Raw genomic sequence first — 288,358 nt, 5'->3', positions numbered from 1 at the left:
AACGTACATTGTACGACCGTCGAAATGCGGCCCAACTTTTCACTCTAGTGCTTTTCCACGCGAGGCGCACGGGAGAGCGGGGGAAGCACGTGCACAGCACAGCACACAGCCCACACGGTATCGCTAATTGAAAAGTTATTCGCCAGGAGGAGGAAATGAAGATTTGCAAAAGCACTCCCGGCGGCTCGGCACGGAAACGGTTCGCCGCTCGGTGCTTGATGTTTCGAGAGCGATCTTCTACCACGCGACGCAGGAATGAAAACAAACGGACAGGGGAAACTCAACGAACTCTCACGTCAATCCACTTCTATCTGGGTGGGCGGAGGGGGAGGCACGGGATCGGTCAGCCGTATCCGGACACTCGAGCCCAACACCGAAGAAGCCCTCGCAATTAGGGGCTTCGTGAGTAGGGAAATAATGGCGTTAATAAGTTGACTCACTTGTTTGTTGTTTTCCTTGCCGGCCCGAAACGGAGGAGGTAGCGGTTGGCGGGTGAGTGGAAGTTTATGATTCAATTTCCATTTTTGCAAACACCTCGAAGAGGCCATTCAGGGTGGTGGTCAGGGTGAAACTTGTTGCAGCAAACTGTTGTCTTACTTTAAAGTGTTTTCAAAATGATACCCAAAATAGATAGTTATTAACTTGAAGAAAGTTTAGTGAAATTGGAGCATAAAGTTGCACCGTAAATCGTGCTTTTTCGAGGTACATTTCCACATGGATACACACAAATTAATTTCATTGCTTCTCCTTTTGTTTTACTCAATGCGAAGAGAGGTATCACAGTGCGAACAGGAGTTGAATCATGAAATAAATTATCCTAATTAATGATGTAGCCTGCTCTAGTGTGTTGGTATTTCCATGAAGCGATCCATTATCGCTGTACGGATAAACTGCATTGTTCGATTGTGTGGTTGGCAAGTGCATTTGCATTCAACACAGGCCCGTCTCTGTTGCCCAGCGTTGAGTCGTTTTGCAATAAAACGCTTCTTCACACCGATCACCGATCAGGTTGAACAACGCTCGCGTTCTACCCGCATGTCGTCTGATTGTTCCCATTTATGAAATCAACGCACACAGACACACAAAGTCATGCAATTGCATTTCATCGGGTGCATCGTTCAACCGGTGGAAGAGTTTATTTACTCGTTTGACGCGCTACCATTCGTATCATATCGCTCCATCAGACGTTAGTCCTTCGACTGTCAAGGAGATTAAGAGAAGAAAAGAGAAGTACAGAGCGAGAAGGCAAGAGGAAGGTGAATTTACGAAACCATTTCAATGTATTTCCCGCAATGGTGCGCTTATCACCACCCGTATCCATGAAAAGGAAATAATTTACCCGAGAAAATATGAAACGATGAAAAGCGTACCACTCCCCTCCCGGATGGGCATCAAAGCAACCCGGGTTTGAAAAGCTGTTTTTGCAACTTCTAACGTCGTGTTATTAGAAAGAAACCAACACACGTTTGAAGGTGCATAGATGTACTTCTCTTTACAGAATGTGGGCAAACTAATATCTTTTGAGGGAGTTTCGTTTTGTGCATTGTGGGAACTCTTATAATCAAAAGCTAGTGAAAATGAAAGCAACGAAGGAGTTGTCAAGGAGATCAAGACTAACATTTTTAGCATCAAACATAAAAGTAAAATAAAATATAAATTCAGTTTTTGAATGGTTTTATAAGACTTTTTTATTGATAAACTTTTAACAATAGTTGGAAATAAAAAGGGATTGGAAGATTTTTTCCACCGTGATAGCAACTCGAATTTCTCTATTTTACTTGCTTTGACCCAATCTAACCTTAGTGCAGTCAATGCCCTGAGTAGTAAGATTTAAAAGGAGACCACAGAGGAACAATTCCTGATTCTCCACTACTTATGGAGGAAAATCAATTGATTTATTTCGATTAAATTCCGCCATAATCTACATTTTATTCGAGCAAAATCCAAGTTGCCAGTGGAAAAATGAACCTTGCTGATTGAATGATGAGAAGAGTGGAACGCAAATTGATTTTCAATTTCGTCTGTTAGCACTTTAACCATAGGAAGGGAAATAGATTTAATCGAAAAAAAGCCACTTCTCTGCATAATGCACGAGTGGAGCGTGCGAAATGGGATATTTGTCACATTTGGATTTGGATTCCCGGTTTTCCCCTTGGCGCCGTTAGTTTTCAAGGAAGAGAACCAAACCGAGACAAGTACATGAGCATTTGTAACGATCAACAACAATGTTCGTAACTTGATAGTGTTTCGTAATTGGGAATGCGGGATGGGCGCGTGGCGCAACCAAGCTCAAATGGTAAGTGACATTCAACATCCGACTCGAGCGGGAAAGGAAAAAAAGACACTCGATACCATCACCACTTGAGATTTACCAGTGAATGGTGGCGTGTGATGGGATCCGTGTAACACCATGGAGGGTTTAGAAATCGGAGACGGTGTCGTATAATTTATCGGTCGCAATTAGTGCATCACGAGTCGCCCAGCGACGAAGAGCATGGATAAACTCAATCAGCTGGCATTGCTGGTTCTTAGTCGCTTGGTTGGTGACTGTATGTGTGTGTGACGATAATGGACGCATGATGGTGGTGTTCCGAACCCTATTGGAATCCAATCGCTTGTGTGGCGATTACGAAATCGACCACCAGACGGGACATTAATGATGGTGAGGTGGCTCCAAGAGTGTTGGAACGTTTTGAAGTCAGCCACTTCCAAGGGGGTGCGAGCGGCCAAACGAATGTTAACCTTGACGCTGTAACCGGGCAGCTACGTTGTGAGGAACACCACTAACAAGTTTCCATGGGACACTTGGGCCGTTTTTATTTTTTATTACACACGGACGGAATACATTTTTATTGGCCACATGAGACACGGTACGCGATGTTACAACACCATCGGAAGAACGACACACATGATAACGGTTCGTTCCATCGAACACAAATGTTATTGATTGGAGGTGCGTTCTGCTGATGTTTCGTAACGGGGGTGAATGATAATAAAAACATTAACAATTTGTACTCTTTTGAATGTACAGGAAGGCCAGTGAGGAGCAGTTTTATATTTCAAATATAAGATTATTGTAAAATGGATAAAAGCATAAACAGTTTACTGTTTTACAGTGGGTACTTAATATTTATAAAGATAAAACTGAAGCTATGTTCAGATACGTTCTAACTTCAATTTCGAAAGAGTTTTTACAGTTATGAAAATGCAACAATGTAAAAATATTAAAAATATAAAAACATACTTTTTGGAACTCGTTTAAACCCTTATTATTTTTTCCACGAAATTTATTTAAATAAAGAGCTTTTAGTGCTGTTTCCGATGGGGGCGCCTGGTGGATTTTGTGGAAATTTTGATTGGACTTGCTTGTACTGTGGAAAATCTCTCCCGTACTTCGTCCGTTATTCATGGCTCCGAATGTTTTCTCGCTTTTCGAAACCGAACTAGTGTACCGTGCAGAAATACTGCTGGCAAATCGATAACCTATTTGAAGCGACGCCTCATTCTTCCGATCCTCTCCCTGCGCCGTTCCCCCAGGACCCATGGAAAGGGGTAGTTTTTTGCACTCCTTCCAAAAGGCTTAGCGTAATCGCTTTCCATTCGCTTCGTTGGCAATCTATCGCTATGTTTTGCCATTTCATCGCCAAAACGAAAGGGGGCGAGATGGAGAGGAGTAGAAAGGGGAAGGTTGTGCTAGGAGTGGTCGCTGCATCAAGGCCGAAACAGGCCAGGCCAAGCATGAGGGTGCTCGAGTGTATTCCCTTGTTTCGAGACTCCTGGATCGGCTGCGATACTCTGCATAGAAAAATCGTACTTTGCACGAGACCTGTCCATCATCGGCATCGGTTCGCTGAGATGGGCCGGGGAAGGCAAAAGAGTGGTCCGCTCGCCAGCCTGCTACTGTTGCGCTGACGGCCAAGACGGCCGGAACGCTTGCCAAATTGGATTGAAACGTGTCGGCTCGGATGGCGCATCGGAGTCGCATCCGTGGCATGTGTATGTACTTTTGCCTTCTTTGCCATCCTTCCTCCACTCGAAGTCGAACTCCGTTGGAATCCGGGTAGCGAACATCTGCGGTAACAGGGCATGTTATGAACGGGAGCAAAAGAAAAAAAATCCTGTCCTCCCGGTCCACATCTGAATTGACATGGGCCAAATACGGACAAGATAATCAATTTCGGCTTTGGCAGACCTCAAAAGATACAAATCCTTCCGTGTCCTCCTTTATTGTACAAGGTTTTTTTTCTTTCTTTCCTTATCCTCTTCAGTTTCTGGGAGTTCTTTCGTGCACGGACGATATCTTTCCGGGTATATTGGCACGGTCCATCATCGCTTCCACCTTCATCAACGAGTGCAGCACATAAAGGGCTGTAGGTTCCGTACACGGAAGATAGTTTTGTGCTAGGATCGGCGGAAAAATGGTGCTGCAAAACTTTAATTCACCTAGGACGGGGGGGATATGATAAAGACCTATGAGCTGATCAGCGGGAAATGAAGCAAATCTTTAATATCGGTCTGAAAGGTTGGCGAAAAAGGAATGTAGGGTTCGCAATCGCATCCAGACCACCGATCGGATCAACTGATGGAGGAAGCTAGAGTTCGATGGATTCAAGAGAGGATGCACATGTTGTCTCCAGAACCCAGTCGTAGCCAATGGAAGGGAATACTTGTAGGGAATCGTAAGCAGAAGGCTGCAATAGCAAGTGCCTGGAAGCTGTTCCAGGCGCTTTTCCAACAAGACGGAGCTTCTTCTGCTGGCCGATACGCCACCAACGGATTGCGCGAAGGTGGCACGCTATCGAGAAACATACTTTGCGACAGATGCGACAGCATAACATACACACACACACACGTGTAGACAATGGCAAGAAGAAGCAACGAAGTCGGTTACCCACCCGGTGGTAGTTCGTGCCGTTCGTCGTTCTAAAAGGACTACCCTCGAACTCGAAACCGACGGAACGTGTACGAGAATGCATTGAGTGTGTGTGTGTGTGTGTGTGTGTGTGTGTGTGTGTGTGTGCCAAGAGCGAATTTTCACGCTGACCTCCTTATGTCCTCCTCCTTTTGCTGTGCCCTTTCGTTCGCAAAGGCTCGAGAGGCGATCTTCGGGCGATGGGGTTGGCTGGAGGTTGGTATGCTAATGATGGCAAAAATGTAATCCTGCACGTTTCGAAATTCAATATGCATGGCGTGGAACGTTGTCGTTTGGGGGGAGTGTTTTTTTTTCGCCCCTCCTCGTGGTCTTGTCAGCCGGTCGTGTAAAATCAAGCGGTTTCCTTTCCAAACGGCGTTTTCAATAAATTGCATCAATGTTCGAAAAATTCCGTGAAATTTTCCTACACGGATCGGCGAGTTGGGCGGCATGGTTCCGTTTTCAATATGTGTGGAAAATTATTATTGATTTCGCCGAAAGTTTGCCCACTGTGCTGTACAAAGCCGGTGCACAAGTCTGCAGCGTGTTGATAGTCTTATCGAAGGAAAACTTCCCAAAACATGTAGCACTTGTCCGTTCGTCCTGCGGGGAAAGGGAAAATAATTCACCGCGAACACTCTAGCGCGATTTTCAAGGACACATGTACGACGTAAAGTTGCTGGCAATATTTCCTCAACTTCCACCATTGGGCGTCGATGGAGCATTCGATGACCCTCGTTGCGAGGCTGGCGCTCATTATTATGAAACTCCTGCGTTAAACGTATCCGCAGGTCCAGAACTTTCTCTTCCGAGCCGAGCCGAGGCTGGGAAAGGCAAACATTTGAAAGCTGGAAGAACTTTATCAATTTTTCACTGCACGCGCTGCTCTAAACCGCTTCCGGGATGGAAAGTGGTTGCTGTAAAATGGTTTATTTGAACGTCGGCATATGTGGATATGTGCGGCTCGCACGGTTGCAAAATATGTGCAGAAAGTTTGCCATCGTCAGTGACGTTGGGGCTATTGAAGCGGCATTAAGTTGTTCGTAGGAAAGTAGCTTTCCGGGTTGCAACTGCGTAATAGGTGAAATATAATATAAGCTTTGCTTTCGGTAGGGATGCTCAGATTATGTGTGGTAACTTCCTCACCCGAGATGGTGTTTATCTGTTAAGCTATAATAATCCAATCAACAGATCAACTGTGGCTTATAGAAACATTTCTGCACTTTAAAAACTCAAATCCAAACCCTTCTTTATAAAGCTAGCCTTCAATGCATCCGTAATAATAATAACATCTCATCGCAGCAACCCAATCGACGTCGCTCGTAACGTCAAACAAAACGTTACCGAGCACCAGGCGCCTCCATCGAGACGGACACCATCTCACGTAGCAGACGGTCACGTGCCAAAACGGGGTGTGTTGACGAGGAAATAATTACACCCGAAGATAGCGAGAAGAATCGTAAACCAACAAAACCGATGCTTAGGAGTCAGTGACCCACTTCAAGGCCAACAAGGCGTGCGGACAGTCCATCCAGACGGACCGTGGTGTGAACAAATAAATCCAATCGTCCGCTTTGGCACGCGTGTTTGACATGGGAAACTATTTTATCACGCCTTCTTGGATGGACTGATGGCCTTCTTGGATTCAATAAAATATGATTGAGAAATGTTTACATCACGTTAAAGTAAGTTTAAATGCCATTCACCTTAGTTAAGTATGTTGATTATATGCATCTTGTTCATAATAACCAAAGCGTTCATTAAGTAATGAGTACCGGAACAAAAGGTCTATGCTGTAGTTAGGAGAAGGAAAAGGAAGGAAGCACACACGTACATTATCCTCCTGACATGCGGGCAAGGTGACAAATAATCAACCACTTTATCTACTTCGCTGCCTCGGAAAACCTCACACAAGCCTACTGCGGTATGCATTTGATTGGCATGGAATCAATTTATCCGCATCAAATTACCCCCACAGACGTTAGGCGTCGTGTTTGGTGGCTCCCAAAAAATCACCATGTGTGTGATGGTGTACCATATATTTTCCGACTGTTGCTTGGGTATGGTACGTCCGAAAACACATAAAACGGGAGATAAAAGTGTAAGGCGAATTTTCCTAGTTATTTTTTTTTACGTAATTTGTGGGAAGAAAGTAAACCACAATGCCCGCAATCGTCCCCCACTTTTGCCTTCCCTTGACGCCCCTCTCTTTTTCAGGAACGTGAGTGTGTACCAGAAAGAAAATACTCCCAATTTTCCAAATTTTCCACCTTCACGGTCCCCTGGACGGGTGGGTTTCGGGTACTTTCCTAAAAGCTTTTTTTTCCCGTCGGGTAAAAAGGATGAACACCGGTTCTGGGAGGGAAAAAGGGAAACCGCGGGAAGCGGATTGTGGGCTAACCGCTACGCAATGATCGTTGAAGGAAAACAAACTTGCCCACTCTCTTCGCGTGCGTCTTCCGCTGGAGAAGGATCGGTCGTGAATCGCGCCGTGAACGTTCGCGTCGTAGCGACATCAAAGGAGAAAAGCTGGCAAATATGAGGTTTACAAACAGAAACCCTTGGCGATCCGGGTGGCCTGGCCGACAGCAGGGTCTTGTGGGAAAGTCCTCTACGGTCACTAGCACTGGCACACACACACACACCGGGTGGGTTGTGGTCGTCGACGCGAACGAAAAGTTGTCCAGAGGAAAAACATTGAAAGAGAGATGATTAGAAAAACCTCTTTGGTGTTTTATTTTTCGCTTTGCTTTTCTTTCACGTGTTTTGCAGTCGACTTCACATGAAAGTACTTTTCCCAGCGAACCTTTTGAGATGTGTGATTTACTTCGTCTGGTGTTTGCGGTGCCTTTCGGTGCCCAAGGGAGTTGGCAGAAGGTGAGTGCAAATAGGAACACAAACTTTCGTTAGAGAAAAAACCTAAAATGGAAGCTGGGCATCGAGTTGAGATTCGGTTACAGGAAACCATCACTTGTCTTCTTCTTCTTTAATGGCCCGCTCGCAGTTGAGCACGTCGTGCTGACATGGCCTGGTCACCAATCGTTCTCCAGGTAGCTCGGTCCATGGCTGCAGCCCTCCAACCCCGGTCGCATCCGATGTCTCGCAGGTTCTGCTCCACTTGGTCCATCCACCGAGCTCGCTGAGCTCCTCGTCGTCTCGTGCCGGGCGGGTCGCTGGTGAGCACCTTCTTGGTGGGGCATGAGTCCGGCATCCTCATGACATGCCCCAACCAACGAATCCTGCCGGCCTTCGCCACCGTCAGGATGTCCGGCTCGCCATACAGCTCAGCTAACTCGTGGTTCATTCTTCTCCTCCACACGCCCTGCTCGTACACATCGCCAAAGATAGACCGGAGCACGCGCCTCTCGAAGACTGCGAGGGCGTTGGCGTCCTCCGTGAGCAGAGTCCAGGATTCATGCCCATAGAGAACGACCGGTCTTATCAGCGTGCGGTATATGACACATTTCGTGTGTGGGAGAAGCCATCTGGACCGCAGGAGTTTGTGGAGTCCATAGTAGGCACGATTCCCCTGAACAATGCGCCTCCGGATTTCACAGCTCACGTTGTTGTCCGGAGTTACGACAGTGCCGAGGTAGCAAAACTCCTCTACTACCTCAAGTTCGTCGCCGTCCACTGATACACTGCTCCCCAGCCTGGCTCTGTCACTGTCAGAGCCTCCGACGAGCAGGTACTTTGTTTTCGTCGCATTGATCATTAGTCCAATACTTGCGGCCTCGCGTTTCAGTCGGGTGTACGCCTCGCACACCGTCCTAGTGTTCCGCCCGATGATGTCGATGTCATCCGCGAAGCCGAGGAATTGGAGAGAGCGGGTGAAAATCGTGCCACGGATGTCGAAGCCCGCGCTTCTCATGACACCTTCCAGAGCGATGTTGAATAGAAGGCAGGAGAGTCCATCACCTTGCCTCAGACCCCGGTGAGATTCGAACGCATCCGACAGCATGTTCGAAATCCTCACCTTACACAGCACCCCCTCCATTGTGGCCTCTAGCAGTCGAACCAACTTCTCGGGGAAGCTGTACTGCCGCATGGTCTTCCATAGCTCCTTCCTATCTATGGTATCGTAGGCCGCCTTGAAGTCGATGAAGAGGTGGTGCGTCGGGATCTGGTGCTCCCGGCACTTCTGGAGGATCTGCCGTAGAGTGAAGATCTGGTCGGTGGTGGATTTGCCTCCAACAAACCCAGCTTGGTAGCTTCCGACGAAATCTGTAGCAAGGGGCGCGAGTCTGCAGAAGAGTATCTGGGATAGGATTTTGTAGGCGGCATTGAGGACTGTGATGGCTCGAAAGTTGGCACAGTCCATTCTGTCACCCTTCTTGTACACTGGGTGGATGACACCCAGCTTCCAGTCCTCCGGTATCCTTTCCTGCTCCCAGATTTTCACAATTAGCTGGTGCATACTGACGGCAAGCTCTACCGAACCCATCTTGAATAGTTCTGCCACCAGCCCATCGCTGCCAGCTGCTTTGTTCTGTTTCAGCTGCTTGATGACACTAGTGACTTCGTCCAAGGATGGTGGGAGCACATCGTCATCTACCTCCTGGCTAATGTGCTGCTCAATTCTGTCTGCGCCGCTGCTGGACTCCCCTAGTTCCGCTCCGTTCAGGTGTCCGTTGAAGTAGCACTTCCACCTTTCGATCACCTCTCGCTCGTCCGTAAGAATGTTAACAACCATCACTTGTATCGAGCGGAAAAATGTTCCAGTTTGTATGAAAAGCTTAATATTAATAGCTTAAAAGTAGGAATGTTGGAGAATTTTTCCACCAAGTAGTCTTCCGCGTTTGCCTGTAAGAATAATTTCGCAAAGCCTGCTTTTGTATCAAGTTCGAAGATCAAACTATTAGGAATCTCTCGGAAAGTAAAAACTCTCGACGTAGAAATTTCTACGTAGTGGGAAATTCGAGGAAAATTGAACCGACATGCATAAATGGTGCGTGCCGGGGCCAGGTAGCGAACGAAATCAAATGTTCCAAAATGTGTGTCTATTTTTAGCCGTAGCCTTCCGAGGCTTCTTGCGCTCTCCAGCGCTCTCAACCTCATAGACGGCCGTCGGCTGTGCCGGGAAAGTTTCTCTCGCTTCTCTGCTCGAACCATTGCCGTAGCCCACCTTGAGCCCTTGAGTCCCGAGTGCCCATCCATTTGTGCAAATGGTGAAGGTTAGGGTTATTGAGTAGCGAAGGTCACAGCCGTTCTCTCGTGCGAAGACTTTTCCACCGGCCACCGTCTGCCGTGCACCCTCTTTCGAATTCTTCTTCAGTTCTCTTCTTCTCTTCTCTCGACACAGCTCCCTGTCGTTTCCCTTGCTCTCACGCCCGTCCCAAAGTTTCCATTCGATCGGAACCTCGGGTTTCGAGTGAGAAAGATACCCATTTAATCAGGCTCCTTCTTCCCGCTTCTTCGAGCTTTCGGGTTTTTGCCATCACGCAGTTCCTTTGCCTTAGCCTGTTGCAGAAAAAAAAGGTAGAAAAAACAACCAACAACAGGCTATAATGAGCCGCCGGGTTATATTTTTCGGTGGTGCCTTTTTCGAGCCTTAAAGCGATGGAAACCTTCACTGTACGCGGGTTCAATTCGTGCATCGGTATGGGTTTCGATTAACTGTGGATGCTTATTTTGTGAATGCAATATAACTGGCAAGAATCGGTTGTACCGAACATTTCAAGAAGTGATCGAAAACCGACGCTAATTACATCCCTAGAAAAGACCATTTTCCAATTCATCCCTACATTTCATACTCGTTTTGGAAAATCTCCTGATTCTGCACACGCTAGGCATGGGTTATAGGAAAATCCGGTTCTTCGAAATGCCAGCCAGCGGGACCACAGTGAGCGCCGCAGATGCCATTGGCGAAATATACCAAATACATGCCGTGCCTGGCATCTCCCGAATTCCGTAATTCCATTTGTGTCTGGGAAATTCATTTTCCGCCGCAAGTAGATTCCATCGCAGGCTGCAGCGTGCAATGGAAAATCCCTTGCTTGTAGGACGGGAAACCCTCGCCGAACGGCGAGGGGTATTTGGCAATTTTCTCGTACGTATTTTCCCCGGAGTTCTTTTTGGACAATACATATGCTGGAGTGCCGGAAAGCGAGGCATTTTGTTGCTTTCCGATGAAGCCAAACCGGGCCAATTGACTGCACGTTGGGTATGTTGGATCCGACATACGTACGATTTGAGGGTGTATTTGAATGGAATGTTTGCTCTTAGGTTCCTGCACGTACCTTCGATGGAAAATGTGCCATAGATCGTTCCATACCAATTGAAAGAATTTTTCCTTGGAGCTAGTATGGCTTAAAATTAATCCATCACAAGCTAGTGAATGTATTTTCCCATAGATTCAGAAATACGTGTAACACTATAAAAAACTGATACATTTATTTTGATCGAAATAAAGAATCGATTGTCCGACTAGTAATGATCAGCTAGGAACTACAGTTTTTCTTATTAAAATGTTCTGTTTTCCCACCATTTAGTTGCCCGGTCTTTGAGTTCCAATGCATATCAGGATATATAAAAAACTGATTGGTTTCAACTGTTACATAACATAACGACTGTTGGTCCTAGCGCGGCTTCATGCTCTATAGTTTCGGCGTAGCCTGTCGTTCCTTAGCCCCTTTCGGGCTCCCATTTCCCATCCCGTTTGCATCGCTCGAAGCTCTCGGAGTGTGCTTACCTTTCCGCGCTCTGCAATCCGGTTCCGATTAAAGTGTGGCGACGGAAATCGACGATGACAACGATGGCAACCTTTGCACGAAACAAAACACACGACTCACTTCCCGCCGGATCGGGGGGATGCTCCTCATCGAAGCCGCAGCGGGCGGTTGTTGTCCTTGCGAAGTTTGTGGCGATCGTATGTTGCTGGGGAGAGGCCGGACCTGGCAGTTCACAGCTCCTCGCTCGCCGGAAAACATTCTTACGTCTTGCCTCGGTCTTTTAGAGGCACCGTCCTGGGGTGCCTTTAAATCACCTTCGCTGTACGTAAAAGAAATACACACACACACGCATCGATCGCATCGGATAACAGCCGAACTCGCCGCGAAACAGAGCACCTTTTCGCGCCTTCCGGTGTAAACACACCGGACCCGGAGGAATCAAAAAGGGAAATCGAAAAGATAATTTCCACACTCGCACAAGCACACACACACACGTGTGTACGCGGGGTTACACTTTCACAACCAAATGGTACACCACACCGTCTTTCGGGTAGGGGGAACGGTTGACGCTTGCCTCGGGAAAACTGTCGCGAAAGGACGTGCGGCCAAATGACTGATTTGTTGCTGGCTTAAAATAATCCACACTTCCGGTACAGTTCGATTCGATGATTTCCACTAAAATACAAACACACAGACACTCACAGACACACATACATACGCATACACAATCACACTTTCATATGCACTGCGCTGGCAAACTGCAGTAAAAATTGCCGGTGAAATGTGGGAGCAGTAAATTGCACTAAAACTGTGGAAGGAAAAATAAGATGAAAATGCTTTCAAACATGAAATGCTTGCTGTATGCGGTTGGCATTCTTTTATCTCGTTTAAAGCGGTTTGATAGCCATTCTAAAACCAACCAGTTGATGATAACTCCAAAGATTAAATAATGGTTAGAAGATAACCATTCTTTACCAGAAGATAACCATTGACAATATTACCGTTTGAAAATCTCTCTCAACGTCACTCAGCACAGTTACGGTGTAAAGCATAAAATAATAAAGAAAACACACCCTTCAAAATGGTAAGAAAAAGTAAGAAAACCGGCCAAAAGTCCATTAGAGTTGAATCGTTACAAATTTCCACAATGCGCTTCTAGCGACGAATGTTTCACAAGCAAACCCGAACAGTTCTGTTCAGCGACAAACATACACAGACACCCACACACCTACTCATAAACACTTGGGAGCACTACCTATTTGCAGAACGAACTCCTTTGCACGTGTGAACAAACGTATCGTTTGGTTTCGGCTGTGAGTTTTGCAGGACATCCAGAATAAAACAAGCTCGGGGGCGAACGCTAGAAAAATCGATCAATGCCGTCGACCTACGCTGGTTGCCTACTTTGATGTTTATGTTCGCTGGTATCGATTTTCGATCATCACTAGGACAGCACAGGGTACATGGAGAGAAAAACAACCATTTCGTCGAAAAGCAGGCGATGATGCAATGGTGCTTATAATGGATGGAGGCGCCTTATCCCGCGCTGGTTATCGATGGAGGCGCCTGCACAGTTCACAGGGTGTAGAAAGAACTCCACTGCAACTGCACGATAACAGCAACAACCGAAGAAAACAACAGCACCAGCGACCTGGAAACACAGAACACAGCAAACCGCAGCAACACAAGCCAAAAGGATGCAGCTGGAGCTGGAGTTGGAGTTGGAGCTGGAGAGATTTACCGTGCGTGCAAACAGACCCGTAGCACGTGGTGGTTCCGTCTACGACAACCGCCTACGCACTGCGACCGGTCGGCAGCTGTGTGGCGTAGAAAACTCTCACCCAGCAGCCAGCCAGCGCCAGCTTTCCCGAACGGAGACTCCCGAAGGCAGTGGCGAAGCTTTTTTCCGGCCCGCCACCGAAACACGACGGCTTCGGCACGCGAAAATCGATTACTGCGCGACTCGAGGAGGCTCGTATTAAGCTTCGCCTGCAATTGGCGTGTCTGCGTGTGTATGTGTGTGTGTGTATGATTGTGTTTGTATCTGTTGTACCATCGGTCTATCTTTGTCCTTCGCAATCCCACTAGTCTCACTCTTGCTGGAGTGAGAGGGCTCGGAAAAGCGCCCACTCGAACGCGGCAAGTTTTCACTTTCGGTTCGCGTCCGCCCACACATGCAGGGCGCGTGGGTGACCGGGTGTATCGGTGTGTGCACCCTTACTACTACTACTCGCGGCACGGTCGGCTAGCGTAGTCTGTATAGTAGGCGCCCAGCTGGCTCCACGTCCGGTCGGGAGCTATCCTTTTTTCCGTTTGATGGTGATGATGGTGGTAGTGAAAATAGTCCTTCGGCGGACGCTTTTCTCTTTTTCTCGCACATCTTGTCCAGCGTACAACGCGTACGCCGCCCGGGGAATTCTTGCACCAACACATAGGCCCACTGATGGCACTGCATCGAGAATGCAAACACAACGGCCGCTAGCATTCCCCCCGCCCACGCTCCACCCATCACATGAACCCCAATGGGACGAACGGCATCTGTTTGGATGTTTCGCCATGGCTCTCCCTCATCTTGACCCTTCCTGGTGGTCCTAGTGCTTGCGCTGGAGGCTCGCACCGGGACCCGGTTCTCGCTGTGGCTTTGCCAGGACCGGGCCCACAAGATTTCCGAGTCCTTGATTTCGACGCTCAAGGCTACTTGCAGGCGGGCTAGGCGTAGGTCGGCTAACTCGGGCAACCCGGCCCGAGGTGCACTTGGAGATTGGGGAAGATTAGATGCACGAGCGAATGGCAACTAATTGACTTTTTGTTTTGTGGTACGAATTAAATACCACCCATCCTGGGATGCGAGGGTAGGGTATGTTACATGTGCGGGTCATTTGTGCATTTCAGGGTTTGTTGTTCAGTGCATTTTTCTAATTGGTTTAATGCAAGCACTGGGTTGTTGCTGATGATATTTAAATTCATCTTTCAATTAGCTTTGTTTTAGTAGGAGTTAGAAATCTAGTTGTCATATCTTCAGCACTCAGCACAAGTCTAAAGAAAGTTTTGATCGTTTTGTCTTTAGGATGGGTTGAAATGGAAAAATAACCTATTTCATATTTTGGTTAACATTCCTAAAAAACTGAATGTTAATTATTTTATTTTTAGTAGTCCGTAAATCGCCTAATTGGTCGTAGAAAAATTGTGAAACCACATCGGTATTTTGTACCGAATCGAAAATTCACAAGACGTAGCAAAATGTGTTCAGTACTTTTCCAACCTCCGATTTAAAGTGTTGTCACACTTTATAAAGCATAAAACTTCCTCATTGCCGTCGAGATAACTCTTTCCACTAGGAAGGATCCGAAATGAGTCGAGTGATTAAAATCAAATGTTTCCCGTTTCGAGAACAACCCAAATCTCCCTCGCCATGCCGTGCCGGGGGTACGCACAAATGAGTTGCTTTCTATTTCCCGACGGGATTTCGAGCGGTTTTCGGGTGGAGATGATTAATGCTCCTTGTGGTATTTGGAAGTACCGGCTGTCATACAGTTTCCCGGACCGGCGTCTTTCTTTGCAATTACTAAAGATTACGGAATAGAATCAACAAGCGGAACAATAAGCCAGAGGCCGTAGTTTTGGCTTCCTTTATTTTTCGTTGTAATATTTCTTTTTGTTTTGTTCTGTCGTCTTAGAAATACCGTTCTTATTTGATGTCGCAGAAGATGCAGGTACAACTGGATGTTTTAGAACGGTGGAAAGATCACCGCCAGCTAACTTGCTAGAGGTTTGGTACAGCAAAGGAGCGAAATACACACCTTGGCTAGATGGATGGCTAGCAATGTTTCCGCAATGTGCCCAATGAGAGACGTTCTGCACATCCGGAGTCACGTTTCATCCTTCCCAAAACGGGGTATTCCGTTTCTTTCCTTTGTTGGGGAATGCATTTGTTATGCAAACACAACCGACCTCCCCCAACCCGATGCTGACGGACTGTTTTGTTCGTTATTTTCTTTTTCTTGTAGCACCGTTCAGTAAGTGGTATTTCCCGGAAAACGACATCATTATTACCAGTTCAAAGAGAAAACACGCGGTGTGGTACTATTCGCTAGAAGGTGTTTTGCGAAGTGGCTGCTGTTTACAAATGATCCGAGTAGTAACATGGAGGCAAACGTAGAACATTTAATTCGCCACGAACGTGATACGATGTAGTTGGTGGCCTTCGGTAAAATGTGGTCCCGTTTGCGCCGATGATGCTTTCGCGGAAGATGCGAATCTTTAACAGCTTTTCTAAGAAACGGTTTGATAGAGATTTTGTTTGAGACTTGATGAAACATTCCTCAACGATTTATTGCAATGCTAAATAAAGTACTGTGCAAATGGTTGAATAATTCCTTCACATCGTTAAGCCGCTCATTTTTCTGCAACTTCTTGCAATCAAACTCGTGGGTCTCCTTTGCGTTAATAGCTGGTCAAGTATTAACTTTCCTTCAAATTTCTTTTCAACCTGTTCTAATCGGATCCCGGTATCGAACAGGGGTCAATAATCGTATCGACAAAGTAATAGAGATTAACACAACATCGGGGATGAGTTGAAAACGGAAATGATAAAAAATTAAACCTCGTGAATCACGTGCGCCGGAATTTTTCGCTCACTGTCTGCCTTTTTTTCTTACGATCCCCATGGGAAATATTTTTACTAATTGGCCATTTTTTACACGTCTGGTAGAGCTGCTGGCGTTCTCCAGCTCGAACCATTAGTAAATTATCTTTTTGTTCGTCTACATTGTTAAAATTGCCGGGTTGAAAAAGAAGGAATGAAATTTTGGTTTGTTGAAACGAATCTTGCAAAATGATCTTGGCACTTGTACGGAATAGATAACTTTGGGCTATCTTAGATTAATCTTCAGCTTACTGTTACCAATTGCATGACCCATGCTGCTCGTTGACTCATCGAATTTTTAAATCGGATTACTATCAGCGTTTCAATACACAGTGTATCGAGAAGAAGCTAGAAAAAATACAAAACAAATGTAGCTTCTGATACGTTTCATTAATTTGCTAGATAAGAGTTCCATGGAACAGTAATTGTAATTCTGAGAGAAAATTTGGATCTTCTAATACATAAAAAACACCGTTGTCTGTATACATATATATATCGTTTGAAATTTTTTTTTACCCGCGATGAAATCGGGTTAATCAAATAGTAGAATTAATAAACGCTTTAAATAACTATAACCCCTTTGTTGATTTATTTATATTTATTTATATTAGCCATAATCCGAAAATATATGGGAAGTAGGTAAGTAAAACGGCTTTAAATTATCCGAAAATATATTTTTTAAAATGGTATTTTAGCATTTTTTTATACAAAAATATCACCATCGTTTTCAGGTTTTTATTCCGGAAAAATCCTGAAAAATTAAATTTTTCGGACGAAGATTGAATTTTCAGTTCGAAAATTGTCGGGCCCGCTCGCAGTTTTGGACACAAGTCTTGGACACTTGTATGGAAAGTCTCGAACACAAGTCTTCCATGCAAGTACTTGTATTAATCGTGCATGGAAGTTTTTAAAAATCGGAAAAATTGCGTGTCCTTTCCATGCAAGTTTGTAAAGAAAACCGCAGATTTTTGTTTAAAAATTTGAAAAACCTAGCATGCAAGATTTAAAAAAATCGGAAAAAATGCGTGCCACTTGCCTACAATTTTATCGAAAAAACCGCAAATTTTTGTAAGTGTTTTTTGCGGCGTAAATTTCGTTAAAATGGCATTCAACTTGGATGCAAATTTTGCCCACTTTCTTAAGATTTGCATGCAAGTTTTCCCGGAAGTGCTCCAGAGAAAACATCCGGAAAAACTTGCATACAAGAATGCAGTCACGTTGTCAAAAGCGTTCTCTTTTGAGGTGTACCGCATGTGTAAAGAGAATTGTTTTACACTTCTTTTCAGAAGTCGGTTTACGTTAGATTGCATAGAAAATCTGCTGCAAAAGAAGGGGTAAAAGAATTCTGAAAAGAAGAGCGGGCATTGTGAAGAGAATTCTTTTACATCAAAATAACGGCAAAATTTCTCGTTTGGTTTTTTCGTTTCTTCTAGTATTTTCATAAATGTTGTTCTGCACGGCGCTAACACAAACAATTATGTAGAAATTTATGGTGGTATGTGAAACAATCGTTTTTTTTCAAATCTGTTTTTCTGTTTGATTTGGTAACTAGTTACTATTCAACATATTGTAACTATAAACAGGAACTAGGTTCACGCTGACATCCCTTTTGTCTAGTGGTGGGAAATCAACTTCCTAGACGGATTCGAACCTTGTGATTCAAATTCTGAATGTGCTACGAATCTCGAAATACACAACGATTGCCCTACGCAACGAGAAGGTCTTTAAAATGATAACCATTATATCAATGATAAAGGCGAATTCCTGTGGAGAACAAATCGTGTCCGAAAGAGTCCGTCAAATTGGATCCAATCCGTTACAACTCCGTCAAGGAGTCGAGTTTGCGAACAATCCGAATCCCAATCCTGCCAACACCACTCCCTGCCCTAGCGGCAAGCATTTTTGTTGTGTACCTTTGATACGGTGAAGTAAAATTGGTGCGTACGTGAATTTATCCGTGATTTACTGAAATTTAGCTTTTATTCAGTTGTAAATCGCTGTCGACTGGAAGGACACATCTTAATAGCAATTAGATACGACAGATACCGTGGTTCCCTGTGAGAAACCGAACGAACAAACCGCAGAACAATGGATACCATCATTGGCGAAGAAGGCATCAATGAGACGCTGCTTACATACGGCCACAGCGCTACCGTAGGCTCGACCCGGCTTAGTTACGAAAACAACAATTCGTTCGAGATTAGTGAGTTGTTGTAAATGCATGTGGTTTTCTTATGTTTACAATCTCTGAGCTTCCCCATATTTGTAGATCGTAAAAAGAGACGAATTTCTGGGACTGCCAACGACACTATGGCAAGCGACGGTAATGTCAGCACTCAGTCGTTTTCCTCGGCCACGGGTTCGCAGACGACACAGATCGCCCAAAGTCCATGGGAAACGCGTCGGATGAAGGCGGACCTGATCGAGGCACGCGCGCGAGTAAGTGTGATAAGGGGAACGTCAATTTGTCGTCTAGTAGAATGAACCGTTTATCCCGTTTGATACAGATTGTGGTGCTGAAGAAGGAAATAGAACATCTCAATACAGAGATGGCTACCACGCAGCTGCGTAATCAGCACAAAATATCATCCCTAGAGCTGGAGCTGTCGCATGCCACGGCGAAGGTGTCCGACCTGGAGAAACATCTGGCAACCGTGCGGAAGCGGGAGCACAAGGCCAAGGAGGACCTTGTGAAATCGCGCAATCAGTTCAATCTGTTGAAGCAAACGACCGATGATCAGCAGTTCGAACTGCAGCAAGCGATCCGTAGTATGGAGGACCAAAATGCCAGTGATATGAGCCGGCTGAACAGCGATATACGAGATCTCACGACGCAAGTGAAAGAGCTGGAGGAACAGCTGGAACTCGCGCAGGATGAGTTGGACACGACGCGCGAAATTAACGACACGCTCCAATCGAAAGCCGACGCATACGACGAAACCAAGCGGCAGCTTGATGAAACGACGGAGCGGCTCGCGGCGTCGGAATCGCGCGTGAAAGCGCTCGAGTTTGAGGTCGGCAGCTACGAGGACTGGAAAAACCTTTCGAAGGTGACGACGAGCCGGTTGGCGAACGTGGCAAAGATGGAGCGGGAAAACCAGCGCCTCAAGGAAGACCTGAAGAAGTTCCACGACCTGATCGGCAACAAGTTGCTGCTGGAGGAGCAGGTGAACAACATGAAATCGCGTCTGCAGTACTTCGAGAAGAAGGAAGTGCAAACGGCAACGATCGAGGTACGTCTGCGCGAGCTCGAGCAGGAGCTTGTCGAATGGCAGCGGCTCGGCAAGGACTACTGCCAGCAGGCAGCCACATCCATGGAACCCGTCCATCCGGGGTCGTTGCGCAAGTTCATCGTTGAGATACTGCAAAAGGACGTGGTACTGACCAGCGAGCAGTCTTCGGTGCTCAAGGAGAAGAACCAGGTGCAGGGTAGAATCCATGAGCTTCAGACCCAAAACGAGATCCTCGAGAAGAATCTGAACGAACATAAGCGTTCCCTAAAATATCACCAGAGCGTGATGCACCGGGTGCAGAAAAAGCTGCAGTTGGTCATCGGGGAGCGCGACTTTCTCAAGCAGCTGCTAGAGAGCTACGAGAAGGATCTTACAAGTATGTCCCGGATATGGTGGCAAGTGGACAACATGTCTTATTTTGGGTATTTTATTTTCTTCAGTCAATCAATCCGTCGTTGCCAACCAGGATGGATCGATGCGTTCGAGGATGGAAATGCTTGAGAAGACACTGGCTGGGTACCAGGAACTGTGCCAGAAGTTGGAAGCAGAGATTCAATCCAGTAAAGGACTACCGGATTTAGGTAAGTTTAAACCGATGCCCTGAACCGTTCTTTCGTCAATTCTCGATTATGGAGCTGAAGTTTTTAACAACGCCTGCTTTGTCAATTACCTTTACATTTTCGATGAAACTTGTTGTGGTTTTGGGACCTGGCCTGCTATGTGACATTTTGTTGCCCACTTCTTTTATGATCTCATTGTTATGCCTTTCTAGCGTTAGGATCGGCGTTGACGAGCGAACAGTACGAAAGGTTGCGGAAGGAAATTGACGACATGCGGATGCACAACGAGCGACTACAGCGGCGCAAGGATGAGCTCGAGCTGGAGCTGGAAAACCAGCTACTTCGCGCCGCTACCATGTCCGAGCAGGGCGTCAAGCCTAAGCCTTTGATGCATTTGAAGGACAGTCCGGCAGTGGAAGCGTTCGAGAATCAAAATGCTCTCGTTGGGCAGTTGAACGCGGAAATCAAACAGCTGCGGGATCGCATTCGCAAGCTGCAGGATCAAAACGGAGAGCTGACGGAATGTTTGAGCAACACCTCGAATGTGACCGTCATGCAGGAGCTGAACGCGTGCCGAGAGGAGCTAAACACCTGCCAGGCGAAGCTGCAAATGATGGAGACGAAGTACCAGAACAGCAAGGATATTGCGCAGGAGTTCCGCGAGGTATGCTACATGCTGTTCGGATACCAAGTCGATCGGGACAGTGGGAAAAACTACACCCTGTCGAGCATGTACGCCGAGAGCCGGACGGATAATTTGAAATTCCAGCTGAACGAGAACGGCTCCATGCTGATTATGCTTGAGACCGAGTACGGCGTGACGTTGGACGAGCTGGTCCAGACGCATCTGAAGGTGCACGGTTCGTTTCCCGCCTTCCTTAGCTCACTGACGTTGGAGCTATTCAGTAAGTCAACGGTTGTGTGTAACCCATAGTTTCGCCACAAGAAAACCACAGGTTAAGTTTTTTTTTATTACGATGTAAAAAAAAGTAGAGATAAAAAGGAAAGGGTAAAGAGCCCTTATTCCATCAAAAGGGAAGAGTTTTCTTTTGGTTGACTAGAAGGAGAGGCAAAGAAAACTGTTAAGATAAAGTGCGCTCTTGACACGAAAAGCTGTATAAATGAATAATGAATGGAATGCACGAAGAAAAATTAAACAACTGATATGATAACGATATTGAAAAGTCTTGTTTTAGTGATGTTTCATTTGTTTTATTTAAACTTTGATTTTCTTTTCCATTCTTGCAGCTAAAAAGATCCGTTCGGCCACTTGCAGCAAAACTCCTTCGGACAGGAGTGTTCCATACCTCATATTTTTAGCCGGCGAGCACGCTTTATCGCCCTATTATCAGGGCCATTTCGACAGAAGAAACATATCCCACGGTCCACATTGGCCATGCTGATGCTCCTTCTTTCCTTTATGTCACTATCTTTGAGCAGATTACGTACCTCACTTGTTCTTTCGAATTGCGCAGCGAACTGGAAAGTGGTTAATTCGAAGCACTCTAAACTATACAAGAAAAACAAACACGGAACTCAGTACGAACCCTACCATAAAGTATCACTTAATCTCCTACACTCGCGTATAACCTAGCTAAAATTGTAAACCTAGCGTCCAGTTGATGGGATGACTTAGAATTCTGATCTTCCACTACATAAATCGTGATCGTTTCTAGCAGTCGATCTCTACGGTTTGCTGGTTCGCGTGGAAGAACAGCTTTGTGCTTTTCTAATCCAGTTCCGTTTTCTTTTGATCTGCATTTGTTTTATCTTCGGTGAAATTTTGGATCGTTTCGAATGCAAACAGAATATAGTTTTGTTTTACTCTAAACTCAGACCTACCTGAAGAACATTATTTCCGTCAGACCATTCCTTATGTTTCATCGTTTTATATTTGTTCCCTGTCTTTCTTTTTTGGAGAACATTCGTGCGTCCCTCACAACGAGTTTATGTACTGATTAAATATGTTCATGCGCCATCATCATCTTCTAATGTGTAGTTTTGGTATATCGTTTTTTTTTTGTTTCTTTGTTTGTTTCATCTAAAATGGGCGGCGGTGCATTCGAAGAATGTGCTTTGCGTATCCGTTTTATAGCGGAAGGATACATGGTGAAGATAGAGAGATAGCTTCAAAGAATGTTCGTCAAACTTTTCGGAGTATCGACTACGGACAGAGGCATGCGGTAGCTAGGGAAAGTTTCGCTAGATAAAATATTCATCTTGTGATTTGGAAGGTTTTGCTAGGTCCCGGGCGGTGCCAGTACCAGGATAAGGATCGATTATACATGGAATTGGATGTCGCGGCGCATCGATTATCTGTGTTGGATTCTCGGAAGTAAGTCGCCAAACGACACACACATACACGACACGAAATCTATCGTAAAGATTCGAAGGAAGAACTTGGCAAAGTTCGGCCTGCCCCGATGCCAGGCAAACACCAGGTTAGAGCATGACGTGTAAATATACATATTGCTAAATAGATAGACCTTCGATCGATAAATATCAATATTGTATATGTGTATATCTAGTCTAATAATATATCATTTTACTTGCCTCCGTCCAGTGTGCACCCGATCTTTGATTTTATGCTTTAAGTTTCCTCTCCTCTCTTTCGGTTGTCTTTACTACTTTTGCCTATGTAGAAGCCTTCTTGCGACCGGTTTGGGAATTTGGTCATTATTTTTCTGTTAAACTGTTTTCCTAACTGTCGCACCTGGCCGCATTGGAAAACGTTTTATACGTTACCCCTGTGCGTTCTAATTGTTCTAGCTGAAGTTTTTATCTTTTTCCAAGTGCTCGAATGGTAAAAGTTTGCTCATTGTGTGTGGTAATGTGTTTTTAAAGTTCTTAGCTATGTAATAACGTAACTTCCGTTCCTGGGGAGACTTACTATTAGATGGAAAAATTCGATTTGCAACATACGTCTATAATTAATTACTTTCAATGACAATAGTTTAACAAGCGAAAATCCTCACGTGAATAACAGGCCAACATTAGTGGTATTTTTTTCTTAATTCGTCACAAAATATATATCCCTCCAGCTCCAGCTAAAGCAAGAGAAGATAATCAACAGAGTAGCGGGAAATGTTCAATCAATGCAGTATTTTACCAGTTTTTTCAAATCACTCTTGCGATGGAAACGAAGGCTAACGGGTGGGGACCCATTTGAAACGAGTCCTCTAGGCGCTAGGAAAGGACAAGGTCCATGTCGGTATGATATGCTCTTTGCTAATGCTCTTTTTCTTTTCCATATAAGACACATAAAAGTAATTGCCTCGCCGTAATGCAGAACAAGCGTAGGATTTTGGATTTTTCTTCTTCTATCCTGTCCTGCTTCCAACGCATGAGATTGTTTCATTCATAATACTGATGCCTTTTTTTTTCTTTGCTCCGTTCGTCAATGCATATAAATTGCAAAGCTTACTTTAATGAGCGTAATGAAATCCTTTTACTTTTCTATCAGAGTGTCGCAAACAATGTGCAGCGCTGTTTTATATCTGAAGAGATAGACAAACAGAACAGAAAAATGTAGTAGAGGAGTTCGAGTGAAAGAAGCTAAAAAGGACAAGAGAATGTTTAAAGAGGCAAGAAAAAGCATGAAAAGGCTACTTTATAGCATTGTACAGAAAAGTGAACGAAACTTTGAGGAAAAACAAAGGCAGATGCGTAAAACTATGAAAGCACAACTGGGTTGTGTAAAGAATTAGAAAACGTAAACGTAACACAAAGCCATGCGCAGCATTTTTAACGTTTTCCGGTAGAGTTTACAGCTTTAAAACAAACAAAGTCGCACCCAAAACTTCCTACTACTATTTAATCCTCTCTCTCTAGCGCTTCGAATATCGCAGCGTTTCCATTCCGTCCCTTACTTTCGCGTCACATTCAATTCTTTTAATACTTGTTGTATTGATTGTTTAAATATTTTTTTTAATCCTTTTACTTTCGTGGTGGTATTTATGTTTTGTTGTATTGTTTTACCTCTTGCTTCTAATTTATTACGACTATTTCTGGTCACACCGGCTTGATCTATTGGGATTACGTTCGGAACGGGGATTTCCTGCTGTATATTGTATTGGATTGGTTAGGAGTAGATGTTATCTGGCTATAGGCTGCATATAGGTGTGGTTGAGTAAATTTGATTTAGATTATTGACATTTCCATTTCTTCTGGCCGATGTAGCGACGTCGTGCTCCGCGTTTTGTACACAAAATTTAATTAAAGTTTTACAATAGTCTGTGATGTAATTTCCAAAACTACGAGCAATAACTTTTTTTTCCAGTGCACGTGCTGTTACTGTTTTTAAACTTTTACTTTCCTACCATCGAAAATGGCGCTATCTAATAACCTGTTTTTCTACTTAATAAATTCCATTGCCAGGATTATTCGGTTGTGGTTTGCATGCGTCGGGTTTTATCTGTTGGTTATATCAGTTTTGTTTTTAAATAACTTTTTGCTTTTGTTTTTTTTTTTTTTTGGTGGGTACATGTTTCAGTGTGCTCGGTTTGCGGCACTGAACTAGTTGTGGTTTGCCTAACTTTACATTTTAAACGCTATGTTTTTGTTTCGTTATTTACTACCCTAACAGCTACAACGGGTTTCACGGGGTGTTAGCTTTTTTTTTTTTGCAGAGTTTGGTATACTCGTACCTTCTTTCCCGGGCGTGGTGTGTGGGTTGATAGGTTTAGTTTAGAATGGAGAATCGCACATCCGACAACATCCTACAAGTGGGAGTTTTTAGAACTGATTAAATATTAATATCTAATCCAGCTTTCCGAGATTCCAGCGGGAAACTACCGCCCGTGCGCAAGTAATTGGATTTATAGTTTAAAGCTCTGGCAGCCACCGACTGCTCTCACTTGTTGGTGTTATCACCGAAGCCGTGCGGGATCCGGAAAACCCAAACCGCGGGTTTGGCAGTAATCCCCACTCCCCAGCTGACATGGTGAGGCGACATGGATCGTTTTTCACAAGTTCTAATCAACCGATTCCCGGTTTGCAGACACAACCAGACACAAAATAAAATACACGAATCGGTCGATTGCGGAAAAGCCCGGATGGAAGGAACGGTGATATAAAATCGGTCATTGCCATCCGCTAGCTTGTACTCTTTACGGCACTCGTTTGAAAATGCCATATATGAATTCCAAGAGTGGGCTTAACGTTGGAAAATCCCGTGGAACTCGGAAAATTGCTGCCATCCATCAATCGCGCGGGGAGGTTCGGTGCAGTTGCTACCGACGGGATTATCCGGGTGGATTCTCTTTTTCCACCTCGGGGAATGAAAAAAAATTAGTGAACTGAAAAACTCAACAGTTTTCCATACACAAATGATCGGATGTATTTGACGCGATTTTTTTTTGTAGTGTCTCGGTGGAATAGGAAAATTACAGTACGGATTGTTGTCACAGTGCAAAGTGGTTGCGATACAATAGCAAGAATTATCGGTTGGCAAAGAAGGAAACAAGGTCGCCAAGCCTTGTTCATGCCGGTAACGATAGGCACACGCCGCTAGAAGAAGGATTTTCTCCGGTTAAATCTCCCAACCGGGAAATGTCTATACTTAATCTAACTAAAGCGTGCCCAGGTTCGGGAGGGGGTTTGTGGGGGATGGGTAAAAATCCTTCCCATCGCTCGATGCAACCAACATGTCAACAATTACAACGAATGAAACCTATCATTAAGACGCCATGTGGATACGGCTCCTCGATGCTAGCAACAAACGACCCGCCGAACGAAAAAGGTCCATTCCCGTGCGTCCTCCAATCACACCCCCTTGGGGTGACGGGTGAAGTTCGGTCGAGGAGGTGTCTTTCCTAAAGCTCCGTGATTGCAGGTTCCGATTGATCGCCTTAAACTTAGTGATCCGCGGCAAGTCTGCTGTGGTGGCGTCCGAAGTACTTGTGATGGCCTGATGGCGGTATCGGTTTGGTCCTTTCGGGCTTCACCCAACAAGCCCCCCCGCGCTTGGAGGAAGATGACTCGACGCTGGCAAAACACACACACACACAAACACTCCGTCCACTTCCGCGGTTAGTCTTTAAACTCTCAGATGCCACCCGGACCTCAATGTCTGGGAGGCGATACTGAACGGCACCGTTGTCGCCATCGTCGTCGTCGTCGTGGTCGTCGCCAACCGTGGAACTAACCTGTGACCCTTCGCTTCCTAGGCCTGCTGGATCGAGCTCAGAAAGGTGGGATCAACGGAAGCAACTTTCGCCGTCAGAAAGGCATGCATGCAGAACAGTAAACTTTGCAGCACATGACACTCGAGCTCCTACCATCGGGAGGAAAAGGAGATGGGTGTGTATGTGTGGGGTGCAGTAAGCCGGGGTATTGGGGGCGGGGAGGTTGGCGCATATGGATGAGATCCCCGGGTGACACGGGTGTTGGATGGATGAGCCAGAGAAAAATCAAACCAGAGAAAAAAGAGAAAAAAGAGAAACGAAATTAGCAGTATGAACGTAGCGCTGGAACTACTGTCCAGGCAGGCGCATCTGTCTCTACGGCATTCGCAAAACTACGAACTCAAAAGTCAATCCAGCGCCTCCGGTCCTTTTTTTTTGACAAATCGTCAAACCAAACTAACCATTATAAACGGCGAACGCAAACGCAAGCATCGCGCGCCCCGAACTCCCGAAGTCGAAGGTCGAATAAGAGAATCGAAACAAACGAACTTGCCAATTTTCTTACCTTCGTCTCGATGGTGCGCGTTTCGTGGTCCTGGAAGTGGAGCTTCAGCTTGGACTTGCCGTCGTCGCTGGAGCCCCGGAGTTGCGAGAACTTGTACTGCCAGATGATGGCGGCGTCGGCGCCTTCGGTGAGCGAAAAGCCGACCTGCCAGTCGAGCGTGAGTCCGCCGGTTTTTCCGTGGTGCGACACGGCGAACGTTTTGCGCTGAAGTACGAAAGAAAAGGAGGAATCGTAAGAGAGACAAGCCATCCTATGAAGGTGGAAGGAACCTACGCCTAGCTTGATGACGCTGGTGACTATCGCCGCGTTCCAGCTGTTCTCGATCCGCAGCAGCTCCTGGCGCGTTTCCACGCTCAGGTAGCGCGGCTCGTGGCCGGAACTCTGCAGCAGGAAGCAGTGCTGCCGGGAGTCGACCGTCTCCGACTCCTTCACCACGCGGAACATCGTCTGGTACACCTTGTAGGCGACGTTCGCCTTCGTCAGGCCGGTCACGTTGAGGGGCGGCGAGTCGAACAGCATCACCTCCGTGCCCTTCAGCACCAGAAAGCGGGGCTTGTAGCTCTGCCACGAGATGTGGTTGTTGATGACGCCCTCGTTCACCCAGCCCATGTACTCGATCCGCTCGCCGACCGGGAAGTTCCGGTTGAACAGCTTCATCTGAGGGTCCAAGGACAAAAAAAAAAGAGCTGCATCAGACTCGACGCGGAAAATGGCATGTCCCGGGTGGGATGTCCCGGCTTACCTGCAGGCTGGTCAGCCCGACCACGTTGTCGGTGATGTACTTCAACCACTGGCTGAGGATGGCCAGATCGTCGCAGTGGATGATGCCCGTCGTCGTCCCGTTCAGTCCACGCACCTCGAACGCGTTCGGGCGCAGCTTGTCCGTGCCGTAGATGTACCTCGTCACGTACGCCATCATCAGCGGGACTGGTGGCACGATGATTAATGTGCGTCCGAGGAGTTGCAGCGCAAAAACCACCGGTCGACGTGCGTGGCCAAATGGGCGAGAAGTCGGAGTGAATCAATCATTTTCGGTACGGACATTTTTCTGTCCTTTCCAACTTTCAACGTGGGGAAAACTTACCCGAAACCAAGTCAATCCATCGATTTTCCGGCTCGGAGCTGATGGACACCGGCCGGCTGCTGTTGACTGATTTCCAATTTTCGTCCGCCTTCAACTCCGCGCACGTCGCATCGTTGTCCGACTCCGGCGTTTCCCGGCTCACTGTACGGGGAAAACGGAAATAATTTATGGCAATCAGAATATGCATTTGCTCGGGGTTGGTAACTACATGGAAGCGAGTTGGCAACGGACACTTTGCTTGCCACAGGCCAGCACTATTTTCTTGCACACTGTTCGAAACGAAGATGTTTTGGGTTGAACATTTGTTGACCAGATTGTAACGAAAACAGGTTGATATAGTGACAAAAAGTTCATACTGTAACGTCCCCAAAACACTCATCAGTTCAAAGAATTAAAATTCACACATCCAACATATTGATGAGGATAACGATTCAGTAACGTGATTCAATTCAGAGTGAGTGAGTGAGAATAGAGAGTTAATTCTTTAATTCACTCAGTATGAATTGACACAGTGAGAATGATTCTGCTCAGTTTGAATGTATTGACTCAGTGAGAGTGAATTGGCTCTGGGAGAGTGAATTGATTCAGGAAGAGTTAATTGACTCAGGGAGAGTGGATTGACTATATCACGAGCTGAAATTAGGCAGTTTTTTTTATGGATAATTACTGATGAACTGAACTGACCTGGTAATCACTGCTTATCCATAGAAAAAATGTGCATTTTTGAGCTCTCAAAATAGTCAAATCATTCTGAGTGAGCCAGTTCAGTCTTCCTGAGCCAATTCACTCTCACTGAGTCAATATATTCACACTGAGCCAATACAATTTCATCATCTTGGTGAATGGAATCAATTCATTCATTCACTCACTCTGACTCAGTTTGCACATCACTAATTCAAAAACTCCAAAAGAGTATCGTTTTCTGAAACTTCACTTTAGCAACGTGTTGGACAAGCTTTGGTATGCCTTTTTTGTTGAAAATGGTGGGGAAAATATACTTCGAGGAAACGGAATAATTTACAAACCCAATTTAAAACATAGCCATTGACCGTCCAATCCTCCTCGATCGACCCACCGTGCAGCCCTTTGCATGAAGAATTGATAACTTGACCCCCGGTGGAGTTCGCTTCCTGAACTAATTGCAAACCAGCTTCGGGAAAGTTGGACGACTTGGAAATGGGAAACTTTGCCATCCCGAGCGTACCGTCCGGGTTGTTCCAAAGCTGTAATGCAGTTAGGAGAGAGCTTTTACACTAATGGAACAACTAAATGAAACACAACAACACCCTTGCCCAAGCCGTTGGAGCCGGCGATTGCATAAAAGGTCATATGAGATGGCACATATTCGAAACAAATCTCCAACAGGGTTTCCTGTAAATTTTCCCCTAAAACACTTCGGGTGCAAGAAAGCTTCAAACGCCAGAACAAAGAGAAGATGCTGAGCGAAATAATTGCCCAAGATCTTATGCAACACAATAATTTGCTTGCTGGTTCCTTGCTCCTTCCTCGCTTTTCCACCAAACGCTCGGGGAGAGAAATATGCAAATGCCGAAGCAACAAGGCACTACGCGAGGCTGAAGAACATTTCCAGTGATTCCTTTATTGGATCCCGGAAAGGCGGGAGAAGTCCTGCGTTCGGAATGGGACACTTCACTTGAAGTGTGTCGTTTTCCACTTTGTTGGTGTTGTTGTTCTCCATTTGGAGCTATGAATAAGCTGTTTTTTTTTCTTCGTTCTAACTTGAGATGGGGCCTGTAGGAAAACCGGGTCGCTTTTGCATCCTTCGACCGGGTTTTCCACTCGTGTATATGTTGCTTTACGTTTGAGTTCGGGGTTTTTTATTTCCGAATAACAAAGCGGAACGGACATTTTTGCCTGTTTGGCCGCTGGCGCGGGGGGGAACTTACATTGTTTTTGCAGGAATGGTGTCGCCGCCCGGTAGTGCTTCACCGTCAGGACGACGATGTCGCCCGCGTTCCGAAGGATGTTCACTGCGTCGTCGTGCGGGCAAGCCGTGATGTATTCACCGTTCACCTGGAAAGAAAAACGCGGAAAATTTAGATAAAGTGGTATAGGAAATCCTATCAGAAACAAGGACTGAATGAACGGTATGGTGAAAAGTAGAAGATGTCAATAAGGAATCTATTGGAAATAGTGCGGTTTGAAGACCACAAGAATCAAATGAACCAAATGTCAGGCATACTTTGGATGTCCTGCTAGGTCGGAAATGGAATTATGGAACGTGAACTTCGACGGAATTTATTTGCAGTCAGGCTTGTTTTGTTTTAGAGGATCAAGAGTATGTAAATCTTATGTATCTGGAAGGACAGTTATATACTTTTCACTATAAATTCTTTGAGCGATGGAGTGCCTGCTATCGAATATCTTTTATGTAATTTCTAACAATAAATGAATGAAAGTTTCTTTTCAAACTTTTGAACCCATTCTCATCCCACTTTGGTCTAATGGTTTAGTAGTAAAAAAGTAACGCAGTATAATAAGTTGAGCCTAACTCGTTTTACTCGATTCCCTCAACTTGGACTCAGAAAAATCCCGGAAATTGGTTAAATTCACTTACACCGTATTAAAATTAATTTAACGTTCCTCATTAAATCTGATGCGATTCACCTTCCCCATCAACAAGGGTTTTTTTTTAAACTTTCGGTTTTTTTTCGCGATAAAACTTTGACCAACAGGAAGCGGAAAAATTTGTTCCACACCAGCAGCGATAAAGCAAAAGTTAATTGTGATAAGGAATGAGCTAAAAACAAAAAGCACGAGCAGATTGAAGAGCATGGAGAAAAAAAAACGAATAAAAACATTAGAAAATAGAACCATTTGAAAGCACGGAACGTTAAGCGAGCGCGTACGAGCGCGTGGGCAGGTTTTTCGACCTTTTTATTTTCATCTCTCCTCTCCGCTGAACGGCAGACACTCACGATGGGGGGTGGGGGGGAGAAGGGCCGGAAAATGATAAGCAGGCAGGGATGAAATGGAGAGTGGTGGCAGAAAAATAATAGAAAAAAAACCCCGGCCGAGTTCAGAATCTAATTAACATTGCTTGAACTTTCCGCCACACCCCCGGTTGCGGACGGATTTTCCCAATCATTCCCGTGGTTCCGATGCCGCTGGTTACCGCTTCAAGTGACCTCTTGTGTGCGTGTGTGTGTGTGTGAAATGTGCCGACAGGTATTTTCATACGACGCTTGAGGCCAGAATTTACGTTAATTTTCAAACGGCTCGGGAGGGAAAACTCCACTCCTATATTTTGTGGGTGGAAACTTTCCCTCCGAAGCGAGCTTCCGGCAATGTTTCAAAAACCAGCTTGTGAATGTTTAATTTCATTTCTGTTGGAGTAGCAGTTCGTTATTCAACAACACAATGGAAGCCAACAGGATTGAGCCAATTTTTCCAAAAAAGGGATACAAAGCGCCATTGAAAAGCGAAGCATCCATGTTTCTTCCAATGTTTGACCGATGGACGCGTTGACATGGAAATTCGGAATCATTACCACGATCCACTCGATGGTGACACATTTGTCCGTTAACTTAATTAAACCCGTGGTCACTTTGACGTTCTCGTCCCGGTTTGTCCAGCGGTTGTCAGAGTTTTCCCCGACGAAACGGACCGGCGGTTCATGTACAAAGCAGAAAACCGGCAAGGATAAACCACGCGACCTGGAACAATCAAACACTGTCACGTAAAAGTAGTTTCCATTTGTCACAACTCTCCTCCGTCCTCCGTTGGAAAACATCAAACCAGTGGAAAAGGAAAAAGAATGGAATGATTGACCACCGAGTGAAAATGTTTCCCCACCGGTGAGGGGATTACCGAAGGTCACAAAACATGGTGTCTGGCTGACAGAAGATAAAATTTCTGCTACAAATTGATGGCTGTGAGTATTTACACAAACAGTTTTGCACAAACACTTTAAATTCAAGGTGAAAAAAAGGGAAAACAATGTTTCTGTTGGAGCTACAGTTGAAAACATTTTATGGGCAAGTGGACACTTTTAATTGTGTTCCGCACCATACGATGAAGTTGTTGGAGTCATCTTTTAAACATAAAATTTCCACCACGGGATAAGCCGGAAAAGCCGATTGGGACGCTTTACTAGCCAATGGTTCCGGTAGCGTGCCACATTTTGGAAAAGTTTTGATGACTTTGAATTAAAAGCCATGCCATGCTGACATGGGAATGATTTTCCGCGCCTCTGGCCCCGTCAACGGGCAAAACTAGTGCGGGCGGATGAAAATGGGAAATAAATCCGCCCGAAACACGGGTTGCCCATTACCGTTGGAAAGCCATCGTCGGGAAGCGATCCTACTTCAAATCGTCAGACGGTCACAATGGGTCCGCACCGAGCACAGGTGGTTCTATTTCGACTTCCAATGTCCGCCAGACGGTCGGAAAAGTTCTAAAAGGTTACGGTTGTAATAACTCAGTAATAGTTCAACCGGATTTAATTCCGATTCCCGGCCGTTGACATTCAAAAGTTACCCTCGTTTCGGGGACGTTGTTGTCCGGATGAAAACCGTGAAAGTACCGTTCGTAATGTACACTTCCCTTCCTCGTGTCACCCTCGGTTGTTGCGCTTTTCACCCGACTCTCCCATGGCCTGCTGCAATCCGCATTGTCGGAGATGGTTTAATTTGTCAACCTACTTGAAAGCTCGGGTTGGCCAGATTGAACCGATTTTACGACCCCTTCCCGGTGGGGGAGGGGGGGGGGGGAGAAACTGCACCTGTAAGTCCTGTCTGGAGTGTTTTACCGTAGACCTGTCCCGAATCTGTCCTTTCAATTAATTCGCCAACGTTAAACAACGGGAGAACACTGGGAAACAATTGGAAAAGAAAATGGGAAAAGGATTTAAAGGGATGCAGGTACAACCTGGGGGGAAAACAAGCGCGGAAAAGAAGCTTACAAGCCGGAGAATCTTTTCATCACGGCGAAGTGATGCACTGGGCGAGCGGTGGAACTGGGTGGCAAACGGTAAGTGAGAAACTTTTCCGACTCGCTGAAACAGGAAAAGTAGGGTACTGGGATTAACCACAATTTTCCCTTTCCGGAAACGCTGGCGCTGGCGTTGAATGGTAGGAAAAACGATCTGAAGAAGGTCCTTTAGCTTTAGCAAAAATTTTACAGTGAAAGAAGAAAACCGGTGTTTGCACCACGCATACACAACTACAAATACATATACATCCACACACACTGGACAGTCAAAAAACAACCGCTCCGGAAGAGGAAATGCTCTGATTACTTTCGAAAGCTCCTACCTCCGGGTGCTCAGGGCGCTGGAAAATCCCCCTCCTGGCCGCCGTTAGCCTTCCCCTCTCGGAGTTTTCCGGCCCCAAAATCCGGCCTGCTTGGTGAAAAGTTGATCCTGGTGGCTATTTTTAGGACACTGAAGTGAAATGGAATAAAACAAAAGGTCCCGGAGGCAGCCGGTGAAGTTGGGATTAAAATAATTTACCCAACCGGACCGTGCCTTACGATTCGCCAGTGGCGGCTGTGTTTTCTTTTCTTTTTTTTCGCAAAGGGGTTTCCTCTAAGTACGAGGAAAAAGCACCGAACAGAGCGAAGCAAACTGTCGGCCAAAACGAATTTATTTTGGCTAATATAATTGGCGATATTTGTTGTTGAGTGTTTTCGAGCGGAGATCGCTGAAAGCCGTTCTCCCCAAACTCCATTTTCCCTTTGGTTGAATAATTTTCCTTCGGCGATAAAAAAAAAAAAGGGAAGGAAGTGAAGTGAAAACCCATGTTTACACAAGGGACACGGATGCGAAGGCAACAAATTCATAAAGGTGTCCTTGGGGTGTGGATCCATTTATAGACAGTCTTATCAATGCAGCTCACTGGGGCTCTAGCACACACACGCACACAAAGGACCACACACATTGGGGCTTTTATGCAAACAGGTGATTCTCCGAGGGCGTCTGTTTGTGGTTAGATCACTGTCGAAACCGCGACGGAAGTCACCGGGCGAACTAGAAACAGGACCTAGAAACCTGTTAGATTGTCAATGCGCGATAAAAACCGAGCTGGGTCACCCCATGGGAGGGTTTGTTTCTTTTTTCCGCCGTGGCCACCCTTGGCAGCTTTCCTTTAAAAGTTCTTTTTTTCCTCCATTTTTGTCCCTTCCCAAGGGTTGTGTAAAAACCGTGCGCTCACCTTGATGATGGCGTCCCCGACGAACAGCTGACCTGTTGCGTCGGCCGCCTGATCCTTGTAGATGCGCGATATCAGTATCGGGAGTTTATGCTCGGCGCCACCCTTTATGCTCAGCCCGAGGCCGCCCACCTTCTGGCGTGTGATTTGTACCATGCGTTCCTGGAGGGGAAAAAAACGGAAGTGTGACAGAAAGAGAGTGTTCATTAGAATTTTAGATTTTCTGGTCCTTTGGTTTTACTTAAGGGAATTTTATTCTTCCAGCAAAAATTTCCAATTGGATAGAATGAGAAATGAAATAGTATCAACTAGAGTGTTAGAAACTAAGGTAAAATATGTGTCAATCTTTAATGAAAGAAACTCATCTGTTACAAAATAAAAAACCAAACCAAACATTAGTCTAAACGGTATTCATAATGTCGGTTAAAACGTTAAGATCAAATAGTTTTTTGAATGTACTAAACCTTTCTGTAATTTGCTATTTTTGTAGCTCTCTTTGTATTACATCTATTTCAAGACGTTAAGCTGAGAAAACATTCCTCATTTTATCAAAAATAATGCTAAGAAATAGTAAAATAATTTTGTTACTGTTATACAGTAGGTCCCAGCAGTACGCTATACTCGATATACGTAAATTCGCAATACGCGATTTTTTCACAAATGATTGCTCATAGTGTTGATTAAATTCGGCTTAGTCAATTTTGCTTTGTTTTGGTAGAATGAAGTGTTTAATACGCAGTTTTAAACAGCCGTTTAAAGGCCATGACTGCAACAGCCTGACCCAATACACGTTGGTTCTTGTTTTATTAAGCTGTTAATCTTGAAGTGATTAATATGGTATCAAATAGTAAAATGGCCACTCGGATACGTAATGAAATGATAGAAGAAATGGAACACTTATTAGTGATTTGGATAGAAAATATGTTAAATAAAACACTATTGCGTTCGATCCCAAACATTAGCGTACTGCGGGGACCTACTGTATATAATAAAAGAGAAGTATATTGTAGTCGATAATTTGCGATAGTTTTAAGACTCTCTGTTTCCGAAATGCGTGCGATAAATCATTTTCGAACCAACCATAAACGACTGAAGAAAAATATTTAAAAAAGGTGCAATATCCGTTAGACGGCTGACGCAAAGCGTGACCGTCTCGAGAGTAGATTGCAATTAGCATCTAAAAGCAGTTTCACAAATTACGTTAACCAAAGCTAATGTGCCTAAATTATACGGGGGTACTTTAATCGTCGCCGAACGGGTTCCAGTACGCACCGAACCATTGGCGTGCCATTATCACATTAGGTGAAGAAAAAAAAACCCCACAGTTCATGACTACACACACACGCGAGACGTTTGCTTATTTACTCTGCCAACATCTGGAGCTTATCTCGTTCGATTGCCGAGAGGGAAAAAAACGACAAATGATCGGTAATGCAAGACCTACCCCTGCGGCGGAAGTAGCCAAACGAGTACGTGTAACCGGCATGGCGAGCCGATAATTAGTTTTAACAGCCTCATGTGGTTAGCGACTCTCTCAGGGTGGTCAGGGATAAGGGTTTTTTTTGGGTGCAATTCGTTCGAATGGACTCTCGCTTTTTTATTGTGGGGGTTTATTTTGGTATGCCTGTTGGGATTGTGTCATCGAAAGGGAAAGCCTTATCTCAGCCATTAGCTTCTATGGCAACATCGACTGAGGGGACCCCGCGAGGGCGAATCGAAGTGACCTCCTTATGACCGATTCAATCATGAAACTCGCACGCACGGATGCAACGCTTATCGGCCGTCGAACTTACCCGGGACTCGATGGGTGGGTGCGTGGCGTTTGTGGGCGTCGGTGCGGGGGTGGTCGTGTCCTGCCGCTGGATCGTGATCATCTCCATCGACAGATGCAGCCGGGCCAGCTCCGGTTTGCTCTTGCCATCGCTTATCATCACCATGCCCGTACGGGTCTGCAGGGGGGGGGGGGGGGGGGGGGAAATGCGGGGTGGAAAAAGGACGAAGCACTCGCTTAGAAACGTATTAACTTCACACAGGGGGTGTTTCCCACCCGCCGAACGAAAAAACTCACCCGTACCTTCAAATTCTGATCAACTTTCTCTTCGATCGGGGTTGCCATCTTGGAAGCGTTGATCTTCATATTTTGCTGCGGGAGAGGAAAAGAAAAAAAGAAAACGCAAAACGTAAGAACGAGCGAAGCGGTGAAAAATTAGCCTCCCTGCCCAGCATTAGCCACCCACTAAACGCCGTTCCGACGGCAACATCGTTGCGTATTGATCGATCGGCTGTAATTAAAATTTTATGGATAAACTTTCCGCCACATCCAGCGCGAGCGCCTTAACGCGGTCAAACCCCCACCCCCCCTTCCCTTTTTCTTCCAGCCCACAAGCTCCGGGTTCCCTTCGTTCGAAGTGCGCGATTTTCCTCCCAATTTCTACGCCCTCCATCAGGAGCCAATAAAAGCCCTCGGGGTGGCCGTGACGAGCTCGGATGGGGCTGATTAAACTTAGTCAATTTTTCATTGGCCTGTTTTGCTCCGCTAACCCCTCTCCCCTCCCTCCCTTCCAATGGCTTTACCCACGGACAGAAAAGGCTGTGCGAAAAAGGGCGTCTTCGGATTCGAATGGCCCAGAATTTCCGCTTCTCCGTTGAGGAAGGTTAGTTTTACGAGCTACCGGGTGGCTCAGCTGCGTATCTCTACATGAATTTGCGTGTGTGAGTATTTGAGTCATTCCTTACCTTAACTCCCTACCACACACTCCCTTTCTCACTCTCTCTCTTTTTATCTCAATCAAATCGCAATTTCTGGCGATTGTGCGGAAATGTGGGCATCACGATCCAATTCCATCTTCTCCACACACACACACACACATGCTACGGGAAAAAGGGGGGTGAAGAGCCCGGGTGGGAGGGGTGAAAGGTGCAACACAAAATTAACACATCTGGTTCGGGCACGTTTCGGGCCACCCGGACGAGCGAGGGAATAAGTATGATTAAATATAGATTACCCGGAGCTTTTCCGCCAGGAGAGCACCTTTTCCATCAAAGGCTTCCACCATTCCACGCCTGGCGGATGGATGGATGGGCGAAAAAAAAAAAATGAATGGAATAATTACACCTAAAGTGTGCTGATGGGCAGGGAGCGCAAAATTTATTTTCCCGCACTTCCCCGGGCAGAAGGAAAACAAACTAGCTCACCCGCGGTTTAATGGGAAGAAATTCATCTTGATAATCATTATTAACCTCTTCCCCCGTGGGATGCTGCTACCGCCACCGTCGCCGTCGCTTGATGAGCTGAGCTCGGACCTCGGGTCCGAACCGAACCGTCGGTGCATGCATAACTACAAACGTATTACACTCGACCGGCGATGTCGGCGATGGCAGAAACTACTGTTTGCCGCTTGTTCGCTGAATTAGGGCACGCCGTCGGATGGGAGATGTAATTGCCCGACCCTGCCGGACGGTTAGCGCTTTTTGCATGACTGCGAACACGCGAAACCGGGAACGGAACTGGTCATCGGGAATGGGAGACCAAGGTGGCCGGTTTGTGTGGATTAATACCGCGACACGCTTTTTCGACTCGGGGGGGTTGTTGTTCACTCACCCGCCCGCTGTGGGGGTAATTGAAAATTAATTAAAAATTACATAAACGCTCGGTGCGAACGTTCGATCGGTTTTCGATTGACTTGTTCGTGCATAATGCTGCCGAGCTGGGCCATTTTATTATCACTCTCTCCCTCACAGAGGTTGGTTCGTGTGTGGCGATTTGCATGGCGAGTGAACACATGCAATGCAACCGATTAGGGAAAGCAATCGTGTTGAGGAGATAATTTAAAGTAAATTAAGGGAAGAAAAAATACCACAAAAAAAATCTCCGGGGAAGTGGAGAAGAGAAGGGGGCGCTCGGGGAAGAGTTGAAATCACCTTTCCGGGAGAAGGGATTGGGCGAGAAAACAAACATTAATTGGTCGAAAATGTTGCGCCATCTCCGTGGATATTAATGAGGAAAGGCTGCAGAAAACAAATGAAAAACATAATGGACAAGAGATAAGGGGGGGTTTATATAAAATTTATACCTCCGAACCATCGAGCGGCTTAACGGTTAACAAATTTGCCGGTTTTTGCAAAACGCGATCCGTTATTCACGATGAATTACATTTTCATAATTTATTGTTTTCGTTGGTGCAAAACTAAATTGAGATGACGCCTCCGAAAAGGCAGCTGCAAGAAAATAACCCGGAAGAATCACAACAAAACCGCAGAAGACGATGATCCTTGGTCGTGAATCTGGAGGTTTGGGGTTGCTCCTGTGAGAGGGCGCTTAATCTTCCTCCTTAATCTTCTGGAAGAGCGCGTCTTTCGAGTTTACATTCGTTGCTTAATGAATCGGACAGTTTTGCTAAAATTTGCTCATTAATCAACGTGATCACGTTCCTCCGACGATTGTAGCCTCCCGGCTTAGGATTGGATGCATTGCGGTCCGATGCGACGACCACTCTCGGCCCTGCAACCTTTCGCAATTCGCAATCCAATCTTCCGACGGTCGGCCTTGGATCACGTCCCAAAACCGCTTCCTTCGCGGGAACGGGTAGGTTTGGTCGTCGGTTTTGTTTTCTTCTACCCCCTACTGCCTTGATTTGGGGTTTATCATAACACAATCATGCTCACCACCCCCGGTTGTCTTCGTTCGCCCCGATGCCATTTAGCCAATTCCGATCGAGAACATCGTCACAATAAAGTGGCATCATTGAGGATGGCTCATGGTTTGTAGCATTCTTAAAGGGAGGCGCTTTAGCTGGTCGTTGGAAAAGCACCACCCAACAATCGCTGACGAAGTACCTAAATGGTCTGCACAACGGGTCGACGTTGCTAAAAAGTGGATTGATTGGTTATCTTTCGAGAGATATAAAGATCAATATTTTATGGTGAAACAATTTTAGATTGATCTTTGAGAACTACTGTTTCTCATGAAATACGTTTTGCTCATATTAACGAAAGATGTAATTTGCATTTAAACACTGTTTACTGATGTTTCACGTTTTGGAACAACTTTCAAAGCAGCGTTTGAAAAGGCGTTGAATGTTATAACCCCAAGTTTTCACAATCCAGATCAATTCGCAGAAGAATTAGATATTCGGCTTCAAGGCCAGAGACAGCTGGATATCTTCACCGTTGGGTTTTGTTCCGACGAAGTAGGGCCACCCCGGTGGCTTATGAAATATGGCAACTGCCGCCGATCGACCTTTTCCAACTCGAATCCCATCGTTCTGGGGCGTCTTTCCAACGGTCCGAAGCCTGGGAGCTTCAAGCTGAAGCTTCAACAGATGAGATCCTTTTTCTGCAATTCTGAGAAGACTCGGATTCGGTAGCGGGTGGTAACTTCATATCATCCCCAAAAGGCATTCCATCGAACGCGTCGTAATATATCCTCCCGGTTTGCAATAGTTACCAAGCTTGAAGTTGAATATTTAAAACTTATTTCCAACGGGAGGAACAGAACTTTACTTTGTGCTTAAGGCAGACACCATTTGCCTTTAATAAGATGCCTTTCAAGGAAGCTTGTACCTCACAAGGAAGCATCATTTCAAAAGAATATCTTAAGAATTATTGGAACGACCGTAATAATTTATTAAATTCCGTCGAACAACCCGCAGGCATCTCCGCCATCATATTGTTCATCTTGCCCTGAGCGGGGAAAAGACGTCCAAAGAAACGGCGCATCACAAAGAAATGTTCCTCCGGAGAGTGGATGATTGAAGGAATTATGCGTTTTACGGTGGTTTATTTTTGTTGTTTGAAAAACCGACCAGGCATTGCACTTCCTCCAGCTCCCACCTTTGGTTTGGCCTTTTTTGCTGCATCAGTTCCGAAACCGCTCCGAGGAGTCGTTGATGGAACGACGGACTGCTGTGTAAATGTCTGTCCCACACCTCCGCCACCGTCGAGTGCAAACAGTAAAGGACCAACGGAGGAGGATAACTGTCAGGGAGCGTCTATATTTGTCAACGGCAAGGATCACGACTCGCAGCCGAGCCGGTCCCCGAGGGGCAGTCACTCGAAATTGGCTCGCATTGGCAGGCAGATGCGCGCTCTCGAGTGCTTCGACGGCCCCGGAGCCACCCACGCTTCGGGGGAGCCATTTTTATGCTGGCTTATTACGAGCCATGGCAAACGACTTCGCGGAGGATCCCGCAGGCCACGAAGGTGCGACCAGAGCTCCAGTCCCAGCTGAAAGCTACCGGTGATGACACGAAACGCGCAACAAAAAAGCTGCGGGAATGGTTCATCAACGCCGCGAGTCCATTACGTGAGAGTTGGGTTATGGGGGAGAAGGGGGTGGGAAAGGACCAGCGCAGCGATGCTGCTGTCAATGGAGTTCGATTCGAATGCAGTTTTATGGACGTTGCCATTGTGTGTGCGTAGGAAGTCGCGAAAAACGACGCCATTGCGTTGTAGAGGGAAATGGTGTTCATTATGTTTGCCTTGTTGTATGTTATTTTTATTAAGAAAACAACAACAGGAGTTCATGCACCGTATCATGAATGTATACTTACAGCAGTCTAATTAGCAAATTAAGATTGTTTATAAATATTTAAGCACAACATTTACTCCACAATAAACGTTTATTTAAGGGAAGAAGTGAAGTAGTGATGAGAATAACAACTCTTTTTAGAGATTTGAATCAGAGTGAATAATCATAACGATGATTCGAATCTTTAAGTCACCCAAAAAAAGAAATCTTTAAGAAACCCAAAAGAATGAACGAGTTGGTAAAAGAGTCACTAGTCTCCCATGTAGTGATCCCAAACTGGGATTCAAATCACAACTTAGGATTCGAATCACAACTTGGGATTCGAATCTCTATGGCGACTAGCGACTCTTTTACCCACTCGTTCATTCTTTTGGGATTCGAATCCCAGTTAAGAATTCAAATCAAAGGGAGTCACAAAAACTATCTGTTAGGATTTAAATCGTTCATTCAGTATTAATATTCGAATCACTCACTCATTCTCACTCAGAGCGCACATCACTAAAGTGAAGTGATGGAAAACGAAATTTCAATAATTACTTCCAACATAATTGGATAGACGATGAACATGTAACCTTATCTCACCATTTGCCAATCAAACATGTTTTTAAAGATACTTTAACTACTGTACATATATAATATAATAATTATAACCGGCTTATTATAATTATTATAAATATAACATAATTAATAACCGGCTAATAGAGCGATATATGACATTCAGCTGTGCAAACAACCTGCATTGATTCTAAGTTTACAAAATTAGTTAATTAGGACAAACATATGCAAAACCTTCATATCATCTCTTTGGTTCTTTCTGACACACGCCTAAAGTGATTCTATCGATTTGTTTCCTGCAAATACCGAATGCACCTTTTTGCCCCAGTCTACTCTATCGCCAGCTTCCAGTCGGGAGGCGGGCAAACTTTGACACCGTTTCGCGCCGCCGTGGGATTTTCGTTCATTTGAGTTACTTTCTGTTTTGGGATCAAGATCGAGCTGTTGGCAACATCCCACGCCTCGCGGCCAAACGCATCCTTGCAGACGGTGCGAACAATTTCAGGTCGTTCACACCCCAGGTTTTCCTCGAACGTTGAGTCAACGTGTGTCCCTTTTGTGGGAATTAGAAAGAGGAAAAATGTAGCTGTAAAACGTAGTAGTTTCACGTAGAAAGTATAAGTACGTTAGCCGCTAATAAGTGTCGGGATTGGCAAAGGACACTCGAATAATGGCGGAGCGGCAAATTACATTTGCTGGCTGAAATATAATTTAATTCGATCAGAGACCTTCGCCATCATCCCTGCGCAGCGGAGATCGTAGATCATCTGAAAAGCAGAAGGGCGTCGAAGCGTGCTCCCGCCCGGGGATGCCGGACAGAAGCATAGAGGCCACATTATTGGCGTGTCATAAAACACGGCGACATCATCATCGTGCCCGCATCAGTTCCCCGTTCGGGTGCTCTTCTCGGAGCTCGGGATCGTCTGGAAACAGATGAAGCTGATTAGGGCGAGATACGAGTGCCCGGGGGGGCCGGAAGATGGGACGCTGGGCTTTTTTTCTAGGTCAGTTGGTGCTGCTACTGCATCGCAGCGCGCATCGAAACCTAAGCATGCAACCACCATCGACACTATCATCAACACCATCAACACCGTCGTGACCACGGTGCCATCGTTAGACGGTTCTCTGCCCCGAGGCCCGATCGGTCGTTGTCTATTTGTTCCAAAGAGATAAAACATTTCCTCACACACATACACACAAAGGCTTACCATCGGTTGTTCATTCGTTGCGCTTTTCCGTTTATGATCCATCCCTTTTGATATGTTTTATGCTACTTCTCCCTTTAAGCTGTGTTCAGTTCTTTCTCCTTTCCACATTCAGGATTTTTTTATAGTCTGAGTTAAGGCTGTAGCTTAATCTTATTTACATTTTTTTTACTTGTATACTTTATAATATTATATACAAATTTACCCTCACTTCAAATGTTATCAATTCACTCACTTCTTATGTCATATGTCGAATGAAACGAACCGGAAAAGAAAAACTTAATAGCACGAACGCATAATTGTTTATGCAGACAATGGTTAATTGTTGGCTAGTCCCAAATTGTCAGAACACGTTAGAAGATGTAACCGTTTTCAGCGGTATAGAATAATAATTAATATGATAACTTTTCTCTCGGCCGAATCATAAATATTCCAGCGAGACGTCTATAACTTTCGTCGTCAATGCTATCGCCCGGTTTAATCACCGTAGTTGACTCGCTTTGTTCGCCCCAGCTTTTGGGTGACAATAAATTTATGCTTCCAGCTTTTTGCCTTGCTTTTTCCCTTTGTTTTTCTATACGGAATTCAAATCTGATTTCCAGTTTTGAACAATTTCACACGGACCACCATGGACAACCTTCTGACCTGGGACGCCTAACTAGACGGTGGGATGCATTCAATGACCCGGTGATATTTTCCCGGCCCTGCCCCCACACACACACCTACACACACATACACCAACCCCTTAGGCTTCTCATAGTTTCACGGTTTTGCGGGACGTCGTTTTTTTCCCGACTCGCCGACGGGTATTACGGTGGATTTCGTTGGCGATGCACTTTGGTGCATGTAACTGCACCGGTATCCCCGCGCGGGCAGGCTGCACCCTTTTCCCGCCCGTGGAAGGGCCGCGTTGGCGTTGTTTTCCGCCAACAAAAACAAAAACTTCTAACAAAACCGTTTCCACGGCCGAGCCGAGTGGCGCAGAATGGAGGAAATGGCAACAAAAAACCATTTTAAACCGGCCGTGTTGACTTCTCGTCTCGAAATTTTCGATGGCGTCGCGCTCGGAAAACAAGGACTGCACGATGTCATATTTACTTTACAAGTACGGCCTTTCTCTCTACATTGTCCTGGCCATGCGGAGGGCATCCGGCCACCGCTGGAGACCGCTTTCCCCTGTTCCACACCTCGTCCGGGCGTCCTTTTTCGGTGGCTACAGTTTGAAAGCATAAAGACCTATTACTATTCAGTCAAACCGATGCTTTCAAACCCTCACTCTCTTCGTTTGCTCTCCATCCCTAAGAGAAACAATTGGAAGCGCTTGCTTTGGCCGAAAATGTGCCTTGCATTTCAAGCAGCGAAGGAAAACACACGAGGGAACCAGCGGGCTTCCGAACGTACAGAGATAACTGGAACAGTAAAACAAAAACCGAAGACACCAAACGAATCAACTTTAAACAACCCGAGCAGGGCCCAGGGTGAAGTCGCCGGATACGGGTCTCGATGCATTGTTGTTGATTTCATAAATTTAAAATGCACCCTCCCCCTCCTCTTTCCCAACCCAGGTTTCCACAGTGGGCCAACCGTTCCGTCCGGCAGCATATATGGCATCAAATATCAATCGTCTCGATCGTTGGCTACAAATTGTGCAAACAGATGGACACAGCTGGTGTCCCGCGAGTTGGGGGCTTTCCTTCTTCCAATTCTTTTCCACACAAAAGCGATGCATTTTCCTTTGCGGTCCGAAACCTCGAAGGGGGAAGTTTTTCTTTGTAAGCAATAGGCTCGCTGTGTTAGTAGCATCTTGAACAAATTGATGCAAGAACGGGTCTGGAAAGAGCTGACGCGTCCTCTCTCTCTTTTCATCTTGAAACGCTTATTTTAGATTGAAAGACACACATCTCTCCTCTTGCAACGGGTTTTCATTTGCATTTTAGACAATTCTCTCCATTTGCATTCGATTAAAGGTTCAAGTAGTCAGATTGTTCGCCGCTTGACATATGCTGAACAACAATCTCCCGGTCATCGATCGTACCCGATCATATGCGAGCTGCATTCCGGCTCCGTCCCCCGGGATGTCTTTGTTCCAGGTGGCCGGGGCGAAACCAATAATCATCATCGAGAGCGAACCGTATTGAGCGAATCGAAATAATGCGATGCACTTTTCGACGCGGCTCCGTGTCGGCGTTTCGTGCCGATGCTCACGTCGACGTTAAACATATGCACAACATATGCACGGCTCGGGAGATGGTGGAAGCGGCGGGTGCTGGGCCGCAGCATAGGTCATACCCGTACGCCTGCATCGCATTATGTTGCCTCCGGAACCCAATCGGATGGAAGAAGGCGGTGAACTGTGGCACGATAAAAAAAGAAGAACGGTGGTGAGAAAATTCGTGCAGGCAGCAAGGGATGCACTGGTACGTTTGGTTTTCCATGCCACCGCGGTTATCTCCCTTCGCCACCCGCAACCACCCCAGACCACACCCGCACTCGTTCAAGTTTCTTTAATTCGTCAAGTGGCGAACGACGACGAGGCAACTGTGTCTTTCTCGTATGAATGGGATGAATGAAGCGGGTGAGATAAGCGAGCGGAAGGGAAAACTGGATGCGAAGGCACGGAGGAATGATTGCGAAGATATGAACGCCAAGATAGGCTGCGGTACAGATGGGCGAAACAGTTGAAGAAACGCGTTGAACCGAAGGAGAAATGGTGAAAGAGCGTGAAAGAAGACGAGAGGAGAACCAGAGAAGTGAAAAGAAAACAAAAAAAAAAATACAAGCACAACATAATTCGAAGCATTCAGCCGCATATTTACATAACCTACCGTAAGCATAAAAGCGAACGGAAAGGACGGATGTGAGTTTTTATTTGCGTTCTCTCGTCTCGCTGGTCGCGTCGACCGGAGCACCATTTGATGGATGTTGAAAGTACATGATTAATATGATTAAAAGCGTTAACTGGGGCGTTTGTAAGCATGGGTGATGAGTTTGTAGAAAAAAAGGAAAAAAAACTCCAAAGAAGGTAGAAGAAAAACTGTTCCCGAACTCCGAGGCCACGAAACCTTTTGCGGTTGGGTGGTTTCATTCTAGGGTGAATCCGCATCGATCAATCATACCGTTTAACCGGGAAACGTGTAGACAACATTGGAGAAAAGCACATAGAACTGGGATGCGGGGTTCGCTGCTGAAGGCTCAACCTGAACGGCTTGTTCGACGAGGTGAGTTAATGCGCTCTCTCGTCAAAGCGCCTTGCCAAGGAATTGATTTGCATTTTAATTTGATTTGTGAAATCGAATTCATGAATGAAATAATGGCATGCAAGCATAGAACTTTAATTTAATCCGCATCGATTGGGCAAATTTGACAACGCCCTCAAGCGAACTGAGATTGAATATGAAAGCTCAATGGAAGCATTGCATAAGACCAGTGATTCGCAACCTTAATGTGCCGAATACCCAGAGCTCCTTTTCCATGACATTTTACAGCATATTAGCTTCCTGCCCTGTCTGTTTTTTGTAGTGTTTTCTAAATCTTTTTCCGAAAGAGTTTCTCGCGCACAGCACGGACTACGATCGAAAAAAAATTCGTTCGAATCGAGTTGTCAAAGGTCACTCACGAGAAAAAAGCGAGGCAAAACATTTCACTCACCTCCCCTTAAATGTGTTCATTTTACCATTGGCATTTTGAATATAAACGAAACAAATTCTTTTCGCAAATCCGTTCGTTCCTAAACAAATTCGTACATTTCAGGGTTCTTATAAAAAAAAGAGTGATTTAATTGCTTTTCTGAGGATCCTTTTTGTAGTTTTATATGAACTTATTATCACGTTGTATAATTATTGAAATGATTATCAACCACTTCGTTTGAAAAGAAACAATCATCCCCTTCATGTAAACACTTGAGCGCCTTAGGTGTAAACAATGCTGGAGGCTTCAAAGGTTCCTTTGAACATATAAGGTATAAACGCACAGAGTTCATTTTTAAACTGAGCGTTGAACGAATATTTTTCGATCGTAGTCCGTGCTGTGCGCGATAATCATCGCTATGAGTTATGTCAGAAACATGATCATCGCTGTCAACGTTTCAAGTGCTTTGCAATGGCAATGAGAAACACTAACTCGCAATTGAAGAGATGTAAATAATGATTACAACAAGGGCAATTGAGTTAAAGTGTAGTAATGATCTGCCCCTTTCTGCGAGGCTTCTCAAAAGCTTCTGCACAAATAAACCGCAATCGACATTCGATGCGGCTCAAGGATGGACTCGACTCGGTGGAAGAAACCGACAAGAATCGGCCGGACAACGCCGGAACGGCGTATAAATAACTGCTACCGTATTAAGCTTTACACTTCCAGCAGCTCGAACGCTGGTCGTGACACGTGATACAAAGTATTACGCACTTCCAACCTCGAAGAAGGTTGGAAGAAACGGACAGGATTTATTGCGTTACTCCTAAGGCGCTCGGGGGTCCTTGGTGGACCTTTCGAGAAACGAGTTTGGAGAAGGGAGCGTTTTTTTTTTCTTTTCTGGAGTAAGCTATCAATCTCGTCCCGTGGGATTTATCGGATCGACAGCAGGCGTAGGTCGCTTGCGGTCGCCACGGGAGGGAAAAAGTAACGATAACGATTGCATGTACGCGGGGGGGAGCCATGATTGATTGCCGACATGCGCCGATGCATTTCATCGACAATCTGCGTGGCGTGGCGTAGACGCGTGGGCTCGATTCCCGAAGGCTTCTCCCGCTCGGCCGCTCTTTGTTGTACGCAAATGGGACTAAATTAGCATCAAAATATGACTATCGCCCTCGCTCGTTCCCTTTGGGGAAGTTCGACCGATGGATGGATCGTATCGATAGCCTTCCGCCTCTTCGGCGATCGGCCCGAGACATCTAGCCGATCCGTCGCATGCGCCTCCACCGCAGTTGCATCGCCCGAGGGCTTCGGGTTGATGAATGAATAATGAGCCACGAGTGGATTAAGATGCACCGCACGGCGAGGGGGAACTAAGGCGAAGAGCCCGGGTGAGAGGGCTCATGTTTCAGTAAGAAGGGGTTCCCAGCTTTCAGGTTCCCTTTTTCGGACGAAGGCATGGACAACTCAGACGGATTTCGATAATCGGAATTATGAGCCTGTCCTCAACAGATGATTATCGGCGCTCGGGGGCTCGCGCTTGCAACCGATACCGAACGGTGAGGTGGGTTTATCTCGTTTATCGGATCTCGTCGTCACTTTGGCCCAACCTTCTCCTGGCCTTTCGAGATGATTTTTCCATTTCGGACTATGCAAATAGCGTGACGCCCTGTTCGATTTAATTTGAAATGCCGAAAAGAGCCATTGCGGCGAGGCATAAAAGCTAATCGCGACCCGTAATGGCCGTGTTTTATGTTGCCACATCAAAAAGGGCCAAAGGTGCGCCATCGAGCACTGCATTATCTAATCCGATTAGGGACCGGGAAAGAAAACCGTCGAAAACAAGCGCGTCAGGGTGTCCGAACAATCGCTACCACTGTTCCCCAACGGGAATTGGGGGAGTTCGGCATAATTAAGAAGATAAATATGGTTCACCCCCTGCCCCGGAAGGTCGACGCCCCGCCCCACCCCCCCCTCCAGGGTGTGCAATCAACCAACTTCATAGTTGACATATTTCATTACGGGGGGCCCCAATTTTTGACACACGGAGATGAGCTTTGCGCCTTCCAGCGTTTTTGTCTGTCAGCCCGATTTTCCTTCTACTTCCACTAGCCGACTTCATGGTGTTTTTATTCTTACATCGCATCGTGTCTCGCGTTGGCAACATCACAGGAGTTTTGTAATTTTTTATTTACTTGTTTTCTTGTAGGATAAATTGTATGTGTTCATGCAAAATGAATGACAAACAGAAGCAGAAGTCACTGCCTGGAGTTAGCATTTGCTCTGCGAAAGGAGCGTGAGTAAATAACGAGCTTTTCTTTTCACTTTTCCGACTCCGACTCCTAATGGGACAGATGGCACGCCGAAGGGAATGGCTTCATGTTTTTCTTGTTTGCGCCCGGCCGGAATGCTGGCTTCATCTCCTAAGCCGCCATGTCGTCGTCGCGAGAAGTGAACCGCGTTTGCTTTTTTTTTTTTTTTGGGAGAATTTTGGCTACGATTTACATCGTCCTCAAAACGCCCGAACCGAATCAAGGAGGAAAAATGGAGTGACCCAGACACACACACACCGAAAACCACCCGGGCCAGACGCAGTCTACCAAAGTCAAATTAAACAATTTCCCCAAACCCATTCCGTTCTGGCGAAAACTTTTTCACAACCAAACCAAACACACACACACAAAAAACAACCACAGCTTAGTGTAACACCGGGGAATGGGGGGGAACGAGCTGGCGTTCCATTAATTTCAACACTGCCCCCCCTTGGCATCGGAATTGGATCGAATTGGACTTTTTGCCTTTCTGGCGACGGTAGCAATCGTTATCATGTTTGCTGATACGTTCGGCGAACTTGCTTCTGCTCTACGTCTTTCACACGTTTTTTTTTTGGTTTTCGTCGGCAACACTTGGCCAATGCCATTCGAAAAGGGTGATGGGAAGGGAGCGCCACACCGCTGCCCTAAATAATGATGTTAGAGAAAGGTCAGCTGGGGTGAGCTTCACAACGGATGTTGAATTAAGTAAATTGTCTGCAAAGTTGTTGCCGAGCCGTAAAGTTGCTAACTGCGCTTTGGATTCGATAGACGCAGCGTTGAAGTAGATAAAATGGCAACAACGATTTATAGAGAGATGAAAGGCAATCAAGATAACTTGCATTGTCTTAAATTGTAGTCAATAGAAGCTTCCCACTTTGAACAGCTTCTACCGGTTTTTGTTTGTTTCATTAAAATCAGGGAAGTTTCAAACAACACTTTAAGGAATTTTAGGGCAAACTTCATCACAGAATTTAATAATGTTATGCCAAATCCATAAAGCACTTCATTGGAGGTTTTCAAAGACCTGCAGAAAGTTAAATTTCATCCGTCATAAAAGATTATGTGTTACGTCTAAACTGCTTCGCCAAGTTGAGTTCAGAAGAGTGGAAAGACACAAACATATCCGTTCCGGGATCACGGGTTTCCCTTCGGCTTGACGGTGGTCTCCGGTGAACCCAAGTTTTGACAGCGGCAAAAGGATGATGGAGTCCAAGTTCGGGTTTAACACTTAGACAAACCTGTGCGGCTCACATGGGGAAACTCGTTCCCGGCAGATGAAACCTCTTGCAAAGTTTCCGAGCACCGAAATGTGTCGAAGTCATAATCATCGTACGAGTTGCAGAGATGTGGGCTTTACGGAAGAAAATAAAAGACACTGGGTGGGAAAAACTTTTTAGAGGTTTGTTGCGAATATGAAGATCCCGAGCGAGAACGATGCTGTTTCCCTTCCCGAAATATCTGAAATAGATTTCCAGGTAAATTATTTGTTAAACTTTTCGTTTTCATTCACTTTTCACTTCGTGATGCAAAACTTTTGAAAGGTTGGCAAAATCCGACCCGGACCGGGGAGGCATACACACTTTCTGGTTACGAGAACCCAACACAGAGATTTAGAAAGTTGAGGAGAAAGAATGTTCAGTTTGAATGAAAAGTTTCATCTAAATAAGCTTCATTTCGTCCTAGCATTTTTTTCTATGACGTAACGTCAAGCCTAAGGGAATTCCAAGGAACTCACATTTGAATATTTTGAATATAGTCTCAAGATCTAGGAATCTCTCTATAGAAACCTATTTCTCTAACAGATTTACTTTAGAGATCCTTTAGGAAATAAACTAAACGTTTATAGTACTTTACTTCTATAGAATACCCTTGTGCGTACAAAAAGTACGATTATAAAAGTATTTTAAAGAATAGAGAAGATGCGACTTAAGGCCAAGATAAATTTGAACAGGCCATTATTCCTCCATCAACAAAGTATTTCCGAGTGATGTCCGCTCCTTAAAGACCTAAATTTAGGCAAACAACACCATAATGGACCACAAACGACTTGTAGTCGTTAATTAAGCTTCTCTGAATCGAGAACTACAAGTGCGCCAGAAAAGGTGAAAGTGTGCCGTGTTTTTCTAGCCAATTAACTTTATTCCATTTGACACCTATACCCCCGGGAGACAGCTCAGTTCAGCTGAAGAGCGCCTACAGTTCCTGGACACGGTCACGCGTACCATGGTGCAGATGATTGAATTATTCGCTCGGATGTTCGCCCATTCCGTCCACTATTGAGCCATCAATTTGGGCGGCGTTGGAGGAGTCTCTCGTCACATCAAATCGTCCGTTGTCCTTGGTAGACCTGGTTGACCCACGAGCAAGGAGCCATGACCAGGAGCTTGAGTTTATGGTTCCGTAGGTGGCCTTGCCATTTATGGCATTGCTCGTTTCTCATCGTGTCTTTTTTTGTCTCTTATATTTGACAACCGATGCTTTCGGAGCTTGATCTAGTCAGAGCAATCTTGTTGGTTTTCATTTGGTTTGAAAACAGCATCTCAAAAAAAGACAGAATTTGGAACGAAATATCTAGTGAAAGTACCTTTAATGATATCAAAATTCCCAAGCTTCCATGAACCATGCACGGAAAAACGGATCAGAAGTTTGGTCAGACCCTTTGCAAAAACACTTTCTAATTTCCTCCGTGAGGACAACCAACTTCGCGACCTTTCAACCCTTATTTCATTCGCGATTTTCATGGCCGAACTAACAAACCGGGTTTTCCACTGAAGCATACATTTTCTACGTAATACCCGCTGAAACCTCATTTCGTCCGTAATGAGTCCACTTCCGGCGTGTTTAGCCGCGGGCGGGGAAATATACAGCACCACCACCAACACCTGACCCTGTGCGATTAATCAAGGTGAAAGGATATTGCCAATTCAAGTACCGTCCGTACTCCCCCTCCCCGTTCCGAGCTCGGAAAACGCCATTTGACGGTTCCCAGCAACAGTTGGAAATGGGCGAAAAACCCGGGTGGGGCTGCACACAAAAAAAAAGGATCCAATTGATATTGGCTGCTCCGCCCCGCTCCCGCAGGACGAACATCATAATTTAACGGATCGGACGGTTGCCGTTTTACCTGAATCGATGTGTTTTCTCCTGATCGACTGCGGGGTTTTTGGTCCTTTGCCAATCGATTTCCGGGTGCGACAACAAAAACTAGATGACCTATAAGTGTGTGCGGTTGCTTAGGGCAACCCGGTTGGAGGACGATCTAGAGCGCCACTTGACCTTTTCTCTTTCAAAACAAATGAATTGCAGAATGAGTTTGAATGAGTGTAGGGTTTGTATTCAAGTATTTCTTGGAGGTTGCGGTTTTTCCGGAACAATTTCTCCAAGACCTTGGGTCAAAAAAAAAACAGGTCAACGGTAGCATTTTTTGGTAAACTTTTACCACTTTCGTTCATTACAAAACGAGAAGAAACATGAACAACATATTAAAATATGTTTGTAACGATCCCAGACGTCGGTTACATTCTTGAAGCCGAGTCCGTAACATTTTTAAAAACATATTTAATCATTCTCTAACCAGCTCGCGAAACAACCAACTTCCCAATAACACCGACGCCCGCAAAGAAAAATACTTGACGCAACTTGACTGCCGTACGTGTTTGCGTGTAATAATTGGAAAAAGTTTCTCCTCGCGACACGATGTTGCGGGTATCTTTCCGTACTTTGCGGCAAAACACAACGAAGGCGTTGCAGAAACGGGTTCGTTCGGTGGAAGGATAACACAATTTGAGGTGTCATAAAATATTCACATGCGCCAAGAAGGCTCCCCGTGCCGAGCGAGTTGTGTTCCGGTTGGGCTTTTTGGCCTTTACCATTTGGCTTCCGAAAAGGATGGCGTTTCGATGCGCCCAAATTTTCCGTAGACTTCTCCTTGCTGGCAGTTTCTGACGAAAGCAGTGTGAGAGTAAATCAATCTTGCTTTAATTTTGAACATAACCACGGTGTGTGGATGCTCCTTAAGAATCCTTTTTAGTTAAGCCCTTCGGTGCATGTTCCAGTAGGAACTCACCCGATCGAGGGTGTCCTAGTTGAGCCGGGCATAATTACGGACCACTCTGTAAGAGGTTGGGTAAGGAAAATTAGCACTTAATTACGCGCCTTGTACCGATCCCGAAGCCAGAAGCTGTCCGCTTTTCCAGGGAGGCTCAACTCAGCGAGGATCCACGAAATGCGCGATGGCGGAGAAATTAATGTTCCATGACCTAAATACGGTCTCAAACCGTGACAGGTACGAGTTGGCGAATCGCATCGCATGTACTCTGCTATTGTACTACTTGGAGTACAGTTTTATCGTACTCCAGGTGAGCCCGGCACTCTATTGCTCTCTTGGGATGAAATTTGTGGGCGGAAAGGTTGGCTGGGTGTACGCCAGGTGTGTCAAATGGAGGCAGAGTGGAGGTTGTTTAAGAAACACAAGATGGTCTACACGCGGGACCTTTCGTTAAATATAGAACACCGGAATTCGGACAGCCCTATAACTAGCACTTGGAACTCGCCTTAAATGAACCTTCTTTACACGAGCGAGGAACCATCCTTATCCAACTAATAATCTTGGTGGGAGAAAATTTCATCATTATTTGATCATGCAACAGTGTATGTAGTACCGCTCGGTGCATTCAACATTCAGCAACATCCAGCGTAAATCACACCTCAAGCAAACTCGCGGCCAGGCAGTAGATACTACCATAAATTAGTGGCAAGCTAGTTACACCAGACTCCACATTCTGAGACCCACTAGGCCTTGTACCGCTATCAAGACACGATCTGCATCTTCTGGTCCTCGGTTTTATCAGATGTGAAGCCACTGGTTCGCCGGCTGGAGTCGAAAATCCGCAGACAGTAAGTCGCTGTCGCTAAATTATGTAAGCACATCATTTGCCCTAACAGCCACGAATTTCGTCTGATGCGTTTAGTGGCTTATCTCCGTCGTTTCGCCGGGCTGGCTACTTGCTGTAGTGGCAACGAAGCTTCTGGCGCTAGTTTTTACGCTCCAAAGTAGGACGAAAAAACCACCCTTTAACTAGCAATGGCGGCGATATGAGACCGAGTGGCACCTCCAAGGCGGTAGCTCCGGGGTCCCCAGAATCCTAGCCTAGCCTTACACCACACTGACCGCATTTCGGAGTGGAGTTTGCGTTGGTTTAAATTCATGAGATTGCCCGACGGGGCGGTAGTTTCCCAAGGGGTTGAAGGACGTGAGCCCAGGAAAAAGGGGAAAGATCTAAACGCAACCAAATGACGCCTGGTGCTGCGTTGGTACGCAAAACAAATATGTATCGTCCATACGAAAAACAAGCAGACTCTTTCCCTATCCGCTTGGGAGTTCGAGATCCAACTCACACACCACAGGGATGGAGTAATGGGGGATGTTCTTTTTGTTTCACCTCCTTCGAATATTGTTTCTTGCCGAGGAAACACTCCCGCTTCCCGGTTAGATAAAAGTGTTTGCTTCGAAGGCGACTCTGACTCTTCAGGCTCGATTGGTCACGTACGCAAACGGTAGGTCCCGAAATTGCGAAAGGTTCACGAGGGTTTTGTGCAGAAAGCAGAGCCAGCACGTGTGGGAGCCTTTGGCCGGCGGGCTAAATTTTATTCAAATTCCCGGAAAGAAGGCGGTAAATTTAGATGTTTATATGAAATCGATCGCTGGTTGGTTAACTCCATCGATTGTTTGGAATGTTTGAAAAACAGAGCCTAAACATGGCTACCATTAGATTATAGAACGGACGAACTACCCAAGAACAGTTGTTAGAAGATGTTCAACAATTTAGCTTTAACACTCTCTTTAGTTTTCTTTTTCAATCACAATTCTTCCCCCGCAATGTCCCAATTATAATGTCGTGATTTATTAAATTTTCATCATCATTCTTGAGCCTCGATGAGTAATTATTTTATTTGACATCTTTCTGATTATTGGCCGCTTTTTTTTGTTGATTACCGTAAAATAAGCCAACCCGCGAGCACTTTCATCGCTGTAAGCCAAACAATGGCCATCGTTTTATGGTCAATCAATATCGGCGACAATATGGCCGGGGTAAATCATGCCCGAGCGAAATCATGGCCGTCCATCAACTGCGCTGACAAATGAGACAACATAATTTATCCGCTGGATGCAAACCACCGATAAAATCGCGCCGATCGTGGTGTGTTTTTCGTGGGATGAGCTTCTGGATGAGTTGTCCCGATAAGCTCCGATTTTTTTACAATTTTCATTCACCTCGTCGGATGGCGTCCGCGAATGTCGTGCTCGGCGTTCAAATGAACAGCACGTTTTTATGGGACAAAAAAAAAATAAACAAGTGACACACAGTCACTCCCTATTCGGTGGGCGTGAGGTGGGTGTAGATGATGTTTGCGTCGATGTGTGGCGCGGAAGAGATAATTTTATCAACGAGCCTATGCTCCGTATGCTCGTTGATGAAATTCAAACCGCCAGCTTACCTTCGCTGTATGAAATTCCGCTTGTCTGGGGAACTCCACAATGGCGTGCTTCACCAATTACTTATTACAAAACAAAAACCAAGTGAAGTGAGCATGAAAACAATGCCAGTCAAGATAACGCAACACTAGAGTGAGTCAACGGTTCGGTTAATTCCATCGATTAAACCCATGATCTGACTCATCCATGGCATCACTCGAACTTCTCGCTAAAAGCTTGAGCAAACGAACGCAGGCAGCCTGCTTGCGGACATATTCACATTTTTAATCACATCTAATGGTCCCCTTCACTTCGTGGCTCGAGACGAATTTGTCGAGTCAATAGTGCCGGGGTGTCAATTTCACGCCCATCCTTTTTCGTCCACAAGCGAGGGCCCGATTTCCAAACACCGAATCGCTGCCGGACACCGCAAACATCTGCCCATGGGTGGCTCAGCGGTTTTCACTTTTTTGCCACGCCTGTGACCAGGGGGCTTTTGAGTTCAGCGATGCAAAACATCGGGGTAAATAAAGATGTCACACGAGCAAAGTAAGCGAATCGAAACGTGTTTTGAGCTTGAAGTAAACGGAGGAACACTGTTTGATAAGTTGGGAGGAAAAACATCAGCCTTATCGTGTTGACGGACTTCAGAGGTAAATCCCGCTGATAAAAGAATTTTAAACATTCCAAATCAAATGCAACAAGGTTGGGCAAGCGTTCTCAGATAAATTTCACATCTCAACACAACCACGATAGCAATCGAGCTGGGCGCAACATAAACCCAAAAGGAAATGCGATCCCGCCGTGCGCTGCAAATCTGCTGTTTGCCAACTTCTCCATAACCAACCTGCCACCGTTCGATGGTCGGACGGGTGGTCCCTCTCTCGAGGTGGAAGGGGAAAAGACAAGAAAAAATCAACAACTTATATATGTTGTTCGAACTCGATGGAGTGCCTTCCGGCAAACCGGAACCCATCTCAACAAGCCTTCAAAAGAGTGGTGGGAGAGGAAGGGTGGGAGGGGGGACTTGAGGGTGGAGGGTCGTGGTCCTTTCGGTGCTGTCGTCATCTGTTGCACGAGTGGATCGAAGTTCGTCGGTTTCCGAAATCTGGCTGGTGGTTCCGTTGACCTCGCATTGCTCGCGACCCACACAACCTCCCACACACGCACGTACGCCGTTGCGAAGGCAACCCCTTTCAGTCAGGATATGTATACACACACACATATTATCCAACACCCACCCACACACGCCTTCTTCGAGGCCGACCAAACACGAGCACCTGAGCGAACGAATGTGATTGTATTTCAATATTTGTTATCAGAATTAAACAGAGTGTTTTCCCCGCACCCCTTCAAGCAACCCTTTCGCCTCAGCATACCACCCAAAACATGTCAGTTATTTTTCCTCCCCCACCCCCAAGTGTTGCTCGGCCTATGGGGTGAGTGGGGGAAGGTGAGGGGCGTTGGGAACTAGAAAAACTGCACGCAAGAGGATCAACCGCACCACCTGTACACACCGTGTACATAACTCATCCCCCAACCGGCCCACCCCAAGGGGAGGGTTGCGTGAAAGGAGATTTATTTATATTCCATTCTTGTCTGGCATTTGTCATTGTTGTCTGTCGGCTGCATCTCGTCGTCGTCGTCGTCGTCGTGGACGTGCGGTAATGAATTGAATTATCACCGTGTATGCTTGGGTAGCGGAACGTGGTGCAATATGCATCACTAGGGCAGAATGTACCATATCGTTTTGGAGCAATGTTTTAACGCTCCGTTTTGTTGAAAAAAGGGGTTATACCACACGAAACTAGACCATCATAGTGCTACATACTAGTGATGAGAAAACTCCAACATTTCAGGAGCAGATCAGATCATTTGCTCTCTGCCAAAGAACGGATCAGAACAGAAGAGCTTGATAGTACTCCAATGCTATGCCGCTACGATAAATGGCGTCACTAGGATTATAATGGAGCATTTGCTCTCATATTTTCGGATCAGATCTGATCATATAAACTAGAGAGCAGATCAGATCATAAAAAGCTATTCCTTCTTCTCATCACTAATACATGCATTTATATACGACGTACACTGACCGATTATTTGGATTGTAGAAATTTGTTTTTTTTTTTAACTATTTTGTCTCCTAAAGTTCAGATTATTTAAGTATTTATTTTACTCGAACAAAAATTAAACTAATCATCGACACTCAATGCTTATAACTAGAATTGTGCTTTATGTTCTTTTGGTGATATTCACTCATATGAATCGTTCACCTAGGATTCATTCAGATGGATTCATGAATCTTTTGGGATTCGAATCATCAAACGTTAATGAATCGTTCGTAACCTGAATGAATATTCATGAAGTATTCAAGGATCTTTCACGAATCTCCACCATTCGTTCATTGGCGTCAATTATGCGGCAAAAAAGAGGGGTCCATTCACCCATTTTTGGCCCATCGCTTTTCATCAGTTTATGCATCTGATGGGATTCTCATTGAAAGATTCATGAATCTTTTAAAAGACCAAGATGCATTCAGATTCATCAATCTGAATCTGAATTACACTACTCTACTTATTACCCCATATCACCCTATACCGAAACACACCATGCAACTTCTTTGTACGAGGTGTTGCATCGTGCGAAAAAAGCCGTGTTTCGGGCGAGGGAAGCTGGCATGGGAGAATGTAATTGAAATGCAGTTTGGATGCAGTCCACGATGCCACCCACGGATCGGCTGCATTTCGGGACCACCACCGCTTGTTGCGAAAAAGTAATTTGCAATTTTCCGTCCCGCGGACTTCTTGAGGCAGGTTTGTGCGATCCATTAACTCCGCCCGCCGCCTTCCGCACGGGGAGTGGCATACCACACCCCGGAGCTGTGTGCGGAATGGAGGACGAATGTTTGCAGTTGAATGTGTAATTTTAAATCCCACACGATAGATTTTAATGCAAGCGTTTCGCAACGTGAAAAAGGGGCTTTGTTTGGTGTGCCGATAATTGGCGAGTGTGATGATGCTGTCGCAAGGCATCCGGAAAGATTGGCGGATCGGTTTCGTACCGTCATATACAATCCAATAAGAAGATCATTACACTGAGAACGAAAAGCGAAGGGTTCGCAATGGCTGGTGCCTGTTAAATAAAAATAATGTTGATTCAGTTTATTACAACTTCTAGTACGCCGAGTGCTGTAACCATTTTGTATGATTGATGTAAACGACAGTTGTAGGCAGCAGAAACACTCAACGAACCAAAACTCAAGCACCAACCGGGGGCATACGGTTTTATGAAACCCATAAATTTCCGCCCGTTAACGAATAAAACAACCTGCTCCAATGTCAACCTGCTCCGGACTCGGGCTCGGAGCGGCGAATAATTTATGCAAGATTTATGAGGTCCAAATGCGAGCGCCCCGAAAGCCTGACATTCTTGTTCAAGCCCAAGAACGGCCCATGAAACAAATAAGCCCAGTTCGACGATCGGATCCAGTTCGCCATCGGACCGTCGTCGTGCGTTTGGGTTGGGAACGAAACTCACCAAGTTTCACCATCGAAACACGTGCGGTCAGGTTTGTTGTCAAGTCAAGTCCCCAACACCACCCCGCACCAGTCACTCGTGGCACTTGTGGCACCTGTGGTTCACTGTTGCCGATCCTCGTGGGATGTACTTGAAGCGACGTCAACGGCGTTCGTCCTTACAACGGTGATAACAGCACTTTAATGTGCATTATTTAAGGGCAAGTATGGAAAAAAACGAAGTACCCATTGCCATCGCCAATGGTGGGCATTGTGGGGATTTCGTTAAGAAATTCATTTGGCATGTCCGTGACATTCACCGTGCGATGATTCACACTAGTATCATCGAAGGATAAAATTCCGAAAATCCATAATATGTGCATAAGGTAGAAAATATTGTTAAATCCTTATATGATATTTTTCAAACACAATAATTCATTGACAAGCCAAATAAAAAATTATACACCAAGAAAATTTTCTATTTAGTGCAAAAGACATAATTTATATAAAAAGTTCTTCCTTATGTGAACAAGAGGGAAACAAATGTAAACCTTTCTTTACGATAAGTTTTTGCTCATCCTAAGTAAAAAGTACTTTATCTTGACAGATGATAAAATATTAACACTTTGACGTCCGCACAAGTCGCGGTGTCACAACGCTTTACGACCGGTGCGTTTGCCCCAGTTCCTGCGTATCCGACCGCCCTGTTTAATAATTCTTTTTCAATCTTTATTCGAATTAATGTACGAACAGAAATGTGATTTGTTTTACATTCCATTCGATGTTTGTTTACATTCAGTAAGCTGTGGCGCGTATCAGGTGACAGTTTTGACAGCTCACCAAAATGATGTGGTCGGATGCAAACTGAAGCTGGATTTAAACGTTACATATTAATCTGTGCACATCTTTGACGTCTACAGATTTCCTTTGTTCTCTCGTACCCATCGTCTGTCAAACATCCCTCGAGATATCCCGAATATCTCGGGGATGTTGGAAATAGCTAAGGAAAGGCTGTAGACGTCAAACATCTGTGCAGATTAATATGTAACGTCTACGGCTTGCTTGATACGGTGCCATCACATGAGAGAACATTGAAGATAAACATTGGAACAAACACCTGTTAAATAAATCTCCTTTAACGAACACAAAATCCATGACTCAATGAATGAATGAATCCTTGATTTTAATGAATGAAAGTTTTATCCCGGCATGTGCAGTGAGAAACGCCTACTGTGCATTGTACAGGACGTGTCAGCGCAAAGTGTCATATTGTTTGGCAGTTTCTCCGGTTTACAGCTTGACGCGGATGTGGAAAAAGGACTTCCAGCTTTTCCAGCCCGTCATCGTTTTTGGCTCACGCTCCAATGCTCGGTCTTGCGTCACTCGGAACCTACTTTAGCCTTTGTCATCATCGCTTTTGTGATAGTGGTCCCTTGTAAAACTTTAAACCGGGCAACTTTAGGCTTTCGCACCCCATTTATCCGTCATGGTAGATCCGATCGAGAGATTAACGATACTGCGAATCCCAAGCGGAAGGAGCGGGTTACATACTCTTTCGTTTCGAATTCCCAATCGATTCGTCTCACGTGCAAGTGGAAGGACATGCAGCGACAAAACAAATCCGCAAACTATTGACGAAACACAGAACCATCACAAACACCTTCCGAATGGGTCCCATTCCCGGGCGAGGTGATTAAGTTGTCCGACACCGTTTGTCTCTCCGGCTTCGGCAAAAGGGCGGTAGGAGGTTCGCGAGCCTACGAGCAACGACAAAAACATCACGTAAACAATACCGGAGTGCTTTTTTATGTCGTGACGGCTTCACGGAGGCTCGAGCATTAGGAAAGGGTGGGCAGTAGTGCGGGCTATGTTGTAGTTCAGGGACGACAGGCTTGTCGATTAAACGTGACACGCCGCCGCCGCCAGCAACATTGCGCGGGCCCACAAACGCGCCAATTCGGGAGGGGTGGTTTGACATTGTTCGTTTCCTTTTTTTGTGCTGCTGTTGCTGTTGTTGCAGCTATAAATGTCCCTAGTTCTAAGCGCTCACATGCCGGAGCTACACTCCATCATCATTAAACTTTTCAAGCACATCGAAGCACCGCCATTATTCCCCGCCCCGGGGAAGCGGAACGACCACGGGATTCCCGGCATGTAAATGAAGCATACCTTCGGCCGGCGTGGGCTAGCCATATTTTGCACTCAGCATTAGACGGCCGACAATGTTGCATGAGGCGAAATCATTTCATTCCATCGCGATGGCAAGAATGGCACCAGCTATAATTTGAAACGAAATGATCCGGCCGGAAAAGCGGGTTGGAAAAGGGCCAATGCAACAGGGTGGACTGGCATGGGGCCCTGTCAGAATTCGTAGAAAGCCTGCACAATACACACATGCACCATAGTTTATTGAACTTGCCCATTAAAACGCAACCCGTCGGTCGCCGTAGCATAATATTGTAATTTGCATGAAATTAGATTTTTTCCAATGCTTTCTAAAAGTCGCGCGAAGGGAAACGAAGACGTTCTGATTGGTCTGGGGGGAGGGGAGTGCTGCTTTTAGAAAGTGCAATAGCTTATTTGTTTCCACTTGCAGAAATGTGTATCCTCTTTTTTGCACCGTGAAAGTCGCGATGTAGGAAAAATGGGACGGACGTAACTCGGTTGGAAAACTGTCGCCGAGTGCAAAACGAGAAAAGGCAAATGCGAGTATGCGGAACAAAAGCACCTCCGGTACGGGCTCCGGTCGAATCTAAGCCAACCTTGCATTCATAATCAAAAGAGATGGATTTTTTTATGGCGTCCTCATCCCCCACTCACCCACCTTCTTCTCGCACAACCCTCTCCGGCTATATTTAGCCAAAAGCGAAAGGTCGAGGTCTCTCCGATCTACCTACCAGGCAGGCCACCAGGCTTTTTCTTCGTTGGCTCCATCTGGGCCATCCCCCCTCTCCATGCTTTCGTTAGGCACCCCTCGCCGGGTGGTTTTGTTTTATGGAACATTTGCAATCAATGCGACAGCCATTGTCGATGCAAAAGCCTTGAGATTAACCAACTAGGTGTCCCGGGAGGGTTAGGTTGCGGGGAAGTGGTGGTGCATGGAGGGCAAGGTTTGCATAATTTTCCACAATTCCGTCAACCGGCACCAACCGGGAGGAGATTAAATGGAGGGGGGGGGGGGGGGGGGGAGACATTTAAAAATACAGAACGGTTGTCTCCGCAGCGAGCTGGATGAAACAATTGAACTGAACCGGCGTGTTACAGTGCGATATTGCCGTTACATTGTTGGCAGATGAAGTAACAGCGTGTTGGCAGACAATAATCGTGTGTTAGTGCCACCCGACAACCACCGACATGAAACACGGTTTACCAGTCATTGTTAGAAGAAAATGGAGGTGTTTGAAGGTGCTTTTATTCAAATATATCGTTTCAATATTCACCTCCTTTGAAGAAGGCACTTTCCTGCGTCTTAGACCCGGCTTAACAATACTTATTGCAAGTTGTATTAAAGTAAAAGTTATCGGACGGAGCATAAACATTTCTCCAAAAAAATCCTACTCGCGTTGGAGATTAAACCAATAAAAGATGATTCATATATAATCACCTTAAGGAACGTGTGTGTTATTAGCGTTGCGCTCGGAACGAGATGCAAATAAATCTTCATTAGCGCACGGGCAGCATATAACACGATGGTCACGATAGAACACAGAAACCGTGGATATTTTCTCCCCAGTTTTGCGTTGCCCCGGCAAGGATAATGGTGGTTTTTATGCTCCTCTGCTTAATCATACCGAAGGCTTCTGCTTGAAACGCTGAGCGAGCAGCTCACGAACTGAGAATCTAATCCCAAGTAATTAGCTCTCTCTAGTGGCGATATTATGCTTCCTTCTTCAGGCAGAAGCTCTTCCGGTTCGTAAGCAACCATAACGAGGTTAAATACAAAAAGTAAATTGTACGGCATGTTTTAAGATAAAGATTGTTTAAGGGAATTCAATTTCAGGATTAAACAAAGCATTTTTGTTTGAGTAACGTAACTATCGAAAGTTGAGAGAACCTAAGAAATGTGCAAAAGCTGGAAGATACGCTCAACGATTTTTTAAAACTTTTATTCAATAACACATTAACTCGAAATGATATATTTTCTATTCAATAGAAAAATATATTGAAGGTTATCTTGCGAAAACCATCTCTCCCAACATTCGCATAAAAGCTGTTCATAAACGACTAAAGGTAATATTTTTAGTATTTAAGTAAAACAAAACATAAAACACTATTCTGATTGATTTTTTCAACATCGGCTTGGAAGAAGAGAGTTATTTTGTAATCTCAACACACAGCACAACATTTTCCCGACAGCTTGTGTGAAAAGATTTCGAGTACGAACAACAGAGTATTAAAAAAGGGAAATTAATACCAACTGCACTTTGAACAATCACATTTCCACCAACGTTCCATTAAATTTGCACACATCAACAAACTCCTCTCGCACATGTCGAGGAAAATTCCCGACACCAAGGACCAACTTTTCCGACCAGCAATAACAGTGTGATCGATTCGAGTGCATCCATATCGTTGGTTTGTTGCTGACGTTGCATTGCTAGCTTCGAGGCTCAAATGTCTGCCGACAGCTTTGTCTTCGTTCGTTTGCTTGCTCGGCGTGTTAGTTTTCACCACGTATTTTTCCCAAAACCGATCCCATGGTAGGGCCGTCCCTCGCCAGTGGAAGTAAACCGGTTTTCGTCCTTGGTGCAGGATCACTTGATGGTGTGTGGTGTTCGCCTCCGTCCTTTCCGCACGGTTGCACCCATCCATCCGGAGGCTGTCGGATTTCGAAGAGCCGGAGGTATTACCTTTTTTCCCCGAGACCCCCGGGTTTCGAGGAGATTTTACAGATGCATCATGTGGATGTCCTTCGGTTGTCAGTGAGTGCTAGAGACACCACCCGGATGCAGCACTGCAGCTGCACACTTTATGACGCTGTGAACGGTGCGATATTAAAAACTTCAACAGTTCGCTATCGTCGTGCGTTTTGCCCCTCGTCGGTTCAACTGACATCGGAACGGAATGGAGCGGCCATAAAGGAAAAAAAAAACAACGGAGTATGTTAAAGCTGCCGATGATGATTTGTTGTCCGGGGAGTTGAATGTTGGAAGAAAACTGCCAAGAAAAGCAGCTTAGCTCCAATAGCGTCGAAAATAATGAGCAGCCGAAAACCGAATACGGAACCTCAGCCTCGGGGTGGGAGAACGGGCCAACGAGCGATGGGAGGGCGCGGGGAACTCTGGGCCCGGTAAGAAAAATGTTTCCCCATTTGATGGTTTTCACAGATTGCCGTCAATGATGATACACAAATGATACCGAGTCGCTTCGTCGATCGTATTTCCACTCACTTTGAGGTCGAAAATATATCCGTACCCCTTGGCAGAAGGAGGAGGGGGGGGGGGGGGGGAGGGGCAGGGCACCGACCCATAGGCTACCGGAGGTCCAGAGCATCAGAGCAGTAGAGCATCTAGCTGAACAAAACCAAAATCGAGAGAAACCCAAATATCTCAAACAAGAACAACATGATTAAAATACCGAACGAAAGCCAATTTTTCATGCTCCGTTCGTTTCCAGTTCGACTTCGAAGTGGTCTCCCCCCGTTTTCTTACGGAGTTTGAATGTGTTTGTGTGTGTGTGGGTTGGGAGGGGGGGAGGTTGTTATTTTGGCATTCCGCCGCTCCATCTCGATGCATGATGCTCTTGACGGGGTGGCGTGTGATGCAAGCATCAAGAAGCGGACTGGACGCAATAGAACCCGACGCAGATAAATCGTTATGACCCGCTCCGGGGGATGGGTGAAACCGGTGGGGGAGGGAAATATGGAACTCATCTAATCATATGCATCTCCGAAAGATTTTTGTTTCCACGCTTCCGCAGCACGAGCTGATGAGAAACATCAGACCAGATGAAGTCCCGGGGGGAACTCCAGCTGGTTCGTCTCTAAACTGGAACCTTCAATTTCTAGCTGGTCGTACTATGAATATATGCAAACGTCCAACGGTTTTTCGAGACAACGGTGCGTGACAAAAGCCGTGCGTGAGGTTTCGGGAAACTGGCTTTTGAGATATGTTTATAGTCCACGTATAGACCGGGCTCGGAGGAGTAGCTCGGAAAGAGCTTCATTATCTTGCGGTAACTTTTGGGAACTGGCGTGTCGTAAAAACCAGTTAGTAATCTAAACGACGTTTCATTAGCGGGTCTTTATTGAATGCTGTTTTTTCCTTCCTCTAGGGTTTGTAGTGTGTTCGTCGAGATTTTCCAAACCCTTAGACATCATGCCGCTGGATTAAAAATCTTCCTGACTTTAGAACTAATGCTACATCTTCAAGAGAGAATTCGAAAGAAAAGACCTTTTCTATTCCCCTTTCCAGATGAATACGTTTTCGCAATATTCTTCCACATCTGCCATCTCGAAGCAATTCGACTCAAGTGCTATGGTCCGTTCTGTTCGACTCGAACTTCGGGTAGAGCACAATTGCATCGGATCGATTGGTTGGATGCAAAAATAGCTCCCATCACAAGGTGGTTCTTTTATGACTTTAATTTGAAATGTGATGTTTTGCTTGATCAGCTTGATTGACCGCACACGGTTCGGTTCACGTCGGCATGTGCAAACATCGAGGCGAGATTGGATGGAAAATCTCGGGGTGATCCGTGATGGGTTCGGAACTGTTTTACCCCTAGAAAGCGACCTCGTTTGAGCCAACCCGCTTCGTGAGGTTCTACACTCAGCTTGCAAAGGAATTTCCGCTCGATGACCGCACTCAAGCACAATCCGGAATGTCACGTAGCGGCGCACCCAAGACGAACGGGAAACCATTTCGGGAAAAACCACTTCCTCCGAAAAATCTTTCAAGAAGAATTTCCATTCTTCAGCGCGCCGAAAGTAGCTTTACATATACTTGAGTGACAAAAAAAAAGGGACTCAAGAAGAACATATAACGCATGCATGAAGAACGGCAAAGGTTTAGGCAAACCTGAATCGATGATGATGGGAGGAAAGTGTTTGAATGTGCCGGCGGAAAATTCGCGCCTCGGTGAAAACTTTGAATAGTTTTTAGCTGCGTCACTCATCCGGAGGCGGATTCTTAAGAAAAACACACCATTTGCCTGTCGTGGTATGGCGCTAGTGCACAATTGGAAAACCGTTCGTTTTCAATAGCTTATGGTTTTGACTAAAAGTTGAAAAACACTCTCACAGCTATTCTATACAGGGATCCATATAATTTCAATTTTTAAATAGGTTGATTTTCAATAGGTAGATTTCAAAAGCTCCTCGGTAGATTTGTACGATTCCCCTTGCTGTCTGAATCATTCCCCTATATGATTGCAAAGTTCTCTCAATCGGTTGAAAATATCCCCTATGCTTTTGAAATATTCTCTACCTATTGAAACATTCCATTACATGGATCGAAACTTTGTATTGTTAATTGGTTGAATGAAATGGATTGTACTACACATTTTGCAAATTACAATTATCATCTAAACATTTGTATTTTTATCGAAAGATCCATCGCTTATACCACTGTGCGGTGGTTTGAAATTACATAATAGAATACATCGAATTCCGCTCTCTTTTTTCCTGCACCTATTTTATTTCCTATTATTGAATCGGGTGAGTAATAACAGCATTAATCAGCCAGGATCTTCCCCGTTCGCCCGTTGGTGTGTGAGTGCGAGGACGCAAGCAAAACATTAATAAACGGAAACTTGACACCGAACAGCGACATGCACAACCCAACTCATGCCTCACATACATCGTGTGATATTTGATATCGGTGCGTCGTTATCCGGCAGATGATTTTCGGTCCTTTTCGGAGGTAAAAATCTTCACCGTTTTTTAATTGGACTTTTAGAAATTGCGCGATTCGGGAATTCGGCAGAAGCAGCTGGAGCAGATTTATTTCCCCATCGAACGCAAGTCGATAATGTACGTTTTATTTGATTGTTTCTCTTCCATGGTGTGATTTTGGGTTTGTATGCTTCTCTTGCTGAATAAGAATATTTGATTGGAAGCGGTAAAAAAGCGAGTAGAACAAGGACAGATTTGTTGAGGAATGCTCCCGACTTCTGTTTCGCACAGCAAGCGTTTTGTTTTTCATGATGTTCTCTCTGAATGTTTGTTGTTTTGTCGTTAATGTTGAACGGAGCACGTGCCCCACTCCGCCGTTGCGGAATGAAAGAATGTTGGAATTTATGCCTCTGTGTGTGCGACATCAGCACCATCTGGGGTGTGTTTTTCCATACCCGAGCAGCATTTATCACGGCCACAGTCGTCGAAACAACCGTAAAGGGCTGTAATCAGATGGGTTACCCACTTCCCTCCGTACGCGTTCGATGTTCCGAAGAGGAAAGTGAAAAATCAGCTGGACGGACGGATGATGCTGGCGCCCGGTTCTGTTTATTCAACCATCCCCGATCCCATGCCCGTTCTTCCCTTTTCCCTGCTGCCTTTTTGAAAGTGGCGACGAAGAAGTTTTACTTTCCGTTGAGCGTCCGGTGGGTTGGGATTGGCAAACAGAGCTCGGTCTTCTTATTGGCATCCTTTCTTGCTTGACAAAAAAGGGAAAACCACATCGGCATTGGCCATTCAAGTGTCGGCGTACGGTGGTGCTATCATCAGCATCTCTCCATCCCATCCATGACCATCGCCCATCGCCCAACGTGGACGCCCTCGTGCGTATTACGCCACCAGCATCGACCGATCCTTAAATGGTATGTCTGGATGCAGAAGCAGAGGAGTGCCGGGAAAAACTAGCAGCCCATATTTTTTTTACCCCAATCTCCTCAGCTTTCAGGATGCAGCGCGCAAGAACGTTTGCCTTTGGCTTGACCCAGATTCCCAGAGAAGATCCGCGCGAGATGGTTTTATTTCGGGCACATGGCCATCATGCCACTGAACCGGTGGGGGGGGGGTGGGGGGAGAAAGGGGGTGGAAAGGGTACGAAGGGGTCGTCATTATACTCTATCCACTTTTACTACCAGCGACGCCACTTTTCTAGGACTGCAACGTCCAAATGAGGGCAAGGACCGCTTTACAATTTGCTCCCTCTCAGTTTCTAAGCGAACGTTTTCGTGTTTTTGTTTTTCTTAAACACCTTCTTACACTTTTATGTGATTTCTTTTGAACACTTACCTTCTTGCAGAAAATGGACGTTGAGTTTTGCTGGGTTTTCTTGTTTGCCCTCCTACTGTTCCCACGTTGATTTGCCGCCTAGTCCAAAACGAGCACTGAGCTGGGCGCCCCGAGAAACCGAAGAAAAATAAGCGAGAAAGGCAAACCCGGTCGGTCAATTCGGTTAACGATGGTGTTTTCGGCGCCTTTCGGCGTGTTTTCAAAAGCGACGCGAACGAGAAGGAATCCCTTTTTGGGGAAGGTGTCACTTCGCGTCGAGCCGATTCACAGTGGGTTAATGCGCGTTATGCTGCCGACCGTTTTGGGGTTACGTGGAGGGGTTCGTCGTCTGACTGACTGGTCTTTGGTGGCGCAGATGGAACAAAAAAAAATGAAAATAAAACAAAGATGAAACCGCCAGCCAGCGGCACCAAAGCAAACAATACTGACCGATCCATGTATGGAACCGGCCAAGGTTAGCCACTTCAGAAAAAAAAGTGCAGAGCGCGAACACGTTTGGTTTGGGGTCGTTGTGGATTTTTTCCCCCGTGTGTCTTTGGCGGTTTATGATTTTCCTTGCTTTTTTTTCTTTGGGCCACCCTGGTTTGCAACAACGAGGGCTCGACCGGTCTTGCGTACCAAGACGGCTCAGCCAGAGCGAAGTTTTCAGTTATTTTAGATTCAATTATTTCGATTAAAATCACTCGAAGCAAAAGATACAACTTTAAAAACCTTTGCCTCCCAAAGTTGCAAGTTCATTTGGAAAATTCTTTCTACGAAATGTCAAACCAAAAGACCCACACTCCGGCCCACTGTGCGGGTGGGAAGAAACCCCCAAGAACTAACCAAATCCTTTTTCGGAACCTACGCGTGCCTACTTTTGCATGCACGAGAAAAATATGTCACAGTAGGCCCCGCAAAAATTCCCCCAAACATAACTCGCAGCAAATGGAAAATCGATGCGCCCTCAGGAGCGCCGACGTTGTTTGTGTGAATGTGTGTCTGTGTCTGGTGTTGACCACATTTCCCAACATCAAAAAAACGCTGCTCGCGAAACGAGATCCTTTTTATTTTGGCCAACACACACCAAACAAAACGACATTCACTGCACTGCGAGTTTGTGAACATATTCTCATTGGAGTTTTTGGGAAGCTCACCTTTTACTCACACGCTCTCACTACCAAAGACGGTCAACAACATACGCATCCTTGCCGTAGGGCAAGTGATGTTTTCTCGTGTTTTTTTTTTCGCGAAATATCCAGGAACAATGGTGTGTTTTTCCGTTAATCCGCCGCCGTCTTCTCACTGCTGCTCACGCACTTTGCTCACCGACGCACGAGATGAGCTCGCGGAGGATTTTGATTACACCCTCCTGTGAATCCTGCGAGGACTCGAAAAAGGGCTCGTTGTTACTCTCAATTTCGCTCTTCCTTGCCCTGGCACTGGGGCACACTTACACTCTCACGCACACACACACACACATACAGGCGCAGGAAGGGAAATTTTGCACGAACCAGATCGATTAAATTCGCTCACATTTTGTGACACGGGATTTTTTACCTAGCCGAGGAAATGTATCCTTGTTTGCGAATATGTATCCTTTGTGATACTTGCACGGGAAAGAACTTTTCACGCACACACTAGGAGACCTAACTGCAAGGCAGTGCAGTAGGACACTTTACGGGCTGGTTCAGTTTTACACACACTTTTCTTCAACGACCACAATGATCCGTTTCTCCACGGTGAACATATTTTGTGCACGATTTGCTAAGCAACACTTGTTTTTCTTCTTCCATTGCCTTAGCAGCAGCTTGGACAGATTGTCCAAAGAACAGGGCCTCCTCCGAACGTTCACAAAAACCACTGCAGTTCGTATCGCATCACCAGCGCAGCGCATCCACGGACGTCCGTTCGCTAGGACGTGCAACTGTCGAATGGAAAGGCCCCAACGATCTCGCGATGCTCACAGCTGCTGCTGCTCCCCGAACGCCTCTCACTTGAGTTTGTTGTGCGCGCGACGAATGAAAGGAATCAAAACAGAGAGCAAAAGGGGATTTAGGGGATACCAGCGCGTTCGGTTGCTGGTGGAACACGTGGATGGCAACCGAACCAGCCCTGACGAAGAAATAAGCTAGCTGATTATAGATAAGCACTAAGCTATTTTGAAATGTGATACTTTTGAGGAGTGTTGTTTGCAAAGTTTGACGTTAATGATTAGAATTACATTTGACAGCACATTTTTTAATTTTTTTTCTTTTCTATTGATGATATTTTGATGCCGAACAACTTTGTTGAACCAATTCTATTTTAATCTTTTCCAGATTTTAATGAAACCTAACTTTGGATGAAAGGTTTCATCGAGGAACTTTGATCCGCATTTCGACTTGAAATAGCCAATTTGAGAATAACTTGTTTGTCTTTATGAAAGGACTTTTCTAGCTGAACAACTTTGTAAATAGCTAGATTTTTCCAACTTTTCTAACTGTTTTCACATGCAATCGTCTGTCCGAGAAACAAAATCGGACCGATAATCAAACCGGTATTACCGTTTAAATGACCTCCGTTCATACATCCCAAGGACAAATTACCCGGTTTGCGCCAGCCAATCACGACACTCCGTTCAAGGACATCAACCAAGGTTGCTGTAGTAAAGTTTGCCAGATGACCAAGGTTTAGAAAGATGGTGAGATGGAGATCAAGGTAACTGGAGCAAAGCTGTACCAAAGCTCGGATGAGCTTTTTGACGAAAAAGTTTGAAATCAACATTTTAACGATCTGGGAAAGATATGTCATTTAAAAATGTGGTTTTTCAACTATTTCTCACCTTTCCATTAAAGAAACCATCCGAGTTATTTTCTTAATCAATTTATCAATTGTTTATTTACTAATATTTTCGCAAAAGGTCCTTGCCTTAACGTGTTTCCGCTGGTATTGTGTTTTGTTGCTTACTTTCTGCTTCTCAAAGTCCTTATCAATTTGGGATGTCTGGAGGAGCTACTGGCGGGTAGGTAGGGGGACTTAAAATGTGTGTATAAGTTTGTGTTTACTTTGTATAGATATTATTTATTCGAAGATCACCCGGCTGCCGCCAGTCAGTGTCAGCCCAGTGTCGTTACTGGAAATTAACAAACGAAACACATTCACCCAACCTTTTCCCGGCAGCTCAGAATACGCAGAATGGTTGTGGTCTGTTCAGCAGGATTAAATCGTATGTTTTGTGATAAGTGTTTCGTGTAATTGTTTCCCCTACGTGTAGTTGGATTACAATCGGGTCGGATCCTTAAGCAAACTGTACATTTCGTCATGACGATGATGCAGAACATTTCACATAATTTCGATACGCCGGAGGCAAATGAATCGGTCGATCGGATCGATCTGTTTCACTCATGGGTTTTACTCTGTTTTTTTGTTTTGTTTTGCTGGCCAGAAATATGAAAACAAAAACGTCATTCACTTTGCTTCATTCAGTGCGTTCGTCGAATGGATCGGAAGTCTGACTTTCATGTTTAAGTTAGCAACAAATGTTGAGCTATGTACGAGTATAAACACTAAATATGTTGTTCCGCTTCTAAACATCACTCATTTGCGATCAATTTCTTGCCCATTCTTTAGCTCTTTGCGTGGAAAATTATATTGAAGATTGAAAACAAAACAAAAAACACCTCACACATTCTACCAGTTCCTCGACTTCTTTTACCTCCGAATGCCAATGCGCGCTGATATACTTTAATCACTTAAAACCGAGATGATTCTTTCCGCTATTACCGTGTCCACTACTTCTTGTCCGAGTCCGACATTACTTTATACAATTTTCTACTCTCCACTACGCGCGTTCTACTCTTCTGTTCGTCACGTTTCATCACACACCTAACACTGTCCTACACTGCTCTTCTGATTGTTATCAGCTTTCGTACTTCATGTTGCATATATATATGTGTGTTTTTTATTATTTTGTTTTAAAACTACTTCCGTTTCCTAACCTGTGGTTCGCGCCGTCAATCATCCGACAATCAGTTCTGATTTTCTGTTCATATCCCCCTTGTTATTGCATCGATTTTTCTACAATAAATCGGTCCATCCTGGAGCATGATATCCCCGCTAGTTTCTGTGGATTGAGTGTGTGTTGAATTGTTCCTTTTTTTTACATTTCCCTCCTTTCCTTGCTAAAAAGAACAAGAAAATATGCTCTCATTTTCTCGAGCTGTCTCCTATATGCTTGCATGTACGCTGGTTTCGATTTGTTAACGATTTTGCTTGCTGGCTGGTTTTTGCTTTTGTGAGTTTTGCCTTTGCTTTCAATCACTTACGATATTAGTAGTCGTCTAGTACGTTTAGCCATGAGCTAGCTTTGTTCGCGGGTTTTGCCATGTTAAAATGTTTGCTATATTTGTTACGATCACCGACCTCGACCGCCTTCGGGTTTCGGGACTGGACAGATTCGCATTTGTTTCATGTTGATGATGATTGCTATTTTTACACTTTTTCTCCCGAGTTTTGAGTTTGCAGAAGAGATTTATGTTAATTTATATACTTTGCATATGCCATGCACTAAGCAGTGATTATTATTGCATCGTTTGTTCTGAGGGGAAAAAGGGAGAGCGTTTAGCGCTGGACATGATCGTGCGTGGCGTGGTGATATTTATTTGACCGTTGATTCTCCTTCTTTCTCTAAGCACGGGATTTTTTTTAAAAAAGCTAGCCATGATAAAACACTTGTCAACTGTTTACATAAGGGTGGTCGAAGACTTTAGGTTCATTTTGCTACTCGTTGTACGTGAAAGTTGGTTTGATAGACAAAGGGTCACGAACAAAACAAAATGAGGCTGCGTTTTCTGAGTGGAAGGTAGGGAAATAATCTCCAGTGTATGCGTTTATCACAGTTCTCCAAACTGAGCATTTTTAAACCACTTACGAACGTCTGATTCGAAAGCGTCGAAGCGGGACAGAGCGATGTGTGAAATAAGTACAAGTTCTTCAAGGATGTGTTTTTGCCTTAACGAAATAGAAAATTCATATCTTCACTCTCCTCAATAGTTCCTACATTAACCGTGATGATGATTCTAAGTATGAAATGGAAAAAGGTATTGCAAATTCCACGGCTCAACGGAGACATGCTGCACGTTCGGATCTATTTACAAAAAAATGTGTCCCTTCCATCGATTCAAATACGCGTCCGACGAACCGACTAGGAGAGTCCTACACGATATGCGCTAGGTAAAAAGGTTGCAAACAATGAATGGAAAACTTAAACCCTCCACACCGGACACGGGATCTCTTATTGCAGTTTCAAGTGTGCTAGAAACACTCTTCATGCACGTTGCGCTAGATGCTTGGCTTTATATTTACGTTTTGTTTTTGTTCCATTTAATTTTTATTCCTCCACAAACACCCAGACAGTTTTGTATTGTTTAGATCGTTTGTTCGTTTCGTTTAGAAAAAGCTCGACGTAATTTATTAATGGGAATCGGTTTGCTTTCGTTTGCCGCGTAACCACCACTACAGCACTCGGTAGGTAAATAGCTTCTTAAGCCTAAGGTAGGTGCGTAATGAACTGGAAATTCGGTATCTCCGAAACCAAGGCGCCGTCTCCGTTACGTTGAAATGCGCTCATAATACTTTGCAAATTATCAGGTGGAACGGAATAACCGGGGCGAACACATTTGGTTACAATAGGTTCCCCCACCCTTCCTGCCCCGGGCTCGGCAGTTCTGCTAATAATAATAATAGTTATTGCTTGTATACAATTTGCACAGACTGTGCTGAGTTAGCTGTGTGCATTTTAATTCACAATTATAATATTAAAAAAAAAAAAACAAACAAATCATGGTAAAAAAGAATCCATTTTCGAACTCTTGAAATGTCAATTCTTGTACTTTAGAAAGAAGTTTGATGTGAAAAAACGTCTAATCGAAATGACCGACAAATATTAACCAAAACAGAAACAGATTTCCTGAACGACAATTTGTTCCTTTTCCACCTGGCCGGATATTGTTGGAGAGTATTTCTTTAATATCCTCTAATACGTTCTCACCCTAAACTCTGTGTGAGAACACTCCTGCCGGAATTCTTCTTAATACCCCCGTCTCTCACCGATCTGCCAACTTCTCTACGGCATCCCTCAAGCATCCAAACCCCTTCCGGATCGGGTCGCTAACTTAGAAACTAAACTTACTGCAACAATTATATAAAAATAAGCTTCCGCTATTCGATTAGTTATCCATCTCCGACCAAAATCGGTACGACATCCCTTTGCACGCGAACCCATCTGGGTTCCGCCCTTGTTTTTCTCTAACTGTTGTCCTCTCTCTTGCGTATGTGTGCCGTCGTTGAAGTGCTTGTTTCTAAAAAAAGTCTTACGCCCCCTCGAACGCTCTACACTACTAGATCAGTTCTGCTTGTGTGACGGTTTCCGCTGCGGCCATCTCCCGCGGCCGGCGAAACTGAAGGGAAGGAGTATTCTGTCTCGGTTCTCTCTGTGTGTAGCGCTCACGGTTCAATCTGATGCTGCTCGTGGAGGGCGCCTGCAAGAAAACAGGAACACAACGTCGGTTAGTTTAAAGTAAAGCTCGAGGATGGATGACGTCCGCTACCTACCTTGAGATCAGACGTTGGGAGTCCGTGCGAACACGTCGTTGGGATGTTGATTGCTATAGTTTTGTCGTGAACATTGCTGAAACGGAAAGAAGGAAATAGTTAGAATAATCTAAGTGGAAAAGAAACAATCTTTGTTGCTATTTCCGGGTCCCGGTTGTGACGGTCCAATTTGTTCCATAAACAAATAGACGATAAAACACCGAAGACGATATATTGAGCAATAACTATGTCTGACCCTTGACGTTGACTATCGTTTAACGTTCTGATCCAATCTAACAAAACAAACACACGACGCTTTAGATTATGGAGCTCGAAAGAACAAGCGAATCACTCTCAGTTTTATAGCGATTCCTTCGCAAAGTAATCGTAAAGGACTGATCCATCAATTTTCCTTCCTATCCGTTAATGATGATGGTAATACCATAGAGCGACACCATAAAGCAAATCACTCGACCACCATCGGGGGGATGCTTTAGTAGCGCTAACGAGGGAACACTAAGGGAGCGGCAACGTTATATGTCCCCATAAATAAAGCACACACCACCAGACGACGGGGCGGTCAAAATCATTGCGCCAAGAATGATAGAATTTAAATCGAATGGGAGACGAATTCCCAGCGCAGTCGTAAAACGGGGGGACACTCGACACTTACTGCTTGCTTCTTTTCCCAGGTTTTCATGGCCGATTTGTACTTCTCGAACTCGTGGCACCAGTCGGAGTAGATCTTCTGGTAATCGTTCGTCTTGTTCGGTGGAGTGCATCTAGGGAAAAAAAAAAAAAAAGTGCATAAAGTGTAAGTAAAAAAGTGAACGACAGAGAACTATTTCGCGGACCACTTACCGATGCGCATCGACTGTGATGTTGTAGCTGCACAGCAGCGACCCACCGAGATGGCAATCGTACCGGCCGCCGTCGGCTTCATTGACCGAAATCACCACCAGCCCACGTTCCGTCGTTTCGATGTACTTGGTCGGGTTGTACTTGATTTCGTAGCGGCCCTTCTCCTTCGAGTGATGGTACCACGTGACCGTTTGGTCCTTCAGTATTTCCGGTATCTTCACGAAGCACCCGAGGTGCACGCTCTGGCCGTAGGTGACGATGATTTTCTTCTTCAGCACGCTCGTGTCGCAGATGTCGTACGTTTCATTTCCAACGTCCTGGTGGAGGGGAGGGTAAGAACATGGATTAGGTAAACTATTCTCCCACACTCCTGCACGAAATTATCGAAGCACCTACCTGCAGTAGTCCCGGTTCGTACGGTTTGCAGGTGCTCGTATCCTTGTCCCACCCGCAGTACGGATCCTTTACGCAGCGGAAGCAATTGTCGTACCGTCGGTTGCACATCGCCAGGTCGATCTGCTTGATCCGGTAGTCGGTGGCGACGTACAGCGATTTACGCTTCTGGCTCAGCTCCATCACCTGGATCGCTTCGTTCTGCGCGATCTCGAAGATGTCCAGTAGCTTCGACTTCGATTCACCGTTGCGCAGGTACTGCACGATCTTGTAGATGCGGCCCGCGTTCGTACCGATGTAGAACACGGTGTACTCCTGGCTGAGAATTTCTATTTTAATCCTGCAAAGGAGGGAAAAGAGGTTTTAGTTTCATATTTAGAATCTTTTGAAATGAATAAGCTTTTTACAAGCTGGGAGGACTTTCGTATACAAGCACAGGTCAACGTAAAACACTGCTAGGATAGAAAGTCAGTGGGTCAAAAAGCTAATCAAGTGGAATCGATTGTTAAGGTTAATCGGGGTTAACATGTTATCGATACAATCGACCACAATAGGTTAAGCTGCGACTTCATTAACGAGTGCACTTGATACCAGAAACCTATTGATCCATGTTTATTGCAACATTCTCCCCCCACCCACCGTGCAATTTTGTGATTGGGTGGGATTTACCCCGATACTGGGGATGTTCGGTGGGGAAAAAGCTCCCCGCACCATAAAACCTTCAATCATTTATCGACTGATTAATTTTACCACTGGGCACCATAAGCGCCTTGCTAGGATGAAAGCTTTGATCAGTCAGACGGGTGCATAGAGCCACATTTCCGCAAAACCTCAAAGCTATGGAGGGTTGAACATTAGGTTTCCCGGTGATGAAGTGCATCTGATCCGGGGTTGCGGTTACGGTGTGTGTGGGTTCTTCAAATCGTTCCGACAGAGACTCCACGTGCGGACAGATTTTATTCACAACATGTGGTACACCTATTTTCAATTGATGACCTATAACAACCCCCGGTCGTGCTTCGAGCTTCAAAAGGATGGCATTTGTTAAGAATTAAAAATCGCTGATGTTGACGGCTTTTCGTTCGGGAAATAGTGTCGCTTTAAAGCAAAAAGGATGTCGAAAATAAAAGCGTTCAATATAAAGGAAAAAAAGCTGGTAACATCCTCTGGAACCGGCTACTTTTGTCGAGCTTTTGTTGAAACATTTTAAAATGCCGACATGCACATCACGCTGTTCGATCCGGTGGGATTTTCCGATGGGTATCATTTGCTATTTATTTAAAAAATGTTTTTTTCCCATCATACGCATATCGAACACACGGAAGGGATCCTTTTTTTGTTTTATTGGTTGTTAGGTCTGCGTCCATCGAATCCTTCTTCCCCATCATTGGAATGCGGGTGGAATTTTTCCCGAGAATAATGCAACCTCTCTCTCCGGGGTTGACCGAAAGTTTCGGTCGGAGGGTAAATCCCTATTTAACACCCGACCCGACCCCCCATCCCCGACCCTTCCCCCGTGACACGTGGGAACGTGCCGCGGATGTGCTTTCGCTCGCAATTAATTATTCATAATGAGCGCGGTCATGTGAAGCGACCGCTGGATGGATCGTCTGTTTGGGTTGCAGTGAAGTGGACGTGTGTGTGGTGAATGTGTGTGAGGCACCCCACAGTAGATTAAATATGGCCTGCAAAATGCAGCTTCCACATTTCCGCCCCCACCTCCTCCCCTGGTAGTAATGCCCGTCAACGTCGTTCTACTTCCGGTTCGGTTAAAACAGGTGCGCACGTAGGAAACCGTCGGCCGGGCAGGTTAAATGGATGGAAAAAGTTTTATTTTGCCACGATATTATTTATGGCCAACCTCTGGACGAGCGGCTTATGCATCAGGGCTTTGACGGGTGCGTTTGTCCTCCCAGATGCGCTCGAATACGGGGAAAAAGTGTAAGCATACACCACAAAAGTTCTTGCACTCGAATGCGTTACAATAAAACCAACAGTCCGGGTGGAATTAATAAACGAGTTCTAGAGGAGTAAAGGTACACAGAAAAACTATACAGTTAACAGTGTGGTTACCTTTTTTGTTTGTTTATTTTCATTAACGGTTCACCGTTATATTGGATCAGCGAGCATGCAGAATGTGTACCGAGTAAGTATTTTCCAGAAATTAAAATGTTCACCGAAAGTTTTTTTAATTTCCCCGGTTATTGCATTTGAGAAACAATTTATCGCAGATTAATATCAAATATAATCTGTGTAAAGGGGTGGATTTGAATGAAATTTTTTTATAGACAAAATGACAATTTTTATTGAATGTCAATAATTGCTCTCAATATTGTATCCTGTATTAAATGTGTACTATTTATGAAACAAGCACCACTTCCAATATTTTTTGCTAAGATTCAAATCAAATTATTAGTAGTTGGTTTTCTGTACTGTTTTAAATCATATGGGAGAGTTGTAAAATTTTGTAGACCCACAGAAGTAAGTAAGTAGATGGTGCTTTAGAATTAATTCATTTGAACACATACAATTTACGCTGCCAATTTTCTTTACTTTTGTTATCACTAAACCAGTTGTGACAAGCGAATTAAGTTACATGCCGCTTTCAATTTACCTGCAATATAGCAAAAACGCAAAAGAATGCACAATTAAGCACGTCTCGCGGCCAATGCAACATGGCAGCAACAAACGTGTCAAGTGAGCTTCAGTTTCAATAACCCAACCAAAACCGACCAATTAACGATAGGCCGGACCATCGAGAGCATTCTATCCGGTCGGCCAGGAAAAGGCATTCGGAGGCAAAATTGATATTCCATTTGATGACATGCGCGCACCGAGTAATGATTTAGCAGTGGATAGTTAATTGGCCATGTTTCAATGTTGCTTCGATCAGGGCTAGGGCGGGGGAGGGGGCAGGATTGCACTTGACACAGACCGCGCGCGGGAAGCTGGCAGGAAATCGCACTTGATAGCGCGCACTGGCCCGGTGGTGGTGTGGTTTCAGTTTCCCTTAATTAGTTCCCTCCAATCGAGGCACTCTCCGGTGGTCGAAAGCTGTGACAAGCTTTTGCGGAAGGATTGCGGGGTTGAGGCCGGGCAATTGAGCAGTTGTGGATGATGTTGAAATGAAATCCGTGTTCACATATCCCGGTGCCCGGTCGAGCGTGTCGCACATTTTGTTCTATTATTGAGTGGCAGTGCTCTAAAGTGGCTCTGTTTGCAGTGCGATCGGTACTCGATGAAACAGAGTGTACTCCACCTGCTGTCGGTGTGATTCGGCGATGAGCACGGTTCAATGTAAATCATCATCCGTATCATATATTGGCCGTGGGAAGTGTGTTCCGTGCATTTTTTATTAACGTCGATTAAATCAATCGAACAACCAACGTGCATTAGAGAAGGTCCGGAAGGGTTAACAACGCACAAACATACACTCACATGCGGGCGATGTGACCCCACCCTTCTCCAACCGATTGACCCCGTTCGGAATTGAATGGTATCGGGGAACAATCTTTTCCACCGTTCCGAGGTAGAACTCAACCGAGCCATCGGGAGGAGTGTGTCCTGTGTGTTTCGCATTGTTTCCGCTTCCAGGAACGAAAGGGTTCGCCCGGTTAAAGTGCTTCCCCCGGGATGGAGGATTACGAAAACAAGCCACACTGTGAGCGATATTTGGATTCCAACGACCCGGCGGCCGGCCCGTCACATATCGGTCAGCCCCGACCGACGGAGATGGCGCACACGGAAGCCCCAAGGCTGAACGGGATTGAGGTTTCATCTCTTTCATTATTTCAGCGGTTGGCCACTATTGTTTTCCGCGAACAAACGCACTCAGAACCGTACCATTCGGAAGGTGCAAAGAGTTCTTCCCGCGAGGGCATTGCTCGTATTGGATCCCCGGAACTGCAGAATCGAACGTTCCCGGAGGGTAAAGCTGATGTTCCATTTTTCCGAACTGCCGAACACCGACTGTATGATGTCCTCCCGGTGCCGAAAGCGACTGGGGAAGGGATTTGTCGGTTCAGTTTTCAATTCGATTTGAGGCTCGGGTCGATGACGATGTGGGTTTCGCAAACAATGGCACCACGTTCCACGGGACGTGACATGCACCGAGAGAGATTCTGGTGCGAGATTGGAAAAGCGATCCTCCCCGGCGCCGGAGGCGTATTTTGCTGCGGACTGCAGGACGATGGATCATGCATTGGCGCTTCGATTGGGTTTCGGTTCAACTCGTCGTTTGACCCTGGCCCCACCAAACGCTTCCGGTGCCGGGACGGGCATCCCGCGGAAACCTTGTGGTGACGCCCGGAATTGTGTCGTTAATGAGTTACAACGCCATTGTGGATCGGATTGCGCGCGGGCTTTTGTTGCAGGATAATTTGGCGTGAAATGGAAATCGTTTTGCGTGTGCGGTGGCGGCGCCCATTGTTTCATCCCGTATACGGATGAACACACTTTTGTACCTTGCAATGGGAAACGGGAAAGAGAGATGAGATGTTGGGTGAAGAAGGTTGAAACTTACTTGTCAACGACCAGCTTGGTGAAGACGAGATCGCGCTTGTAGTAGACCGGATTGTTGTGCTCGTGGTTGACCGCCTTGTCCATGAGCGGGTGGGAGCGGATGAAGTTGAGCACGGAGTCGGGCAGGGTGGACGTATCGTTGACGCACGTGCCCGGACGCGGCTCCGGTATCTTCGAGTTCAGCACCGGCAGCCAGGCGGAGTTGGAGGACGCCTGCTCCTTGAATTTTCCTGTGGGAAATCAAAACCGAAACGGAACGAAAGGTGTGAAATATGAAGCACTTCAATCGCCAGCTTTTGATTCGCTGAAAAGGGAAAGTAATGGCAAAAGGAACACGAACTCAGCAAGTGTCAGGCCCTGTTCGGGGTACGCTGCTGCTTGGTTGGATGCGATTATCGGGCCGTAGAGGAGCCGGCCACTTAACGGGGACTCTGGTACTCCCCTCCCCATTCTGTAAATCACATTCGTGACACTCGTCTTATCACGGCGTGTGACAGCTGTCAGACGGCAGAACGGAGGAAACATTGGCGCTCGCGAAGCAGGCGACGCTTGAGTGATGGAAATTTATTTCCAGTCAATCTGAGGTAGTGAAAAGCGGGCGGCAAACTGTATACGGAGTGCGACAAAATTCCACCAATGAAAAGCATCATGCTGGCTTCGCATAAACCCTTCGATGGCCACGAACGATAGACCAGAAGCTCTTATAAGTATTTTTAAACATTATCCGTGATTCACATCCAACTCGGTAGTGTTCTAGTGACCGTGAACTTAATTTGTTTAGGTTTTCCTTTATCTTGTTAGTATGCTCTGTTTCAAGTAACAAGAACCAGATTTAAGAAACTAGTTCTTTATATAACTGCTATTATACTGCCTAATCATTTCTACAAAATCCTTGACTAAAAAATCTTAATTTTCTTTTATAATGTAATTGTAGCTTTATTATACAGTTTAGCAGCACAATTATTGGAGGAAATTTTGGTTTAAATCTTTTACAACTATGACTCTACCAACACTGAATAAAAACAACGTCAAATCAAACTCCCTTCTCGTCGATTACTTACCAGCGAACGCAGCGTGGATTTCGTTGATGTCGAAGCTGCAGACGGCCGACCCGACCAGCCCGTTCGTGCTGGTGGTGAACGTGGCGTAGAACTTGGTCTTATCCGACGGCAGCTGGTACACGTCCTGGATCTCGTTGAAGTAGAACGGAAACTCGCCCGATATGCTGCAGTTGATGCGCGCCTTCAGATAGGTGGCCCAGTTCTGGTTGAGGATGTTCTTGCCACCGGTGTCCTTCTTGCAGACGCGCGCCACCCGCGAGTAGACCGCCTTGCCGCAGTTGATGTACTCGACCGCCGTCTCCCGGAAGAAGAAGTACACGTGCTCGCCGATGTCGAACGCGCCGACAAAGTTGGGTTCTGCGGAGTGGGGAAAGAGAGAGAGAGAGGGGGGGTGGGTTAGAAGCATCGACTTGGATGCAAAGTGTGCGAACGGAATGTTGCATGCTGCATGTTATTTCTTATTCAACGTATAAGTCAGCAAACGATGGGTCACACAAGAAGAGGATAGCAGCACCGGAAATTGGACTCGTTCTTTGGAAAGTTTAAGGGAAAATATTAAAAAAGTGCACAACTTTTATTTCGTTCCATTTTGGCTAATTCAAGGGATGCAGATGGCCGGCGGAAAGTACTCGGAAGTTTGATGTATTATCAAATATGGTTCAGAGAGAGCTTGCTGGACATTTGCCGGAGGTGGTACATTTTTCTTTTATGAACCAACAAACTTGTTTCCATGTTCTGCTGATTGGCCCACAGAGTGTTCTTCGGTTTCTTAGTGACGCCCGTGCTCCATTATTTACTAGTTTATCCTTCAATTTAGGTATGGAAATAGTTTCCCCCATTGCGGCGCATAATCCGGGATAAACTAAATGAGCAGAATGCTATCGTCTCGGGTGGTACACAAACTTACGAGTTTTCCGAAAAAGATTCGCTTACTCATATAATCTGAAAACTTGTGCAACAAAGAGGAAAAGAAACACGACAGCGAAGGAAAAGTTTCCCCCTTTCGATGGTGGCCCGAAATGTCCACCGAAAACGAGGCTAAATAAGATTGAAAGAAAATGAACTTGCGGCCCAGGCTTTGAAGAGATGATAAAAAAAAACAAGAACAGTGTAAACGAACTGTACTGGACAAATTCAAAAGTTGATGGAAGAAGAAAACACCAAACAAAAAAAAAAACCCCCAAAAGACCTGCACTGGACAAAGTTACAAATTTCCCATCTGTTCTATTGCACTAGCCCGGGGTTCACCCTGCCGGAACGGACTACGAAGCGAACAAAATGATTGAAGACAGCACAAAAAATACGACTTGGTCGTTGGTCATTTTTCCGATTTATCAGTACATAAAACTTTGCTGCCGGTTTGCGCCCCGGAAGCGATTCCCGGGGACCGAGGATTTTGATCAAGCGAAGGAAGTTGTTGCATGCTTTTTGTCGCAATCCTTTTCACCAGTGTTGTATTTGTTTGAGTGGATTATTACGCTTGATGTTCTTGGTTTTTTTTTGGTTGGTGCCTGGTAAAGAAGCCAATGGAAAATCCCGGTGGGGATCTCGTTGATCACCGGGACAGATCAGACCGGGGTTTTCCACGACCAGGTCTCGCTCGGGGGACCTAATTTTATGATTGATGTCAGTTTTGTGTTCATTTGTTGCTTTTTTGTTCAGTTGTGAAAACTCGAGGAATCGCTTTGTTAAAAGATGTTAGAAGCAAACATGAAGAAACCGAAAATATATTCTAATACACAATTTACCAGTTAGTGGTTAGTCAGCCTGTGATGGACTAGTATAAATTTACTAAACTGTTTCAAAACCACAAAGACAAGATTTTAGCTTGAAAATGAACCACCTTCACCGTAAGTAATTACAACAAGAAAAAACAAAAACACAATACCCAAACTACATTCCAAACTTGCCAACTTCGAAGCCCTAAAGCAGAGCGCCCTTCATTTAATTTACCAAAACCCCGCTTGGAAAACTTTATTCTTCCCCTCCAATCCCCCCCTTGGACAAAGCTTCCTGCTGAACGCGCAGCTTTTGGTCAACCATTTTCATTCGCCGTTCGGCGGGGAAAACTAATTGAAAAGACGCAAGCTAAGGAACACGGGTGGCACGAGGGGGTGAGTGAGGGTTAGCAGCAAGCACACAAAAGCCCCGCCACACAGCTCGCCCTGGTTGGCCCGCCGCGCTGCCACCGTCTGCCAACTAATTACTTCACGTTCTTCTGGTTCGGAGAGTGAAGCATTAAAATTCATGAAGAAAACTGAATTGAGCAGTTTTCCCCCCGCTTACCGAACCAAGGGACATTGGGGGGAAGGGAAAAGTGGAGGTAAAATAGAGTCATTTGAAGAGTTTACAACGAAAGCAAAAAAAACTGTATATATATTTATATATATATGAAGTTATAAAACACTCCATTCTGGCTAGTTATGGTGGGAAAGTTTTTCCGGGCGCAGTAATTTTATCATGTCCCAGGAAGGCAAGCACCGCCGAACGCACCCCCCGGGGGTACGGGGGGCAGGCAGGATTGAGGTTTGATTTTGTTGCTCCGTGGAGAAATGTTGGCGGGTTGGAAAAATTTGAGCACTTTTTAAAAGGAGACGAGTACTACACCTTCTGGTTGCTTTCGAATTTTCCCGCTGCTTTCGAAATTCCTGCTTGCATCGAAGCAGGCGAATCGTCAAAGCCGCCTGGTTGGCGTACGTGGTGGAAGACATTCTTATGCGTCGCTGCGGGTGAAATATCGCAAACTTTTCCCTCCGGCTGGATCCAATTTCCTGCATGGAAAGCGATTTAGGAGCCCCGACACCGAAAGGCTGTCACAGTTACGTTGCGTTGTCAAACCTCAAACGACGCAACGGAGGCACGTCAAACTGTTTCGGTTTTTCGGTCGGTAGAACTAATGAAAAGGCAGGAATGACAGTACGGTGGGACGATATTGAAAACAATTTGCGCTGCCAGGAAGATTGAAGGGGGTTTTATGCGAAGATAATTTCATAACCGTGCCTTCCAGGGCTTTTAAATGTTCCTGCAGACACAACGTTGCGTACTTCTCGCTGTTGATTATTTGACTTTCACTTTTATTCGTTGGTTTCGTTATGCAAAGGTGTGATGTAAGCCGGTATTGTTTAATTAAAGCTTGCAGATGGGAGTTAAAAACTTTACAAGGTCACCTGTAGGATATTTGTTTTTATTAAATAATTCTAAAAAATAGTTTGACCACAGGACACTCAAAGTAGCTCAAAGAGACAGAGTTTGTTTTTATCCATTTCGCAAAAGAGGGTTTCTCTTTGTGCGAGAAAATGGAGGAAGCATCGTTCAAAGGACACGTTGTATTACACCTTACCGAGCGGAAACACACACACACGCCCACAAACAAGGGGAGAAGAAATTACATTACACACCAAACACGAGCTGGCAAACAGCAAACACGTGGAGCTGGAACGACCGCGACACTCCGACGGAAAGAACGTGCGCATTTTGACGGAAACCGCCGGCACCACCTCCCTCTTCATGGTGTAGCGCGAACTAACAACAGCATAACGCAACATGGAAGCATACTTTAGCGTCAGCTTTTCGCGTCCTTCCGGCACGATGGGGACAAAGGAAAAGAGTACTAAGTATCACTTGGGAAAAACCGTGGCGCCGGTTAGGCAGGCTCGTAGCCTCCGCGGACCGCTGAAGTTCGGGCGGCTTATATATGCTCAAATTTTCCCCACTTTTTTTTTTGTGCGACTCTTGCTACCAATTTCTGTCCCCCACACCCCTCGCTCAGGGAGCTCCAAGCCGGTGTGTGTGTGCGACGATGCGTGCGACAAGTAGGTGTTGGTAAAGAGGAAAATTACTTTCCCGCGACATCGTCGTTCGAGCAGCGAGGGAGGGAGCAAGAAACGTGAGGGATAAATGATATCGGGTGAGGCCACCACGCCGGTGAAGTGTTTCGCAAGCTCAGCGGGTTCCGGTGCTCGACGACGCCGACGACGACAACGTAGCGGCCCCAGATGAGTGCAATAAAGAGCTACAATTAGAGACACTTCGCGCAGGGTGACAGGAAGGAGGAGTAGGAGGAGGGACGGGCGATGCGAACATTTTTACGTCGACTTGGATTGTTGGCGCGTTGTTCTGCTCATTTTCCGACATTATGGTTTACGTTTCCCCCGCCAGGGGGGAGTGCAGAGGCGGGAAAAACGAGCATGGGTGTTGCAATAAATTGAAAAATACCGTTGCAAACACGCCGAGCGATGTTGTTTCTCCCCCCCCCCTCCCCCCCCCCTCCACTGCCCGTGGGTTACACATACGCGGACATTAAAAAATAACTACATTTGCCGGTTGGGAAGGAAAACCTTTTCCCGTATTCATGCTGCTTTTTTTCTAGCTCCTTTCAGATGCTTTGGGGTGACACTGCCAGTCCACCGCGTTTCCGACGGGTTGTTGAATGAAGAAGAGTAGCATAATGGTGAAGTGAGTAACACGGTGGTGTAAGTAAGAAACCGGCGAGAAAGATGAGTTCTTTTGGCGTCGCTAGGCATTCGAGAGTGAAATGATTAAATTTGCTCGACGAAATACAAAAAAGGTTTGAGCAATTCGAACCAAGGGCAAAAATAAAATATGAAATTGTGAGTTTTAAACTAAGTAAGCACGATGGGTTTGGAAACTTTTGTTGGTGAAAAATGAAAAAAAAAATACAACGAGGTAAAAAAATGCAACACAAACTACATTCAGATAAACTAGTAAAGAATTGTTGAAAAATGCCATTATATTTTAATGAAACGTTATTGAAGAGTAAATGATTTATTGAATAGTTTAAAAACTTTACTAAAATAGTATAATTCACTCAAAGATCACTTTCTTGCTTGATTCAATCAATGTTGCCCTCTACAACTCGCTGCAAAACTCCCAATGATTGATCATCGGGCGTGACAAAAAGCATTCTTTTGTTCGTGCGCTTCCTTTGTACTCGATGTCTCTTCTTCTGGTATAATTTTTTCCACTTCAAGGTAGTTTAGTTTTTCCAGTACCAGCTTTTTTCATGGGCAGAGTTGAAAGCTTTACATCGACGGTTGGCTGGTACCCGAACGCCACGAGAATCAGAGCAGAACGGGGAACATCCGAGAGTAGGGAAAAAAATAAACCAACAAATGTAAAGAGATGTTCCATCCTTCATGTTTTAATATTTTGCTAGGGTGTCGCGTATCCTTCGGGGCAGCGATGACAGCGAGGAAAGCTCGTCTTCAATAGGCCATCGTTCTATCGCTCCGCCTGCGCTGGGAAGGATGTCCAACGTACTGCGAAAAGCGCGACCGAAGCCACGCGACACTTTCGGGCGCGCGATTCGCACGGACACGTTTTGGCGAGAGTTCTTCGGAACGGAACAAGGCAAAAAAAAAAAATGTAAGCGCAAAGTTGAAAGGATCCTCAGCACCATGCAGCGTGACGTGCGTTTAAGGCGGATGGGATGGGGAGGAAACTTTGGCACACGCTTCTTTGTCGGCAGCGACAGTCACGCGCGGGATGCTTTTCCCGCCCTTCCTTAGTCCGGAGGGTTCCGGAACATGATGCGATCGTACAAATCGTCCACGTTGCCGTCGTCACCGCCAAGGCCCGGAGACACCACCGGGTGCTTTTATTGCAGTTTGATTGAGTTTTTTTGTGTGTGTGTGCGAGGACACATTTCCCGCCGCCACACGCTCCCCCCTTTCGCATGACGGTCTCTGTATCGGAAGTATCCGGATTCCACGAACCACGAACGACAGCCAGAAAAGAATTCCAGCACCGTCAAATGCTTCGCTATGCTCGCTGCTCAGCTTCCGTTACTCCAGCGAGAAAGAGGGTGGAGAATTGGTGGAAGTAGCGAAACAGTAACGCTTTTATATGAACAAGATCCGAGAGAAGCCACTATAAGTTTGTAGCGACTTTTAATCAAAATAAGTGGGAATCTTTTTAATTTATATTTTACATTCAATTTTCACTGATAAACACAATGAGAATAATCGAAAATGCTTCACCTTGATCGAAATCAGAAAGTTAACAAACATGATTTCAAATTAAAATTTGGTTTTTCGGTTTAGGGTTCTTTTTTGAAGTAGAAAATACACTTAAATGTTCCCATAATAGATTGCTCCTCAACATGATTAAACTTTTCTGCCTTGTCTTTGGGCACTCATCAATGAAAAAATATATGTTGCTTGCACAGGCTAATGCTTCATACATACTACAAATGTTGTTCTCTTTTGTTCAACTTGCTTTTCAATACTCCTAATGCATACGACTGTTCCTTTGAACATTGTTGAGTGGGTTCGTTAAAAACTAGCACTGTGATAAAAAATTAATACTTCCATGAATGGTAAGTGACTTAAATTCAACAGTAAATCTGATCAATATTAAGACTAAATAATCTGACAAAAAATAATAAAACACATTCCATCCATCGTTATGGTCAGTGACAAAAAAAAACATATACACACACACACATACACTGCTGGAAAGCTGAGAATTTACAATAAACAACATTAAAACGGTAGTCAAAGGTTTCCAGCGGCCAGACAACAGGACGATTTTCGGCGTGCGCTCTTTCTGCAGTCATTAATTATTATGATGACTTCCAAACCGGTAAACTGAACCGGTAGCCGCCATGGGGGAGAATGTAGCAAACGGAAAACGCTGCCAGTAGGAGTCTGTTAATTAAAAATTGTATCCTTCAGGATGGTCGGCGCAGCAGGGACACCACATCGTACCACCGGCGGTTTGCGATTACTAGCAACGATGAACCCCATGGAAACGTACCCGAAAAGCAAGTCGTCCACGGTTGTCGCTGGTCGAAAAGGGAATGAAAAATTACCGACCGGGGGTGAAGAGAAAAAAAAACAAGAAACGCCCTGATGGGCTACCATGGAGCGTCGCCCACACAGGAGGAGCGTGGAAATTCCTCTTAGGAAATGGAATATTTTATTTCTTCATTCCCAGGCCACGGGCGTCCGGCGGCGAATTTTTGGTCAACGCTGGACACACCACTGTTTGTTGGTCCACGACGATTTGTGAAAAACGCAAATTTTCCGCACACTGCCGCTGGACCAAAAATGACCGCAATGGAGGACTCATCTCACCCTTGGGAAGGATCTTCACTTCTTTCTTTGCCGACTGCCCGACAACAGGGAGATTCCCGTTGGACGGTGGGCATCATCAGCATCAGCATCATCACGACCATCAGCTCGAGCCAAAAGCAGTGGCCACGTTTCACCGGACGGCGAGGTTTTCCCATCAAATTTATGTACATGCACACCAAACTTTCCCGTTATGAACGTGCCATAAATTATTTTAACTTTCATTTTCTACGCTGGTCTCACCGAAACAGACCGTGAGGTGTACACAGAGAGGCCTATGAATGCATTTTCAATTTCAACCGCCTTTTGGATGTGCCTTGATAAAAAAAACACACACACACACACAATACGTGCACGAGAAAATGACCATACTTTCTCTTTCAGTCGCAAACGACCCCCGCGTTGTGGGATGAGTGAGTCGCGTCCTGTTCTTTTTTTAAACATATTTTCTAATTCCTCCGGAAAGAGGACCCGCAAAAACGGGGAGACAATTTCACCACTGCGACATTGCGGTGCAAAAAGAGTCCCATTGGATCTAGAAATAAAAAAAATGTTTGCCAAAAGAAGTCCTCCAGCCAGTGGTTGTGTGTTGTTGGCTGGTTAGCATGAAGTGGATTTGAAATGAAGATGAACGACGCTCGGTCACTTCCTGTGTGACGCGTGATACGAAGGTATTTCGCTGGCTAGCGAAAAACAAGGTTCAACAAAAAAAAATAAACAAAACACAACATGTGAGGGAGTATTTTCCTAAGCCAAAAATAATTTAACAGCAACAAAAAAAACCCTTTAATTGCGTCGCTCCGTTTTCGCAAGCACAGAAAAGTTCTCCATGGACAACGCTGTCATTAAACCGGACTCGGTTTTACATTACAGGTGTCGGGCTTTACGTAAATGAAATACGGGAAATGAAAATGCAACACGTCCGGCACGTCGTTTGTCCATCGGAGAGTAAAAGCAAAAAACGCAGAATGACTGGACAATACATTGGAATATTCCGATTTGTTCACTTATATGAGTAAAAGTGGCAAATATGGCAAACAAACTTGACCCTTTTTTATTTTACCTTTTTAAATATGGAATTCTTGCTTGTTTAGTTTTATTTATCAATCTGAGATTTGTCACCGAAGCTAACAACTATACAGTTTTCGGTGTGGCAAAAATATTTAGCCGTTTAGTTTTTACGATTTAGGCTACTCAAACGATAATTGTAATATTGAATGGGTGATGTTAGAATTAATCAATAAACAACAATGCAACAACCTGACCGAACCTTAGAAAGTACAAGAAATAGCACTGTTGTTGAGAAGCCATTTGCTACAAGCACGTCGCTTACTTCCGAACACCAACGTATGTAAAACGGTACCGTCTGCCGGGGGACGAAATGATTTTTCTTGCATCCGAAAGTGCATACACTTCCACTGCGATGCAGCTAGCAACGACGTTGGTCGTTGTTGGCACGACGTTAGCGGGTAAATTGTAAAAGTCGTTACAACATGTGTCCATCACAGGACGGCAGAGTGGAACGATGCGAGGGGGGAGCAAGTTGTGGCGAAGAACGGTTGAACCCATCGTCCATGGTCCGCCGCTTGATCGCTACAAGATGGTGTGAGCAGAACGTGGTATATTGAAATTTCCACCCCGTCCACTGGGAAAATCGTTTCCCGATGCAACGCAACAACAACAACAACTGGCGCGAAGCACATCGCACGGAGCAGATTTGTCCCTGATGGCAGTGTTGTCGCTGGATCGAGGAAAATATGTGCGCTTCTTGGCCCACGCTTCTGGAGGGGATAACGAATATTGCAAAACCACACCAACACCCCATGCGGCTGTTAAACGTAAACGAGTTAAATACCGACGGACCGGAGTGCTTCACTCAACCGCTCAACCGTATCACAACTTGTTCGGAAGGCATTTTAATGCATGTAGCGGACGGAAATTATCATAGTAATGATGTGCGAGAGATTCAAAGAGAAAAGCGACGCTATTATGATCAGGAAAAATGCAATCTATGGCACGAGATGTCGGAGTGAAGAACAATAACGATCAATATTGTGGATGACATATTTCCATCTTGTCAAGAAAAAAAGCGATGTGTAACATTGAATATCAACTAATAAAACTGAGCGCTGGTTTATAAAAGCGAACGGAGTGAAATTTGAAAGTGAATAAATATCTGAGTACATTTTCTTTGAAACATGTCGTCTTATATCTCCACTGGAATTCATCACCGTCAAATAGTGTATGTTTCATTTCTTAACACATATAAACTTTTGGAAAAAAACAAACTTTTTCAATTTCTACCAAAGATGAACTTTCTATTAAAACTCGGTGACTGAAGAAAACACGATGCTTCGGGGTATTTCACACCATCATTTGGAGGGACACAAATAGTTTGCAACATGAGTGCAACCAAGAACTATTTCTCTGTCTAGAAACTAAACTCTAAGGTATTTGAAAAAAAAAACGTAAAAAAGGGAAAACGACATCGATGGTGGAGAGTGACGCCGAATCAGGAAGGGCAACTTTCCACAAATTTATCGATGAAGAAGATTATAAACTCCAATCATTCGGCTTTCGGTGAAGCTGTCCCTCTCCCAACGGTGCTACGTCCAGTTTAGAGAAGTTATTTGAAAAAAAAAAAACAAACTTTGAGAGTAGTATCGTCTTTCTACGGGTATTCTTTTTCACGACGAAAGAAAGCACTCAGGAAAAAGGGAAAGGCTATAACTACCCAAACTATGTCGGATGCATACACACACACACACGCACACCCACAAAAGGATCAGAGTTGGAAACTGTGAGACTGATTAAAATAATCGTAGTTTATTGGATTCGAAAGTTTCGTGCGCTTTTCAGGCTGCTCACGAAGATCGTATTTCATTGTACTTTTCGTATAATTTTCCTTTTGTCGGGGTGAACAGGTTAGCTTTCCGAATTCACCGTTGCCCAAAGCAAACCATTCGACCTGAAAATGGTCTGCACGCAAATGGTACATTTTTTTATATTGTTTTCGAAAACAATCAAAAGCTTTTGTAGGGAACCGGAAGTGTGGAGTTGAAAATTGAAACTATGTTGCCCTTACCGATTCATTGGGTAGGAAAGGGATTCATTGGAATTCGACTCACGGTATATGAATTTAAACTAAAAAAAAAAGATTAATAATGCCCAAACTATTAGAGAACTGCATGAGAGAATTTGCGAAAATACCTGAGCCATTTATTTTCATTCACACGAAATTAGAATTAAAACTTTCCCTATTTACTTTTGGCTCATGGTGGGGGCAGTTTTTTAGGCGGTGAGTGAAAGTGCATCCGGAAACTGAAACGCTGCACGGTTTACAGCAGACAAACGGAGCAACTTTAAGCGCAGATCCCGACGGGACGGTTTTATTTTAGATTTATGGAAGCTTGTAGTAAATTTTCTCCCGCAAAAACTATACGCGACTGGTCGATACACTTAATCAAGAATAACAAATATGCAAGCAAAACGGAAAATGACCTGTACTGTTTACAAAATGGAGACGCCTGGTTTCCACCTGGTTTCAAAATGGAGACGCCTGGTGTTTCACGTTGCATGCTATGATATCATTACATTTAACGTGTTTTGTTTTCGACAAAAGAATAAGTTTAACCAAAGGAGGTTCAACGTTTTTTAAACACCTTAAAATTACAGTAATTAACAATAAAAATAGGACCTTGAGCTTATGAATGGATGAGAGTTTGAAAAAAAGCTAAGTTCCATCACGTTTATTGCTTAAGCTCAATCCAACCGGCAAAATGCAGTTCATATGGTGTGAGTGCTCTTCCGGACGATGTAAAGAGAGTATAGAATAAGTTTTACGATTACGAGCGTTATTATTACCGTTTCTATGACAAACTCATTGCAGCACTCAAGCATAATGATGCTTTTTTCATAAATATTTTAATGTTCTTTTTTTCTCAGCCAGATAATTGACTCTTCAAGGAAACACAAAAGGAGGACCCATGGGATTTTTCCGTAAGTGCAGCGTCCGCAGATGGTGTGATAATGATGCACTTATGAATACTTTGCGTTTAACCAGATGGTTAACACTTGCATGTTAAAGTGATCATAGGCAATTGTCGTTGGAAGCAACAGAACGTTTCTTAATGTTTCAATAATAGAACACTGTACAATAGAAACTGACGTCATTTGTTTATGCAAAGCACATAGAAAGTCAGTTTTCTGCTACACAAGAAAGACCAGAGTAAATTACACATTATTTATCACTCGTAGTTTTCAATCTTTGCCTTCGCATTCGAAACCGTATATGAATAAGTGGGAAAATTTAACGGAAACCTTTGATCGAGCAGGAAACAGAAAATAAAAAAAGTCTATCGAGCAACGCTTGTAAGGCGATGCGCATTGTTTTTGTTCTATTTGCAAAACGAAGGCAATAAATGGATGTATTGACATTTTCCGGTCCTGAAGACATAGCACAGTACAGTTTTGTTTATTTATCGTATACTCCTTGCCGGTGCAGGGTGCCATTCACTAGAGCCGTGTTGGACTTCCGTCTAAGCTTGGAAAAACACGGGCAGAAGTTCTTCCTGCCTCAAGGGCCAGAAAGTAACGAAGAGGGAACTAAAAGCATCATCGTTTCGCTTAGGTGTAGAAAACTGCTTTCACTTTACACCTGAGATTGGTGCATAATGGATTCCCCCTTTGCACACTGCAACTCGGTGGGAGTGGGCGGAGAATAGGAAAAAAAACACACACACACAGAAAAGTGCTGTGAAAATAGTTGGGCATGAAGGGAAACTTTCAAAATTATCCACGCTAGAAAAAGGAACGGCATGCGGGGTGTGTCGAGCGGAAGGATGCTCGACGTGTTCAAGAGCGAAAATGATCCGCAAGCAAAGCCACGGGGTAGAAGAGCAAACTAGCGAACTAGAAAAATGAAGGGCCGATTAAGAGGAGTCGAGTGATAGAAGGAAGAAAAAAAGCTAGTTACTGCACCAAACACGCCAGCGCAGTTTGTGTGAAAGCTTGGGCTGTTAAAAAATAAACAGGAAAAAAAAGGAAGCAAGCAATGGGTTTTATGCATTGCATGCAAATAAGGTCAGCAGAGTTGTTCCCCCGAGCACCGGGGAGCGTTTTTGCCTCGTGGCGCATTATGTTGTGCCCTCGTCGAGAAGGCAAATATAGGGGGAGGCTAAAGGAACACCGAGGTGGTATACATCAGCTTGAGCACGCTTTGCTTGCCCGGGTGTTGAGAATAAACACTGTAGCATCACCTCGAACTCGAACACTCGAATGTGTCTCCCTCCCTTCACAGTCTTTGGTCTGCCAGCGCCTCCCGGGAGCTTTTAACGTTCGTCCTCACGGCGACATCAACGCTGACGACGATGATGATGCATCACCACCCTCTTTCCATTAGTAGCTTTGAACCAAGCATACGTGAGGGGTCGTTGGTGTTGCGATTGATGGAAAAACTAGTTTTCCTTCCACACTACACGCTTCTACACTAGCTCTATTCCTAGAGGATCTGCACATTGGCGGGATTTTTCTTTGCAAATGGACGACGCCATAGATCAAGGATCTTGAGGGGAGTAATCTCGGGCTTTGCCGATGGTCCTCAGGTGACGATTAATCCAGGGAGGGGGGAATACAGGACGGGGTACTAAAAGCGCAAATGTGTTTGTCAATTTTGTAGCATAGGAACCAGCAGATACACACACACACACACACACACGTGTGCATAGTACAACGTAAACGGGACTCCTTTCGTTGGGCGGTGAATTCCAGAACCCGATGAAAGAAGGGAACAGTTTACATTTTCTCTTAACACACGTCAATCCGTCACTTCCCTCGTTACACTAGGAAGCACGTAAAGTGCAACCTGGGGGAGGAGGAAAAATCAAAGTGTCACCTGAGCCACCCAAACTGCACCCAGGACGAAAGGGTTTGTGTATTAATTTGCCAGTGGTCAGTGTGATCATTGAACGGATCTGATGAACTCACGGTGATTTTCATAAAGTCGTTTAGATGACCCTTAAGTAAAAAGGAATTTACAACAAATGCTTCGTGAAAAACATCTTACAGTACGGACAGGTTGCGAGGAAACGTTTACTCCCTTATTTTGTTCCACCGAAAAAAACAAATCAAACGTGTACGGGGGGTTGTATTTAACGTGACACAAGCAAAAGCACTTCACTTCTTGATGGAGACTTTCCACATTGCGCCATCCGGGCGAGTGACATGAAGTGCATTGGACAAGAGAAAAAGGCTCTAGGTATCGCTCCGGGAATGGTAAATACGTTTTCTTTGGGGTAGAGCATTTTCCACCCGGCTCATATTCACATGGAGTTCAGTTCACTTTGGTCCGGGACGGCACTCGGCGGGGTACATTTGAATAGTTTCTAATATTTACCCACCTCACACTGGTTAGGAAAGATGGACACATCATAAAGAGTGCTCGCGAGCGGTCCAGCATAACTGCAACCCCATTTGGAAAGGGTGCGAAAATCAACCCCAGAAGTTGAATGAAGAAAATAAATTCTGTGGGATGCAGCGGAACAACTTTCCACTCGGGAAAACCCGTGAGGAAATGAACACTTAGGCTGGCGCATAGGCGCATTCGAACTAAGCGAGATGGAAAAATACGCCTGGCCAACACTCGGTGGGAAAATTCCGATTATACAGGGTAAGCACTTTTCACCTTAAATCACACACACACACACACAGAGCACTGAATGCAAATAGTGAAAAATAACGCGCCTTTGAATGGTTTCCTAATGGCTGACCACCGCTGAGCAAACCGGAGCGGAAGTCAAATGCAAACGGTGGCTTTTCTTGCCTCGAGATAATGTTAGTCTTGCCGACCAGCACACACACACACACACACACACAGGCACATACGGCATCGTAGACAGGGAAGGGCGCGCATACATCAAATAAACGAAAGCTGAATAATGGATGAACGCGACCGGCCACGGGTCAGTGCACTTTCTGCTCCAAAGCGGGGACTCGCATAAATCCATCCTCGCTAAAATATGCTCGCAAAATGTCGACGAAGTTGGATCTCCTTTCCCCAACCCCCCAAAATCCCCTTTGTTCCTACTCAGAAATCTGCCGCTGGAATGCGCTGATATTTTTTACTAATACACATATGACGTTTGGTAGTTGGAAGTGGATTTTCGGAGGGTTTTTTTTATGAATTTTCATTCGTTTCGGCAAATGACAAATAATTTCACTTCGCCCGACCGTATCGTCAATATATTACTCTCAAAGTCTCTGGAAGGTTTTGATGGTGAATTTCTTGAGATGTTTACATGCCAATTTTGAATAATAATCGGTCTACATTCGAAGAAAACCAACTGGAGGTCAGTGTAAACACCGCGAATTTTCCATCGACCGAAAAACATTTGCGACTTTTCCATGAAATTGTACCTCTTTTTGTCGTCTTTCGCAGAACGGGTCCAACGCCCATCATTCAGACCACGTCTGACGGCAGCATATGGGGATTTGGGGGACTTCAATAGCCCTCCACACCATGTCCCGCTGCCCTTCACCTCACCTATAGCCATTTAATACACGAAACACATCGTTCTGGAGTGAACAAATTATTTTACAGCAAGCTGTGGTTTTGCAGCAGCCCCAAACAAACTCGTCTCGTCCGAATTCGAATCGGAAAAGGCAACCGCTTTTATGACTCCAGACACCACATGGTTCGGTGTGTGTTCGTTACGACACAGAAGGTAGGATATAATTTAACCGGATATTGAGGTTACAGTAGAAAAAAAGAGAAGATTCTAAACGGACCAAGGGTGAAGAAGGTTTAAAAGTGCAACCTCTGTCGACAGGTTGAGGTTTAGCTCTAGGAAACGGAGAGAAAGAAGTCGAAAGGAGAATGGGTGACTTGAGACAAGCTTCCAAATCTTTTCCATCCATCGCAAGATTTTATCTGATTGCTACGTATTAAACCTGTGTGTTATAGAAACACCTCAAAAGGCCACTGAAAAAATGCGAAAGGCGCACATCCTGCATAGCAGCGAGCGGTACGGATCCATTGCCTTTTCAGCTAGCTAACTTTCCGAAATTCCAATTTCCCAAGCCCCCGAAAAGAAAATGACCTTTTACAGCACGTTTCCGGCGGGGGTGCAATTTTCGGGCGAAATGTCTTTTGAAAATTATTTTAGTGACCAGTTTCTTTTTACCTTCCCTTTTCCTTTGGTTGGCCTACCATTTCTTTGTTTCCTTCGGTCACTTTGCCCACGCGGCAAAGGCACACACCCCGCACCGTATGGCACGACGGCACCCGGCGAACCGGGAAAGCCAACCGAGGGATGAGAATGGAAAAAGCCAAACATCCATCATACCCAATTGGACACTGTGTGTGTGTGACCCGGGGATCCGGAGACGATGAATCCCGGGGTACAGCGCAAATATAATTGAGTTATTTTTGTTCGAGATGGATTTCGGTTCGTTTCGAGTTCAACTTTTGGCTTGCCTCGTCTCGCGGAAGCAAAACAAAAAGCAAACCGAGCCGAGATTGCAACAGCTGCCCGCAAGATGGAAAAGTTAAAATACAAAAATGTGAAAAAGAATGGAAATATTTGGGCAACGCCTGGCCTGCGGGGCAATATATGGTGATTGTTTTTTTTTGGTTCCGTTTCCTTCGGAACCCTCCCGAAAAAAGGCACCGGAGAGTTGGTGAAAATAGATAGCGCTGTGAGGGAAAATGTCACGGCGAGCCAACCCCTCCAGGCTAGTGTGTGCCGGGATGCGTAAATCTAATAACCGGAACCAAGGAATTGCTAAATAACAGGCGCCCCGAAAATAAAAAAAAACTTCCAGCGCACACGCCTAAGCAATGCGAGGAAAAGATTGCGATAAGAAAAGGAAATAACCACAGCCCGAAGGAACTCACTTTCACAAGACGGGAAAGGGGAGGGAAGGCGGGTGGAAAAGGTGCCAAAATAAAATTTAATAGAAAATAATACATCTCGAGTTAATTTAGTGGCCCGTGGCCCGGCCAATGGTGTCCTCCATTTGCATAGATATTACTCCCCGGGGATACTTGTTAGCAAGCAAGCAAATTCCGCCCGGAACCTCGTCATCCCTTGTTAGGGTGGAAAGCAACAGGATCGGGAAAGGTGGAAAAAGCGCCCATGGTCGAACGCGTTGTTTACGTCTTCTTGCGTGCGCCTGTAGGCAAACAGATATAATTCGTCGTCAATTGAAGGAAATACCAGAGGCTAGAGAGATGGAGGGCAATCTGAACCCAAAATGATTTCTTTCACAACAAAACAAAAACCCCAAGCACATGAGAAAAACAATCATCTTGTGCTTCGTCGGGGCTTTTCTGTAAAAAGTAAACTAAATCTACTTGATGATTGTCTCTTGAATTGGAATCTTTTGTTTTTTTGTTTCGTAACCTTTTACTTCTTAAAAACCTCCGACTGTAGTACAGTTTTCCCCTCCCCCTCTTTCTTATGCTTTCCTTCTGGTTCTACTTTCGTAAAAGGATTCTCCTCTCGCTCGTATCTAATTGCATATAAATTGTGCGAAAAGGCAACTAACTGGTGGCTCCCTGGAGGAAAAGGGTAAATGTTAGAGAAGGTTGCGATGAAAACCAAAAGAAAAAAACGCACAAATCCTTTCACAGCCACAGTCCAACGGAACGGCGTCCGAGAGGGCGAAACAAATTTGAATTGCAAAGATGAATGTCAATGGTCACTTTCCCTCCCAAGGGTAACATTCCTACACCCGGCCGTTGATGGTGGACGGAAGGAATTTGAATATGATTAAAGCAAATTTTCAACGGTTTGCAATCATTTACCCGGACCGGGAGAGGTTTTTTTTTTACTTTCACTTCCACCCTACCAACGTTTTTGGGTAACGTTTGGTGTGGTTGATTGGCACGAAAGCAAAGAGTCCACCAGGCTAGACGAAGCAGGGGCCGTTAAATTGTTCTTGGGGTAACAACGAGGACTGTCATGGTGGAAAGCAGGGAAGTAAACGAAACAGCGGAGCCAGAATCCTTCTTTAATGTGGTTGTCGGCACTTTTCATTATGTGGTTGCCTTCCAATCCTTTCTTTTTCCGGAAAAAAAGAGGGGAAATGGAACCGGAGAGAACACAGCGAAAGATCAAGAACGGTAAAATTTGATGAAGTCGGAAAAGTAATTTGGGCTTGTTTTCGTTTCAACCATCGTCCGCCAAAAGGATCACTTCAAATGATTGCCTCCAATCTGGGTTGATAGCAGCGCCTTTTTCTTACTTAAACCATTGAGCGAAAGAAAAAAAAAGATGAAGGCAAATGCTGTACTCCATGGCGGCGTAGACCAGCTTCGCGTTAATTGAAATTTGACCCTTTATTACAGACTTAAGAGATGCTTGTAGAGCAAACATAAAGAAACGACTGAAAATGTTTGAAAATGAAGGAAAAATACGCAAAAGAAAGATCATAAAGAAATGAAAGCAAATAAAACAGGGAGCACTTAAAATAAGATAAACAAAAAACTGAGAACCACTATGGATGTACAAAAATGAGAAGAGTAAACTTTGTAAATGTTGATACAAAAAAATAAAGAGAATTATTGACGAAAACTGCGTAACGTCGAGCGTTAAAATTATTGAAAAAAGAGTTGAACAGGAGGCTATAATTTTTTAATCTTTTCTTTTCGTTAAACTACTGATCATATTCCATGAATTAAATAAGTAAAGCTATTCAATACATGCAGTAATTTAAGACGAATGCATCGACAAATATCGACTATCCCTTTCATGAGCGTTTGTCATTATTTACTGTTTACAGCTCGAACAGTTTAAACTTAAACGTCTGCTGGAACTTCACATGTGCAAAATTGATTTACGCCATCTTTCGCCCGAGGAGCCTTAAGCAAGGACGATCTCGTCCGCTGCAGGTGGATTCCCAATGCGGTCGGTACGTAAGCAGGCAACCGCAAGGCATCAGCGAAACATGTCATTAGCAGTTAATTACGGCAGTTTGGACACATACGGGAACCAAAGCGTACCCGCAACAACCAAGGAGTGGAAACGGCGAGCATATTGACCACGCCGGAGCAAGACAAGTTTTGCGGTTTGTTGTGCCGTGACCACAGCATCAAGACGTTCCCCGAGACGTGCCTGATCATGCCCATTACTGGCCACCCGCATTTGTATGCTCCGTTTGCGCTTGTACCCGGGGTTTGCCGAACGTGCCTTGGGATCATGCCGGCGCACCTTGCTTCCGGGAGATATTGGAGATATAGCAAGCTTCGTGGCGTTTGCGGAGTAACACCGTCTCGCACTCTCCCCGGCCGAAGAATCCAAACGGCACACACCTACATTTCTCCAAGCCTGTCACAATCCGGTGTACAAATTGATAAATTACCTCACCACAAACGGACGGTCACACACACACACACCCGTGAAAATACACGCCAGCGCTGGGAACGAAATGTGGAACTTCCAACAATGAAGCGAGAGAAAAAAAAGAAGCGTGTGCTACGTTACAACCCGTAGCGAAAGAGTGTGTTGGATATCCCTGGGCGTAAAAGGACTGATTACGGCATCACCTCTGCAGCAATTCGACCCAAAACCCAGCCGCCCAGCCGGAGGTGATGACGAGGGAAACACGGAACACTCAGTGTGACAACAATGGGTGGAGCGCAGTCGGGCGGAAGAACTAGAACAAAACGGTCGTGGGGGAGCAGGTAGGGAGCGGCACGGTACCCTACAAGATGACGCCATAAGGTCTCACACGACTTTGGCCACATTTCGAGGCGGATGGCTGATGAAACACCCAAGGTGCTCGGGGTGTTGGGGATGCGTGGGGTGTTGAATATAGAATTCTAGGTTACGTCGGAAGATGTGAGCCGTGTGGTAGGGAACCTTGGGAACCGTTTCCCAGTCCAGATCCAGCGTGCCATCCATGGTTGCTGCCTACGGGAGGTACAGGGTCCTCGGGCCCGGGAAAGCGTAAGAGATTAAGACCATAAATTATACTCACTATCAAGCCACTTGGAGTCGTATTTCAGGGTACGCTTGAAGTTAAACACCTTCTTGCCAGTTGTCATGTTGTACAGATCGGTGCGGAATATCACCGTGTCGGCTTTCGTGAATTCGGCATTCGTTCCGGAGTACTGCGGAGAAGAGACAGAGAGAGAGAGAGAGAGGTTAGATGGCGTGATACAGGGCGTGAGCAACAGCAGCAAGCGCGAAGTCAGTAATAAAATTAGTTCAGAAACGAATAAATCAATTCGGGCAGCGCTCGAAGGTGCCCGAGACCCAGGACCGACTGGAGTAAGATCCGGAAAATGGCTTGCGCAATGTGACGTGCCGTGTGAAAGCCGGAGGTGGGTAGAGGGGATGGCATCAAAGACAGTTAACGCCTCTCGGTGGGTAGCGATGTTTTCAGCCGCTTCAACCGAGGTACACCAAACAAACCTGGAGTGTCGTTCGAATTTCAGAGAAATCCTGCCAACGACGGCTCACCGATAAGGAATGGTATGCCAACGCAAGCAGTACACAGTATCCCTTCTCTGCTCTCCTTCTAGGGTAGCGGACCTAGTTTCACACCAGTGTTCACTTAAACCGTTCTGGGGGGGAGGCCGCCTCCGGCGAACGGCAATGGACCCATATTTCAGCTTATCTCATGCCAACCAAGCAGAAGAAGTGAAAAAAAGAGGGGACGAGGAAAGCTCGAATTGGAAAAATGGAAACTGTGTCACGCTGCAAGTCCACCCGGTTGAACGGTTTCATCTTCTGCTTCGGTAAGCAACTCCTGGAATTCGAAGGGAGGGACGTGAAAAACAACGTGAAATTTTTGGGAAACGATTCCCAAGGAAAATGCATAAATTTTCTCGACTCCTTTCGTCAGCAGGGCCGGCAGACAAAGGCATTGATAGTGACGGTGCCGCCGACGGTGGGGCACAGAAGCAGATAAAAGCTCCCGTCATGTTGACTAACGCGAACAAACGAGGATATACTACCGGTGAGCTGGCAACATGATAAGTACTTGCGACACTTTTCTTCCTCGATCGAACAGTTTCCAGTCAATTGGAGTTGAGCAAACATTTGGATGCTCAAATCGAGCAGAGTGTAATTGTCTTTAAGAAGCGTTTTAAATTCTAAATTGGACGGAGTTTTATAAAACAAATTCTACGATAGAATATCACACGTTCCGTAATTACTTACCAACGCCGGTAGATCTCCTGGATTGCCCTTCTCCACGTAGATGGCCGTCGAGTTGTCGTACGGATCGTAGGGACACTTGGCAATGCCCAATCCGATTCCGGGCACATACTCCGACCGCAAAAGATGCGTAAGGTTGGACTGGAAAGAGAAAACGAAGGGGTGGGTCAATAAGCACACACATATCCAACGATATTTTTAACCTTAAAAATGAAAACAGTTTTAAAGTGAGTTCCTCTCCCTCAAAAAAAAAAATGGATAACAGAATGCAATTTTACTCCATGAATTAAAATGATCTTTTATTCCTGATAGATGCTGACTAAACAGTGCCTACAAATGTGGTAGTGTCCGGATGATTAAAAAGCGAAACGAAAGCTTGGGGTGGATAAAAAAAACTATGGAAAACAACGGAACAGAAACAAAGAAGCCCAGGCAAACTGGCCAACAAAACCAACATATGAAAGTAGAAGGGATTTGAAGAGACTAAAAAAATGGTGAAAATAGGGTTGTGATCAATTTTCCGCGACTCCCCCAACCCAGCCCCAAGCGATTGTGAGCTAGAACAGAACAAGGGAAAAAACCCCGGGAAAAACACGCTTGTCGGCATTTTCAATAGTGAATGACCATTAGTCATTTTTCTCCCATGTGCTTTATTGAGTTTCCCTTCGGACAAAGACAAAAATGTTGATTTCGAAAAAATTTCAACCACTGTACTCATCACTAAGGCAACCGAATAGAATTCCATTTATCAATCGCACGTATATTGATTACATAGTCACTGCACAAAGAGGTAATGAAGAGGTGCACCGGTGGCCTACCGAAACGTAAATCTGACCATGGAAACCGGTGAGGCTCTATCCGTGGCCCCGCGGCGATGCTCCGTTCGCCACCGGAATTCACCGGCAACCGAAAAGAATAACAAAAAAAGGACACAAACATAGACTAGAGGCTGAACAAGCCACGAAAAGGGACTTGGAAATTGAAGCACGGCAGAAATAGCTTCCGGGTGGATAGTTGGCGGCCGAAACAGTGGGGCTGGGATGGGATTCCATTGAGCGGATGAAAACGACAACGGGCTAAATGAATGGGAAAAACCCGAACCAAAAAGCTCCCGAGCGGCAGGAAGTGGACAATTGGCCCATTGTGTTGGCCGGGTTTTTCCGCAGTGCAGAAGTTTGGAGTTTCGGCACGCCACGCGAGCGAAACGGGGGGGTTTTAGGAGAGAAACTTTCCTTTTTCCCCCCATTTAACAAATGGCTACACCCCACACAGGATCCTGTAGGTGTGCGTGTGTGTGTGAAAAAATGGAGGAGAGTGACAAAGTCGCCGGTATGTTTGGTCGCGACATAAATATTGGATGAAATTTCAAACCAAGCTTGCTTGAAATTTTAGAACGAACGAAAAAAAATCCCGGCTAAGCATTGAAAATGCCAAATAAATACCGGGAAATAAAAGCTCCGCTTTTTACCAGCTCTACCTCGGGGGTTGCTCTTGTTTCCATTTTTTGCCGCTTTCCCCACAATCGTTAGCGTTTGATTATGTAGCGCGAGTGAAAATAGAATGAACAACAACGGACGAAGGATTGAACATTTTAACGCATCAATCCGGTGGACAAGGAAGGCCCCTCCATAGGCCGGTGCACAATGAGGAAAATCGAAAACGTTGGCAAAATTTGCTGTCCGCAACCAAAACATTCTCCTATATCCTAAAAAAAAGTTGGGTGAACGAACGTTCGAAAAAGTGTTTGTAAAATATTTCAAATCAATGAATGAGTTTTGCACAATTGTTCAACGCGTTTAGGTTTGGCCACGATTCGGTTATTTTTGAATGAATTTCCCGACCAAAATCATCGTCCACTAGGGCTAATATTTACGCTCCTTGTGTCCCCCCTCCGTCGTGTCGTGTCGTCCTGAAGGAAGTTTTGAATAAATATTGATAAAAGATAACATACCGTACATATTCATTTGGAACGCCAGAAGCTGCGACGGATTTATTTGTAAACGAAACATTAAAAAATAAATAGCGAAAATGTCGAGGTTTTCACGATGAAAACACTATCGTACTCTGGATGCATGATGTTTTGTTTACACGGAAATCACATTTTGTTTGCTTAATTTAAGGCACCGGTTATTGTATTTCTTTTCATAACACACCAACCCTAGGGGAAAACATTTCCCCCGAATGTTTTAGTTGGATTGTTGCCACCGGAGAGTCGAGTATTGGTTTTGTTTTCTTTTAAAAAAAAGGCGCGGAAAACTACACGCGACAATTCGATCATAGGCATGGGTGGCCACCACATGGAGGAGGAAAATACCGACCTGTTTTCCTCCGGAAAGTATTCGTTTCGGTCGATTTCGGCTGGTGTCTGGCATGCTCGCACGGAATGGAATGGATTCTCCGACGCAAGATTAAACCATAAATTTTCCGGCCCAACTGGATCCATCCGTTGACAGTACCTGCACACCACGTCGTAGGGCTTCGGTTCGTTCCATTCTTTTGCGCGACATCGTTATTGTGTGCCGTGGGCCGATTGAATTTTGGAGCGCGTTTGTCGAGCGAGAAGAAGTGAGTGATAAATTAAAAACTGCATCTCAAATGAATCACGTCCGGTGCAGATTGCGACTGTCACTGTTCCGTCAGGCCATCTGGACAGCTAGTGGCAGCATCCGTACGAGCCAAGGGAAATGGATAAGCAATAACACCGGCTCACTTTGGATCCATTCGGTTGACTTTCTTCACGTTTACTAGAACTAGAACTAGGTTCAAACTAGAAAACCGTCAAGATAAAATATTGTATTGAGTTCATTCGTGAACATTTTCCATCCTCATGTTAAAGTATACACAGTTTTTAAACGCCTTCGAACTTAAAGTATGCTCCAGAGAGAAGTTAACGAATTGTGAGACTCGTGCTCGCAAATGAATTACGTTTATCCTGGCCTGGTAAGAGCATCGTTTAATCTACCCTAAAGCCTTAAAAAAAAGTACGTCATTCATTTCGTAGACGGAACTCAATCAATCTTGGTCCGGTGGACCTTTTTTGTTCATAATTTACTTTAGAGAAAAGAATACCAGACGGTAGTTGCTTTCCACAGTGAAAAGCCACAGCTCCGTTCAGCTTAAAAGATGCCGAACCATCGAAGGGGGGTTCATAAGGGGGTCCTACGCAACGTGTGCATTTAATGGGATCGGATGTCACGGAGCAAAAGACAAAGGGCTCGAGAGAGTTGGTAATTAAAAGCAGTTTGCTAAGGCTCGATCGATTAATTACTCACGCTTCATTACATTTGATGTTTTTCAGTTTTTCCTTGCCCTGCACCAAGCAGACCTCCCCGAGAGATGGTCTTGGGCAGATCCATTTCCTTCTCTCTTTTTTTTCTCCTCTGAAAACCGATAACGACTATTTCTGCGAACTCAGTCATTTCCAACCCCAGCGAGCGCGTCAAACTGGCAAAAGTTATCGCCCCGGGGTAAAAGTGGAAACAATTGTACTTGAGCCAACCGGCGGCAGAAGTTTTCCACTTGATTGAGTTTTCGATGCTCGAAAGTTGCACTTACTACTGTCGCCAGTTGATGATGAAGGCAAATGCGCGTAACTCTTTCGCAAAAGCCCAACCAACCATCCACATGCCTGGCAAGCCTAAGCGAGTTTACCATTTCAGGACCCACATGTTCGATGGAGTATGGGCGGGTGAAAAGGGGGGTGTACGGAAAATGAAAACCATTGGTAGCAATCGTTAACTGAGGGAAACCTAAATGCCGTTCTGAAAATCCATTACCAATGCAATCGACCATAACGGTACGATAATGCTGTCGCTAGCGAGGAAATGTTTGAAGAACGAAAAGAATTGAAAAACAAACACAAAAGGAAAAATTCATAACTTCATCGAAATAAACAGTTTAATTCTTAGTTAGTCGTACTCTATTTTTGAGACCAAGACATGCAACAGATTATTTGTAAACCTTATTCCACAAAAGTTCTCAGTTTTCTAAAAAAAATTCTATCCTCAAATGTTCTAGGAGTTTATATTAAAGTTGACTGCGACGATGTTTCCGTTTCTTAATTAGATTTTCGGTTTAATGGTTCCAGATACTGCAGACTGTTTAATGTAGACAAACCGATTAAAGCACGGACGCGTTAGACGAGCGATGAGTTTTCCCTTCACTTTTTGACACGTTTTCTTGCCAAAGATTTCCTTCCTTTTCCCTTAGGGAGCGATATGCATCAGTCAGTGACGCTTCAAGGAAAAAAAAACGATGACAAGAAACTCGCACCATGGACAGCAATGTAATGCTACACGGAAATACCGTTTGACGCATAATCTGGACTAGCTTTTACGATTTTTAAATAATCCCACTTACATAATAGGTTTCACGCCTCGTTCGCGTTCGCGGCCTAGAGATTGACACGCCATTCGCGCAGTGCGCTCGATTGGAAGGAAAACGCATTTCCCGGATGAAAGCTTCGCCCGCATACGAAACGGAAGACGGCCACAAGCGCCGACGAAAGGGCAGGGGGCGGCTTAATGAGCCTATAATCTTTGATGGATGTTGACACTTCGGGCGTTAACGGTTTATAGTGGTGTCGCGCAAAAGTCGCAGCCGACTTTCAGACGTGAAGAACGGAATGCGGCTTACGACTTGACGCGGAAAGGCAAGACGATTCGCTGATGAGTTAAATTTTGTAATTTAATTTAATGTAAATGACATTAAGAGCAGTGCGCGCTAGCGGACCCTAGAGCCGGAGGGTACCGTTGTTGCTTCTTTGAGGACACTTTCATTAAGGAAATACCGTGTCGTAATCGTAGACTGCAGATAGAGGCGCGCCTTTCAATTTTGGGATTTTTCCTACGAAGGGAGCTTCTTACTATTGATCGCTCGAGGAATCTTTTGTTACAGAACAGCTTCATTATTTCGACGCAATCACTGAACGGTGCACGAGTAGTCTGTCCTTGTGTTGCCAATCGATCCGGGAAATTCAAGCACTGTTCCCGAGTGGAGAAAAACGGAAAAGAATCAAAAAGCGAAAATCTGCAAACCGAGTTGCGGGGATACGCGTTAACCGAGGGGTTGTTTTAAAGTTTTAATGCCTCCCGGAATTATGGGAGTTGTCGACACACCACCTCCTCCACAAGCAGCCGAGGTTAATTGGGGTTTAAGATGGCGTCGCTCGGGGTTTGGCACAGAGGTGTCGTTTTTTGGGGGGTGCTACTGCCAACAAATTTGTGCGACACGAAACCAGGTAGCATGTGTGTGGGAGAGGGGGTGGCGTACATTAGAATTTCCGGCTTTATTCAAAAAACCCTAAACAAACCGTGCTGTGGCTTGGGGAAAGAATGGACACACAATAAAGCAAGCGTCTGGCGGGAGCGCCCCCTCGGGAAAAGGGCGGCCCAGCTTTGAAACAATAACATTATAATCACGAGTACGGCGGTTGACCGGCACCGGTTTAGAGTGCGGGGGTGTGTACGATAATGCTATTAAATTGTTCCATAAAAATCCTCCGGGAGGGGTCGTGCGAAAAGAGGACATTGTTAATTTTTATGCACGCCATTATGGCGCGAGTGGATGCGAGGAAAAGCTTTAAAAGCCATCATCAGCATACGCTAATTCCCAACCGTGGGCTCATCTGTCTTTTCAACGATGTCCCTTACCGAGAGCGAGCCCCTTACTTTTAAGGTGAGCCAACCCCAGCTGGCAGGTCCGTGTTTTAACTGCCTTCTGCTAAAACCATCCACCGGAGATGCATTTTTCCGGGAAACCACGTGAATGTTTAGAAGGTTTTGTTGCGAAACCGCGGATTATAAACGCGGGTGCTGGGAAACGCTCGACGGTTGGAGAAGGTTAAGAGGAGTAGAAGAGCAGCCATCAGGAACTGTTGACAATGGCTTAGTTGAGTGGACTCAAAAAAAAAAAACGACTTTTTTTTGTCAATTTTTAAAACACCGCACCAGGAAAAGCTCCAACTGCTGGAGAATGGAGGTCTGTAAAACAAAGCGACGCAGATTTTCCACGGTTTCCCCGAACAATACAGACGAAGATGGTCCTCCAGTGTGACGGTACAGCGATCGTACGTTTCTCCTCACTCGGGGTCTCACTTCATAACGCCCTCACTCGATAATGGAGAGAAGCCATCCTTTCGCGACCTTTCGAAATGTTAATTGTACTTTCACTTTAGCCGATTATGACTGGCTATTATTATGGTTCTACCTCGGCACAAATGGGTTCTTAAGCAGCTTTTACCGCAGCAGTGTTTCAATTTTAATCAACATTTGAGTACCGAATATCACTTACATATATCACCAGATCCTTTGGGTTGTGAGCATTTGTGCCGCAAATGTACAAACGGTTTCCGCTGTCCATTGGTTGAATCACTCGGATATGGTTTTTGCAGTCAAACATCTGAAAGTAGATAAAGAAAAGAAAATTTCAATTAAAACAGGTAGTTCCTATATAATGAAATACGATTTAGACAGAAAAATCAAGCTGCGGATAAATTACCACTATTTCTTGCCTTTAACATTCTACGAGTTGGATATTGGGTTGAAAAAGTATATTTTCTACCAAACAAAAAAGCATAGTAATAAACTTTGGGATATATAGTTTTTTTCCGTGTATTGTATGCAGCATAAAACAGGTAATAATCTACCTAGAAGCGAATATGAACGATAGGCATCAGTAGTAGTCACTTTTTAATACCTTCAAATTGATTTTTATGCTAACTTCGACAGCTTCGTTAGTTGTAACTTTGTCGTCTGCGTTTGGTGGTTTCACTATCATTTTTAATGTTCACCACCATTGACCGAATTGTGCCGCTCGTTCTGCGCCAACTGCAGTTCGAGGCGTTTTCCTCAGACAAACCGGGACACGGCGAGGAATGCTTACGGGCGCTGAAAATTTCCCATCACGGAGAAAGTTTCCAACAATAAACAACACACTAAGCGCAATGCTTTACACAACGCCACCCACTCGTCCGGACAACCCCCGACGTCGAAGCCAAGAGAACCATTTTGCGCTTCGGCTGAGTTTTCCACGCGATCAGTTCTCCCAGGAGCGAGCCGGCTCGCATTTCATTCAACAGCCGCCGCCACCGCCGCACAATATGCTTCCCCACGGGAAAAGAGTACGATAAATATAAATTATACTTTCTCTAATAACTTCAATAAATCCCCCTTTGTTTTCCCGGAGCGCGGGGATGGATGTGTGAGTGAGATGGAATCGGAGGAAACGCTATCCTCCTCGACTCGCGGGTAGAACGGAGGTTGCCCCGACCCCACAGAAGTTACCTGCCCGGAAGCGCCATGTGCATACGGTCTAGTTGCAGCAGGAAAATCACTTCTGCCAGTGACTGCTCGAACGTCGGTAACGTTTCATACGTACGCAGCCAGCTCGACCCTAGTGCGGCACCATGCGCCTCCATCGGGAGCGTCAGATCGCGACCGAGGCGCGTTGCAGCAGTACGTTTTACATCATTCGGGTGTCTTAGGAGTTCGAGGCCCGAGAAATTGTCACTGGCACAGGGTGTATGCTGGGAGACGCGACGAGTAGACGCGGCAACGCGGTAGAGAATTATGAATATTGACGTTGGAATTTATGGGACCTGGCGAAGGAGAAGTTTCTAGCCATCTTTTCCATCTTTATGGTAGTTCTAGGGAGCAGTAAATTTCTCGCTCTGGCCACCACATTCCACCAACGTACACGACCACCGACTTGGTCACCACACGGGAGAGTCGTCCTCCAGGTCGCAGCATTCAGGACAGCTCTCGAGGGGACGTCCAACTCGAAGTCTTAGGATCCATCAGAAAGGTAAGGTACACGAAAGGCGGTTGCTCATCGGTTCTCTCCTCGACGAACGCGCGTTACATGCCGCTGGCACTCGTAGTTCCGGGTAGACTACGCGAGATGTCATATGCGAACACACACTCACGCCAACACACACACACACACTCATAAATTCAAGCAGCTGCGGCAAGTTTCGGGGCTCATAGAAGATTGTGCGATAATTTATAGTAATAACTTTAACAATTAATAACTTGATATGTGCAATTTACCTAATAGAAAATGGCCACATATGAGCGCACCTCCTTCCGGCGTTGCATTAGTGTTGCCATCCGTAAGGTAGCATAGGTGGGAAACGCTGGTGGAAAACTTTGTCCACAGCATGGGGTGCTCGCCTTTCTATTTGGAGATAACTTTAATTGCACAGGAATGTATTTTCTCCCACAGTTCGCTGATAGGGAGAAGACGTCGCAAGGACTTTTTAGTTGGCAAAACGTGATTAACATTAACGATAAACAAGAGTTGCACACGAAACACAGAAAAGATATAGTGTAGCCATACATCAAAGAATAATTAATTTAATGTAGGCTATTTTATAATGAAATACTTATGAAATCTCTTCGAATGTTAAATACATAATAAACATTCTTTGAATTGTAACCACAAACTTAATTTTAAGGGTAACGTTTCATTCGAATTAGAACACACTGTGAAGTAAAATCCATTTGTACAAACGACAACTGTAAGCTAATGTAGAAAATGAGTTAATTTGATACTCTTAATGAAAACACAATAATTATTATAATTATTATAAGAATTAGTATCAAAGCTGGTAAACTATCTAGACGAGAGATAAACAAATTAAACTCATTAGCCTGCGCTAACCTAATGGTGTCCAACGTGTCGGGTCGGGTATGTACGAATACCCTCACGAAACGTCGCCCTTTTATGTTTGTCCAGTAGACACAAGAACATTAGAAGAATAACATTAGCCATCCTTAGACGGGTGGTAGCTAAGACGAAACGTGACTCATCCCTTTTGTTTGGCTCCCAGAGGATTTCCGACCGAGCGGAGAGTGCCAGAAAGAATCCTTTATCATATCCGCTGGGGCAAAACCAGTCGAAGGCAGGGACATATTCTTCGCTCTGTAACGAGAATCTCATTCTTTCACGGCCCTCTTTAATCACGGAGTCGGGTGCATAAATCCAATAAAAATCACAGTAAATCTATTAGGCAAACAAAACGCGCGTCTAGGCGGGGTCGAAGTGAAATGGATATCACTTTACGTGGGCCTCGGTCCATTCGGTCCGGCCCCCCCCGGAACTTCCGGACGAAAGGCGGCCCGAAAAATGGGACCGAGATGGAGCCACTTTCGAACATGCGTAAGACAAATTTCTCCGCCGCGACCATAATTCTTCCTTGAGGCCAAGGGGCCGAGAAAATCAAATCACTGTACATTTTTCTTTGATTTTCCTCCCGGCCGAGCAAAAATGCAGCCTCCGGACATCGGACAGCCGCCGCTCGGTGGCGGACCCATTAAACCAATAATCATAAAATCAGAATGAAGCTAATAACTGTCACTGGCAGAAGCGACTTTCTTGCCGGGAATTGGGGCGACTGCTCCTTTTCCTAAGACACAAACCGTGTAAAAGCCATTATGTAGGCATAAGGGAGACGCCGACAAAGACACTTCTCCAATTTTCCCTTCGCCAGCGCAATTCTTTCTAACACATGTTTACACAGTAGGGAAAAGGCATATATGCATCTTGTCCTCTCTCGCGTTTTCCGTTCACTCGTGATTGTTGTCATAATCATCAACAACGACAAAACGGGGAATGGATAAAAGATTACCGTAGGGAAGATGCGGAGGGAAATGCGCCATAAAGCCATCAAAGCCTGATCGGGTAGGGGATGTGTGATTGATGTTCGAAGTGCAATAGCGCGCGCACTTTGTTCGTGGAGTTTTCTGTGAGTAGCTACAACCATACACAAACCCCATTCCTTAGCACGATTTATCTTGCTTCCTTTTGTAATAATGGCATCAATCTTTCGGAAACCGATGATTGTGCTTCTCGGCTAAGGCAAGTAAAAATCAATCGCAAAATGAAGCTTTAGATGCTCGTGATCCGAACTTATGTTTAACCATGTTTAACAGAAGAAAGGCACAATTTTTTTAAATATAAACGAATGATATATGAAATTTGAAGTTATTAAACTCAGCCATGATTAAACAACAAATTAAATTTGGTTCAGAAATGGTATTTTAATCGAATTAAATCCTCTTCTCAAATGTTTATCGAACACTAGAAAACCCAATAAAAAGCGGAAACCAGCAGTAGCAAATGTATTTCCCTCATTTATCAGATTGTTTATATTTCCCCACGTCCCACGGTCGGAACAACTGGAAGTCGCTTCCCGGAGTGGCCCCCAAAGCTTTCCCACCCGCGGGGGGTAATAAAAGGCGAGTGAATTGTGGCACCCCTTTGACTGAATCATTCGGGGGGTACGAGCGGTTCGAAAAGCATCGCAAGTATCCTTTCCCGATACCTCGGTACTATTATTACATTCGATAAATCACAGCCGTGTCCTTATGCTTCGTCGAACTATCTGTGGACTGCGTATACCTATGTCGGGTTTGTGGCGTATCACCTTTATTGTGTGGCGAGCGTAAAAATAATGCCAGCAGCGATTTCTCCTCCGTGGTGTTCGTGAACAGGTGGAGACATGATAGCCGATAGGTGTGAGTTTGGCAATAACACGAAAAGCACTTTATTCCAAGATCAAATCAATGCCCCTTTGTTCGCTCAGCAAACTCGTAAACTCCAATCGGATCGAAATCCGATGAAGTTTTAAATAAAAACTCGGCAAGGAAAGGACCGGAATGAATGACCACCTGCAACGGAGAAGCTGAGTAGTATGGAGGGGAAAAAGTGTTTGACAGAATTAAACCCTTTTTCATGGACGTTTGAATTAAGGACAAATTTTAACCAGAAAGAGTGTGGCGAAACGTTGGCATCGGTTTACTTTTTCAATGCCATTGCAAATAACGGAGCGTAACATACGGCTGGGTATGACCCGACGAAAAACATGAAATAGCACTAATGGATAAATTCGTTTCACAATTATTTCCATCAAAAGTCTTGTTTCCATACCCCTTTGCAAGTGGCTTTCAAAATTGACGAACCGTTGGACGTTGTGAGTAGTCTCTTCTCAAGGTAAAAGTTTCACACAAATTAAACATTTTTATTTTAGTATAAAAACAATTTACACATATTTAACTGTTGGTTGTTGCATCTAGAAGCATCTCTATATTTGCAGTATTTCCTAGAGGCCTTAAAGTAAAACCATTATGCTTTGTTTATCGTAGTGTTTATTGGAGCTGAGTGCCGAAGAGCGTGCACATAAAATCCACCGCCGTACGTTCGCAAACGTGATTTGTGTGAGGTCGCAACTGCATCTGCAACACCTTCAACGATTTCGTGCAACGTTGTGTTTGTTGCTTGCACTTCAGCCCACTTACTTCCGCGGAGCCACACAGAAATTGCTCGATCACCGTTAGAGAGTATGGATGCAATTTCCCGTCCGGGGAAATTCGCTTCCCGTTTGGAAAGCATGTTTTTTCCCTCCTGCCCCTTTCGATCAGCAAACGGGTGTTGTGTTGTTATGTTGGCAAGTATGTTGCTTGTATAGCTTTTTTCCGTACTTTAGCGGACGGCTAACTTCGAAGTGTTGGTACGGAGATTGGGTGTAGACGATGTTCGATTCTGAAGCTGAAAATTTGAATCGTCATTCACGCTAGCATGTTGTGCTTAAACGTCGGAAAGTGAACGTTAATCGGGTAGGTGTTAGGATTGAAAATAAAGAAAATCAGCTATCGGATTGTTCGGTTCAGCAAACACAGCACAACTTCTGATGTGCTCAAAAGTGATTTACAATAACAGGGGATCAAAAAAAACAAAAACAAAAAAATATGTACATCAAAAACAAACTGTCACCAGCAATACAAGCAATCTAGGAAACTATTTGTTGTTTACACTCAATGCCGGTGGAATCTGTAACCGTGTGTGAGAGTGGAAAAGTCCACACGAGCAGGAAAAAAAATATACAAAAGAAACCGGGTGTGAGCACATTCCGCAGCGAATCAGCTGAGTTATTGCTTCCGGAAATTGGAAACTCGGCGTCGACGACAACTGCATGCATCAACTGTTTATGATGGTTATTAAACTTTCTCCGGCGAGTGTTCGCTCCACAACCGATGCCGCGAATTCTGCACACAACGAAATACGGCTGTCGAGCGGTGGAAGAATCACATGGTTGTTCCAGAATTCCATTCCGGGGTTCTATTTTATTTTCCTCGGCACACATCTCCCGACACACTGGAGGCGAGATTATTTATCCAACTCTGAGACAGCGGAGTGTTGAAGTATATTTTTGAAATATTTCACAGCTGCGGGGACGACATTTTCTGTTTCCCGGAAATTCGCGCCACCAAAGTACGGGAAAAGATGCGAGCTTCCGGAGAGCGTGACACACGTGGTGTGGAAATTGTTTGCTTGAGTGACTTTTCCGCCTTTAATAAACTATCTGCCTTCAGTCAAAACAGTCTGCTTCTGGGTAGTATAGCGTAACGGCAAAGCAAACAGTCAGAACCAATTTGGAAATCAGGTGAACAATCCCCGACATTCGTAAGTGAAACAATCACAAGTCTCCACCGTCTCGACGTCCGGAAGCACGTGAGGTTTACCGAATGCAATAAGCAGGACAGCAGCTTACCCCAGCCGGTTCATGGCACATATGTGTTTGCGGGGGACTAGAAGTTATGAAGTGCGTCTAAAAAGAAGGAAACTTTTTCCCCAACAGTTGGGATAGCGCCGCCTAGGACTTGCCACAGCAACGAAGCTCGCTTTGTCCATGGCTCCAGTCGTGGCAAGTACGTATTGATTGTAATCGACAGCGGGCGGAAACTGTTCACACATTTTCGTTTCCATTCCACGCTTTGACAGCGCAAAAGAAACAAGAATCGATGTCGAAGGAAAGGAAAGTTTAGTTCCAACCCGTTTTTGACAGCCCTGATGTTGGGCCGCCGGGAAAATGGGCAGCTCTTCTATGCGCACGTCAATTTCTGGAAATATTTCCCGGTTCCGTAAGCTGTTCTCCCAAGTACGAAGGGGGGCAAGTCAGTTTATTTTCTCGTTTACACACGACATTGGAGCAGTAACATAGTGGGGTATATTCTAAGTGCGTTCATTCGACCTTAAAGGAAATAATGCACATTGCTTAGTGCACACGTGGCCTGGCGAAACAAACGGGTAAGCACCGAAAAACAATGTATGATACATGCCAGAGCATGAACATCATAATTTGCCAGCTAATCGGCCCTTGGGTGGGGAATGAAAATTGACGCTATTATTTTTTCCAACAATCTTATAACCCAGCCACTTACTTATATGCAACGAAATCCTTGGAGTGTAACTACGAGCAACTACGTTGAATTCGCCCCAGCCGAGTTTTCCATCATATTTAAACAAATGTTATCGACCCCCAACCGTTTCTATCGATTTTTCAACTCCTATTAGGGAGCCGCGACTTCCATCCATTGCATTTTTTTCCTCTTCCCCCTTATCGGGAAAATTGGCGTAATTTTCCATTTTTTGTACACTTAATTAAACACGCGAAGGGTGCATTAGCACATCATAATGCTAATGTAAAAGAAAATCGAATCGACTTCTCGCCAATACACAACACAGTCCAGATGGGGGGAATTGTTGCAAAGGCGGGAAACATTTTAAGCTTGTTCCCTTTCACTAGGTTCCTTCGTTCGGGAGGTGAATGTCTTTCCGGGACGGAATATCAACAGTGGAAAGCTAATAAAAAATGTAAATTGTGGGATAGAGGAGAAGAATAAAAAAAACTGCATCGCAGGAGGACGCCGCCAAAGGCATGTCAAGCTACGACGCAAGGCCTAAATGTGTTTTTAAAAGACTAACTGAGGGTTATGCCTATACTCGCTCTTCCATTGCTGAGTGGTAATTTATTTTAAAGTACGTGCCGAAAACGGAAAATTCTCATTAGACTTCATCAATTGTTACCCCAAACTACTATTTTCGTAATCTCAACTAGCTTGAGTTTGATGTTGATTGAACATATTTTTGGTTCACTTTAAGGTTCTCGTTTTCGGTCCATGAGCGAATATTCATCAAGTACGTGAACCAATTTCTTCGAAAATTTCATTGAATGTCAACGATAGTTACATTAAACCTCGAGAGGTTCATTCTTCGGATAGATTGACGAACAATTCGTTCTGCGATTCAGCTTGTGCAAAGGATTGATTTCGCTACAATCCCTCGAGAAAGGGGAGCGTTGTCAGATTTGATGATTGCCGTCAGCACTCAGTTTACCATGGAGATCAATTCGATAGTCCATCCGAAGACATGTCAACCCAGACGTACGTTCGACGTATCGTTTCAACGTGCAGATAAGGCTCTATAAGAACAAGAACACACGTTTTAAATGAAATAAAACGATGACAAGCTTGCTAGACCATGTTTAAGACGTTGCAAAGAGGAACGTAATAATGGAATATCTATTTCATGCGAGTCAGAACCTCAAGGCAGAGGCAGCAGAACACTGGGGAAAAATACTCAAAACTCGTTACAAAGATTGGAAAGCTTAAACAGTGTCGCCAGTAGTAAGGCACGATATGCAAACAAATTTCGGCTACGGATTTTCCAAAGGGATTTATTCCCATTTCTCGCTATTCAAGAAACTACAAGAAGAGCTACGAAAAACGCCGCATGGCGTCTGTCTTCTTCTCAACGGGAACAATCCACCACATGTTCGAATGAATGAATGCTTCAAATTTGCTGTCCAAAAGTGGAGGTGGTCCTAAGCTTCAAACTAAAAAAAAAAGACCAATAGACCGATGAGCGTTTCCAACTCATCCCGAAGATGGCGAAGAAAACTAAAATGTGTTTGTATGTGACAGAATCCTTCAGGGGGCCCAGAAAATCCGCCACATGTAGAGTGCACGAGTCATATGTTGTTCCCAAACCGATTCGCAACGAAACGACCTGAGAGAGCACAAAACACTCCACCTTGCAGGAGCTTCTCGGGAATGATGAAACAATGAAAGGATACGCCAAGGACAAATCCATCGAAGTCGTGCTATCGGTGATGGTCGAGAAGATGGATAGAAGACGACAATGGTGAAGCGTCTCCAGACGCACGTCAGTCGTTCGAAGGTCGCATGGTCGAGGGAGAAGTTTGATCGGTCCAAGGTTCAGCTATGAGTTGGTGACCTTTCCATGAAGCCAACAATTTTCTTCGCTATCCTTCTTTGTCTGCCTTTGTTGTTGTGCTTGTAGTTTATAGCCTTTTTATAGGACCTTTTCGTTACGAATTCCCAACCCAGCGCGGGAAATCTGCACGTTCCATCTTAGCTACCAGATTATGCAAAGATTTAGCAAGGACCTTTTCGACAAAGCATATTATTGATGCAACGCGCGACGCGGTTAAATCGATTGGGCACTGCACCTGTCCGTCGTTACATGGCCATTCATCGGTTGTTGATCTTTATTGAACGGTTTCGTAAGTATACTGTTTAAAAAGAATGATAGGTGAAACATTAAAAAAGGTATAAAGAATCTACGGAAAATATACGAAAATTAGGACTCAGAAGCCATAGAATAGCTTTCGGGCAGCTTTGAAGATATAAATGAACATACTTTGCGGTCAGACACAATATGAAGCTTGTCTAAAATTTTCTTAAAATTACCTCGAATGAACTGAAAAACAATCTCTTTCGAATTGGTTTTCTTGTGGCGCAAATTAGTTCCTATCCGCGTTAAGAGAAAAGCCAATTAATATTATAAAACTTTTCCAGTGCGCCATGCGTATGGATTCCTCGCGCAGTGGGTTCTCCCGAGAACACCGAAACCATTTATGAGCCAGAGCGTGTACGCACCGTTAGCCCGCGGAAAACATATAAGGCATATTTGCTTTGACCGTCCTCCCTGCTTAACAGGAGGTTCCCTGTTGATGAAGGATGGTAGGCTGCCTGAAGGTAGATCTCGTGCTCGCCGCGCTAATCTTTCATCTTTTCGGTTTCGGAAAATATTTGTTCCGATGTACACGATGCGGTGGGGCGTGGGAAAACCACTTCTCGGAAAGAAATTGAAAAATTTCATAATTAACTTCCTTCGTCACAGGCAGTTAGCTAATCTGCTTCCATTCCAAGTTTCCGCTTCGAGGGAAAAGTTTGGAAAGAATTCCTCTCAACACAAGACTATACCGCCGTGTGTGAGGTGCTGAGGAACTGGATGGTTGCCACAAAATTGGCAGTGGCTTCGCCTGGGGCAGACTACCTCTCATGGCTCATAGGCCAATTTTCGGGCTTTATTACCAGTTTACGGGGAGTGAAGCATATGAACGACGCTGGGATCATTTCTCATTTCGCATCATTTTTCATCTTAGCCTCAAGTCCTGTTTGAAGCCGTTTGAGGCATCAATATGCTGTCAAAAGTCGTCAAAAATTAAGGCCTCTTGATAAGGCAAGAATTCGACTTCTTAATCCAATACTCTCGAGAAATAATTGTAATTGTCTTTTGGTATCATTTTTGAAGGATTCTTTCCGCTGCCGTGCCTACGCGTGTGCTCTTTATTGATGACTGTATGCTAGGTGAGGTTCACAGTTCAAACAGATTTCCACCATATGGGGGGTGTATTCCCTTTAGAGTGGGAGTAAAAAAGGACAGTCTCTACACAGGAATCTTCTTTGTCTAACACGGTGTAGCCAATGATCTTCTGGGTTGAAAGTATTTACGAGAAAAAAGGGGAAACACACTCTTGAGAACATAAATGCCTACGGCTCTAGCACTCCAACGCACAGACACATGCAAGAAGCTCAGAAACAGGATAAACAACATAACCTCCACGGTTTCCTGAAATCTCCTCCTTTCCGCGATTGTACTTTCTTGTGATGGTGGTTGCTTTTGCTAGCTGCATCAACCCCAAGCAAATCCAAAGGAAAGCATACTTCTCGAACGGGCATGTGTGGGTGCGTGTGGTAGAATCCATTCCAATGGCGCACTTTCCCGCAGCCAATTCTCGCTGCCTACAAAGTCGATGAGAAAATGTAATTTATCACAGCGCAAATTGATGGCTTAGGGGCAAACCGAGTCGATGCACGTTACAACCCTAGGAAAATGAAGAGCTCTGCCTCGACAGATCTTAACCGTTTGCTTGAAATTACTTTATAAGCTCTTCTTCATTGCAACCTTCTAACCTGTGGAATCCTTGTGCGTGTGTCTTCATAAACACTCTCGAAAAAGCGTAATTTAACGGTGTAGCAATTATAGATCACCTTGTATGTTAAAGTTAATCATTTATCTAGTATTACAAGTTTTTACTCTTCTATCTTTGATTTTGACGATGATCTATTCAACTATGGGATATTATAACTAACTCAAGTACCGCATTGCCAAAAAGTATTGTATCAAAATTGCTGTACCATTGTAATTGATCTCTAATGTTCAGCAATCATGGTTTTTCTTTTAACGTTTTTCTTCTTAAGTCATCACTGTAAAGAAATATAGGTTAAACAATACATGATCATCGAGGATCTCAAAGCAACGAATGTGGGAGGGCAAAGTTTTATCCATAATGTCAGGAGTTTTACGTACATACGAACCGTAGATAATATTGTTTTTTCTTCTTCTACGGTTGGTAAACAAACTCATCTATCTCTCTAAACACATTCTCTCGGAAATAATACACGATTGCAGAAAACAATATCCGTTGTGAGCAATTTGTAGATGACTCAGCTTCTTTTCTGCACTTTGACAAAACTTTTCCCATGTAGAGTGTACAACACCGATGAGAAGCTCAACAAAAAGCGGTGGGCAGTTGATCACTTTTTCCCTATTGTTCGGGAAGTGGCAAAAGCTTCTCGGATGGACCGTAAAGTACGGTAGACAAGGTAAAGAAAATGCCCATCCCGAACCCCATTTTGTTCAACTTCGCTTCGCTAATCTCGTTTGACGGAGCATGATAACGAAAAAGCAAAAGAAAAAAAGAACCTCATGCTCAAAATGATTCTTCAATTTTTCTCACACACATTCCATCAAACATGCGACCGCGACGAAGAGCGGTTGAAGTGTTTGTTGTTCAACGGCGATGCCGATGACTGTGGAAACAAGAAGCTTAGGCTTCCAGTTTAGGCTTCCACAGCACACACACACAACCGACTGAAGAGTGCGTGTCCTGAAAACTAAACCAATTTCCGCCTGCGCCAATTTTCGAAGATGTAGACACGCACGCTGTATTTTTCTTTCGGAATTCCCCCCCAGATCGGTGTATTTCCTTCGTTTGGACACGCGTGCCAGTGCGTCCGTGCGTGCATATTTTCACTCGAACGAGGTCCTAGGCCTAGGGGGAACTAGCGTGCACGTAGCCCCGATTCATGGGAAATTTTCTACATGCAGAGCGATGTAGTGGAGCGCTTCTGTAATGATTAGAAAGAAAGAACCTCTAGCCGTAACGGGGGGGCATTGGCGAAGGCTTGAGGGAACACAGCATTTCGGCACACAATACGAGGCCGGTGTTTTTTAAGCGAGAATCGTTTACGGACGCATTCCAGCGACGGGGTTTTCCCCTAGTCATGCAAGTAAATTGATTTTTATACGTGTTATACGGAGGCAAAATTTGAATTTTTCGCACTTGATGAGCATTTTCGATGCGAAGAATAAGCTCTACCGGCTGGGCTACCAACATGTCCTACTACCTCGAAAGCCTACGTGTTTCGGTTCAGCTTTTATCCATAACGAACGTATCCGTTTTGAAGCGGCCCGATGTATAAAGGAAAACCACACAAAATCTGCGTTACAGCCGTGCGCAAGCAAAACTGGAGTTAACAGTACGATTACGAATCAACAGGGAAGCGCACGATCCACCATCGTCAGCATATGGCTCGGAGCCGTCGAAGGCACGCGTGGTGATTGGTATGATTTCTTTACTCAAGAAACCCCGATGCTGTCGGCCTTAAGAACAAAAACTGAGCCTCTAGGTTGAGGGAGGGCGTAAAGATGCCGCAACGGAGAGGTAGAAAAGCCCATAAATGATCACGTTCTGCAAGCAAACGCGCATTTGTCTAGCAATCACACATAAATTTCAATCACCAGCGGCACTCCGGGATGGCCTACGGTATTGTTTCATGCTGTTGCCGCCCCAGGAGTGTTTGCCTCCCAGAGCCTACTGGGACAATCTTGTGGCGGTGTGCGTCTCAATTATGAATGCTGATTTGCAAACTAAACCATTAGACTCGTGTATGAAGCAAGATACCATCGCTGTACGATTGCCATTGGGCTTGCAGCGGGCAGACTTTCAAGTAAATATTGATCGAAATCAATTTGTTTGATTGTATTTAAAGTGTAATTGCATTTGCAACATAAATCAACAGAAATAATATTGTCTTACGAAACCTTGGTGTGTGGTACCATGGAGATTTTATTTGAATGATTTACATCACAATGTGTGAAAGGTGGATACGTGTTTCACAAATATTTTTATTTATAGAAAAATTCAATCAACAATAAAATATATCCATACACACTGGATCAAATTATTCGCTCTTAAAACAAAAACCAATAGAACCAGATGAGAACAAAGCTATGATAATAGGTTCAAAGCATGTCATGCATATTCCTAACCTGATTTTTTTACAATTTTTCTGCTTGGTAACCTCGAGGCGAGTTTCCCGAGAATCGTGAGCGGTCATGAATAAACTAACAATATTTCACTCATGTCGTGTACACATTGTTACTTACAAACCTATTATCCTAGCAGATATGTTACTGTTGTTTACATGACAAGATTGGTCTCGGTTGGAAAAATACACGCACCGCACGATGTAACTGGGGGTTTTTGCGTAATTTTTCCATCATTTACCAATTCCTGCTAGAGCCATTTACATTTCTATCAGGTGTACTACTATTCATGGAGTCGTGAATGTTTTTTGAATATTTCGTTTTTTGTCCACTCCCGGCGTATCTGCATTTCGCGTTGGTCCAAATTTTAAAATATTTTGAGCACCACAACAGCGTCCTTGCCAATTATACTACGTTGTACGTCGTCCTGTGCACCACCCGGTGGGCCCGGGGTTGCGAGCTCCATTGACCTACATCCGGATTTATTTATGCTTCCGTGCACAAATGCGCATCGCTGTGTGTCTATGTGCACCACTGTCCATGCCCGAAAAACATAGCGTCTCTTTTCTTTTCGCTCTGCTCACTCGGTTTACTATCGGAGTGGAATAATTAAAATATTTTGCAAATTTGCATACCACACACACACACGCACACACACACATGCATGGCCCTTCCATGCCGAGCGCAACGGACAAAAAGGCATCGGGCAAACACAAACACCGACCAACCACTTGGACACGCAAACGCACCGTGAAGCACACCGACATTGAGATAGAAGAGGTCATCGGAGAGGGGTAAAAATAATGGCAACTTTATGTATCTTTCGCATTGAGCAACTTTTTCACTTGCACTAAAACAATTGGGCTTCATTAGAATCAAGGAAAACTAGGTACACAAAAGTTTGCACACTAGAAACGAAACGAAAAAAAGATTTAAGCAGCACTGAAAAACGGGAGCTGTTTATTACACTTGGAAAAAGTATCTTGATTTTAGATGAATGAACGATTTTTGGAACGAGTCGTTAACGAGAGTGAACGATCACTGAACGAGTAAAAAGAGTTACCTTACTACGCAAAGGATACACAATAGAAAAGTTTTACACCACTAGAATTAGGAACAATCCAGATTCGAAGTTGGCTTTCACCGAAGTTTTTTTTTTAGCAATATTGAAAACTCGGGTTTTACTGTCCACAGGAGGATTTATAATGAACGCTGTCGATCCTTGAACAAAAGTAGTAAATAACAAAAAAAAAAAGAAATCAACATGACGTAGGCAAAACTGGAGAAAGTTTTCCAGAAAGGTATCCGATCGGGCACGAAACTATGTGCTAAAAGGTTCCAAACTTCTATTCAGCACTTTTTCGTACGTTAAAAGACCACACCGTTTGAGGTTGTTAAGACCCTTATTTCGTACCGTTGTGGCAAACAGTTGTTTAATAGAACGGTTGCAAAACGTCCGGTTTGTGGTAAGGTTCACAAACATTCCGTGGTCGGAAGGGATGGCAAAAAAGATTACTGTAGCTCACTGGCCTTTCACTGGCGATAATTGGTCCCAATCGATCCAATCTGGGTGCGAGGAGGCAGCACAGGGTTGGAATAATTTATGTCCCTGGAACGTACACGGCTTAGCTCGGACAGTTCGAAAACAATGGAGAACGTTAGAGAAGCGGTCGAGTGAGTTTCAAATTAAACTGTTCAATCAAAATAAATTCACTTCATCGCGTTCGGTTTATCGGAGCAGATCGAAGGCGGGGAAAATACGTTCAACGAGCACTTTCCTTAACTTTCCACTTTCAACAAGCACAGCTGACCGCCATTCCATCTAAATGGCACAGAAAGTTAGCATACAGTTGGTCGTTTAAAAATTAAAATCAAGAACATATCGTACCCACTCGGGTTGCAGTGCAATCGTCCAGAGCTAGTGGCGTTAACAGCCCCGAGGCGAGTGTTGCTTCAATGTGTCAAAGTTGTAATCAATTCATGCAACCGAGCGTTTGCGGAAGGATTTTCCATGAGGCAAGACCAGTGGCATCGCGTGGGGAAGGTTTCAACAGTGTGATAAAGCGAAAGGTGACCGAGCAATTGAAAATGAAGCAAATAAGGGTCTGCTAACGGAAAGCTGCAAATACTATCCTATCTACGAACTCCTCGTGGTCCGGAAGAGATAGTTCTTGCTCTTCAGCCTACAAGGAGGACGATCCTAACACACACACACACACCCACACACATCCGGTGGTGGTTATTAACGTCAATGAATTTTAATGAGACACCGACTCGAAAGGGTAGCGCACTCCGTCGTGTTGCTTCAGTTGATGTTTTGCTATAGAGTTTTCTTCTCCACCTTCAAATGTCGCACTCTCCGACGGTTGTGGTTAGTGAAGTAACATCCTTGACCACAACGATGGCTAATACGCGCTCAGCGTGACGCTTAGAATGGCACGAAAGGCGAAGCAGTTCCTCCCTATCCCCCAAAGCTAGATCATAACGGCCATGTAGTACGTGGATTATGTTTTGACGACCATCGGAGGAATCCGGTCCGTAAAGATGTTCGGTGACGTTGTTTGGGGCCATTCACCATGTCCTACACGACGTCCATTGGGACGTTGGAGTCGTCCTGCTGAGTCGTCCTACGTCTACTACACACAGGGACTTTCTTATCTTGTTGCGTGAATTATTTACGACACAGTGGAGGATATACCGGAGATTTTGGTACTTCGGCGAGGTGACGATGGGTACAATAGGCAAGATAGCGGAGCTTTAGTGTCATCATTTGTTCGCTACATGTCATATTAATTGAAATATCTGTAGGTCTTTTCGCCGAATCCAATTTGTTTGCTGTTCGTCTTTAAGACAATAAAACGAGGCGAGGAAATTTATTCATTCATTTATTCTTTAATATTTTCCCCCGTAATATTATATCTTAAATTCGCACAAAACACTTCTTGAGCACGAAGTTGAAAAAGTAGCATTTTGTTTCCTTTGCCAGTGCTTCTTGCCCATAAAAAAGCACTCGAACCTTCGCCAAGAAATTCGAAGTCGTGAGTGCTAGAACGCGTAGATAATTTATGTCCGGCATGATTAACTTTTGCCCGATAGCTTTCCAGTCCCCTCCCTCCCCCCTCCTCCCCACCGATACCGACACGAAGCGTGATGGTGCGTTGAGCTGCTTATCGGGAAATAATTTTCAATTTAGTAGTTCATAAATTTGTTACCATTTTTTTTCCACCCTACAAGCACTCACCAACCATCGACTCTTCGCCCACGCCTTGTCGCTGTTATCCTCGGGGCACTTTGGCCGTGATTCCCCCAACTCTCCTGCGCCGTCGAGCGTCACCGTTCATTTGGTGGGGTACGATTTATGTATTAAGTTTTCATACCGCCATTTGTGAGGGTAGCTTCCCCCGTGTCAAACGTAGCGTCGATATTAGCGGAAAAAAGAAAAAATCACTACGCCCGATAAAAAACCACGCTTAATGCAGCTCCTCCGCAGCGGGGAAAACGCCGTTTGCACCGAAGGAAACGAATTGCGGTTCACAATGAGCATCGGTAGCGTTGACAGGGAGGGACGACGAGAGTGAAGGAAGTTGCGAAACGTTAACGTCGGCTTCGATTTGCTGGTACATACAAGCAAACCCAATGGCTTTTCCGTCCAACGATTGCCACACGCTCACCGCACGCTTGTAAATGATTTTCATGAGCAAACTTTTGGACAGCTATATCTTTATTTCCTTTTGCCGGGTGCCTTTAGGTAGAGTGAGTTTTGGTTATCCATTTTCTGGTCCCTACACTAGAGCTCGGGGGGCGCACAAAAGCACGCTTTGTGTCCGGCTGTAAAATTGCAAGCGTCGGTCAAATCCGACCGTCAACCTCGTCCGGGGGCAAAGACGCTGATGGAAACTAAAAGTTAAAAGCCATTCGAATCCAGTCCATTCTGACCATGTCAACAAACTGGTGCCCTTCCCCTCTATTCTGCATTCATTTACATACGATTTAACGAGCAGCTTAAACACACGACGAAATGATGCGGGGGGAAGGGCAATAGTCCTGCATTGGCCGGTTAGCAGTTCCGTGAACACCCGTACAACAGCATCATTCATCAGCCCACTGTTGTCCAGCTTAAGCCGCCCCGGAAATGGACAACGAAAACCGATAACGTCAACCCGGGATTGACTGACTTCATGGCGACACACTGCTGGCTGGCTTTATCCAGAAGAAGGAGTAGGTTCTCAACTTTTTGACTCGACTCGACGACGACAACGACGAATGTTCGCCAACGGAACCATTTCCGATTCAAATTTGTATGAAAATCAGTCCACTCCCCTGTCTCCCTGCAAAAGGGAAACGACATGGACGAAAAATAATAGCAAACGCTCACAAGGAAGAATGCTGACCAAGTGGAAATGCTGTCCTTTGGTACGTTTGTTTTTTTTTTTTTGTATCTTTCTCCGGACGACCGGAGTCTCCATTCTGCTCTTCCCAGAGTGCGTCAATAAACTTCCGAACGACACAATCGAAGCGAAACCGGAAATGGTGCTCACGAGGGCGCTTCCATCCATTCCCTGGTATTGTTGTCTATCACATAAAGATGACTAACAGGAGATAGAGCTTGGTCCAGAGCTGAGCCAGAAACCCCCGGCATCAAGATATCTAAAGAAATCCATACGTTACGCATGGCTGAGCAATCGGAGGCTGGGGCTGAACTCGGATCGAACGTGTTTGCATGGTTTGTGCAAGGGGTTTTATAGCGTGACTCATACCGGAAATGCAAGTGAAGCTAGGAAAAGCGAAGGTAAACTCATCCATTTTGGATAGCCAACTTCATCTTGATTTAAATACAACGTTTCGGCAAGGGAAGTCTTCTTTCAAACATGATCCAATTAATGTTTGCCCCAGAACTTGAAGACTTTGCAGAAACTGGACAACATTCACTTGATGTGGAAGGTTTCTAAGAAGACTAAAAATCAATTCACACCGTTGTCCGCATCGCCCTCGGGGGTTACTGTGCGTGTCTATCCATTATTTCGAGCGGCATGAAACCGCAGCGAGCTTCGTGAAACGACGTACAAACAACCAAACACAGCGTCAACTATTTGCGAACTGAAAATCGGACGAGGTGAGAGATGAAGGTAGGATTTTCCAACGCAATTTCCCTGCCACACACCGGCACCATTTGACACCGTATCATGCCATCATGGTCGCCGTGATTTCGAGTGTTGCGTACGTCGTTTACTTGCTAATTCGCAACCAAACGGAACGGACCAGACCAACGCCACACGTACGCGCGCGATGTCTTGTGAGAAATGTGGTATTTGCGGATAGGCCCATAAATTAGCACGGATCGTACCATAAATTCCATGAGACAATTGAGTAAATATTTTAACTTTCTATCTCCCCAAACCCAAACATATCTGTCCGTGGACGCGAGGGCGTCTTCTTGTCAGGGTTGGGGTATGGTGTGGCAAAGGATGTGTGTGTGTGCCCGAGATATTACCTCGACAAGCTGCCATTTGACTACCTTTCCGTGCGCTTGAATATTTCACTTCCGGAGATGCGCATCGATACAACGCATCCCGGCAAAGGATTCCTTCCGGCGCGTCCGTCGATGCGTGTGGGCATGAAGGTGGGGGAGGTTCTTTATTCCATAATCCATTCCCTTTCGTATACGTTATCGTCCAAGTACGCCTCACCTCAAGTCCAAGAGTGAGGAGGTTTGATTCTGACGAAGCACCGTGGCATAACATTTACCTTTGGACTTACGCTCTTTTGGCACCAACTTTCCCTTTGGTAAGAGAGAACTCCGCTAGAATATTTCATACGAATCTCCAAGCACTCCGTTATGTATGAAAGAGCAAACAACACCCAACATTCTGGATAACTTTTCTTAAAGTAAATTTCGCTCTCCATCTGCTTGAGGATTTCTTAAAGAAGTTGGCCATGAGCTCGGAGAAGAGAAAGTTTTGCTAAGAATTTATATGATTACTGCATCAATGTACTGTCTCGTTTTTTTCCTCTCGTTTCGATTGTTGAATACAACTGGCTAAAGCATCCATTAAGGAGGACAATTGATGGCATGCCTAAAGGTGGACTGTTTCTGCATTCGTTTATTCCTTTCCTCGACGCGTGTTTCGAAGAATTACTTCACCGGTACCTTTTTTCCGCCTAGACAGGTAGGATCCTGACTTTTCCTAACCATCGTGTCACTCAGATCCCCTCCCGCACCGAAACGCTACCAACCCGATGGACAGGAAGTGTTCAACCCATGGCTTCAGAGGCCAGAGGTCCCAATATACGGAAAAGAAAGAAAAGTTTCCCAGTAAACTCATCCTACCCCGGGTGGCGGGCATTGCTAGCACGAGACACCATGATTGTGTTCCAGTGCGACCACTTTTCAGACAAACTTTACCATCTGCTTCACCCCCTCCCCCGTTACTACCCCGTTTTCCATCGACCGCCACACGGCAATGTTCCAGCCGATTCCAGCGGCAGGAAGATAAATGGTCGACAGATTGCAATTTATTTGCTCTGCTGCACTGATTTAAAGTGCGAAGATGCTGCCATCGGGTACAAAAGTCACCAGCTTGGTGGTGGCAGGGTCCTGTTAAAGGTGGGATGAGATTGTCGGAAACTCCCGGCAGCTCGTAGTTGTTGAGAGACAGACGATACCGACCAAACACAGGACAGACAATGCAACAAAGAGGCTATAGGCAAAGTTTATCTCCTGCGTTTGCCTACTTTGAGGAGGTCGTCAGTTAAAAAAAATCCCTTGCCTAACATTGATATGCAATAAGGAAGAACTTCAACTGCGTTCATTCATTCATTCTTCTAAGCAACTGCCAACATTATGGGGTATGGAGGAGATATTATTTAAAATTATACTCATCAGGTAGAATGACATTGATTAACTCCTTGTAAAACCCGTACGATTTGTATCCAAACGAACACCAACACCATCACTTCACAGTGATTTAAAGCACGTATAAATATTGAAGCACTTACCTCACTCTTGCCCTTTGACACACAGTTGCGGATATCGGAGCTGGTCGGGTCCAGGACGATAGTGTCACGCTGAAAGAAAAGAGTGCAAGAAAAACGATTAAACATTAAAACACTAAACACGGATGATTTGCTGGAATGAAGATGATCAAAGGTGATTAGCGGAGCCCTCATAATCTAAGCTTGCGGCGGGATAATCTCACAGTGATGATGGAAGATTAAACAAGTTTACCATCGCTAATTAACGACATCTTGAAGACGGTGCGTACTTATTTGCCGAAGGCAGACAAACAAGAAGGAACTATATAGAAAGCAGCCACCGATGTTTGTGCGGGCCCGCATTATCCGCTTAATGATTGAATCGGATTGCATACGTCCAGTAAGCCGACGCTTTGAAGCGGGGCAATTAACATGAATCGATGATTTACTATCAAATCAAAGGAAACTATGGAAAGGAATTTATTCGAAATCATTATGAACTTGTCTGTCGATTGATTTGGTTAAATTATTAAATTAATTTGTAATCTTAAATCCATTCTTTAAAAATTTAAAATCCTAGATTACCGAAATCAAATTGGCTAGTAGTTGTGACAGTTTTTTAGTTCTCTACTAACACGTAAGGCACACCCCAATATCTCCACAACGTCGTCCTGTGCATAATTGACAGGTAATTTACAATAAATCAAAGAACCTAATTAAATTTTAAAACTCACTCTAGCGTACACTCAAGTACCATCACCATCACCATCATCATCATCATCATGATCATCACCACCTACGTAAAGGGAAGTTTTTCCCCTTTTTCCTCCGGACGTTGGCTCGTTAATGCCCGAACATGCTCGGGCGAGCACACATTTTTGTCCAACGCGGGGTAAAGGTAAAATTCTTTACCCTACCCCCAAAAAAGGGTTGGTCCGGGACAAATTTTCGGAATGAAAATGGTATTTTAAGGAAAATGCCAATCGCAAAATCGAACCCTCGGCGAAGGACCGCGCGACGTTCCGAGGTGAAACGCGGCATATCAAACACGTCCGAGGATGGATGTACAGAGGGGGCCAGGCCAGGGCTTTTTCATCTCTTAGTGGTGTTCGTACTGCGTGTGTTCGTGCGTCCCTGCCTAACATGAAACCCGACGATGCTTCCCCTGGCGTTATGCTTGGGTTACGAATCTTGAACATTATGGACAAAAGGGTCTCTCACCGTTAATTTGTTCCACGCCGATAACTTTCGGTGGCGACGAACAACACGCAGTCCGGAGTCTGCGATAATGAACAGGTGGGTGGTGTTTGAATGGGAGGAACGTGGCACGAAGGGGGGAGCAGGGGGGAGGTGACAAATCGGGGTTCGTTATCGTTATTAAATAGTTTGGTTTTCCCAACGATTTTCAGCCTTTTGCTGAGGCTGGGTCTCAATATCTGATTATCACCTTTTATCAATCAGAGGAGATTGATTTCACACGAATTAACCTAGACGAGGCATTCCCGGAGTGACAAGAGCATATTAATAAGGCAATGTCATTTGCGTTTACATAGCATTCAAAGGTGCTTTCTTATAAGATTAATCGTATCTCAAAACAATCAATCTGACTTGCACAAGCGAACTCGAAAGTGTGCTATTTAACACATGAATTAACCTCACGAAAGTTCCTTTTCAATGTTGGCTAAGGATATTGGCAAACAAACAAAACCGAAATTAGAATTGAGGAGGGTAAATCGCATTACTTGGTACAAGATGGCCAAAGCCGTTCGGTCATTGATTTATCCACTGTATTTATCCGAACAAAGGCTCTCCCCTCTATTCTAATCGAAGCCCTTGTGGCAGCCTTAATTCTAACCACGTCCAACAAACCATTATCCTGCGAGCGTTCGAAAAGTAGAGATTTAATTAAAATCGTACAACACCCTCCCTCCCACCGTCCCGAGTTTTCTCTCCTCAAACCCAGCGGGCCGAGGCAAATGAAAACAACAATTCGATAATTCCAAAATAAAAATACTTTCACTGGGATTCACGCCATTTGTTCTTTGCCAAGGGGCGTCCTGTAAAATCCTGATTTGGCTAAGCTGTTCGCACGAGAGGATGGGATGAGGAGGTCGGTCGGGCGTGTTCACCCAAACACTTTCCCTCCGGTGAAAAATGTGCTATCAAGCGCCTCGTTAGGGTAGGAACTCACGACGCAACGCACCCCTCCCTCTCTGCTAAACAGGCCAAAACCACACTGTTTTTCCGTGCGCAAGCAGCCTCCTTCGCGAAAAGCAACCGAACGAATACTTTATTAAAACTTTTTACAAATGCTGACACTAATTAAAATCGTGTTCTTTCGTGCCAACTTCCCACCGAGTTTTCCGGCCTCTGAACTGAACTTCAATCGCGATCGGGAGAACCGGGAAAGACGCGTACCCTAGAGGGTGGCCGGGCATGAATGAGGGGGACAGCTTTTCCCCGAGGGCATTTCGGGTACGGTTCCGTACCCTCGGTGCGGATTTGAAGCGCCACCAATCGAGTCCACCCGCGCGCGACTGACATTTGTTGTACCGTTTGTTGAATATTTATTTGCGATTAGAAATTAGACATTTTTCCACCCTCGGGGGGTTGTTGTACATTACTCGAGGAAGCGTGTGCTGGGAGACTGGGTAAAACCTGCAGGACAGATGTTTTCGCACCGCCCTTCCCATTCGCACCCCTCGCCGGGAAAATCAAGGATTTGCAAACCTCCCAAAATTGCGCTTTTCCTGACAATCAGTCTCTCTTTTAGAGCACGATTAGGAGTGCCACTTTCCTCCCGCAACATCCCGGATGAAGGCAGTTCATCCATTTTTGGCCTTAGGTGTCGCAATCGTCAACACTTTTAGTACCACCTCCCCCCATCCCTGTTCCTTCGCGAAATGGGAAACTTCCTCGGTTGACAAATGTCACACTGTCGTTGCCGTTGGCGCAAACACTGAGAGAAATTAAATTAGAAACAAATTTTACGCCAAATTTTCCACTCACGCCCTTCCGCCGACCATTTGAGGCACACCTTAGGCGGGAAGGAAAGAACCTTCTAATGATGATCTCCCCGATACGAACTACCTTGCTTTAACGTAAGCTTCAAATATCGACAGGCCAAAGGGCTGGGGGTGTGAAAAGCGGGTTTAAGGAATTCCCTTTTCTTCGAATTTGCTCTTTCCACCTACCACTACCACAAGCGTCGGTGCGATGCCTTGTGGGATTATAAATTGAAAACCATTAATTAGATGTGATTGTGATTAAGAATCGTTGCAAATTGCAAACTTGTTTACCTTCCCCCCTTTGACCTCACGACTCCGTCGTCGTCCCGAGAATGGTCCCCGAAGAAATATGCTTTCTAATTACATACGCATTAATTTCCACCCATCCCACTTTTACCTAAGTTCCGCATGCCTTTCGTCGATTCGGCTTCGGGGAAATCCATTTGGTGGTGGAAAATTTGGCAACACACACACGCGTCGGTGGTGGCGGCCTTTGTTACACCCGGAGTTTCCTTCAGCGACACACGGCCGTTTTAGGCTGATTTGGCAGACCGTCTCAAGGGCTCTCGTACGCACGTGTTACGGGGGTGAGGCTGAATAAAAACCAGATGGTTCCACCAGATTCGACTAATTTTCACCGTAGGCAGCAAAGGGCACCTCCGTTTAGCGGAAATTTGTCGCCGGGCGTGTTTTCCCGGGCCGTGGCATCGTGGTGGTATCGGTAAACTTGAAGTCCCAAAAAACGAGAACCGAAAACCCCACCACTTCCTTTAACAGCGAAACACTTCCGGGCGTTCGGAAATCGGTTTGGCAGCGCCTTTGTTTTCCTCGACGGTCGACGATGGCGACCGCCTTCGAAACCATCATTAAATCAACCACATACACAGGAGGCAAAGTCGTGCTCAAGATGCTGAAAGGGAATGAATTCCTTTCCCTTTAGGTGTGTTGTAAATTTTGGGTAGCAAAGAAAATGCCACTCCCTGCCTCTTTTCTAAGCATCCCCACGAGTAAACAATAGAACGTTCCGGAGGTAGACATTTCGCTCGCTGTGTGCGTGTGTTGACAGTTTAATGAGGAAAATAAAATTTCACCTTTCATCAGCTTCTCCGACCGAAGGTTGCCCAACGCGGAAGGCGCGGGCAAGATGCAATAATTAGATAGCAATCAGCGGAAGCAAAAGGTGCGAAATGGTTCCGAGCAAAAACAGCTCGGCTTTGTGCTGGGCCGGGTCAGGTGCCAGGTGTGCGGGTGTTTTGGCCGGTGGCACTTTGCAAAGTTTGCTCAAGACACCACCACCACCACACCACACGAATCCAAAAAGCATGTCTTTTCCATTAGGCTACGGACAGGACGCCCGCAGGAGAGGCAAGGCGAAAGGCAGGGGAGGAAGAATATTGGTTACGAGGCACAGGCGAGGCTTTTATCGGCTCAAAAATGGTAATTTGTGGAAGAATCAAGAACCTAATGTTGAACAAACGTCGATGTGTATTGTACCATATCTCTGAATCATCGTTTAAGAACCGCCCGAGGTGAAATAATCAATTTCTTTCATAATGGAGTTTTGGAATGGCGAGAAGAGAATAATGTAAGTGAAAACATAGAACCAGCAGATGAAACCTAAATCAGTGTACCGGTTGAGGAGAAACCATATACATAGAATTTTAGAAATTAATAACACATAGAAACAGAAAGCTGGTAACATCCTAATTTCATTGTAATCTCCGTGTCGTTGAGGGACTCAAGACCGAAAGATCTTAAAAACTGTGTGTTTTTACCTTTCGGGACGTGAATTTTAGGGTTTTCTCATTCGCTAGCTGGTAAGCGAAAAGCTGAGGGCCCGGCTTTTTATGAATCCCCAAAAGATTGCTCACGGTGGACATATTTTAGACAATGGCGCTCGCCGAAGCACCGCGTTTCGCTTCACTCACATTTAGCTCACGTTGAGTTTTGATGATCGGATTAGAACCACTTCGAAATTTTCGGACGCACGCCGGTGGGATTAGACAAGCAGCGGTGGGGGGCTTTTCGCATAAAATCTACGAGGCGAATAAAAGGAGTTTCGTTTCGCCGTGGAAAATGAATGAAACCCGATGAAACAACTAAAGGCTTAAGGGTAAGAGGAAAAAAAAAGGAAGAAGGCTTTTCAACATAACCGGATCAAAAAACGCTGTAAAATGAAGCATAAGGCTTGTCTATAGACAATAAAAAGGATAATTTTCTATTGTCACCCAAAAAGGGCTCCGAATTTAATATATTAACCCTAGCGCGTTTCTTTGTTTCGAATGATGTCAAACTCTTTGCGAAGAACTGTTAAAAATCCGATTCAAATTGAAATTGGCTAGCAAAACTCAAAAACCTAGGTTTGGTCTGTCGAATTCTATCAAATATTCCCCTCCGGGAATTTTAATTTCACTCACGTACCAATTCATCAGCGGGAAAATGTCGTATAGGTATGACAAAAGCGAGGAACCAGCTTCACATCCCGGACCTGATCCCTTTCCACTATGCTTGATTTTTTCCTGCTGATTACAGGATTCAAAAAAATAAAAACGCATCTAAATGATTCTCAAACCAGTATATTTTCCACCGGCATTGTCGAAACCTATGCCTATATTCTTTAACTGCTGACATTTATCCCTTGTCAGCTTTTCCGACATCAAGCTACGATTTGTTCTGCATGGCCAGGGCGTCGTTCGTTGACGTCTTCGCGGCATAAAACACACGACCTGTACGGGTGCTACGAAATCCCGTCAACATTTATTATCATTATCAGAACAATTGTTTGGTACTTGTACATGCGGGTCGTAAAAACATTACAGCCGGTTGGGTTGGGAAAACCTTCACCGTTTTCGATTTGGCTTGGCGTTCATGAAAATGCGATGAAAAATGTGCTGCCATCCATATTCCGGCGTAAACTGTGACCGAGCCCTACGGAGAGCAATCAGTTATTATGAACTGTCAGGGAGAAATCAGCATAAATTATGATTTACATGCTCCCACTTGCTCCGTGCCGCGTACGCCCCCCCACCGCCGGGGCATCATCATAATCATCCGCATCAGCGGCACAAAACCCGGCCAAAAAGATAAGGCACCAGAGCCCGCGCGCACGCGGTGAGTTATTGAATTAAATTCTCTCCCGAAACGAGGCTCCATTCGCATGAGTTAGCATCATCATTAACATTCAATGGATGGAACAAGGATATGTGCACCGGGCGGGCGGGCGGGCGGGGGGGTAATGGACGGGAAAGGGGGAAAAGGGATTTATGTGTGCAAATATTTGCTAAACTGTGTACTTGATGAGTGGCGCTGGGAAATCAACTGTCCAGCGGAATGGCAACATATTTCGATTTCGGTGCCGCTCGAAAGGATCCCGAATTCCTGACGGACCGGACAGCACACAGGCAAGAGTGGAAGGAAGGAAGGTGGGGGGATTGAGGCAGCAATTACGCATAGATAATTAACATATCTGAGAACTGAGTTAGAATGGTCCATCCCCGGGGGGAAAAGGCTGTACTCGAAGGGAGGTTGGGAGGGATCGAAGGATGGAAAATGACTTCATCGTGTATTATGCATCAGCAATCAAGCGTTTCATTTGTATGTGCGGGGGGTGGTCCAACCAACTGTGGTGAGGGGAGGAAATTGAACCAGACCAGGGGAAAGGGGGGGGACAGGGGATTGACATTTAGATTTAACAGTGTGTCAGCTGGTTCTCACAGGAAAAGAGGATAACGAATACTGCCTTCCTTCCGACAGCTTGACGGAAGTCTTCCTGTGGCCTTTTCTCGGGCGTGTTCATCCGATGCATCCAAGTTGCTGCATCGATTCGCTGTGCATCCCAAATGCACCAGTCAAATGCTAGTTCTTTGAGTGGCACCTATTCAAATGCAAATTCATTCATCAATCATGCATTGTTTGGTTCTAAAGGTGATGAAACGGCTTTTACGGGCTTTTGTTAATGATTTATAGGCTAATGCTTGGCACACATTTGAATTGTTAACGAGCAAACTTTAAGCCAGGAGCAGGAGATGATTACTATTAAACTTTTTCATTCAGATATAAGTTTAAAAAATTCACAAATCAACAAAACAAATTTTAACTCAACAACACTTCCTTAGCGAAAAAACGATATTACAAACCTCAGCAGAATCAATCAAAAGTTGTTTAACCATATACCAAACATCGATCGGTTCGAGCAATGAAATTTATGCTGTCAAGATAAACCACAACTCTTCTCCTATTGCAGCTGATGCCACTCGATGGTGAAAAAGGGAAAGACAAAAGGAAACTTCGGGAACGAAAAATCTACATAGATAAGCATTTTACTCTTCCTACGTCAACCAGGTAAAGTTTCGTGCATGTTTTAGCATGTGATGAGTAAGGATCAAAAACCTACAAAAAAAAAACTGTGTCCTTCGTTCTCCTTTGGTTCGTGAAGGGTAAAATAAAAATGAACTTTTAAGGTGGCACTTGTAATTTAGGAAGAAAAACTCAGACAGGGGAACGTACGGGAAGGAAACCCTTTTGACAATGAGGCACGATTGTATGTGTGTGCGGGAAACGTGCGAAAACAGCGACGGCTTGTGGTAAAGGCGTCCTAATTTAGTCGAGACTCACTCGACCTACTCAGACGTCCTTCAACACTAGACTGGAGCTACACCACCTCCACCACCACCACCACCACCATCTAGGACGCCAAGGCCAGCGATAGAAACACCCGCTTTTCTACGAAAACTTTCACTACTTGTGTCACCGTTTGCTTTTGCACACACACTTAGCCTAAAGAACCCGAACCCTTTGGAGGCGAAAAATGCAAAAGTAAGCAAGCAAGCCTGTTTTTTTGTTTGCAGCTGATGTTCCCATTACATGCTTGCACTGCCTACTTCTCTGACGTCGGTGGGTCAATGTCTGCCAAAAGACTTTTAATGGCGCCCGTCAAAGGCGGCTCATTGAACCTTTAAGAAACGAAAACGTCACGTTCGTGGAGGCTCTTGACTGCACGATACTTGCATTTGTTGTGTTGGACTAGGTTTTTTTATTTGTGAAATATTGATTGAACATTTATTTCATCTGTTTTGCAAATTTGTGAGAGCAAGTTATTATCACACAAGTGATGTTACATTGAACATAAAAATATGAACTGAATTTGTTATTGTGGTTTGTTGTGTGTGATTGAGTACGATATTTTAATTAAATTATAGAAAAAAATGTATAAAACTAGAACGGATTTGAGGACAATTCCGGTATATCGCAATCAAATGTTACGCAGCATAATGTAGGGGGAACAAAACATATTTCTATACTCATATGTCATATTCCCCTTTTTCATGTCTTTAGTCCTAATAAAAAATGTAACTAAAGGCTACAATGAACATGTGTTTATTAAAAAGGCCTCATTTAGTAAAATAAGTTTTCTTAAAATTGAAATAAATAGCTTTGGCATGATAATAAGGAAGATGAAACCACAAACTGCGAGGAGTAGCTGATGAAAGCCGAAAGCTTCATAAAAACAAAAGCTCATCAGCTTCTGCTCCGATGGTTCGAGCCCTCCCCGCGGCGGCATCACGGGCCACAAGCATTTGCATTTGATTAACGTTGCCGTTAGGAAAACTTTACCCAACCCCCATCTCCCCCTTGGCAGCTAACAAGCCACCGAGAGCAGATACAGGAAGCCGTCAAGAAGCGAAACGATCCGCCTGGGCAGAGTCCATTGAATTCGTAAGAGCTCACTCAGTCAAAATTAATAGCTAAGCGACCGGAGCTTTCCTTCTGCTGCTGTAGCTTCTCACGCCTTTCCCACCCTCCCCCACAGGGTGTTTTCTTTGTCGACGGGGTAGAACAGACTTCGGATGAGAAATGCTTTTCATGTTGACGCAAACATAAGCGGCGCAAAAAGCAACACACTAGTTGCTTGCGAGTAAACAAATCACCTTCATCAAAAAAGCAAAAGGATAACGATGCAGTATCTCTAGCGTTAAAGGAGAGATCTTGCTTTACGGGGCGAGAAACAAAGCGGAAGGCAGTCAATGGGGGGAGGATGAGGGTAAAGTTTTATCCAGTTTTGGGCTGCGGATGAAACAAGTGTCCGACTCGGGTTGGTTGAAGAAAAAAAAAAACATGAGATCCTCTTTTCAAGCAGTCTTGTCTTTTCCCTCTTCTTTATTTGACGTGTAGCTAATACGCCACCGCTGAATATCTCACTCTCTTTTTTTCAATTTATTCTGAAACTTTCTTAACTGACCTTTTTCTGATAGAAAGAAGATTCAAGAGATCTCTCCACAGCCCCCCACAACAATGGATGAAAATCTTACCCTTCAAAAGGTTTGCACGGATGCGAACCATTTGGAAGGAGGGGATGTTTTCCGGTGAGCTTTCTCAAAGCCGTCCCACCAGACGCTAAGATGATCTGAAGAGATCTCGTGCAGCTTACCCGAGGCGAAGGATGGCGAAGGCGAAGCCGATCCGTGAACGAAGAGAAAATCTCCGATGTCAGATTCAGGGTAGCAAACAAGGGAACATCGGGGTACACGCAGACGGCTTCCTCAAAAGACTCCATTCATCTTGACCACCTTTTGCATACAGCCGGAAAGGTGCAAAAGAAAAGCTCCCCAAGCAGCACCTTATATTGTTGAGGTTCGCGCTTGTCGGTGGTAGCTGACCGAAGCAGCCAAACAAAACCCTCACTTGAGAAAGGCGTCGAAAAGGGAAGGTGTTTCACTTTCGGGGACTCATTCGGAGCAGGATGTGTAGCAATGTCCGCGGGATGGCGGGAAGCAGTGTGCCGAGAGCCGGTTGGCGATCCTTTCCGGGGTTGATTTTCTTTTTCTGACATCCGCACGAGTCCTTTCCGAGAGCCGAGCCCACGGAGTTGCATCTGAAGAAGATGTTTCTTTTGAATCCCACATCCTTCCGGTAACAATTGAGGAACAGCAAAAATAAAATAAAACAGAATATCTGCTGCGGTGTTTGCGAGGAAATGGAAAAAGGAAAGGGGAAGCGGAATGCTAACCCGACTTTTCTACAGTGAGCCGGATCGCGAAGGAATCCTTTCCGAGCCGGGCATTTCAAGAAAGATGGAAAGATTATCCTCTCGAGCGGTTTTCAAAGCGCACATCCGTTCGGTCAGCAGAAGAGATGAATTTATACCACGGGAAGACCACGCGCGTTCAGTGGATAGCCATTGAAAGAAACTCGGCACTACAGGTCCCAGTCCAAAACAAGCCGAACACACTAGAGAGACTGGACCAAGCATGAAGAGGGAACAAAAAGCGAGAAGGCAGTTTGAGACAAAAACGCAACGCAAGCGAAGAATGATGCAAACGTACAAGTGCGCAAAGCAACACACGAGTGAAATGCATCGTGCTTCTAGCAGAGAATCAGTGTCCGCCGGTCCGGAGGCATTGGCACCGGGGGTTAAAAGCTGTGTTGGCAAAGATGTTCACGATATCCAACTGCCATTCAAGTTGAGTGTCATGATCCGACCCCGTTGCGTACCGTTTGCACTTTACTGTTTACCGCCCGGGAGTTTCTTCGATGGCTTTGTTATTTATCCCGTGTGATGCGATGATTGGACCGGCAAACTGGGAATAAACACGTTGCAAGTGCACTTGTAGTTTGGCATTGATGTTTATAGCTACGACCAGCTTGGTCGTGAGTAACCACGTTTGAAGTACAAGAGTTCACCAGAATTTGATGTTTGGTTCTTCAAATAAATAACAAATAGACGTGAGAATGAATTTAAAACATTTGAAGGACAAAATCAGATAGAATACTAAATTAACTAAAGAGTCCTATATGTTGTAGAGATTATAAGCTACGACACGTAGAAATGGTGTGAAAACTAGTGTTGTGCTTAATGAATCTTTTGGCGAGATTTATACACATGATTCTTTCACCTACGATTCATGCAGATGGATTTATGAATCTTTGCGGATTCGAATCTTCAAAGCTTAATGATTCTTTCGAAACTTTAATGAATCTTCATGAATGTTTCATGGATCTGTCATGAATCTCCCCGATTCTTTCATAGGGGTGGATTATGCGACAAAAAAAAACAAAAAGGGTCTCTCAACCCGTTTTTGGCTGATGACTTTTCATCGGTTGGTGTGTCTTTGGAATTCATGACTCTCTCGATGAAAGATTCATGAATCCCTTATAACTCAGAGATTCATTCAGATTCATGAATCTGAATCAGATTTACACAACTCTAGTGAAAATGTTAACCCAAGTATCACAACAATGTCATTATTTTTTTTAACAAGGTACTCCCGCTAAGTGAAGCGAATAATTCTGGTGAAATGTTCGCCGTCCGGCCACCATGTTTAACAAATTAGGAGGAATTCCCTTGCCAACCCTTTAAGAGCTTTGCCAACAAGACTGAAACAAGAAACTCATACACACATATCCTTCACTTACGGAAGGGTAGACGAAAGGGAGTTTGACGAGAGGATTACAAACTGCTTATTACGTCGTTACCATGAAAAGCAAAGCTGCCAAACGCACGCCAGGCAGTCATCGCCGCTTTAGGACACGTGCAATCAGGATATAATCTCTCCCAAAAGGATCCCGCCAAGAACGGGTCTCGACGTAGGCCACACGTTGAAGGCCCGATCGATACTGCCATGTGCACGTTGTTGTATACCGCTAAAAACTGAGACGACGGACGAGTGTGAGTGAAAAAAGGTAAACCATCCACAGCATCAAAATGGGAAGACAAGAATTTCACTCGCGAAGCGTCGCAAGACCCGGATGTGGCCCCGAGTTGATGGGAATGATTTCAACCGGATCGGATGTTGCTGCGGAAGTTGACGGGCCCGAGAGTCAAATGAAGTCGTTGACTTCGCCGGGCTTGGAACCTCCGCTTGAAGAATGCATCTTATTTGGGGGCGCACGACGGAAGAAAGTCAAAATGAAGTTTATTACACCCGACGTCATCATCAGGTGAAGCTAATTTCCACCGTATGGGTTGGCGAGTTTGGCTTTGCACTGATGGGAATCGCTGGCAAGAGCTCTGAAGACAGTACCTTTTAGGTTTCCAAAGAATGTGACGGTACATGAGCCGTCTACGTATGGAAAGTAAATTTATTTCCTAAATAAAGCAGTTAGAGAGCCTCAATGGAGAGAAGACTAACATACACATAACAACATGTTTTTCCTACAATGAAGCATATTGAAGAGCATCGCGTTTGTTCGCTTTAAAATGCAATTAAGCACAAACGCTTAACGATACGAATTACATTTATCTCATAATTTAAGTTGTGATTTAAAATGGTATTACTTCCGCAATTTCTTCGCAAAACTGTCACGACAAGTCAACATATTGGTTGACGTTCTAAACCAGGTGTGACAGGCCACGGAGTTGAAACAATTTACGAAAATTTAATTAACCTCATGAAAAAGGGGTCAGGTGAGCCCCCGGAGATCGGGAAAACTTCCTGCGTCCATTCGGGAAAAATGGCTGAAGCACTACGGCTAGCGATGTTAATTTTTCGTACCGGGGTAAGTTTAGCGCTGTTTGAGAAGCACTTAACATAATTCCTTCGGACACTGGAGCTAACAGCATGGAAATGCTTTAAGCTGAAAACGATGAACGTTCCAGCGAAACCAATTAAGCGGAACCATTAAGTCCGGTTGGACGTGTGACTTCATTAAAATGTTTTTAGTGACCGAGAAAAAGATTTATTTGTAAGAAAAATCTTTTAAACATTAAGTTTTAATAGGTTCAGTTATAATAAAAATTTGGTTTTAATAGTTTTCCTTATCTTAAGGAACTCAGAAAACCCCATTTTTGCTTTAAGTAATTTTTTTCCATTTTTTCAACCCTTACATTTTCGTACTGCAACGTTTGAAATTGTATCGAAAGTACGTCGGAGTTTGCCGTTCCTAATCTCTTGAAACAAAACTCTATGCTACCACAACCACGAGGCATGGAAACGTCAAATTTCATTAAATTCAATTCGTTTGTACCGTTCTAGGAAGGGGGAAACGAAGTTGTAACATTCTTACTCAACCTTCTCCTCATTTTGCTTCCTTTGCTCTCCATTAAATACAAACATTCCTGTCTTCATTTTGATACTTCCCCGGTTTGATTTCGATTTCATTTCCACCCAATGTCACCCAATGGTGCGCGAGCATACATGCCGTTGCGTTGCCGGGTGTTTTCAATGTTTTTCCCCTTGGAAACGGACCGCGGGCCCTAGCAGTTGTAAGTATCGTTTGTAATTCCTCATCGACGACGAACCATTTACCAGGTACCACGCGAGGGGTAAAAAACGCATTTATCTTTTCCCGCATTTTCCCCCATTTGGAAAGTTAACGAAAGTTGGAAGGAAACGCACCCCACAGCGCTCTGGTGGTGGCCAGGGACCTAATCAACCCTTAAACGGAGCATGTTGGTCGACATGCAATGTGGCTCGATGGCGTGGTGTAGAGTTTGGATAACATTAATTTGAATCCTACTTGTTTAAAGGATGGCGCATTTATTTTCGTTCCCTTCGAACTCTTTTCTTCACTTAGATGCTTTATTTTCTCGCGTGTCTTTCCTTGCCCTAGCGGTAGCTATTTGTGAGACAAAACAAATAAACATGCACAAAAGAAAAGGGTGTCTCTCGCCGCATTTGACCGAAGGTGGAAAGTTAAGGGATGATTTTTAATAAAAAAAAAGAACCATCGAATGTGATCACATTTTCCTTCGGTGGAAGCGCGTAACTGAATTCCGCTATGTGGAAAAACCAATGAGGGCAGGGCGAAAAAGGGAACCGTGCTCACGACATCAAACCCACTCCGTCATTATTAACGCGAAGCCCTTGAGGGACGCGTCTCATCAGCACAACCAATTCGGTTCGCGAAAGGCTTTTTCCTCCTCTGTCTGGCCCAGCCAAACCCCAGCGAGGGTCTGTACGAGGGTTACATTTTCCCCTCGGCCGGGCGCCAAGGGAAATCTAGCTCGAAATCCTTGATGATGTATTTTCGTACACGGCCTGGGGATGAAGGTCGGCTACTGTACGCTAATCTCATTACGTCCGTTCGAACATCGGGTTTGATCTGGTAGAGCCAAGAATGTGTGCCATCTCGAGTGGTTGAACGTGTAGTCTCTTGATCTCGGTGAACATACCGAAGGGTTGCAGGGTTGCACACATGCATATTATTCCGCTTTTTCATTTTAGACCATTTAAAAAAAGAATGTTCTCGCTGATTGCCAGAAAAGTTGCATTTAAAAAGGGTCTTTCTTTTAATTTATTAGTGACTTCAAAGTAGATCAAAACGAGGCGTTAGAGACACAATCCACAATCAAACATTTGTGTGCTTTTCTTCTAAATTTTTTCTTTAAACAACGATGATTGATTATTTTTATCGGTTATTCAACACAAGAGAAAAAACATGACTTTTGCATTCACCAAAAATCAGGCATAGCCTTGTAATTTTCCTTCAGCATCTGTGTTTCCCTCACGGCGAGTGTAAATATTTTGAATCATCTTTTATTTATGGAATGCGTAAGCGCAAACACGCAAACAGCATAATGCCACTTAGGTCGACTACTTCAAACAACCGCGGCTAAACGATCCCGCCATCGGATTGGGTGGATTTAGGTGAGGCGGAGAGATTTGTGTCCGACTTGCTGATGTTTCCAGGTTGATTTCATCCCACGAGCGCCCAGAAAGATCGGCCCGAATCGGTCGGAAAATTCAATTGGCAAAGGTACAGATACAACGAGGGCCAATGGTACTGGAAATGAGGGAAGGAAAAGCGTATTTAAAGGCGCCGACGAAGAAGATGATGGGGAACAGTTTAGTCCCGTCAGCATTCATCCGGACGCTGGTGGTGTATTCTATATCACAAGAGGGCAAACACAGCAAGCTGAACAACCAAAGATGATTCCATTGTGTGTGTTTGCGTCTCACTTTCCATCGAAAAGTTATCATCTTTCGTGCTGCTCGAAACATTTAATCTACGTCGAGGTACCGAATGCCTCTTGGCCAGCTCAACGCAAGGGAGCGTTGCCTTGCTAATTCCGATCTCTTTCGTGGTGGTCTGCTAAGCGTTTCAGTTTATATTTTATCTCCTCGAATTTCGTACCCCAAACCGCGTGACCTTCCCCGAACAGATAAGCCGTCTTTTGGCAAAAAAAAAAGGAAAAAGAAAAGTGGCTACTTTTAGCGTCGGCAATGCTTCCGTTGTTCGGCCTTAAAACACTACAAGGTTTGCATTAGCCACCCCCGGGGGGGGAGGGAGAGGTACTTTTCGGCGGTTGAGAAGAGGCATTTCAGTTTCGAATGGCTAGTTAGCATCGTTTCACGCACAATGAACACATCATTTTTCTCCATCAAGATGCGGGCAGGAAACAAAACAAAGGAAAAAATCGAAACACAAAACGACCCCCGGAATACATTTCCATCCCCGCGAGGGAAAAAGTCGACTAGGGGTGGTCAATCGAGTGGGCGGATGAGATCCCTTATTACATGGCCTGTCAGCTGTCTTGTTTTGACTTCCCCGCCGCCGCCGCCGCCGCCGCCGCCGTCGTCTGGATGGGATTTTGTGGATCGTTTTGTGGTCGGTGTTCGCCTTAGCCTTGAGGCCGTGAGCCACATGTTCCAAAGCCGCCAGCCCTTACCTATACGAACACCCAGGGTTTGCCGGATTTGCGTAAGATTTTCTCCCAAAACGGGGATGAAATGAAAATCCACGTACACACACACACATTGCCACGGATGCCTTAGGACGTTTCTTTCCCGAACATCCCTAGTAGCCCCGGTTCGTGGGGGTTGGGTCACTTTCCACCCCTTGTAGGGAAAGCGCTGATTCTTGCTGGCTCCTTCCGTTTCCTTCGTTCGCTTCACAGAAAACACCCAGCTTATCGCTACGCTTGCACCCCCCTCCTCTCGTTGCCTTTTATTCTAATTTAAATTCTATCTAAATATTATTCTATTATTCCGACCGAGACCTCAGCCCACGGCACGCCTCTATCGTTGCTCCCTCAGTATGCTTCTCAGGACCGGCCTCACGCTGAACGAGCACGACTGCACGCCACATCCGATCGGGGCCAATCTCGACACCGTGGAGCGAACTGCTGCTCATGAAAATCTCAACCAAAAAACGATCTGGGTTGTCCCTTCTTTTTCGTCCGGCGCTTTGATTTCCTCATCCTTGGGAAGGCGCGAATGTGCGTCAATCGGAAAGGAAGAAAATGAAATTCACATTTGCTAGACATGCTAAGGGGTGTTACACGCAGGTGGGCGGGAGGTTTTTCCTGGCTCAGCATTTTCTGTGACAGATGATAAATAGGCAGAGCCGTGGCACCAACACCCATGTTTGGCGGAAGTCAAAGATTGCGGCAATGGTTTATCCATTCCAATTTCGGGGGGGCCCTAAAGAACTTCGGGTTCGGCTTTGCCCCGTAGACCGTGGTGACAGGGAACTGGCATATCTGACTTCCGGGCGCCGGTCTAGCGCCCAAATCAAGCCATGGTACTAGGAGTTCGCAACTCCTAGAGGGCGAACAAAAACATTCGCCTCGTGTGCGTCGTCGTGTTGCGCTTCTCGGAGCTTCCTATATTATCTGCTAAATTGTTAATAAATTCACACTTCAAAAAGTGATGACGACACACGATAGGAGATTTTGTTACCGCAACGGGCGACGCAAAGCCCAGGTAGAGGGGCCTTTACGACTAAACACTGACACCGACACCATAATACCGGAAGGTAGATAACCTCATTTCCGAACCGTTGCATACGACGGGGAAACATTGCGGACCTGTGATCTTGGATGGAACGTTTGGGATGTGGAATTATTTCGCACCGAGCACGAACAGGTCTTAATGGGAGTAAAGATAAGCACTTTGGACGTTCATTTAATGAAGTTAATATTCCTATGCTTGTCTCATACTAGCTCAAAATTCACAGTGAAACAGTTTAAAATAGACCAAAACAGCAATCGAATGATACAAGTACATATAACCAGGAATTCGAAAGCAAACACAAAAAGTTACATGTCATGCTATATTTATTACAAAGATCACCCCCCGGGGGGCATGAAGGAAAACTCACAAGAAACAAAAAAAAATCACTATGACAAACGTAATTTGATTTGAAACAAAATCACAGCAAATAGAATATTTACAGGCTTCCCTCTCCTTAGTATGGGAAAGGAAGGGAAAATATACAGCTGTCATATTTTCCAACAACATTTTAATAGCTATAACAATACTTTTAACGTAAGAGTCACAGCAAACCCCTGCCCGGGCACTACACATGGTTTCGGGGGAGGCGAAACGGAACATAAAAAATCACTCACTTTTCCCTGGAGGGTAGTTTTCACGAGGGTTGGTGGCATGCGTGTGCCGATTGGTTGCATTGGTCGTGCAGGCAAGCAAGCCTGATGGAAAACCGAAATGTCTATCCGTGGTGAAGTAAACGCAGGACGCCCACCAACACACACACACCCATACACATTCGGAACCTGACAGCACGTGAACGAAGGCGGCCCAGGAAGGCACAACACAGTAGCGAAACCTCATTTCCGACTGCCATTCTTCATTATTCGGATATCTATATTTTCCATTTCATGATTTCGATCTGGCGAATGGTTTTTTTTGGTGAATTTCTTTATTTTCCTCCCGATTTTCGCCATTCAAATGAAAACGTGGGCTAGAATTGACGGCGAACCGGGTACGCGAAAATGTCATAACCTTGTCTGGAAAACTAGGGGAAGAAAAACGAACCGACTTATAAATTATAGCAACTTTATGGAAGTTGTGCGATCTATCTAAATCAAATTTTAAATGTCAACCAAATACATTTTTGGTAGTTTTAATGCATTTAAATGTATGGATGGCTTTCTATATATATTTTTAAAATTTTAATCCAGCGATAAGAAATCTGCAAATTGTATTTAATTTTGTCACTAGTTTAACTGTTCATGGTGTACTCTGTGTAATAATGAAAATAAGACTTTTCCTCCTCAATCTCCGCAAAAACTAATCATTTTCTTTGAAATCAATTACAGGTTTCTAAATGAAACGGATTAAAAACCCTCGCTCAAACTGGCTAGCTTCAAAATAAATATAGTAAAAATGAATATCAAACAACATTTAAAATACTCAAACATCAAAGACGATGGATGGAAAATGAAGCATCATGTTCGAAATTAGCAAAACATACCCAAGAGTCTGCAGCGCTTCATCATCATCATCATCATCAAACCACAATCACACCGTGCCAATTACTTAAACCCATTCCAAGGTACCCGGTGCCGGAAGAAATTCATAACGAATCGGGGGACGAACCGTAAAGCATAATCTTATGGAAAATGGTACAAGCAAAAAAATCCCTGCAGCTGTTCCGAAGTCTCCGGACGAACAGATGAATGAATAATTATCACCCACCCGGGTGACTGACAGCGCTCCGTGCAGTGGCGCCGAGCGGCAATCTGCTCGCTTCTTCTTCTTCGCCAGGAAAAACTTACTTTTTAAAAATTATGTTGATTTCCAATTTCTCCTTCACGCTTCACCACTTTCGTTTGATACTGTTTTTTCTTACCGACTTTGCAAATTCGAATGCTTTTCCCCACGACTTTGCTCTTCTTCGCTTGCTTTTCGTCTTGTCATGTCAGATCAATCAAACATGAGCTATTTTTTCCTTCCACTAGAAACTCAGTTTTTCTTTGAGAACTTTCCTGTCCCCTTCGTAGACCGCCCCCCCGTGGTGTGTATCACTTGTTTGGTGTTTTCCCTGCCTGAGTAGAAGGGAGGGGGAGGGAAGGGTCTGTTTCTTTGAAGCGGAAGTGCGGCTCACGGAAGTGCGGAACGATTTTCAAAAGAACACCAAGCAAACCCCCGACGGGGGTTGGTTTTTCCAAACCCGGCCGGTCAACGGCGGGTGGGGGTATGCGTTTCGTATTGCAGCGGGGCGAGCGAGGGGGGTGTTTTCCGGTGGAAAGTTTTCACCGCACTGCCGCAGAGAAAATTCGCAATCGGTTGCGGTTGCTTTGCGGGGTGTGCGCGCATTAACCCCACGCTCCGCTTTCCCTCACAGGACAGATGGAAGAGTTTTCGGCGACCATGGCTGCGGGGCACAAGTAGTTCTGTTCCTTTTCCAGTTTTTCCTGTTCATCGTAATCGGTACAGCGGTACCCTTTTGCCCACCGGGCATATTGCGCCATTGAGGGAAAAAAAAGTCCAGCAATGGGAACAGACAGTTTGAGGGGTAGATTCTGCTTCTTGCTTCTTATCATTCTCGACAGCTACCGGTTTTGTTATTTGTACACATTAGAAAACGGGGGAAACCAGAGTCATCGATGAACAAACAAAGCGACAGAAAAAAAAATCCCAACGAAAAAAACACCAGATTTGTTCAAGCAACGTCCATTATGGAAAAAGGGAGATTCACCGAAGATGAACGACAAAACGCTAGTTTATTTAAACATCAATCGGTTGGCAAATATCCGCTCCAAAACGCGTTTGAAAAAAAATCTTCTCAAAGGTAAGCGAAACACGGCAAAAACCGATGGGGTGATAAAGATTTTCCCTTCCCTTTTGGGGACCAACTCTCCGGGGCAAAAATCGTGGGTTGCGACCACGAATGGTTTTTCCATTTTTTCGTTCGGGTTTGGTTCAATGTGAGAAAAGAAGGGAATAATGCCCCGCAGCGATTGAGTTCCGGCATTTGAGTCCGGTTTCCTGTGGATGACACTCTGCTCTGACCAGTTTGCCGGCATTTTTAAGTGCGAACAGACCCATCAACAGAGTGCACCCATTTTTTCCCCCCACCCATTCGTTGCTCCAGGCAGTTTGTGTGGGGTGCTTGTGTGCGCTTTGCAGAGATCGAGATATTCCTGCTGCATCATCCAGTCGTTGGGTTCACCTTAAAGAGAGAAATTGTGATGGATGGAGGGAGCAATTGCCAGTCTGTGTTCGATTACTGGAGATTCGTCGAGGAAAATTTGGTGACCAGTGACAAATATTCATAACCAGCGGAACCGAAGAGGGGACGAAAGGACGAATTGAAATAAGAGATAAAAACTCAACGTACATTTCCATCACACTCAGGGGAGGTAGAGGTTTCGCAGCTCACGAATCACACGAACGACGAGCAGGTTGATGATTTTCAAACGGTTCGATCATGTCATCGCCGAACGCCCCCGGCAGCGAAAGTGATTTAATGGGGAGCCCCAAAAAAAAAAGAAAAAAGGACGACAGCACTTGGAGATTAAAAATAAAAATAAACTGTCGATGGAACAGCTTTACCGCCCGGGATGGAAATTTGCCAAACTCCAGCCACCCGCAGTTTGGCGGAGTTTTGCGCCATCACGACCACCACAGCGACAAATTTTCACTCCCCCGACATCCGGGTGGAGGTTGGGAAAATTGATCAATTCCAGTGGTTATTTTCCCGAACGCTGCATTCAGGGGGATTTATTTTTGATACACAAAAAACGCGATTTTGATTTTATCTGCTCAGAAACGCGATGTAAAAGCGAAAGTATGTAAGGAAGGTATGGGTTATTTGTACGAAAACTGAGTGGCTTTTTTTGTTGCATAGTGGCAACACTCTAACTACCTTTTCATGTCTGTTACCCACAGTCAAACAGCGTACGATCATTGATTAAAGCTGTCTCCAACTCAAACGAACTAACCGACCACTATATCGGTTCGAGGCAGACTACAAATATAGTTGCCGTTGAAATTCCCGTATCTTTTCACAAATTTTCATTAAACAATCGACTTTGAGAGCAAAGGTAATCAAACGTGGTGGCACAATCGGTTCCTGAATAATCGGAAAACCATCACTGGCTGGCTAGTCAGATATTTCCGCTTTAGGACTTTGGCAGACCCGAGTTTCATGCCACCCACAAAAATCACACACGCAAACACTTTTCGAACCAAAATTCCTATAATCCTTTTATCGGAGAAACGATAAATTAGACGCTTTTTATCATAGGGACGGTAACGGATCGGCCTACGATGAATCGTCCCGTTGATCTCCATGGCAAAATAGAAAACCAAAGTGGTAATGGCAAGCGCGCTGGGTGAAGGCTATAAAATTGGGCAATCGCCCTCCCCCTTTTTTGTCGAGTCGAGTTTTGCAGAGTCGACTCAAGTAAACTTTTACCACCCAGATTCCGGGAAAATCACAACACTGGAACAATTGATACATTTACGCTTCGACGGAAGTTTAGTCCAGTCGGCCCAGGTTGGAAATGGCTACCTTTTGGCCTGTTACCGTTGACGATGGCAACACACAACACAGGAAGCTGCCTAATGCTTCGTGAAAACTTTGCCAAACAGCTGCCTCGCCCCATCCTGGATATCCTGTCATCGTAATGGAAACGCCAGTAAACGAGCGGACAACAATGTCGTTGTTTGCACTCATTAGCCATCCTGATCGACCATTTTATACTTTCTGCAACGTGGCTGGGGGAGAGGGGACTGGTTATCCGTGACTCAACCCGATGGTTGTATTCCGAGACCGTACCAGTTTTCACTTTTACTTGCTCCGGGAATGAGGGTTTTCTAAACAGGAGCAAACTTTCTTTGCTGTGTGGTAAAATTACGCCGTATTTTCGAACTCTTTTTCGGCACGTCTTTGCAGCCTACAACTAGGCTTGGAAAACAACGTCTTGCAATATCGCAAAACCCCGGAAAAGTTCAGCGTGGAGAAAGACCGTTTTCAAAACGCATTCATTTTCTCGATCTAATAAAAGGTACACAGTTTTCCAGCACAACATTTATCATTCTGCAGGAAATGATAAAGCCGACTGGAGCAGTATGAAGCGACATCGATTAAAATTGCTCCTTTGGGGGTACCCAGTTGGCTTCGCTCAGTGGTTCATTTCTATCGTAAATCATAAATGGTAATTAAATTTTCCCAATCATCAATAACGATACGGTTAGGCAAGCGTGGGGAGTACGTTCGGTGGATTCGAACACCGAGAAACGTTCCCAATTTCAATTTATCCGTACAATGTAGCCACACAATTCACTACAGTTTAGTGCAAGCAGAAAGCCAAGCTCTGGTTGATCCACTTGTGGAATAAAAAATTCAACTCACGACCAGGCGGTCGGTAAACAATTTGCAAAAGGATACGTCGGGCAAACAGAGCGAGCTCGAGAGCACATATCATTCGCCAGAACTGCTCTGGGATCGTACGCTCGTCGATTGAATGTTGATGGTTTACTATCGCAATGATGATCATCTTCATCCGAATCACAAATAAATGTGTCTGTCTTCCACTGGTGAAAGTGGAAGTACCTCTCCTTCTCTTCGTGAACAAAGTGAATGAGCCCCAGACCATCGTACTCGTGGAAAAGATAAGTATGTCCAGACAACCAGCAGTTACTGACTCTTTACACAACTCATCAGCATGCATGAGACGGCGACAGCAAAGGAGGGCTTCTTGTGGCCGTCATTCTCTCGAAGGTTAGCATTCCAACCAAACAAACCGTATCGATTTTCCACCATGAAATTACTTGCAAACAGTCGGATCAACAAACCATCGCTCGGGGCGTGGAAGTTGAAATCAGGGCATACGAAGAAACAATAATCGAATCATGTGAACCAATTGATGTGATGATTTAAAAAAAATATATATTGATCGAAACAAATATATCAGCTTCGGCTTGATGTAATATAGTTGTTAAAATACTGGTATTTTGCCATATTTCCAAAGGATGATAGTAGTAGAAGGGCAACAGTAACATTAATATTTCGTTCATTTCCTCAAAATTTGCAAAAAACATTGGATGGAACTGGAAACTGAAAGTAACGCAAATAAACTAACGTTAGCACAAGATCTTGGTTGAACATTCCCGAACGGTTTCTTCAACACTATGATTTTTTTAAATATACTTATACATACAAAATTGAATAAAAACACATTAAAGCCCTACTACAAATTCTTCCATACCGCAGGAAATAATTGAAAAAAGTGTGAAACGTGTGAAAATTGAAATAAACAATCTCCGTTCATAGCGAAAAGAACGCTAAGAGAAATCACTACGAAACTTCTATAAAGAATCATTGAATCGGAAAAAGCAGCACAGCTTTGTACCTTCCGGTGCTCGCGCCTTTCATCTGTATTGCCATTTTTTTTTCTCCCTGAATGCCGTGTTTCCCAAACGCGAGCTATCAAACGGAGGAAGTCTCGTTCGAGTGAGTGTGAAATCTTTTTCACTGTATCGAATTATTCCGGTGTTTGGATAGATAGATGGTCTTTACGTAACAGCTCGACCGTGAAAACCTTTCATACCCCCACAACCGAAAAAGAAGCAAAACAAAAACACTCGCAGCACGAAATGACGCAAATTTCCCACACACCGATGGCGAGTAACGCTGACCACCGATTGGAAGAGTCAATGAGTGAATGAAGCACGGATTTACTTTGAAAGGAAGAGAGGAGAAAAAATAAACAGCAAACCCAGCATGATGTGGTGGAAAAAAATGTTCCACAAAAAAAGGACATCTTTGCTTGGGATCACCCAATAGGTAGAAGAGACACAGCCTGTGCACACTCTTTGTAAGATCGGTGTCGTTAGGGTTTTGGAAGAGCAGAGTGCGGTGGGAAAAAAAAGAACTGCCAAAAATAAACCATCGGGCGCCTCCACCAGTTCTTTTATTCGCCAATCACCAGTGCACCGTGGGCGTTTTTCTAAGAAACACTCGACTGTCTCGGCGTTCGAGAAACGTCAATTGACTCCTGCGTCTATGCTTCGAGAAGGCGGGAAACTGAATGTTGGTGTCTTTATCGGGAAGGCCTACCGATAAAATGCCCCCGAATGGTCGATTTGATAAAGTTATTGACGTCGAGTCGATTTATACGTTCTCGTAATCAACAGAGATTCACAAAGCCTGACAACCGCTTTGGGAATGGCAGATAAATGGTATTTTTCGGTTCTTTCATAATACCTTGTTATAAGAGGATAACGTAATAGATTCTCGGTTTGATTGAATTTACGCAAGAATGACAACTGTTTGCAAAATTTCTAACTTCACGATATTCTTTTAAATATGCTATAATCATTTATATCATCGAACTCTTAGGCAAAAGCATTTCGTTTAGATCACTCTAATCGCTGATTATCATTAACATTGATTGGCTTGCCCAGTGCAAACCATTGAATTAATCTGTTTGGTTGATAAACTAGTGCAACAGTTAAACTTTCTAGCACTACTGTCAAGCATCCAACGATACCATTATGCATTCAAAAGTTAATCGCTTGCAAAGCCTCTTTTTCTAGGATTTCAACCAATGCGGCTCAAAATAAGTGGCTCCTCAAAGGGTGAACCACCCCCAGCTGGAACCAACAAGTTGACATCGCATGAGATGATGCGTTTTTCATCCGTTGGCACGGATCGGGCACGGATTTTCTGTATTTTTGCTCCCTTCAGGATTTACGCCTGTTCAACGAATCATTTTTCCTCATCTGGTTGATAGATGTCAACGTCAAGCCTTCATCATCATCATCATCATCATCATACTTCTACTCATTGCCATCAAAGGCTGACGTGGAACTTCATCGAGAAAGGGTGCAATATTCGGCCCACCCTCTCTCCGAACGCTCGAGGCGCTTTCTCGGCAGAGAAGCTAATCGAGTACACACAAAAAAAGTGGCATTACTCCGTCACAGATCCATTCTCGTGCGGCTCACGTACAAAAACGAACCAGCGCCACCCCCCCGCCCAAAACATTGTACCAACAAGGCAAACATATTTCACTGTTGATCGTTTTTCGTCTTCGTCGAAAACTCACAGCACGGAGAACGCGGAACTTATGCGTATTTTTTCCACTCGGGCACAATACACTCTATCCATCGATAGGAAAGGAAACACGCACGGTGGAAGGGGACGAAGCCTAAAGCTGGCTCTGAAAAATAGTGTTCCTTTTTAAATCATCGTTTAAGGGAGAGAATATGTGTTTTTCGCCCCCTTTGCCCGAAACATTCGCGGCGGGCGCAATAGGAATCTCTCCTCGCGGCAAATTTTCCACCAAAAACGAGGAGACAAAAACAGAAAACACTAGTGACAATGGCTTCTCGTCAGACAGACCGCGGGGGGTGTTGGGCGTGCTGGTTTGCTTTTTGGATTAATGTTTCCCTCCACTTTGCCCAGGCACAAAGGCAAGTCGCGCAGGCTTTGGCAGATTTGAGGTTCAATTTCTCTTTATCCCAGCAGCTCATGGACTGACTGGCGTTGCATCCCGAAAACCCGGGCCGCCGAAACTTTGACTAACTGTCTACGCATACCACACTCGGTCGATGTCGATGTACGATTTTGGGACGATGAAGTTTAGCATGCGGAAAAACAGATTTCCCAGTTCCCGAGGGTTTGGGAGGGGGGATGGTACTCGAAAGGCTTTCGCGTAAATCAGTCCTTCCCTTAGGATCGGGAGGGATGAGCTCGGTTTCGGTGCCAAGGCATTTTTCCGCCCTTCACCGTTATCGCCGTGCTGATCTAATCTCCTATGGCTTTTATTGATGAAAAATGAACAAATATCCTGCTTTTTGCTAGTGTTTCTTTCCACTGTGCATTCTATCCCTAGCCGCTAAGGCTGCAGCAAAGAGGTGCAGGAAGAAAACGAAAACACAAAATGCCCGCGAGCCATTGAAAAAGGATTTCCCGGGCGGAAGTGCGTAGTGACAAGGCGGATGTTTGGGTATTCACACTTTTCTCTTTTGTGAAGTGAAAATGTGCGCGATGGAGATGACGATACGGCGTGCAAAACTTTGCAGACACTCTGGTAAATCTGTGACGTTTTTTTTTCGAGTTTTCCTTTCAAGTCTACTTTTTCACTTACCAGATTCGACAGAATACTGGATAAAGGGCTTGGATAATAGATAAATTTTCCCTTTTTTTCCAAATGTCGAAATCTACATGAAGAGTCAACGAATTCTATGTGAAGTGCAGATCTAGCAAACTGCAAGTAAACAACAACCTTTCAAAGGACCTTTCCTCAGGGTTCATTTATCGTGGAATCAAGGATAAGGTTCCCAACATCACTGAAAGAAAAACCAACCCGCCGGCAATGTCGATTAGCAGAGAACGATGGCATGGGTGGATGCAAGAGCGATTAAATGCCATCGACTGTAAATTCTATTAACGATTTCCAATTTAAAAAATAGCAAAGTATCAAAACTTTTCTCAACTATGTTGCTTCTTTGAGAAAGTTCTCACACAAAACAAAACAAAACAAATTATCGAAAGACAAGGCAAATAGCGCTCACTTCAATCGTATTTAAATACATAAATAAAATGGCTAAGCAACTGACCGATAAAAATCCGTGCAAAATATAACACGAAGTCAAGTAGAAGAACAAAATGGTTATCTAACATTTCTTTATCGTAAGTTAAGCTATTTTAAAATAAATTTTGGGTGAAGTAATGCTAGCGTTTAAAACAACCAACACACATTTTCCATCCCGTCAGTAAAAGGTGTATTTTTTACCGAACACACCATTTCGTAACGCTTAGAAATACCTCGAGACCGAAACAAAGAAAGTGTCGCACGCGAAAGTGTCCAAAAACGTTCCGGCACGTCCGGTAATTTAAATTTTTCCGTCCTTCTACTGTCTACAATGTCTCATCCTTCGGTTCGTGAGCCCCTTTTGGCTGGTACGAACCCTTCTTCCACACAGACGGGCGTGTCTTAGCGCACAAGAAACAAAATAAAAAATAAAACCTGGGATGAGGAAAAACAGTAACAATAATCATAAATCTAATTTATCGTCGCTATTTTTACGCCCCAATGCAATCGTTTTCTTTTTCTGAAAGGGGATATTCTTTCTCCTTCACTGGAGTGCTAAAAAACTGGACATACTTTCTTCATGGATTGGACGTGGATATTGTTTTTATCATATCATTTCACACTTTTTGATATTTTTATTCATATCAAGAAAACACAAAAAGACAAGTCCCGAAAAAATAATATAATAAAATGTACTGTTTCAAAGAAAAAGTAGCTTGAAGCAGGATCACATCTTGCTTGTATGTTACTCTCTTTCCAATTTTACTTTATAACTTCTGTTTTTCTTTGCGTGCCTTTTTTACTTTTTTAGGCAACATTTGGCTTCAGAGCAACCCTTTTGTCTTTTTGTTACAATTAGGGTAGAAGGACACGTGGGCATCCTTTCGTGCTTAAACAATTTGTAGGTAATTAATCAAACTTTATTTGCAGTACTTTTTTTTTCAAGTTAAAAAGCGTCCCCATGAACAAGAAAGAAAATAAAACGTAAACCATTAATTTGTATAGTCGTAAAAGACTCTCGGTTGACAAACAAGAGTTTTTGTTTACAGTTAGAATATTTTTTAGAATATAAAACTGTTTTTTTTTTTCTCGAATCATCTACAAGAAAGGACGATATGCAGCAAAAAAAAAAATGTTTGCTGCAACTTTTTGAGCATTTAGATTTTTCAAATATTGTTCTGAAATCTTGTTTTCGTTATAAATATGTTGTTCTATGCAAACCAGTTCTCTTGTCGATTCGTTAACATTTCCTGGCACTGTACATTGGCCCAATTACCTACCTCACATGATGTCATGCTAACGTTTTTCAGGTTCAGCTTGAACACTCGGTCCCTGCAAGGAAAAGAAGAGAGAAAAAATTTTAAAAATTGATGAGCCTAAATAGAAAATTATTCATGCGATGCATTTTGCATGGAGCTCGAGAGAGCAAAAACGCAAAACGGTACGTACAAAACAAGCAGTCGAAACATGTCTGTTAATTAATTTTCGCGAGTCTTTAGTCAAACCCGATAAAACTGGTAAAGCTGGAAAAGAGAAAAAGGCTAACACTACTATACGTTCACCATGGCATAAACGAAGTGATCATGGTTCGGAAATAAAGTTTTTGCATGCATGCTATGAAGCAGAATTCTCGCTTTTTACCATCCCATCATTGCACTTTTTTTTCGAATACAACGCCACCATTTTCCAACCTACTCGCTTCCGCCGGGAGTAGGATGTGCATAGTGGAAAATGCAGCTCATATTTGAAACTCTTGTTCATTGCTTTCAACGATTCTTGCACGAAAAAAAAATCTTGCAAGTTTTCCCTTCCAATTATCGTGCAAAAAAATGTTTTCCCTACCATTTTGCGAACTAACGATAATACGATGCATGTAGTACGTGGCTAGTCAAATGACAGTTTTCCCTCTTCTGTTTTGGCATCTTTTGCTCTTTTTTCGCACGGTTGTTTTCACAATCCACTGGGAACTTTTCGCATACTCTCTCTATAATGGACCGACTGGCAGCAAAAGGTTAAATGAAGAGTAAACTACATGCGAAAATCTGCTTTGAACCGGAAAAGGGATAGATGGTGAAAATTTTAATCAAATCAAAATGAAAGTTTTTCCCGAGCGACCTATATTAGTGTTTATGTGCGTTCCTAGTGTCGTGTTTGTGATTCATTCTATGTTGGTCAAATTTGGACAGATAGTCAGGGTTTCTTGCGTTCGGTAAAACTCAACCTGATTCTTGACAGAAGAAGCAGCAAGAGGGACGATGGATATTTTTCTCATAAAGATGATGCCCGGTTTTTAATTGCTTTCCGATCATTTTTATTTAATGTGGTTCAGAACCTAAGATAGGAAAAATTGTTCATTTAACGTTCTACTGTGATCAATCCTAATTTTTTATCATCAATATTACTGGAAATGTAGGCTAATGATGTTATCGAAATACTACCTTTCTACTGTTGATTTCTATTAAACTACCCTTATAAATAATTAATCTTACAATGCACACCAGTTTCAGCAACGTCTGTTTTAAGTTGTATTAAATATAGCTGGTATTTCCCTCTTTCCCCCACCCTTAACTATTCGCTTTAACTCTGTATTGGTTTGAGTTTAGCTCTCACAAATTTCCCAATCCGTTACCGAGCGGAAACTATTTCTCCTTTGACACATGCCCGAGGAAGAGAAACTAAAATAAAACTGGGAAGCAATTAATGTGAAAGCTATTTTCAGACTGCGTTTTGGTGGAAGGATATGTGCTGATCTCGGTTTAATCGATCTTTCGGTCAGTAGGAATTCAATTAAAAACAAGCTACTAAAAAGGACACCAAAGCGCGTGCGGTGTCTGGTTTCGATCACGGTAAACTCATCTCGACGAACGGGTCACTTTCTTTTTTGTCATTGAAAGGCAAACGTCTGCTGGAGTAACATTATTACCCTCGGGATGTCTGTTTCAAACAATTCTGGCTCTATTCTTTCCCAATCAAGAGAAAGAAAATTTATAACCATACCAATACCAACAACCACGTGGCTGGACGATCAAGTTTATGTGGTTATAAAATGAACCTAATGGATCTGACTTTGCAGTTTTGAGGATGTATAAATAACTTTTAGCTTAGCTATGTGTAGAAATATGTAAACTATTTAAATCCAAATATTGGTAGGTATATAATGCTATGATTATATACAAGTAAATATTACATTAATGCTGAAAAAACTGAGTGGAAACAGAGAAAATTGAGGATCTTTGTTTCCGCAGACAATATGTACGGAGCCGCCACAATTTGAGTGACCATTTTTCCGGGTTTCCAGTTGATGCTCGAAACCGACAAACCGATCCTTCTCCGGTAGCGTTAATACCTTCCGTAATCCTACCGCAATATAAGTGCCCCCTGCGGACCAAACTCCGCAAAGCGAACGAATTAAACCACCACACACACACACACACAACCATCACCAAACGCAGCATACGGATCCTTTAAACGTCAACCTCGGACCACTCGGCTTCCATCTGGGGAAAACACAAACACGACCGAGCATATACGAGCACAGGCGTACATTAAATAATCACTTCATATAAATCTGTGGGCCGACAACGAAATGGCACCGGGCACATATATTTACAGACGCAAATGCATAAATATAAATTGAATTATGCGCTCCAGTGTCTCGCCTGTGCCAACCCATCACAACCCACTCTGCTGCTCTGGTTGGGAGTTGTGGTTGGGTGGATGGTTGATCCGGGAGCTGACTCTAGGAGGAAGGCGGACAGGAAACGGTTGACCGTCACTCGTCCGTGGAAATGAGCGTAGATGCATCCAGAACGAGTGCATTGTTTCGTCGGGTGGTAGGGGAGCCTACAAAACGGCATACACACACACACACAGAGCTGGACCAACTGAATTGGATGGTGCTCGAGCTAGGGGTTGGAAATCGCTTTCCACATCCACCCCAAAGGGGGAGGGCGAAAATAGGGGATCCAACTCAGACCGGTACCCAATGGCTTTTGTTTTCATTTACATTTGGCAGGAAATTGTAGAAATTACCGTCCTTGAGTACCTGACTTAACCAAATATCCTATTCGTTATCCGGCGCTCTCCACCGATTTCCATTGCCCTCTCTATTGCCTTCATAAATTAGCTATTTATTCAACAACATTCATGCATTTCCAAACAGACACACGGCACACGATGGCTGGCCATTTGACTTGCTGGCAGCAGCTTTCAACTATTTGGAATATTTCCTCCGCATCCCGATCGACTGCAGTCTGACTAAGTACAAATGGTAAAATTGTTAGCAAGTGTTGAACTAAATGAAAAGGAGCTATTCGGTTTTCACCCATTGATGCAGACTTTGAAGTAAATCCCATTTGATTGGAGTCCTCTCTAGCAAATGGTCTAATCTCGTTCGTTAAGAAAGAACTGCTTGTTAACGAAAACGATGTGATGATAAAAGGTACACGAGTATGAAGAATGGGTTTGAGTATCGTGTAGAAGGTTGGAGATTTGTTAGATTTCAACAAAGATGTTACGGTAGAATTTGTAATTATCATAATTAATATGTTATTCATCTAACATCATGTGCCTTCTTGTGTTAACGCAAACCAGGGGTTTAATGAAATGTGTTTCATCATTGTGAACATTATCAATCAATTACCAAATATACTAAAATATGTCAGCATCGTTACACAATGATCTTCATCGTCTGGTCCAAACCAAATAAATGAAACTGATTGACAAGCCTGTTCCGGGTTACAACGGAAGCGGTCCTCAATTCACTGCAAAATCTTTCATCTCATCGTCGAGCAGCGACCATTCGTACCAGCGTAACAACCATTAACTTGGTTGTCGGCTTTTTCCCGCGGTAAGTTCCGGTACCCGGTTGGGATTAATTGCTGGCAAATAGAACAACTTCAAATCATCCCCCAATTGTTGTTTCAATTAATTCCAGGGCTTGCAGGAAGCGACAAAGGCAAAAAGGATCAAACTTCCGGCCCTTGTATCGAACAATAATTTCCCCGGGTGCACAGCAGTGCCGACCTTCCGCTGACAAGAAAACCCCCCCGAGTGGTGGTTCCATTCGATCAATGCCCTTCGATGACGTAAGCTTATTCCCGGCACGCTGCTCAATTCGTCGGCGGAAGTGAGTCGAGCCGAAAGCATCCACCCTGTCGAAGATATTCGGAACACGCTTGCTGCTGCCACGGTCACGGTCGACCGACCGGATGGCCGACAGGAAGCGAGTGCGAGTGGGCAAAAAAAAGAAAGGAAACAAATCTTTACAATCCACCAAGCGCCAAACGCCACCAGCCAGCCAATGTGTCCTGGGCTTCGTCGGGGTAGCGCACGTCCGCGGCCCTCGAGAAATTGGTGAAATTTATTTTCCTTCCGAAAGTAGCGGAAAATTCAATTACGCCTCGCCAAAAACCGAGTGGCGCACGCACCACTGCGCTCCGCCCGATGGTGTAAGAAAGGTTACGTTCGAATTTTTCTCTTTCTTCTGTGTGGGGGGAATCGGGTGCAGGAAAATTCCCGATGATGGAACACATGGAGCAGCTTGAACGCGTGCAAACGGATGCAAGTAAAAGTCAAGGCATAAAATTTATTGAATTTTACTACCCTCTGGCCATCATCGAAAGGTACCACACCACGACCCGGAGGGACTGCCGATGGTCTTGTTAGAAAAGAAAGAGAGTGAGAGGGTCGGCGAGAAAAGCTGGGCGAAAAAAAAGAAAGCAAAAACAACTTTGATTTACCAAATCGGTCGTCGTTCAGCTTGGATTCGGTTTGGGTAGAATTGGCGAAATGATTTCTGATGCTAATCGAGTGGAAAACATATTTTAATTCACTCGTCTCGGTAGCCCCTGGATTGGGTACGAGAACGAAATCGAAAGTCGGGATGAACGCCAGCCAACGCGAACGAAGGGCGTCGAGGAAAAACTAGCAAAACGACGTCCTCTGCTTTCACCATATTGTGCAAGACGACGACGACGGCGAGGACGGCGTACGACTTTCGACAGAAGCTGCTGGTTGTCGATTGGGAAAAGTGCCTCCCTTTCCCTCGCCTTCGGTTTCCCACATGCCCCCCTTGCGTTGACAGTTTCATTTTGTACAACAACACAATTCACGCGAAACCTCTTACCACGAAACTTGTGCGAACACGCACGGAGCAAAGGAAAATCAGTGCAAAAATTGATCGTTTTCTTCAGCTTGTTGTTGATGTTGCGATACAAAAGTTCACTACTCCTTTATGGAAGGGGAGAAAGGGGACGGCTAGAAGGATAGAAGCGAAATTGAAAGATTCGTAATCCTTGGCACAGTTTATTCTTGGCCCAACATAGTACATCTATAGCCATTTCAGATTGAACTGAAATAATTCCAGTCGTTGAATTTCCCTGGCAAAACCAAAAGCAACCTAAAATACTCTAAATGATTGGAAAATGTTGTGACAATAAGCGATTGATCATAGAATGGATTAATCTGAAAATACCGTGAAGTGAATGTTACATGAACCAGCAAGTATTGATATTGAATTTTATTTAATCACGCGAAGGTTAAATGGAAAAATAACTTCGTTTCCACTAAAAGGCAACAAGTAGGGTAACAAACCTGGAGGAATCGTGGAAAATATATTCTTTAAATAACTTTCACGACCAGTCCCGGGTACCGTGGGCGTTAGACAAGAGATTTTCCCAGAGACCAAGAGGTCAACGGCATCGGATAACGAGTGCTTGATCCGAGAAGTGAGCGACATATCTCCGTTCAAGAAATGCCAGACGATAATTATAACTGCAGGAACTCTAGGAAACGGATTGTTCGATATCTTACGGCAGAGTTGGCCATAAACGTTTCGTTGGTCTTGATTACAACACACAGGTGGATGCCGGTGTACCATCGATGCCGCAGATTGGTGTGGAACATAATTTACCGGTGTACCGGGCGAACGCAAGACCAGTATCGTCTGGTGATGTTATATGAATAATGTATGGCGTTGGAATCTCTTGTAATTTCGAGCCAATGCATTCTTCCCACACGGGAGGTATATCCCATTTTATCTCCACCTGTAAGTCGCCCATTAGGATGGGATTTTCCTGACGTAATGTTTAGCCTACGGGGAATCGATGGATGCAGACTTCGTTCGAATTGTTGGTTCATCGACACTTCCATGAAGATTTTTTTTACAGGAGATTGTTATGTAGCATTCCTTAAAGCTGAATTTCAGTATCATATACTGAAGTTTTTCATAATATAGGGTTTCTTAACCCAACAAAATAAATCCGAAAATTTATTAACATATTTTAAACAAAATACAGATTTATCATGCAGCTAAACGAAGCTTGGCGGTTCCTTAATAAGTCACTCAGTTGACTCAAAAAGCGTTAGGCAAGCTAGCTGTAATAAACTTACAACTATTTCCAACGATTGTATAAACTGACGAACCCAAACCTACTCCTGTGGTCCAGACCCGGTAGCCCTCTGCTGTTCATTAATTACCACCGGAAACGGAAGGCGTCGGGAACAGAAATGCTGGGAAATTACTTAATTAAAAATTAAATCCAATTACAAAACTCGACCTCGCAGCAACGCACATTGCGAAAGGATGACCGAAAGCAGCGTGTAATGGGGTGAATCTATGCATGCAATTTCCTCCCAGGACCTTTTAAGGAAATCTTTAGACAATTGGACAGTTGGACCGAAATAACTCATACTACTAATTCTTTTCGCATAGTTCAGCAGCTTTAGAGAAAAGAACTTCCGATACAAGAAATTTAACGGAGAAAAGGAATGGGTTTTAACTTTTTTTCTATCCTCATGTTCAATTTGATCAATTTGCTCGTTTGTTTTCTATCTTACATAACAAACTAATTGCATCCAGGAAGGATTGCCCGTGCGTCATTTATATATCGGCCCTGGCAGCAAATTTCCCAATTGACTTAGCAAACTGGCGCACACACACAACCTTAACAGGCAACACACAATCAATCGAAACTCGTTAAATAATTAATTCCTCTCTACAATTAAATGCCCTCCGTTTACTGTCGCCACATAATTGGAAATGATAAGCGTTCCGGCAGCGCTTTGGTTTACGCTTGCGGTTGAAAAGCTTGCCAAGGATGGCTAAGTGCATTTTCCATTTTACAATCGCTTCCCACTCGCCGAGAAATATTAATGGAATCACAATCCAAGCTTTCCGCACAAACACACACACACGCATTCAACGGCACAATAATGGGTGCTCTTTTCCAGTGCGCCAATTAGAGCTGCCGACGACAAGTATGGCAGGCGAGATAGGCGACGGAAATTCAATAGCATAATTATAATGTTATGGTTTGATTACCCGGGCGAGCTTCGATGATTATTGAATGCCGTCGATGATTGAGCCAAGGGTGAGGGATTTGGCGAACTGCCTCCACTTGGGACTTGGAATATTTCTTATGCATATGGAAAAGGTGCCGAAGCGAGAACCAGATTGGCCTCCTTAGTGCATTATTCGCACGCGTTTCATAGTCGTTTCACAATTCATTTAGCAGTGTTTAATGACTGCGTTTTGTTCAGCGAATGAACAAACGAGTGTGAAAATAAATCAAAACATCTCACGCTCTTACGATTACGAAGGCTAAAAGTTCGGACCATTTTTATCCTTTTGTTATCCGAGATTGCACCACCACCGATGGTATGCAACGTCGTAAAATAAAATAATTTTTCAAGAAGAAAAACAATTAAACTCCCTCCACGGCCACCACGCCATTAAATTACTCTTCATTTGTGTTTATTAATGAATTCATATTCATCTTAAACTTTTCTTTTCCGAATTCGGCGGCCGAAGGGATAGGAATACCAGAGGCTAGCAGCAGCCGTATTGCAAACAAAACTCATGCTAAAGGATAATAAATTATTTGTTTGCTTTCCCTCCATCCACGGAACGAGAAAAAGAAGGCCCACTAAAACAACAAACGCTAAACGAAGCAATACGGTGCTTTCTCTCGCGGCTGAAATAAATAAAAATCGGAGGGAGATTTTCCTTCCAGGAAAAGAAAAAACGAAAGGGAAAAAACACTGAAGATACATTTCCTCTTCCGGGGTTCGCCTTGGAGATGCCGAAAGGGACGGTAAAACTTCTTGACAGTTCTTGACATTTCGACGCCTGGATGGGGCCGTGGGACACAAAGAGTCTCCCAAGGCAGAGGATTATTTATTGCATCCCGTAATGCGCAGGAGCTGCTATCATGGTTTGAGCTTGGGTGGGGGGGAGCATCACACATCTAGCGGTACACTAATGAAAGAGTAAACTTGATTACCCAACCGACACGAGTGGCATGTCTGGGGCCATTGAACCCCCCGCTCCCGTACACTTCTCCTTTGAAGCGCGGATGGGAAAGATGGAACACGCTGGAGAACTAATTGATTAACGATTATTTGAGGTAAGGGAAGAGAAAAAGGATTCGTCGTAGAGGTGAAGTGCACGGCAGACCGCAATTAAATGACGTTGGTTCAGGAAGACACAAGTAAGCCCTAATCCATCGTCGAGCCGGTGTCTAGAAAGACGAGAGACGTTGTTCACGGAACGTACTCGTAGTCAAGCGATGCTTCTCAAAGCCAGCATCCTGCCTGTCAAACGGAGCAACGGTGGTTGTCATGGATATATTCCCGCACCTTCGCATCGACCACAGCAGGTGACGCATGATTCGCCGGAAAGTGGGATTAATCTAAGGGCTAAGATTGGTCCTTGCTTGTTTCCTATTTGCACTCGAAATATCTCTTCCTTGGTTGACGCTAGACGAAGCCTGCTTGATTGTTGTTGTGGTACAATTCTTCTGCGAACTTGAGATTCAGTTCACTACCAGAGAAACACCTCCCGGGACCTACGCTACATCCCAGTAAACCCAGCAGGACCTGACGTGTGTGAGCAGGCGGAAGCGCAAATAATTGCGTTTATGAATCTCTACGGGGTGATACATAAATATATTTCCTCGGTATCCTTTTAGGCAGCAGGCACCGAGTTCCTCTTCCGCTGGCCTTCTTTGGGGGGAAGGATGGACTACACCTATGCCCAAACGGACCTAAAGGATTCGCTTGGTTTTTTTTTCCGCTCACCATCCCCCGATCCAAGCTCCCCGTCATGGAACCCCTTTTTTCTGATGGCAAAGTTTGGGCAGGGGGAAATAAAGGATGCGCGAACGTTTTCCATCCAGGTAGCAAACGAGTGTGGGTTCACTCTCCCGGGATTGCATTCTTCTCCGCCCATCTCGGGCGAGTTGTGTGTAGGGGATGAAGGTTAATTTTTCATGGTTCGCCTCAGCGAGCAAATAACCACCTTCGGCAAAGGTCCAAGTGCGGCCACTGGATGGTATGTGTGCGATTAAGCTCATCCTGTTGGAGGTTTTTCCGGGTAGCGGGCGCACCCGACCTTCGTGCGGAAAGAGGCCTTTGGGTCGAGTCGCAACCCTCTCGAGCATGCTAAAGGTAAATCGATGCTTAACCTGACAAAATATCGCACGGCAGGAGCAGGTGCAAGGTAAAATAAATAAAAAAAACACACGGAGAGTAGCAGGTCCGTTACGTTCGGACTTACCCGTCAATTTCCTTGGCCCCCCACTCCCAGGGATGCATCCGGGGGGTGAAGCATAAAGGATCTTGTTGCTTGCCCGGCACCCAGCAGCCCAACGAGGTGCTCGTTAGTTGATATTTTATTCAACCCGACTATTTGTTTCCCATATTTTATTCAAACTTCACTGTCTTTACACCCCACTCCACGCCGCCAGACTACTGACCAAGACGGCGAACCGCCTAGACGAGGTCGGGTTGTGAAGAAAATTGAAACGATTCCCTTGTGTAACACCGGAGAACGGCTGGTTTTATTCTCTCTTTTCCCAGCCACGCCACGATCCTTGATGTTTAACAGTTTGCTGTTAAACATCCTTTCTGCGTTGACGTTAGTTTACAGCCGTGGAATAATAGAATGAGCCGTCAGTTTACTGGAAGTAACGAGCAGCAAGCGGATAGGTAAGCATTAAAAGTAAAAAAAATTACAATCATGGACACATTTTTCTACTTCGATGGTCGGTTTGTTGAGAACGAACTAAAAAATTGTTCTCGTTCGTTTTAAATAGTTTAAATGCTTCATGGATTCAAGGTACTACAGGCGGATACTGACCATCGTTTGCGAGAAGGTGAGAATTGACAAATTAAAATAAACTTCCCACTTAGCTGTTATCCATTCGTTTGGAAAAATGTAATGAAGAAATATTTTCTGGAAAAGTACACAAAATTCAAATCTTTCCAAATAAATTCAAAAGAAAAAAAATGGGGAAATTGTCCTCAAAACCATGGTCACTTGGGATTGGGCAAATTTCATCCACCGTAAGCGACACACTTTTTCTCCACGATTTCCTTTTTACTCGCGGCTTTCACTTGTAAACGACAATACATGAATATCCTCTTCACTTTGACTGCTTTTATCCAATTTATCAAGCCAGTGGCAGCAAATGGTTTTTTTTCCCTCTTACGTCACCTAACCATGGAGCAAAAAACCAAAATCTTCTCTCCCCATCTGCGCCACACACCCGAATCGGAGTGTTGGGAAGGAATTTGTCATAAATTTCAATTAAAAATTTTCGCCTCTTCTCTGCCCAGTGACAATCTTTTTTAGGGGGTTTCTTTTGTACGAGGATGGTTGCTACTTTGTTTAACAAACCCTCACTTTATCATCCTTAGCGGATTACTTAACTTTGAAACAGGTCATTCAATAAGGACACAATGAAGCGTGAAACAACGCAAAGTGTGGTCGCATATTTTGGAAGAAATCATAAGATTCAAAATGTTTTTTATCTATTCAAGGAGACAAATTGCTGAGTTTAAGAGAAAAGCACTTTTAAGAGGAAGAGCAAGGTTAGTGTCCTTGAATATTTGAGTTTTCAACGAAGTCCTTAATAAAGAGAATAGCCTATTTTTACACCAAGTACTCATTCAGTAAGGTTTTTGTATCGCCAAACTCGTCTTGAAATGTGAATTGTTACATACACTTTACCTCTCATAAAAAGAAATCGTATTTGTACCAGCAATAACGTGTTTTTGCAACGTGATAACTCTGAGGCATTGAACGAATATTCCTTGGGGAAACGTCGGTCAAATGTCGGTGAAAATAGAAATGTTAAAAAGGACGTAGGTTTGTTCAGTTTGTGTACGGTCATTTGACACAAAAAAAGAACCTGCTCACTAGGGAAACATATTGAAAAAAGGGGGAAAAGTCACCTACCTATAGAGAGTACTGGAGATTAATGTTACCCTAAAGATTTGGTAAAACATAAATAAATAAAACATCCCTTGTGGGTTCAATACGATTACGTAATGGTCGAAAGGCAACACAAACATGATTCATTTAAGCCGGATGTTTGCTATTTGGAAAAATGAATAACGACAAGTAAAACAAACAATTTTATCAGTTTTTTGTAAAAATCATTTTGAAAATATTGTATGCATACGTGTTATATTTAAAAACTTATTTATTTCTTACTTTTCCAACAATTTCGTTAAGGTTCCTAAGGCCTGTATTACCCAAATGATTCCTGCACCAGCTGTGCTGGTAGTTCTAATACGATTCCTTTGACTTGCCAAGTACTCTGCGAATGACGAACACTACACACAACGATCCTCTTAAAGAACCATCACCAAAAGACGGCGTAGGCGTTACCACGGGTAAAATTTATTTATTATTTTGACGTGTGTCATCCAATTTGAGACAAATTTTAATTGAATCCCCTGCAGCAGCTCACCCTTTGGAGCCAACCGACACCTAAACCGTGAAGTTGAGTTTCGAACCTTAACCTTTTACTCGATCAAAAGCGGACGAAACTCCGGAAGGAAATATAGTCTCTCCAAAAAAGGTCAGTTTGAGTGTTTTGCCAAGTCCAAGGCACTAACGACGGGCAGTTACGAGCCTCTGGAAACCTTCGGTACGCAGAAATCGGTCGTTCGGACTTCATGCAGACGGAGCGTTTCAGCACTCTGGTGTGTGTTCTACCATTCGCAGGAGACGGCAACGCTTTGTGGTACGTGAACAGGATTTATGGTTCAACTTAAGCTATTTAGCAAATTCCAGCTTCCAAACGTGGCAGAACCTTCTACCATCCCGAGGAATCGAAATGAGTCGGAAAGGACCGTACAACGTCATACGGGGCTAGTCATCAGAAACTTTTAATTACTTCGGAACCCAGACACACTTGAAATATTCCATAAACTCTTCCAGTCGGATTAAAGATTGGTATCTGATTTCTATATTGTAGAAAAAGGCATCAGCCCCATTATTGTCCCGACGAAACTGAAAATCACGTAGAATTGGCATTGTTTAATTGGAAACTCTAGCCTATATCATGCAAAAATTCAAAAGATTATTTTTAAAGTCAAAAAATATTTGGTTTAGATTATTTAAAGGATCTGGAGCAAAGGAAGGGCACTTTCCATCTCTACTTGATGCTTCCCATTACGCATACTATCTTGCTAAACTTTGCCACGAACAATTGGCAAGTGGATATTTTTCACAATCTGTGCGTTGACATTTTTCCTCCCGTTCACGCTCGGTTTAACACGACAAGAACCAAAATGTCATTCTTGCGGAAATGCTCAATCACTTTCCAAGCATCGCATTTTACCATCGCGCGTCCTTTCGAGAGGGCTTCCTTTTTTATCCCGGCAGTGCATTTATCGGAACCGATGATGGTCGAACGCCATGTTATCTACGGATATCCATACAAATGGACCAAAAACTTTTCGGACACATTGTACGTACGCCATTTCGCCGTTCTCGCTGCATCCGTCACCGACGTCGAACATACGGGAAAGTTTCCTCGTAGAGCGTACGAGATTATGGCCAACACTCCAAAAGTTTGGTGAACGAATACTGTACCGCGTTCTAGGCTGAACGTGTGAAGTTGAAATTGATAAAATCGACTCTCAATTATGAACAGCAACAGCTGGCGCCCCGTCGTTCGGGACGGGCTCGGGAAAGTTCCTTGTGTGTAATATGGCATGCGGAAGGTTATTGAAAATCGTAAAATTAGCATAAACTGAATTAGGCTCCTCAAGCGGCGTCGCCATTTTTTTCGTCAGACGAATTCGATGAGTTGGCCGCTTTTGATCCTTCGCAAGGCAGAGTGACGGAAGTTTGTGACTAGTGTTCACTAGTGGAAAAACTAGTTCACCTTATTGTTGTGTTGGCGCCTGAGCGGATAACACCCGTGAATAATAGACCAAGTGAAGAGATTATGGAAATGAGTGTCATATTTACACAATCTTTATTATTTCGAGAACTGTAGCGAACGTTTCTAAAGCATCAATAAAATGCTTAAGATAAACAAGAGATTCGCAGCAGCCGAAAAATGGAAGATTCCGCTTCAGATTACGACAGCTAGCAAAACAAAGCCACTCGCTAAGCGAGGGAGCGAGCCACCGCCTAAATGATTAAACCAATTTTCACAACAGCAACGCAAAACGAATAACCCTCAGCCCCTGCGGTGCGCAATTTGGGCAGCACAGCCTCTGAAACACTCTCGGCATTGGGCGAAAACCGTTAAAAGCCAAATAAAACCATCAGCGACGAACCGATGTCGCAGCCGATCTGGGGTAAGATAGCTTCCCTCCTCTGCGCCATTCGGTGTGCAAGTTGAAAGGAGAGATTGAGTGCTATTGATAAGAGAGTTCTGTAGTCCTGTAAATCCTACTTCATCTTCGCCACCCTTGCCTCACACACACACTCCGCGGGCAGGAGAGGATTCCTGCCGAGGGGATGCGCGCTTTGTGATCGTCTAATCCGTTTAAGGACTTTTACATGCCCTCCCCTTCCCCTCCTCAGGGTGCGGATCGTTCCCGCGCGTAAACATTCACCCATCGATTTCGTTTTTTTTTTGGCGCCATTCATTGCAACATGATTTGTTATCCGAAAATCAACAGCAGGACATCAACGCGCCCTTTGCCAACGAGATTCGGGATTCCAAAAACACCCCTCGGAACATGAACTGGTAGATGATCGTTATCCAAACCAACGTCCAATCGATGTGCTGTGCTGCCACTTTTCTGTGTATCAAGTGCGGGTTTGTGCTGTCAAATTCAATCTACCAGTTATAAAATCAGTCTTACAAAGAATGGTTTTGACAGCAAAGACAACCTTAGGATTGTTGATGTGAAGTAGATATTGTACACTTCGAATTTACAAGGATGTTGGTACGCGTATGTAGATAATTTTCTGCTTGAACATAACATAACATAATTTCGCTTATATGTATACGAAACTCACAAAAACTTCTTGTATTTTGTAGAAATCATATTTCATTCCAGCTTTTAAATTTCTAATGAGCTATGTTTTTACATAAAACACAACATATCGTGTTCTGGTGGTTCCTGGAGCGGAAAGAATTAACACTCCGTTGACCAATACAAATAAATCAATAAGAGCTAAATGTCTCCAATCAACACATAAACTGATTCGTAACTTAGTTTCATAAGTAAATAAACTAGTTTAAGATTAATATAAGTAGCAATAAATTAATAGAGTGTAAAGTGTTTCAAGGTATAAAGCAACAACCAGTCCATCACAAAATCTTTAAACATCTTTTCAAGATATGCAAGTAAATTCTTAGTAGCTGTCATCCTATCAAGGAAAATCTCTACACATGTAAATATTTTTAACATAATAAAGCTTCAATTTCCTTTAAAAAAAATAACATAAAACACAACACATTTCTTCCAGAAATGGTGTAATCCCGTATATGACTACTTTAATGTTTTCGATTCCACGAATATCGGCGCAAATAAGTTGAACACTTCAATTTTCATTAAAGTCCGTTTTCTCTACTTCCCTGCCAAACGATACGGTAAGAACGAATTCTCTCTTAAGATGCACGACAAGCGGAATCCAACCAGCATTAAAACAAATACTTTTACTGCTCTTTCTTACAGCAGAAAATCAACGTCGTCGGCAGTAAAGCAAACGTCCATTTCCGCAGCCCCACGGCATCAACCGAACCAGGTGAAACGATTTGTCTCACCCCTTTATTTCGGCCAGACACAACGTCGTTCCTTTGTGTACGTCAACGTCGAAGACATTTTCCTTCAAACAGAAGAAAAGAGCCCTAACTGCAGAATCCTCCAACGACTCCGAGGACTAGAAAGCGCAATTCGAACGCAAACGGAAAAACCAACGGAAAAGCGATTTGTATTCATTAGATCCGGGAGCGTGGGGAGGACGGGACAACTTTCGACACGGAAAGGGAACGATACTTAGCGTTAGGGAAGATTAGGAAAATTTGCTCCGGAATATTTACACTCTGCCCTGGAAATGAAGGATACATGCTGCCGGACCGGACGGGTCGGGTTTTTGCTTAGTGTTTCGAAAGGTTTAGGCGCATGTGTGCTTTTCACACGCTTGTCCACGTCCTTTCCTACATTCGCGTACTAACAACATATCCCGCTCTTTTACGTTTCAGGACCTTCACGTGTCAAGTCGTTCAGCTGGATGTTCGGCTCCCACGAAAGGGGATAACGGTGGCATTAGGTTCGATTTCCATTTTGCACCGTAAAAAGGGTACGAATGAATGTCGGCTAATGCAAACCGGCGGAAAATTGATTTGCCTTTGTTGGGGTAATGTTCGCAGCATTCGATGGGTTGGTTTTCATTTAGGTTCATTCGTTTATATTCCGTTTTCACGAACACTTCTTGAACACTTTGTACTAAGACAGTGGAAAATTTACAGTCCTCAAGCTAACAGCAGATGTTTTTGATCCTTCATTATCACCCAAAAAATAAGGGCAAACATTTTTGAAATGCAAACCAGGGAAAGCCCTTTGGTTGGACTTATAAAAACACTGTAATTTACCTCCATGAATTCAATTCATCCTCCATGAAGTAAAGTAGAACCAGTATACTATCTTTTTCCCATGCTGTTCACTCTATCCCTCTTCGATGCAATGTTTTTCTCCTACAGTTCTGTGTCATTTTCCATTTCACTACCTCCGATAAAATCGAAATAACCCTTTTCACGGTATTTATGTTTCACCACACCCAGCCCAGGGTCCTTCGCGCTCGGGGGCATATTTTTCTTTTGAAAGCAAACCTGATCCCAAGCTTTGTACTCCTCCATCCTCCCTTCTCATTTCATCACCATTGAATGGCCTTTACAGAATGGCAAAGTTTTTCATTCGCACTTTCTTAAGCGTGCGCGTTAGTCCATTTTCATCCACAACAAATCGGTGCCTCATCCACTGAGATCCTTCCTTTTTTCTGCCAGTGTTGGAGACCTTCCCAAACACACACACACACACAAACCATTGCATGCACCAATACATGTCCCACGAGGACTAAGGGTTGTCGGTTCTTATTTCATCCGGGTTTTCCTCTCCACCGGAATGGTTTATGGGTTTGTAACGGTGTGTTATCAAAACGATGCGTCCGGTTTTTCCATGAGGTCGATTTTTCTTTCCCGAGGCGCCCCAAGACCAGATGCTTAAACCGGTTAAACCGATTCCAAACCACCCAGGGTGAAAGGATTGGAAAAGAATAGAAAAATTCGTTGGATTTGGGGAGGGAGATCTGGAGGGGGGGGGGGGGGGGGGGGGGATATGTGATGGAAACGATTTTCAATCGCCGATCCGGCGAATCGCTCGGGAGAGGGAAAGCCCCAGCGAACGCAAAACATACCGACACCGAAACTGGGAGGGATTGGAGAAAGGACAAATTTTCCACCCGATTCCCAGCATGATTTCCCGCTGCCGACAACAAACACCACCACAAAAGGATGAAGGGTTGACCTCGGAAGCTCTTTATGGTTATTGCTTCAACCGAATGAACAATATGTTGATTAAAAGGGCTTTTTACACGCCGTCGACTATCGTTCGGTCGGCTGAATACCGTTTCTTCCTCCGCTTGTGCTGCTCATCCGTTGTAGGAGTTACTATGTAGCAGAATTTGCTCGCTCTGGGAAAAAGAGTGCAACAATTTCTATTGATCGTGTGGTGCGTGTGGATTTGATATGGGAAATAATGGCGTGTTATATTGCATTCTAATTTGTTTGGGAGAATTTGTTTTTAATATTATGAAAATCAATATGCAAGGAAGGAAATGTTACAAGAACAGTACAGACTAAAACATGTCTTTCTTTGCCGTAACCGATGATAGACATTTTGAACCTGATTTTTCTGAACATGATACGTGCATTACCCCCGCAAAAGTCGAAGAAAACGGAAAATAATGAACAACGAATCTTTTTTTCTATTTTCTATCCAATTAAAGTCCGCATATACATTTTATCTGACGAGCGTTGACGGGAAATTCGACTCCCATCAGATGCCTTAATCAGTAAGGGTTGAAAGCTAAGGTTTTTTTTTTGCGTTAGAAAGGAACGAACCCGGATATATTCACCATCATCATCATGAACACTAACGAAGGTAATTTTCATTGCCACAATAGCGCAATCATAGCTCGAAGCTAGAGAAGCTTGCTATCTTTTATTTGAAGTAAAGGAACAGCATAGTGACAGAAATGACTAATGGGATGTAACTAATACCAAATTCTACATACAAGATTTTCGTATGTACGTACAAGTTAACCACATTTTGACGGGAATTCAGTTCTCTCCAGTATGTTTCGAACTTGAGCTCAAAAGAGAATGGCAAAATTTGACTTTAAAACGATGCATGAAAAACCACCATCTGCGGAGAAATGCGCGAAATTGCAATAAAATTAAATTACCGTTGTTTTAACAATGTGCGGAAAGCCAAATGACTCTTCTCGCAGGGTCATACGCATTTTGGGTGGGTAAGAAGAGGTGAATTACGAGTGAAAATAAATTTGTTTGTGATGAAAGCAACATAAAACTTGGATGCTTTTGCGTACATACAACTGCACCCAGCCGGGACATGATGATCGCTCGTAAACCAGGGCAGATAAAACCGAAGCGTGGTCACAGAGCGAAAAAGAGCTCAACAATGGCGAATACTTCTCCTTCGACATAAAACATGCGAGAAGAAGTCAAACGTTAAATAAACACTAACATTACCCGCCCGACGTGCGTCTCAAAGTTCATTTGACAATCGCTAAACCAGGAAAAACGTCAAATAAAGTGAAGCAGTATAAAGCGGAGCAAACATCATCAAAACTCCATTCGACAAAACCGACCGATCGCTGAAGTTCGAAAGAAGGGAATCATAAACACGGTGGCTGTTGGACTTGAGAAACATGCCAGAGAATAAACTCACATAAAAGTGAGAGAAAAAAAACATACCCAAGACAAGCGACGCCCAGAGACGATGAAGGTCGTGTACTCCGGAAGTATATCCTACAGCAGTGGATTATTATTCCATCCCGTTTGAATCCTTCATCCTTTACTTCTTCCAAAGAGACCTCGCGAAGAGTATCTCCTAAGTATCTTGGAGGCTTACTACTCTCCCTCTTAGTTAAAACTGAACGATTGTAAAGGTAAATAGTAACATGAACGACTGACAAGGAAATGAAAACTATACAACTACTTTTAGTTGTGTTTTTTTCTCTACTTGATACGTTCAAGATCTAAGGTTTTCAGAGGGTAAAAGTAATAAACAACTAATTTTCCTTCGTTGAAGAACAAGCTTCTCATAGAGTTGATAAAGTCAGTAACACTTAAAAGGTAAGGTAAAGACTCAGTTGATTAAACAAGTGATTTGTTGAAGCTCTTCTTTTATCCTTGAACATAATGTTCTCATTTTTTCCAGATTTCTTAGCTTTAGTCACCACTCCAAATATAATAAAATTAGCGTAACTATCGAACACGTGATATACTTTAGGAAAATTGCTTTCTCAACACCACGTAGGTCAAGGTAAAACCGGTCGAAGAAAAATAAGAGAAGAGTCTATAAAGTCAGTAACACTTCACTGCATCAGGATGATGGTAAAGATTCGGTTGATTAAACAAGTGTTTTGTTGAAGCTCTTCTTTTATCCTTCATCATATTCCCATGTTTTCATTATTTGTTCTCATTTATTCCAGATTTTCCAGCTTTAGTCACCACGCAATTCAAATTAAATAAAATTAACGAAACTATCGAGCAAGTGATATACTCTACAGTAAGGAAAATTGCTTTCTCAACACCACCTTAGGTCAAGGAAAAACCGGTCGAAGAAAAACTACTTTCGACCTATCTGCTACAACTGCCTCAATAAAAGCGGTCATTTATCAAAAACCTTCACTAGCGACACAGCGCCGCATGCAATCCGCGTGCGTACCGGTCGTATGTTTGTGATCGCCGCTCATTAGCGCCACGTTGGCTCCAATTAATCCACCGTAACAACCATCTTGATACCGCACAATCAGCAAACAGCGGCAATAGAACCACTAATTGTTGTGTATGTTTTTCCTCCAGTTTTTCCGACCGCCGGCCGCTAGATCGGGAAGAAAAGTGAACAATTTTGTCGCACGAACCAGAGCCAAGGGAGAACAACACACTGGTTGCGTACTTTGGGGAACAACTAGGCTCGTGGTGGCCATCGCCAGACCAGCACACGCTGTAACCATTTAATTCGTTCCACTCGCTTACCTGCGGTCGGTGCGGTACCGGAAAGGGGGGCATTATGAAATTGAAAAAAGGGAAAACTTCATGCAATGTTGGCGGGGACTAAGGGAAAACTGCAATTCGCAAACGTGGGGGTTGAGGTGGGACGGAAGTTTCGCAATTATTTCCGGAACCATCCTGTGGCCCGATAGCAATCGGAAGCATGCACACAGGAGTGCATTTGTGGCGACCGGTCAGCGACCGAGCTGTGTGTGTGTCCTTTTTTGTTTTGCCATCGTCATCGTGCAGCATTTTCCCGGCCACAAGCCCTTTTTTTGACGATTAAAAATGTTTTCGCAACATTCACCCAACCATTGCAATTGCCTCGGCCAGCCAAAGGTCCAACTTTTCACGCAAGCTTTGCCGGCTTTGCAACATTAGGGGTTCACAAACATGAATGCTTCGATGATTCCACAAACCAGAGCCACCCTTTCATCGCCCCATATCCTTCCTTTTCCTCCAGAGCTGCACGTGCCGAGCCGATATACGTGCGATGGTGTAATTAAAAATAAATTCAATTATGGCCGGGAAAATGGGAGAGGCACATTGGGATGTCGTTGCGGACACAGTGCCGTGGCGTGACGTGTCAGGAGCAGGGACTAACCCCACTAGAAACCGTGACTGACTAGCGCGACAACTTCAAAGGGAGGAAAAACGGGACGCACGCAACCGGAATTTCAACAATCCATAACCGACACAACCAAGCACGTCCAGGGAAGCATGCAGGGCTGCTGATAAGATGAGGAAGGTCCGTGTTACCGTTGGCCCCATCTCTGCACTCTCCGTGTCGATCCTTCAAAGGATATGGCCGATGGGCGCACACGGGAAAAAAGTGGGAACAATTTTCCTTTATTTCTCACTCAAATCCTAACGATTGCAAGGTGCTGTTAATCCCTTCCACAAATGGGAAAACCCGGAAGACCGGTCATGGACACAACGGATATGGTTGGTCGTTTGTGGGAAGAAGGACAAATGGAAGAATTTTTCCCGAGAGTACCGGTCCAGTTGGCATCAAGGAAAGCGTGCGATAAATGAGCACGTGTCAGTCCATCAAGTAACACCATTTTGGTCCTTTCGGATAAGTGTCAGTCTTTGAGAATGTATTTTACAAAACACTCGATTGATTGAAAAACCTATCCAGATTTCTTAAGAAGTTATTTTTGAGTGGCACAATATGACCACTATAAAATGTGACGGTTGTTTGAGAAAACGGTCAACGCCACTTCCACACGGATGACATAAAACAGTTGGTAAAGCATGTCACTCCCACCCCAGATTTCCCTAAACCAATCCAACGTGCGCAAAAGTTTGTGCAAGCTTCACGTTACATACATAATCAACGTCACTATTGAAATATTCACGAACTGGGGCAAAAATTGTTTTCTGGAAAATTGCATTTTGTCCCACGGCGGCGGGCTTTGACTGAAACTTTTTCTTAAAACCCGAAACGATGCAAATGCAAACGGTAGAAACTAAGGAAAACTTCTTCCATCGGTCCTCCCCTTCACACACCGAAGGATGGAAAACGAAGCAGCTTTTTTTCCGTTCAACTTTTCCTACTCAAACGAATTTTACGGACCGGGTGGCTCTCTCTCTCTCTCTCGCTCTGTGGGGAGCAATCTGTTCTTGGCGATTGTCGCTCCACGTCCGACAACTTCATTCCGTTACGGGCCATATATTACATTAACTTAACTAACAACAATTTTTCTTTCGCCAGCATCCCGACACCACTGGGCACCCCGTGTCCGTGGTTGCTGCTTGTGAGCATATTTTGAAGTTCTTCTACTTCAAACAGATTGACACTGCACGAAAGTGGAAACGGAGAAAAACCATGCAGCCAACAGCCATCTCCGCCTTTCCTCTTCTCGCCCTTCTGGCGGCAGCAGCCGCTCATTCTTTAATATAATTATGGTTGAATAAAATTATTAATGAGACTTTTCGTTCTTTGTTTTTATCTTTGCCCGCTGTACAGCGCCAACCAACTTCTCTATCATTTCACTGCGCTCATTGGCGACGTTTAATAGTGAAAGAAGGTTTTCCCGCGGCAAAGACGCACCCACCCGCGACTAAGAAACGAACGAACGGGGGGCACTTGAATGTCGTGCAAAAGTTGTCACCTACGCGGTTTCCACGACCGGCGTCGGCGTGATTTACCAAGAGCCCGGGGTTCGAGGGGGATAGCAAAGTGCTAGACAGAAGATTGTCCCCCCGCCCTACCAGAGCGTCATCGATGCGCCTGCCAGCAGCGTTGGATGCACGAGCATCACGCAAGAAACGCTTCCACAAGCCCGTTTCTGTAGAAAATGTTTCCAACGAGAAAGAAAGTTAGCTTGGCGTAAACGAAGGACGAAGAAGATGTGCTAGACTCTGCTTTCAGAGAAAACGTGTCGAAGAAGTGGAACAGTGAGACTTAAAGTGATAAAAATCTTACCCTCTCCCATCTCGTCTGAGGACGAAGGAATTCGAGCGCACGTATCGCGACGGCTCCCCCAAGTGTCTTTCGCAAAGAATACCAAACTGATGAATAATGAGTTGTCCCAGCAAAATAGTTCAAATTAACGGATTTGATTATAGTGGCGAACGTAATTCGATTGCGAGACGTAACGCCACCAGATTGTAGGGGGTGTAATTTTATTTGCTAGCAAACAAATGTGCGCAATGAAGCTTCGACTTGCACAAACCTGAGAGGGTACACAATTTACTTTGCAACATTTTGTACCTCAATTAAGCGAAGTTATTTTATATTCGAATCATACCGTTTAGAAAATGTCTCCAAAAGGTGGGTAACTTTTTCACGTCGATAGGGATATTTTGTTCAATTCATGCAAGAAACACTTAAAAGGCATCGCGATTTCATATTTTCCTATCGTTTATAGTCATGAAAACGGTGGTACTTTAATTTCCGATACACGGTAAACTGATAAGACACGGAGCGTTTAGAAAGGACAAGGAACTAAATCGCAAAAAGTTCTTCTTAGATATCGTTTCCTTTTTTACTTTTCCTTCAGTGCTTAATGCTGTCTATCGGAATGGTAGCAGTCGTAAGATAGCGTTCTTGCCTTTCACGTTTCCCTGGCACTTTTTTCGGGGCAAAAAAGTAAGTACCCTACAACGAAAATTTAATTTACATTAAGAAGTACTTAAACTTTTTTTGTATCCGTGTTTTACAGAGCTGGCAAATGGATTTTTGTTAAACGGTTCATTGAATTGCGTTTGATATTTTCTCGACTGTTTTAAAATTGTGGAAAAGGTAACTGTAAAGGAAGTAATTCTATCGATGATTCTTGCAAATCATTTGGAGAATTGTTTTCAAGAACAAGACCTTGGCAGTGCAAATAATACAAACAAAAATAAACTCGAAACTAAACTTATATTTTATAACAGCTTCTTATCCTGCGAAATGAATAAAAATACTTACATTGCACCGACGTAAAGGGCATCCCGTTCCTCATCTAGGTAGAACGTTCTATAATAAAACTTCCCACACTGAAACTCTCGGACATGATCTGCAAGTAAAGAAAGAAAAAAAAACATCACAATTAGTTCGTGCAGAATCGGTTTTGGTTCAATCTAAATGAAACTTTAAATACGAACAGTTCCGTCGTGTTCGACCACTGCAACGTGGAGCAATCGAAACGAAAATGTCAAGTTCGTTGAACTCCATGTAATGCATCAAACTGTGCTAATGGATTTATTTTTATCAAACAGCCAACCTCGAACCGGCGATCATTAATTATTTATGCAATCGGGCCTTTGTGAAACGAGCTGATCGGTGCGTTCGAACGTCTTATTGACGTCTGTTTTTGGGGGGAGGTCGACAACGGATAGGCTAAAACAACACCACGACGGTGGACGGTGTGGAAAACGACACCATTTATCCATTACTTCTACCGTGCCGCTCGAAAAATATACCAATCAGGAACGCATCGGATCGTAAAGGTTGTTCGGTTTTCGCCCCGACATCACTTACTTTTCCCTTTGCTTTGGTGGGCCGTTCTTGGTCCTTTTGCTCATCCTTCTTTTAGCAGGAGGGAAATGGGGCAGCTCATTTAGTATGCATTAAATTCAATAAAGAAATCCATTACGGAAAGCGATTCCACCACATACGCACAACCAAAGGTGGAGTGAGTGGTCGATCGGAAGACGGTTTTTCGTTGGTTGGAAGATGATTTTTGCGCAACTGAAAAGGAACACTCCAAAGGACTGGAGACAACGGGATGCTGTTGTCCTGTTGCATGATTTCATGCGGAAACGGACCGCGGTGTAGCTTGTTGCATTGAACAAAACGGCAAGGGGAGAGAGAACGGGTGGTGAATGAAGAAATCACATTACGATATTGATGCAACATAGGGAGAGAACATGCTGAAAAAATAAAAGAACTATCAAAGCATTGAGGGCGATAGGTTAGGCGTCATATAATGACCCCAAACAGGGTACTTTCGGTGACCGAAATTGATGGTAATAATGGTCCTGCAAAGGCGGAGTGTATATCCACTTGGGAGCAGTAGCACCCGATTGCCGTCATTTTCGACCAAAATATAAACCCATCGGATAGCAACCGACCAGCAGCAGCAATTCGGTCGGTGAGCTGGTCAAACCCATTCTGCTCGCCCGGCAAAACAATCCCCGGAAGCTCCCAGTGGAACTAATAACGCACCCGTCCCCGGGTACCATCTTCCCACCCAATTTTCGGACCGACCCCCGGTGGTCGGAAGGGCTTTGCGCTTGGCTCTGGCCAGTGTCGGACGTTTTCCCCCAGTGAAGAACCAGGGGGACTTTTGTTTAAGGACGCAATCGTGTGCAACTTGTTACCACCACACCACGGAGGGACACTTTATTGCAAACATGGAATCGATACCGTTTTCCGGAATCGACTGTTGCAGAGCGACCTACAGGCAGGACACCGCACTATGATTGGGTAGTCGTCTTCTGGGAATTGTCTTATATTGGATTTCGATTGCGACGGCCAGAGAGAATGAGAGAGAGAGGGTTGCCCGGGTTCAGGCTATAGACGTTTTCCCTAGCACCGACCGACCTCCACACGTTTGTGAGTGTCTGGAAAACATACCCGACGACCTCGGGCCCACTCACTGGTTGCACTGGAATCGTTCTCCTTAGCCGCAGGATAGCCGTCTTCGATGTGAGTGAACGGGGCGGCCGTCCACTTCCGGTACGTGGGAAAGGACAACTCCAGTGGACTACGGTGGAAATGAAATAAAGAATGACATACATAGCACCCGGGAGGAAGCAAACCAGCAACCTCCTCGTCTAGACTGTGATTAAATTGAGGTTATGGTCTGCAGTACCCCAATACTGAACCCACGACGACGAAGCGAAACCCTTTCTTACACATCTGTTCCACGAGCAAGAGCAGAGAACAGACTCTTATGAAGAGCATACGTTTCGCAACGGTCCTTTTGACCGAAGTCCGAACGGGTGCGTAGTGAAAAAATGGATCGTGATCCACACAGCTGAACGAACAGGGACCAATGCGACCTATACAACTTTATTACAAGAGTTTCTGCGGGAGAGTGTGGGGAGCAATGAAAAATAAAGTGCTTGAAAGTACGTGCAGCTGAAGTTATCAAGAAAGGGAATCAACTGTAAACCGTGGAAGGCACAAAATTGAAAAATTTCCTCAGCATAAGACTTCACTAGGAGTGGTAAAATCTAGAGTTGTCTAAATCTGATTCAGATTCTGAATGAATCTCTCTCCCTTATGAGACATTCATGAATCTTTCGTCGAGAGATTCATGAATCCCAAAGACACACCAAATGACGAAACGTCACCAGCCAAAAATGGGCTGAGGGATCCCCTTTTTTTGGTCGCATTGTCCACGCCTATGAAAGAATCGGGGAGATTCATGACAGATCCATGAAAGATTCATGAAGATTCATTAAAGTTTCGAAAGATTCATTAATCTTCGAAGATTCGAATCCGCAAAGATTCATTAAGCACAACACTAGTAAAATCCTTACTAGGCGTGATAAAATCTTTCAACAACTATATAGCATATATTTTAAAGTATGGTACAGTAATGGTACAAACTAAGATTTATTTAAATGAATTGGTTGATAATTTGGCTTTCTTTCAAAACAGCCACCCTGTAATTGCTTACTGAACAAAGTAACGAAGCGCCAGATCTTCCAAGTCTGTCAACGTAGACTTCCCGGGTACTCAGTGTTAAATTTACCATGAACTTAATTTGGACATTATAAATCGTTTTAGCGGTATTTCGCACTATTTAAAGTGCTGAACAACAGTTGTTTCCTTTTCCCTTTCTGTTGTCATTCCAAAGCTTTCCGAGGCGGTTCCTAATTGATTACACAATATTCGTTTATCCTCGTCTTACAATCCCGTAAAGCAATGATCGAGTACTTTCCTTTGGTTTTCAGCCTCAAGGACTTCTACTGAGTTGGTACGAATAAAACCAGCCGGTTTGATGCAAAGAAGCAGCGGAAGAAAAAGTGTAATTTGAGTTAGAGGTCTTTTATCTTGGGTGACGCTCGTCGTGCCCATTCTCCTTTTCACCATTATGGTTAGCTTCATTCCATCCCGGGCGAAAGAAGTTCAACGCTTCCACCAACTGACACCAACGCCAGTTCATTCGACGACATCAGACCGCTGATAAATGAAGACAATTTATTAAAGGGAGCGCACCGCCAACGCATCCTTTCACCCGCGGGCGACAATGACCAAACTACAGCGAACTCAACAGTCATCAGGAGGATTGTGCGCTCCTTAACCGCCGCTTTTCTATCATTGTTTCATCGTTACCCAGGAAAGTGTAGCTTTATTGCCTGACAACTTTGTGGGTTAGTGGAGATGTTTTCTAAACTGTATACTTAAGTATAGGACATTAAACTGAGTAAAAAACACGAGTGGTAAGCAACCAACGATAAGTGGTTCTTTTGGAGAGCGGTCACAGGGAAGTTTTACGGATATCATACTGGAATGTAGCTCGTAGCTGTAGAAATATAAATTTGCAGTGAAGAGGATGACATTGGTTATGTGTCAAGCGTTGTTCACACATTAGCAACGTATCCATCTCTGAAGAGAGATCCCAAGTAAGTTGAGAGCAAAGTTCATCAAAAACTATTTGGTTTAGTCCAATATTACCGTAAGGATTTACAGCTCCCGAGTGAAGGAGGAACGTTAGAATTTCTTCCAACAACGGTATGCTTGCCAGCATACTTGATCAGTCAACAGATCATGTGAACACATAACGTTTACAAACATCGGATGCCACGCAAACGCCTCTTTTCCATTATCGAAAAACAATTTTCTTTGCCATGTTCGGCACGTCTGTTTGTTGGCATTTGATCTCCCCACAATCGATACACCGTAGCATCCAAACCAATTTGCGAAACCGCCATACACCGGGGCTTTCCCGGGGATGAGCCTGGCTCGCGAGCACACATTCAGGGTGGAACTTAAAAAAAACCCACAACACATAAGTTTCTTTCCCTCTATACCGACCGGTTGTCGGAAGGGAGGCTCTATCGACTACTTCCTTCCGGCTGTTGGCACAACATCCTATGCTCCGCGGAATCGTAATATCGCGAGGCTAAGAAATTTGTTGGGGGATAGTTTTTCCAGAGTGTTTTCTATTTTTTCCCCGGACACGGGTTCGCAAGCACAAAGCACACCAAATAGTCATCCTTCATCCCCGCAGGGGAGGGATGGAGAGCGAGGTAAGGGGAGTTGCTGAAAGTTGGCTCCAATTTTCCGAAGCGAACGGAAACGATAAAGTATCGGAGGGGCATCAGTGGTGCGTCCTTTTAAAAAAAAAATCTGCAGGCAAACGAAAGGCACACCGCACACACACCTTCGCCGTGAGATGAAATAGTCAATATACGGTGAACGTGCCTCGAATGCATAAACAACTGGTTGGGGAAAAGGGGAAAAAAACCCCTTAGCCAAGAAAGCCCTTGCTCGGGAAGATTGAAATCCAAAATTTGTTGGTTTTAGCAGAAGTTCAGGAAGCTCAACCGGAAACCTGGCAAGTGGGGAAGAAAGGCGCACAAGGTGAGTGAGAGTTCGCTTCCTAATTTTCCTTCGGCCATGTAAGTGAGACGCCGAACCAGCTGCAGGGCACACGAAGTCCAGCTTAATGTGGAAGAAGCCGGTGGAGCAGGGAGACACAGTACCTTCCATATCTCGAATGTGTGCTCCGGGAAACCATTTCCCTCATCTCAAGCGGAAGCCCAGACGTGAGTGTAAGGAAATGGAGAGTGTTTTAACTTTCCCGTCCGTACACATGGGCATCCCCCTCTGGCTCCGGTTTGCGGACCGGAAAATCCGAAAGAAAAACCCACCGTAGGCAAGAAAATTATCAAAGGATTTTGCTTTCAACTTTCCACCAGGCACGGGGCTTTTACCTTCGGGTGGCGTCGTCGTGCGTGTCTTGCGTTTGTGAAAAGTTCCACCCTGTCCAACATCTCGGGTCGGCGTGTAGCGCGGTTCCGGTTTCTCGGGTTTTCCTCACGCACAGCTGAGCAGGTGATGAAATCCTGAGCAGAATATTGGAGTGGAAATTTACAGTTCGTCCAAGCGACGGAACCTAGGCACCTTGGTGAGATGGAAGAAAACGAGAACACTCAACAAAAAGTGTAACCTAACCTTCCCTTCCCAGGTCCCTCTGCAGAGGTGTACGGGAAGGCTTCGAAGCGCTTTATGTTTTGCGTGGAATGACTAAAACTTTGAATTTCACTTTCGGCGAGCACACCACATGCTTCCACAGCAGTCTTATGGCACGATCCGAGGCCATGTTTTAGTTCAAGCTTAGCCCATCATCCATCCATCAAGAATCCGATGGCTGAATGCGTTCACTCAGTATTCTGGGCAGGTAAACAACCAAACGTAGGCCTCTCCTTTGGAGGGTTGGGACACAGTCTCTTGATCTTTTCAAGAGACCCAAATGGCGACGGGGTGGATTTTTTGCTATTCGTGGTTTTAAGCGAAGTTACGAAAACTGCAGACCGATATTACCACAACCGTTTATTTAATCCATCAGCACAAAGTGCGCTTTGCGGAATGGGGTGAGATTTTGTGGCCCATTCAAAAGTGGTTTAATTTTACGTGTGAATTATCGATTGGTAAAAACAAAATGATAAAATTGTAAATCTGTTAAACTTGGGTCTATAATCCTTAAAAACTTTTGCACTACAAAAGGTCCAATACGTACCCAGAAGAGACGGCAATGATTGATGATGAAACGGAAGAATGTTAAACAGTATCGGTTTTTACCTCAACCGACCGAAAATTCGCACAAAGAAGAGAATGTTAGCTGCACCACAGCTGCGCCCGGCGCAGCACTTGGGTTTTTGCATGCAAATTACTTGCATCCGTCTGCGGCAGGCATCGGCAATGTTAATCAATTATGTCAATAATTTTCATTTGATTAATTACTACCGGGCTGGATAATGAGGAAAGGTTGAACAATTGTTTCATGTCCCAAGGAAAACCGCGAGGCCGCGACAGAGCGAGAAAGGAAAGGCTTCATCTGGTTTCCATTTAAAATCACGTTCAGAACGCCCACAAAAGCGATGGCGCGATTGATACAAAGAGGGAGAGAGTGATGGAACGGACGAGGAAAACCAATGACACAGTGCAAATATGGATCTCGTTCGTACACTGTAAATAACACGGAAAAGAAAAACTGAGCCCAACACGGCACAATCGGACGGTACTTGGTTTAAACACTCAATTTCAATTGTTACCTCGTTAATCATATTTCACACTAATGAAAATAAAATGTTACACTCGGCGCCTGCAGCTGCAAGTAGAAAACCGACTCGCAAACACATGCAGCTGCTTTTCCAACATTTATTCCATTGCCAGCAGCATCCTCATGTGCAAGGGCAGGACGAGTAACAAATGCACCGATAATGGCTTTTTTTAAATAACTTTACGAATGACACATGAACCAATCGCAAACACAATCGATTCGTATCAGCTGCGGAATGGAAAAGAGAATGCAACAAAAAAAAAAAAATTGGGAAAGGAAAAGCTTCGTTCCATTTGGCGAGGTGTCACATATCACCACAACGTGGGATGCCTTACCCATGCGAAACACACACACACGGTGTGGTCGTGATGCCAATCATTATCCGCCGTAGTAATAGCGTTATCCCCCAAACGTCCACGGTATGCCAGTGGAAATTACCACGCAATTAGTGACGGGTTGTTTTTTGGCCATCATTATTGGCATTTTTTGGAAAGGTGTTGCCTTGGAGCAATCGAAACATCGGTATGCTCGATAATGGGAATCAATTGTAGGCCAACCAATTTGATTAATTCGTGTGATTGGGACTTACACAGGAGGTGAAGTAAAAGTATGCAAGCGGTTAAAGGTTGAATACAGTTCTGACGTTGGGTTAAATATTCAATTCAGTTCCATAAAAATATTGGCATTGTAAAAGAGGAAGAACTTTTCTGTAATGTGTCCGTAAATATTATGAGCACAGTAAAAAAATCGTATGAACATTACGAACAGACACATTTTGAAAATTAAGCAAAAATATGATTGTCAAAAATCAAATAAAATACAAATAAAATGAAAACAAATAAAACACACAACAATTACACGAGCTCGCAGCGTTCCGGGTAGCAAGAAAAGAACAAATTTGTATATACCCATTTTCAAACGATCAATCGAGCTTTTTACCAATTGCGAACACGGTCGAACACCTTGTAACTGATGGAAGATGCTGGAAGGTAGAAAATCGTTTTCTCGAAAGAATGGATAACTTTCTTTTCACCGACCCATTATCCACGACCCTACCAGAGTGAGAGCGAACGAAGGAGAGTGAATTCCAGACAGTGGAAAATCTGGAGACGGATAAAGCCAGCGGACCAAAGCCGACCCGTCTCGGGCCAAAGTTCGAAATAAAAGGATGACGTAAAGTGAACGAGCTCCACTCCACTCGCCAGCTGGGATCGGATCAACGAGGATTTTTTCTCTTTCGTCTTTCTTCTTTTGCTTTCTTTTTCTTTCGTCTTTCTTCTTTTGCATCACAACTTCTAGGTGAAGATTAGAGGAGTTATCGTCGATTATTCTGAGTTTATTAGTCCCACCTATTTCCAACGCGCATAACGTTGTTGGACGATTTTTCAATTTGTATCAGTCTTCAACGCAAATTGTAGAAAAAGGATTAAGAACGGGGTTGTTGGATGTAAAAAAAGGGTTATCGGACGGAAATAATCTGTATTCAATAGGGCAAAGTGTGTCGGGAATATCTAAGAGCTTGAAAAAAATCTGGCTCAACGATGCAAGAAGGAGAACTTGCTCAACAATTTAATAGTTATTGCCTCTGATTAGTCAAAAATGGGAAGAAAATCAATTTTATTCTTTTAAAATATACTAAATGTCAAATATATGATACTTTCACATGGATAAACCTGTTTAAATTCCAAGGATCAACAGCTTTTCGACAAACTCTTTCTCACCCAATCTGTTTCACAAACACATAACATATTCTAAGCTAAACGAACAATCGAAGAAATAAAAACAAAAGAAGGTAACCAACAAACGAAGAAACCAGAAACGAGAAAATGTCGATGGAGCTTATTTTATCGGTCAAAAAGCATGAAACCCTGCCAGCAATATGAAAAACAAAAACAAAATCTCAGTCTCAGCATGTGTTTGGCTGTAGTATACCATCCTTCTGGCTTGAGATGGTATGTTACGATAAATCACCGCACAAGTTGTGAGGAAAATATTGTGACATTTTTTCCGACAAGGGACCAAAGATTGGGTGCTAGTTTTGTTTTCGCTCACTATGGGGAGTGTGGTACAGCGTGGAACTGTTGCTGCCAGTATTGTTTTCAGATGTAGTTTATGTGTCACGTTGCCAACATTGGTATTTGACCCATTCGAAACCCTTACTGAATTGATGTGTAGGGCCCACAAACTTGTCCTTTTTTAAATACTGACAAATCAAAGCTGGAAGGCACAGGAGAAGATCGCTTTGGTTATTCTCTCGTGCGGCGTGTAGATTTTCTTTTTTATTTGATTCATCAAATGAAGTTACAAAAGCGACAAACTTTTCTTGGCAATGTAAACATGCCGGTTTCACCCACATCAACACGTGCTAGAGGGTTTTAAAGGGAACGACTTGCTTTTGGTGATCGTCCTACCCTCAAGCGCTGGTTCCTTTTTCTCGATTTGGTGTGAATACATGGCGTTTCGCTATGATCCATTTTCCGTCACCGGAACCCGTTCACTATTTTCCTGATGGGCGGACTGAGAGTGTTTGAGTGGACTCTTTGAATAAACTTTCAGCTCGCCTGCTGACTTTCCGACAGTCTTTGTTCTGGACCGGCTTCGACAAACCAACTCAAAGGCGCCTCTACCTTAGTCCCAAACCGGACCGGCCAACATTACAACCGCACACCAAGGTCCTATTGACACACGGACGGTTTCATCCGCTCAGTTTTCCTTTAGCTCCACCCCGTCCCTTCACACCTCTGTCCCGCATCAACACGCCTTGGTATGAAAGAAAACACAACTTTCTTAATTCTCAAATAAATTGAGTGACATTTTTACTGCTCTTGCGGCCAAACATACAGACACACAAACATGCACACCATCGTATCCGTCCTTGGTGGTACCTTTTTCTGCTTTTCCTCGCATTCCTATTAGCCCTAGCTGCTGACCAACAACCACCACCACCACCACCATACCAACACCCTAACGCCGGACGGAAAGGACTAGAGATGGATGTGGTATAATAGAGAACCAGCAGAAATACTCCGAAGCCGGCCACCACTTGATGATGAAGTCAAACATGATCCTCATAAGTTAATGCGCTCCCTTCCCCATTTCCCGCCCCTCACAACTCCTCTGCGAAGGCGAGCAAGCGATTACCGCCCCATCGTAGTCGCCCTTCGGCCATCTAAAGGAGAAAAGTAAAGGCACCGACCATCCGAGGTGAAAACTTTGTCAGGATGAAGCGGGCTTTTCATTTTTCATCAAATAAATAATGGGAGTGAATTTATTTAGTGGGATTTTCCTGACACCTTGATAGCGCGCGCTTTGCACAAACGATGCCTACAAGTTCGAACCATTAGGACAAATGGTGGCAGTGGGGTGGGGGGAGGTAAGTTTTACAAGGCCGTCGCCGGCGGGATTCAGGATGCGTAGGGAGCCTATCTGGACCCTTACTGAACACTACCACCACCATCGTGCACTCTGATCCTGACCTGATCCTCCCGAAAGGGAGCTCCAGTCAAGCGTTTTCAGATTCCTAGAAAGGAGCCTTAAGCTTGCACTGGACCAGACTAATTCATCAATGTCAGTTCGATGTGCCATGGGTGAGGAAAGATCGTTAGAGCTTTGACCGTGGCCACAGCCATAGATTTTAGATCTTTACCTATTAAACGGTTCCACGATATTTTAAAGCAATAATTTGGAAAACTTGTAAATAAGGTTTTGAAATTTGTTGTTATAAATACAAATACTACTAGAAAGTTCATCCAGAGCCTTTTTACACACAAAAGGCCCATCCTTCTTTTATCAAGGATTAATTTTCGAAAATGCGAGTCAACGCTGAAACTCCCCCAATTGTTTCACAATTAAGGATAAGTCGTCTAGAAGCCGTACTATTTTGGTGGAGCGAGAAGTTGGCTTTGGAGCAGGCACAAATTATAACAAAAAAACCTGTGCACGTGCCTATATGAGCAGCGCATAATATATCACTTCTCCCACACCACCATCTAGCCGTCGGCCATTAAGCGTACCACGGACTTCGGTACCCCAACAACCCGCGGTACACACGGAAAGACGCACAGGACTCTGGTGGGTAATTCTCATAAATTTTTGATTACGCCAACATTTGAGCGCTAATATCGACACGCATATATTATGATTTACATGCACCGCACAGTGGTTTGGTTGAACCCTCGGCGGAGTTTCGAAATGTTTTCCCCGTCCCAACAAATTATCCATCGCAAGTGTTTTGTTTCAGATTTGCTCCATGGTGGATTTGGATGGACTTTCTCTACACAAACAAAATGAGAATGAAGGAAAACCAAACAATGGAGAGCATGAACAGGTATGCAAAGTGTGCTCAACTATTTAACTGAAAGCCGATCGAATCACTGTTTGCAAAGGATGAAATGCTTCACTCCGCAATCTTCACCAGTTTCTAATTGAATTAACGAGGGAGAATTTATCCGTCTGTACGATCATCACCTACGAACAACAATAACGAAAATTCTTGTCATTTTGTGCTTCAAATCAAAACTCAACAAACACAAGGAGAAGCGGTTGTAAAATGCCGATTGAAAACATAAATTTAAACGGCATTGAATAGAAATCATTTGTTTAGTAATATATAACAAGAGGATAACACTATTTGAAGATTAATTAAATACAAATCACATAATTGATTTTAACATAAGACAAACATCAGTTTAATATTACGCGAACCTTTGATGAACTTCAAAAAACCCACTTAAATCAACTCAAATGTTAATAGCTAACATTTTTGAAGCATTTTGCAGTAATTTGTCAAATTGTTTTCCTCCGTTCTACGGCCCTAAGGATTTCATTTTACACGATCAATAGAGTAAAAAATATAGAAAAAGAGACTCGACATCATGCTCTGATTTCTCAGGAGAATTTTTGGAATAGACGAATTCAAACTACAAAGTGTAGTTGCCATCTTAGTGTCATCAAAGAGAAAATGTTTACGATGGCAAAATTATTTTTAATTCGTTTCTTATAACTTGCAATAACATTGTTTCTTGTACACGTATACCACAAACAATGATTTCTACACTTTCTTAAATTTGGCAGCTAGTTGCACTAAGCAGAACTGATGAGTCTGAGCTTTAGAACGATGGTTTTGTTTTTCAATCAGAAGAAATTATTCAACTATACCTTTTTCTACCACTTCGTCTGTTCCCCCCAGCAGCGAATCTCAAGTTTATTTGATATAAAACGTTACATTTCAACGCTAAAAAACGAAATCGAAACTCTTCGTTGAACATTAACTAACCGCTAACCTAGCAAGCGCCAAAATCGATGATTTCCGTCACCTTTCCACGACCTCTTACCGCGGCACAAGCAATAAAGGTAAATATATTAGCTTCACTAGAGGGGTGAAGATGGGGAAAGTGCTCTAACTTTACCCTATGACTTCCAGTCGATACGAGTTTCTTTTCCAATCATTTACCAAAGCCCACCCCGACGTCCCACCAAACTCCGTTCGCCGCCCCAAAAGAGGAGCGTGTGTTCTGAGTCGTTGGATAAAACCGAAGGCGCGCCCAAACCGCGGGTATAATATCGATCAACCCCCTCTATTCCCCCACAGCAAATCAACTGTGGCATCGGGCGGCAACGTTTAATTGTGGTTGTGGATGGGACAAAAAGGGGACCCGGAAACCCTCGGAAAACATACCGGAATTGATGGATTGAGGAAAACGATTGCGCGCTCAGTTTTTCCTGGATGGCAGGGGCTGCGTTAGGGCAAAATAAACGACACCCCAAAACCGGGCCCCGGTGTCGAATCAAAACTCAGCTGGCGCGAAACGAACACCAGCGAGCTTGCCCAAGATCTCTTAGGCGACACAACAGCGACGGAAACGACCACCGTATGCGATGCCGACCGAGCGAGCAGCGATGCGGAACCCGGAAGTGAAGTTAAACTTGCCCAAATTGACTTTCAACTTGGTGACTCTTTCGCCGGATTTTCCTGAAGGGTATCGGAGGGATTTTCGGTAAGTATTTTTTGGTCCTTTTTCGTTTTCCATTCTCTGAAGAGAAACAATAATGCGATGCCGTCGTGAATAAACAAAAAAGGGACTTTTTATATATTTGAATATCGATTTCCACCGCAGTTAAGATACTTCAAACATTGGAATGATATCGATTTAGATGGTAGAATTAAATAATTTAAAAATACTCTACACATTGATGCATTGTCGAATAGCGTGTACGTAGGAGCAGTACAATGTAATATACTTTAAAATAAATTCTAGAAGCTATATGATAATTCTAGAAAATATTTTACCAAGCATACGTTGCTCGTCTCTTCACGTGTTTGACAAAGGTTGAAAAAAGAGGTAGATAAAAAAAACAACAGTTCGGAAGAAACCCCCCTTAAGTTGTCCCGGTATTTATATGAATGATATATTTCCGATTCTCATTATCATTCATTACGGCAGTCGTTTCTTAGAGGTTTTTTTTCCATCTTACCTTTATTTCAGAACGGTTTTATTTTCCTCCCCTTCTTTCGGTAAAGATACTTCTCTGCGTGCCTCTACGACTTCATACTGCTGCTTTCCGGCCCCCGGGTGACGTACGGTACAGGAAAATTTGCATAAATGTTTAATTTTATGAAAAATTACACAACATGGGAAAATTTAGCGCTCCGCCGAACGGATCGTACCCTAATCTTTTTTCTGCCCACCGTTTTCCACGAGCTATACAAGACTACACATGGTATTCTTTTCAATTCTTTTTTTCTTCTCGCTGCTTTTCCTTGACGTCAGTGTCCTTCCCAAGAGACTTTACAGGCACATACACAGCGACGAAGGCTTTTTCAGTTGCTAACCACCAGAAAACCATTTAGAATGCTGGTATATGAGCTGGCAACCCATTGGGGAAAACCCGTGGTGGACAAAAGGACGACTTAAATGAAAAAAAAAACGTAAAAGCAGAACGATCATTAATTCAAACAATTTTCTTCTTCATTCAGCGAATCGCGAGCAAAAAAATAATAATAAGAAAGCACAATAGCAGACCCACGCCACAAATTATTCGCTCATTTGACGACCATTTGTCGTAGAAATAGGCGTACTGCGTTTCTATTCTAACTATTGTTGACGTTTCCCCGGATGTAGAGGTAGAGACCAATCCCCAGCGGATAGATCACGGGATGGCGGGGTGGAGAGGTCGGTTGATGCGATGAATGTGGTCGTTTTAAAAACGGAGCACCTTCCTCAAATCACAACACAAACCGCATTCATCAGGTGAAAATTACACTTTATGATGCCTGCAAGCTGTTCTACGCAACATTCTGTCTTGCGAAAGTTGAATATATGTTCGTCAAAATAAAATACCTTGGGAAACGATATTAGTTTCTGATCATTTTATGAACAAATCTAGGAAAAATAATTAACTTTTGTGCTAGTAAAGAATTTTAGAAAATGTAGAGCCACTGATCCAGGTTAGACAACTCATTCTCCAAACCCGAATCCATCAACGCCTTCGTTCCGGAGGAAAGCGAGTTCTTAAGAGTGTCATAAATGCTTTTCAACACTTCCTCATTTAATCTAAAATCTTTTCCAAACTATCATCGACCGAGCGCCGGTGCCCGACCTTCGCTAGTTTGGTCGTTAATCTCTTGCTCTTGATCCTTTTCAACAAGCGGATGTTTTCACCCTGGTAGCCACCTGCCGCATCCTCATCTCAGCCAATCATGCCTACGCTTTGGATTTCTGGTTAGCGAAAACGGTGCTCTTGAACAGCGAGGCGAGCGTCTTCAAAGGAAACCGACCTATTAAAAGCACGACGGAAGCATACACCCCGAGATGGATGAATGACGCGCACTATCTATTCACTACGCCTAACGAACACACGTTACGGGGTGTTAGGCTGCGGGGTGAGAAATGTAAGCAAAAGACGATCGCAAGTGTTTGGATAGGAACAGTTTAAAATACACCACCGCGCCACTCACTGCGTCCGTTAAAACAAAGGTTCATTCTGCCAACGCGAGACCGTAGCATCAAGGTAAGGTCCTGAAAGGATAGCGACGTTTGGAGCAATTTCTCTTTCTTCCGAACCATACGCAGGCGTGGGCTGCGGTGACTCGCTCAACTCCAGCCTGGCTGATGCCGGTGGGAAGTAGATTAGTAAACTTTATCCAACCCGGCTTACGATTGTTATGAATATAAATTAAAAGGTGATTTACATAATATTTAAATCATAATTCATCATAGTTGCTGTTGTTCTTTCCACCATCACCGACGCCATCATCATCATCTTCATCATCAGCTTCGGCAACGGGTTTCTTCATGTGATCATCTCAATAATCACGGTTGTCATCGTGCCATCGTTTTCGTATCACTCATCGCTTTGCTGGGAAAGTGAACGGACAGAGCGTGGACCGTCGCCGGAGCGTCGCCATGTTTTCGTCGGAAAAACAGAGTTTTACAGAATGAACATAAGCACAACCTAAGAAGTGGTGATTTATGGTCGACAATCGTCGTCCGTACACTATTTTGCTCTCGGTTCCCGGAGTTTGCTTGATCCATTTTCTAAAAGGGCACATCACAGGGAGATGTATTTTAGAACGCAAAAGATTTTGGTCGGAGGGTGTTAAGATGGATTAAGCTTTGATTCCCAAACCAGAAGTGGAATTAGCAGCTTTCACTCTCCTGTTCACTAGTTCTCTCTCCCCAGCCTCCCATCTCGTAACACGGAAGATGGATGATGGCGCACGGTTAATGGGAACGGGAATTAGTTGCGCAATTGTGCGCTTCGTTTGTTTCGTGGAAGCGAACGCTGCTTTCGGCGCGATTCATCTTCAGTCCGGGAATCGAAAGTGAGCCACCTCCTCAAGTCCGCCGTCCGGACATGAATGGGGAAATTATACGATAAGCATTAGTGCAAACCCAAACCCACCCGCCGTTTGCCACCCATTTCCGAAGAAAGATAACGACTGTCCACTTGAAGCGCGAGTGAAGGAAACAATGAATGAGCCTCGGTGAGTCCGCATGAGCTACAAGTGAGCACGAAGGCGCACTGGGTGAAGGACACTAATTTCTTATCACAACAGTCGCAACAGATGAGTTTCTTTCTGGTGTTAGTAGAGGATTACAGCTGAATGGGAAAATAATCCCGGCAAATTAAATAATTGGCTTCCCGTTTATGCTTGAGACAAGTGATTCTGTGCGCAGTAGGGCGAGAGTTTTAAGTAATGTTATTCTATTCAATTTAAGCTACAAAAAGTATATGGTTAAAACCTTTTTTAAGGGATCAATAAAACATATAAAAATATAGCCGCTCTAAAATTTCAACTTTCAAAATTCGCTATTGGAGTATTCAGCATACTGGATAAATCTAGATATTACCCACAAATTATTAAGTGTGATGATTACTCAAAAATTTCATCTCAACAAAGTACAACGTTCCTTCAAAAATATTCAACAACAATTCAAGAATAGCATTCATGGAAGGAGTAGAATTTTAAGAACTTGGCTTGTGATGTAAGACCACGCTGTTAGTTTAAAAGTAACTTTTAGAATACGTGGCTTTAAAGATGAAAACTTGTGACTTCTCTTTAAATGTACTAGTTTTAAAAATTAAAATGATTGAAACCAAGAATGTAACACAATTGAAGGCTTCTGTTCATCCATACCACCAAACGTAAGGTTATGAATGAGTAACAGCATGACTGTGGGAAGTCGATTGGAAAAATTGTAAAGGAATAGAACATAAAAAAAAACCGATAGATCTTAGTTGAGCCATCGCCCGCCGTTGGAAAGGTAGGACGGAAAACCAAAGAACACGTTGCTAACAACGAAGCCTCCTCCTTTTTGCAGGTGAATTTCCCGCAGCCCATGGTGGATCCCGCATTCCCTTTCTCACAGTACCGAGAAACGGGGAGTAAATTGAATAAAATTGAAAAATTACTCATCCTTGAAGGAGAAGTGACACTATCAAAGCAATTTCCTTTCGCCGGCACGTAAGCCGGGAGAGGAGTCTTGCAGTTTCCCAGGTTTCTCCCGGACCGAAGTATCTTTCGAGCACGCATGTGTCGGCCGTTAGTTGAAACCCACCCCTCTTCCGGCACGCTACTCCGGCAACAGCATGTACAAGGGTGTAAAGTTTTTCATCCATTTCCTCCGTGATGCGTACCACCTCTGTGGGGGGTGGGACAGCAGGAGCGCACTCTCTGAAAAATGGAAAATTGTCCCCATGGTGGAGGATGATTTACCGACGCGTACGATAGACCTGCCCCGTCACAGATAGGCGAACAGGTGGGCATAGAATGGAAATGAAAAAAGAAAAAAAAACCTATCACAATCACCACCACCACCATCAAGGAAATTCCTTCGGGCTGGGTTTTCCCTGCTAGATGAGCACGGTTGAGTGAAGTTTAGGTGAAGGGTCTCTATGCAAGGGAAGCATTAGAGTGTCGGGCCCGGCACAATCGGCCATTTGCCTTTTTTCTCATTTCCACGCCCGATGAAGCGAAACCGAGGCTGAACGGCCGGGAAAACCTCTCACCTTGTGTGGTTTTATAGACATCGTTTTCGCGTCGCACTCAAAGAAGCCAGACCGATGTATACGGCAACATGTAGTATTCATGTGGCTGGTTTTTTGACTCAAAACTAGTCGAAACGTAAATTGAAATAAAAACAGCACAAGATAAGATAGAGCTGTTTTCCACCGACGTATCATGGAAAAGGGAACGAAACTACTACTGGAACCATCGTGCACCACTTGCTCGGAAGGATGGTTGCGATCCGTTTCGTTTCGTTACTTGCTGATCAGCAGCTTCCATCCCGACCGGGCTGCATTTACACAGGCGAATGACACATTTTACTCTAGCTGACAATTTGACAGCCTTCGTCTGCCGTTACACTCAGCAAGCAATCCCATCGTTGGAACCGGAAATGTACCTGTGAAGTAGACAGAGAAAAGGAGAAAAGGCATTAAAACGTGGTCTCGGAAGGCGAAACGGTTTCCACGTCAGATGTGAAAGTAGTAAAAGACGAGAATTTAAAATTAATTATTTCGTGCGGGAAAATCGTTGCCACAAAGTAAGCGCAAGAAGGATTCTGTTCCATCAGCAAAGCACTGAGTGTTCGGATGAGATTAAAAAAAAATAAAGAAAAAGGATAAGTGAAGTGAGAAAAAAACCCAAAGTTGGCGAGAGAAAGGATTACTTGTGAAGCAGTCTTTCGAAGCAGGAACCATTTTCCAAGAAAGCGAACAGAACTCTTGAGAGAGTAGTTTCGGTGCTGGTGAACATGTGCAAATCTTTACGGCAGAATATCATCGCGATAGAAACTACTTGCACTAGTAAAGGTGAGCTGACGGATTTTTCTTCGCCATTTTCTTTTTAAGTTACGTTAAATGCTGTAAAACAAATCACGAAACGTTTCTCTTTATTTTTATTACTCTACGTCTGCTGTTCTGCTGTGATGAGTAAGCTTTTCTCCAAGACGTCTATCGCGGTGTGGGTCGTTGCTCATAATTAAATAAACTTTGCTGGATGAGAATCCGTAGGTTCTCTTCCTGACCGCAGCAGCCGTTCCAAGTCAGTAGATATTTTTTCTTTTTGAGAAACGAAGAATAAGTTCCACGAGGGCGAACATCAAATATTTATTCACTTTAGCTCTACCACATTAGAATCATTGCTCACTCCCCACGTACGTTTCACTTGTTTGTATGCAGCTACAACCGAAAGCCGGAGCACTCCTAATGCGATTGTAGATCGGTTGTGGATAGGGATAGATGGTAAGCAAACTAGGAAACATGTTTACAAATTAATTTGAAAGGAAAATCACGCCCCGCGGTCAAACGTAGCGTACGGGCACCACCGACAGTATGGCTCCACAATGGTTTGCATTTTAGCCAGCTGCAGTCGACGGAAGCATCATCAATGATTGTTTGCGACTAAGCGGGTGGGCCACAAATTGAATAAACGCAAAAATGTTGCGAAACGATACGTTGGGTGAAGAGGATGTAGGGAAGGCGAGAGGATTTAAGTTCACCCCACATTCTCGTCGTTTATTACTAGGAATGGTTGCAGCTGTGATTTTCATAAATGAAAACGATCTCGATTTGTTTGGTTACTCTATTTTCGGTTGATGGGCAAAATGGTTCTTCTTGCTAGAATCAATGACCCCTTCGAAGGAATGAGAAAAAAAACAAAACACCATTTTGATTTAACTAGTTACTCGTTAGTTAACTTGTTACAAGACCTTTTTTTTTGCTACTAAAAATTATCTTCATTTTTATACATGAACCTCCTCTGAAGTCATGAACTACCAGGCTGCTCCATTGCGTTCAGAATAAGTGTTAAAGCAGTTGTACTCACGAAAAAAAAATTAATAAATACCAAAATATGCAATCATAATTTTTTTTTTCGGCAGAAACTAAAAAAAAAACGGCAACTGCTGAATACATACATGCACAGCCTTTCCAGTTTCCCCCCTTTTATTAGTTACACTCATTAGTGAACCGGAGTTTCCTTTCGAGTTTTCGAGAAGTAGAATAGCCTCGTCCTAACAAAAGGAAAAAAAAAGTTTTCCTCGGCAGCCCGGAGGCAACATCACGTCGGCGTTTCGTCGTGGCGGAAGACATGCAGACATCAACCACACTCCTCAGGACTGCTCCTCAGAAGATACCGGCGGTGATAATGTCCCGGAACTCACGGACACGGAAATGAGAGCTCGGCACGCTTCCCTTGCCATCACCAGCACCTGCCAGAGCATACGTTCTTCGTGTGTGTGTGTGTGTTGGTAAGGCACTTTTCTTACGGCGTCATAACAAAGGAAGAGTCGAAGCGAAGCAGCGCAAACGACTACCGCCCACGGAAGAAAATTCCAAAAGCTTGGAAAAAGGTCATCCAGAAGTAGAAAAACAAACGATGGTTTTTTATTCCTTCTTGTCTTGTCCAGAGACTATCTGATGTGTTCACCGTTCGCTTTTGCGCACGCGGGGTTGGATACTTAGCTGCACCATTTCCGTTCGTGTGCAATGGTACCGCCGTCAAACAATTTCAAAATCCTAGCCGGCGAAAGTGGCAGTGACAGAAGCGTAATTATACGACCAACGAGTTACTGACGAGTTTCCCTAAAATTGGACAAATTGACTGACTGCCCCCGAAATGGCTTCTTTTCGAATAATTTTAGCGCCGAAGGTTCCGAACAAAATCACTTTTTGGCACGCAAGACCAGCGGAACATAAAACAGTCAACCGAAATGAAAGCTAATTTTCCAAGAAACAAATATAATTTATAAAAAGACAAACGATAAGTTAAATAATTTGCCATTCTTAACAGCTTGGAAAAAATCGAACTAGGGAGCATATCGCTATAAATGTTAATATCGACAAAATACGCACATGTTTATAATATGAACCGCAAAACCTCTGAACACCAACACCGCAAACTGATAAGCAAAGTACACCCATTAACAGCCATACGAACACAAGACACCCTCAGTCCTTCGTGGCACATTTTCGCAACAAATCACGCACGAAGAAAAGCGTTACAACGGCGTGATCGAAAGGCGTCTAGCAAAACAAGCAAACGAAGCACACGCTTCCACCAAGACGCTATCCTCCAACGCGCGACAGCAGCATGGCAACGGAAAAACACTCCTCCCGGTTGTTTGCTTCCATCGGCAGGGCCGCAGGATTAGGTCGGTAAATCCCTCGACAAAACCGACGGAAGAAGTGATGTGCGAGCGAAAACTGTTCCGAAAACTACCACACCATTAGCGGGGTACGCTAATTAAGTCGAAACATGTCTGCACGTTGCGTTTAATGCATTCGCTCCGAAGCAACTAATGCTCGCTTTCGCTTGGCGAGACAACGACAACCGTGCACCCATGTTGATGGGATGCTTTTAGCTACATACCATCATAAGCTACGGGCTGCACGAGGCACGCAAAATGCACCATGTGCCGGATTATGGGAAAGACAAACAGCATTAGTTCACGCGCTTGAAGGAGCCCGCTGCTGCATCGGCACTCCGAGAAGACTTTTTTTTTTGTTTCGAAGGGAGTGTAACATGCAGCTGATCACATGCTTGAACGTGCACACTTGAGCTCTGAAACTTTCGCGAGCTTTTAAGGGAGAATTATGCTACGAGTCATCAATCAAATCGAGTAACATAAGTGACACGCGAAAGCACTTTCTCGTTTACGTAATCGATCATCCGTTACTAGAAAAATTAGTGAGTCCTGGGAGTTTTGATTCATCAAGATAAAATTAAAAAAAATATTGCATACCTTTTGTGACCATGTTTTGTTTGAATGTTATGTATGAGGTATCTTCCTCACTATTTTTGAAAAACGTAAAAAATCTACGATGTTTTACAAAATTGAGGATTTTAACACCATCAACTAGATATAAAAACATGTGATTTAAAATAACAAGAAAATACTATTTTCTTCAACCTCATCTTAATTTATTCAATGATTACTTTAAATTAAAAATCTTAAACAATCTCCCAATTTGAAACTGAAGGTCTCGGATGTTTCGTAGAACTGTCAAATGTTTGCATAAATTATCGGAGAGCATATATAGAAATATGCAGAAAAACTAAACCTGTCATAGATTTTAATATGCTTAAGTTTGTATCGGAATCGCAGGCAAAATACGCGGTGCTTGTAATCCTCGGAACCTGAAAACTTCACCTCTTTCGACAGTGTCACACCGTTGCGAGCGTGTAAATTCTGAAAACATTGAACAAATAAAACTCTAGCTTTCCTCTAGCTCAAAGAAACGCGCCCGCCAGCGTTGGATGGAGGGGTATCCATTACTTTTCCTCTAAAAGGTCGATCGAACGCGGGGACCATCACCGTCGCCGTGGCTAGCCCAAAACTTAATGACAGTACATTATTATGCTAACGGCAACAACGTCAACACGCCCCGCGAGTGCGCTAATTCCGTTCATTTCGTCGTCATCGTCGATCGTCCATCCCAAGGCAGCGTCGGTGTCTCACCCGAAAGAGGATTAACATGCTAATTAACATACTTCACAACATCGATTTTACCCGATTTTAATGTCGCTCGCTCTAAGTGGTGCTCCCTCCGACGCGTCGTTGCATCGCGCTGGAGCGGCGTGTCCCTTTTCGAAACACATTTACATGATCGCCATTTACATGATCGAATAAATTTTCTACGAAAACGGTCGAAAGGAATCCTTGGAAGTGCTCCAAATGGAATGGATTAAAAAGGATTTTCCCCCATCCTTCACTCGAAACATGGTCGATGGTTGTTCATTATATTGTTCACCGTCACTCCTGCTGCGACCAATACTCTACACAGTTGCCTTCAATCTGGCTTGTCGGGTTTTGGTTTTTTGTTCTTCGCTACTTTCGGGAAATGTTATTAAATGCTACAACTCCATACTTCCCAGTTTGTGCCAGCGACGTTGTACTGCAACGTTGTACACAAGATTTACAAACGATGATCTTCGAACCATGGCTGGACCACAGACACCGGAATTTATGCTGCCTCTTCGACGAAATACTGCCTCCCTTTCCCTCATGGAGGTGGATAGAAGTAGGAAAATTTATTGGAAAGCGTTGCCTATTTCCGCGCGTCGATCCAGGCCCCCTCAAGGCTGGGAGGACACATAAAGCCACCGAAAAACTGAAAAACAAAACATATGCCCAACACATCGTCGTGAAAATAACCCGTTTCTTGTAGCTGCTCTTTCAATTCAGCCATAAACTCTGGCGCGGAGGAGGAGGAGATCTCGCAAATAGCAGCTCGAATTTCCTTCCCCAAAAACCCATGATAAAATGAAGCGCCGGTGGTTAGGTGTGCCCCACACGTTCAGAACCGAGGCGAAAACAGCGTTCAACTTAGTTTGTGCTAGCGCCAGGGTTTTCACCTACCAGTCGAAAGCATCCCCTTTACGAGATGGAGGAAAATCCTTGGCAAACCACAGCAATGAAATGGTGCGAATATTATCCGCCACGCTACCGTTAATACCATCGCCATCATGGTTAAGCGGGAGAAGCACCATGGATTCTGGAGGAAACGAAGTAAACAACAAAAAGCAACCGTAGGTTCGAATACATAACAACCGGAGAGGCACCATATGGACGTGGGTTTGGTTTGGAGCGCAATGAATTTTCGTGCAGAAGCCATATGCTTTAAAGGAAAAATCAACGAACAAACGGATGGATGTCTGGGTCTGCAAGTACAAGATTTGGATCTTCAAAAGTAGAAAAACAAAAACACGGTCGAGGAAAAGCAACGAATAATGGTTAGTAGTAAAATTTTCCCACCACGACGGAAAAGCGGTAGCTAGCTATTTTGAGGTGCATAAATGGGAGCCGTTTCCTTCCAATCCAAGTCGGTTCCGATCCGGTGGAGTGTAACGTCTACCCTCGGCTAAGGGAAACGTCCGCCAGCCGGAAAAGGAAAAGCAAGACATGCCACCATGTGCATGGCAGCGAGCTCAGACGGAGACCCTTTTTCCCGCCGGCGTACTCATGCATAGGACATCAAGCAACAAAGAACAGCCCACGGGAAGGGAGAAGCTGGCAGAAGGAGAACGAAAAATTGCACTACACAAAATTCCTCGTCCAGGATGGCGCATTTGCGTTCTGCTACGCCATCGTGACTTTTACCCTCCACCATATCCATATCCTCCCCTCCCACCCATCCACGCCCATTGCATTTGGCGAAAATGCATTGCAATCTCCTTCCCGAGTCTGTTTTTGGTAGGTGGTGGGCGGCATCCCACAGGCGTTGGTGAGGTATGTAGAAAGTGAAAACAATCCCAACAGTGAATCCGGGGGATTGCTCCAGCCCGAGCATGTTTTGTTGAGCGAGCAAACATTTTCCATACGTTTTCTCCTTTTTCACAGCACAAGAACAACAGTCCATACTCATTCATTGCTCGATTTCGGTCGGTTGGTGTTCTGCAAAGTGAAACATACTTTCACTTTTCAGCTTTGCTGTCGCAAAATCTCCACGAATTGATACCAAGGATTAAAGTTGGTTCATGCACAATGCGACGAATGAATCATTTAACGTAAAACCGAATATATTCTAAACAATGCGACGTTGTTTTTACCTTAATGTAAAACATTTTTGAATGAATTTAATGTTTTACTATCCATTATCATTTATCTATCAACTTGTTTGACTAGTTTTTGACAAAATTCCTTTACTTATAATGCAGCATTCTCTGCAAGGAATAAAAAAAAAAGAAAAGCTTTTATGCAATTGCGAAAACACCTTTTATTAAAACAGTCCCCCGAAGACACCACACGGAGTTCAAACACCAACACCTTGCCATCTTGAAGGATTCGCCGTGACGATCCGATCGGACAACGGGGAAGCTGCAATAATTTCAAATTGTCACGTACCACAAACATTCGAGTGGCGTCAAGCGAAAGAACACTTTGCTCGCTGCCTATCGACAGTGACGGCAAGAACAGGCCAATGGTGATGTCAGTGACGAGCAAAACACTTTAACATTCGACAGCGTCTTTTCCGGCGTGCGGGCTTCGATTATGGGACTCTGTTGGGACCCTCGTTCGTGGCGATATGTTATTAGGCTAGAGACTAGGAAGAGTAACGGAGTGACGTTGATATCATGTGGCACATGGCGGAAACATTGTCGGAACGTTTCCACCCATATGTGTGTTTGTGATTCGCAACGCTGTTTGCATATCCATACATTTATAAGTACATCAGGCGTACGAAGCTGCGTAAGATATATACGCGCCTTTCCGACATAGTGGGTGCTTTTTGAATATTTTCTTCCAGAAAAAAGGATCTTTTATAAAGTTTTGTTTTAAGAATGATATTTGCACATACAAATGTTGTGTGTTGTGCGATCATTCCAGTACGAGTACGCATATAAGAGGATGGAACATTACGATTGCTCCCAAATCTATCAAGGGCATCAAAAAGCCAGAAGACTTTCTTTATTTGCGCTGCCTATGCAAACATTCCTAGGTTCGCTATCAGCTCCCGAATCCACATACATGTCATAATCCTCGTACAAGTTCTAAGCAGACACGTCACTCAAGAATCATATGTCAATCTAGCTTCACATTTCCTTTCCACTGGAACTGTCGGTATTTGTCAACTCCAGAACATTACGATTGGAAACGAATCCATTTTGTCCTTAACATATTTGATTAGGTTTTGTTTTACGATCATCAAATTTTGGTTTATTTGATTTTAATTGTTTGTAAGCCCGTTTGTAGTCTTGTATGCTTTTAGAAACTGCAATTTGGGAAGTAATTTAAGCTCGTCGGCTTTAAGTGAAGATTGACTTCAACAATTTACTCATATCTCCGAAAACACCCGTTCATTTAAATCCAATGTCGTTTGGCGACGCCGTATAAGCTAAGGTGCATGTAGCCGAAGGCTGTTCGGGGAAAACTGTCATCCAGGGCAACAAGGATGGATCACCCGGTGGGCTATCGATATCGTACCTTCTTACCGTCGCGTGTTTTGGGGCTCGGTAATTCATCTACATAAATTACGTTTGGCAACGATCCGTTTTTCGTCCCAAAGGGCGAACGCTCGGTGACGGGACACTCGCTGCATAACGGTTGCATTGGTGGTGATGCACACACCCCCCCCCCCCCCCCCCCCCCCCCCAATCGCCCAGCCAGCGCAATGATGGATGCGCATAGCTGGCCGAAATTCCCTCGAGATTTCGCCCGATGGAGAAGCCGGGTAGTTTTTCCTTCTTCAGGCCAACACCACATCTGCCGGAGCTGCCGTAGCGTTGCTCCACCACCCGTTGTGGAAGGCAATTCCGCGAATCGAACCCTGGTGGGGACGCAGAAACGCACGGATCAATGCACAGGGTGGTGTGCATTAAACAACATTCGTTGGCCATGATGCGAACTATGGCACCGTGTTTGTTCGCCCCCGCGTTCGGTAGGAGTGGAATCGATCGGTCAGTAACGGAACCGTGTACAATTCCCATCGAGGGAGTTTCAATCCATCTTTTGCCTCCCGATCGGTGGGAAACTGGACCCGGGTTCCTGTCGCAGGTAGATAGTGCAATGTTTATTATCATTATTGTCGTCTGCGTGGGGAACAACCCGCAGGACACGTCCGTTTCGACACGGTGACATTTTTACCCCCGAGTATGACCTACGCAGTAGAAGGAGTTGCTTCTGTTAGTGATTCATAACGATGGTGCGAGGAGTGACCCGACGCATTTGAGTCTACGACCAACCGAGTTATCGTCATATCTAATATCCAGTAACTTAAGAAAAAATCTTGATACAACGATTTCTGAAGCACTTGTGTTAAATTTAACTTGCAAAACTTCAACTTTAACTCTAGGAAGAAACCCAAAAAAGATATCTCGTACTGAAACATCTGATAATATTTTTTTTTCAAAATTGTATCAATAAAGAATGTGGTAGTCATTGATAATCATTTTTAACTTGCTTTGTTTTGTTGAGCTTTGAGATTGGTAAAGATTTTATGGAAGTTACTGAAAACATATGAACCTAGCAAAAGGAATTTACCATACTCAAACAGTAAAGCTCTAGGCTAATTTTAATAATGTACCAACATAAAATAAATATGAATATAAAGGTTATAACAAGCTACCTCATCGTCACTTGATATTGTAACTGAAAGATCCAAAACAAAAAGATGTTTGGTTTTTATGTTAACACTTGATTTATTTTTTGAATGTAAGAGCTCCAAGATCCAGAGGAAACCATTCTTTCCGTGTTATTTGATAGATTGATTTGATCGGCAAAAGAGCTATCGAACGAATTCCAAACCGGAACTGAAAGATAAATCATCCATTAAAGTCACAGCCTTCTATGGAAAGCGATGAATGCCCGTAAGCAAAGTACACTAGTACGAGGTGTAAACGACAGTGTAAACTACAAGAGGAAAAACAAAGCAGTACACACTTTTAGGAAACGTCATCACTGAAATGTTTTCATTCGAGGTTTTAAATAAAGTAAGGCCGTTTACCATTCAGAAGCTGTTTTTCCAGTAATAGAGACATGCGTTATCAATTAGCAGACATAAATAACGAAACAACAACAACATCAACATGGGGTTTTTTTTTAAGGAATCACGATGCAAGTCCTAGGCGTGAAAACCTTTTACCTGTAATCTGTTAGGCGGTGAAAGCTGACGCCATCGTCTGCAAATTACGAGGTTGAATAAAGTAAAAAATAAACAAGCCGTGCCAAAACCCTTTGACTCGTACACACCTACCCCAGCTGGCACGCAACAATTCACGTCTTCCATCACCACGTCCCTCTATTTCGCGATGTAAATGAAGGGCCCGACAAACAAATGGCAAGTACAAAAAAAAAAATGGAAGCCTTGTCCGAACGTCGATGCGTGTGTGAACGGGGTCGTGTTGGCGACGGTTTAAATTACTTAAATTTCTCGCCGGATCAAATTCCACCCGTTCGCATTATCAGACGGGGCAGGCAGTGCGAAACTTGTACATAAACACAACGCCCGAGGACACGATATCCGATCCCGACGAGCCCAGGAACAGGTAGGAAAGGAACAAACCAAACCAAACAAGGGAGGGAGCTTAGTTGAGGGGCAAAAAAAACACAAACAGGTATGGCAAACACATCTCGCAGGATCAAGAACCCGGAGCGGGGAACGTAACGAACAGCTTTCGAGCGGAACAACTAGGTGTAAACTTTCACAATTCGTGGAATTTGGGAGCACAAATTTGATACTTCCCTGGACGACGTGTTCGTGTGCTGCCAAAAAAAAAGCAATGAAGAAGAACCGGAACGGTCAAGGAGGACCACAAAATGTCCAACACCACCAAATTTGACCGGCTAATGCACTGTTCGGTGGAGGGATTGACGATGCATAACAGCATGGAATCCGGCGCATAACAACGAAAACACCCGTTTCGGGGGTTCACGTGCCCTCTCTCAACCCATCTTTGATCGTCGTTGCCTTTATTCTGCCACGCTCGTATCCTGCCGAACCATGTACGGGGGCTTGGTTGACAGGGACTCATTTTTGAAGATATTTACGGTTCCTCTTCGTTCCGCATTCATCTAGCGGCAAGATTCGCTTCACGGTGGATGGCTTATAAAGGTATCCTGCGGTGCAAATGTGTTGTCCCTCTCCCTTTAGGCACACGGTAGAATATCGAATTACGTGCCAGATTCTCATAATATGGCCCGAGACTGATATGCCGAAACAATGTGCCAGTTGCCTGCATCACGTTGCTAAATATGGAGCAGAAGAAAATGGCATCAAACGAGCAAAGCTTAAGCTTGTACATTCAAATGCAGCCGCGAATTTACTCCAAGATGCAGTGACATGTCTTTTCTGCAACGATATGCGCAAAAACAAACATTCAGGTTTACGTTTGCCCTCCGCCGGTCAAACAACATTCCATATTCACGCTTTTGGTTTGATATTCAATTCGGTATCGAATTCGAATGACCAAAAGGGGTAGACACAAATGAAAAGTTTCAACACAACACAACTCCAGCTTCGATAACTGCATGAGAACGAGCACAGATAGCACACAAATAGATTCGTTAGCCATTCGTATATCCACTGGGACTTAAAGTGCATTTATGTGTTTACTAATCGACTAACCTTGCTCTTGCCTGTCACTTGGTCTTGCCAACAGATTCAAACGCAACTGTATCGTGATATTCTTTCGAAATTTCCACGTCAACTGACCAAAGTTTTCACTTTCAGAAATAGAAAACAAACCAATACATTTTCTCCTAAATTTCAATGCGAATCAAACCGTAGTTGTTGATTTGCACTCCTGTACTTTGCTGATAAAGCGCTCAGAATGTTACACAAACTTTATCCATGCGTGGCCCAATACAAATTCAAGAACTTTTCCATGTTAAGACGATAGTAGCCAGTACTTTACAAATCGGACTAGTTTGAAATGCAGACGGCAGAAAAAGCTCAGACAATTTATTATTTATTTCCATCAAAGGAAATAAATCATTCAACTACTCTTTACAGCACGTCACGACAACGATAGTTTCCAGAAACCAAAAAAAAAAACTTACACCTTGAAGCGTGCAATGAGCTTTTTCCCGTTCTACTAACCCCTGAGGTACTTTAAGGCAACATCTTGAATTTGGATGTAAGAGTTGAGGGCCTTACGTTGTGCGTCCTTGACTGCTTTCGTAAAGGATTATATATGTCCTTTTTCTTTGGAGGCGACAACACACAGTCTCGTTTCGGTGGGAAAAGCATGTATATGAAATGAATGATTTGGCATTGCTTAGTAAAACAGTGGAAATTTTAGACTGGACTTAAAACGACTAAAAATTGACGAAACCTAAGAAGATTTTATGAAAGACTTCCAACATATTTCAAATCGTTTCGAATTTGTGTCTAGAACTAGTACATCCACTGTAGTAGTGTATTACCCCCAGAGCAAGCGCGCTTTATTGCAAAAGAATGACATGCACGCACAGGACCCTCAGCGTTTTCCCCCCTGGTCTAAGGTTTCTCTTTCTTGGGACACACAACTGAGGTTACGCCGGGTATGACCCTCACGCCACCAACGGGGAATGCCATCAACTCCCTGCGTCCACAACAAACACGGCAGCCATCAAACCCCAAACAAAACCGCATAAACCAACAGCAGAAAAATCTATTATTCAAATTCAAATCTGCTTAAAAGCTTTAAGCCCACTTCGCTCCCTCAAACGCGGGGGAGGGGTGGCGTCGGTTTGAAGTGGCGCGAATGATAAAACCGACGAGCATTGAGATGGGAGCGGCGGGTTTATGAACGTCGGTCCACGTGCTTATTTCCTCCGGAAGTTGCTGGGTTCTCCCCCCAACGGTAGCATAAATCCACCCCTCGTGTTATTCCGCACAACGGTTTGCCCATGGAACGAGAGGGTGGTGGTAATAGGTTTGGTTATTGCTTTTGACTTTATGTTCCGAAGGATATGGAAATAAAGAAAGGAATTCTGAGCCTCTCCTGCTTTCGAAAGTGTACAGCCCAATGTTGGAGGAACACGAATAGCATCCAAACTGCAAGTCCACAGGAAGCCACTGGCGGTTTCTTAGTCCCCAAGCTGATCCCTACAAATACATGGCACACAAAAACATGGACACGACATTTTTTTTTGTCTCTTCCCCGCCACCGTACCTTCCTTCAATTTATCGTCGCTTTTGCAGCGGCTTTTGGAGATTGAAAAATGACAAAAGTTTCTCGTGCCTCCCAGTATAGGTACTTTATGCCTTGGCCTGGTAAAGAACTGGCTGGATGAAGCATAAGGGCACGATAAACAACACGTTCAACGGCAAATCGTAAGTCGAACTATCCCAAGAGCGAACTTCTTGAAATCGATTTTCGGGGGGCTTCTGTTTATTTAGGATAATTTTACTGGACAAATCTGGCCCTAAGCGGAAGATTTCTAGCTTTTGTAGGTTGTTTATTTTTGTTTTCGCTCCTCCTCTTTCAGATTTTATTCTGTTAAGTGGTTCAAAAAAGGACCAGATTGAAGAAAAAATGATTCCAATGACTTTAAAATTAATTCTGAAAAGAAGAATATAGTTCAAAAACATTGAGTTTCAAAATGTATTTTATTTTACTATAACATGCACATATTATAATGCTTTGTATTGCCTACTTCGTTTAAAGTTAGAAGGTTCTAAATGAAATACAATTACTGATCTAACATTCCTACCTCAGAGATATGTTGCTGGAACAATACAATCATCTAAGAACAAGGCGAAAGGTGTTCACCATGGCTTATTTTAAAACCAAACCGGCGACATCTGTGGCATTGGAGCAAGACAACTGAACGTCACAACCCAAAAATCCATGCCAAAAGGCACAACTGTCACGCAATGGACGATCATAGAACGACACCATCTTCAGGGCGGTGGGCAAAAAGAACCTGTCTTATAGAATATTCTATGCTGCGGCCAGGACTTTCGCAGCAGTCACTCCTGTCAGGAAGAACATACCGTACATCGTGTGCAAGGAGCGTGAAAACGAAAACCACAGAATACTGATGTGACGTACAGCGACCAAACACCCCGATGGGCTACGACGACGGTACGTGGGTTGGTGGGCAACGAGCACACCATGCACTATTTAAGCGTTGAAAATGACTTAATTTCCATCGAGACACTGCCATGCCAGTGGAAGACGCTCGAAGAAGTGCCGAACCCCGGACAAGGCTGTGTGTGTGTACCAATTGACGGTAGGACGCCGTCAAAGTTAGTCCATTGGTGGAGGAGTGCCTCCGCTTCCTACCGAGTTTGAAGAACTAGGAACTATGAAGTTCGCTTTAAGCCGTCGAAGATGAAGTCGACGACAAGCTAGGCAGAAGGACGCCGTGCGGAACCTTTCCGATGCATAAAGTGAGGCTAAAAAGCGGAACCAGCACCAGTAATTAATTTTTCATCGACTCTAATCGGATTGGCAAAAGGCAAAGGACGAGGGCGTTCTCCTGACCGTCTTTGTCACACGAGCATACCGAGCACATTACACAGCTGCAGCGGGTTCCATCATCCATGCCCCAAGGCAAACGACAGCGACACCAACTCCTGGACTTTCGCCATTGGCCAGCGGCAAAGAGTCGGGACCGCTCGGGTGGAAAACGGGGAAAATTTAATAATTGATATCCTTCGATGGACCGTAGTGTCCTGGCCGCTGGGTCTGATGGATGGCGCTTAACAGTAAGCAAAAGTAGTCCTTGTCACAGGTCAAAACCCCAATCATAAGGAGCAGCAGCTTTGGCTGACCTATCACACCACCACCATCCATTCTTTGGCTTGTAGTCAGAGACTCGAGAAGTTCTTTGCTCAACCCTTGGGAACATCGGATGCACTAATTACTAAGCGGGTGTCTCCTCGGCTTTGAAATGTACAGTGCGATGACGGCCATGATTCATCCGCCGCTAGCGTAGAAACACGCTGAAAATGACACCAGAATCGGGCGAGGCTATGAACAATTTCTCACTCACATCAAATGATATACCCATTGCATACCATTGTCCCTCGTTCGTAACCGAGCTTTCCTTACCTCTGGTAAGTCTCCAACACTCCCGGCCGCAGGTTTCCGACACGTTCCTCTGGCAAGGGAGTGAAAATTTAATCAAACTAGAAATTATGCAAGCGTCATTGAACCCGGAAGCTAGCAGTTGCCCTTTTTCTCACCCGTGCTGAAATCGCAGTTCAAGTGCCAACAATTAACGGTTGTCATATAGGTACTGATGTCTTGCACTTAGTGCACGAAAAATCTATGATTTGAAGTCAATTTATGCAACCCAGGATGTCATCTACATTTGACAGCTAAAGCAACTAAAATTGCATTGAGTACGGAGTACTTTAGATAGTGCTTATCTTCTTTAACACGTTGACTGCCATGGCTATAATATAAGTTTTGCTTAGCCTTCAAAAATCGTTGGTTTAATAAATGTTAAAAAAGAATTTTATTTAAAAAGATTGTACTAAAAAAGTGTGCTAAAAACGCTTGGCAGTCAGCGTGTTAATGAGTTGTTTATAACTTTTGTTAAACCGACGGTTTTCGAAGGTCAAGCAATTAGTTAGCTTCCCAAAGAATTTGTTTTAAATAGTACTATAGCTTTATGTTGCATTTTTATTTGTTTTTCGGTTAAACACTTTTTAGAACTAATTGTTGCTGCCACCCACTTTTGGGTGGCATGGCAGTCAACGTGTTAATATTGAGATATTAGTTTTATGCCTTCTGATCCAACGCATTTGAACATTTAGTTTTAAAACTCCAGATAATAAAAATGATCACTTCTTTGTAAAATTCAGTTTTAAAAATTAGATCTACCTGAAAACAAAACTGTTCTCGAATGAAACAGAATAGAAAAAAATATCATAAACAAATGGTACCTAATTGGAATGTATCTCTCGTGGAACATTTTTAAACCCTTTTTTCAGCCATGCTTTTTCGTTTGCCAACGCCAACCTTTCCGTGCAGGTTAAACCTGTAATATAATAATTCAATACCGCACGGATTCACTCGCCCTGGGAAGGCGCCAAATCGGAGCATCCTCGTCAATGGAGCGTGATGAACACAAATTCACACCTCACTTCCTGCGCACGGGTCGATTCGTCGAGTTCGTCGGTCGAATGAATCGCAACACGAGCGACGACGCCATTTTCGTTCAAAATCGAGCACTCGTGCCACCTGCAGAGGTGGGGGGGCGGAAGCCAATTCGTGTAATAAAAAGAAATCCTACTTGCCATTACTTGCACAAACACATTCCCACATACAAACATACTTCTGTTCAGAACAACGTGAAAGCGCACCGGGAGCTGCAGCGGAACCGGAAGCACCGACTTCTGTTTCGAATTTCCAATTTAGTGCACATCTTTTACCTCACGCCCTAGACCGAACCACCATTCGCACCTTGGGAGTTTATTTTTGATGGCGTTCAGTAAATCGCGACGCATGGGATTGTTTGTGTAGCCTTTGGAAAAGCTTGAGAATGGGAGTTTTTTTTTCTTTTCCAAACGGTTCGCGCGAGACGTTCAAGTTTTCGACGCGCCTACTTTAACCCTCCCCTCTCCAATGGTGGAAACTGGCAAGGAATGTGGCGAAAAACTAAACACACACACACACGTAGTCTGAAGGTGTTAAATTCTACAATTCTCGCAGATGCAGAAGCGCATAGTTGAAAAGTCACATCATCGCTGGAGCGAAAATCGTATTATTTGCCCGAGTGCATTCATGCTGCATTCTTCTCGAGCTCGACCGGGGGGAGAAGGGAGGGATGCAATATGCGATGCAATTGGAGGAGCAACCACCTATGCAATCGCTTCCCCCTCTCCGATACAGCACACACACGCTTCGGCAAAACGGCAGGACGTCAATTCGTTCGGCCCGGAGAGCCCGTGTGAGATTGCAGACGATCCTCATGCGCACGGAACGCGTCTTGCCGGTTTATTTCAATGCACTTTCGTCGTCTGTGTTGCTTTCCGGCAGCGCATTCCCATTCTTCTTCGGTTCCTCGAACGCTGCTTTTCACATGGAAGGGGGTGATCTTATGGTTCGATGTTTTTACAGCAATCCTCGCAACAGCATAAGTCACGAATTCTCACTTGCCAAACCTTTACCCCCCGTGTTCGTCGTGAGAACTTGTGTAAACTTTTGCCCCCGAAGAAAATCCGCTCCAAACTCCTTCTGCTTCCTTTTCCCTTTCCTCATAATCCTGCAAATAGCCAACTGTTCGAAGACGAAAAGCGAATTCAATCGAGCGCGGTATCAAATGATGGAAAGTAAACTATTTCTTTTAGTTCCACTCATACCGACGTTCCAAAGATTCGGGTGCGAAAAAGGAAGTTTCGACGAAAAATTTAGCAGACGCTATGACAGGAGAATCATGAGCGTCCGTCTATCGAATCCACGCCACGCTACGCGAGTAGCGATGTTTTTCATTTGAAGTTTATAATTTTGTTGGTTTACTTTTCCTTACTCAAGATATTTGCTTTTTGATTGCTGGAATGCAAAGCAAATATTTAAATTTGTTATTTGGAAAAACCCGAAACTTCGACTATGGCAGGACGAATGATGCACCAAAACTTACCAATACCTCATTCGCATAGAACTGTATGATTTATTATTTTATTTTACCTGCAAATAGAAAGAAAATAAAAAAGACTCTTTTAGTATATTTCATAATCGCGTCAGAATTTTTTTTTGAATTTTCACGGAAATCTACGAGAAGAAGAAATCCAAACCAGTATTTGATTCACGATCGGCCTTAATCAGCATTCGCTTGCGTGTTTCCGCCAGCAAAAAAAAAGTTCTGTATCAACCTTCAAACTTCTCGGGACCGAAGGCTGTCAAATTAAACGGACCACGAACGAACGAATGAACGGACGAACCTTCGCGTATTGATTTTCCTCCGTAAACTTCACCAACAAATTGTTATTCGATTTCCTCGATCGAACGGGTCGGACCGGAAAAAAAAACAACGGAACAAGATGCTCGCCTAATCAAGAACCATCACCTGTGCTGGGCCATCATTTCCCGGGCCAGCACAGGTTTTCCCTCCTTTCCCAAACATCTTTAACAAACGAAGGAGAGAGGCACTGTAAAAGCAACGGTCGAAAAGGCAAATACACTCGGAAGTGTACACCCCAAAACGGCTGGGGGAAAAACTTTGACCGCAAAGTGAGCGGGAAGAAAAACAACAATACAAAACGAAACAAAAACAAAAGAGAAGAAACGCGCCGATTCGTGGTGCTGCTGCTGCTGCTAATTCCGGGGAAAATAAACTCGAACGGCGCTGACGGCGATGGAGTTTTCGTGGCGATTTTTGCAAAAGTTTTCCACCGGCACCGAAGTTTTTCTTTAATTTGACCGACTAGCGGCCAATCAAGCGCTGTTCAACGAAAGATGTGCGGATTGTAATGCCTTGGGAAACGGACAATATATTTGGAAGCGTTTACAATACGTTCCTGGGTGAATGTTTTATACCATTTACACTGAAGGATATTGTACTATTTCTAAGTGATCAATTTAAATTTAGAAACAATATTTGTTACTGACAAAATATATTTTGATTCATTTTGGATCATAATTTTCATTCTAGACGAGACTCTGGGAAATTGTTGATTGCATTAAATGAATAACATCTTAGTTCACCAATACGATGCATTTTATGCTGCATGCGTCACGATGCTCTCTGATTTTATAACATACCGATGAATTCATTCCCAATTTTCGGTCCTTTTGTCCAACCAATCCATTGATCTCCAGTATTTCTCATTCAGCTCAAAAGCATGCAAAGTTTAAACCGCAACCGTTGGCGGGAAGTCATGAATGGAGAGTTTTCCCAGGCGACGGCGCTGCAGTGCCAAAAGTTCTTTGGTTCGAACTCTGATTTATTTGAAACATTGGATGCCCTTTTTGCAGATCCAGAATCCTTTCAATGAAAATCTCACGGGGAGAGGGAGGCATTTTGTGATGTTCATAGAAATTATTTTCTAAGCAGCAAAAGAACCACAATTTTCGCCAGGGTGAAAACCTATTGATTACTTTCAAACGTGGCTCACCGATGGGTAGTTGCGTTGAGCTGTATGCCTGATGGATTTTTCCGATGAAGTGGATTGGATAGTTTTAGTCAGCGATTTAGCTTTTTGGCATAACCGATTCACTTGGCTTTTCCGTGGAGGATCCGTTTAATTAATTATTTGGAATTTTCTAATTTACTTTCACTTTAGAACTATTTAAACAGTAGTAACAACAGTGTTAGTAAATTTAAAAAATACAACAGTAGCTCCTTAGAGTAGTTCACTCAAACAAAACAGACAAAGAAACCTGCAAAACAATCACAAAAAGAAAACAAACCACATTGCGATCCTCGAAAAAAAAAAAGCACAGCTTCATAAATCGGTCTATTAGAAAACTACTTCATTTCCATGAAGCTGTCCGGGCTCCACATTGCATTTGCCTGCACTGCAAGTGACGGCCACCGTGTGCAGAGTATATTGAGATAAATGACAACTATTCATTAAAGACAGAAACTGCCACACAACGGCGCGACGACGCTTGCAACTCGTTCCGGTCTGCCTATCTGAGGCAGCGTTACTTTCTCTCATATCGTGACCACCTATCCACGGGGAGAGCTAATGTGGTTTCGGATATCCCGTTGGTTGTTGTTTCGTTGTTTTGCTTTCTTTACCATCCAAATCGTCCCTGTGAAGTTGGGGCATACCTTCACCGACAGGCCAGCTTCGAACGTGAGTTGATGAAGATATAGTGATTGTTTTAATGCACAACTTCAAGTGGAGTGATGGGGAGAGTTGAGCAAAATAAAAAAAAAAGTAAACCAGCACCCAAACCTGATACTTCGGTGCACAGATAGGGATAAAAAAAAACCAAGTCCAGTCAGCAGCAACGCCACATTGCCGCCGATGTGAAGTAATTTATTGTTATGTTTCACAACGTGCCAACATTCGCTAGGTTGGCCGGCAAATCGCTGCCAGTAATGGATGCAATTTTATCCAGCGCAGTCCATATGGTGAACACATACAAAACACTGACCACTAACGCCACCGACCGACCGATTGGAACCTCGATAAACACCCGACTTAGTGCATACCGCGCAAGTACTGGAACAGATGCTCACACTAGATGCATACAGCGCGATCCTGGTAAAGGATGGAGAGGTCGAGCGTAGCCGAAAATGCACTCTCAATGTTTGGCAACACGGTGATGAAAAACGATCGTAATGGAGCAAAAAAGTCCCCGAACGCGGATAGTGCTTGGAAACTATGGCAACCAACACAACAAAGCCACCAGCGTGGAAGCTTGAAGCAAAAAAAAAAAAGATCCAGCCTAGCGTTCGGTTGATTTAAAACAACACTAAACGACCAACTGACTCCGGCAGACTGTGAGTGATGCTGGAGATGCAAACGAACGAACGACCAAACCCAACCGGACGGACGAACGGTCAGCGAAATCATACTCCTTGTCGACGGGCAGTGGAACGAGCAAGAGCGAAAACAGTTTGCCCCAAACCAAAGGCTAGAGGGTAGCAACGCGCCATTTATTGATATGCTGAGTGAGCCCAATTTTTTTCAGATTTTTCACATCCATTCCAAAAGCGTCCATGAGAGCAACGAGTACATCATCGAGTTTTCCAACGTAGGAAAGATTTATCACACGAGCTCATCACGAACCGGATGCGTCTGGGTTTTAAAGCATGACCCGAAACGAACGAGACAGGTCCAGCTGGGAGTACCGTTTAAGGCTGGAGTTAATTGCTAGGTGCTGGGTGTTGCTGACGATGATGAATTTAGGATGGCTGTAGCAGCCATGCACCAAGGTACCAGTTACTATCCATATAGTGAGGAACATGTTAAATAAACTCCTTTTTCCCAGTTTTAAGGTTCAACCAAACATGGAAAAATGCTTAGCAACGCAAGGACTTTCTTGTTTTACAAAAATTAGAATTTATAAGAGAATATTCACTGAACAACTATACATTTGGAGATTTTTGGTAGCTAAGATAAGCTGTTTTGAATATGGTATACCTAACAAACGTCCTAGCTTTATGTGATTTACTGTGATTAATAGTGTTTAGTTCATTAAATGCGATGCACCTTGGTAACAAGGAGACATTTAATGCCTTACTGCGCTATCGATTCCCATTCAGGAGATATGCAACTTTGCAACCCCTTTCAGTTGAACGATTGGATGCTTGACTCTCCCTTTAATCGAGTCGATGGGGATTACCTGACGAGGGTTCGAAACAAAACCATCGATGCTGTTACTCCGAGGATTACGGCGCGCACGATAATTAATGCTCCACGCTTCGAACGTATTCGATACGCGTTTGTGCAAGTAGCTGTTTGAAAAATGGGCAAGAGTTACACAGAAAGGGGATCGAAAGATTCGTTTTTATTTCAAGCGGTGAAGCACTTCAGAGGATGGGAGAACCCATCCAGGGCTAATAATCAATCTGCCCGTTAATTTTCCAATTTTCCTACCAGCTCAGTTATTTCAGTTTTCAGCACAATCTTTAGCCCTAAATTCGATTGCACTCTTTGCGCACGCTAGTGAAGTACCAGGCGTCTCCATCCGGCTACCCGGCGACTCCATTCGTTTTCCTCCATCAGGCACAGCGAAACCTAGCCGTATTTTCTCCCACTTTGCAGCAAAAAGTCCTCACCGCAAACCGATTCCCATTCGCGTCCACTTCGAGTGGCTTATTATTTATGGACCCACCACCGATCCCTCGCGTGCGCCTCGCTGAAGCCCGGGGTTGGCTGATGATTTTTGCATGTACACGGTTTTCACCACACTCCCGAACGTGCCCCCGTGCGAGCCGCGTGTCTGTCGCTGTTGTGATTGCCGTTGGATGTTTGCCGTTAAATTATGCAAAATAAATCAATATTTTGAGTGTACGTTTTCCAATGATTTATTCGGCGGAGTAGAATTCTGCGATCCACTGCGCGGCGAAAATAAAACGCACCGTTTGTGGGGGGGCGCTCGCAAAAGAAATAACTTATGATATAGTTGTTGCACACTTTGGATTTTCATTTCAAGCACATTGCAAATTTTATTTCGAAGAAGTTATTCCTACAATAAGCATACAATCGTGATCGATCAGATAAAACACCTCTAAATGTTGACATGAGGCAGGCATATTTTGTTCTGTAAGATTCGAATTTTGTCTTTATCCAAAAATGTCCATAGCATAAGAAGATTTATTTACATTGTTAAAGGTCAACAAGAAAACACATGATATGAAACCAACACATAACAACCTAGGCATATTCCGTAATTGAAGTATATACACTTGCGGTATCATATAAATCATTTGGCAGCCATATCTCTATACTCAACACTACAACGCTCACCTCTGAGGTATGACACTGAGACAAATAAAAAATCACAAATAAAAAAAAATACAAATACAAAAGAAAAATACAAATCTACGTGCAAAATCGAAAAGAATGGACGAAATGCAGAATTGAATTCCAAAACTACTAACAATTATTACTTTTACATTCATTACCAAATAGGTTGTCGGTTCTCGTTAATTGAAACAAATAGACAATATTTTATCAATTTACAATATTGGAAAAAGACTAAAACTAAAAAGTGAAACCCCGAGCTCTCAACATACTAACATTAAGAATGCATCGAACCAGGACAGTTTATCGTACATTCAAACACTCCACAGGATGGTCGTCGCCGAACGCGGAGAAGGCGTACATATTTTGCATTTCAGTCTGGTGCAGCTGTCTGGGATTAAATCCCGGTTTCAGCCGAAAGCCCTTCAAAATTAAAACCAATCCGACAGTGTTGTGCGCGTGCCGTGGCGAAGTCCGGCGAATGCGAGGACGCGACCATGATATCACTACATTACCACCAACCTCGCAAGCGCTTCGTTATCCTCCCGTTCCATTTGCATATTCGAGAAGTGTTGGCCAACGAGAAAAAAAACAGCACACACTCACGCACACATATATACACGTAGAGGAAACCCCAGAGCAGCATCGTAACCAAATTGTCACCCTATATAGCAGAAACGCCACAACCTTGAGCTGCCTCGCGTTTGTGTGAACCGAAGGAAGCATAATACACATATTTTCGCCTCCGCCACACGCTATCTCACAAAAGCATGAGGTGGGAAAAGGCCCCGCAACACTAGGAGGGGCCAGTGGCCAAAAGTTTAGCTGATGATTTACAGCTGTAATCCAGTCGGCATCATATTCACTACGCCACATGCATTCCGGTTCTTCTCGCACAGTATGCATGGCTTGAGCCCCATCTCAACCGTCCGGTTTTATTTACAATCCAGCTGGTTTCGCTGATAAAAAGGTAGGAAAAAGGACGCTCACGTCAGCCACGCACTCGGACGCCGGTGGTTTCACATGGCAATCGAGATGAACCCCGCCCGGCAACATCAACCTCCCGAACCTCAAAAAGTGGATACTCGCTTGCGGGAAACTGTGGAGATCCTTTAATCCGTAAAAATAATATTCAACCGTACAGCTGCTCCATCCCACCATACATCCGGCCCCCCTCGTCGTTCACCAGGTAAAATGTGGAAAACCATGCGTCCAGAAGCATTACCGCGTAAGCTTATGCAAAATTGTCGTCTGCGACGTTCGAGGTTCACACACGTTCGAAGGCGGGAAAAACAGACCAAATCCGCGCTTTCGCTCGGAACGAAAACTTTAAGTACCAACCGTGAGTGAGTGTGTGTATGTGTGTGCATGGGAGTCATTTTAGTACGCCCAATCGGAGAAAAGAGCGTTCGGTAATGTGTTATCGAACGCTCCCAGACCGAACCAGATTGTAAGCATCACCATTCGTTGTCAAAGTTCTGGAAAAGCACGCTTGAGTCGAGGTGAAAAAATTGAGACACACGAGCTAAGTCGTACTTGCAGGGAGAACATTCCAACCGAAATGTTGCAAACGTTTAATGCCCAGTGTTCGCTGACCAGGCACCAACACATACACACTCACCCATCCGACTGAAATTTATCCGCAAATGAATCCCATAATCCCTTCAAATTGGTTTTCCGGCAGCCATCGTTGGCGGAGGTTAATTTTCAGCGAGATTTTCCGTCGCCGGTGAGATGAAATGCGGATCGACTCGGTTAGTTTTCGTGAAGAGGAAAAAGGGTCAAACCTTGCACAACTAACAAAGGAAATAAAATATTGCATCGTTGTCATGATGAAAGAGTTACAACAATTCTTATCATTTTCGAAAGATGAAAAATCTTTCTAAAAATGCTGTTGCTCAATTACTATCAAATAATTGATAATTACTAAGTTCCAATGGGCGATGAAAATAATCGGTTGACTTTGGATTTCAAACGATAACTTAAAAGCATTTAAGTTAGAATACAAAACAAATGTTGAGTATTAACAGTCCAAAAATAACTGTGCTAACACAATTTACTGACATAAAATCACGCGCACGCCGCCTGAATTGATTGCTAAACCACGACACGTTTCAGCCTTCTCTCTCGCGCGCGCCGAGACGTGACCAGATGAAAAAGACTCGTCCTTTCCTTCTGGGCCAAAATGTGTAAGCGAAGAGAAATTAAACATAATGCCTCACACAACACGCCGTTCGCCGGCACGGACGCTGACCGTCTTACTGACCACACTTTCTTACATCGTTTATTACGACGCCGTTCGTTTTCGTTCGCGTCCGTCAAGTGTAAATATTTATTCAGAACGAAACACAATCTGTGCAAGCGAAAGAAGAAAACAAAAAACACTGAACCCTGCACGCTTGACGCCGTGTCGAGGGTTAAAGGAAAATGGCGCCACTTCCGACCATTCGAGGGAGCGGGAAGTGAGCTTAGAAGATGGCGGGGGAGGGAAAAAAGGGAAACCGGGAGAAAAAAAATAATACAGCAAACAGTACTAAAAATCTGGAACAACATTTCCGTGCCCATTTTTCGGGCCCGTCTCGGGCAAAGCCCAAAGCTGAAGGACGAATAAGATTTTCGGTAGAGTCCCTTCCTTCAAATAATGTCCGGCATTGGGAGGTCGATGGTCGAACGAACGGGAAGGAAGGAAAACGGTTGGAGTGCAAACATTCTCACCAAAATTACCCACACGCAGACGCCCTCCACTCCGTCCGTCTAAGGGCTTTGATTGAAGGGAAAACCGGAAGGAAAGCTCCCGGCCGCTGCGAAGACGTGACTGATTTATTAAAGCAAAAATGGCGAGCGGAAGAAGAAAAGTTGGTTCCTGATTTGCGCGCACATTCATTAGCGGTTTCCATCCCCGAAATGTGCGAAATTGCCCGTAATTGACCGAGATAAACTCTTAAATTTGTGACGCCACAGACCATAATCTACTAGAAACGAATTTAATTCATTATAAAAACTTCGTGCTTGATAAACTTTACTCGATACTAGCTCATTTTTAATGTTCAATTATTAACGTGATCCTATCATAAAATGTTTTTATTTATTTATTGCAAAAACGGTCACAGAAAAAACAAATGAAAACCGATACACAAACTATAATTCAACAAAGTACCTCCTATTTTCTGGAAGCAGCATAAAATAGGTGATTTATTAAGCAAGACCCACTACTTTAACTTATAAAACCCATAACGACAGGTGAGCCATTTTCGAAAAGTATCAATAAATCACGGCCACCGTCACCATCGACTCGCGAATGATATAATACCGATGGTTGTGGTGTCGTGACATTCAGGAGTATGCGATACCCCATGCTTCAAAGCGACTATTTCCGATTGATTACACGCTGGTCGCGGGCAGCGGTACCGAGACAGGTTCCGGGGAACAACACTCGATGACTCATCGTAAAAATTATCATAAAACATTATATAGGAGGCAAAAAAAAGTTGCACGTGAGTACCTGGGGAGGGGAGAAGCAGTGACAAAACCACAAGTCTGTAAAAATACGCGAAGGACTCCTTGCCGCGGTAACAAACAAACACATTACCGATCGTTTTATGGTAAACATGTTGCCAGTCATTCCAGAATGGTGGAGTGGTGGAAAGGAAAAGCAAATTCTCCGCATATGGTCGGTATGAAAGTAAGATATTAAATCCATCTTTTTGGCGACGGCGCTAAGAAACGAAACAAAGTAGTTCCAAAAGAAAATTTGTTGCCACTCGGAGGCGTCATAAAAACCAGTGTTCGACGATAATACGATGGTGGTTTGCGAAAAACAAGTGCGGTCCCTTCCGTTGCGATTTGCTCGAACGGTTAATGATGGGATAAATGGCGCTAAGAATACCCCACCACAACCAGAATCAGTTTTACTCCCTTTGCCAATCACTTTTAGATGTTTTTCTATTTCTTCAAACGGACCTTCCGGCACACCCGCGCTTATGGAAGTACTCCCCCGGAAGAAAATATGTTTCTAATCCAAATACACCCCCTCTAAGCTCAACCCTCACCATCAAAAATGGAACTTGCCGCGACTGACCAACACTATCGACAGAAGAAGGGGGAGAGCAAAGCAGGAAAAAAAGAACTAGTTTCATAATGGGAATTTTTCCTCCCTTAAAGATCGCCCCTCGTTGGATTAGATTCTTTTCCCCCTTTGGGTTGATGGGTGTGCTCGGGAAATTTTATGATATAATCGAAATTTATGCGCTATTTTTACTTTATTAAGTTTCACTGCGCTCTAGCCTAATTCGTGCGGACGGCCTCTTTCTCTTTCTTTCTTCTTCGAGCATTTGTTTAGTGATTTCCCTCTTCCTTACGCCACTTCTACACCAGCAAGAAAGTTTTTTCTTACCACCAGGAGTAGTTTATGTCGCGAGCAAGTAGTGTCCGTCGCTCATACACTCTTAAACCCCTCTCTAGGCAAAGGAATGAGATTGGGGTGTTTATCCACGTTTTTATCCAGAACGAATATTTCCTCAACGTTAGGGGATGAAATTGAACCATAGGGTAAGCATAATATCGACGAATGCGTTCCTTTTTCTTGTGCCGTATGATTTTTATTTTGCAGGAAAAAGACCAATAAAAACTGACCGTCACTGTGTTGTTCGATATGGAACGTATTGCTAGTTTTCTAAATTTATTGCACCGTTACTGGTATGTCTATGATGGTCTAGGGCTAAAGCAAAACGGCTTGGAATGGTAAAAACGGACTAATAAAAAACAAAACAAAACCTTTTCCTGCTCTCCACCTTCTCCACATCACACACACACTCAGCAACCCCATATTATTTTCCCTTTATTTTTCAATTTCAAACCAAGTAAGCACAGGAATGGTAAAAACAATCCCTTGTTTATATCTTTGCCTTCAACCCTCTCAAGTAGAGAAAGAAAATCTGTCACCCTTCGTCGGGTCAAACCGAGTAAAAAAAACGAAGGATCACCCATTTCCTTACCACTTTGGCCAGACGAAGAAATTGGGGTTAGACAAATTGTACGAAAACTACAGCGACAGAAAAAAAAAACCCAAAGAAATCAACTATCCCTCAACCAACAACCCGAAAAGCAGTCCGACGAGCTGGTCACTCAATCATTCGCCCACTTTAATCATGCCGAAAGGGCGTAGTTGCAAATGTCAACAGGAAAAGCAATTGTGATTTTCGACGGGCGGTTTCCGTTGTTCGGAAGGTAAAGGGGGAGTGACCACCACCTTGCAACTCGGGGTGTTGCGTGTGCAGTTTCTAATAAAAAAAAAAAGGGAAAACAAATGCCCCTACATTCTCATTTGGGTTGAATGATTTTCCTTTTTCCAACCCCTCCTACACTACAGGAAGAGAAACGAGAAGTTTACCCACGTATTGTTTTTCCAACAAACTAAAACTTCCGCAACCCTAAGAACGAAAGGCACCGACAAAATTAAAATAAATAACTAGATCATTAAAGATAAGATAACGATACGAGAAGCCAAACCGTTGAAATATCTTACGTCTCGAATTCTGTCATCCTCCCATAAAACATTTCATCCAAAGATACAACCTCTCAAATAACAAACATATTGATTCGAGTATTCAATCTCTAGCATTATTAATTCCGATTTCAGCCGTGAGTCGGGACGACAACTCCAATGTACGTACAAATGCTGGCGCCGTATTGCTTATGAACCACTCTTTCGTGTTCCGCCGTTTTCAATGATTCTATAAGCAGCGCTTAAGCCGATATCATGTTTGCGGTTATGTTTTTCCTTAATGATGCTTCCCATCGTGTCCCTCACATCCCAACATTTTATTGTACGACGACGGCATCAATCCGCGATGCTAAGAACAACGGGATGTAAAACATTCCATGCGCCTGGAAACTGTAGCAACGATGGCGGGACTCGGTGCGCGCCTAACAACAATGGCAGAAAACTGGTCCTCTTCCGAAGCTTCAACAGGTAAGGAGACACACAAAGACGACGTTCGTTTGGAAGGAATCATTTCACCGGGTTGCGACAACTCTAGTGGCGTTGTTACCGTCGTGTTTTTCATTTCTGTTACTCAACCAATCAAGCCGTCGTAGCTGTTACCGCGATGTCAGCTAGTACTCGCAAATACCACTCTCGCAGATACATTTTCCATCCGCTTTTTTCCCCGAAAAGGTAATGACAATTACGGCGACCAAGCGACGAAAAACAAACAGGAAGTTAAGGAATGAGAACCTCCATCTTCTAGTAGCTTCTACAGTCAGCTCTGACTCCGTTTCAATCAAAAGTTGAAGGTGCATCGCACAGAAGACGTGGAGATGATTGATGTTTCATTGTCATTGTTTGTCTATTCGTCTCAACGAAAACACGGGCTTGAGGGCACTTTCAAGCGGAACCAGAATCTAGCGCCACAAGTACTCCCTTCACATCGAACGCGCGGAAAACTCATTGTGCTTGTCATTAGTGTGTTCCTCGCGCTGATAATTTCACTGCCTTCGCCCGGGTCGGGCTCCAAAATATGGATCCAACGGTCTCACACTCCTTAGTCGAACCTCGAACAGAATGTCTCACGTGATGCCCGGCCATTTTTCGAATATGTCTCACCGCCTTAAAGGAAGCGAAATTTTAATTAATCGTCCCTTGATAGTTATGAGATGCCGACGATGACGATGACAGCGGCATCACCATACAAATAGCTGGCATTAGCCCAAGGTCTACTTCCAACTACACATCATCTGCCGGAGAAAGGCATACCAAGTTCCACGAGCGGACGCGTGCTGGCGTTATTGGTTTCACAAGATGGAGGAAGTAATAAAAGTTCCCACCCCCCGGTAACCACCCTCACAAAAACCAACACGCACACGCACGCGCGCGTATTAGTTGGTGCCCATAAAGGCGGAGGAACACGTGCCTTCCGTGTGCACATATGCGTAGCGTCAAACGGGCTTCCTTCGTACGCCACACTGAGCATAAATAAACGAAGGTTGTGGTCCCAGACTGAGTACCTCTTTTGCTCCCTCCCCAAGGTCTAGAGCTCCCTTTTACTCCCGCGATCCTAGCAGGTCGCTCTGCTTTCTGCAATCGGCTTCAACTAATTAAAAGCATTAAACTTGATATTCTGCAAACGGTTCCAGGACGATCGTTAAACCCATCATCCGGAGAATTACAAATCTTTCAATAATACACACCAGCGGAGGGATAGAGGGTATTGTATGCTAATGAAGACAGTAGAACCGAAAGGGCCCTTCCCCCCGGCGTACTCGGGGAGGAAATCGACATTTTCTTCTGCGTGACATGCATACAAAAGAGTTCAATATGCTTTTATTTATCTTCATCTTTCCCACCCGAGGACGTCGGCTGTAGCTGCTTTATGGTGATGGTAATCTGTTCGTGGAATACTTGAAATTGCAGCATGGCACACTCCATCGGTAGATCAAAGACTATACTATGCTTGTGGTGGCTTTAAGTATGAATAAAGTTGCTGAAATAAATTTCACGCGAATAAAACACACTGCGCTTTAATTGTAAATGTTCGTGTAATTATCGTAAAAATCATAACCTGACAATCAATGGAATATAAAAGAAAACCAACCCCACAATTCATTTAACACATACATAAATTCACATCAGAATGTGAAAATGGTTGTAAAACTTAAACCAATTTAATAGGTAGCACATGTGGTGATGAAATATAGCACGCCAAGCGTAAAATACTACCAAAAACGATAAATTTATCATAAAATAGAATAGGGTGTTGTATTGATTCCTGTCGCATAAAAGGGAAATTTTACCACCGGAAGAGCCACCCGGGGGCGTTAAAATAAACGTTTTGCTTTACACTACATATTTTACTCTCCAGGAAACACCGAAAGTGGTTTGTCATTTCGTCTCGAAGCGCTAATAAAACATTTTCCCCAACCGAGCGTCGACACATTTTGACAAGCGGATCAATAAAAGTAAAGAATTCCTAGGGACTGTTTAGCGTTGCGGAATGAGGTCACAATTTGAATTCTGCGGATTTGAAAGTCATCCGAAGAGCAAAAAATGTGCCTTCGTCGACGGGGAACAACGCAATGGAAAATTACGAGCCCAGTCGCGCCCGACACCACCCTCGAGGGTGAAGATTTTCGGCAAGCTCGCACCAACGCTCATAAATCATGCCAACAATTTCAATAAACTTTAAGCAACAATAACTCTTTCTACCCGGTAGTACGGGCCCGGGAAAAACGCTGAAGCCAACAAGAAGAGTGCAGGAAATTTAACAGACGATTGAAGTAATTTTCACCGGATGGGCGTGGTGTGAGGCAATGCGGGAGAAAAACGAAACCACCCCCGAGAAGCGGGAAAAAGCACTGCTGGCGAAACACGAAACATTTCCCGGTGCGGGACGCTTTCCCAACCCGCAGCCCCGGATAGAGCACCGAAAAATCCTTCCAATGCTCACTTCTCTTACAGGGAAAATCTGAAAATTAAACTCATAATTCTTCGTTGCTTCACTCGCCTCTTTTCGGCGGCTCCATGCCGGCGTGCTTTATTGGTAATTATTTTAGCAAAATATCCAAACACTGCTGCCGATTTTTCCCGCCCCATTTCCGTCACGGGAATCCTTAACCATTTTCTGCAAGCTTTCACCCTTTTCCTTTCCCACTATCGTTCGGCAGCAGATACCCCTTTAGGGGCATTTTCCTGTTCTGGAACGAAAAAGGAAAGGCATAGCATAAACCAACGTAACGACCTCGATGACGTTCTTTATTATCGTCGTGGATAGAGATGCCGGTTTTTCACAAAGCCCTTCCCCCGATTGCGGGAAATATTTCTTCTATTTTACAATGTACACAATGGTTCATTCCTTTGCTAGAAGAAAAAGGATTAAATTATTTTTAAAAAAATATTCCTACAGGGAAGAAGAATATTTTCATTTCTTGCCAAGATTATTTTAATCTCGTGAAATATTTGGAAATCACAAGCAAAATATTTTTAAAAATGTCAAGCAACAAAACAGATCTTTTAATTTTAAAATTTCCTATTTTTTATCGTCTTGCAAAGCAACTCTTGTAATAATCAAACCGTTGACAAACATAAGACAATTACTCTCAATACCATTTAACTCACTCCGGGTATCTGATTCATCAATCATCGTATAAGTACATTCCAATCAGCAACTTCGTATGTACTGATGGTCCCGTATTTAGTTTCTATCCGAAGGAAAAATCTCCTGTTGGAATAAAAAAGCACCATATGCACGCATACCATTTTCTGGCTGCTTTGTAATTAATTAACATCCCAAGGATGAGCTTGGCTGGAAGCAAATTGGCCAAGGACATCAACCGGATGTCCTGTGGCCCAACGTCTCTACTAGCACACACCCTCCTCTGCTACACCTTCTCGCAAGAAACAAGGAAGCATTGGGGAGATTCATCTCTCCGGTTGACCCCGTTCGATGGGGAAACAATTTATCTTCCAGTCTAATTGATCACTTCATCGAATCTTACTCATTTCATTCCATGCTGCAACAAAGCACTAGCTGCAAACTAAGACAATCAATTTTAGTCCTATCTCAGCGTAGCCACCAACGGGTGACCGGAAAAGTTCGGGGCATCGTTTGGTGTGAAACGCTAGTAGCAGAGACAAAGTGACATGGTTCAGGCATCGAACGTAATCCATCATGTTCTTGGATCCCTACCTACAGATCGTTTGAATACCGCAAATGGTACAACTATGACTCATGGGAAAAACTAAATGATAAAAAACTCAATTTAAATAATACAAATTTACCCTTTAAAGTTGACGAAATAATTGGAAAAAAATTGCACATGAACTTCGTTGTAGAATTATCATAAAAAAGCAGCTAATGAACCTAGATAATACAGGTAACATTACGAGTTAGTTGCTCTTATGTGTAACTCTTATGTGCCGCTGTAAAATCGTTCCTAACCAAGCAAAAGTCGATGTCACGATTACGGGGCGAATCGGATACAAAATGTTCACCATCGTTTAGCCCAACCCGTCAATCTTAAACACCAGGAAGAGCAGAGTTCAACCAGGTCCGAAGGTAGGGTTATCACATGCTTTCCAGTGTGTACCTTCATAGTCCACATCAAAAACCAGGACACAACACGATAATGTAATATCGATCCTGGTTCCGCACTTACAAGCAGATACGGCACTGTGTTTGAAAAACGATTACGCATTATTTGCTCGCGTATACATTTTACACATTCATCGGGGGAGCACCTATTATTCCAACCTTAGACTGGGGTCGCTGTTGAAACGAGGCTCCCGGGTCGGGTCGCCTCCGTGCACCCTTTTAGGTAAGTAGCGGTAGCTTTTCTGGGCGACCGATGTTCATTCGGTCCTTCCAGCTCCATCGGATGTGACTTACATCGGCGAGAGGGACGGTTTCCCAGAGCCTTTTTGAGAACCGCGCCGTTCATGGAAACGACATGTGGTGGATGGTGGTTTTTGTGTAAAATTATGTGGAAAGCCTCCAAAAATGGCGGCAACAAGTAGAGCGAAGCGAAACGCAGGATCCCGGGAGAAGGGAGCTGTGTAAGCCCTGTTCGATTTAATGATCTGTGAAAAGACCTGACGCCGCTAGGCACACATTAGGGACACTTTACGGACAATACTAGCACATATAAAAAGCTGTGTTACTTCGTTACGCAAAGCATTTCCCTTTTCACCAACCGTGAGAAGAGCGTGACGGGATCAAAACCGATGTATGTACGCATCACTATCGACTACCGAGGTATCCTAGGTAACACCTTCGGTAACACACGTGTTCCGAAACCAGGTTCCAAGTGTTGAATGAAATGGGACGTAAATTAGACCAGGCAAACGTTCCACCGCAAAGGTATAGCCCTCCCACTCACTTCGAGGGAAATAAATCAGTACCTCCGAAAATCGGCCATCTTTACCGCACTAAACCTTCGGAAAACGAGGGCTCAGATTATTCCGGCGACGTACGACGGGTGACGCCGAGGCCCAGAAGGAACCAGCCGTTGGAGGAGTATTTTCTTTTATGCATGAACCTTGATGGGTCCAGGCCTTCAGGTGGTCGCCGTCCAAGCAGCCTCGAGTGCGTACAGCCGTTACCATGGTTCCGGGAGATGTGCCTCCCTTAACCGGTGGTCGATCCCCGCGAGACACACTCGTCATGTAAGTCGCCCCTTTTCCCTGGTCTAATATACCCGGGGATACCCAGGCCGCACACACACACACTCAAAGCAAGTCCCTCGACGGCGAACCGTTGAAAGAATTACTGAACAGTCCTCGCGAAGCTCACAAGATATCCCAGGTGTTGGAGAGAAGAAACCCAAGCGTCTCCAAGCGCACCCCCGGCACACTTTGTTGATGTGGTTTTCCACTCAATTTCTCACCGCTCTCGAGGAACCCCCCCAGTGATGAAGGTGACAGTGGAAAAAGGTGACGGCATGGCATATACATAATACATTATATCCGACCGGACCACTACCGGGCTCGGTTCTCGTGCATACATAAATTATAAAGTCTGATCCGAAACGCCTTTCTGTTACAGTGAATCGCAAATAGGAACTTCTTGTGCGTAGATGTTACTACATTCAAAGCAACCCGGGCAGAGGTGTTCGCATATTTCGATCTAAATTTATGGCTCACTGCATCAACAAGTTGCCGGAAATATAACAAAAACTATGGGATATTTTTGGTGTTCATTTGACAAGCACATAGATAACTACATATGAAATAACGACATTGTAGGACAACATCCCTAAAAGCAAAAAGTATTTATTTTTTAAAACAAACACATGCCATTCAAATACGAACTGTGGCAGAGAAGAATGTTATTTCAAAGTTGTTTTAAATAAACCTTGTTTAAGTTCAATGTTAGTTTTTGTTTTTATTAATACTCTTTTACTGAAATTTACTAGTTTTACTAGTTGAAATTATGGTTTACATTCATTGTCTGAGTTTATCTTTGTTAACCAATGAACGTTCTTGGAGACTCATGGAAGGCAAATTAAAGAAGTTCGACAAATTAATGTTAAGACTAAAAAACTCTGTGAAAACCAAAAATATTTCCTAATAAATGATGGGTTAGCTTGATTAGATTTGTAGAGCTCTACGTTCGGCAAAATAAAATCATAGATTCGTGAATAAACATGTTCATTACCATAATTAAACAATCTTCGAACTTTGAGAGTGAGGACTTGGAAATTTCGCTTGTTCCTAATCCGAAAAGCAGCTGTATACTAGTGGTCAACTCGTTTTGGTGCTATTTACAACCCAAGCACCATCGACATTGGCTCATTTTCATAAATTTTACATGCTTCCATGATGCCAGTAGAAATATCCACACGTTTCACTCTTGGAAAGTAGGAACGAGAGTGTGTGGCGGAAGAAGGTTTGGCCAGGGCTGGTCATAATCGGCCTTCCCAAACGCAAAACCCAACTTCTCGTGTGAGGGTTCAGCTTCGGGTCACGTTAATCCTGCCGTCGAGAGCGCATTACGTGCGACAACCTAGACTTGCCCCCCAAACCCGCCCAGAACCCCCCCACCCCAGACCAAGGCATAAGGTGTTACACTATTCATTATTAGCGTTCGCCCTATGCTAATCCTTTTCGCAATTTAACCTTTCCGGTTTCGGAAGGGAAAAAAAGTATCATTTCCATCCTTCGAAAAGACCATTTCCTGGGCCGGCACTTATTATTTCCCTTCTGCCAACGCCAGATACCAGCGGGCGGTCGCGCAGCAGTTTGGAATAAGGCACAGCGATAATTATAAGTTGGCGGTTTGATGTTCTACACTAGCTTTCGGTGGACCCTTTTATTTTCATAAGAAAATTTACGTAAAGCACACACACACATACACAGAGATACACCAAAAAATTCGCGGAAAACTTATAGCGTGTCTGTTTGCAGTAGCGATTCTGGGTAATTCATTATGGCGAAGGTTTTATTCGCATCGAGGGTAGCTCGGCAGCGCGGTAAGATTTTCCTCGATCGTTTTCAAACTAAATAAGCGATAAAAACGTACAGCAGATTACATAAATCCTTCCTCTCCCAAGCCGAAGGAGAAATGCAAAAGAAAAGAAAACAATCCAACAGATGTGTTACCGACTCACGATTTCGTTGGATATTTTAACCAATCCACGAGAACGAAGGCAAAGCGGCTCCCGGAAGAAAAACCCCTTAATTTATTTCCTTCAATGCAGACAGAACCGTGCAATCGCCAGGCAAGATGTCCCTGCCGCACCGCAGTCAGCAGGAAATAGTAGGAAAAATAACACAATTTACACCAATTATCGCTAATTATTTTAATTAAATTAAATGCTTCCGGGCGCGCGTTGGCAGCGCTGCAAACGCCAAGTCGGTGCGTGTGCACCGGGATATGTTTGTTTGCGTCCCAGTACCGGCTGGCAGAAGGCGAAAGGTTAAATCCAGTAAATTTTCCGACCGTTACGTAGCCGAGTCGGGAAGGGAAAAGCTGGCAGTGGTGAGGTGAGCAAAAGACAAATAATCAACTGACAGTACATTATTTTTTACACTTCGCCTCAGAAGCCCCAGGTGCGAATGCTATAACGCGGAAACTTGTGAAGGAAGTATACTTTTTTGTTCAATAAAGATGCACCAGACAGGTTTGCTTGCCAGCCGTACTTGCTGGAAATAATTTTGTTTGTATATTCTGGATTCAAGAAAATAGGTTTCTTACTTTTATATTGTTGGGAAAAAAACGAAAGTGGAATCAACGACATTTTTATCTAAATAAGACAAAATGTTCATCGCTGCTTAAATTAAGATTGAAGAACCAAAAGGTTCGAATACTTACACATTCATATTTGCATGGGGTTATTCATAACATACGAAGTTTAAAATGAGTTGCATACTGCCAGGAATTGACAAAGTAGAGTCACAATTTACGTACCTGGAAAAAACGAATAAAAGAAAAGTAATTAGACATATTAATTTTATGTTTTGGCTTAGCGAATATATATTGTCGAGTATATATCTTAAACAATACAATATAAACAGCGATTCATTTGATTTTTCAATTTTAATATTTCAAAACCGGCTGTATGTTTTTAAAAAAATAAGCCTTTTTCTATCTAAAGTTACATCCATATAAAAAATTCAATCACTACCGAGAACCACCAATATAATGCTCTTTATCGATGTTTTCGACGACTCTTTTAAACACACTATATCTTCGCTGCTCGAAAATGAAGTTAGAGCACACTTTAAAAAGAGCAGTCAAAAAGACCGCTAAAAAACATTTGGGCAACATTCCAAAGCAATGTATTGTAGTGTTAAGTAATTGTCAATTCAAAATGAGAACACCAAATCATTTATTTATTTTTGACATCGGTTTTACTCTCTCGCTATCAGAAGGAGTACCATGTTTGTGGTACGAAGCAATTGCTAACGGCTGTTTGTAATTTACAAAATGACCTTCCCTTTCCGCCGAAAAACTGATAAATCTCATTAAACCCATTCGGTAGGCACGGAACGCGAGCAATTACAAAGCTAAACGATATCCAATCACTCACCGGCGCAACAAAATAGTATACTTTAGCTGATCCAATTGACCAACTGCAAAACGGTCGAGTCGCCTAAACCCCCGGTGGTCTACCAAAAACCAGACAACATTTCTGGCCTAACGACTTCTGGTCGGTAGCAAGGGAATGAAAAAGTTAGTGAATGATTTCTGGATCGAGTGCCTGTTCGCACTTTCACCAACTGTCGTCGGATCACATGTGGCGCACGGATGGAATCAACAGCGGAATTTTGAGGCCACCCAACGCATTCGCTGAGTTCAACGAATTCTCCAATAATCATAATTTGCAAAACATTCGTCCTCTGGCCCATGGGGAAGAGGATGGTGGTGTCAGCAATTAGTGCCGACCGTCACATCTGAAGCGCCATTGAATCGGGGAAGAATCATCATCTGGCAACCGGTATGGCCTTTCAGGCTCACGCAACGCCACAGCAGACATGGCGAGAGGACTTCAGCAGTTGAACATTGAACACCGCCAAGGGTGGTGAAATATTCCTCGAAAATAATTTTAATTGCACTGAAATTAATTTCCAACTCGTGCAATCGTTAGGAAGGACGCAGTACTACGTAAAAGCCTCCCGAAACGGCAACGGTAGCGAGCTCTGCAACCCCCAAAACTCCATCACACAAAGAAGGACTGCAGTAGACATGCCAGGTTAAAGGTTCGCTGGATTTTGTATCAGCAAATTGGATGCAAATTGGAGAGTGTACCCAAGAGATGGAAGCGGGCATATTGATTCTTTCGGTAAAAAAAAAAAATGAAACAGATCTACATGTTGATGAGGTGAACCGAAAAGGGTCAAAGCCACGCCGGAAATCAGTTAGAGAAACAGTTCGAACGCAACCACACTGGGGCAAGGATTCCGCGTTTGGCCTACAATCAGGTAGTACACTCCGTATGCCAAATGAGATTCACAGTCCGTTCGTTTCCCAGTTGTTGATATCATAGGAATCGCAACTACAAACAATGGCGGTGGGAGTTGGAGTTGGACGTGCGTTGAAGCAAGAGAGTTTAGGGATGTCGATCCTCTTTGGGTGCACCTTTAGAAGGACGCGAGCGCGGTCGTGTGACGGTGACTTTGACCCCGGAGGCCGCCGTTCGCTGGCTGGCAAATTAATTTTCAACTAGATTGTACACAGAACGTCGCCGCGTTTGGCCACAGAAATTGCATCCACCGCTGGTTCCACAGCTGCTACCGGATACGGGTTTTGCCAGGCGGAAACATAAGTTTCAATTAGTACCGAAACCGGAAATCGATCTACAGGATCAACACAAGGTGGTTGCGAGCGAATGTAGCCACAGGATTTTGATAGAATAAAACCGCTCCTGTAGCTCAGAAAAGTTGGGAGAACGTAGAAACAGGTTTTTACGAAGGTAAAACGATTCCTCCAGATCCCTCGAAGTCCAGGGAAGATGTTAAGAATATATCAAATACAATACCATAACAACATACAATTAGAACTGTCTCTTTTTCTCGTGTAGAGGAAATAATTTTCACCGATCATTAAATTCACCCCAACTCATTCATGCGAGGCAACAAAAACCATTTTCCAACTGATCAAACATGCTGGCGACGCTTGTGCTTGTAGACATTTTCATGGAGTGTGCCACGATGCGATACGATAGCCAAACGCCACGACTGTTTCAATGTCCACTTAGCTTTTTTCAATATCCACTTAGGCATCGAAAAATACTATTACGCACCAAAACAACCCTTCGCGAGTGTTTAGGATAATGTTTTGTCGAATTATGATATTTTTTATTCATAATAAGTTTACCTAACCTCACACAAAAAAACCTATCTTCCACACTGTTTCATCTTTCGTTCAAACATTCTTTTCTCCTTTCTCTGGCACCGACAATCGGGGCTGGACTACAAACGAAGCGCGTGCAGGAAGGAAGAATGAAGCCAGTCACGTGATGGTGAATAAAATATAATCAATTTTAGTGCCGTCCTCGTTGGCACCCACAGGCGGGCATACGACACGTTCTCCAAGGTGAAAGAATCCCGCGTCATTACCGCTCGCACCCGAAGTAGCCGATCGATCCAGTTCGATTTTCGATTTCGAAAACAAATTACCATTAGACTAAAAAAAAAGTAGCCCAGAATAGTAGATGAAGAACGAGCTGGAGTTGCTTGCCCTCGTTTTCGACCCAGTGAAGACATTTGACCGCTGTCAAACGTTACAAGCGGTTGAGAACTCCGCCGTTCGTGAGTCCTTTAATCCAGGCGAAAAACAAGTGACGAAGGAAAGTTGCGTGACTCACGCCTGGTCTTAAACCCCGATGACTCATTCTTCCGCGTGATACTTAACCTTCATCGAACGGAATATAAACTTTCACCGTTTGGGATGCGTGGGTTAAATTTGTAGGTCGAAGCAATGAAACTTTCCGCCCAAGAACGACTCCATTAAGGAGTCTCTAGTGAGGATGGTTGCATTTCACCGATTGGACGCTGGACACTGGACAATTCCTACCAATTAACTTACAATTAATCAGCTCATGCAAGTTCGCAGACGTCATCCACGGCAAACTGATGGCGGAGAGAGTACTGTGAAGGCTGCCAATGCGTGCCAGGAGACGTGCGTGACGATAAGTAGTGCGGACGGCGGACATAGACTCGTCAGTTAAACGAGCCACCAACTCGAGGGGCACTTTGCGTGGAGTTATTGAAAAATGTATTCCCGTCAACAGAGCTGGATATTCCGGCCGACACCGAGCGACAAAGTGACATCGCTGGATGGAAAAAGAACAGCCTGAAGTGCACTTCTAGCCACTGGCAAGCGGTATTTCTGCCTGGGACGTCGTGTCACAACGCCGCACGCCGAGTACATCGCGATCGGATGGGAATGCATAAATCAATCAAAATTAATTGGCACATCAGTGCAATTGATGCGCGTCCCCGAACGGATGCATTGCACTCACAGCTGCACTCCGCCGTTGCTGTCGTCATTGTCGGCGGGATGCATATTGCATCACCGTCCCGGGCAGGAGACTCTGACCCGACGTTCGACCCGTGCGTACTGACGACTTCAACCAGAAGCAACTGCTCTCTGACTGAATGGCGAACTGACTGATTGACTGTCGAACGGCGGTTTTCGTCGTAATTTACTCGCCACCAGTCTTCCGTTTGAATTGAGTAGGACGATTCCAACCCTCGTTGGCCAGGATTAAAGAGGGAATAGCTAAAGAGTAATATTGGTTTACCTTTCCGTAGCTTTAAACAAACTTTTGAATTGTTTCATGTGACCATGTTCCAAACCCGTATTGAGTTGATTCTGATTTGTATTGTTTATTGAAAAGGTTACAAATTAACAGATATCCGAGAACCTGCACTAGAATTTACAGGGTTTTTCAGATGATGTCACAACAGTAGCTACGGACGATTCTGATTTCAACTGACAAAGTTATAATAAACATGATCGCTTTATAAAATCAACTGACACTATTGGAATATCATGTGCTGCAGTTGGGATAAACACTGCTACTGTTATGATATCATCTGAAAATCCCTGTATAATGGAGACCATGATGGCTGACCCAAACTATACAAAGCGAGTATCCAATTGTTTCTTTATACCAGCGAATAAGGTTTTTGTCGCAAACGGAGGAAGGAAGGAAGAAAGAATAGAGATGCATTTCGAAGTGCTTCCGCAAAATCAAACCGGGCGGAGCATAATTTTGCACTTAAGCTCCCTAGGCACGCACACAAACACACATGCACCATACTGCATGAATGCATCAAGGGATGGATGGTGAGGACGATCCCTAGAACGTCTGGAAGGCGGATGGTACAAACATGCAAACACCTGTCACCATTGTTTCCATGTGTGCGGGGTCTTCAGCGGTACGATCGTGGGACTATGCTTAGGGGAGGCTTGAATGCAAATCGTGGCATTGTAATGTCTGCGATGGTGGTAACCGGGTGACGAGATGGTCTCGTGAGAGCCATTCGTGAAAGAAGGCGTGAAAGTACAATCTATCAAGTACTCTAAAGCTTTGTGCAAGTGAGGATAAAATTGCTTGTGGAACATGGACTAGAAAAGAAAATTGAATAGCGTACACGAGAAGGCTGTTTCCAAAGAATGCAACAGTTCAACAACCGTCCAACCAGATGTAAATTCGTTCCTTACTTTCCATATTTAAAGATAGCTTTTCACCGAATCTCTTTCTTTATTTACCGAAAATTTACTCTAATAATCGTTAGAGCTTCCTTTTGTACTTAATATACTTTTTTCCCAGTCTGACGCCATTTCTCTAAGGGCTTTCCATTCATCCACTACCAGGCATTGAACTATAGAAACAAAAACGCTTAGGCGGAGGTGCGAAGAATCCTTGCAAGTGTCATTTATTCGTATCCTCTCCTGGACCTATACACACACACGAATAAAGATATAAATACATGCAACATATATCCATTCATCGTCGTCGTCGAAAGCGGGATTCATTAAGAGGAGGCCATGTTAAAAAATACACACCCGGAACACAAGTATGCTGCACACACAGCACAGTCTACTTCTCGGGCGCACTTGGCGAGCACTTGACAGTCTTGGGGACCTCTAGTGATCCTGCTTCCCGGTGGTGGTACTTGTCGGCCATTACTGCCTCACCAACACCAAGCACACGACATAAGCCAGGCCCGCATGGTTAAGGAAACATTACACCACATGCCTACAACGCACACTGCACACAAAGAGGCACGAAAACAATGCTTGCCACTCCGCCCTTCCTTACCACCAGCAGCCTGACACCCGACGATCGGGTGATGCGTACTTGGTTTGCCAATGAAAATGGAAAACTGCATCGTCTCGACGGAAAAAAGGGGGTGTGTGCACACACAGGGACAAATGCCTTCATAGCGTACCCTTCTTTCGAGGAGCGAGGAGTCCTTTTCGTGTGCATGCCCATGAGAGGCGCGGAACGCTGCATGCATCATGCAACACGCGTGTGCACACGTGAGCATGTGTACGTGACACGCTACACGAGCCTTTCCCTTTCGTTGGTCCTGAACGGGAGGGGAGAGAAAAAAAAAACATGCACCAAATTTGCACGTCTGCAAAAAACATACCACTTGCAGAAACGGAAAGCGGAAAGAGAGGGACAGAACGTCGAAAGCATAGAAAAAGGAAACGCACACTTAAAAATAAAACACTCCACAATCGATGAGGGATCCACACAGGACCTGAGAACGCACGCTCGTTTCGCAACCCCATGGCCCGATTGATGAGCACATACACACACACACACCAACACACGTGCACTTGCAACAAGAAGAAGTATGGAATTCCTTCCTTACGTTGCTTCGTCAATGATGCACGCTATTGGTGCATCGAGTAGAAAAGTGCATGAGGCATCCTGCAAACCCCAATCCCCATGTACGCAGCCATTACATTTGCTTCTTTATGTTCGTTCCTTTACCAATTAGGAAGGGCTAAGCGTGAACAAAAAACCAACAAAGTGAAAATCAACTTCCATCCCGGTTATAGGGCGTGTTTGAGGGATTCCTTCGACGAAGCTTCTTCCAGAGGCCTAAAAGTTTCGCAAGCATCGCCAATACAGTCGTTCTGAATATAATGTTTATAGAGACGTCTAAGCCGTTTTACTATTTAAAAAGTGTTTCAGACGCACGAGCACTAGAAACAAATTCAATGAATCAACAGGGTTATGAGGTTTACCAGGTTTAAATTACAATGATAGTTTAGAGTATTTAAAGCTTAGTTCCAGTCAGTTACATGATTCATTTTCGTCTTACTCTCAGCGAAAGCAAAGTATTTAAATCGTTATACTTGCAACCAATGTTCCCTAGATAATAATAACTACACAGGTAGTAAAAGATTATGTTATGAAATGTCTTATTAGTTCCGGTTGATAGACTAACTCGGTAAAGACGAACATATAGCATACTGAATTCAGTAGTTTAGTGTAACTGATTAGAACGAACTGATTTTAGACAACCTTAGTACTAACTACCATGTGGTAACCACTTATTACATCTGCTAAATTCATAAATAAAACATCAGAAAGTTTAACTATTTGACTTTTCGTTGCAAAGCGGAATTTACGAGCTTTCGTTAAAATCTGCCCACAAAACATTTTATCACGAACATTCTTGGAGGGCCTTCGGAGAATCATTGCTGGTAGCCTCACAAACTCCACAGAACTCATGAAACCAGAAACAAGTCTTCCGCCGCGTCATACAAACAAGCGCCACACCGCTGAAAAACAAGACACTAATTAATACGGTTCACCATTTGACGGACCGAAAAGCCAATGGCGAAACCTATACTTTACTCGCGGCATCCTTCGGTGGGTTTATGTTCTGGGATGTTATTTGACGCTCAAGTCGTTTTGAAGACAAGCTTGCGAGTTGCCCCAAACTCGAAATTGGACTTGGAGAGGAACATGTTCATTTGTTCTTCGCCCAGGTTGTGGTTTACCGAGCAGTAAAGAAGGGAGGCGCAAAAGAGGACTTCAGGAGTTTACAGTCGGACGAAGCTTTCTCACGTCTCGGAAGGCCCGTCGTCTGGCGTGCTGGGGCTTACGTTCCACCAAAAAACCGCATCGATTCTAGCGCTGCCTACCTGGTTGCGGTCCCGGCAAAGAGTTAGTCCAGTCACTCAATGTCCAATTTCGTCCCAAGGCCCCCCCTCCCCCCCGGGTTTCAAGTGTTTTCGTCCGCCCCGGATGATATACGGAACGCGAAAAGGGCTGTGGATTTTCTGGATTTTCTCCACACGTCACCGTCAAGAATACCCCGGGAGCGTCGCTGTTTGCCGCTCACCATTCCTCTTGGCGGGAAACCCTTTGTAGCCACGACAACAAAAACGGACAAATATATCTTCCGCTTCGCTCAGGTCAGCCGGGCTAGATGACGGGCAGGTCTATCTACCCCGAAACCCAATTCTACGCGAACAGCATTACGAAAACACTAAATTAAGATGTGAAACCGTAGCAAAAACGCAAGTCCCAACGTCCGGAGAGGCATACGGCGACAACAAACGGGTGACGCGGACGGAGGAAGACGCAGAACCATCATTCCTGAACGCCGCCGAAAAGTTAGCCAAGCATATCCATTCCTGATGACTTCATTACGACCGCGACCGGGGCGGGGGGTATTTCGAGGGCGAGAACAGAAACCACGAAATACCGAGCAACGAACACCCAAAATGCGACACCGATGGTCGCGACTCTGTCTGAACCTTTTGCACGAGTTCGTAGAAGTTGTCTGAGAAATACACGGACCTTTCTCACTCGCTCTTCCGCTCTTCTTACCAATGCCGTTTGCTTGGGATGCCGCCTGTCTTGCAAGCGGCACAAATTATGGATAAACATTCACGCAAGGGCACGACGTTAGTATGCGAAAAGATCAAACAGCGAAGCGAGCAAGAGCACACTCTTTCTGTGCTAATTCACTTGGAAAGGAACGTCTTATAGGGTTGTTTGTCATGGAAAGGGGCGGGCGACGGACACTAAAATATGATTGACGACCACACCCATGACAGGTGCAAGAACATTCTCCTTTTTTATGTTGATTCCAACCAACAACAAACATGACCCCCTGTAAGGTGGTGCAAATAAAATTATTTTTGGGAAATCAAACATAATCGAAGGGATAACCCTGAAGGAAAATATAATAATAATAATAATAATAATAATAATAATAATAATAATAATAATAAAATAAAATAAAAATAAAAATAATAACAATAGTAGTAATAATAATAATACTAATAATAATACAAATAATATGGCAAACAATTTTATAAAACTAAAAAAAGTTGTCTTAGTGAACATGTCACCTTGAAATACAAGCCATTAAGCCACTCTAAAACAACATAACTCATACCAATAATAAGAATTGCAAAATTAAAAACCACAGTACGAAAAAACAACATCTTTGAATACAAACGATGCAAAAACATGAACATTCATTTTGATTTCCAATGCACATTTTTGTCATTTCACGCAAAACAACACATTGCGCTGCACAAACAAGAACATGTTGGAGAAGGCTGTCGAGAGGTTCAGATAAATATCTCTCTCTCTCTCTCTCTCTCGGTAGCGCAAGAAAACAGAAATTTCTAAATTTCTCATGAGCTGATCTCGATTGCATTTCGGAAAATAATCGTAAACAAACCGGTTCAGGAAAAAAAATGGAAGAGCTTTGCAAAAAGAAAATACTTCTCGCGTGCCGCCGGCTTTCATTTCACGAGTTTTTACACTGGAGCCTTTTACACGCCCACGAAACCAGAACAGCGCCATCTTTACTTCAACGCCCGGAAGGTGGTACTTCCCCCCCCCTTCCCTGAAACACCAAGAGGGACCAACGGAGTGCGGCAATATTTATGTCTAAATTTACATTTATTTTAATAAAATCATTTCTTGTTATTAAAATTTATTGGCATTGGCACGAGCGAACCGGCGCAAAAACACCACACACACTATACATGCGCGGCCCCGGCTAGTTGGTAGCTTAGCGAGCATGGAACACAAATTTGGCCCGTGGAACGCACAACGTGTGGAAAGTGTATCGGGGAAAAAAAGCATAAGAAAAAACGCACGGTTCCATTTTCCCTCCACTCAATGTTTATGCTCATTCGGCAACACTCTGGCAACATGCCGACGGCACAACAGAACCGAACGAACCTCGCACCGAACACGGCAGAGGTTTACGTTCCTACTTTTTTTTTTTTTGTGTGCTCCTGTCGTCGCGGTTTTCCCATCGAACTTTCCCCGAGGTTAATAAATTTCCATTACCTGCTCCTTTCGTTTGGGCGTTGAAAGCATTTTTAAGATGCCGGGCATGAGTATTTGCCACGTGATGTGGTTTTGTTATTCGTTAGGATGTGAGTGTATGTGTGTGAATGTTTGGTGAATGCCTTGTTTCCTTTGAACCAACACCTCCTGCTAAAATATTATCGTTGTATATGGTTGTTAATACGAAAAAAAAAACATTCAAGCACAATTTAAAATATTCACACTCGAAATTGAAAATACAACGGTGGGAGACAATGAGAAAAAATCATGATATATTCGGGAAATGTTAGTCAAGTATTGTAGGAGTCGTTCGTTTACGTAAAACGGAATTTCTTTTCCTAAGCAAAAAGAGCCAGAAACATCCACATTCGTGCGAACCTTTACTAAAGGTTAATAGTTCGATGAAACTAAAACGCGAAAAGATGAACCACCTTTGTACAACACATCGCGTCACTTTACGTACGTCCATTTTCCGGCAGTAAAAGCAAGAAACGAGTAAAAAGCGCCGATGGTATGTTCACCTACCCACCCAACCTACCTAAGGTACCAGAAATAAAGTAATCAAATCAAAATGGTAATTTCGCGCGCACGCTTCACCTCTCCGGTAATGGGTTCTGCCAATTTCAATCCCGACGCCACCCCTTGCGCCACCCGTTCTGCTTAGGGGTTGTGATTTCGGTTTTCCCCCGGGCAACTTAAGGTGTCAAAAGCAAGACGAGTATGCAAGGGAGCAGAAAAAAATCCAAAGGAGGAGAAAGACTCCGCTTCGCTCCGGCGGCCGGAGCGAAAGATGAAATCACATAAAACACAAATCCGTCTTAATATGATTCTACTCCGGGTTTTTTCTTTCTTTTCTACCCACCGACCGACGAAAGCGAGTCCGATGGCAACGAACGAATGCGTTGTTGAAGAGGCAGTTCGTCGCACGCTTTTCGCACTTTTATTTCATGTCACACGCATATCATAAAGGGATTTGCCCGTCGTCCTTTCCATCATCTTTTGCCAGCACCTTCGGCGTCGGAATGGATTCCTTCCGTAAGGATTTCCGACGGCGTTTTGACGACGGTGGAAATGGGGGAGAAATCTCCTTCATTAGAGTCAACGAGGGACTAAAGAAAGCTCGAACCTGGTGGCTGGTGAAGGAATGCCCGCTTTACGCCTTCCCGCGGCTGCGGCTGGTGACCTTTTAGACGGATTACACCTCCACCAACGTGAACCCAAGCCTAGGAGAAGTTTGATCCCTGAGAATCACCCCAACGTTGCCGCTAAATCCGCGCTGAATCCTAAATGCAACGCCTCGGAAGCATAGTGCAATAAATGTATTGAACATAAAGTGTTAGGCCTCAGTTCGCTCCTCCAACGGGTTGTTGCGTGCGCGAACGAGTCGTTGGGTGTGTGTGTTTTGTTCGATAACCCCAGGAAGAAGTCGTTTTCCCACCCGCTACGACAAACCGGGGGCCGTAGTTTTTCGAAATTCGTGCCGACATTATCCACGGTGATCCCATGACCCCGAAGTACCAACCACCCACTCACTCCAAACCCGCCACAAAAAAGGGTTAAAAAACGTTTGTAGCTCAACATTAAGAAGCAAAATAAATCACACGAAATAAAGTAAAGTGCCCGCGCACCCGCGAAGAGAATTAGAACAAAGTCTATTTTTCATTTTTTTCCTCCACTCGGGTTTCTGTACTTCATGGCATTCGGTGGAGTTTGACACGCACCAAGATCGTTTCATTTACAACAACTTGGGAAACTGAGTGGCCAGCCGGCTCTTTTTCGACTCCGTCTCATTGGATAAATTTATGGCACGTTTGCGTTTCGCTTTTATCGTGTAAAGTTAATTAATTTACAGCCGTCTACACAGTTTATGTTTAACGCGGGTCATGAAGTCGTAGAAACAAAACTAACAAATGTTGTCCTGAATGTGGGGCTGACGAAAGTAAATATAACCTTGCTAGTTTAAAACTGGTAAGGTATTTAAAAAAAAAAACTATTTGAAAACATACGGTTGAGAACGAAGAAAACCCAAAACTAAAAATTATCTTTTGCACTTTTAAAAGCAACCAATTCTATCTCAATCGTGTATCACGTAGAGTCCTAAAATCTTCATTAAGTATCACATGAGTTCAAGGCTTCTGATAATCCCTGCCATTTTTCCAATTCTTCCCTCCATTGTGCAGCATTGATTACGATGTACAGGACCATGTGTATTATTTTCAGATGCATTTATCAGTGTCAACTAAACAGTCGTTAGACGAAGCTGGAAATCAAAATCATACCCAGTTTTCTTCTCTCCCCTAACGGACAATTGATATTTACCATTTTTATATAATTGTAATTCACTTCCCCTTGAAGTGCTCATTTTTTTTTATTCTACATATATCAATACAGAAGGGCACTGGACATCAACAGAAGCACAGGCAAGCAATCTTTTTTGATAAAAACGAGAAACCATTTAGTTAAATGGAATATTCCCGAAGAAAAGAATTCACTCGCCCTCCCCGAAAAAAAGATCGAACTTTTTTTTCCAATTCGAATCAAACAGCTTACTGGAAAACTGAAATGGAACGGGAAAACTCTCTCCCAGAGTAAAGGAAAACTTCGATTCAATCTGTCCTGTGTGGCACGTGCCCTTGGTGTGGTGAGGGAAAAAGTGCGAAACGTGCCGTGCACGTACTGTCCACAAAGGGATAAATTTAGAGTTCAATAAACATGGCTTTACCGGTGTGTCGCCCTCCGCTGGGAAATAATGTCCAAAATAACTTTTTCCTCCTCCCAGGTCCCTTCGCACACCCGTTATCTCCATACGGGGATGGTGCGAAAACTATGCGAAAAAGAAAAGTTCTAATGACAATATTTTACGACCGTCGAGGGAGTGTGTGTGCTGGAGGTTTTTTTTTCTTTCATTTCGTTCGTTTTTCCGTTTCCAATCCAACAGGATTAGAAGAAGGGTACTAATTCATAGACATATGACTCAGAACATGCGATAATATTGCGAGTGAAATTATCACCACCAACCCCCTCGACTAGGAGGCGTTTCAAAAGGGGGTTAGAAATAGAATTGCTAATCCTCAATCCACAACCACCACCACCACCATTTCAACGACATTTGCCCTTCCTTAGGACGAGGGACAAACAAGGCGCACATGTTTGAACAAATCGTTTCCTATATTTGCAGAAGAACCAACCGTTAAGAGCAAACATCGCTGCGATTCGAAGCGATGTCATCGGTCGGTTTAAATTCTGTAAAATAATCTTCCATCGCCGATGAAGACCAAGACGTATTGATTTGATTCTATAAACTGATGCTGATTCACTCTTATTTTGTACCAACGATTAAATGATGAACCATTCCATTCTTCAATGAAACATGTTGTCTTGCATCAAAGAAGGGTCATTGAAACTATCCTAAGTTTCAAGAAATAATGTCGTAAGCCATGGAAAACCCGTTTCGATTGACCTTGGACGTTTTTTTTTTTATAGTATAAATCGTTTCAAGCATTGATTGTGGCATTCGGTGACAGATGGAAACGCTTCTGCTGAATCTCAGAAATCTCCTCGCTTAAGCTCTAACGTACCGCCATCTGCAGCATATGCGGTCTGTGGTATCATAAATTGATTCGAAATTGAAATTTGATTGACTTCGCAGCAGCACGTTGTGGAAAAGGCAATATTGCCGTGGTTGGTGAGATGAGAAATGTTAGAAAACGTTACCAAATCATACCGATTTTCAAGCACTCCTCTTATATAGCCTCACGGGGTGTATTGACGAGAGTAAGTTGTCTACAAAGTTGCAGCACACGGTGGTCCCGCAAATTCCTCACCTCTTCGATTCATGAATTATACTACTGCGTGATACTACTTAATAATGCTAGGCAATCATCTTTTTGCTTTTTCCAGCAAGGAACATAACATTTCAAACGACTCTTTTACCGTCCTTCGTGGTCGTTTTCCGCTTAAAAATAGAGATAAGCTAACTTGCTAAATTATTAATCTTCCCCGTGGTTCCTAAAATTTGACGATCATCATTGAACCATTTAAGGCCAGTGAAAATATAAAAACATATAAACCAAATCGCACCAACCATCGATCGATTGCCCGAGAGAACCCATGGATGATAATGAGGAGCTGGGCGAGTCAACATTTTACGACCGGTTGTAAATTTTAATTTTACAACCAATCTGGAAAAAAAACTGTACGTCACGAACGACCGAATGCGGAAGATGGCGTGCAAAGCTGTTTCCCATTTTTCCCGGGCCAGGGTTTGGTTTCATCACTCGCGCGTAGAACGAACGTGTAGAAGGTTTTTCCAACTCGGATATCACCATTAGAAAACTTCACTTCCTCCCTCCAGCGAGGGGAAGTACCTCAACCAAAGCTTCCGAACAAGCAACAAGCGCTGCAATTCGAATGCGAACGAATCAAGGGAACATTTTTGGTCAATTTATGATATCATTCAACCCTCGAGCGAGAAAACCCCAGAACAAAAAAGAAAAAAGGAAGACCAAATCCGCCGTACACGGAACGATATTACGTCAGAAATCCACTACCACTTACACGAACCGAAAAGAAGTGGAAAGTTATTTTATGGTCACGATCGGGAGCGGGTTTTTCGTTTAAGGAACTGCGAAGAAAGAAAGCTGATGAGACACATGTTGTCGCACTAATTAAAAGTATAAGAAATTTTATATCCACCGCCAGCTTTTAGAACCGATCCAATCCGGGCCGATCGACAACTGGTGGAGCGATAAATTTACCCAACCAGTCCACTTGGAAAGAAATTTACGATCATCGAATTAATTTCGTCTGCCAAAATATCCATTAGCTCTTCGTCTTTTGAGAATTTGTAAAATCGAAGAATATTTAGGTTCTTTGCGCGACATATTCTTAGCTGCCTTACCTTTGTGATGACGAATGTGGTGCTGCCCATTGAATCCGACTCCTCCGTTGGATTGACCGCTCCCGCAGCATGGCTGCTCGTAGTAGAAATTCCACGTGTTTTCATAATCGCCGGAGCAACCGTGGAGTTGCAGCAGGCCCATCAGCATGATGGCCAACAACGCGCCGCTGGACGGAGCACCAAATAACGCCATGATGCTGCTGCCTCCGAACCTCTTCGATTCAACTGCTCCGGGTGCAGCCATGCGGCCTTTATTTTGCTATAAATCGGTTTTTTTTTCTTCTCTCTTCCACGAACAAACTCGACACTTTCCGGAAACGTATTCGAATGCACGGAAGTAGCAACAATCGGAAGTGGCCACCGATTCCCGCGTTGTTGGTCAATATATACCGGTGGGAGGAGGAATTTTTTAACCCTTTTTCTTCCTTTTCTCTCCTTCCCAAGCCAAAACAAACAAAAAAAAACGCCCTCACGACAACCGGAAGCTGCTCGAAAAAAAAAACAGCAGCGGTGCGGATTTTTAATTCGATTCTTTTGCTCTATTTACTTTTTATTAATATTTTCAATCACACGTTGCGCACGTTTGTATAACTATTTATTATCAAAAAAAAAAACCAAACGAAACACACACTCATACACACACACACGCTGGCCTCATTAGCACACGGGAATCATTATTCAGCCACGGCGGAAATTACCACACGCACGCACAAGCATATCACTTTCGGCGACAAATATGGCCGGATTCGGGGATTGGTGGTATCAGATTCATTTATTCATATATTTGCATCGATCGATTGAAACTTTCTGCACACACTTTTTTTTTCCTTAAGGCGTGCGATTGCTGGTTGAACAGATAGATTAAATACACACGTTAAAATTGAGGAGATTGCAAGTATTATCCATCATTTAGGCCGTAAAAACACACCAAAGTAATCGTTACAAAAACACCTAAACTAATTATAAACCTTAATACAATATTAAATTCTTGGTCTTAGACGTCGGATTATATGACACAGCAGTCCTTTCAGTACGCTCTTTCATTACCAAAAGGTAGGCTCTTTGGATTGAACACATTCCAAAAAGTTTATTACCGATCAAAGATATTGGAGCACAATCCAATAAGATGAAACGGAGGAGTATACATACTCTCGATTGATTTGTTTTCAAGTGCAGTACGTCTAAATTGTAGATGATCCCGTTCGGAGAGAAGCAAACAATTCGTCCCATTTTACTTCCGTGCTAGATTGTGAGATCATAATGATATGAAGGATCGTGTAGTTGGTGCCTCTCCGAACGATTGCCTCGGATCTTAGGAATAGATGCAATCCCATTTAATACCAGGAAACCGTTAGAACGTGCCCATCCTTGAAATGAGCTCATCTCCAGAATTGGACGTTATTGCAATTGACGGTGAAGGCACTTTATGTCTGCAAGAACGGTGGATCCGCAGAAAATAATCAAACCCTTTCGAAAGGCGTTTTGATGAATTCATTTCATTGCGAGGGAACGAAGTTATTTATATTCCTACTGCGGATCGTAATGAAAAGTTCTATTTACAATTTTCAAAGCTCCTCCACAGATGATGCCAGGAAAAGCTGCCAGAGTAAACCCTTAGGGTCGTTGTTAGCTTTTTTCATATTTTTTTTTTGTTTGTTATTGCCGAAGACGAACATTTGATTGGTTTTGCTCCCTGAAAATGGAGTCATGGTAACACACTGCAGGCAAATGAAATCAAAAACTTGTTCCTGGAGGAGCAAAACAGTTTGCAACAACCGTGGTGTATATTTCCGCTTTTAATATTTCTCTAGATACCTTCTTTGAAGGTAGCAAGATCTTTGAAAACGTCCCGACAAAATGGCAAGTAGCTCATTCAGTCACCAGCAAAGGAAATTCAAATGCATTCAGAATGCCAACAACAAAGTGGCACATCGCAAAGTTAATTTATTATGACGAACGCAAAAAAGAAAAAAACAAGATACAGTAGTAAATCTTCTTTCTTGATGCAATTAAACTCAATGGAAAGAGTGCTAATGGAGAACGAATGCAAGTGCAGAACTGTGGATAATTAATCTGACCGTCTGGTTGAAATAATTAACGCCGCAAGCCTCGGACGAATGAAGGGGTTTCTTGGGATCTTTTTATTTAGGATGAGTAACCTCTGCGAAGTTCGCTGGGAATGAGACATTTGAGCCTTTTCAACAACCAGTTCAGTATCAGAAGAAAGTAACAAGAGACAAAATAGCATCTAGTTCTGAAAAAAGTCCAATATGTTGCTGAATTGAAACGATCGTCTCAAGGAATGTGGATTTAAAGAGATCAAATTGAAGTCAAATCCCTCCGCAATGGTCCGAGACGTTCCAACATGGTACCAATTCTTGCCAAATCGTTTACATATCGATTGTTTTCCCCCGTTTCACTTTGGAGGGAGGGCTAGAGAAACCTTCGGGGACTAATGTATTGGTATAGTCCTTCCCCAGAAAACAGCGACATACGCTAGTCCCAGCAGCACCTATTACGGCAATCTGTTCGACTACTGTACGCAAAGAAGCCCGAGTGTGCCTTCCAAGATGCAGACACAAACCACGAGAACCAATCTGCTCTAATCCAACGGACGGTAGTAGCGGGAGCACAGCATTCCCGACATTCGGCGTCTCAGACCCAACCAAACAGCTCGCTGGAAGCCTCGCCGTCTTGCTGACTATTACAGAAGCATGAAGAGAGGTACCAAGGCATGGTGCTTGAACTACGCGGATCTCGTTGGCCGATTGTCTTGGGAGTTGGGAAGTTCAAAAGTCCCAACCAAGTCAAAACCGCTCAACTGGCAAGCGCGCCTGTGTTTCTCCATTAGGATGTCTCGATGCATTCCATTCACGGACAGTCGGAGACGGCAAACCGGTTTGCGTTCGTGGAAATAGTGTGTTGTGGATTGGAGAAAGGTACACGTTTCTCGATCGAACACTCGGTTGGTCCCGGGGTTCGAAACCTTCCAAGGTTCAATTTTGTCTCCAGTGCGAACGGCTTTGGGGGTGGGGTGTAGAAATTGCGCGAATGGTGGTAAAATCCCACCGATATCTGATACTCTGAGCTGATACCATTCCTGTTTGATAGATTACCAGTTCGATTTTCAACCAGAACAGCACGAGCTGTAAGCTGTGCAAAGTTTAAATAAATTCAAAAACCAGCACGGATCAGTTTCCAACTTTAAGTTCTGAAAAAATTGGACTCTTTTCAGCTTAGCTTAAAGATTTGACATTGAACAGAACATTTTCCTGGACATCTTGGACCCTACTTTACGTTTCAATCATGTCCTATCGATCGTGCTGTTGTTTGTACCCCCCCAAGAAAACCAACTTCTGGCTTCCAATCGAATGCTATCGGTTTTATTGGACCGATAGAAGCATACGGTCAAAGGGATGGAAAAACCTTTTAGCCAGCCCAAAACGGGTACCTTCTCCCTTAGAAACAGGTTTGCAGCCCGCCAACACAACACCGGTGGTGTATCGACCCACGCACTCTGCTTTTAGTGTTTCCACGCCAACCTCCTTGCCGCACCACCCCCCAAAACCCCTCCGAAAACCGAACTGGAACGGAAATTCATTCGCACGCCGAGGAATAAATACCGTTCGGAAGTTCTTCGAACCACCACCGCCATTGCCAGAACGGATGGAATTTCCAAACCGAATATCGATCGATATTTCGCCGTCACTGGCTGGCTGGCTGGCTGTGCACGAGCCCCAAATTTGGAACCTTCGGCGAGGAATGCGCCCCGCAAAAGCCACAGGAGCAGAGCCGCGCGCTCGAAATACGCCGACGAGGAAAAATGGTTGTGGCACACATCGCTGCGGTTTTTGGGACGAAGGCGAGAGAGGCGAGTTGGGTGGGACCTGAAATGGTGGTTTTTCTCGAGCGATTTTCTTCTGCCGGTTTGTGCTGGCATGTGCCAAAAACCGGTTCATCCTAGGCGAGCGACAAAATTCCCCGTGGCAACCACCCGGGACATGTCATATCGGGGGGCTTCATATAGGAGCTTCGTCACGCAACCTAACGAACCTCATGTGATTCCGTCCTGAAGAGTTGATTGATTGAAGCGCTACTATAATAACCGTAAGCTAGTAATTGTTCGTAAAAGCGGAGGAGAATCCTTCGCGATCAGGTGAACATAGATCTTTTAAATGTCAGATACAGACAGCCTAAAAGCATATCGTTTAAATCGTTATTTTTTCGGAGAATTGAAAAGTAACCTGTTACATTTATACTACTTATAGAGAATGTTTTATCAGTTAAAATATATACCAGATGCTGGTAAGAAATCAGGTAAGGCAAATTCTTCTCTAATTCGCGATCGTTGAAGCTACACATCTTTCAAAGCCTGTCATTAGTCATTTAAGACATTAAATAAATAACAGTTGAATGACCATTTTAATGAGGAAATGAGTACAACTAAGTGCAGGACATGTTTGGAGAGGAAAATAAATCATAATCAATTCATTTTTCTCTCACGCGAAACACCTAGCAGTGCCATTCGTTGTGTTTCCAATCTACGACTCAACCAGGAGCATAGAAGCGTAAATGTCTCAGTCAGTCAGGAATAGTCAATGCCATCCAGTAAACGTCTGCTTTCAACTGTGTGCTCTTAAGGGTGCGCCACATCCCACTTTAATGTCCCGCTGGTGATTGACACCACATTGCTTTACGAGCGAACCCTGCGAGCATCATTCTCGAAAAGAAAACACTTTACCAGTGCGGTATGTCACTGGAACTCTTTGCCAAAAGCGTGGCCCCATGATACCACTTCGTTTGGGGGGGTTTTTAATTAAAGTTTCATCCCGAAACGGCTTTGATGTAGACGAAATCGCGTCGAATCTGCTGTTTTCGTCAACCGCGAGTAAAACGTCCAAGAAAATGAGTTTCTTGCGTCAACAACATGCCGGGAGGTCCTTCAACTGTTCAGGAGTTCTTTTTTTTTTTTGTTTGTGAAGCAGGCAAGGAAAGATCTATAATCATCTCCGTTGCTTCAAGGGTTCGTATTGTTGTAGGGAAAACATCTTCCCAATTTATTCGTCTCCAGACGGTTGAGACCGTCCCGCAAGCGAACCATTTACAACGTTTGTTTGCATCCCTTTGCACCACCACCCCGATCCTGGGCACACAAACAACCACTCACAACAGGAGGGAGGTTTAAAATGTGTCGAATTGCGAAACATTTTCAAATACCCGCTTAAATTCCACTCACAACCTGTGCGGTCGATGTCCCTGTGCATTAATTTTTTTCCAACCATTTAGTTCAGGTACCTCAAACAGGGACAGGGACATCTCAAACAAACCGTAGCGCCACGATTCTCCGAACAACTCGCTACTCTGTGGACGATAATTAAAACATGGTCCAAGACAGGACAACATGACCGGAATGGAAAAGAGAAGAAGTATCTCAAAAGGACTTAATTAGCACGTAGCCTGTCCACCTCGATCCTCACTCGATATTGTTCCGCAGTTCCTTTGGAGCTTGCAGGGGTTGGAAAACAGATGGCACAGTGGGGTACAGGAGCAAACAAGTGGCATCAAAACCGTCCACTGATAAGTCGTCTGGATAGCTGTAAGGACAGTTCCGACGAAGGACCTAGGCGATACTTTCACTCCACATAAACACATTACCCCGCACAGGACCGGGCCTGCAATAGATACAGTTAAAAAATGGGACGGAAATGGTATTTGGCAACTAGACACTAGAGAAGAGACGAAACACATCCCTTCGGCGTGGTTCAGTTATTTAGATCCTTCGGCGACAAGGCGGCTTAGGGTTCCGAATAATGGAGAAGGAACAAGCTACAGGAAATGAGAACCAAAAAAAACCACAAGAACTCCTGCGAGGACAACCCGACGGCGAGGGCTTTCTTTCCTCCATCTTGTCTCCTCGTTGGGGTTTTGCAAAAGCGACCCGAGGACACGACTGCCAATCAACGGGATGGCAAAAAGGATCAGGCGGTCATCAAACAAGAGCGCCCGCCTTTGAGAACGAGGATGGTCCCGAAAGAATGGGTGCCTTTGTCTTGTGTTTGGGGTGTTTTTTTTTTCGTTAATTATCACCCATTTGTTACTTCATCCCGCGCTTGCCACTCAAAGCTGTGGAACTTTTAAAGTTTACCTCAATTAAAACAATTTGCTCGTTTTTAAAGGACACTTGCCAGACATGTATACGTAAAACGTTGAACTTAAAATTCCATTGCAATGAAACAAATCACAAACGACCATCTTTTTTACCAAGCATTAAAAGCAATTACAAAGCGGTCCGGCTTAAAGGGGTCGGTACTTTGATGTTTTCCATCGGCACCAGGCGGGAAAGCTGACCACAGACGACGCAAGGACCAACTCAAGGACATTCGGCGGGCCAGTGGGCAGCAGCTGGTTGGCGTCCGTTTGGTCAACATTTTCCTGTGGATTTGATTTGTCCACATGCAGCCGGCATGCGTTTTTTTCTCTATGCAATGGTGGCAGCATACATTGTGTTTCAATAAGAAATGTTGTTCCCGCGGCGTTCTTTTTGTGAAATAAAGAAAAACAAACCGTCGGCACGTTAAAGGAAGTGGCCTGCTGGCGCACAAACTCCGGGCACACTGCCAAAGCACGAGAGTGTCATCGTAAACATAATTAAGATTTATTACGGCGTGGTTCCGTCGGCGGCATCTTTTAAACCATGTGAAGTGGGTCTATTGTTGGAAAGAACATGCGGCTCGCTTCGGACAAGAAATGAAAGTTTCTTTTTTTCATTCAGTTCTCTTGCAAAGCATACAAGCGAGAACAAAACAATGTGATATTAGAGTAAGTTTTTAACAAAAATTATACGTCTTCTGTGCGAATGACCAACACACGCCGCGGAAGGTTAATAATGTTGCCTTCCTCTTGAATCCCATAAGATACATTTATCTTATCACGTTTTATCCTAATATTCACGCAGATGTCCTTGTTATCTCCTATTAGGCACTTATTCATCTGTTCCTGCGAGCCAACCTCGACACCTTTCGACCCGTCTTGTCTTGGCCGTTTCCGTCATTCTTCTCCTTCGTCTCATTCGCGTGAGCCTCTTTGCTGGACGGAATTAAGTTATTTCGTTTTCATCTTCGCGCCACGGGTCCGCGTTCTTTCTTCTCTTTGGCTTACAAACTCATTTTGATTTCTTTTGTTTCTTCGCTCGTCTTACCAGATTCAACCTTTTTCTCCTACTCCTACCCTCGCTGTCTTTTCTGTTCGTTCGTTTCTCATGCTTTCCTTGCCATCGATCCGGTCGGTCGGTTCATCGCCCAGCGTGTGTGTGTCTCTCCCCGTGGGGCAAGTACTGGTTTTTCGTGTTTCCATTTGTTTCCTTTTCCAACGGTTGCGTTGTTCTTTAGGCGATTTTTAGCATATTACGCGAACGGGCTATCTCCATTCCCGCACTCGCTGAATTCCCATTTCCAATTCCGATTGCTTCATTTGCCGTCGGAACACCGTTCCTCACCCGGGGCCGGAGGTGGAAAAGATGTTTCGATGGTCGTATGATTCTTCTGGCCTTTTCGCTCTTGGACGGGTTTGAGTCATCCAGCATACGCGTGCACACAAACACGGACAACCCAAGTTGAGACAGGTTTGCCCACTCTTCCTCGTCGTTGCCGAAGCATCAAACATTGCCAGCATCGAGTCGAGGGAAAGATACACCGCGTGTCGCGTATGTGGCGAAGGGAATATGTTCAAACCCCCAGTCAAAAACCCTAGGCTTCACCTTTCCTGGTGGTCTTCCCTTCCAACCCGTTAACTTCCACGTTCGCTGGTTCGGTTTGCTGGTTAAAAATTGAGACGGGACAATTTCAACATCTGTGAACCAACGCCAACCATAAAATGGCGCTCATTGCTTTTTGCCCGTTTGCAACGAGGCACCGTTTTGTTCTATTTTTGTGCCGGGTGAATAAATGATTCTTTTTTGTTAAACTGCACGGTTTTTCCTCTTGCTCGTTTAATGAGAACATTAATGCGTAAACTCATCATAATTATTTCGCAATCTCGGTCGGTAATATCCGGACTTTAAAGTGGAATAGTGTGGCCTAGATGTTTACCCGGATAATTCAAATGTGTTCCAAAGAGGAGGTTGATTATTCATGAAAACAAACCTTTTTAAATGTTTCCTAATGTTTCGTGAACGATAAGTTTGTTAAATTAATGAATAAAAATAGATTACCAGTATTTGTCGTTTTCACATTACGAAGCAATAGCATTGTACAAACAAAATATTATTTAGGAACGTAAAGCCGATGAAGTTATATTGTTTCATAAAGAAACAATTTCACCTCCCAGCAGCTGCTTTCAACTGTATGTGTGCAACATAGCGCCGGTGCGCTGTGTATGTGAGCACGTACCGATGGCGTCGTGCGCGCGTGGGCACGAGCGAGAAAGCAACACAAACATAAACAAACCACATCGCGTTCGAAGCCGGCTTGCTGTAGTTCTATTTCTTTCACCCTTCAGCGCCTTCACCAAGTAGATTCATCGCACACACACACACGCGCGCGTGCTATGTTACGGGCAGCGAAAAAAAACCAACATGAAACATGGGATGTTTTTTTCTTCCAACGCATAATTCAACGATCTCCGTTGGGAACGGGAAAGACACAAGAAAACTAGTTTTTTTGTGTATCTCTTTTTCATGGTGTCGCGTTGAAGTGTGCTGTGAAGTGGTGATCACAACCGCAAGCACGCATACAACGTGAAAACCAGTAAGAGGCTACTTTTGCTGTGTCTTGCTAAAAATTGATCGGCTACTTCGATCGATGGCTAACATTAGACGGGTTCCTAGAAAAACCATTTGCCACGACATTATAATCTTTCGCTGCCACTGACCAACATATGAAACGTATTTTATATAATCCGCATAAATTGATACAGTGATGTAGTGTAAAGTCGTATGAAATTATGAAACTTATTTCATACTTTAGTTAGTCCAAATTGGATGCATTGTATTGTCACCATGCCAACGTGGTAGAATGCGAAAAGTGTGCTGACATAAACATTCCAGCCTCCATAACAATAGCCTCCTTTGCGATTTGGTGTGTTTTCGGCCTAAATTACCCGTAAAGACGTTCTTTGTTTCTACACAAATGTTGCAAACACTGTTGTTTCGTTACCCGACGCACATCGTTTCGGTCTTGACAGGAAGTATTCGCCACGTCGGGCTTGTAATTCCCCGCATCATCAGATTTGTTATCATCGTCGACATACAATGGACGGAAGTGAATGCAGCAGGAACAGCGTCGACAAGTTTCGGGAACAGCGGTGCACTTTTATCAATGCATAGAATGTGCGCCTTCGCACGCTTCTTATGTGCACTCGCTTCACGACGTCCAGCATCCCATCCGAAAAAGTGCATCGCAAGAAGAGGGGAAGTAAGTGCACTGCAAGTACAGATGACAGCGATGTACAATTTTAATGGCACACGCACAGTCACAGGACAAAATGGAAGTAACTGGATGCTGTGAAAAGTGCAACTCCCGTGTCAAAACTTTTCGTTCGTGCACGGTCACTTTTTGACGAGCTGCATTCACTTCCACACTCACACACACACACAAGCATAAATGCACAGACGCGGGTGGTAAAGATGCTCGCTTTTGCTTTTGCACCGCTGTGCATTTTCTACACCAATTCCATCCAGCATTAGAACATCTTTTCTATTCTCACAGCAACATCTTTTCTATTCTCATATTCAACAAACATTCGACGCACCAAACAGTTTCGTCGTAAAGCACGGATTCGCGGAACAATGGACGTACATTCACCCACACGCGTTCATGTTTGGACCTGTTTAATTACCGCTGGTTTGCTTGCGTGCGGCAAAAAAAAACGACGGGCAAACTCACCGGACAGCAATCGAATGCGTGGAGAACAAATTGCTTCCGCAACAAAAATGCAACGAAAAGGTGGAAAAATAAAACGAAAAGGAAAACAATGCACACATGGAAGCAGAACACCACGTAGAGCTGGTCGGTCAACTCGTCGCTAGCAAGTCACACGCGCCCGCGATCAAAATCGAAACAACACACGTCCGCCACCGTCCGAACGTCTGTGACAACTAAGGGAGCCGAAGCCGGGCGTCGGCAAAAACGAAGGCGAAACGAAAGCGTTCAGCGGTTCAGCGCTATTCAGCGCAGTTCAGCGTTCATGCGCTCGTTTCACAGTGTTCATCACACTGAAGTGTCGATTCTGAAACTTTCCACAAATTAAATTTAAACACTGCAGCTGTTGATGAAGATTTGTTTGATCACATTTTATGACAAATTCATCTAATGTTTTCAAACCACATTATCGCTTTGAAAGTTATTTAATTTACTTCGAAAAAAGACACTTCTACTCACAACAACACAAAAGTAGAGACCAAAGTGCAGTTTGGGCAACATCTCACAACGGTTTAGATGCCATTGAATAATTTTAGATTCGTAGCAATGTTTTTGTTCATTTGGTTTTCCGCGCAGTCGCGCACGTGTTGCTAGCGTTTTCCCCGCAAGAAAAACTTGGGAAAACTGATGCGAATGAAACGGGATTTTATTGCTTGAATCATGGAGAAGGAAAATGAACTGCTCGAAAATTATGTGCATCAGATTTGTGCATAGAATTTCATAGGAAAAAGGGGAACGTGAGGAAACCTCAAGAAGAGTTTATCTTTTAGCAGTGTTGATATTTCCAACCCGGTTTTTTTTTTCGGCCAGTATTGCTCCATGTTGGTAGCTTTTAATTTTTCAGTGAATGGTAGTTCTTTGGCCAATAGCAAAGTTAAATGAAAAAATGCGAAAAACTTACTTGTTGGTGAAACCTTGACAAATTGGAAGGAATGTACCGCTTACCTGAAACGGAAAAAGTTGATTAAAATATTATTGTACGTGAAGAAACAAACAGATAAAAACAAAAATCTACTGTATGAAAGAATTTGTGCAGTTCCAGTCGCAAATCTGGAGAGATTGCTTTCATTTTTGAATCAAACCACACACAAATTTGCTTGGATCGAGGCATAACGATTGTTCAAAGGTGGGAAAACGAGTAGAAAAAACGTTGACTCCAAGAGTCAACGTGAACAAGGGAGTGATGTCGCACCCTTCAAGAGCTCGTTCAGTGGGTTATGGTTTACTGTCCCATTTGTACTTGGAAGCTTCAACAGTGTTTTCCGTTTTTATCTCTCGTTGATTCCTTCCCCACCTCCCCCAAAACCCTTGGAAAAAGCTGCTCGTGGTTGATACTCTCTTGTGGCAGAATAAACTGTACTTTTCTTCGCACCCTCCACAGGAAAGCACAACGTCTGCCAGTCGGAACCGGTCGTTGCTAGCAGGAAGGAGGCATGCTGCTGCGGGAAATGATCACAATTGAATATGAATCAATTTACGCCACACAGGAAAAAAGCGGATACCGATTCCGGGGTTGGCACCAATCCGTCGAGATGCCTTTCCCATCGGTTTGTATCCCCCCCGTTTTGTGACACTTCCTACAGCCGATAGTGAGGGTGAGGTAAAAATTGGTAAGGACAATTTCCATCCCAAGATGATTTTCCACCGCGATCCGGAGTCGTGTGCGCCGTTTGCGATTGCGGATGAAGCTGTGAATGTGGGAAATCAGAAGAGAACCATCGTAAAAATGGCATCAATATCAATAAAGTCAATCCCATCTGTCGCACACAGCATGGTGGAGATGGCAAAACCCGGTATTACCTTCGTTGGAAGACCATATTTTCCGGACGGTGGAGAAAAAAAAACCAAACCGAAGGTGTCGCGCGATGCAATCATGATGAATTTCCGAAGCCACAGTCACGGATAGAACCTTTTCGAGGGAGCAAAAAGTGAGGACGGTGGAGGTTGCTGAAGATGGAATTACGAATCATTTCAACCTTGTCAACTGTTGGCAACCACATATTATAGGGCTCATGATTGATAACACACAGAATGAAGTACATTTTAAGAATACATCAAGGAAAAAACACATTCGATTGAAAAATCTCCAGTAGTTGAATATTTCAATTTGAAACAACCTGTAATGAAAAGCCTTTTAAATTCTACTCCAATGGTTTAAAATCTCCCGGACATCTTGTACCTTAACAAGGATTATGAAGCGGTAAGCTTCCAGTAAAACGAGACATCTCAAAAGCCGATTTGCAATACATAATGTAGCACTTGGGAGGAACAGAAACTTACAAAAATACCGAATCCTAGCAAGGTCTCTAGAGTGGCATCGATGGTTCTCGAAATGTTGCTTTCCAAGCGCTCGAGAAAGTCAACCAAAGAAACAAACGAGTCACTGGAAAAATAAATCCTGCCGGACTGCATCGGAAAGGATCCCATTGAGAAGCCAACGAAGAAAACATTTCTCCACCCGCACCAAGGACCTTCTTAATACCTTCACAACAGTGAAAGTAGGGACAAATTAAAATTTCAAACCACTCAGGACAAATTAAAGGTTCATTTCCATCGAATTCAACAAGAAAAAAAAATCAAACAAATTCACCTACAAATGCATGCAACTTTTCAGATGGTAGACTACATTTCCCTTCTGACATCATCTGTTTCTACCTGGCATGCCACACGGTGGCTCGGTTTCAAATAAGTAGTGGAAAATTTCGAAGAAAAAAAAACCCACCCAAGCGATCGTTGGTCGTTCAATTGCATTCGTGCCATACCGCAGTTGCGATAAGTTGCTTGTTCCAAATTTCTCTCTCGCCTTCACTTCTCTCGACATCTGGTTGCCCTACATCTGGTTTTTTTTCTCCACTTTCCCAGGCTTGCCCACGCCAGTCACCTTCAATCTGGCAACTAATTTCTTTACATACAATTTCTGCTTGTCGGGGCATAGGCGAACCTTGCAGCATCTTCTTCGGCGCGCGCGGAAACGAGGCTAGCGAAACTAATTAAAATAGTTTTTATGTACACAGCACAAACCACAACTCAGTGTTCAAGCGTTTGCTTTTCCCATCTCAATTCCATCCACCAGCCGATGGCGATGCCGATGGGGGTGGTTGTGTTTAGTTTTCCCTCCTTCGCGGGCCCCCCGTTGGCTTCTGGCTCGCGGAAATTCGGTAAACAGAAGTAATTTTCGGTACTTGAATCTTGTTGAGAACTTCTTCGCGAGGGAATTCAAGTACCCGAGGCTTTCCGCAAGCAATTTTCATCGGTAGAAAGGCAGCGTACATCAGATCTAAAAAAGAACTCCACAAAAATACACTTTCGAGTTAAATTGATGTCTACCTTTTTCCTTTTCGCAAAAGCTTAGTTTAAGTTTGAAGCACAGAAAATTCCACACCTTTCTGTTTAGTTGGAAGTGTTTCGATTAATCGCATGTGATGTGATTTTGATGTGCCCCCATGTTTTGTAATATAATAGTCTAAAAAAGGTACTTTAATGTCGTTAAAAGAATAGCTCGATTTAAAAAGTGTATTATTCCCTAGTTTTCATGAAAAATTCCATTCCAAATAATCCGCTTAAAACGTTTCGGGGGAATCTGCTGGACCGGAATGTAAATTAACATGCAAAATAGAAATACTCGCAAGCCCAATAGTGTTTGTTCATCAAGAATGAGTTTGTCAGATTTGCATTTGAAGTGACAAGAAAATAACAACAGCAAAATTCCATTATCGGCTGACCTTTTCCATACATTTTTTGTACGCGGTCTAAACTGTGCTTACCTTAGCATTACCATACCTTTTTACCTTTCCCAACCTATTTTTGCCTAATGTGTTTTTCTTTTCTCGTTCTTTCGCATTCTTTGGTCAAATTGCGCTAACTACCAACGTAAACTAGCGTTTATCCCATCATTTTTACATTATGGCTGCCACGATGCACAGCCCAAAAAAAAAAAACCGATCCTGTATATCGTTTCCAAGCCATTTTTATCCTCCAAAAAGCATCCCCAAAAATCCAATCAAATGCGTTCTAGGACGCGTGAAATGCGACCATCCGTTGCTATCGGGCCGGCCCCTTTCGTTTCGCAAGGGGTCGGAGGAAAAAAAACCCCATGGGAAGGACAGCCTGGTACAACATCTTCCGCCGTACTGGGGCACCAAAAAAGCAAATTAAATCTCTTATCAACCTGTGCCGGGTCAGGTCAGGCCAGGCCGGGCAGGGATTAGGAGGCGAAGATGCAGGCAGGAAAAGTCCTATTTTGCCTAAACACTTGCCTTGTTTCGGGTTTCTTCTGTGCTCACAAAGTAGGCTAAGCCACCCGTTGGTGGAATGTGAGCCGAAGCTTTTTTTATGCACTGCTTCAACTACAAAAAATAGGATAGTATAAGATGGGAAAAAACACTCCACTCCCACTAAGAAGGTGTTTGCAGTCACGGTTCGCTCACGTGGGCTGAGAAAATTACACCGAGATCGAAAAGGAAATAAAAACACACCATCAGCTGCAATAAGGACATTCGCGGGAGGAGTAAGCAATACAATGAGGAAAAGCACCGACAAAAAAACACCACGAGAATACATTCATGAAAATTAAAAGCAACTTTACGGAGGGATTTCATTTTTCTTTCCCAACACGTGCCAAACACAACCGCGCGGAAAGGAGGCGAAATCGTTTTTCCGCGTCCAAAAAAGCCAAAACCTATCACATTGGCTTTACTTTGGCTTGCTTTTTTTGTTTGTTTGGTTTACCTTTCCCGCGTTATCCAAGCGATGACCATACCTGAAGAGGCACCATTACTTGCAACGATGGTGCCTCCATCCACCTGGAAGAAAGGTGGATTTTATTCACGCCCTCGTGCCGTCAGTCTTTGCGATGCTTTTTTTCCCACTCTCACTGTTCATTTCCATCTTTGATGTCCCGTTTTCGGGATGCCGCAGCAGAAATAACAAACGGGGGCGCACAAAAGGGAGACTCGGGCGGACGGAAAGATTCAACTAAATTTACAATCTAATTTACATAAATTTAATAGGAACGTGAGTTTAAGTAATGGCCAACAGCGATGCCCCGCCAACCAAGATCTTTCAGAAGAGCGAGATGAAACAGGCAAAGTAGCAAACGGGGCAACTTATACTGCAGCTAATGCAGGAAGTGCTGCGTCAGCGGGGGCGGCTGAAGGAGAGTCCCAGGTGAAGGTGAAGCGATGCGATATGTTTTTTTTTCTTAATGTGATCTAAAATGAGCACTAAATCCACTCTCCAGCGGATTCGATGGAGAACAAAATCTGAACAAAGTTGTTTATCTCGTTCTAGAAATTGGAGTAAAAATCGAACCCCAAATTCTCGCCCATCGCTGGCACGCTTAACCTCGCGGACCGGAGGAGCTGGAATGGGGGCGCAAGTTGGTTTACTAAACCGATGTCCCTACCCCCACCCCCCCAGGCATGCACTCGCCCTCCACCAGAGAATTCCGCTTGCGATGGAAAAGTTTTGCGCGAATAAATACGCTTTTAATGCACTCCTCTCCACCCTTGCAGCCCTTGAGAGGGATGACGCGGGGAGTTTTGCGTCAAGTTTATGCTTAAAACACTTGCTCACACACACACACACATACATACAGACACCTTCAAACGTGGATTTTTTTAAGGCGAGGCGGAGCGTTTTTGCGCGGAAAATGGCCTCAGCCATTATGGCAACGCAGCGCAACAAACATGGCTTTTAATAAACTTCGCGGATGGACTTTCGAGCACCGGAAACCGTGGGTTCGAAAGCCAAACGCTGTAGTTTAGATAATTTACGATGAAGGGATTCAATTTACATCCTCCTGTTCGCTTCAGCCCTCCGGTTAGGTGCCTCCGTCCGGGGAACGTCCTTTCGGAAAAGCGGAATTAAAATCCATTTCCGCCGTGAGAGATGCACGGATGTGTTGGGTTTTATCTCTCCCTTTCACTCTCTTTCACTCTTATCAGTCGGTATAATACTCTACACTGGAAGCTCCCGTGCACGATACGATCCGTTACGAGGTATTCAAAATGATGCTTAAGTATGAAGCATCCTATAAGGTGGTTTACCAGATGAAACTCCCTTTTGTCTTGTTCACCTTCGTCGTTATTTACGTTTAAAATTAAAATAAAGTAATATACAAAAATGTCTGGAAACATATGATGCTCCGGAAAACGGCTCCACTGGCCGGATCAATTTAGCGTTGAACTGCCCCAAGGCCGCCTCTAAATCGGGACGGATATTGCTGGTTTCTCAACAATACAACTTAGCTTATCAAAGGTGGGCAAACCAATTTGCCCCGTTCAATTTTCCCCGCATCAGCCCCGCAAGCAAAAGTTTTCCCTTTGATTTCGTCATTAATTTTGATGAGCAACTTCAAGCACATAGCCTCTAACGATCAATTTGAAAGTTTTCGTTCAAACGAGCGGGCCTGAAGAAAAATGGCCGAGAATTGCATGCCTCCCCCCCCCCCCCCCCCTCCCGCTCGCCCGGCCCTGTGGAGAGGTGGAAAATTTGCCCATCGGAGATGGGATGCGGAACTGCGACCGATGGCCGAAGGCGTCGTTGTTCGGCCGGCCTAAATGGTGTTAGGCCAGCATTTATCTGTTGCTAATGATCCTCGGCTGACGCAACCAGCTATCCAGGACGGTACATATCCCACTTCCCAGCTCGTGCGCCAAGAAAGAAGGTGTTAATTTGGTGCCGGTGGTTGTTTGGATGGGATTATTCTCTTTTCACGGCGCAATAATGAGCTGCTCTCTTCTGGTGGCAACATTTGAAGTAGATTAAGGGAGGAGGGTCGACCTTCGAACAAACGACATTTGCATCCTACGCACTCCCTCAAGCTTACTAGCTCATTATCGTGGCGAATTGTGAGCCACTGGAGGACATTCACACGTATTCTGGCTACAACCAATCCTTTTTTCCAGTTACCGCAACAGTGAAGATGCAATTTAAATTACAGCCACCGTGCTCCACACAACATAAAGAACGCAAACTCTCGCCAACAGCGCGTTGCCTACGATCCTCTTTTGTAAAAAAGCATAGTGTGTAAATTAAATTATTTTCACCCCCATAGGCATCTTCAAGGGCAGACAGCTGCCGACTTTATTCCCTGGCGGGGTCGTCGTCCGTCCGTCAACTTGTGCTACGGAGCGATATAGAACAATAATTTTAATGAGACAAATTATTCTTAATTTGATAGTCGTCCCCGACTCGCTTTCGCACGTTTTGCGCGGTTCGTGTACCAAGCGCTCGTTTGTTGGCTCATCAGCACCATCGAAAGGGCGGACAAAATCGTCATTAGGCGCACTTTCACTTTCCATCGACAGTTGTCTAGTGGCGGTGGGGGGAAAATTCGCGATCTGCCGCGGGGGCGAAGCCTGAAATCGAAAGGAGCTGGTGAATTCATCATCGTGCAGCAACGTTAGAGACGACCTTCCAAAGGCTCACCTAAAGGCACGAAGCGAAAGGTAGCCACGGGCGCCTCCATTCCCTTTGAGGTTTCGCGTGCTGCACGTGCTTTGAATCTGTCCGGTTTGCCAGAGTGTGCGGTCAAAGGACGAAAGGACTTTTACTAAAAGTTAAAAAAAAGAGAAAATGGAGCCACAGGAGAGAGGGAAAAAATACTGTAGCTCGTCTTCTCAACAGGACACCGCGGGCACAGCGCAACTAAGGGAAAAACCGTTTGCCCGAGCACGTGCAGGCATAATGTTGGCGGTGGAAAACCAACACTCCCGGGCCACTCCCGGTGCACTCTCCCGAACCTCCCGATGCTCTTTCGAGCCGCCACGTCGCTGTACCACGTTAATTTATTTATGCTGCGTGTTTGTGTCTCGTTCGCGGAAGTTTTTACTCGCGCCATCGTACGATTGACATTGGGCAGTAGAAAAAAAAAGAAAAGCTAGAAAAGGACAGTCTGCCACGAGCTGCCGACGACGGGGTTTTTCACGAACACGGCGCCCACGGTGCTGTCGGCAGTTCGCGGTAATTATTTTTACTTGTGTGTGCTGATTGCCCGGTGTAAATTACGACCTCCCGTATCCGCCCGGTTGTAGTGTCCTTCAAGGGTTATTTTTTTTTCGCCCAGTGATCCTGAAGTCAATTGAGGAAGTTAGAGCACGGGAAGCAGGTGCAGTAGAAGTGAAGCACGCAGCACGGTACTCGTTGTGCTTCCTGGCGACACTATTCAGAAGGTACTTATTGAGGGAAAACTCCCTCAGTGCAGCAGGTGGCAATGACAAATGTGGTCATATTTTGAAGTAGATTTCTTTATAATATCGATACAGTTACATCAGGAGGAATTCTGTCACTGGTTTCATGTATCGCATTACTGAAGAAATTACTGGAGCGTTTGTTAAGTATAGTAGTAGGATAGAATCATGATCAGGAAGGTTTTTTAAATTCAATAAAGAGCTTTGAAATCGAGCTTTTCACTTCTGAAGATTACCATCGGTCATCATTTCATGTAATCTTAAGTATTTAAATTCATTATTACTATTAATTATTTCATTATAAATATAATACGTTTCCAATTAATGTTCTTAAGACATGCAATGTGATTAGATTAAATGAAAATTCTTTCCAGATTTTAATCTAAAATGTTCTACGACTACTAACTTTGTACACTCCTGAAACTTTCCTTTGTACTTTAAATATACTTCTCCCCGACTAAACCGTTCGAAACTGGTTATTTCGTTTCCCAAATATCTCCAAATAGCCTTGTAGAGCGGACTGTTTACATGGCGTGTTTTATAATTTCATTACTTTCAGAACCACACTGCCCAAAGGAGCGTCCGTCGCGTCCAGAGCTCGACTGCCGCAGTTGGATCTGTTTAAAAATCCATGAGTAACTAAATTCAATATATCTCCACTGCACCGATCTATATCCCCAACGCCCATCAACACGGTTTACCTTTTTACTGCGGCTTCTGCCCCGGGGATTGTCTGTGACTGGCGGCTAGAGGACTTCCCTGGACTTCCTGGAGTTCCGAGTGTTGTGTGTACTATTTTTTCACGATTTGTTCCACTCCAAATAGTTTAGATCGTTAGTTTGGTCCCCTCCAGTGGTGAACTGAGGCCCGTAGGGCCCACTTACACTCCACCTCTCGCATGATAGGTCCGCCACCTTCAATAGGGGGCCTCTCACATCCCCAGATGCGGATCGTTGATTTGTTGCAACTTTTCACTGCAGCAAAAGGAGGGTTCATCCACATTCCGGCAAATGGTAAAACCTTGTTCGCAACTTCCCTCAAATCCCGCAGCAAATTTCCATTCCATCATCATCATCATCGCCGACGTCGTCGTCGTCACCCGACACGATGCAAGCACCTTTGCAGACTATCCTCACATCGTGTTGTCTCATTATTCATGGACTCAAAACCGCATCGGCCGCAAAAGAGTTGGGCGAAAGGATTCCTTACAGACACTCAAACCATCAGGAACCGATGTTGCCACACCTGATGGGACGGGGAATCGCATGAAAGCCACTCATATCCTAGACACTTGTTCTTCCGGTCCCTTGTGGCTTTCTTTCTTTTAAACCTAACATTTCCTTTCTGCAATGGCACGCAACGTTACTCGGCAGTAGCTTCTATGAATTTCTATTTACAAAAGCCCCGCAAGAGTCCTTTTCGACTCCTCTCGGGGAGGGGGGGGCGATCCATCGGGACGTTTTAAATGACCATTCTACTTAGGAAAGGTGAGCTGCAGTAGAGCTTTCGTGAGCTCGAGCGCGTTTAAAATTTAGCATTTTCCCTTTACTAGGCAAGCAAAGGCCAGCTCCAAAAATTCGTGGAAAGAAGAGATGGATGAGATAATGCGTATGCTTTCTGTTCCCACCGCGCAGACGGATAGTGGCCCTAACCTGAAGGCAAAATTATGCAAATACCGTCAAATGTGCTCGTATAAACAAACCCTCGGGAAGCACAGCAATTTTTTACCCTTCAAGCCAGCCGTTGCCGCGTATAAGGCGCTCTAGCTTTTCGGGCGCAATCTGGGAACTTCGTGACGGAAAGGCAACACTCCATCCCTTGCGACAACAGTGTCTCGCACGGCAGAGGATAATTTATGACCCCGATGAAGTGTCTCGATTTTTTTTTAGAAAATAGTCTGATAGTCATCACAACTCATCCTGATCGCGTTCGCGTTCCTCATGGACATTATGTTTGTACGGATAGAACGGTGTTAGTCCGTGAGTAAAAAAAGTGCAAGCCATAACGGACACGTGGTACTATGTGCTCGTGCGCCCACAGTTCCTTAAGAGTTTGTAAGATGTTAGTCTAAAGTGGGTACATAATTGACATCCCTTCCAAATAATTCGTGAGGTCAAATATAATAAATTATTTAATTTATTATCACAAAACATACTCCAAAAGGAATGATTCATAACCGGGGCGCACTTATATTTTATTAAAAATTATCTCACACAAAACGGGGCAGTAAAAATTATGGATCATTTCACTGCTAAAGGCTGCCAAAAAAAAAAAGTTAATATTGTATCCCGGCATACCTTTGCTGCTATGGGAGGATTTTTTATGGCCTTAAAAACCATACACCTTTCGGGGCAGCTTTGTCATCATCTTTCGCACGAGGCAAACGCAGAGTAACAAAAAATTAACAACTGACTTCAATAATGTCATCTAAGGCTATTCTATGCTGCCCTGTCTCCTGCTCCTCCTCCTCCTTCTTTTGTTGGTCAATTTTCCTCTGCTTTGTGTATGCATGTACTTTTTCTTTCCAGATCTTTGTCCAACAAGCAAAGGTTGTTACTGACGCGTCAACCAAGTCTTGCCTCTGTAACAGGTGGCTCTAATTGCGCTCGGTAACTTAGGTACCCTACCTTTGCGTCCCCACGTTCATTGTGTAGCATCCGCTAGATTCACTCACTCGGCGAAGGATGGCAAGTGGCGGGAACGGTGAACGAACAAACAAACAACCACCCAAAAGATGTACCGAAATGTTCGCCGACCCTACCCCCGACGGGACGCCAGGAAGTTGGACGCGACTAAGTACCACTTTTACAACTTCAACCGCTGCCGTTCGGTCCCCTCGCTTCAAACGGCGCAATCCTCAGTTCTCCAGAAGTCTGCGGAGCCCATGAGCAGTTACCCCAGGGCGCGGCAAATGTTGTGCAGCATAAAAATTCAAATTTTATTCACCCGATTTGCATTATGAAAATTGACAACTGCCACCAAGTCATAACCACGGGGTGGGTCCCTAGAAACCCGGCGTAAGATCCTTTGACGATAGGGAACGAAGAGCCGGAAAGAGCGGGAAGAGAATGGATGGGAGGGATACGGCGCCAAATGAGCACATCACCGTCTGTGCACCATCGAAACCGAGGCCCTTTCCTACCCTTCTCCCTACCGACGCCGTTGATGAACTGTGGTCAATTGTGGTAGCATTATAAACGGGCAAATTAGACAAATGACATGGAGCGCTAGTGGACAAGCGTCCACCCGACTGTTTACAGGGCAGATTAGCATCCTGATGTCAATGCCTTTGCCTTGCTTCGTTAGTTCAACCCAACTTTCCAAGGGGCCACCGGGATCCACGTGGAAATGTCGCGCTCGCTTTGAAGTTTGTGGTCGCGTTCCTAAATGCCCCTGTCAACGACACGATACCCGACACAGGTTTAATTGGCCCGCGGGAGACAACAAGCATCCAAAAGGGAGTTTTCCACCATTGACCAGCGATTTGAGAGCACGCAGTGCACGCAGACACCCGTGGGGAGGAAAAGTTGATAAAAAGGAGCACCGGACAGCTTGTAGATGCCGCAGATATTGAACCATAAACCCGGTGGCATAAGGTTAAACCAACAGATTAGGTTAATGCGGTTTTTAAATGTCCAAAGGGTTTGACACTAATGTTAGAAAGGGAATAAAGAAGGTAAGCTTACTGTTTAGATAACTATCCATTCGTATTTTTAAATCATAATGAAAATAAAATCATGCTTAGAATATATCAGACTAACCTAATAAAATCCATTAAAGCTCTTTTCTACCCAGTCGCCATTAATCCTGAACCCGAGCCGATACGGACCCTCTAGTGTCCTTTGATATTGACATTTGGCGTAGCTGGTGCTAGCAGTGATAGCACAGATACACTAAGTCAAGCACACACATTAACTAAGTCAGGATAGAATGATTTATGTAGGAAGGTAGGCAATCAGAATATAAATCAGAGGAAGAACGAGATTAATAAAGCGCCATTGACACAAAGAAGAAACGTTAGAACTTCAACAGTCGTCATTAATTTGAAAGTTCGTGGAGGGCCACATGACATGCAACATGTCAGACGCAACAGACGCAACATGTCTCATGCAAAGATTTGGTGAAAAATCTTTCAAATGTTCAAAAGAACAAAACCCCTTTAATTTTTCCAACCATCGAAAGCCCAAACATCAGAGGAATTCCAATCTCTAGGGCTGTTTCTATACATCCTTTTTCTTCAATGTTCTTTTGAGTGCGGAATCATCCTAAAAAAGGGCAGAGGCCCGGTATTCATTTGCCAAAAATCTGCCACAATTCCTTCCATGCTTCAGAAAAACCACACACACACACACATACACTATCTCGGTCAGAACCCGCCTGGAGATGGTTGGGGAAGGGGACTGCCCACAGTGCAGGACATAGTTAAGATTCTTTCATCTCTCGCCGGAAAGAGCTGAAAAGTCAAACTCTGGTATTCTGATTCCGACGTGGTCAACCGCAAATGAAATGTAATCGATTCATTCCTTTCTATTTCATTCCTGGGGATAGGCACACTGTCGTGTGTCTTTAGGGGGTTGATCTGTCTCTGTATCTCTCTCCCCCTCTCTATCTATCTCTTATTCCTCCAAAAGGATGAAGAAACACAAGGAATGCATATGCAGGAAGCACCGGCCTACTGATAGTCGCAAGCATCCCTACCGGTATTCGATGTAAACATGCCGTGGCGCTTGTGTGAGGGGCAGGCAGAAATTTACAAATTCATTTCGTCTCGAATGTCCGAAACAGAAACGTTTGGTCTGTATGCTAGAAGGAATTTAATAATAATGATCAAACTCCTCCTACATACTAAATCCTCTAAGGGGTTGAGAAGTCAAGGCAGATATTCGGTAGTAAAATCGAAGTGTGGCTCTCTTCTTATTCCCCTATCCGTTAAAGCACAAGTTTTATAGATATAGATAAGTACGGAAAGTACCGAATTACTTTGCCTTTTTATTAGATATATCTTCGATACCTGCGTGAAAATGTTGTTAAAGATACATCGAATAATATTCATAATCCTCTACTCCACAGAACACAGGCAATGTAAGTATGAACAGTCTTTTGATAAATATTAGTTTTGAAGTAGAAAATCCTCCAGAACAATTGCTTACTAGAAAGAGACGCTCTCTCATGGTGGCTGAACAAGACATTTAAAGTCGTAAATTATATTGTCAATGTGAATCGTGCTTTCTGAACAATCAACGATATTGTGGAAGCTTTAGGCTGATGATCCGGAGGGAAAATTGAGAGATTACCGTAGGAAGAAAGCCCCGGACTGAAAGATTCCACTTATGAGAACGGAAAGAATAAAATCTATAAAACAACAAATTTCATCCATCGTAACGGGACCGGGTAAACCGAGCAGTAGCGAACATTCGATTGCCAATTTCCGATAACATCATCCTGTGAAGAGAGACGGTGTAAGTGGGCGAGAGAGAAAGCCTGAGTCTTTGGTTACAAACCAAAGGGCTTTCGGGATGAGCAGGTTGAGATTGTGCCAGATTTGAAATCAATTTTCGCTCATATCCTCACCGTAAACATGAAAGTTTCCCATTTTATATCCACACCTGTGCATGCGCGAGGTGGAAAGTGTTTTCCCGACCCGCGCCCATACGGGAAACGACCGGGGTGCACTGTACATCCTCCCGACCGAGGCAGTAACTCCAGCAAATTCCTGCAGTCTATAAGCTTCGGCAAACATTCATACCACTAGGCTTTCGATTTTCCTGGCTTCCCTACAAACACGGTAACAGCTTCCTCTCGCATTGTCCGATTTAGATCCAGACGTGCACCCACAGAAACACACATACACACATCGAGATGACAGCACGTCCGTGACGCATCGTTGTCGCATTTTCAAGGGCCGGGGTAGGAGGAACCCCCGAAGGGGTGGAAAATAGGCTGGTCCTTGGTTTGAAGTTGCCCCGACGGGAATGACTAGGTAAACAGAGACTGTGGAACACCAATGGCCACCTCTCCATCAAGTCCCAAGGATACGCTGGCCTTGGTGATCGCGTCTAGCTAGGGCAGGAATTTCTATTACAAAATACCTGACGCTTCAACAGCGACGAGACGCCAACGATACAGGGGAATGCAATGAACACCAAAGCCTCCATCTCCTATGCGTCCCCCTCTTGCTTTCCCAGATGTCAGGGAGGACATTTTCCTGCACAAATAGAGCGCACTTTAAAAGGGTCAGAACGACCGTCAGGCCAGACTTTTTTGTACTGCCAATTTCCCTTCTGGAGTGCTCTTTATTTCTCCTCTTCTCGATGTGACCAGAAGGCAGTTTAGAAGGATCGAATGGGGTTGCGGTCCCTACTACCGATTCCTGCCTGTTCATGCCATCCTCCGAGCCAGTGCCAGGGGAACCGCCAGATCATGCCGTTGCCATTTAAGGGTAGCTCAAAAGGGCCGAGACAAACCATGGTAGGAGCACACCGTGTCCACCGGAGGCAGTACGGTTGGAGTGTTTGTCATCAGGTCATACGTGTTTGTTGTGCGCCGTACGTTTGCGTATGCATTTTCGACCATTGTCCAGCCTGTCTCCGATTCGAAAGCAAAAGCGAAAAATGAAGGGACAAAAACGGCAACGATGACGACGACGGCGGAAAATCGGAAGGACCGGTGAGTGAACGGTGGACGCCGCGCCAAACCAAACCAACTAACCCCAAAGCTGGAGGTCGTGTTACTCCGACTGGATGTCAACGAGTTCAAGGGATGAGAGCCACCCTCGCAGGGGTTGGAATCGGAAGATCGCTTCCAGGATAAACCGGCCAAAGAGCCAGTCTTGGCGCGCTAAGGGCAGCTCAGAAAGGCGTCCTCGTGTGGAAGCGAATTTTCCAGCGTGGGTGTGGCAACATTTTGGAGGGACACTTATACCATCTAAGCCTCACACTCTGGGTCAGTGGTTCTCAATAGGTTTTCGTCGTATATTTGGTTGAAAAACTTGTAGTATTGAGATCTGTATTCAACTCATACCATTGATTACATGATTTTGGAGGTTTTAGATTTTTATATGTTTATTTTGCATGATTGAAAAGCTTTGAGCTGAAAGGAAGTGAAGTAGTGATTGGAAAATCGGCTCCGCAACCGGAGCCGGCTCCGAGGAATTCCGGTAAACTTTGGAACCGGCTCCGGAGTTCGGAGCCGTTGGTTCGGAGCCATTAGTTCGGAGCCGTTAGTTCGGAGCCGTTAGTTGGGAGCCGATAGTTCGGAGTCGTTAGTTCGGAGCCGTTAGTTCGAAGCCGGTAGTTCGGAACCGTTAGTTCGGAGCCGGTTCCGCCCTAATGCCGGATCCGTTAGTGCGCTCCGGAGTACCCATCACTAAAGTGCAGTGAAATATCTCATGATCTGTTCGGAGTAATGTACATATTTGACACCGCAAGGATTGAGAATCACTGTACTGCCTCCGAAGCCACAAAGCAGGAGGAGAACTTCCAGACGCCGTTATCGAGAACGTTGAGGTTTGTGCCATGTTGAAAGCCGCGTCAAATTAATCCTTCATCCTTTTTTTGGACTTGCCAGAAGCAGGGATGTAAAACGGGTTTAGAACACCGCCACAACCCTTGTCATTTCAATATCATGCGTTGCATGGCTCTCGGGAGGTACCCCGAATGCCGAAGACAATCGGTCACTAATACCTGCCGATACATTTCCATCGTTTTTCCTCGCGATACCCTCACCCAGCTAACCGTTGGAAACGGCCTATCTGGCGTATGCAAACTCACGACCGTGTTTTATTTGTTTCATTAGCATATTTCCGGTGCATTCCGTTTGGGCAACCTAATTGGTTTTTCGCTGATTTGATTTGTCGGTTTAGCTGCACCTAGCATTGGGGTTGGAATTTTCACCTCAACGCTTCGGTCCATCGCGGAACTCATCGCGGAGCACACTTTCCAAGCAGGATCCCGCGCGGTCTAATCAGCAGGTTTTTGTTGTTGCTAGCGATTTAGCAACTCTGGTTCGGAAGGACATGCCCCCGGCGGAGTAAACTAACACTACGGTACACACCTAGGCAACACACCCACACACACAGATAACAGGTTCACCCATGCAAACATGAGTGATCAGCCAAATTATTGGCAAACTAGGATGATTTGTCAGCGGTGCGGTCATCAGTGCCATGTGCATCCTTTTGAGGTGAAGCAGAACAAACGGGGAGGGGCGAGGGGGTGGCCAGAGTGGTTGATTACTTTTGGGATTAGTTGCGTAGTTGAATCTACGCCATGGTTCTCAATGTCCTTCGCCATTGTACGAATGTGGAGCCTTGTTGGAAAAAGTCCCACATACACACATCCAGCTCATTGTGCAGGGGTTGTATTTCGTTTTCATCCCTAATTGGGGCGGACCTCCAACGCAACACCCTTGCGGATTTACACTATAGAAACACCAGCGGACAAAAAACAATCCCACAGTAATGCCTATCGACCAAATTAATGGAGGGGCTGGCATGGGGATTTGTGCGAAGTAAAACCAAATTAACGTAATCGTTAGCCACGGCCAAAAGCAGTGGATAATCAACAGAGGAGAACGTGGTGTACGTTTTATGTTTTGGAACACGAATACACCGGAGGAAATATCGTATCGTATCAACCGTGTTGGGTCGTTAAGTTGATTTGTACTTGTGGTCTGTGGGTGCCAAATGAACATTTGGGCAAATTTGACTTTGAAGTCCGCTTAGAGAGCAATGGAGATTCATTAACTGTCGACAAAGGTAAACTCTTTTTGCCCAGAGATCAATAAATTTAGCATTCAGAGAGATTTCGTTCGGCCAACCGAACACAAATTGTTTCGTATCTGTTAGCTTTCGAATACGCAAAAAAGATAAGGAAAAGAACAAATAGCCTACAAAAACGAACGAATATTCAGAGGTGTGAAAGTTGGTCAACTGTTTTGACCACATCTCGTATGAATTATTTTTATTTGTACATATGTAATGTTTGATTGCTTTTTGTCTTATTCTATCATTTGTCTTGGCAAGAATTTGTGCGAACTATTGCCAACAATGTAAACAAAGCCTATTGGCTGTACTGGGCTTAACAATCGTTTAGTCGGTAGTGCAGACACCAAAAATGCAGGGTTCGGTTGAGGAAGCAACGACTACAGACCGGCAAAAACTAAGCTAACCATACCCCAACCAACACGACCAACGAAGGAGCTAAGGAGCCCTAAGGCATCGCCGGGTATGCCAACAAATGCACGCATTCATGACCATGGTATCGCATTACAGAAGTGTATTTTCACACTTTGGCCGGGACAAAAATAATCCGTTTTCCACCGTACGTCCGTGTTTTATTTTGTGTTTTGCTTTAACCATCGCGAAGTAGGATCCCCAAATGGCAGAAGACGAGTAGAAAACCCGAAAGGCACACACGGTATTGTTGTAATGAAACCATCGCGTCGAAATGACAAAGGCTTGGCATTTTTACGAAACCTTACGGTAATGAGTGCCGGATAGAGGCCGCAACCCATTTCGGGTGGATAGCTAGAAACACGGCGGAGGGTACGTATCATTGCAGGAAATATCGTAGCCTTCAATCAGCCATCAGCGCGTAGGAACGGTTGTCTTCGACGTAGACTGTATTTTGCATCTCCGCTGCGTTGAGCTGGTTTTTTGCCAAGAGCCCTTTGCTTCCTGCTTGTTGTTCTTGCTTGTTTCATTCCGTTCTACCAGCGGCCTTCGGAAAAATGCTGCACGACATCGCACGACAGGATATGGTGCAGCAACTATTCGAATTTTTAATGTGTTTTATGTACATTTAGTACAACATAAGATTATTGTTTTAACTAGAGTTTGTTAGAGAATTATTAAATTGTTTTAAAAATAGTTACTGAACGCACTTACTTTTGCAACAACTTTAAAATACTTATTAGATTGCAGATTGAAGCATTGAATACAAAAGAAAATATTCATTTTGAGAAGAGCTGTCAATTTGAAGATAAGTGCTGGGAGATAACAGAAATTATAGGTAATCTTTCTAAATAATTTAAACCGTTAGTGAGTTAGTAATATTCTTTAATCCTTTATTTTCATTTTCTCATTATTGCAGCTTTTATTATAAAAAAAATACCCAAGCCCTTCAGGCCATGGTTTGGTCGAGAGATCTCGTGAACCCTAACAAAAGTGCACATCAATTTAGCCCTCTACCATGTGTGATGTGGTATGTGATATTAATCCACGAACAGCTCCTATCTCGTACCTCTTGTACGCCGTCGGAACGGAAGGTTTCTCACAGGTGCTAGAGGATGCTTTGCCAGTGCGATCCTTGCGAAAAGTCCTGCCCATACCACTGAACAACATACGTGAGGGATGGAGAGAAGGAGACATCGTGTTGTTTCTCGGGCAAGTTACTCCACCGAACGAAAACGATGTGGGATGGACGGGGATAAGGAAATGAGGAGCTCGAGCCTCTCCTCGAGCATCGGAGGTATCCGTGGACCATTCATGAGCCGGAGTCATTCCCTGATATGTGCGTTTGTGTGCCTATTGCTAAAACCGTATGTGTATCCTCACAGGAGACCTCCTTCACCGGATCCGTTTGTATTTGTGTGGCAGGTGTATGAATGAACAAGGACAAGTACGTAGGTATACTTACACACACATGAAAACAAACACACATACACACCCATACACGGGTAAAACAAGGCCAGACTTTGCTATCCCGGAGGCGTCTGCGTCTCGAATGTGCCCAAGTCGCCTCCATCCTCACCGTCACCGCACACGGGACGCTTCGTTCGATGAAGGAACCCGAAACACTGCCACACAATGCCGACTCATGAAAACCACCAGTGCATCGGCACCATCAACTTTTCCGCCGCTGGAAAGTGAAACGAGCGGCAATGCCCACTATGGCCGCATGTGTGAAAAAGGGGTTTTCCAATGTGAAAAAACGACCCATGGTCCCAGAGGGGGGAGGCGGCGTGTAGCGGCATGGGTGGTTTTCTTGGTCCGTCTGCAAGATCGTTTTGTCTGCATCAGAAAAGTAGAAAAGTGTTGAGCGAATAAAAGGGAAAAAGTGCAAACCACCATCCCCAGAGCCCTAGAGATGGGAAGTTTATTTAACACTTTACAACAAATGTTTTATATAAAAAAGAAACAAATAAAGATAATAAAAGATTTAATTAACTTAAGGTAAAGGTTGTTTATCTAATACAATTTTGTTTGTAAAACTTTCCGAATTTGCAGATTTGAAACAATTGGCAATGTTTGAAATTAAAAGACAAGACAGAATAGAACATAAAAAAATGTGACTTAGGGAACTTATATTAGCTCTCTTCCCAATTAATCACGATACCTTTCCTAATGGCACGACGTTTAAAAACAGTAATACACGACCGAAAAGGATGCGGACGGATGGACGGAGGCTCGAACCACGAACAGGAGAAAAAAAAAGCAAAATCCCCGTTACCAGGCGTTGGATCGATGCATACACAGTTCACTTCCGATGTTTTGCAACCTAAACCAAAACCATAAAAGCATGTATTCACAAGCGTGCATACAAGTACGGAAAAATACGGCGAGTAACGAGCGAGCGTACGTTCCCCCATTGCGCCCTCCTCCAGACGGGGGGGACGAGGGCGATCGGAACCGAAAAATTAAAAAAAGGATAAAATGCAGTCTACCGTCTTGTCGTCGCAAGAGCCGCACCGCACTATGGGCCGGTTGGTCGAAAGGGGTCGGGCGCAACCAGAAGGATCGCTAAAAGTGGATATCGAGAATGGAGATCTCGGTTATGCAAGTCCAGCTGGCGGTAGCACATGGTCACATGACAACCGGGGCCCGGATACGTTTCGCCAACGCCACCGGGACACCGTACGCACGCAAGGAACGAGTTGACGGGGAGGAGGAGCGGGGGGTTCCAGGACGAGCAGAAAACCATCGAAAACGAAGCGGACCAAGTGTGAAAAGCTAAAACTGTCCCCGATGGATTTTGTTATGTGTGGTATTTTGCATTTTCTCTCTTTCCGCTGTCAGCTTTGCGGTTTGCCTTGGTTCGTAGCAGCAAGGAGAGGCTTTTTTTGCTTGGTGGCTTATGCACGGTGGGAGCGTGTGAGACTGACAGCGTTTGAGGACGAAAAAGGCTCCCTTTTGGAATGCCTGGTTGTGAGATCTAACACCATAAGCATTCCTTACTTGTCTGTAAAAAAAAGTAAAGAATTTGCTTGGGCATAATTATATCCTAAAAGGCATCTCATCTTCGCACAACAGCCTCATGCAATGTTTAATCAAACCAGAGTGCAACAAAATAATTTCCGTACGAAATTCGATACTTTTTTTCGACAAGGTGTGGTTAAGGCAACGTTCAACGTTGGTTTTTAATCCCATCCAGCGCACAGGCGAAAAAGTTACCTCGCTCGGGTACTGCCAAGTGTCCCATTGCATAGGTGGACCATGCTGAGGCGTCAAAGTTTGAACAGCTTTGACCACACGAGGCCAACCGGTTTGAGACAACCGAGTGTGGGGTCCTTGATCGTCATCCGTTGGGCCGGCGGCTGTGGTCAGTCATGTGGCAAACATCGTGTAGCACGAAATTGATACCAGCACCTTCAACCTCGAAGTGTAAGAAAAACATAAATCTGTTAAAACAAATCCTTCTCCGAAAAAGTTTTACCTTTGTTTTCGGTATCAAGTGGAGCGTCTTGTTGATGTAAAATAAAATGTTGATAAGCTGTTTAAGAAAATAAACGATATACGAAAATAACAAACCAATGAGTCAGTTGGAAATAAGTTGACCAACATATATTGTAGTGTTGTGCTTAATGAATCTTTTTCCGAGATTCATTCATATGAATCTTTCACCTAAGATTCATTCCGATGGATTCATGAATCTTTGCGGTTTCGAATCTTCAAAGCGTAATGAATCTTTCGAAACCTTAATAAATCTTCATGAATCTTTCATGGATCTGTCACGAATCTCCCCGATTCTTTCATAGGCGTGGACAATACGACCAAAGAAAAGGGGTCTTTCAACCCATTTTTTGTTGGTGACTTTTCATCACTTGGTCTGTCTTTAGGATTCATGAATCCCTTCTAAGGCAGAGATTCATTCAGAGTCACGAATCTGAATCAGCTTTACACAACTCTAATATATTGCTCCATAAGGAAGTATGCGTGGGCTCTAATGCCATACTAATTGTGTGGCGGAATGATTGAGTTTCTAACCGACTTTCTGTTCCGACGCAAGATTATGACGGTTCATCATAGCGACAACATAATAACAACATAAACCAACCTTTCCGCAGAACCGATGGGTGAGGTTGTCATGTTGCGACGATCACACCATAAATCTCCCGCACACACAGCCACACCACCGTTCTGTGTCAATCGATTCAAAATGCATATTTTACCCTTCCCCTCGCCAACGCCCCCTCCCTCACCAAGATCCGAAGCATGCGTAATCGTCCCTAGCACGGGTGGAAATCACTCCCAAATTGATCCCAATCAGCGCCTAAACCAGTAACCTTGTCGATTCATCAATCGATCGGGGCGAAAGCTGCTGGACTACAACATTTCACTTCCCCGCCTTGGACGCTCGCTTGGTCGTGGACCGTCGTCCCGGGGCCATCATGGGCAATGAATTATTTATTCTTCGCCGCAGTCGAAAGTCGGTAAATCAATCTCGATATCCGACCTTCGCCCCATCGCTTCCGAAAGCTTGGGGGGAAATCTCCGGTGGAGTCGTGAGGGTCAGCAGCGCGAATGATCTACTTTCCACATGGCGAGTTCTTCCGTTTACACCGGAGGAAGCAGCGACTCTTCGGCCGGAGTTACGCAGATGGAGCGAGCTCGTGTTGTGAGTGTTCTGTCCGGCACGGATCGATTGGAAATTCAACTCGCCCGGAAGATGGATACGCGCCGAGAAGGAAGAACGGAGCCCAAAGGGAAGACTGATTGGACTCACCCCCCCAATTTTCTGTCCCACCCGCCCCTCGCCGCTAAACTTCTGCAAAGTCTGTCAATTTCGGGGCGGCAAACGCCCGGTCGCTCATCAATCACCATTGAGTGGTGGGATTCGAAGGACCCTCGTAAACGGGTAGCGCACACGGACGGCCCAACGCGCCATTGCGTGATGGCGTGCAGCTGCTGGCGGGCAAACTAGCCCCAGACAAAATGGCGCGCATACCGTATCAGCCCCGCCGGGTATCCATTTCGGCACCCGCAGCCATTCATTTGTTGGTTCGGCCTAAACACTTCCTGCGAGGAGTCGGTGTCCGGGGGAATAATGTTTGCGAGCAGTTAAAAATACCCGCATCAGGTCGGAAAACTTCCGGCCATCCGGATGGGGGGTCACTCACCTGGTGAAAGTTCCTCGGTCACGGCAACGACTTGTGCCACGAGCAGCGCAAACCCGACGGCCGCGACGACTCCAACGAGCTGCATCGGCTTCATCTGCACCATCGCCTCCTTTCTCCGCTGTTGCAGCTCATCCATCATGATGGCGGGGGTCACTGGTTCAAATACAAACACGCACACGTGTACACACAAACACACACACACTGTCACACAGACACAACCTTCCTCTTTCGTATATTCGACTATTTTTGTTCACAAATTCGCACCAAACGCACTGGCAGTGCCCGGAAAAGCTGTCCCAGCTTACGTCACGAGAGAGCACTTCCTTTAACACACGCCACAAACACTCCCCGACCACTACCACACGTGCACTAATTGGGCGGGCATGTGGCCGCCGCGAGCCGAAAGCACTGCGGGTGAAATTTTCAACCCCTCCTCCCACTTCCCTTCTGTGCCTGCGTCACTGTTTGGCGTCCTACTTTCGGTCCAGTCCGGTGGCTATCCTTTTCCCTTCCAAAGCATGTATCGGTGCTGCAAATAGAAAGAAGAGTCGATTAAAAACAAGTCGGTGAACAAAAAAAAAACAACAGCCCCCAACCCAGTCCCCCCCCCCCCTCGTCACAGCCAAGGGGACGCGGGGAAAAACGGAACGAACGAAAATCAACGGAAGTCGGTGATTAAAATTAAATCCAAAAACGGTTTGAAAAATGATTGATTGCCTTTTGGGGTGGAGTGGGTGGTTAGGTGGCAACGGTTTGGGGGCCAGCAGTGAAGTGCCTGGAAAAGCAAGGTTTTTGGCCTGGTCGGTTTACTGTGGAGCTTGGCGCTTGGGAACCGTTAGAAAATTTTCTGTTTTTCAAAGGCACTAAACTGTTTTCACTTCTGAAGTCTGTCATATAGTTTATTCCTGAAAAAAGAACTTAGCAGACTAGAGACTTTCTAGAGCTCATCTGGAGTCCGATAAGCTCTCATACATAACTATAATTCATAGAACAGACACACATTTTAAAACTAATCCGTTATCAAAACTCATTTTTCCCACTTCTATTCCTGCTGACGGACCATCTTTTTGGCGAAGGCCAGCCGGCAGTAAATATTTTCCGACCGATGAACGACAAATTTAATCGCACGCATGGCATTGACAGGACACCGCGCGGAAGACTGTTGGGAGGGGGGGTCAGTTTTGCGATGGCTTGATCGGTGCGGTAAAGCCGGACCCGGTGTCGGTTTGATTGATTTGTTTCGATTACTTTGAATCGTCGTCATCCCAGCTGACAGTTTCAGCTGCCGCCTTTGTGACACAGAGTCCTGGAAACCCACAATTTTCCCACCTCGGCAATGGCTAGGGGGGGAAAACGGGTGCCAGGAACTGTGGGACAGATGATAAGGAGGCCTGTTGAGTCGATGGGTGAACGATGAAAGATGTTTGCCTGGGAAAAGAGGAAAAACCTGTCACTTTCACGTGGTCGCTGGTGATGGTTTAGAGTAGTTTATGTTCGGTGGAAAACGTTTGTTTCTCCTTCGCTATCGTGCACTTTTCAATGGAAAACTGGTACGTGTTTTATTCTGCTCGCAAATTCGTTCCCTTTCGCTGGCCGATGTTTCATGTTCCAATACTTAACTCCATCAAACGGACACGACAAGCGCACGCAGTTCGTCAGCGCAGTACACCCGATGCGTATCGGTGTGCGCTGGGAGGACGAACTGAGCTTGAAATGTGTGTTCAGAGTAAATTCAGAATCCTTGCACGATTACCTCCAACCCACCGCCATATGCCCTCGCCCAACCGAGCAACCCATCAAACAGCACACGAGCGGCATACGTAATATGCGAGAATATTCCGGCACATGTCAGTCGCAGTCGGAGGGAGATTAATCGATTTTTTATTTGATCCTTTGGCTGGTCGGGCAGCAACCCCGACCGGGAGGTGGGGGCCTGCCTTAGGTGTGCCAAACTCGCTTCGTTGACGTAAGAAGAAAATCAGCCATCAAGCGACGCTCCTTCTGCTTCGGGAAGCTTTCCCGAAGTTGGGTTGCTTTGATGGAATATCAAAACCCGCTAGCAACTTGAACCGAACGGCGACGTCGACGTTCCGTTGGTTCGCTTGTTGGCTGAGTTTGTTGTGGTTCGTTGGTTTACACACATACAACACACACACACACACACGCACAGGCCAAAGGGAAGCTGGTGGCAACCAGCACATTGCCGCGTAATGGGAAAGGTGGTACGTGATTTTCCTTCCGACGGGTTCGGGGCAGAACCCGGGACGAACGAGAATGGCGTGTACAAGCGAAGGAAATTCCACCGTTTATTGGACGCAACGTCCCATTTTCTGAAGGATCTGAGGATAAAACAAACACCACAGCCGAGCGAGAAAAGAAGGAAAAAATTATATAAGTAAAGGAAACGTGAAAACAAAGCACGGCTCCGAAAACGAGACGAAAAATAACGGGCAGGATAAGCAAGAACATTGCTTGACACACGCAATACACGAATGGTGACATTCGAGAGGAAAACAACCGTTGCAGAGTGGTTAACTTTGCAGCAAACGCTTCTCGTCAGTGGAAAGTATAAGGATTTTCTTCCTTCACTTGCCTTCTACCATGGAAGGCGGAAGGTCTTTTTTAATTTTACCAACCTTTACCAGCAAGGACTCTCTATCATGCTGTTCGTATAAATTCTTATATATTAACAAAGTACGACAACCTGGTTTAAACCGGAGAACTGCAGAATTTAAAATGCTGAAACACTAGACTCAGCACCCAGCATTGTGCTAGGCATCAAGGTGAATCGATCAAACATAACATTGGCCTTGCTTTCATTCCGAGCGTTAATTTCATTTGTAATTCAACGCTTCATTAATCGCATTTTAGTACGAACCGTCTCGGTTCGTTACAGTAAACAACTACGCCATGGCTATGGCTTGTATCGTCCCACCGAGAACTATGTAGCGCTAAATCACCCGTCAGCGATTGCGTCAACTCTTGAGCGGAGAGTTGACGCGACCCACTATAAATTGGAACCGTGTGGCTGGTAAAAACCAAGACTGGTGAAATGGTACAAGCTTACCACCAGTGCGACAACAATCAATTACAATTAGCCACCGACGGAAGGCGGGATTAAACGATCGGCAAACCGAAGGGAAATTAATCTGGCACATGCTGATTACTACGTACCGACCGCGGTCGTGGAGCATTCATCAAATTTCTATCAGCAACTCCATCATTAGAACCGTTAAAACCAAGCACAATTTGGTATCCATGTGGTTTACTCATACCCTATTCTGAAGGTTTCGTAATTTTCTATGAAATATTTAGCTATCGCTACGTTTGGTCCTGAGTTGGGAGCGAACTAATTGTGCACTTGCATACATTTTTACTCATTAGTAGTTGATCTAATTTGCACATACCAAAAACAGATGGCATAAATTTACTGAGAAAAACATACCCTTACGAAAGGTACGAACGTAAAGTGACCTCAATAATAAAATACAAGTACTTGCCACTGGCTTTCGAAATAACGAAAGAGACCAAGAGCCCACAAACAACTCATTGCCTCAATCCAACAATCGTTAGTATCTAAATGATGATCTAAGCGAATAGTTGTGGGGTTAGAATGACCAGTTCAGAAGGTTCCTTTCACGCCAGGTTCGTTCCACCGTTGGAACTGTAATGTCCAGTGATGAAAGCAGGCAATATAAAGGAAAAGAATCCTATACATCTTCAGTGACTTTCATGTTTTCAGCCATCACACTCGTACCCGGCAGGGAAATCTAACTCAAACGAATTGTAGGTCTGTTTGGTAAACTATGTTCTGTTTCGACCCTCGTAAGCTTTCCAGCAGCTCCGTTTCCACGTTGAGGGTGACAAGAGGCTGAGGAACTTCCTGAAACTACTACATGAATCGGAGACTGCACTCCGGGGGTTGGCAAGCAATGTTCGCAAACTACTTATTTTGATAACGATCACCAGCGACGAACTTTAGCGCTCTCTGACCGATAAAAAATACTGCTCCTAGAAAAAAAAAACATTTGGCGCGTTTTTTTAGAAAAAAAGTTAGTCCCAATGTTGTTGCTTGAATCCAAGGCCAGAGCAGGAAAACCCATCCATATGTCGCCGTGTAGGTGTGAGCAAGTTTTCTTCCCCTTGAACAGTTACCCAGCGCTGCCATTGCTTGTTTTTCTCCCGGGGATCTGGTCGGATTGTGGCGGTGGGTGGTTTGCCGGTGCGGCAGCGCATGCAGCCTGCCACATCCGAAGAAACCGGAAAAGCTTGCCCACTTACACCAAACACTGCCACCGTCGACCGATCCGCCCGCGGATCGCTTCGGTTACGGTTTGCTTATGGCAAAAGTGGTTATTTCTTATGCCATGGCGAACACCCCTCCCCGTTCCCCGAAAGCATTATGGAAGCAGCCGCTACTGGGAGGGAAGCCGACAAACTCATTTTAAACACTCCTCAAAAACTATAAACAGATCGGCAGCGACATGGGAATGTTATGCCTTTACCCAACACCACCCGACCAAGGCAGCATCCGACCTCAAAACTAGTTGGAACGCGAACCGAGTACGCCAGGAGATGTTGAAAGCTGCCTGCTGCGTGGGGAGGGGGGAAAACTTTTCCCCATTTGTACAAGCCCAGGCCGGTCGCCCACTTCCGCTCCCGGCGTGCCGACGACGAACGACGAACTTCGCCCCGGAACGGGTCGCCGCAAGGCACACTGGTTTCCATCGCTTTGGCATTTGGCTTGCCTTTCACCGAACCATCAGGCAGGATGCGGAAAATCTTGATATTTTCCACAGCGTCACAAACCGCTCACACTCGCATATATGTACATAACCGACTCGAGACGCTAGATGAGTACGATTTGCGTCCGATAAGGTTGATTGAAATGAAGTCAGGGCCTTTACGGTCGTCACCTCCGGATGGGATTCCTATGGGTTGCAAAATGAAGAGTTTCCCACTGCCCAGTGGTCAACGCCCTTGATGACTTCAAGCTGTGGCAAGCAACTATAGCCAAATTCTACAGCTATATTTAATTTACTCTCTGAACCGTGGGACATGGCTGTGACCCACTTCAAGGATGTTCTAGTTTAGTTTCATCAAAACTTATTCGAAACCGTCGGATGAATATCTCGTTTTAGCTAAAACTAGAGTTGTGTAAATCTGATTCAGATTCATGAATCTGAATGAATCTCTGCCTTAGAAGGGATTCATGAATCCTAAAGACACACCAAGTGATGAAAAGTCACCAACAAAAAATGGGTTGAGAGATCCCTTTTTTATGGTCGCATTGTCCACGCCTATGAAAGAATCGGGGAGATTTGTGACAGATCCTTGAAAGATTCATGAAGATTCATTACGATTTCGAAAGATTCATTTAGATTCGCAAAGATTCATGAATCCATCGGAATGAATCATGAAAGATTAATATGAATGAATCTCGCCAAAAGATTCATTATGCACAACACTAGCTTAAACAAGTTCAAAATATGAATAGTTTCCCAAAAACATTTCTCTTTTGGGGATAACGATTGTTTTCGGTAATGTCTACTGAGAGAAGCAGTTTACACTCAATGTAAACTTGTCAAAAAAGTTGTCAAAACCTGACTAGATTATTTTAAATGACAATAGGACAAACATGAAATACAATTTAAATTTCAGGGAACTAAAAGCTTTGGTTCATCTAAAAACAAAATCAGTTAAGATGGAGAGAAGTACTTCATCAATTAATTCTGTTTTGTTCGTCCACTATTGACCAAATAATGTACACAGAATGGTCAATGAAGGAAAGAATATGCAGCATTGCAGTAGAATGCAGTTGAAAACTTACTGCTCAAACATTACGAGCATAATAGCAACCACCACTATGGCCGCAGGTCATGCACTGGTAGATTACCCCATACGCTCACCAATTACTCCGCCATTAGGTCGTGTGCAGGACGGAAAATTATGAATCCCCCAATGCGCCCACCTGCACCAAAACCTTTAATCACAACCCATCTCGCAAAGAAACCCGTGGCCCACATCGGTCGATCCTGTTGTTCTTGCTAATCCTTGTTTCCTAAATGAAGCCTCTTCGTGGCCCCCGACCGAGGGCATCCGTAATCCGTGTCGTGGGCGCTAGGGCGGAAAATCGCCTTCAAAAATGTATGTTAATAGATGCAAAGCAAACAAAAACCGGAGCTATAATCGGAGCCAGACGAGAACCATTCCAATCGAACGTGGCGGCAAGAACCCAGTTCGATGCAAGTCGACCGAATAGCAAAAGTCGTAATTATGACTTTCCTCCGACAAGGCGCACCGACGCCGAAGGAAGGTTTTTCTATCATCGATAACGCTTGGGCGACGCTCGAGGTGGACCATAAGGGGGTAGGGAGAGAAAAAAAATAAAACAAGAAGTTGTATAAATTTGATTTAATATTCATAAGAGGATGAATTTGGCCTCCTGTCTGCCATCGGGTCACGACTGGGTGGAGCTAGCGTAGACCCGGAGTCGCCGGGCCACGTCCGGGCATTGCAGTGTAATTGCAGTCAAGTCAACAATCAACGACCATCCCCACCCCACCCCAGTTCCTCCCCCGGGTGCATGTGTGCAGTAGTGCCCCAGTATGCATGCTCTTCCGAACCTCGGGTCAACGCAATTATTTGCTCACTTCGACCGACGTACACACACACACACACACACACTCCCCGTAGCCACCAATTTTCCTGCAGGACTTTTCCAGCGTTCCATTTCTGTTTCATTTCGGATGATGAGTCATTCCTTCTCGCGCTGGCGACATGCAAAACAGGTTTCGGAAGTCGTGTGGACCGCCGCAGTTGCTTCCGAAATAGGTCCTTAAAGCATCCGCAGTGGGAGCTTTGAAGCCGTTTGGCTGCGCTTACTGGTGCATTTATCAACTGTGGACGTCATGCTACGGTTCCAGACGAGCCAACCATTCATTTTGCTCTCCACCCCATGGGCCCCTACGAGCATGTGTGTTACATTCGGAGCCCCATCATTAAAAACCCGTTGATACCAATACCTCTCAACACCGACCGAAAGATCCCCAGAACAAACCTAAATTGACGCAATACGTCAACTTAATCAATACTAAGAAGAAAGGAATCAAATTGAGGCACATTTGATGGTTCGCCTGCAAAACAAGTGTAGCATAAAATGGCCATTTGCAGATTTCCGTAATTGGATCTCTTCCGTGGGCCACCCACCTCTCAATGGATCGGAACATAATTTTTGAGCACCGCCAAACAATACGGCTACAACGATCCGGAGAACCATCGAGCCGGAAAAAACGTTCCCGGCAATGGTCTTTAAATTTGATTAATCAACAGTCGGCACAACGAACGGTGCCCGGTCACGAACAGCCCAGACCCGACTTCCGGGTCGACTTTTCCCGCCCTCCGGTCGAACGTATTAATCAAAACAAATGACCAAATATTAGGCATTATTTTACCTCGCGCTTCGCTCTCGGATGGGGTGGTGTGGGGGGCATCCGTTTTCCCGGCCAGTTGAAATCGAGGCGGTGAAAAGATAGATTGAAGCTCGTTGACACAAATCGGTGCAACGAGATTTGCTTCATTTTCATCGTGTCGTGGCAAATGCCTTGCCTCGCCAGGAAGCGACGACGGAGCGGAGGAATCAATCGAACCGCAACCGAAACCAGAACCAGAGCCGGTGCGCAGAGCGGTGGAAAAGAAGGAGACTACCGTAGAGGGGGGGCTTTATATAGTGGCAAATCGTAGCTTATCGATTGCTTGATAAATTTGCTCGTATCTGCTCCATAAATAGATGATCGATCGGTTGACCCATTAACATTGTCCTCTGCCTCGAGCTGTTCGTTGGCGTTGGTGTGGGTTTGGGAGTGTCTTTTCGTGTCAGGCAAGGAATTTGTCTTCTGTCAGTTCAAAATTATCAAAGCAGCCAAGATACGATGAATATACTTTTTATCACTGAATTGAATTTGAACTCCTTTCACATCTACAACCTTCATGTAAATTTATATAATAAAGCTGGTGGTAATGGTTTTTGCGTAGTCGGAAGTCGACATCAACAGTCATATCATTACCATCGTCAGTGATGGACGTAATTAACGAGCTATAATAAGAGCTTTACCCAGCATCATCGGATGATGGATGCCAGTTTGCACTGCGTGGACTCTATCTTAGTCAAAGAAGACTAGACTTGTAACTCACCCTGTCCCCAATGCATTCATAGAAATAAGGGATAAGGAGCCATTTAAAGTCGTATTAGTAGATGAAGAGAAGGGAACATACATTGCTCCAGCCAAGCGATAGAAAGCAGTGATTACTGAGGAAATCCTATTAAAACCTTTACGCTCCTGTCTCTTCAGCATTATTCTGTGGCTCTGTGAGAGTTATTATGATGTTCTTTTACGCTTTCTCTCGGACAAGGCAACGCATATCTGGCTGACTCTCTTGAGGGGGATTGTAATGGTATTGTTTTTGCTCCTGTACAATTTGTTCACTTTGTTGTAAGCACTTTCCTACTGCCAACTCTATGCATTTGCATCGTTTACTGCGTAGATAACGCTGGTTTTGTTTTACACTCCTTAATTCTATGCTTATCTTACATAAATTTGAATGGACTTATAAATAAATACCTTCAAGATATTGTAGAATTCACAATCGTTCTTTTAATAACAATTAGCTCATCGCATTCGGTAGTTGTAAATTTTTATGTAAAAATTCAGGTTCTTGACACTTGTTTCGGTTGATTCTTTAATTCTCTAGCTGCTATTCTAACTTACAGCTTTTCCTTCTAACTACTGGTTCGTCTTCCTTAATATATCCTTTTATATACGAAAAACTATGCTTACTTAGACCCTGATGTCTACTCCTCTTTTTGATCCAACTCACATTTATGTATGCAGTTTGGTTGAAACAATTGAAAAAAAAAAAACTAGATTGCTACCTTTAATGCACAAACCACACACAAAATATATAGTTTTCCGATTGATATCAAACGTTATGAAATATTCATCATGCCAACCGTACAATAACACAGCCGTCATCCAGAGTGAAAAACGTATTGATTCTGGAACTAGTGCTTCATTCATTCATTGTTGAGTTTGTACAATATTAAGGCAAACACGTATCAATCATCTCGGTTTCCTTCAATTCTGCATGCATTAATAATACTCTTACGCCGATCTTTCCCAACTCACAAAACCAAACGAATAAAAATTAAAAAAAAACCGTTGATTACCCGGGTGAAAGGTTCACCGAAACCATGGTTCCTCTTGTTTGGATAATTGCTAAATCCGCATTAATCTTTGATGAGCTAAAAAAAATCTAAAAAAAAATACACAAATGTAATATAAACCGAAAATCCGCAAGGCAGTGAAGTGGAATTTACGCCGTGCGACACAAAAATATCGAACAGTAAATCGAACAAAAGTCACGTACATGCTTTGGCTCGCCACTCAAGCGCCGGAGCACGGCGGTAGGTATTTCCTATATTTACTCTTATCCATTATGCAACGCGCCCGCAGTGGCATGCATTCGGCGTGCATAGCGCGGGATTCGTTGTGCATTTGCGAACACGCCCGATATGGAACCAACCATTTGCGAGCGGTGCCTTTCGATGTTATGCAAATCCTGTGCATTGCCATCGCGTAAAAAAAGGCGAATAAACAAAAGCACAAGGGAGAAAGCAGGTGATAGTTTAATGGGTGAGACAAAAGAGAGAAGAAAAACTACAAACCAAACAGAAGATACGAAAACTATAGGAACAGCGAGGGCGAAAAACTATGCAAGTAGAATCATTAAATGGTCATTTTGGAACCAGCTTTTGGAACACGTGGAAAATAATAGAATATAAATAAACGGATAAAGGAAGCTATTACATATGATCAGTCGAAGGGCAAATTTTTGCTGAATCAAACTGCAAAAATACTAATAAGTAATTTTCTATCAAATGCTCGAAGTCGATAATTGAGAGAAATTGTAGGTACGAAAAAATCCATATCAACGTCTATCTTTGTTGGGCGAATACATATGAGTGAGGTATTGGGTGTCGTGTCAAAGCAATCATTATTTCAGGTCACACCAACACCACGTCGCAACCGGAAGCACCACGTTAGGCTTACATTCGATTTTAAGACCGTAACATTGGCTCATAAGAAGCTCCGGTGGCTCCGGGGATCGTTTATCCCGGCGGCGGGGGGAGGGTGCGGTGTTGTGGAAGGGATTTTTATGCCACTGCCATTACACCGTAACCGAACGCAAACGGCTCAATGCTCCTCCCCAATCATTCTGGGGCCGGGGCGACTGATGAGGTGTGCAGACTTTGCACACTTCCAGCACGAGGGGTCCGGCCGACTTCCGATGGGGGGAGGGGGAGGGGGTGGATTAACGAGTATCGAGCGGCGAATGGCGAACCCAATCTGGAGCGGGGCTGTAGGCCACAGTACATTAAGCACATTCTTGCCATTTGTGCGTACGAATGGCACACACTAGCTCCGCAGAAGGGCGCGCTGTTAGGAGCCGTTGCTGTTTGCATCCTAGCTTCCGACAAGAAATATCGACGGGCCGTGCCAATGGATGGAAATGGCGGGTGAGGCAACGGGTGCGGCCATGGCAAGGCGTTGTTGGTCGAAACCGCAACCTGTGAAAATCGACTTCGTTAAGCCTCGAACCCATTAGCAGCTATAACGGCCCGGCCGTGTAACGTCAACCCACTTACGTGTGTGTGTGTATGTTTCGTCCCCGACCGGATCGAATGGAAGGCGACCCAAGCAGTCAACTCTAGTAGAACTACAGATTGGAGAGAAGGAGGGAAGGAAAAATAAGCCAAAAAAAAACAGGCCACAAGCCGGTTCCTCTTCGGAGGTGAACCCTTTTTTCCTACTGGCCTTACCTAAAAACCGCACACGAATACACCGGTGCACGTTCGTAAGGAGTGATAAACTGGAACGAAGCCTTCTACGACGGGGGCCTTGTAAAGTCTTACAAATGCACCTTTTTCGATGGCCCTGTTTGGTAGCGTAGGTCAATTTTGCTACGCTGGATCCCATGCCAGCGTTCCTTTTTCCAATAAACACAACTTGTGTTTATAGCTGTTCAACGCGTTCTATTTTGTTTCTCCGGATCGGAAGAATTCGGTCCACAAATGTATTTTGTACGCGTTCGGCTAATGTTGTGTTCAGCTCAGGGCCCTTTAATTAGATTTATTTGCTTCCGAATGAGCAAGTACCTGGCGGCGAAGACGTACATATAACCCCCGTTCTGTAAGCTGAGCGATGCATCAATTCATCAATTTTCCACTTCCATAAATCTGAAGCAGCCCCAGTTTGCACGGCAGCTTTCCAAAGGCTTTTTGTGTTCAATTATTCTCAAGTAATTTCCACACCGATATATCCACGGAGCGACGGCAACCCCCATAGTCAGCCCATTCTAATGTGAAG

At 44.4% G+C, this 288,358-nt stretch overlaps 3 protein-coding genes across 3 annotated transcripts; 1 reads left to right on the top strand and 2 right to left on the bottom strand.

Annotated features, from left to right (window-relative positions):
* Positions 1–18,145: 18,145 nt before the first annotated feature.
* Positions 18,146–21,178, top strand: LOC131281695 (mitotic spindle assembly checkpoint protein MAD1). Its single transcript, XM_058311046.1, has 5 exons — positions 18,146–18,431; positions 18,498–18,667; positions 18,736–19,837; positions 19,902–20,042; positions 20,240–21,178. Exons 1-5 carry the CDS (start codon positions 18,317–18,319, stop codon positions 20,953–20,955), a joined length of 2,244 nt encoding a protein of 747 aa, XP_058167029.1. The 5' UTR covers positions 18,146–18,316; the 3' UTR covers positions 20,956–21,178.
* Positions 21,179–26,184: 5,006 nt separating this feature from the next.
* LOC131294932 (gamma-1-syntrophin) lies at positions 26,185–36,102 on the bottom strand. The gene is made up of 9 exons (XM_058322987.1): positions 36,040–36,102; positions 35,759–35,914; positions 33,969–34,127; positions 29,703–29,829; positions 27,796–27,936; positions 27,454–27,638; positions 26,985–27,368; positions 26,712–26,915; positions 26,185–26,295 (listed from the first exon to the last, which is right to left on the bottom strand). The coding sequence occupies exons 1-9, from the start codon at positions 36,100–36,102 to the stop codon at positions 26,185–26,187; spliced, it is 1,530 nt and encodes a 509-aa protein (XP_058178970.1).
* Positions 36,103–73,639: 37,537 nt separating this feature from the next.
* Positions 73,640–244,730, bottom strand: LOC131294702 (semaphorin-2A-like). Its single transcript, XM_058322747.1, has 14 exons — positions 244,487–244,730; positions 177,678–177,765; positions 154,982–155,033; positions 127,488–127,556; positions 107,304–107,411; positions 101,016–101,153; positions 99,829–99,961; positions 80,756–81,112; positions 79,696–79,924; positions 75,177–75,513; positions 74,781–75,097; positions 74,593–74,701; positions 73,941–74,016; positions 73,640–73,867 (listed from the first exon to the last, which is right to left on the bottom strand). The coding sequence occupies exons 1-13, from the start codon at positions 244,728–244,730 to the stop codon at positions 73,948–73,950; spliced, it is 2,250 nt and encodes a 749-aa protein (XP_058178730.1). The 3' UTR covers positions 73,640–73,867; positions 73,941–73,947.
* Positions 244,731–288,358: the final 43,628 nt, after the last annotated feature.

The sequence above is a fragment of the Anopheles ziemanni genome, chromosome 2 (genome assembly GCF_943734765.1).
Source record: "Anopheles ziemanni chromosome 2, idAnoZiCoDA_A2_x.2, whole genome shotgun sequence".
In the NCBI taxonomy this organism is placed as follows: Eukaryota; Metazoa; Arthropoda; class Insecta; order Diptera; family Culicidae; genus Anopheles; species Anopheles ziemanni.
The sequence above is the reverse complement of the archived record's forward strand: the minus strand, read 5'-3'. Positions and strand labels throughout refer to the sequence as shown.

What these genes read in the sequence shown, in the direction of transcription:
- LOC131281695 (XM_058311046.1), top strand. Translation starts at nt 18,317, where the DNA reads ATGGATACCATCATTGGCGAAGAAGGCATCAATGAGACGCTGCTTACA. An exon ending in CTACGAGAAGGATCTTACAA is followed by an intron (nt 19,838 to 19,901) that starts GTATGTCCCGGA and finishes TATTTTCTTCAG; the next exon opens with TCAATCAATCCGTCGTTGCC. An exon ending in TAAAGGACTACCGGATTTAG is followed by an intron (nt 20,043 to 20,239) that starts GTAAGTTTAAAC and finishes TTCTAGCGTTAG; the next exon opens with GATCGGCGTTGACGAGCGAA.
- LOC131294932 (XM_058322987.1), bottom strand. Translation starts at nt 36,102, where the DNA reads ATGAAGATCAACGCTTCCAAGATGGCAACCCCGATCGAAGAGAAAGTT. An exon ending in ACCCACCCATCGAGTCCCGG is followed by an intron (nt 34,128 to 35,758) that starts GTAAGTTCGACG and finishes TTTCCCCTCCAG; the next exon opens with GAACGCATGGTACAAATCAC. An exon ending in TCGGGCTGACCAGCCTGCAG is followed by an intron (nt 27,369 to 27,453) that starts GTAAGCCGGGAC and finishes TTGGACCCTCAG; the next exon opens with ATGAAGCTGTTCAACCGGAA.
- LOC131294702 (XM_058322747.1), bottom strand. Translation starts at nt 244,730, where the DNA reads ATGGCTGCACCCGGAGCAGTTGAATCGAAGAGGTTCGGAGGCAGCAGC. An exon ending in CCACATTCGTCATCACAAAG is followed by an intron (nt 177,766 to 244,486) that starts GTAAGGCAGCTA and finishes CTTTACTTGCAG; the next exon opens with ATCATGTCCGAGAGTTTCAG. An exon ending in ACGAACCGGGACTACTGCAG is followed by an intron (nt 75,098 to 75,176) that starts GTAGGTGCTTCG and finishes CCCCTCCACCAG; the next exon opens with GACGTTGGAAATGAAACGTA.